General features: G+C 39.3%; 4 protein-coding genes across 5 annotated transcripts; 3 read left to right on the plus strand and 1 right to left on the minus strand.

The window, feature by feature from the left end:
• Window positions 1–48,141: 48,141 nt before the first annotated feature.
• Window positions 48,142–56,909, minus strand: nmbr (neuromedin B receptor). The gene is made up of 3 exons (XM_020056098.2): window positions 56,509–56,909; window positions 54,029–54,374; window positions 48,142–50,334 (listed from the first exon to the last, which is right to left on the minus strand). The coding sequence occupies exons 1-3, from the start codon at window positions 56,907–56,909 to the stop codon at window positions 49,951–49,953; spliced, it is 1,131 nt and encodes a 376-aa protein (XP_019911657.1). The 3' UTR covers window positions 48,142–49,950.
• A 4,735-nt stretch (window positions 56,910–61,644) lies between these two features.
• On the plus strand, window positions 61,645–63,456 carry cx23 (connexin 23). Its single transcript, XM_010882582.1, has 3 exons — window positions 61,645–61,683; window positions 62,082–62,264; window positions 63,061–63,456. Exons 1-3 carry the CDS (start codon window positions 61,645–61,647, stop codon window positions 63,454–63,456), a joined length of 618 nt encoding a protein of 205 aa, XP_010880884.1.
• A 3,046-nt stretch (window positions 63,457–66,502) lies between these two features.
• vta1 (vesicle (multivesicular body) trafficking 1) lies at window positions 66,503–101,166 on the plus strand. 2 transcript variants are annotated; one of them, XM_010882583.5, is made up of 8 exons: window positions 66,503–66,754; window positions 81,639–81,733; window positions 85,150–85,277; window positions 90,850–90,925; window positions 92,418–92,529; window positions 96,556–96,780; window positions 98,222–98,299; window positions 99,967–101,166. In XM_010882583.5, exons 1-8 carry the CDS (start codon window positions 66,664–66,666, stop codon window positions 100,110–100,112), a joined length of 951 nt encoding a protein of 316 aa, XP_010880885.1. In that variant the 5' UTR covers window positions 66,503–66,663; the 3' UTR covers window positions 100,113–101,166. The 2 variants fall into 2 exon arrangements, with proteins under 2 accessions (XP_010880885.1, XP_010880886.1); XM_010882584.5 differs by lacking the exons at window positions 66,503–66,754; window positions 81,639–81,733 and adding an exon at window positions 83,547–83,564.
• A 122-nt stretch (window positions 101,167–101,288) lies between these two features.
• adgrg6 (adhesion G protein-coupled receptor G6) lies at window positions 101,289–168,237 on the plus strand. The gene is made up of 26 exons (XM_020056113.3): window positions 101,289–103,605; window positions 104,682–105,017; window positions 111,558–111,646; window positions 119,264–119,614; window positions 121,673–122,308; window positions 123,782–123,829; window positions 129,209–129,274; window positions 148,875–148,963; window positions 149,045–149,097; window positions 149,206–149,253; window positions 149,442–149,584; window positions 149,870–149,981; window positions 150,196–150,284; window positions 153,200–153,401; window positions 153,583–153,748; window positions 154,889–155,035; window positions 155,199–155,315; window positions 155,549–155,594; window positions 155,691–155,797; window positions 155,979–156,106; window positions 156,278–156,546; window positions 160,073–160,175; window positions 160,312–160,595; window positions 161,843–161,944; window positions 162,382–162,537; window positions 164,779–168,237. Coding segments are annotated over exons 2-26 (3,735 nt in total). The 5' UTR covers window positions 101,289–103,605; window positions 104,682–105,015; the 3' UTR covers window positions 164,961–168,237.
• The last annotated feature ends 35,708 nt before the right edge of the window (window positions 168,238–203,945 follow it).

Below are 203,945 nucleotides of genomic sequence, written 5' to 3' on the forward strand. Positions count from 1 at the left end.
CGCCTGACATTTTACATTTTGTTTCTAGCCTCAATCATCACAGATTTGCATCATTGTAGGTCAGTATACAATACTGTGAATTTTAATAACATCACGGAAGATCCCACTCCCCATTAAATACATGATTGGGAAACCCTTCTCTTCTGAAAAGAAATATTATGTCCTATACAATACCATACTATACAGCACTGTACTGGAGTACATATACTTAAAGCTATTGTGCTTTACTGTTCTGGATCTGTAAATCAATGGTTCTTAACTGATTTTACCTCAGGACCCGCAACTACATTTTGCAACACCGATTTTTACCTAAATGCTATCTGGAAAACAATGTAATGTGCTATATTGACAATAATTGAGACATTATATGAAACAAAGCAATACCAATCTGACCTATTTCATTGTCAACAAATTCCATACTTTTTGAGACTGCAATATCTTCTCAATAGCACTTATGCATGTAGCTCTTAAAAAATACTTAGATTGAAGGGTTCTCTTAATCGCCAGCTTACAACCACTGAGGTAAAGGGTTGCAGTCTTTGACCTCATCTTACACCAATTGTATACATTGTTTAAGCTGTACACCAATTACCAATGTGATTTTTGAGGTAATACACTATATGTAACCGAAACACTAATTATTCAAATGTTTACAACTTAACCTCGCCAGCATGTTTATGCAAATATTTGTGCTTCAGCACAAAGGCACACAGGCGAGCACTCACACAAACGTGTAGAAGTTGATTGTAGGATAAATCTGTCGAGCACAGCAGTATCTGCCGCAAAGCAACCTCTGCTTGGTCATCAACATTACTGCTGTCTCCTCAGAAATGCGTTTGACTTTCAGCCAAGCCCACTGATATTATTCACAATCCTTTTGAATTGCTTGGAAGAGAGACACCGGAAGCTCCCTTATGGGCCATTGATTGATGGAAGGTAGAAAAGCATGGCTGTCTTTAGGCAAACGATCCATATTCACATGTTAATTGGGACGCATAGCATATCCATAATCTGTTTCACTGATGTCACGTCTGAAAGCATTACAGCACCTTTCAAACCTAATTATTTTTCCATCTTTGCCCTTGCATTGTGGCCATACATATCCTGTAGCAATTGAGAAATGACCCCTGGATTACATCTGTAATGTTACAATTACCACAGAGCATTGCCGTTCTTTGTTTTTACTGCTTTGCACATTGATTTAGTTACTGCGTTTGATTTCAAGGGCACAAGTTAATGTGATTTGGATTACTGAAGTCAAATAAATATTGGAGATTATGTGTAAATTTTTCATAATCCCCCCTCACTACACACACACACAAACACACGTCCTGACACAACATCCTACTGTATATTTTATTAATTATTATCACCTATGCGTAAGGTGAAATGCAGATGTGTGAATACACGTTTTTGTAACAGTACAATTCCTTGATGAGTGCTTTAGGTAGACGGAGTCACTAGCATCTTTCAGGCTTGAATTGTGCCAACATAGACACCTGCTCCTGAGCTCTGTTATAGTTACCATGGTGCCACCTTCCATCACCTATTTTTAATGGTTTAAACAACAAGATCAAGGCCGTCCCAGCTGTTACTGTGACTGTTGCTAGGCAACCTCTGAATCTGAGTTCAAGAAGACAAAGAATAAAGCCTGTCAAAATGTCCCTGGCTCTGGCTTTGAAACCGCAGTCCACTTGTCCTGAGGTTACAGTGAAATGGAACATACGTTGTGTTTTACATGATATGACTTCCGCTTTTTGTGTGATTTTTGGACAAAGGTTTACAAAACAGAGTCTTAATGAGATGAATAAGACTACAGTCAGGCAAACTAATGTAAATAACAGTCACTCTTATCCCAAGATAACTTTAAAATTCACTCATCTCTTTATGAACTGTAGACATTCAAGTGGGTACTTCACAATATAGTCTGCTGCAGTATTGTGACCTTTTGAATGGTAAGAAATCCATAAATGTTGATGATATAAATTAATTTACATATGCCTTTTTAAATCTGTTATGTGACTTTTATATGTTTTACAATATGGATTTTTGTCACTAGAGAAGGTGTTTCTGAAGTGTTGCTCTTATTTGTCTGTGTTGGCATTGATCGGTAGACAGATGGATCAAGAGTGCCCCCTGAAGGTCATTCAGATGAGAGGAGCCTGTACCGCACATGGACATGTGGGTTCCATGACTGGTACCCTGGACAAATATGTAATATTATGTATTCATTTTTATTATGCAGAGTCACAGATTGCACTTATACCCCTGCAACGTCAATATAAAAATGACAACTTAACTGACACCACCGCGTAGCAGTGCCATTATCTACAGTAACAACCTTTCACAACCTCAAAAACAAAACAGCAAAACATGCCGCATGCATTCTGTCTATGGCCATATGATGTCAGTAGAGGTATTCAAAAAACTGTTAATGTGCAGAATCCCCAGTGGGTGTCAAACCAGTGCATTGCCTTATGAAATGGTCACTTGAGACACAAATTAAATTAGGGAGTAAAAATCCCCCATGTCAAGCTGGTGCTCGTGGACATTCAGAGAAAGAGAAAAGACAATTAAAACATGACATTTTGACATTTTAGGGTGCTGTTTAGACAGCTCTACCTTTAAAAAGAGCAAAGAGCACAGCCCATATCCCTACAGAGAAATGTGGCATCATGCATTTCGCACACATCACCTCCCTGAACATTTTACTTGATAACAGGCATATCCCTTCAAAATTGCATCACGGTTAGATGAACAGAGAAATGTCACTAGGAGAGAAGATGCAGGATATCAAGTGGCTGAGACTGCAATAAGTGCATAGAGCAGTGGTAGCTTTAATTCGGTCTACAGGTGTACAGAGCATGAGGAGAATAGACACGTCATTAAACTTTTAGTGATTTGTTTTGTTTTGCATTTATTAGACTCCAGGGGCACAGAGCACCTTTTGGATGCACCACTTCATAGAGCAGACAACATTTGAGTGGATGGCCACCAGGAGAACCTTCTGGCTGTCTCTCCATCTTTTTCTCTGACTATGCTTAGAGATTCTGTTATCCTGAAACTGTGATTGCATGTGGCAGGCACTGCTTTTTGAAATCACACTTAAGTTGCTTACTTTTTCACATTGCACACTACTAACAACTCAGCATGCCAGGTATGACTCCTGTACATGTGTACTACAAGAACTTACTACAACTTCCTTTTTGTCTGACAGGATGTAAAATCAGGAGCCATCGACACAAAGTATAATGGTGTGATGATCCACCCATTTCACTCTTACCTTTTGAAGACACCAACCTGCCCAAATTGATTGTGTGTTGGTTTACAGTGAAGAGTATAATTTCACTTAAAAAGCCTGCAAATATCCATTAACAACTGAGGCAACAAGGGATCAACAGTCAAACTATTCATTAATTAAACAAACCCTAACAGTGCAATTTAATGAATATTTTCCATTTAAATAATCATCATGCATCATTATAAAAAAAATAGAATCATGTTCCTATCATTCATCTATATACAGTGGGGGGAACAAGTATTTGATACACTGCTGATTTTGCAGGTTTTCCCACTTACAAAGCACGTAGAAGTCTGTAATTTTTATCATAGGTACTCTTCAACTGTGCGCGACGGAATCTTAAAAAGAAATCCAGAAAATCACATTGTGTGATTTTTAAGTACTTGTTTTCCCCACTGTAGTATTGTATATAAAATAAAAAAAAAGGGAAATTCAAATCACAAAGAGATCAATCAAATTTTGCCCACCATCCAGTCAGTAAAATGAAGAGGAGTCAACTCCTGTTGATAACAATCCATACAGACAGTAAATTCAGTAGATTCACAATAGATCAATATATTTACTGTAGTGTGATCATGACCGGAGCAAAAAGGTGTGATGTTGGCATTCAGCTGAATCTAATACAAGTATCAACAGTGACTCTTAGCTCTTGTAGCATCACTTAGCTCATGCTTTGAGGTTTACTATAGGTTTATTTAGGTGATTCATCCTCAGGCAAGCTACTGCTAAGGGCTGTTTAATATTTATAGCAATGATAGTGGGATAATGGGTGACTAGTCAAATCACACACTCCCCATATACTCTCAGGCCTGACCATTGCATGTATACACACATGGCCAGAATTGTTGGTACCCTTCTGTTAAAGTAAGAAAAACCCAAATGGTCACTGAAATAACTTGAAATTGACAAAAGCAATTGTAAATAAAAATGTACTAAAAATGAAATGACTAATGAATATCAGACATTGCTTTTGAATTGTGGTGCAACAGAATCATAAAAAATAATAAAAATGAAACAGGCCTGGACAAAAATTATGGTACCCCTAGAAAAGATTGAAAATAATTTGACCACAGGGACACGTTCAATTAAGGTGTGTCCTTTAATTAGCATCACTGGTGTCTTCAAACGTGTAATCAGTAGTTAGTCTGCATATTTAAAGGGTGAAAAGTAATCACAGTGCTGTTTGGTATCATGGTGTGTACCACAACATGGACCACAGAAAGCTTAGAAGAGAGTTGTCTCAGGAGATTAGAAACACAATTATGGATAAATATGTTAAAGGTAAAGGCTATAAGACCATCTCCAAGCAGCTAGATGTTCCTGTGACTACTGCTGCACATATTATTCTGAGGTTTAAGGTCCACGGGACTGTAGCCAACCTCCCTGGACGTGGCCGCAAGAGGAAAATCTATGACAAATTGAAGAGACGGATAATACGAATGGTAACCAAAGAGCCCAGAACAACTTCCACAGACATTAGAGGTGAACTCCAAGGTCAAGGTACATCAGTGTCAGATCGCACCATCCATCACTGTTTGAGCTTCATAGAAAACGACCAAGGAGGACATCACTGTTCAAAGGAAATCATAAAAAAGCAAGACTGGAATTTGCAGAAATGCATATCGACAAGCCACAAAGCTTCTGGGAGAATGTGCTTTGGACAGATGAGACAAAACTGGAGCTTTCTGGGAAGGCACATCAGCTCTATGTTCACAGACACAAAAATGAAGCTTACAAAGAAAAGAACACTGTACTTACTGTGAAACATGGAGGCTTTGTTATGTTCTGGGGCTACTTTGCTGCATCTGGCAAAGGGTGTCTTGAAGCTGTGCAGGGTACAATGAAAACTCCAGTCGATCAAGGCATTCTGGCGCAAAGTGTGCTGCCCAGTGTGAGAAAGCTCTGTATCAGTCGCAGGTCATGGGCCCTCCAACAGGACAATGACCCAAAACACACAGCTAAAAACACCCAAGAATGGCTAAGAGCAAAACATTGGATGACTCTGAAGTGGCCTTCTATGAGCCATGATCAAAATCCTATTGAACACTTAGATTGCAGTGATTGCCTCAAAAGATTGTGCAACAAAATATTAAGTTCAAGGTACCATCATTTTGTTTTATTCTGTTGCACCACAATTCAAAAGCAATGTCTGATTTTCATTAGATAATTTTCAGTACATTTTTATTTATTATTACTTTTGTCAGTTTCAAGTTATTTCAGTGACCATTGTGGGTTTTTCTTACTATAACAGAAGGGTACCAGTAATTTTGTCCATGTGTGTATAGGTGACCTGGCCAGCTAACATCTGGCTTAGCCTTGAAAGGCTTGCTGGGCAGTACCCTTTGCAAATCACACTGTCATCGATGATGATGCCCTAGCCAACCAAGACTGCCATTTCTTCAGTCAGAAATTTTGCCAATCCTGATTTCCAAAAGATTTCTTGACTGCTCACTAACTTTCACCCCCAGAAATGAGACAAATATTACCAGTCATTGAACAGAGCAATTCTTTCACAATACATTGTGATTTGTATGTATGTGGAATATACAGTATTTTACTTTGGAGAGGAAAGCCGGGTGGTGTTTGAAACTTGAATTCTATCTAGAATCAGCTGCACAATTTAGAATCAGCTGAGTCATTGACCTAATCAGGTAGCTTGTTTTTTCTACTTCTCAGCTGACATCCGGATAGAATCTGCACCCACACGTGTGAAAAGGCATTTGGTCCATGTGAAGATAATCCAATTCATTGTGGCAGGGTTGATGTGACATTGAAAAATTGTCCCAAGTCTCTGCCACCCATCAGGGAAAGGCTTGTCAATCTGACAGCGATAAGACTTCAAATCTAGTATAAACATAGTATACCACATGTAAGATATAATCTACAAGTCTAGCTGGTACATAATTATGAATATCAACATCAACAGTATAATTTTAAATTAAAATATTGGCACGCATATTGGCATGGAGTATGAATAACATCTTGTAGAGGTTGGAATGTGGATTTTTTTTCCCCGCTGGCTTGGCTTCCCTAGCGATTTTCCCCATGTAAAACCACTAGTTGACACAAAGACAACCGGAAACATTTGATGATGGCATTTTACCAATGGCAGAATGCCCTATCCTGGAGGGATATGGTTAAAATGAGTTGATTCAACCCTGGTCCAAACTCTTACCCTGGGGTGGAAATGCCAATGTTCAAGCACCAGCCTGTTCCCCCAATGAGTCAACCTGAAATTGAGAACACTGTAAAATGAGATACAGTATTAAAACTGAGAGTCAATTGATTTGAAAATCAATAGGAACATAGAGTGGTCATTTTTTGTCCCATATGTATGCCAATAAAAGCCATTGAGCGTGACAGTTGGTGTTTACATGGTAGCACAAGATCACTTTGGTGTTCTAACGCCGCTTTCAGATGGTAAAATCAGGAACATTTAGAGAGCCCTTGGTTAAATCCATGGGGAAATGATAAGTGCAGCAGCATCCTATTAAAGTGGCTGGGAGGTGTGATCTCCCATACAATATAGCAGCTGTGTACCCTGGGTAGAGATGGAAATATGGTAAGATGTTGAGGTGACCTGGAGTGCAGAAAACCCTCAAACGTATGTTATTAAAAGTATCTCAGTAAGTAAGTCTTTTTCCTGGAGAGGTTATAATCAAGAGACGATAGCGTTACTAATAAACCAATAAATCGATTTGGAATATTTTGTAAATCCACTTAACAATGGCTTATCAACTTGAAACATTGTGGAATAATCAAAGATGCTACCGTGATAACCTTTGGAAGGTTTAGCATTGATATTCTGAAAAATAAGAACATTTGAAATTAGATCAATGACATGGGGTCAAAGTCAGAATATCAGCTTTAACTTGAGACTAGTTTCAAAACTAGTTTCAGAAATTCCCTGCTAGGGGTGCAGTAGTCACAGATGCCAGCCACAGCCATCGTACCTACAGCCTGCATCGTTCGGGAAAAAAGGTATTTCGGACAGATGTTCAGGATTAACAAGTGTCATGCGAAGTGGAAAAAAGATCAGGAGACTATATATGTAAAATGAGACTAATTTGTGTAATGTGCTTTAAACAACTGCCAGTAGTACAGTATTTTAGCTTATTGCTTAAATAAAGCATTACCAACAGAATACTATGTCATATTGTAAATTAAATTATATTTTTTTACAAGAGAATGCATAGAATTAAATTCTTCCATTAGAAAATATAGTCTGGACAAAATGTAGCTGTTCATTTTTTTTATCAGGTTGACACAGATGAAAGCCAGTTGTTAGTTGTTTTTGCATAGTTGCTATGTAAAATGACTGGTTGTCCGTTCATTCAAAGGTAGTTGCTATGTAAAGGGACTGGTCGTCCGTTCATTCAAAGGTAGTTGCTATGTAAAGGGACTGGTTGTCCATTCATTCAAAGGTAGTTGCTTTGCAGAATGGTTAACAAGTGCTAGCTTTCTTACTCACTCATGTAAAAAATAAAGAACAGATATAACACTGACCAGCTGCTTTTTTGTTTGTTTAAGCTTTTCCATGGACATTTATTTACATCTATAGGTGAAACATGATAATAATTAACTTAGATCTATACATGATGATGATAATCATTTACTTAGATCTATCAATCAATCAATCATATTTTTCCATGGCTATTGTCGCAACTTGTGTGCCTTTTACCCATGATTGTCTACTACAGCTGGGGTAGAACACATATCTAAATTATAACTAAACCAAATAGTCATATTGTTGGGCCAAAAGGGGCACAGCGGTCTAAGTCATCGCTTTGCACCAGAACTTTACCATTGTGGCCAAGTGGAATCCTGGACACAGCAAACTGACAATGTCCAGAATACAGGCAGGCGCAAATAGGGCCAATGCTGCCTCGGGGGGAGGGCTGACTTTTGTTCATATAGTGAAAAAATTCATAATTTAATGTTGTCAATAAACACGGCTTTCGAGTACCAAAACATAAGCTACACAACCAGCATCTGCTCAACACTTGAACTCGAGAATGAATTGTTTAGGGCTGCTGCTAATCACCCTTGCCTTGCAGCAGTCCAGCAGCTGAGCTGACAAGTGCAGCCTGCTACATAGAAATAAATGGTTTAAACCTTGACAGAACGGAGTGGTTGTTCCATTAAGGTTTTGGAAGCAATTCACTCATTGGCTGATACTGCTGACGACTAGACCTGAGAGACTGTTTAATGTTTCAATGTCCTAAACATTTTTATAGGCATTTCATATATGGTATCAAATGTGTTGGGTGTAGAGAAGTGTATGGTATGAACATTTCTGTCTGAATACCAACATAATGCATCTGTTATATTCTCACATAATGCATTTTATTTTGAGGTTTTGCTTTAAAACCAAATGAATCAAAATCAACTATTATCAGGTAGAATGCAAATCATAGTTATTCTAAGGCCAAACAATACTTTTGTCCTGCTGTAATCTCTTCAATACAGTTGATATAAAAAGTCTACTCACCCATCATTTAAAGTGACTCTGATCATCATCATCATCATCATCTTCCGCTTATCCGGGGCCGGGTCGCGGGGGCAGCAGTCTAAGCAGGGATGCCCAGACTTCCCTCTCCCCAGACACTTCCTCCAGCTCTTCCGGGGGGACACCGAGGCGTTCCCAGGCCAGCCGGGAGACATAGTCCCTCCAGCGTGTCCTAGGTCTTCCCCGGGGTCTCTTCCTGGTGGGACGGGACCGGAACACCTTCCCAGGAAGGCGTTCCGGAGGCATCCGAAACAGATGCCCAAGCCACCTCAGCTGACCCCTCTCGATGTGGAGGAGCAGCGGCTCTACTCTGAGCTCCTCCCGGGTGACCGAGCTTCTCACCCTATCTCTAAGGGATCGCCCAGCCACCCTGCGGAGAAAGCTCATTTCGGCCGCCTGTATCTGGGATCTTGTCCTTTCGGTCATGACCCAAAGCTCATGACCATAGGTGAGAGTAGGAACGTAGATTGACCGGTAAATCGAGAGCTTCGCCTTGCGGCTCAGCTCTTTCTTCACCATGACAGACCGATACATCGACCGCATTACTGCAGAAGCTGCACCGATCCGTCTGTCAATCTCCCGTTCCATCCTTCCCTCACTCGTGAACAGGACCCCTAGATACTTAACTCCTCCACTTGAGGCAGGCACTCTCCACCAACCTGAAGTGGGCAAGCCACCCTTTTTCGACTGAGGACCATGGCCTCGGATTTGGAGGTACTGATTTTCATCCCCACCGCTTCACACTCGGCTGCAAACCGTCCAAGTGCATGCTGAAGGTCCTGGCTTGAAGGGGCCAACACGACAACATCATCCGCAAAGAGCAGAGACGGAATCGTGTGGTCCCCAAACCTGACACCCTCCGGCCCCTGGCTGCGCCTAGAAATTCTGTCCATAAAAATTACGAACAGAACCGGTGACAACCGGTGACTCTGATTAATCACAAATAAAGTTCAGCTGTTCTATTAGGATTTTCCATTTTTCTTAATTGCATCTCAGAGCAAAAGCCATGGTCCGCAGAGAGCTTCCAAAGCATCAGAGGGATCTCATTGTTGAAAGATATCAGTCAGGAGAAGGGTAAAACATAATTTCCAAAGCATTAGATTGAACATCTGTGGGGTCATCTGAAGAGGGCTGTGCACAGGAGATGTCCTCACAATCTGACAGATTTGGAGCGTTTTTGCAAAGAAGAGTGGGCAAATACTGCCACATCAAGATGTGCCAGGCTAATAGACTCTTACCCAAAAAGACTGAGTGCTGTAAAACATCAAAAGGTGCTTCAACGAAGTATTCGTTATTATGAGTTTTTTATTTTTCCCCCCTCAAATATTTTCAATTGAAATGTTCATGTTATAGGTCACTTTAAAGGTGGAAAAGGTTCTGACATGATTTATCTTTGTCTCATTCTTTTACATCACAAGAACCTGGCATTTTAACGGGGGTGTGTAGAGTTTTTATATCCACTGTATATGTTGTTTGATTGTGCCTCACTCTCATTTTGCCTGTGATCATATTGTACATACTGGCAGATAAAGTCCATAATAATTTCCTCCCTGTTGTGAAGATTGCATCGTCATCCTTATTATTTGAGGAGGATGGCTGATTAAATATTGTATTAAATAAAATTTTTGTTGGGGTTTCAAACAAGCGATATTATAAGACTTATCACATTATTCTGTACATTTTGAAATGACAGGATGCATTTGAATCTTCATGCACATTAAAACTTTCATGAACGACATGGCATTTTTGTATTGATCAGAGTGGAAAAAGGCGCATAAAATACCATCAGAAAAGGAATTAACACTAGGCAATAAATATACATTTCCCACCATAGCCTGATGAATTATTTTGATGAGTCCCTGATTAGAGGAGAAGAAGAAGAAAAAAAATCAGTTGAGAGTTTTTCAGGAGAGTTATAATTTTTCAAGGGAAAGAGTCATAGTTTTTTTAGGGGAGATAGTCATAGATTTGCAGGGGAGAAAGTCATAGTTTTTTAGGTAAGAGAATCATAGTTTTTCAGGGGAGAGAGTAATCGTTTTTTTACGGGAGAGAATCATAGCTTTTCAGGGGAGAGAGTCATAGCTTTTCACGGGAGAGAGAGTCATAGCTTTTCAGGTTTCAGGGGAGATAATATGAACACACAATGGCTGCTGCTAAAGCTGTATCTCAGTTTGTGCACTCCTAATTCCTTGGATTCTACATCCTCATGTTGTTCTCAACTGTACTGGAGCAGAAAGTCCAAGGCCTAACCCTTTGACCTTCTTCTCCAATTAGATTTGAGAAGGAAACAAGTAAGGATGTGTTAAAAAAGCCAAATCACTCACCAGCCAAGTAGCTCACCTCCGCAACATACAAACCCCCTGTTACATTCACTGACCTCCGGTGCAGGCTCAGCTGTCAGCAGAGAAGCATATGTGAATACAATTCAAACATATTTATTCTAGCACTGTTAGAATGCATATTGTAATATTGCAACAGACTCACTTTAAAGTTCATGCACAAAATCTCCCTCTTTTCAATGCTAAAATAACAAAATAGCCAGAAGTCTCATTTCCTTGTAAAAGTCTGCATTTTGAAGACAGAGACCCTCCAAAAATTGGTGTTTTAAAGTTTTTACCAGCATTCAAGTTCAAATGAGCATGGGGGACTCAGTGCTCTGAATATGCAAGAAAAAATAGGCTTACAAATGCTGTTAACAAAGTCTTATTAAATCACAGATAATAGTAATAAAATCTGAATGTTATTACAGTGATTATAGGCCTACTAGATTGACAGTGTTGATGGAATACTGTAACAGCGTGTGTTAGAAGAAATTACAAGCTTTGGACAGTCATTGCTCATTATTCTTTGAATGCTATATTTGAATATGATGCCTTTTTGATGTCATTAATTTGAGAAACAAAGTAACAAATAATCTGATTTTAATTATTTATTTGATTAGATTTGTTTGTCACAGAAGCTTGAATGGTAACAATAATAATAGAATGATAATATATTCTAGGTAGTCCTCATGTTCCATATGTGGACTACCATCCTGCAAATAAATCTGCTCTTGTTTAGTTAAATTATTAATGTGTATGCAAGGCTGTTTTAGCTTCACTTAATTTCTGTAAGCAATGCTCCTGCAGTATCATTAATCTGTTACGTGTTATTTTTTTCAATCATAAATGTAAATAACTATGCTAAACAGCTTTTGTTGAAGCCAGAATAGCTTCTTGAAACCCATTATTCAAATGGATATGGTGTAGGGAGAACTTTATATATGTTCGTGTTTCTTGTTCTGATTCTGATCCATTATACTGTACATATAGCTAGATAGCTAGCTAGACAAATATTTACAAATCATTTTCATTCACAATGGTTAAAACACCTCATATTTCGATCATCAAATAGCTAGCTAGCTACAGACAGAAATTATACCGATTTGTTATACAAACTATTCCTGCCTTTGTTCATATGTTGATTAAATTCAGTAAAAATAAATATATTTTCAATGATGTAAGTAAAATGACAGACTCCGAAGGTATTTTGTTTTCAGGGTTGTGTTTACTGGTTTAGGATTCCAAATGTATGTAATTTTCTTAACCGATCTTGTGACTGACTGACTATACTGTATGTCTAATTTTCTACATGGAAATAATTATAATAAGTGTCATTTGTTCATAATGGTTCATAGTGATCAAATAAAAAAGGTCTGTCAATTTTCTGTCATTCTTCACTTGAGCTTCTGGAATGATAACTTAAAGAATTAGGCATTTTTTGGCTGAAGAATCCCTTTGATAGTTTTGTATTTTTTTATGATTATTTTTGTAGGGTTATTAATTCTAAGCTTTCGTTTCTCTTTTCGTCTCCATAAACTTACCAGGTACTTGCTCTCAGTGTTTCTTATTGAAGTTGTTCAAATACAACTGAGTTTAAAAAGGGACTTAAAAGGTAAAATAAGTAATTAAACATTATTAAAGCTCTTCAAAAGGTGTTGATTTATATTAACAGAGGGCAGAGAACAATTTATTAAATATTACCATCTTATTGCTATTTTCAGTATCAATTGGATTTACAATTCTGTCAGTGTATTAATAAGCTCAATTTCCTAATTAAAATGTTTGCTTAATTTAGCTTTTAACCAGTGTCTGTGGTTAAGAGATAACATGCAAAGAAATGTATGAGTTGCAATGTATCCCGAGGAGACCGATTCAGTGTATATTGGCCCTAGTTTAATTATGTTTTTAAATGTTTTTCAGATCCCTAATCTGTCAAAGAGGGGAAACATGACTTCAGGAAAACATATTCCAGTGTCAACCTGTTCATTTGTTATGCATGTCAGCCCCATTTACAGCTACCTCTAGGTTTGCTGTGATGATGAATGGTGACATTTGAAATTGGGTAATGATTGTAGAAAACCAAGTAAAGGTCTTGAGTTTAGAATAGATTGAACTCTACAGCATACAGTAACCATCAATTCCAGAAAACTCCATGTTTGCATGGTCTTCTATAATCCAGCAATTTCAGTTTCAAATAGATCCCTTTAATAGGTTAACATGTATTCCATCTTCTTCAGGTCAGCTAGTTCGGGTTAGCTAGTTTCCAAAATAACTTTATGTATTTAAAGTGTTTCCTGTAAGTGAACACTGTGAGGATGATTTATATTCCATAAAACCGAATATATTATATATTCAAATCTTGAAATAAATCGCCATCCCTCCAAGTTATTATGTGTTTTTCTCAGTATAATTTACCTGACATTTTTTATTGTTCTGAGTGTCGACTGTGGGAAAGCAACAAAGAAGCACATCATTAAAACATGCATAGAAACATGTTCATTCTTATGTAATGTGAGTACGTTTAGAGTGCAGTCTATAACACGCATCCTGTTTTCAGAAAAACAACACCACTACACTAATGTGACCATAGCAGCAACTAATAATCTTTCAGACATTGTTGTAGTCGGGGCAATACGCAGGAATACTGTAAACCAGGGGTATTCAACTCTGGCCCTCAAAGCCAGTTCCACACCATTCTTTCATTGCACACCCAAATCAGGGACTTAGACCTGGAACACCGGGTGGGTGCAACTAATGATGAGGTAGAACAGAAAACCAGCAGGCTCCCGCCCCCGTAAAAGTTGAACACCCCTGTCATAAACCCACTTGTTTTCAGTAAGCATTGGGAATACAGCCTTTTTAATCCCCTCTGATACAGTAGGTATACTTAAATATTACCATCTTAGAAAGAACGAAGTATTTGTATGACCTTGGTTCTTTCTCACATGATTTTGATACATTTTCAATGTGTATTTTGCAGCCAGTGCATTGTAGATCTAACACCACCAATCATGATGAAAAGGAACATAGAAGTAGAAGTCTTTGCAAAAACAGGCAGCAGCAACAGTCAAACTAAAAGACAGCATACTGCAACCCTGTTTCCAAAAAGGTTGGGATGCTGCACGAAATGCAAATAAAAAACAGAATGTAATGATGTGCAAATCATTTATTCCTGTATTTAATTTAAAATAGTACAAAGATAACATATCAAATTCTGAAACTGAGAAATGTTATTGTTTTTGGCAAAACACCTGCCCATTTAGAATTTGATGCCGGCCACACGTGTCAAAAAAATTGGGACAAGGGGCATCTTTACCACTGTATTGCATCACCTTTTCTTTTGACAGTACTCTCTAAGCTCATTTAAATTTGTCAATGAGCTAGGATTATGCTAGATAATCTGTAAATAGGCCCCAAGTTATTAGAAAATAGCTAACTCTTCCTTTAAGTGTGATGTATGATAAGTTAATGTTTCACTGTGTTCCACAAGGTGGAGTGACCTACATTTGTTGCCATGGGGAAAGTCTGAAGCACTTCAATAGCAAAATAAATAATTTGCGATTTTTTGGAAGAGGACTTCTGGCCACATGATTCATATTGTCTTAGACATTATCGCACTGTGATTTTCTGTGGCTTTTATATGACTGTTTTATGGAAGACTTTATTTATTTCTTTTAGTCATCAGAATATGCTATTCAGTACACTGATCTCAATAAAGGCACATGATCCTCATAAGCTGAATGTCTCTTGTCCATCTAAAGTGGGTTCTCTGTATTATCTTGCATATTAAGTCATTACTATACACTGAAAGTTCAGTAACCACACTGGATGGAAATCTGTTCATTATGGGACACAGGCCACCTTAAATACACCTTAAATACATTTTAATAAATCTTCATTAATGACTGTGTTCAATTATTTCTTTTGTGTCAAGACAAAATGATGGGTCAGAGACAGATAAAAAATTGCACATTGGGCTCATTGAGGCTAGATTTATGTTAGAAGATGGAAGAGGCAAGCATAGCAATAGACTGACTAATGGATGACTAATTTACATGTATTAAACAATGCAATAATCTTAAAGCCGATTAAATAACAATACAAAGATTAACTTTAAGATGGGAGTTTTCACTCTTTTCATGGGTCTATTTAGCCAATATAATTTTATTGTAACAAATGACCTAGCAGGACATTAGCCAGGACAGATAAACTAATAATTTTCCACTAAAAAGGAATTTCTTTAAGAGCGGATAAACACAAGTACAAACCCGATTCCAGAAAAGTTGTGACACTGTACAAATTGTGAGTAAAAAAGGAATGGAATAATTTACAAATCTCATGAACTTATATTTTATTCACAAGAGAATATAGATAACATATCCAATGTTGAAAGTGAGACATTTTGGAATGTCATGCCAAATATTGGCTCATTTCGGATTTCATGAGAGCTACACATTCCAAAAGAGTTGGGACAGGTAGCAATAAGAGGCCAGAAAAGTTAAATGTACTGATAAGGAACAGCTGGAGGACCAATTTGCAACTTATTATGTCAATTGGCAACATGATTGGGTATAAAAAGAGCCTCTGAGTGGCAGTGTCTCTCAGAAGTCAAGATGGGCAGAAGATCACCAATTCCCCCAATGCTGCGGCGAAAAATAGTGGAGCAATATCAGAAAGGAGTTTCTCAGAGAAAAATTGCAGAGTTTGAAGTTATCATCATCAACAGTGCATAATATCATCCAAAGATTCAGAGAATCTGGAACAATCTCTGTGCATAAGGGTCAAGGCCGGGTACTGAAAGAAGGATCCGGGTACTGAAATGGCCAGCCTGCAGTCCAGACAAAGGTGCGATAAAAGAAAAGGTGCGACAAAAGAAGACCTAATACAGTTGAGCAACTAGAACCCTGTATTAGACAAGATTGGGACAACATTCCTATTCATAAACTTGAATAGGAATGTTGTCTCCTCAGTCCCCAGACATTTGCAGTCTGTTATATAAAGAAGAGGGGATGCCACACAGTGGTAAACATGGCCTTGTTCCAACTTTTTTGAGATGTGTTGATGCCATGAAATTTAAAATCTACTTATTTTTCCCTTAAAGTGATACATTTTCTCAGTTTAAACATTTGATATGTCATCTATGTTGTATTCTGAATATAATATCGAAATTTGAAACTTCCAAATCATTGCATTCTGTTTTTATTCACAATTGTTCAGTGTCCCAACTTTTTTGGAATCGGGTTTGTAAATCTCAACAATGGCATTTGAGGACATTTTTTATTGTCATTCTGATAATCTGTATCTAGTGTAAAACTACAAAATCTTTGATAATTGGAAAAAACGCTTTGTCAAAAGGGCGTTCTGTGATAACGAAGAATGCTACTGTATACCTTATGATAGAATGTGTACTGTATGGTCATGAACGTACATTTTGAGTGTATTTGCAAGAATAACATTGTAAATTAGTCAAATCCTGACAGAATCTAGGCTAAAACATAATGGCAAGTTATTAAAACTACAGGCTGAGTTGTGGATAGAGCGATAGAGTTGTATCAACCCTGGGTTGTCAGTGGGGAATATAAAGGCATAACATCTTTTAAACCACCGATAAGAAAGGAGATTCAATTTCACACAAGGAATCAGTCATCTTAGTATAAGACTCTGGCTCGACATCATCATTTTACCTCTCTATATCTCTTCAACTCGAAAGACACAGCTGACAGTAAATCCTGCATTTCTCATCAAATTAAAAGTTTCTAGCAATAAACTGTAAAATAACCAAGATGTTTAGTTTCCTACAATACATTTTATAACATCTCTTCCAGTGATGTCCAAAAACCTAAAATCTTCAAACAAAATAGCAAACATCCTTTAATCTCATCCCATTGGAATAGCATTGTGTTTAGTGGTTTTAAGCTGGAAATGCTGCATAGACTGCAAGTGTGTTGCTCTGTCATTTCAAGTGCCTGGTGATCTGTCACACAAATGCTACTGGTTTTGTCAGTATGAGCAGAAAATGTTTCCCCATAAGTCTTAAACTTTATGCGTACTCAAAAACAATAGTAGTGCCTAGTCATTTTTGTTTATCTCCCCATTGTTCTACAGTACTGTAGTTGTAATTAACATTTTAAAGTCTTCGCGCCTAGCTACTGTTCACTAGTATAATTAGTATAGAAAAGATCTGTGTGTCTAGCTTCAAATGTCAAAACAGGAACACATTTCCATCTTGATCAAATTTGACATTCTTATTGTCAACCACATACAAAACCAATCAAATCATATTCTGGGTTTGAATGAATAAGGGCTGATGGAAGTTTGAGAGTGTTTTGCAGTCTGTTCCAGTCATTGGCAGCAGAAGATTGAAATAAATGATGACCAAAGGAGGCATTGACTTTAAGGATGAAACGTGTAAGTTATCTTCCTGAGTGCAGTGTTCTGTTGGGTTAACTGATATTGAGGAGAGATGATGAAATGTGATGCCTGAAGACATTTTTGAAATGCTGAAAACTGTTAGTTCAAAAAAATGTTTTACAATGATACAGAAAACTATGTAGAATTTGTTAAAACTAGGCTAATAAATAACCTTGGCATGTAAGGCAATATTGATGTATCATGTTATTAACATAAGCGCTGGTTGAGGTGTTGATTACTTTTAAACTATACATTTCTAAATTAATTAACTTTGTTATTTACCTAACTAGGCACCATTGAGGTTGATATGAAAAATGCCATCTTTTAAATAAAATCTTTCATCATCTCATGTCTGAAGTAATGAACACTATTACTTAAAGCATCTATTTGCAATGAATGCTTTGGACACACAGTACTCAAGGGCTATCATTAAAATGGGATTTACAGTGCCTTTGGAAAGCATTCGGACCCCTTCACTTCCTCCATATTTTATTTTTTGCAGAACTAATATATAATTGACAAATATTTTTGCAATCAATCTGTCAATTTGTTTTTAATTGACTGAAAATGAAAAACTGAAATACCTCATGAACATAAGTATTCAGACCTTTTGCCATAACAATTCAAATTAATCTCATATATAACCGGTGTCTCTTAATCATATTTGTGGTCTCTAGAATGTAATTACAGTCCACCATAATTGTAAAATGGAAATGTAGAACCTCCAAGACAGTTTTCCTAGAGCTTTCCATCCTGCCAAACAAATTAATTGAGCCAGAAGGACAACCAACTCTGCAGCACTCTATCAATCTAGGAGCTGTATTAAAAAAACATTTTATCTTACCACTAAGAGGCCTCCCAAACAGCAGTAAAGGTCTCTAGCTAAGAGTTTCCTCTTAAAACCTATGCACAAAGATGCTAAGACCAACTTTTACTAAGGAATGAAGAGAAGTCTTAAGCTAAGAAAAAGGGCAGGGTTGACCCCGTTGCTATGGATGTTGTGTTCCATGAACAAGCTAACAAGCTAACTTACGATGCCTACAGTGATTGGCTAATATTAGGAGAGGAGTCTGTCAGTGAATTCATCATAGCAATACTGAAGAAGCATGAGTCATGTTGCAATATTGAAATAAAGATATTCACATAAAATTGTGTCACTGATATAACACTGATATAACATGAAACCAAGAATGATTCACTGACTAGTCAAGACATGTTCCTTTAATTCTCAGCCTCTTGTCCAGCAGCAAAAAAATGCGCTTTAATCTTGTGGTGTTGCAATAACTTGTGAGATTATGTGTCCCATCTATAGCACCAACTACACCGGGTGGTCCAGCCATGGCCATGAAGTCAGCTTAGTTTCTTTGTAGTTGGTGAATATCATGAGGAAACAGAATGATTTGTCGAATGGTATGTGGTCTGGGGGGGCATTTATTGTTTGATGTAATATTCTACTGCATTATATATAGAGAAATATACATCGTTTGTTATGTGTGTAGCTGCCTTTGGTCACAAGTAGCGTATCGTTGTCACAAACTTATTTTTATGACACAAACCTGTCCGATGTTATTGAGTTGTATTTATTTGTTGGTGAAGTGACAGCATCCCTGACTAGCTCTACTATGATTGTAATTTAGGCAATACCTTTTAAAAAGCTCAGTATGATGAAATGTTTCTAAAATGTTGACCTGATTACAAGGCAGATTGCTGGAAGCAGCCCTTTTAGGATTTTTTTGTGACTTGGTGTTAGTGACTTCTTGACTGCCCCTAACCTTTCCCAGATTTAGGAGCTTGTTTGTGAAATACATTTAGACCAAAAATGTAGGAGTCCTAAAATTGGGATTGACATGCCCATTGTTTTTATGAGCAAGTTTGGAACTACTTTTAGCCTTTAGATGTTTTGTGAATATGGCCCCAGGCCCTTTTTTGTAGAGTGGCTAGACAGAAGCCACTCTGCAGTAAAAAGCATATGATCTGCTGCCTTGAGATCTCTGAGAGCATGAGGATAAAGATTATTTGGTCGGATGAGACCAATTTTGAACAATCAGGCCTCAATGCCAAAAACAAGGTGTCACTCACCACCTGGCAATTAACCATCCCTACAGTGAAGAATGGTAACGGTGCATCATGCTACTGTGTGACGATCCTTCTTAGAGGCTGGGACCCAGAGAGTGGTCAGGATTGATGGAAGGAAGAACTACAGAGAGAAGGCAAAATACAAAGAGTTACCTTAAAAAACCTTACTCATAGCACACAGGACCTTAGAGCGGGGTGAAGATTTAACTTTCAGCACAATAACAACCCAAAGCACACAGCCAAGAAACAGCAGGGGAGGCTTTAAAACAAGTCTGGGCACTTCTATGAGTGGCCAAGTCAAAGCTCAGAACCCCATTGAACATTTGAGGGGAGACCTGAAGATCGCGGTTCATTGATACTCTCCATCCAATCTGACAGAGCTTGACAGGAAGAATCAGAGAAATTTCCCAAATCCAGGTGAGAAAAACTGGTAGAGGCACACCCAGAAAACTCAATGCTGCTAACTTGCATACTTATGTACACTTTATTTTCTTTAGTTAATTCTCACAAATTTCTAATAGTGGTTAGATTGATAAATAAATGCAATCAATAAAAAATGAAGTATTTAGCAAAGCAAAATGTGGAGAGAGTGAAGGGTCTAAATATTTTCTGACGGGACTTTAAAACAGCATTCCTAAAAGGAGTCTGACTTAAACCGGTGATATATATTTGTTTTTTCAGATTCATTTACCAGTCGACAGATCAACAAGGTAATAGAGCAAACATTAAATTGGATCTTCTAAACTAGACTATATCCGAATATACCCAGAAAAAACAATTATTGACCTATGGTACTGGCAGTCTTAATCAGTATCAGATCTATGGTGCAATTACATTGAGAAATGTCCTTGAATAACACTTCACATGGTCAAATTACAATATACAATTCCCCTTATTCTGTGGTGGGAAGGCAATCTATATTTACTTGGGTCTGGCTCGTCATTAAGTTGTCTGGTTAGAACAAATTCAAATAACAGGTGGGCATCTGTAAAATTCCGTTGTTACGGTAACGTGATAATCACTGCAATAGCAGCCAGAGATACCTATAGGAAGATGGAGCTGCCGTGGTCTTGGTTCTCCTTCAGAAGGTAATGCAGACTGACAGAGCCTGTAATTCCTTTGTTGTGGATGTGGATTTTTCACAGATAGTCAGTTCAGGACAATGGAGATTGTGCAGTCCTCCAGGCCATCTTAATCGGATTTCATTATAGTGTGCACTGTCCTATATACCTTGGGGACAGGAAGTAGGTGATCATGCCACGACCCTTTCACTCCCCCCTCTCTGTCTCTATTTAGCCCTCCCCCTTCTTTCCGGTTCACCTCTGGGTCTTGCAATCTCATTCTAACAGTTTGATTTACAAACAGGTATATTCCTGACACCACATGGCCCTTGTTATTGAGTCAATTATGTCTTAGAGGTACATAGTTAAATAGTCAGCAATTGAAGCTATAACCTTTCCAGTCATAAATACTTCATCAATGAATCTGTCTTTAATAACTGTCTCTTACTCAGGAGAGGAGGGAGAAAGCATTTGCCCCACAATGTGAAATCCAGCATTTCTGTCACTGTTTGCTATACCATTGTTACAAATTGTAGTTCGCCTTGGTAGACAACAGAATGAATAGAATGGTGGGCATAATTGCAGGAGATGAAAGCAGAGACTTGGCTCTGCTGTTCTATTATCTGCCTGAGTAGTGCAGCTGCTGCATTTGAGAGAGCAAGAGAAAGGGAAAGGCAGGTGCCAGTATAGGCTCAGAACAAATCACCCACCCTCTCACCTTTCCCCATTCATCTGGTTATTAATCCTTTGAAGAGCCATCTCTTAAAAAGCTGTCAGCACCTCAATAAGATTCAAATATCCCACAGGCTATGCAGTCATAAAGATTTCATTATTTTCCATGTATTCCACAAGGCCAGCTGGTAAACTACTGCATGACCAATGATACAGTAGAATTTAAAAGAACTCGTCATACTCGTATCCATCACCATAGTCGTTTCGTTCTGTTGGGAGTGCACTTTCAACGTCAGCAAAGCCTATGACTAGATCCACTGCTAGAACAACAACAACTAGTGAATAAGGGATTCTGATTCACACCACTTGTTTGGAGAGAGAAGGCAACTAGTACCTTCAGGTTAGTGAACTAGTGGACATGAGCAGTGTGTTTGTGTGTGTGTGTGTGTGTGTGTGTGTGTGAGAGAGACACAATGAGAGGGAGGAAGGTGCTGGCAGCAGGCTTAAATTACACCCAACCCATTCCCAGTTAGCAGATCTAAATAATTTAGATTGGTAAATATCTGATTGCAAATCGTTATATAATAAAATATTCTGAAAATTATCCATATCCGTAAATAGCCTACACTGATGTGTATAGTGTGACACATTCAAAACTTCTTAGAACTTCATAGAGTATATGGGCAAAGTATTTGCATAGATGGCTTTTATAGCTGGTTGGAAAATCCCCCAAAATGCACAGATTGAACTCAACAGGATAAAATAGAATCCAGAGAGATAATTACAAGAGGCAATTTTGCTAAGCTTCTTCATTTATGACGGCATTAAGAATAACAGCCAACCAGCACGGCCTCTCACCCTAATCACACCCACCGAATACGTGATAGCAACTGCAGCATGTGTCAAGAGTCATTTCACCCTCATAATGTGATATGGCTGTTAGCGTGACTGATGTTCTTTAAAAATGCATGTGCTATAATAGCAACTATCCTTGTGCAGTGTTTTGGATTTTAACACCATCTATTGACCTCTATTTCTGTCTATTTTATAATCATACACTCACATAAAATACAGTTATCTTATTTTACTCTTATTGTGCACTACAAAACTAGTCAGTAATTTTTGTGGCCTCACAATACAAACCTGAAGCAATTTTGTTTGATATACTTTTGGGTAATTTCTGTGGAAAATTCTGCTTCTTGCAGGATTGACATAACTATTCTTTTGACTGTGGCTGCTATTTATTCTTTTTCCACACAGCTTCAGTTATGTTGATGTCAGGGCTTTGAGGAGGGGAATCCATTGCTCCAAGTAGATCTTGATAATCTTTGCACAGTGTTTGGGGATATCACTGTGCTGAAACATAACTTTTTTGTCAACCATTCAAAGCTGGGCATTTCTTGTAAGACTACTTCTCTCTGTGAAATTGTGTACTTGGTGCCAGATGACTCTGCCAGGTGCTGAACAAGCAGTTGACTGGATTTCTTTCTCTCCCTTAAGAAACTGATCTTTAAGTACTGTTCATCAGATGTAGACAGCTCTTTGGGTGATTCACTGCATTTTCTTTGACCCGCCCTGTTTCTATACACTTCTTTATGAGATTTCTTATAACCGTCTCACAAGATATCAATTACCAAAAGATACATTCTTGTTACCTTTATTCTTAAAAAATATATTTGTATGTATTCTTATATTTTATAATGTTTCTTAATTAAAGGTTAACAAAGATGTACTACCCAGAAAAGGTGCTTTAAACTATTTTATCAGGTGGCCTAAAACCTTTTCAAAGTACTGTATATATTTTCTTTCTTCCGCAATTTTCATAATACACTATTGCTACTTGGAACTTATATCATTGCAGCAACTCTGCGTGGATTTGGGAGAATTGTACATTGAGGCAAGCCATCCTTATAAACATCTGCGCAAAGCCATTTTTCTCATTCAACAAGGAATTCACTTGGGAGTTGCAAGACAATGATCAGACCAGGAACTTCAGCAGCATAGCCCGTTAAGGCTATTTTTGTAATTAGATATCATCAGATATAAAATATTAAAGTAATGACGTGATATTAAAGTAACGATGTGTCAAACAATTCCCGGTCACATTTGAGTGACTTCTATATTGTACCGCTGTTTAATTATTTTAATTATTGTTTTTTGAAATACATGTGCTTGTTATGCCAATCCTAGTTGAAAGTTTGTCTGAATCACATTGTGCAGCGGCTAAGTGCTGGGGAACTTGAATGCAAAACTTGAGTTTTGTTGGGAGGCAGCAAGAGTTTTTAGAAAAAGGATATTAATGCTGTTTGATATTTATCTGATGTCTTTCTTATGACTCAAACCGAAATATGCTGTTCAACTGCAGTTTGCTTCTTATTTTAGTTTCAGAATTGTTTAATTGGTTTAAGTAATGTCAAATTGATGGGTATTGTACAACAAAAAATCATCAAAGATCTAAGTCTAACAAGAACTTTATGAATGTCAGTCACTTATATTCTGGCTGTGGCCCAACCCAGCAGAGTTTGGAATCAGTCATGTGGTATATTTCCTTGGTTGTTTCGGTGTTCAAGACCTAAGATAATCGTATGCGTTGCAGTATCATTCATTTTGCATTTTTTAAAAAAAATGTATGATGTTATTGTCCACACTTGTTATTAATAGCTGTTCTTTATTAAATGTTAGTTAATTGTTGCAAGGTTCCCTAAAGCTTTGAGTTTAGCTGAAATACAATGATTATGATATGCAGTATTGGAAATCGAGCCATGACACCAATATTAAGTGGTGTAGTGGCAGGTACTGTAGAAATATTGAAAAGGTTCTGACATTTATAAAAACATAGTTTTACATGGTTTCTAATTTGTCTAATATATGTCAAGCATTTAAGATGTGTAAAATGTGATGTTTAAGATTTGTAATATTCTCCCCCAGAGAGAGGGTGGAGGTGGATAAAAACATTTGTTATAAACTGTTTGAATATCCTTTAATTCCTTAAATGATCAGGAAATATTAATTTACATTTAGGCATCAATTAATCATTTTCCAGTAGATAATACTTCACAGAATTAGGGGAAAGCTGCCAAAAGACCAATATTTTAGGTCACATAATATATAATGGATAGAAAAAAAATACTAAACCACCCAACATTTCCCAATGCCCCCTCAATCAAACCAGTCTAGAACCGGGCCTGCAGCGATTCTTTAAACACCGCATATTAATCAGGCACTGTAACCCAATGCTGTATTCACTTCAGAATTAGACCACATCTAGAATATTTCAATGTTTAAAACATTTTATAATTTAGCTAATTTCACCAACAGGCAGGTTTTGTTGAGCACAGTGCTCAATCCAACAGCATTAATTAAAGTTTCCCCTTCGGTTGGTCACTTTGGTTCGACACCTAGGGTTGTACATTGTTCCCTCCCTTAGGAAACAAAAGTTATATTGATAATCAAAGATTAATGAATGTCATTAAATTTACAGATGCCTCTTTCTATTTATCAAATGATGGGTTCACAGTGGTGCACTTTTAGGATGCTGGACTTCAGTTCAGTGGACAAACAAGCACAGCTGGGTAGCCAGCAAGTGTTATTTGAAGTGTTTGTCCATCAGATGAACTCATAATGACTGATTGAGTTCATGATGAATGTTATGTCACAGGTAGCCTAACAGACCAGCAGCATAGCAATCTCCATAGCAATGCTCTCTTGGTTCTGAAGCAAAGCAGTGTTGGTCCTGAACAGTCCCTGGATTGGAAACCAGATGCTGCTAGTAGTGGTGTTGGAGGCCCAGTGAAGGGAACTCTTCTTTCTGCTTAAAATATCAAATTCAAATGTTTCAGGGCACTTAAGGGTACTTCGCTCTGCCAAGGGTGCTGTCTTTTGGATAGGATGTTAAACGGGCATCCTGACTCTGTGGTCAGTTAAGATCCCTTGGCTCTGGTTGTAGGAGAAAAGGTGTTAAAAATACATTGTTTCTTCTAGTTTAAAAATATACAGTACTTTCCCATTATCTCGAACTCATTGAGTTTTGAACTATTTTTTAATTTTGACAACTATTTCAAAACGCCAATAAACAATAAGGGACAGGCAATAACAGCATATTTCTCTTGCCACCCTACCATATAGCCCATTCATATGAAGAATATGGGAGATTGTTGTCACATGTAGCACACAAATTCCTGCAGTCCCTTTAATGTTGCTGTAGGTCTCTTGGAAGCCTCCCTGACCAGTTTTCTCGTCTTTTCATCAATTTTGGAGGGACATCCAGTTCTTGGTAATGTCTCTGTTGTGCAACACTTTCTCCACTTGATAATGACTGTCTACACTGTGTTCCAGGGTATATCTAATGCTTTGGAAATTCTTTTGTACCCTTCTCCTGACTGATATCTTTCAACAATGAGATCCCTCTGATGCTTTGGAAGCTCTCTGCGGACCATGGCTTTTGCTCTGAGATGCAACTAAGAAAATGTCAGAAAATGTCAGAACAACTGAACTTTATTTGTGATTAAACAGAGTCCCTTTAAATGATGGCAGGTGTGTAATGACTTCTATTTAACATGAGTTTGAATGTGATTGGTTAATTCTGAACACAGCCACATCCCCAGTTTTAATTGGGTGTGCACACTTATGCAAACAGGTTATTGTAAGGTTTTTATTTTTCCCCCTCGAAGATTTCCGTTTGTTTTTCTATATATATATATATATATATATATATAGAAAATATATGTAAAATAATATTATTTACCTCCCCCCAATACCCCAACTTAAAGTTTTATCTGTTTTAAGCTGGTACAATAGCAACTCATTTGGTATTAGTTTTTGTGCTTGAAAGCACTTTGTTTTAAGTGCATATTTATTGTATGTTCATTGACTTTCACTTGACAGCTGTTGTGTCCAGTTTACAGACTGTGACACTAAACATTGATTTGATGTTGCTTTGACCTAACTGCTATTGCTGCTGGGGAATATAAGAAAGCTTGAAAAGGGCTCTAATTTCTTGTGCTGCTCCCTCAACAAAAGATTTGTATATCATCAGGGTCAAAGGTTCCTGACCCCCAGACATGGAATGTAATAAATCCTTTGTCCTTTTATATTGCAATTTCTACTTGTTTTGGTTAGTAAGCAACAGTATGGTTAGGAAATTAATTCCCTTTACAAATGGCAAATTCAACTTCTAAATGTTTAGATAAAACTGCAGTTAGAGGACAGCTAAAATAATACTTTTGTTGTCTTTAGGAAGTGATGTGACCTTTTCTTGGTCTATGCAAAATGCTAACGACATCTACATAAGTTATCATATGATAGCTTTTGAAACCACTAATGGAGCATCCTAATAAAATACAAATATCTCCAGAAATCTCACCAAAACCAGATTACAGTCTTGGCAAGGCACTTTGTCAACCATCTGATTTGTTATGAACATCCACAGCAATCTCATCAAGCCAGCAGAAGGGCTGATTTGATAAAGCAACTCATAAAGAGGCTGTCTATTTTATCCCATAAAAATTAAATGGATATCTTTTCAGTTAACCCTGTGGGATTTAGTGACTAGTCCTAGCCACCTTTGAAAATATGACATGACATGTAACACCCATCATCACATTAATGTTTGAATCTTTTACATCCAGGCCATCTTCACAGGAGATCATATATGTGTGCACACATTGAATTTTCACCATCTTCAAAAGTAACCACTTAATTGGGAAGAAAGTGAAATGATTATCCACCATTTCTTAAACACGGTCACACGTTGCCCACACACCATCGGGTGTCCGTGTGAATAGGCCCTGCTCCAGTCTGCCTGTGCACTCGCAATGGGAAGAGGGAAAGACTCAGTAGGTACAAGATATATCTGCGAGAGGTGGCAACGGATGGGTTCACAGGATGACACAGTGATCATCATAATGTAACAGTGTCACTGAATTTGTGTACTAACACTTATCAGGTATCGACAATATAAGCACAAAGAAGTCTGATAATGTGTAGAAGTCTCCTTCCCGGTTTTAAAAACACCATGAACGTTCTCCGGTTTCGACATAATAAAGATATCCCAATAACACTGATTTATTGTTTGTGGTTGTTCTTTATCTAGAAAGGAGAATTTATTGGGATACGCCAAAAACAGTTATGCTAAGTGAGTATTACAGAGAAGATGAAAACACAAGAACCTTTAAGTTACGTTCAGAAATGTATCGATGAGATTCATGACAAATCTACAGTATACCTCCACTTGAGTGTTTGCCTTTAGGCTACAAAATGCCATGGAACTTTCTGAAATTATTCCCAGAAAATACATCATTATTTATCACTTAATTTTAAAATAGTACTTCCTCAGCAAAACATTTTTCACTTCACTCTCACTCCACTCTCCTTGGAACTCCTGCTCCTCAATTCAAATCAATCTTTAACTCCTCTTACAATATGCCTTCCACGTACTGCTGCTGTGCTCTAACACTTCACATCACATCTCTGACACTCCTTCCCTTGCTTTCAAAAGCTTAGAGAAACTTAATTTAATTACCCTGCCATTAAATGATTTGACCAATCATGCCATTGACTTAAAGCATCAATGCTGTATGTGACTAATGCCAGGGTAATGTACTATACAACAGCTGACTACAGATTGGGCATTTACATCCAATTCAGCTCTTGAGGCATCTTTGGATGGTGCCACAGTGCCCCCCCCAACCCACTTTCTTAGTCTCCATTATCTACACTGAACTAGTCTGGTGTTTAGGGTCTGTCGGGGCTGTCTGGTGTAATTAATCTTGTTTTATCTGATGTCCTGTTGCATCTTAAGAGGACCTAGGTATTCCTCAGAAATACCTAGCCTGACTACTCGCTGTTCCTTCCCTCACCTTCCTCATGATCATCGATGCCCCATGAGGTGAGATCTTGCATGGAGCCCCAGACCGAGGGAGATTGACTGTCATCTTGAACCTCTTCCATTTTCTAATTATTGCGCCAACAGTTGTTGCCTTCTCACCAAGCTGCTTGTCCTGTAGCCCATCCCAGCCTTGAGCAGGTCTACAATTTTATCCCTGATGTCCTTACACAGCTCTCTGGTCTTGGCCATTGTGGAGAGGTTGGAGTCTGTTTGATTGAGTGTGTGGACAGGTGTCTTTCATACAGGTAACAAGTTCAAACAGGTGCAGTTAATACAGATAATGAGTGGAGAACAGGACGGCTTCTTAAAGAAAAACTAACAGGTCTGTGGGAGCCGGAATTCTTACTGGTTGGTAGGTGATCAAATACTTATGTCATGCAATAAAATGCAAATTGATTATTTAAAAATCATATAATGTGATTTTCTGGATTTTTGTTTTAGATTCCGTCTCTCAGAGTTGAAGAGTACCTATGATAAAAGTTACAGACCGCTACATGCTGCAAAAAAAAAAATCTGCAAAATTGGCAGTGTATCAAATACTTGTTCTCCCCACTGTACAGGCTTTTAATCATATATTACGTCCTTTCTTGGTATTAACAAAAAAAATTTGAGACATGTTGCACATTGGTGCAGCACTGAAAATGGCTTGTGCAGTCTTATACTTTGTTCGCTGAGTCATAACAAATGTAATTTAGTAGGTTGTTTTTATAGTAAATATCCCGACTTATATGGCTTAGTTCGGATGCCTATACCTTAGACATATAAATTTCACACACACACACACAGCTCAGACAAACCATCTCACAGAGATGAGGGACAGCAGATGTATGTTTAATTCATCATCTTTGATGAGTATCTTAATTAACCTGTATAACCCCCCACCAACTGAAAAAACAACGTAACATTGATTTAACTTAGATTTTTCTAGCAATTACTTTGCCAACTAAGTGCCTAAAATGTAAATGTAATTTGTTTTTAATTGAGACTGCTTAAAACAGCGCCTCTTACAGGTCAATCTGTGCTATTCAGTTTCACTCAGCTAGTTTTTCCTATGCTTGACTTTGAGCATGTACAGGGGGAAAGAAATCCAGAAAGAACAACAAGTTTCCCTGACTGTCAGCCAGCAAACAGTATTAAGGGCAGTGTTTGTTATGTTATAGGGCACTTTCAATGCCCCATAGAGAGGAGGTTATGCTATAGAGTTTAATCTTCTCTCATTTACAAACTCAGAATAGAATGTTCAATTAGATGTTTAATTTGAATCTTCCCCAAATCGTGTTTACTGGCTAAAAGCCTATGTGGAGCTTCTATGCATCACTCCTTTTTAATTAGTGGTGCCATATCCTTGATAATGTAATTATTTGCTCAATTTCCCTCTATAAACATTTTAAGGAATTGTAGTCTAAATTCAAATTTATCTCATTCCTTTTACCTGGCAGTCATCTTTATTCGGAGCTTTACCTGGTAAGGCTCTTCAATATGTGAAATTAATATGTCCTCATTCTTCGGCAGAATCTAATACAGTTGGCAGAATGTCTCACCCTATTCTTGCTTTCTGCAGGTACTTGCTCCTATAAGGAGTTCAAGCCATTAAAACTTATTTTTCAGCTTCTTTTCATGCCCATTCTGTGATTCTAACCACGTACGAGGTGCATCCATCACCAGAAGTCTTCCGGACTGTGACCTTACCATGGGCAGATAAATCAGGCTCCATGCCGAACAGCCTTTGGAGAGCTTGCTTGTGCAGGGACTGCTCATTAGAACTTGGATAAAGCTCCACAGAGCATTATGTTTCATTGAATAACAAATACTAACACAAAAGGAACTACACATAATGGAATCCAAATGGAAGACCTGTATAAATAGCCACAAATGTTTTCTTTTGCTAACAAGTTCATTTTATTTCAGCTACCCACTAATGTGAGTGACAGTTGTCCAAAAAGTTAAAACGGACCTATGACAGTTACTTTCAATTGGAATTTTACAGTTGATGGCAAATGAAAAAGCATTTGAATGTTTTTTTCTTAACATAAAAATCTATTAAAGAAAAAACGATTAAAAAACGATTAAAAATATTTGTATTTATTGCGCGCACTTCCATAAGCTGTGATCATTCAAGATATAATTTTCATGGCTTTAACATGTTTTTTACATTATATGTAAAATATGTTTGCCCAGGAGAACTCATGAAATAGAGTAAGCAGATACAATATCACAATTACATTCTCCATACAAAAGTGTTTCCAAGCAATATCCAGTTCAATTTGTTGAATTATTATATTGTAATATGACAATGTGCTAAAGGTAATAAGAAATAAAACTTGTGTTTTGTCAAAATATTTTACCCAAATCTGTGAAGACTCGAATGAAAAAGGGAGAAAGGGTAGGTTTTCTTTAAACGTGTGCTTTTGATTCAACTCCTGAATTTTATTGAATGTGTATACATGCTCCTAATATATCGTAGTGATCAATAAATGGAAAATCCTTCTTCATGACTTTGTAACAGCTCAAATATTGGTCAACTACAAGAAATGGTCACCAGTAATCTATCCTCAGCCCCCATGTTTGAATGTAGTACTACAACTGACCTCACAAGATATCTGTTGTGATCCACTTTATTGTGCATGAATGAGTCGGTTAATCTCGCCCTCTGTGTTTTCTGAGGGTCAACACCATCAAAAAACCCACAATTTCAATATTGAGTGGCATGACATATGGTCTTGCATGCCCATGAGTACATATGCATGTTAATAAAGATGTCTGAAGAGCTTTCTGTGTTGCTGGCCTATTCTGAAAATAAATCTTTATTTTCTGTGGATTTTTCTGAAAAAATCCAGTTATTCAGGGCTTGATTGAATCAAACTGAACTAGGTTGAGCAGTTGTTCCCAAGCGGACACAGCTAACGAATGCAAGGAAACCATGACTAATCCCATAAATCCCATGCAGCTGTGTTAGAAGTTCATCCAGTCGTATTTCAAATTCAAACACTTGACCAGCTGCATAGGTTGATTTTGTATGAGGCAAATATGACACTCTAAAATAGTGTCATATTCGCAGGCCAAATAGCTAAATAAAAACCAATTTTAGGAGAATCTACCAAAACGTTATGCCCTTTTTATTTCTAAAAACACAAATACTAAGAAATGTGTGTTTGTGTGTGTGTGTGGGGGGGGGGGGGGGGGGGTGTAATTAGTTTAGAGTATCTGAGATTCCTAGGATTATCATCAGCTAGTTTATAACAAAGATAACAAAGATCATCTTTCTGGGATGCTTTTTCTGCATGAACAACAGATTTCTATTAGGCAGTTAAAGTATGCTTAGGGCATTTATAATAATTAGATGTTATCTCCAACCCCATACCAGATGTTGCCTTCTGGGTGTCCCTGGGGCTCCTTCTATTTGATTTTCTTTGAAGACCCCCTAACAGAGTGATTCTTCCCTGTCCTCTCTTGTACAGCGCCATCTTGGAGACCATAAAAGTAATCTTATCTTCATCCCCACTCTCCTCATCTGACTTCATTGTAGGATTCGTTTACAATACTTTAAGTCCAGGGTCCTCTGGCTGGAGAGACATTGGTTTTCAGTATCTGAAACATGGAAACGTTCAATAAGCAACGAAAAGCTAATTGTACTTTTATATTTACAGTTTGCAGATGCTCCAATCCAGAGTGACTTGCATTTAGTTCATTCATCTTAAGATAGAAAGCTGGGTGGGACACAGTGAAGTAGCTATCAGCAAAGGATGTTTCCAGTCTAGGGGTTTTAATGGATTCTCTAAGAGAGATTCCTACAGCGATTAAACACATTCAGAAACGTACATGTTTACAAGATAAGTATCGGCCTTCGATGTGTATATAATGATTCATCAACCTGACAGAAGCTGTCAACATCCTCAAGTCAACTGTGTCCGTCTGACTTTTCAAAATAAGAGATCGCTTTTCATTGCATAAAATGCACTGTTTGGAGCATTTTATCAAAATAAAAAGTTATACAGAATAAAAAAATGTTGGACTAGATCACTAATCTTAGGTCATGTTTTACAATTTGCTTTTATGCACAGTAGCAGTAAAGGCCAATCATATCATAATGTTTTATTTGTTTTATGTGATACAGATACAGGCTATAGAACCTCATATTAACTTAATCCATAATCCATGGATTTTTTATCTTAAAAACAATAGTTTAACTTTGTACACATTTCAAAGTAAGAGAAAACAAAGGGCAACGACTGTAAAAGTGTAAATCAGAACTTAAAAGTGTTTTTTCTTCTGTAAATGTGAAGGATTTACTAATTTTAGCTGAGAAAATCAGATTGTATTAAAACTTTAAGGCAGTTTTTTTTTTACATACTAAAAATATATATTTATGAGATGCAGTGCACATAAAAAAAACAGTTGTAATGTTTGCATCCCAAAAAACCAACAAAAATCTACATCAATAGTTTTGAGTTCAGAGTAAATGTTAAAGTGGCAAGGTTGCAGGTACTATTTGGACTGTCACAAGATTGCAGCCATCCCACTTCAACTACAACCAAATCAGCTACATTTGGAAACAGCACTGCAGTGTTGCTGCCAAGATTAAAAGAAATGTATCTGGCTTCCCAGGAGACTGGTACATTATTATAGTAGCCAGTAGATATTTGTCATGGGTTAGACCTGACAAATGCTATCAACATGAACATGGACATGTCCAAACATTGACAGACACGATCTCATCTTGAAAACTACACAAATAAGGATTACTCTGTGGCAAAAACCAATAGCCATCATTCAATTTAAATGTGAAATACAGTGTAAAACAATTAAGGACTCCTTTCATTTTCTTCCATTGCTGATCAATAAAATGTTAACAAAGAAGTGAGCTTGTTATCTCACTGAGCTGAGGCCCTCTGGTTGAAAAGATAGTCACACAGTACACACTGGCAAGCAAGGCAGTAGACACTGCAAACACCACCCCTTTCTGGATTAGAACATTTGCAAAGTAAAATGCTGTAAATCTCTGGATAATTCTAATGTATATTCGAGCACTGCGATAATACAGCAGCAACGATGGCCACATAAGCTGTGCCTGGTAAAGTATGGACAGAAAGCTATTGCAGTGTATGAATGAACTGACCGCCTTCTGTTATTCCTCTTCAGTGCCATGCCCATTTCAATGTAGCAGACCCATACTGTGTGCCAAGAAGCTCTGTGAATCATGGGGAAAAGATGTGTCACATCATATTCATCACATTTAATTGAACAGAACTTGAATCAAAATGCTGAGGAGCAACCAATACGAACTCTAAAATCCCCATGTCCATCTTGTCCTCGACTCCCGTCTTGGTCATGGAATATTCATAGTCGTTATTTTAATGATATTACAGTGGCGTCTCATCTCCCAATGTGATACAGTTAAATCATTTATTAATTATAACGTCCACCTCGCTTCTGAGGCTTCTGTAGCCCCACTGTGACGCCCCTGACTGGGACACAAGGTCCTCTGATTAGTAACGTCTCTTAAAGGAAGATAATGAAAATCATAATCAGGAGTTTGAGCTGTAGACCCTGAATAAAGCATTTCATAAATTACAATTAATTTTTAAATGTAGGATTCAGAAAAGCACCAGGCATGTTTTTTCAACAAAATCTGGTCAAAAATGTCATATGGTATTAGTTAAGCTTCCTAAGTACAGACAGCTATCCAGCTTAATTATTTAAGTGTATTCACTTACCAACATCTATTTGTATGACATTACAGCAGCAAAACAGACTCATCAAAGTCCTACACCATCGTCTTTTGATAGAAGCAGAATGAATGGTTCAGGTGTGCTATTAAAGGACAAATACACTTAAAAACGATACTTTTCCAGACCTACATTTCTTTATTCTGATTTAATTTAATCATTACTGTGCCTGAATACTACATCCATCATATTGTCATAGTGACATTTACACTAAATTCTTACACATGTTTTTAGAAGGGTAAAATAAAATTTAATGTACAAATTGTAGATTTTACATTTTGACTCTCTTCACTGTATAATCTCCTGTACCCCTTTTCTCTCTTATTCCCACTCATTATATGAGATGAAACATCAGGGTTTGGTAGTGAATCAGAACGTTTACTTTATTTGGGTAGTGTTAACCTTTCTCACTTTAAACCTCAACAACAACGGGTGGGCCCTGATGAAGATAACATAAAATAGTAGAGGTACCGAGGGGCTTGAGTGGTGTGTCACTAAAAGTGGTCATGCCTCGTTTGAGTGTTATTCTGTGAAGGCACTCCAGGGGCATGGCAGCAAAGCAGTAATGTCACAAAGATTTTTCTAAGTGACTATTCCAGACGAGATAGCTACAGGCTAATGCTATCATTGCAATCAGTTCACAGTCTGCTACCTAGCAAGACCAAGTGTGACAAAAAACATAAAACCATGACACTGTTTTGAACTTCTGTTAATGTAATGCATTTATTGTGTCTTTGTTTATATGCTTACTTACACAGTGTAGCCCACAGACATTTCTTGCTTTTTAAAAATAACTTCCCGTTTGGTATTGACTTGGCAATTAATATTCTGTCAATATTTTCTTATACTTGGCTTTTCCTTTGTTATTCTGGTGTCTTGCAAAACTTGGAATATTTAATCAAATCAGTATTATGAAGAAATATTTCAAACTACAGTTACCATCGCAAGAGGAAATTCCATGTAATAGATGACAGTGTTACCCTTCCACATCATATTTTCATTAGACAATATTTTGTTTCACTGATCTGCCATACAAAATAACATTATCATATAATGGATTTCATTCATAAATTCACCAATATTTTGCAGAATAAACCTTAAGTTGAAATCAGTTTAGGATGTCTCCCTGTCTATTGGAAATATTTCTCTGCACTCTTACGGTTGGGCAATAGAAAAAGCCATTTTGTTCCAATGGAGCAGCTAAAAATGAAGTTTTGTTCATCATCCTTCAGCTATTGTGTTTTAATTTAATGAATGATTAAGTACTGCCAAGGAGCTAATTTAGATAAATACAGATACGTTTATAAAGTCGCACAGTTTTTCCATATATTAATTGAGTCTTTCCCAGTGCCGGCTATAGCCTTTTGGGGGCCCTAAGCAAAATTCAATTTGGGGCCCTCTCTCCTCCCTAGCAGTCAGAGGCCCCCTAGCGGTCGGGGCCCATAAACAACTGCTTCTGTCTCTTATGCCTGGAGCCAGCCCTGGTCTTTCCATTTATAACAATGAGAACAATTACCATGACAGAGGATTTTAACAAAATCTTATCCTATTTTTATATCACCCATATATACACTGATTACACATTCCCAGGAAGTTGTTTTGATGAAGGGGTTTCTGTATAAAGGTTGGGCATAGTGGTATGGACAGATATCGGCTCAGCAGCAGGAAGCAGGGGTCCTGGGGGTACTTCAGCCCCCCCCCCCCCCCCCCCCCTCCCGAGGCAGCATCCATCTGCACCACCTTACACTGGTAGTCTGTGAAACATTTTGGCCAATGGCATGCTTCTCGGGGCCGATCACGTGAACTGTTTAATTCCCCCAAGCGATCAATCATTATCAGCGCCCCCTGCTCTTCCCCACATGGTCCATCAGCCATAATGATGCACCTAAACATCACGCACACACAAACGGACAACGCATGCCCATCGGCCAAAGTAATGCGTGTCTTGCCCACAGGCTACGCACTCATATCGGCGGCAGACAGAAACTGAGACTGAATTTCCGAATCTCATCTGAGGTACCCCCAGTTTGAATATAATCTACTCAATCACCAGGAGTTTTCTATCCCACAAAGAGGCAGGCCTATACTTACTGTAAGTACTGTAGATTTTTTCTTCTATGTTGTCGAATACATAGTTGCGATGTCAGTCCGTTTAATACCCATCAATATATCAGCTTTTATGGACACAATACATACATTTTAATAGACAATTCTATGTATGATATCCAAATGTTCAACCTTTTAAACAGTAATGTAACAATGATAAAAGTCAAGGGGAAAATACGTTTTTGCATGTAATTACATAATTATTAAAATGTGTATTTGAAAGCAGTAAAGTGGCATTTACATTATCCACTTCTTAAATGCAGACAAATCAATCTATCATTCAAATGTATTTTATGAAGCCCTTTAAACATTAGATGTTGTCACAATGTGCTTGTACAGATACTTAGCCTGAAACCCCAAATGATGGCAACCTTTTCTGCTTGGCACAACTAAAACTAGGATCAAATCCAAAAGTTTTATATCCAGCTTTTGTTTTCAAAATAAATTTTAAAACAAAGACCTTTCTCACCTCTCACTGTGCAAATACTTTTAGAGCTCATCGTATGCATCACGTTAATGTGAATGGTCATCTCGGCAAACTTTGCCTTTTAAAGCGGCCATGGCAATAAATTGTGACTGACTTGTCGGCCTAAGTATCCACTAAAAAGTATTTCCAGCAAAAAAGACTCAAATTCCTATTCAGTGACAGTAGCCGTTTTGTCAATGCATAATTAGACATTTTACATAACATTCAATTTAGGTGCTGTTGAACACGTTTGTAATTGCTATAGACAGCTGGAAATACATTCCCTATAGGCCCTGTTGACAAGGTGACAAGATTGCCATCCTATTGAATGTTCATCTCCCATAGCTGGATCAGTGGGGAAGTCCTTTAATTATGGGTAAAAAAGGCCTGTGCAATAAAGCAAAAGGAGCAGCATCTCTTTTTTCATCTAGTCTATATAAAAATAGAAAATGGGAATGTTATAGTATTAATATCACACGAATAATAGTTACAAATTATATGTTATAAAAAGATTGGGTATATCAGTCTCATCCGGGATTTACACATTTCAAATTGCAATTTATCAAGGTGTAAATGTATAATTGTGTTTCCATAAAAGTTGGGATGCTGCATAAAATGCGAATAAAGACAGAATGCAATGTGCAAATCATTTATCCCTATTTTTAATTGAAAATAGTACAAAGACAACATATCAAATGTTGAAACAGAGACATTTTATTGTTTTAGGAAAAATACATGCCCATTTAGAATTTTATGCCTGCAAAACATTAAAAAATTTGGGACCACTGTGTTGCATCCCCTCTTCTTTTAACAACACTCTGTAAGCGTTTTGGAACTGAGGAGACCAATTGCGGTAGTTTTGAAAGTAAAATGTATTTCCATTCTTGCATGCTATAGAATTCCAGCTCCTCTACATTTTGGGGTCTCCATTGTCGTATTGTTTGTTTCATAATGTGCCAAATGATTTCAAAGGGTGACAGGTCTGGACTGCAGGGAGGCCAGTTTTGCACCCAGATTATTTTACTATGGAGCCATGCTGTTGTTATACGTGCAGAATGTGGTTTGGCACTGTCTTGCTGAAATTAGCAAGGCCTTCCCTGAAAAAGACGTAGTCTGGACAGCAGCACAGCTCCAAAACGTGTATATATTGTTCAGCATTAATGGTGCCTTCACAAATGTTCACGTTACCCACGCCATGTACACTAATGCACTCCCATACCATCATCTGAGGATGCAGCAACATACTGTGGTCACAGACAATGGTATTAAAAGTGTTCCTGAGCCCATGCAGTGATGTCCACTACAGAAATCTGTCTGTCTTTGATACATTGACGCCTGAGGGCATCAAATATCACGGCCATCCAATTTTGGTTTTCAGCCTGGTCCGTCGCATTTAGAGATTTCTATAGATTCTCTGAATCTTTTAATGATATTATGCACCACAGATGATGAGATTGTCACAAAGGTTTTGTCGTGGCGTGTGTCAAATAAAAGGAGTCAAACGCAGGGAGTGTGATGGCAATTTTATCGATCAGAACTCTTAAAGGAGGAAATACAGAGACGAAATTCTCTTGGCACAATTTAACAGTTTTATTAATTATTTGCAAATAAGAGAGATGCGTCAAACGCTTAAAAACATAATAGTCAGAGGAGTCTCTAACTTAATACACGAACAGTCCGTATTTATTACGGTTAAAAGGAATGTGGTAAGTTGTTGCCCATCTGTCTCGTGTCACATAGGTATACTCAAAAGGCGGGCTGTCCCCCCACCTTATCCTTCCTGCCATAATGCTTACTGTTGCGTTTACCTAAACAAGCCAATTGCTCCTACTTCCCCCCCAAGGACCACATTCCTGAGGAACAAAAGGACTGACACCCTTCTTTGTCTAGGCAGGAGAACATGGTCAAAAGTACCTAATAATCCTCTGATATTATACAGACATGTGTGTCACAGTCAAAGTAAAGATTTGCATACTAGCCAATGGAAAGACAGACATTTCTCAAATGTACCTTAGTTCAAAATGTCCATAACAGGAGGCAGTTAACGTAGCTGTGTATTGTTTTCTTCTTAAATGGCACGCTGTAAACAAGCGCATAAACGCAACACAAACGTGCATAATTTCTCCAGGACAACACTGAACATAGAACAATACCTCACAAGGACGCCCAGGAACACAGGAACTAATATAGGCGACCTAATGAGGGAATGGACACCAGGTGCGTGTAATAACAAGACATGACAGTGCCGTGGGAGGAGGAGCTGCGTGACTAGAAGGCCGGCGATGACGTACACCGAACACCACGCCAGGGGGAGGGCGTGCGTCTCCCACGCGAGTCCTCGTTACAGGGATCCCCAAACACTTGGCAATTTTTACATAGAGAAATGTTATTCTTAAATTGTTGCACTATTTTCCCATGCAGCCTATCACAGAGTGGTGAAACCCTCCCCATCCTCATTTGTGACAGACCCATCCTCTCCGGAATTGATCTTTTAATACCCAATCATGTTATTGACCTGTTGCCAATTGGTGTAATTAATTGTGTGATATTCCACCAGGTTAGGTTTTTTAGCATTACACAGCTTTTCCAGTCTTTTGTTGCCTCTGTCCCAATTTTTTGGAAACGTTGCTGGCATCAAATTTCAAGTGGGCATATGTTTTTCAAAAAACAATGCAATGTCTCAGTTTTAACATTTGATGTTGTCTTTTTACTATTTTCTATTGAATATAAGGTTCAAATGATTTGGTATATAGCTAAACCCGAGCAAAACGAGATACCTTGCAACTTCACAGTTGTGTGTAAAACTTAAAGGGGAGTATCGTCGAATATCTCAAATATCTCAAATGTGTCAAAAGCTTAAAATAACTGTTGGGCTGTCTCTCTATGTTTGCACCTCTCTAGACTGCCCGTGGACTTACAGCAGAAGCCAACGAGGCAGATTTGGAGATTTGGAGAACTTTACTGCCTGTCAAGGAAAACTAAAATTGACTGTTCCTTACCTTTTGCTGAGCTAATTGTGTAATGCACATGGTGCACTTTGGATTAAAAGCTAGTAGAAATGTACCAATCTCTGGGGTATGGGGAAGGGCTTTCTCTGATGTGTAATTATCACATGATGTTGCCAATACAGTTTTGTGGCCCAAACACGAATGCAATTGCACAAACTGTAATGCTAGCTATCAAGTGGCATGGTATTTAATGAAAACGGAGGAATTAAAACACTCCATGTTACAGCTTCCTGTGAAGCTGGGAGATCTGTGGACAACAGAAGGATATTTGGCAAAACCGTTAATGCTTGATGCAATATTCCTTCACAACTCCTATTTAGGGTAATGACTGTAATGTTATGATAGTGAAAATATGATAATGTCATTGAACTTTTGATTTCCAAGCTCAGCCTGCGAAACATGGATTATTGAGCTATGATTGGCCAAATTCAGGGGGTGTTTGGACTGGAGTGGCAGACAAGAGTAATCCTGCTGTGAAAGGTAGGCCTAAGACTTTTTATTAACCTACTAGTTAAAGCCTGCCCAAATAGTTAATATGTTTGGACAGTAATATAATATTAGAGCTTGTTTATATTCTGACAATGCTTGGATGGCCACCTTGCCAAATTTGTTTTTGTTTTGAATAGACTGTGTTATGAATAAGCCTTTGTGGACATCATGCCCAAAGAGCTCATATTTTGGATATGAATTGGTAAGTGCTGGTTCAGAACACTGAGAATTATAGTTTTTTTTGCAACTACAGAGGAGAGCACCAAATATCCTTTAGCTGTCGAAAGGTTTTGAAATCAGCCGCTCAATTGGCAGGGCACCTTAATTTAATTTAACTAATCGCCGCCCCGCATTTGATGAAACTAATATCATGTATTCCGGTACCTCGGAGCTCACTCTCTTTCACCCTTATTGTTTGTTCTAATTTGCAAATGAATCATTAGATTTAATTATTATTTTGGCTATAGGGGTGGGACACTTGCTTTTATCCAAATCGTTAGGGAGGTTCACGTGAATCGTTATTTAGCTAAAGGGAGGGCCGTGCATTTTCATTTCAGATAGATCCAACTTCCTCCAGGTATACCTCATTATACAGTTGTGCTCAAAAGTTTGCATGCCCTTGGAGAATTGATTATATATATGTACCATTTGTAAAGAAAACATGAGTGAGCAGGCAAAACGCATGTCTTTTATTTCTTATGGGATTCACAATCAACAGTAAGTCATAATAGAATGGCACAATCATAAAACAAAACATGGCAACAAAGAAAGAAATGACCCCTGTTCAAAAGTCTGCATACCCTTAGTTCTTAATACTGTGTATTGCCCCCTTTAGCATCAATGACAGTGTGCAGTTTTTTGTAATAGTTGTTTAAGAGGCAGGTGGTATTGCTGCCCATTTGTCTTGGCAAAATGCCTCCAGGTCATGCAAAGTCTTTGGTCGTTTTGCATGAACCGCATGTTTGAGATCTCCCCAGAGTGGCTAAATGATATTAAGGTCAGGAGACTGTGATGGCCACTCCAGAACCTTCACCTTTTTCTGCTGTAACCACTCGAGGGTGATTAGGGTCATTGTTGTGCTGGAAAGTCCAAGAGCGTCCCATGCGCAGCTTTCATGCAGAACAATGCAAATTGTCTGCCAGTATTTTCTAATAACATGCTGCATTTATCTTGCCATCAATTTTCACAAGATTTCCCATGCCTTTAGAGCTCACCTACCCCCAAAAACGTCAGTGAGCCACCATGCTAAACTGTGGGGATGGTGTTCTGTTCACTATAAGCCTTGTTGACCCCTCTCCAAACATAACGCTTATGGTTGTGACCATAAAGCTCTATTTTGGTCTCGTCACTCCAAATTACAGTCTGCCGGAAGTTGTGAGGCGTGTCAAAGTGTTGTCAGGCATATTGTAACAAGGCTTTTTTGTGGCATTGGCGCAGTAAAGGCTTCTTTCTGGTCTGTGTGTCTTCTTGTGTGTCTGTAACAAGGCCAAACATTCAAGGGTATGTAAACTTCTGATCAGGGCCATTTGGGTGATATCTGTTGTCATTATGATTTAAAACAGAGCCAAACAACTATGTGATAATAAATTGCTTCATATGATCACTATCCTTAATAAATAAAAGAATAGGATTTTTGCATGATCAGTCATATTTTAAAAATCCATGCCAAATTTTCAAAATGTCTGCCAGGGTATGCAAACTTATGAGCACAAATGTAAATAAAATATAAAAAGGGATACCTGGCACATCATGACAAGGAGTAATATCAGGTCCATATCACCCGGTTTACAACCTCCATTTCAAGTGATGTCTACATTTCCCAGTGAACTGACCTACGCGCACTTAAAAATCCCATGTATGTTCTTGGCTTTAACCGCTGCTACACTTGTGTTGTTGTGTTCCTGGCCCGAAACATGAACAATACTCTGTCTGTCAAGCCTTGTCAATCAAAATAATAAATGACAGCAACCCTCCAGAATCGCCTCTCCAATCACTTGACGGTGAAGCCCTCTGAGGTGTTTCTGTTCTGGAAATCACTTTGAAAACAACTACATTTGCTATAAGCCCTAGGTGGCACCCACTGAACATGTTCCACAGAAAAACACTGCCTGCTGTGAAGGGGGTGTTGTACACCGAGGCTTATCCCACTTACGTGACTGTACGTTTGATAACCCCCTTCAGAAAAAGCTCCCCCTCATCTCTTGTCAGAGAGATAATAAAAGGAATACATTTAGCCTATACTCTTCGAGGAGAATGGTGAGGCAGAAGGAGCTAAAGTACGAACCGCGACTCACTTTCGCATGTCATTACCTCTGACCCTTGAAGTGTGCTGTCTCTCCAATTACAGCCTTTCAAAATGAAATTGTATTAACTAGATCCCCGAAAGGTAAACTTGGAATTTACAGATAGGTCAAGATAGCCACAAGTTGAGAACTGGGATGGTTGTTTACATAATACAGTATGCATGCTAATCAGAGGCAATGAAGTTTAAAAGGATGGTAGCTTGAGCATAACCACTTGTATATAAACATTGCAGTAATCTACGAATCAAAGGTCCCTATGTAAAGTTTCAATTTCATAAAACATTTTGAAAATAGCACAAAGCTGATGAGCTACACCTCCTCCCAATTTCACAATGTCCAATAGGTGACTTATTTTTACTTTTACCCTGTTTTCCATCCTAAGTTCATGACACCCAATTGGTGAACAAGGCCCTGCTTTCTAAACAATGCCCAGTGGAATCAAGAAATTTGACATAGAGATACAGTTCTTCCAGGTGTCTAGATCAGAATTGGCACACTGTGTAAGGAACACTTCGGGCTTCTACCTCCAACACAACCTTCAGGCTTGACAAATCATGGCAATGATATTAGCTTACTAATCCCCTAAACCTGAACTGTGCTGGACAATTGCACAGCCCACCAGAGATCCCCTGAGCACATGTGAGAGAAGGATTAAAATCTTGGTAAATTCACAGCTGTGAGGCTGTGAATTTACCATTGTGCCACCATAAAATAACATTTCTAAAAGAATCAACTAGGAAGAGATATTGGGGCAGTAGGCACAACCCATCCGCACAGTCCTGCAAACCATAGCCTGATATTAAATAAATAACAGGAACGTATGTGAACAAATAAAATATTTGTATACATGTTTAATTTATTTCATTAACACCTAAAACTGCTTATGGCAATGATCGCAGTTAAAGGCATTCTGTTGTAGTTGTTCTTCTTACATTGCTGTGGAATAATTTTTCCCAATTTGTCTCACTCTCAAGGAGAACCACTTTAACTCTGCAACACTGGGTATAAACTGCTCATTTTAGGTCCTGCCACATGATCTGAATTAACTTAAGATCTGGCCATTGATGGGCCATTACACCATTTTATATGTACTGCTGTTCATGTATTCTGATGTAGATGGCCTTATGTGTCATAGGGTATTGTCTTGCGGGCACCTAACTCAGGTGCACCTCAGATTCAGATTATTCTCTTTAAGGACTCTGATAAAGACCATTATTTAGCATTCCTTCAATTAAGACATTTCTGCCAGGTCCTTATATCCACAGCCTTTATTTTATTTTCTACCTCACGTGCTTCTTATTTCTAAACTGTTCCAGTTTTTGTGTGTTTGATTGGCACAGTATTTGGAATATTGCAGTATTAGTTTAGTTTGATTGCATATTTCATTTTAATTATTTGTCTCTTATTTGTAAAGTGCCCTATTTCATGAATTCATATTTGATATTTTTTTATTAATTGCTTACCTTTGTACTGAGCCCACACCAGGTTTCCACCAAGGTATAAACACTACAATCATGTTGGGCTGTCCTATGTTATAATAATTAAAAACATTGGGTGTAAAAAAGAAAAGCACTGTGCTTGTGTTAAAAGTGCAGTTAAAGACTCAAGCAGCAATTATTATGTAAGCATTGGAGATCTGATAATATGTAGCCTGTGATTTGTCTCCCATCTACATCGATGTAATAGAAATGCCCCAGTCCCCCTGACCTTTTCCCAGTGATATGTAGACCCAGTAGACCCCTGGGTGTCTTGTCTGTGCCACACCATTCCCACGCAGCCAGAGATGACTGCGGATAGTAATGCCAGCCCTGCTGTTAGGCCAATAACTTGTGATTGTGTTTTTCTTGGTTAGTGGTAGTGCTATTTAGTCAAAGCCACATGTGTTTTTCCCCTGACTGGCTTAAAGCAATTACAATAGTGTAAATGTGCCATAAGCTTGGTAGCTGGTAAGAAGACAATTAGGTTTGGAATAGATGAAAAACTTTGCTTGCTTAGGATCAGGTTGACTTTGGGCTTACTGCATCTCTTTCTAACCTTATCATAATCTCAATAGGCTCTGTGCACAAGCTTATGGACGAACTTTCGCTTTAGCCAGATGTTGGCATATAATTTTCCGGTTTACTTAAGGTGATCCCCCGCATTGCCCCAAATTTCAGTTTTTAGTAGATGTCTCCAAGACCTGCCTAAAATAAGCATTAGTGATGTCCATCGAATTGTTGATGCCTGGTCCCCTGCTCCAACAAGCAAGCGGAACAAGGGATTCAAACTCTACGTATAAAGTTATCTATACAACTACGAGGGTAAGTAGTTTACTGTGGTGTGCCATATTTATTAACAAGAGGACATTCTCCTGATTAAAATGATGCACCACTTGTACCTTGAAACATAAATGAGTCACTTACATTATATTTCTTTTTTTTCCCCGTACAACAGCATCCCTCATCTTGTTGTGAGTTTAGGTGTTTACTAATGCGTATTAGTAAGTAAACCGGAAACTGCAATACCGACTTCTAGACAAAAGTGGAAGTTCGTCACTACGCTGGTGTACAGAGTATATTGGGTTAGCTTGGTGAAAGAACACTGGTAGACCAGGAATTTGTTATTATTTCAAAAAATTTCAAACCCTAAGAATTGTTGCTGCAATTAGTGAAACTATAGCCTGCCATAGTTATTGGTTAACAACCTACTGTACACTAGCCTGGCATAGATATTGATTAACAACCTACTGTACACTGGCCTGGCATAGATATTGGTTAACAACCTACTGTACACTAGCCTGGCATAGTTATTGGTTAACAACCTACTGTACACTAGCCTGGCATAGATATTGGTTAACAACCTACTGTACACTAGCCTGGCATAGATATTGGTTAACAACCTACTGTACACTAGCCTGGCATAGATATTGGTTAACAACCTACTGTACACTAGCCTGGCATAGTTATTGGTTAACAACCTACTGTACACTAGCCTGGCATAGATATTGGTTAACAACCTACTGTACACTAGCCTGGCATAGTTATTGGTTAACAACCTACTGTACCCTAGCCTGGCATAGAAATTGGTTAACAACCTACAGTACACTAGCCTGGCATAGATATTGGTTAACAACCTACTGTACACTAGCCTGGCATAGATATTGGTTAACAACCTACTGTACACTAGCCTGGCAAAGATATTGGTTAACAACCTACTGTACACTAGCCTGGCAAAGATATTAGTTAACAACCTACTGTACACTAGCCTGGCATAGATATTGGTTAACAACCTACTGTACCCTAGCCTGGCAAAGATATTGGTTAACAACCTACTGTACACTAGCCTGGCAAAGATATTAGTTAACATTACACTTCAGCCTCCTAACCATTTGAGGTAGGATTCTACACTGTGCCTTAAATGGCTTGACTTTTCATGACTGGACCCAGGTAAAATGGCAGATCTAATGGGACATCAGACGGAACTATAATTCCAATCTATACTTCATATCTGTGCTCCTGTGCTGAACTCTCCAAACCACAGCCCTGCTAATCACATCCCTGTCTTTTTTAAGTTATTTTGTTATTCTGCACCTGACATTGCCCTTCAAAAAACAAGGCTTTCCTTGCTCATAATGTCTGGATAAAATCAACATCAGATTAATCATAATGCTAATCTATGGCAGACAGCGAATTTGAACAATTTCAAAGTTGGCAGCAAGTAGCCCCACCTTCTACTGTCTGCCTCCAGCCATGTAAATGCATCATAACATTGTGAGGGTTTGAGTTCAAAAATGGGGGGGTGGCTGGGTGGGTTGGATTATCTGTTCTTCTATCTGTCCTGTGTACTCTGCAGAGTCAAGAGATGGCTACAAGGCACCAAAGAACAGATTCTGGTACCTGAGACAACCAAAGCAATGGACTCTGAGGTCAGGGGTTTCAGCCCAGTCCAGGAATAGGAGCCCAGCTAAAGGCCGGGGGGAGGATTTAATTGAATTCCTGTAACCAATTATTACAAGGCACATCATGACGCAAAACTAGGATTCAAAAGGAAGTGGGTTTTGAGAAAGGGATGGAACCAGACCAGAATTTTCTCCCAGGCGCCATGTCTTGTCTGCTTGCATTGGCGTCTGTTGTGTCTGATCTTGTCTTCGTCATTAAAGCGTCTCTTACTCTGGAAGCCGACCTGACATTTCTTCATTATTGACCTTCCCTCAACACTTTAAACCCTATATGAAGGCTTCTACCAATAATAACTTTTCAAGTTAAAGGTTCTATTAGAACCCCCTATGATGGGATTTACTGAAAAGCCATTTATCTTGGGAATGTTCTTCCTTGAAGCCTTAAAGACATATGTTTGTGTAGCATAAAATGTATCAACCAATCAATGTAGAAGTAGTGTAGATATAATAAAACATCAATATGTAGAACATTCCTTGAATCCCAAAAATCCCAAAAATCTTCTCTTCCAAGTGATCACATGAAAACCTTTCTACATAAAACTGTTTCTGGGATTATAAAGGTTTTAATTACAACAGTTACAGCCTAAAAACAACATTGTTTCTTAAGGGTTCTTAAGATAAAATTGTGGAAGCCTATTATTCTGCAAAGACCGTTCAAATCTTTCTTGCATTGAGTATGGTAGTCAGTTAATGTAAAACTCCTAGTGGTTTGTGTGAATAATATATATATATATATTGTATTTACCTCTATCAAGGCATACTCTACATGTATTCATATAGGGACATCAAGCCAACCCCCCCACCTCTTCTGACAACAAGCTCACAGTGTTTGTGCTAAGAGCCACCCTATTTGGAAATCAATAAACAGGAGGTAATTAAATCATAAACCACTGGGTTTTCAAATCAAATTAAGCATTGGAGAAGGAGATAGAGCCCCCTTTAAATATTTTTTTTTTATTTCCACAGACACATTATTTCTTCCATCATATCCGAATGTGTTCATTGTTAATACTTAATAAAGACAGGCTTCTAACATTATCATTGGCGTGGTCCTGAATAAATAAGACTCATAATGTTGGGAATCATTTAATCAGAATTGGAAATACATGTACCGACAAACATTCATGGACATTTCAAATGTGCATACAGATTATAATGATTCCAAGGCATAAGATAGTTTGGACAATTTAATAATGATATCACATTTATGCTGCAAATCCAGTTCCAGTGCAAGTCCACATGGTCGTAGTACCACATTGCTTTGGTAGCAGTGCGGTCTGTTATACAAGGAAGATTTACAAACATGCATTTTTCATTTTACGTTGGACATAGTGTTTCAAGCCATCACAAAAGATTACAGAAGACAGAATGTCGCAGATTAAAACCAATTACGTTCCATGATGTTGAAAAGGGGACAGACAAAAGCCATGTCATTTTCTCCATGGTTACAGACAAAGATCTATTGTCCAGAGACCTGTTGATTAATCCCTTGAGATCAGTGTATGAGAATATGTCACTAGAGCCATTTTGTCTTTAGATGCACAACCATCCCGGTATGAAAATGCTTTAAAACCAGATAGATAACAGAGTAATCTATAGATAATAGATTAGAGAGTGAGTGAACTTGCCTTGTTGACCTACTAAATGACCTGCTAACTTTTCAAAAGATTGATGTGTGAATGTCCTCAAGAGGATAGGATTAATTTTTCTAATAGCATTTTTTTAAATGATTCTGAGAATAGAGAGGATTCTGTAATCTAGTCTCATCTGGATTACAATAAAATTTGTGTTTTTGCAAAGTTAATGATAACTATCCATTTAATACTGAATTCAACATTTTCTAAATTCCACTGAAAGGGTGGTTTCACTTTGACAATATAGAGGGGAAATGCTATGCAATCAAAAAATAGCAATGTAAGAAATGTATGTAGATTTTAAAAAACATTAATTTGCACATACATCTCACATAATCAGTTTTGTTGTACATAGCTCCATCAGTGTTGAGGATAGAAACTTCCAAATACATATTTAATTGCTAATGGATCTGTCTAAAGAACACTGTGGACAATCACATTTTTTAGTTTAGTACAGTTTAAAAATTAAGGGAAAATACTTTTGAGGGTTAGTTACACACAATCTATTAACTGCAGTATAAGCATGTCATTGTTTTATTGAGAAGTATCCTGTTAAGAAGAGTCATATTTATTTTACAGTGTGAGAATACCTCACAACCTTGTCCAGTACCTGGCAAGGTTTAGTAACACAACCTGTCCAGTACCTGGCAAGGTGTAGTACCACACAACCTGTCCAGTTGATGGAAAGGTTTAGTAACACAACCTGTCCAGTACCTGGCAAGGTGTAGTACCACACAACCTGTCCAGTTGATGGAAAGGTTTAGTAACACAACCTGTCCAGTAGATGGAAAGGTATAGTAACACAACCTGTCCAGTACATGGCAAAGTGTAGTAACACAACCTGTCCATTAGATGGCAAGGTGTAGTAACACAACCTGTCCAGTAGATGGCAAGGTGTAGTAACACAACAAGTTTTAGGACTGTTTACTGAAACTCTGCATTTTGGAATGCGTCTTGATGCTGTGGAATCTGGATCATTAGAATTATATCACATATAAAATATAAGTCTGAAAAATATATACATTTTATCTTAGCCTAAAAGAATGACAAAAAACAGAATATTCTCTAATTCAGTAAATACAATTTCACAGAACCTGATGAATTGCATGTTGCTGATTATAACCATAATTTCCATGTTAATCTGTAAGACCTACGTTTGAAGCTTCAACTTTTAAGACATAATTGTTTATAAACCGATTGCCATTGTTTTGGAAAGGTTTTAAATGAAAAGTGTGTTTCTAGATTGATAGGAAAAAGACAAAGAGTATTGATTGAGGAAGGAAATGATTAACATGTTACTGGGCTTAATACAGTTATAATGATCTCCTGATTGATAAGTATATTTAATTTGAATTGATTAAGCTTAATTGATTATGTAACAAAAGCACACTTTAATTTGTTAGAGATTAAACCTTCACATGTTCAATGAAGATCTGCTTTACATGGAATTATGGATGTTTTGAAGGTAACTATATCATATTTACTTTTTACAGCACTGTTGTAGCATTTTAACATATTGGGACACGTTTTACTCAACAAATAGCCAACAGTTGTGTCACATTCAGCATCTGAAGATAAACTTTCAAACATTGTACCGAAAATAGGAATAAAATAGTGATATCAAATTCATATGGTGTTAATTAATTCACTGGTGGTCCCCATTCTCTGCTTTTGAACATATGTTTAAGGGAACAAAATACTGAAAGTGTTACGATTTTACTCTTCATTCCTGTGCCCCCATGGGGAGTCAATATAATGCATTTAGCAAGAACTGATTTCCTGTTGTGGAAGCAAGGGCCTGCTCCTTGTGGATAACGGTATGCTGTATACAACAGACCTTCTGACAACACGTTCCATTCAATACATTCAGTTCATAGGTAATCATCTCATCAGCAGCAATAGGTAACAATGTGGAATGTGTTTAATAAAAAACAAAAAAAATCTCTTTACACTGAGCACACATGCATGCCCTTTTTCAAAACTTAGGATATTTTCGGTTGTGCTACACTCACCACTTGTAAATTCCCTGAGTGATGTCTGAAGCCTACAGAGATACCTCCTGTCTGCTTCCTGGTCCATTGATGACAGTAGGGGTCGTCTTCTTGATGGAAGTCATCCTTATGGCTGAGGTGCTCTGTGGCTGGCTGGGGCTGCGTTCGTGGCGGGGCTTCCTCCTGCATTGTAGGGAGCCGTTGAAATGCCGGCGGAAGCTCTCGCTAAGCATGTAGAGGGCAAACGGATTGACACACGAGCTGGAGAAACTTAGCACTCGGGCTAGCAGGGTAAGGATGAGGTGGGACAAGGACGAGTCGATCTGACGATAGTTGAAGGAGCGGTACATGTACAAGATGTGATTGGGGAACCAGCAGAGAGCGAAGAGGCCCACAAAAACCAGGACAATTTTAGCCAGACGTTTTCTTGTCTCCATCTTGGAAAAAAACAAAAAAGAGAAATATGCATTGTTTGAGAATCGTACAGCCCTGTAAATGTACCCAAAGGAATACAGAATGCAAAATACAGAATGTAACCATGCAAAACTGAATTACAAAATGGAATGTCACAGTCTTTGTCCTGTAGTATAAATAAAGTATCCACCACAGAAATACATGCTAGAGTCAGCGATACTTTAGTTGCTATTCAGTAAGCAGTCTTAAGGAGAAGGGTCAAAGATATATATACCCTTTCATTGTATAAGCAAAAATGCCAAACTAAATGGCTCAGTCCATTACTTCATTTCACTGATAAATAGTACAGATAGTAGCTTCTGAGTACTGCTGCTTTCCTATTTGAACCCATCAGTGAGGTGAGGAGGAGATTCAGCTCTGAAATGCAAACCTGAGTGGGTTCCATAGCCCGGGTAATTGTCAAGACTAACTCACTGACAACCATTTGTCAAGTCAAGTGGTCCTGGCCTTCTGCCTAAAATTGTTTCAGGTACTTCAAAAAAAAAATCCAGAATCAAATTTATTGTCAGGCACTTCTGCTCAGCACTGCATATTCAATTGCAGTCTATAGCAAGCTGTTATATAAGGTTAGACAGTAGAACTAGTTTACGTGAAGGCCATTGATATGGATGTCAATATGTCATAATTTGGCAGTTATTCGGCAGAGTATAAAAAATCTTTACTCTTTTAGTTCTGTATTGTTATCAATAAGTCAAAGGTAAGTTATTCACTGTTATATTTACAGCATGCTCAATGAAAGCAGTGTGGAGTATACATTATAAATTATTCCTATTGTTAACTTCTTCACCTGACAAGTAGAGCCCTGTTTATAGAACTATGTGCCTGAAGAAAAAAAAATGTAGCTAAGACCGTTCTATATACAATAGGAAAAAGGCACATTGTCTATATTGTGCTGCATGTGTTAATGTAACTTTCATGGGATATGCTACCTGATGCCATCCAGATCCATTTTTACTTATCAAAACAATAAGACACATACAGTACATTTATTTACATTTACATTCATCAATGTCAAATCTCAAATCATATTTTCTACTCTTTTTTAACTGTCTTTATTGAAAAAGTAATGTACAGAATTTAAGACCAATGTTACTATGGCATTGGAAAATCCAATCATGTGACTTGAGTATGAATCACTCGGTTTGATTAAGTTGATGGAAGTATCATTTTAACATATCCAATGATATGCTTTTTATATTTTCATTTTCTATCCTAATCTGAATGTGTACATCTCTCATTCCTATCAAATAGTTAGCTGTGCCCACTAAGTCCAACATTTGTAGATCACATTTTGCAGACAATATCTTTTATTTTCATTGTAAAGTACATTGAATTGCTTCTATGTATGAATTGTGCTATATAAAGAAACTTGCTTGCTAGTTATACTTTAGCTAGCTAGCTAGTTAAATATATTATAGTCAAAATATGTGGTACTTTTACGTTTTTGAATGGAAATTCTGTGTAAACGTTGGCATAGTTAGCTAGGCATATGTATTAATGGATCCGAATCAGAACTAAGTATCATGAATATTTATAATGTTATGCCCATCCCGTTTGGCTAGTGAGGTTCGAGGAGAGATTCTGACCTCAGCAAGACCCCTTTTTAACATACTTAATGACGAGTCTGATTTAAAAAAACACAACACGTAGCAGCTTAATGATAACTCAGGATCATTGTTTATTGATCTCAAGTGAAACTGAAACGGCTCTGCATACGCATTCAGCTACTTATGAAAGAAATGATACAGGTGCCTTACATCTCGGGTTCTCAAATCCAGGCCTTGGGATCCAGAACACTACTGGCTTTCATACTAGCCTTCTAATCAGGGACTGATTTAGATCTGGGACATGGGATGAATGCAATTAACAACTAGGTGGAAATGAAAACAAGCAGTACTCTGGGTCTCCATGTTTGTTGTAGAGAAACATTGCCTTAGAGCATGTTTGACAAATTGCCATTGGAGATACACACCACATCAATTCAATAAAAATGTTGGTAATATTTGGTTCAGATGCTGATCAATTCAAAACAACTCCAAATTAAAACTCTAAACTAGAGCTCTAAACTAGAGCCCTAAACCAAAGCCCTTAACCAGAGCCTTAAATACCAGAGCTCTAAACCAGAGCCCTAAAGCAAGTAGAAATGTGGATTTTTTATTAAAAAGCACTCTGATTGAGCACATCTGCGCAATCAGCATACTTTCCCAACCTAAATGAGGAGAAAAGAGACAATCCAAATTATTTTGTATACAACAGCATCCTACAAGTGAAGTTGGCTTTCACTTTGTGAGTGATGTATTCATGTGGAAGAAAATATTGACGACGATTTTTTGAATAATCTGCCAATTTGTATGAGAGTCTCAACATTTAATTGTTTACTAAAGACTCATCGCTTCAGTAAAGTATATGATTAAGTGTAATCTGGCCCAGGCGGGTGAAGGTGAATGGTAAGGCAATGGATTCATAAACCATCCTTGCTGTCTTTGCTTGGCGGGCTCCCATCTGTCCACCGGGATATCCTCTCTTCAGTACTAGTACAGGGGCTGACTCAATGGCTTTCTTATGTTACCCCATGACATCCCTAACTCTCCTGAGTCTGTGGACAATACTCGGCCCTGTCTCATTGTGGTTTGTGGTAGGTTGATGTCTGCTGCCTGACTAAGTGGGTACTACTTCATGCCAGGTTAGCCCAGTCCAGGGTTATCTTTGGGTGGGGCCAATGCAACCTGGCTTGATGACCTCTTGCTGTTCCTTTTAAAAGGTCCAGCTGGTTGTACTGTAGATCTAGTTGCTGCCTGATGAGTGCTGCTGTTTCTGACCGCAGCCCCCCTGGTCGGACCTGGGATGGGAAATCTTTGATACTCAAATTCTCAGAACAGTTTTTTCTTTTCATAGTTCAAAAATTTCAAATTTCTACAAAATGTCCACTTCATACTTATTCTCATCTAAAGACATTTGATTTTAAAAAACACTGTAGGAAAAGCCTATTAAGAGCCAAATAAATGTACAGGGCTATTATAATATTACTAGAGTATTTTCCATTTTTAACTTTCTATGAAATAGCAAAGCAAAATCTGATTCTCATGTATATGCACTTGAACAGATCAAAGCCTCCATTTATAATTGACGTCATCCTTCACAAAGCCTGTTATTTATTACCCTTGTAGACAGAAAATAGCGTACATTCATGTAACAATCAGTGATACATCTTGACCCTGCACATTTAAGGATCTAAATGTGCAGGGTCCTTTAAATCTTTATTTACTTTGTGCATTTGACATCTAAAATATACACATTCCTGTGTGATAAAAAAAAGCGTGTTATGTCGTTCAATTTCTTTTAATTCCTTATGCCTTCTGGCTTAACATGCACTAAATGATAACATGTTTTTCCAAGATTTTTTGTTTAGTTCCCAGGTTCATGTGACCCACAGTAAGTACGCTGATGCATACCTAATGATCTCAAGTAGATAGTTTTAACAACTTAAACGGTCATTTCGTACCCTTAAGGCATGTCATGAGATATTAGAATTCAACTGGATTCATCAAGGTATGTGACATTTTTAATATGGCTTCCAGTAATCCCAAAAATCCCAACAGTCACACCTCATTCAGAACTTGTTTTGAAATACAACTTGTTGTTGTAGTTGCTACCTACCTGTCTCTTAGTGTGCTCACTGATCTCCCCAGGCATGTCATGGGCACTCTTGACTAGTGTCCTGGCAATGTGGTAATAGTACACAGAGATTATGCCCAAGGGAATCAGGAAGTACACCAGAAATATCAGGACAGAGTGGATCTTGGGATGCATCTCATTGGAAAGGGGATAGGGCACACAGGCAGTGAAGGTCACGTTCTTGTCCTGGATGTGGACTACCTGGGAGAAGATGGCTTCAGGCACAGCAAGCAAGACAGAGATCATCCAGATGGACACGGCTTTAAGACACGTCCAGAATACAGCACTGGATGTCTGGATGTCCATAGGATTCACTATGGCTTTGTACCTGGAAATGCAACACCAGAACAAAATATGAGTGCTCCTGGATTCTGTTGTTAGAGAACACAGTGAAACTGTAGAATCATTACAGACTTGACTGCAAGGCAGCTATAAACTTTTAAGAAGGAACCTGTAATTGTGGATTTTTTAAGGGCTCTGATAATGGACTCTCCATACCTTTTTCATGCTTGGCAAAGTAAAATTGTAGATCCAAATTATGGTTACTGGAAAGCAATTACTAACATTTTCAGATTTATCATGAAATTAGATTCAAACAAGAGTATTTTCTATGCAACTGGAATTAAATTGTAATCTGTCCTTATTGCTGTCATTTCCCAGTGTAAATCAATTACATTAAATCAATCTAATTAACTTTTTTCCTGTTTTCAAAAGTATTGACTTTGTGAGTTGATGGGCACAGATTAGAATGGTGAGTCTTCCAATTCGGCACCTTCCAAACCAAAGGGGTTCAAATATTCCTAGAAGTTTAGAAAGCCTTTATTATTATTATTCAAATTGGATTTCTTGAATCGTGTGTTCATACTAAAGGCCACATCAAAAGTCAATGTGCAATACTGCACCTTAAATATCAGTGGGTTGAAAAAAGTGAGTGACTACCAGCTTTGCTAGTGTTGAAGGTGATAGAGTAAACACAAGAGCCCGACAGTCAGTTGAAAAGGATTGATTCAACTGAAAATCCCCAAAATGTAGAGATTAGATTATTTCCTGATATCCTGTGTAAATCAACACTCAGTGCTTATGTCCAGAGCATAATCAATTCCTTCCATCATAAAATGAGGAAATATATAGGAAATGAGGGCGCAAACAAGGATATTTACTCCATGGGATATGAAATGTTGTTTCTTCTCCAAAGATTGCTTATTTTCCACACCCTGACAGTTTTCACAGGATATTTGGTCGGATGCAATTTATGGTCTGTTGAAGAATGTCAATCAGCAGCTGTGTGTTAGTAAGCACTGAAAATGACAGTATTTGATATCAAACCAAAGAAAACTCTGCTGTGTCCACTGTAATCACAGGTCATTGGGGCTAATACAGCAAGATTGATTAAGTCATACAGATTACATATTTCCATTGCTCTTCACACCACTGTTTAGACCAAATGGATAAGGCAAGCTGTATAGAAAACAGCAGTACACAGCTATCTCATCGTGGCTTACCTACTGTAATGGCACTTGTAACAAGGATGGCAAAAAGTCATAGTCATTTCCAGTGAAGAGTGATGCCACTTGTACACCACTAAACATTTCAGCCAATGGAGAAAATGCACAGCTCATTGACAGCTGTCATGGCGTGCACAATGGGTTATTATTTCCATTTTAAAATCCCATTAAGTTAAAGTAGAATAGTAGAAAATCAATAGTTTCTTATTGATGTTCAGATCTGAGGCAGCCAGGGAATACCCACGACACGTGGACTTTTAGCTGAGGAAAAAGCTCCTAATACCAAAACACGCATTATTTGTGGGGATATAGAATGGTCACTTGAGAAGGTCAGTGTCTCCAAGCATCAGTTGTCTTGGTGAGGGTGTCTGGGAAAGGGGGGAACACCCCTGAACACAAATCAACTGGGCCTGATACCCTATGTTTTATAGAATATAAAATACATTTAATTTTGGGAATTGGCAATGGTACATTTGATAAACAGTGAAATAATTAATACTTTGAAATTAGGTGGCAATGGCCATACATACACTGAGACAAAAGGATAAAGTGGATCTGTTTTTGACTACCAGGAGACTTGAGTATCATTATTCTCTAATCTCCGCATTCAGGTATGGATTATAGGTAAATAGCCTTTCTAAGTCTCTGTTCTAAATTATACAACACGCAGCTACACTGTACACTATCAAATAGATCAATATTTCTGGGCTCACAATTGGTCGGTCAATTAAAACATCTAAAGATTTGTCAATGACATTTGCTCAGCATTTAATAATAATAAACACTTGTGTTATCAATAAAATACATAATATTGACACAATAATGAATCATTCATAATTAAATGTGTTACTGCCGTTCTAGCATGCAGTATAACATTTGCAATTAGACATATTGAACATAACGATAGCATTAACAACAGGAATACTATCCATTTAACTACTATAGACTTAAATGTACCTGTCAGCGCTAAGAGCCGTGAGAGTAAACACCGAGACACCGACTGAAGTGAGTTGAATGACCGGTACAAGTTTACATGCCGCAATACCGAAGATCCACTCTTCAAAGAAGTATCTGAACGCATCCACTGGAACACAAGTAACCAAAAGCAACAGATCCCCAGCAGCCAAACTCGAAATAAATATGTTTGGCACACTCCTCATTGCACTGTTAGTTATGAAAATCTTAACTAATGTAATGTTCCCCAACAATCCAATCGTTATAATCAGAATATACACAGTCGGTATGACATATCGTATGATAAACTCAATAGTTTCCCTTCCATCGGGTATCCAGTCGTCGGTTAAGTTGTATAAGACAGAATGTCCAGTAAAAGACAAGTTATCTAAAATATCTTCCATTGCTCTCCAAGGATATTATTATCACTTTGCCGAAAAGAAAAGGATGTTGATCGTCTGCCAAAGCAGGTCTGGAGTGCGGGAGCTGTCCCTCCAAGAAAGTGCTGAAATGTCTCCGAGGTCTGAAACGCGCGACTGAAGACACTGACAGAGGCACGCAAAAGAAGGAGGTACATTGACAAGCCTTGGCACAGCTACGATGACGGAAAATAACTATCAGGTTCTGCGTTAAGTGTGTATCACTGTAAAGACTCACATACGCTACTATGACTATATAAACTATAATCAATTGCAAAATGATAAAGCTAGGCTAATGTTTTTCTTATGTTGAACCAAATTCAATGTTGTGAGCAAAATGTGCTTGGAAAGATGTGATGAAATAGATTTGGTTTTCTTAGAGTGTAAGAAAAGATATTGAAAAGTTGAACTTTTTTTTTTTTTACTGAACCCCCTCCTGCAAAATGAGCAGGATTTGGATTTTCTGTCATGTGCAGATTTCAAACTCACAAATTGCATGCATGAAAACATTTTGAAAACTGCAGAAAACATGCAGATCTCTGTTGTCATTGGATATTGTTACTGCTACAAGAGGCAGAATATTGCGCTGTCCAACGCTTTAACGTACTGATGACGAGATGTTCTACTACCGTTTAAGCGAAAATGATTGCAGACTATAAAGAACGGAAGAATTAACCAGCAGATCGCAGATGATCTCACTGTGTGTGCCAAGTTACCCAGCCAGATAAATACCATCCAAATGACTGAATATAATATTATAAATAATTCTGAGTTGGTCTAAGATTTTTCACAGTAATGAAAAATATAAATATTTATATACTACCGCTCGAAAGTGGCGTTATTTAGGAATTTTCCGTGAGAACATACATGAAATATGTTTCAATAGGAAATATAGCAAAATCACTAGGAAATATTCACTGATAATATTAGAAATAATGATTTTTAATTTAGATTATTATTGTGTCCTTCAAATTTCGCTTTCTTCAAAGAATCGCCCACATGCAGCAAATACAATCTTGCAGACCTTTGGCATTCTAGTTGTCAATTTATTGAGGTAATCTGAAGAGATTTCACCCCATGGTTCAGAAAGCAACTCCCACATGTTGGATAGGCTTGATGGGCACTTCTTACCTACAGTATAGTGAAGCTGCTCCCACAACAGCTCTATAAGGTTAAGAACCTGTGACTGTGCTGGCCACTCCACTATAGACAGAAAACCAATTGACTGCTTCTTCCCTAAATAGTTCTTGCATAGTTTGGAGTTGGGCTTTGGGTCATTTTCCTGTTGTAGGAGGAAATTGGCTCGAATCAAGTGCCGTCCACAGGGTATGACATGGTGTTGCAAAATGGAGTGATAGTCTTCCTTCTTCAAGATTGCTTTAACTTTGTACAAATCTCCCACTTCACCACCACCACCAAAGCACGCCCAGACCATCACATTGCCTCCACCATGCTTGACCGATGGCGTCATGCACTCCTCCAGCATATTTTCATTGGATCTGCGTCTCAAAAATTGTCTTTGTGTTTAGATTAGACACAACTTCATTGTCATTGAACAGTATGAGTACAGTACAACAAAATGCAGTTTGCATCTAACCAGAAGTGGAAATAGAAGAGGGCAGGAAATGTACAAGTATTAAGTATAGTGTATGTTACAAGTGGAATTCGAACGCCTCTAATTTGTCTTTCCATAACACTTTTTCCATTCTTCCTCTGTCCAGTGTCTGTGTTCTTTTACCCATCTTAATATTTTATTTCTATTGGCCAGTCTGAGATATAGCCATTCACAATTTTCAGTTGTGCTGACAAAATTGCAAAAGGGTTTTGTAATGATAATGTAGCCTTTTAAAATTATGAGAAATTATTAGAAAACACAACATGCAATTGGAACACAGGACTGATGGTTGCTGATAATGGACCTTAGATATTCCATTAAAGATCTGCGGTTTTGAGCTAGAATAGTAATTTACAACATTAATAATGTCTACACTGTATTTCTGTTTCTGTTTTATAAATATACAGTGTATATAAAAAGTTTACACACCCCTTTGAAGATGCTAGGTTTTTGTGATGTAAAAGAATGACTGGGGATGTGGCTGTGAATTAACCAATCACATTCAAACTCATGTTAAATAGAAGTCATTACACACCTGCCATCATTTAAAGTGACTCTGATTAATCACAAATAAAGTTAAGCTCTTCTAGTAGGATTTTCCTGACATTTTCTTAGTTGCATCTCAGAGCAAAAGCCATGGTCTGCAGAGAGCTTCCAAAGCATCAGAGGGATCTCATTGTTGAAAGATATCAGTCAGGGGAAGAGTAAAACATAATTTCCAAAGCACTAGATAAACCATGGAACACAGTGAAGACAGTCGTCATCAAGTGGAGAAAACATGGCACAAAAGGGACATTACCAAGAAATGGACGTCACTCAAAAATTGATGAAAAGACAAGAAGAAAACTGGTCAGGGAGGCTTCCAATAGGCCTACAGCAACATTAAAGGAACTGCAGGAATGTCTGGCAAGTACTGGCTGTGTTCTACATGTGACAACAATCTCCCGTATTCTTCATATGAATGGGTTATGGGGTAGGGTGGCATGACGGAATCCTTTTCTTACAAAGAAAAACATCCAAGCCTGGCTGAAGTTTGCAAAAACAAACATCTAGTCTCCCAAATGTATGTGGGAAAATGTGCTATGGTCTGATGAAACCAAGCTGGAACTTTTTGGCCATAATTCCAAAATGTATGTGTGGCGCAAAAACGACACTGCATATCCCCCAAAGAACACCATACCCACAGTGAAGCATGGCGGTGGCAGCATCATGCTTTGGGGCTGTTTTTCTTCAGCTGGAACTGGGGCCTTAGTCAGGGTGGAGGGAATTATGAACAGTTCCAAATACCAGGCAATTTTGGCACAAAACTTTCAGGCATCCATTAGAAAGATGAAGATGAAGAGGACGTTCACCTTTCAGCACGACAACGACCCAAAGCACACATCCAAATCCACAAAAGCATGGCTTCACCAGAAGAAGATTAATGTTTTGGAATGGCCCAGCCAGAGCCCAGACCTGAATTCAATTGAACATCTGTGGGGTGATCTGAAGAGGGCTGTGCACAGGAGATGTCCTCGCAATCGGACAGATTTGGAGTGCTTTTTGCAAAGAAGATTGGGCAAATATTGCCACGCTAAGATGCGCCATGCCAATGGACTCCTACCCAAAAAGACTGAGTGCTGTAATAAAATCAAAATGTGCTTCAACAAAGTATTCATTTAAGGGTGTGCACACTTATGTAACCAGGTTATTGTGAGTTTTTATTATTATTTTTTCAATTGAATTGAATTGTTGAATTGAACATTAAATGAGACAAATTGATCTTCTTATCATTCTTTTATATCACAAGAACCTGGCCATTTAACCGGGGTGTGTAGACTTTTTATATCCACAGTATATATATATATATATATATATATATATATATATATATATACTATCTATATGTGTGTGTGTGTGTGTGTGTGTGTGCGTGTACATTTGTATATTTTTTAAGCTGACCATTAAGGACAACGACAGCTGGGCGCTTGCGCCGTGTGGACACGTGTCCTCTGACTGGATGTTTGTGGGATAGTGTTTATCTTTTTTTAGGTAATTAGAGCCTCTGTCCGTTATGCTCTCTATTGACAGCCCCAAATGCCTGATCTCACTGATGCTTTGCTTATTTGTTTGTTGTTTGATCTTTGACACAAGAACGCGTTCAGTAAAAGAAACGCATCCATCATGGTCCTCTTCCAGCAGGTCTCTCCCAGGGAGCGCAAGAGTGGCATGAGTTTAGGACCCAAGCTCTGATTGAGAGGGGGAATGAACAGCACTCCGCCTGGATTACGGTTGGTGTGTGGACTTCATTTTATTACCTGATTTGTTGATTGTGTAGTTTTGTACTGTTCTGTCTTTGCCCTTGCTCACAGTAGCTTGAACAACTTGATGAATGGTCTTCCATTAGAGCTTAGCCTACAGCGCGGTGTGTACTGCGATAATACAACAATATGTTTCTTTTGACTACGTTAAGTTATGTGTAGGCTAATATTTGTTTTCGTGTCCATTGATTGAAATTAAGTATTTCACAGTGAAACTATTCTAGCCTATTCTGAGCAAATCAAAGTTATTTTTTTAAACAAAATTAGGTTCAATATCCTTTGTATAGCGGTTCTTTTCATAATCGTCGGTTACGTTGTCATATATTACTTCTCTACAATTATTTCGAATGTCATCCGTGAAATTATATCCTGCTCGAGTTGGAAATGGACATGCCAAGTCTTTAGATGGAGTACTGAAACTAACTTTCAAACACAATTTTCATCTCAAATTATTCAGTTGGAAGCTAACGTGCCCTCAAGTGCCACTATTGTAGCCTATTTTGTTTTCTATACCCCATTGTGTTTTACAAGAGTTGTTTTTTCGCTGACTTAGTTCAATGGGGATTATGTGCCGACCACATGCCCCATGCCTTTGTTTTTCCTTTCTGTTGTCTTTTTTTCTACTGAGTGAGTAAATTGATGAAGGCACCGCGGATAAAAGACAAATATGCACTGACAAGGGCTTTCACCGGCAAAAGGTCATTAGGAGCTTCAGAATTATAGTTGGCTTTGCCTGATGCCAGCAGATTGGCAATGAGGGCCACGGGTTACAATATAATGGAACTGGGAGAATAGCAGCCAAGTCATGTCTTTAAACTACATTAAGAACTTTTACGAAGGATGTGTAAGTATGGTGATACCAAGAATATATAGAATATTGGACGATGGTCGTGGTCACTTTGAGCCCAGTGAGTTCTCTGAATTATTTATCTATCTTACTGTAGCATACAGAGTGTATGTAATAATGTATTTGTTTTCAGAATATAATAACAGTGTAAATATAGCAAATACTTTAATTAAGTAATTTTGTTAAAACCATGGCACATCTGTACCTTATTACTTTATTTCATGCATTACATATTTATAAACATTCTTCAAGCTGTTCCATCTAAATCTGATAAGTGGTTCATATGCTTTATTTGATGGAGATGGTGTGTATCCAATGAATAACCTGTTCTGCAATCTGTTTATCCTTTATTAACAAATTCTGTTTTTAAGCCCTTTTCTGTGTTTGTGTTTTAGCTCAGGCCTCCAACGGTGATAGGCCAGTTCCACACGCTTTTTTTTGGCTCTGTTCGGATGTTCTTTCTGGGTGTCCTGGGCTTTGCAGTGTATGGTAATGAAGCTCTCCATTTCAGCTGCGATCCAGACAGGAGGGAGTTAAACCTCTACTGTTACAACCAGTTTAGGCCGATAACACCTCAGGTAAGACAGCATTCTGCATTAAATTATCACACATTAGATTTTCCATCCTGTCCAGCCAGACAAATCCGTTGGCAATCTGTTAGAATCCTCAGACATTGTGTAATTTGACCAATTACCAATGTGAAAATAACCAACATAAGAATCTGAGATAACCAATTTACACTTTACTGTTGCAATGGGACTTTATTGTTCTTTTCACGTGATCAATTACAAGAACATTTATATCAGTGATTCTTAACTTGTGGTTCACAGACCAAATCTGTACCACTGAAATATTGTAAAAATGCTTTTAATTGATTGCGTATCTGATAAAAAAAAAAAAAAAAGGATAAATAATCCATGTATAATTCCAAATATAAACCACTAATACCAGACAGAAAGTGTGGTAAATAATTGTATTAAATTGCATAGAGATACAGGTATAGCAGTACATTTTAACATATTTTGTGGTCTCAAACAATTGAACAAGCCAACTTGTTGATATATACAATATGTTGATATTTCTTTTAGATACACATTTCAACAAAACTAATTTGAAATGCTAATATTAGGTCTTGACTGAGACAACCTGGTTTAATTTGGGTGTGGAGAAAAAAAACTGAGAGCAACAGATTTGTGTTTTTGTAATAGAAACCCAGTAGGACGTATTCCCATCATTTAGTTTCAGTCAATGTCAATGTGAATAACACAGTCATGAATAGAAGGAACGAAATCTGTGCTGTTATTCAATGTGGACATGTGAATAGGCTGTTTTTGCAATCACCTGCCCATAACCAGAATATTCTTCTGCTTGCAGGTGTTCTGGGCATTGCAACTGGTAACTGTTTTAGTCCCTGGAGCGGTATTTCATCTATATGCTGCATGTAAAAACATTGACCAGGAGGAAATCCTTCAGAGACCTATATACACTGTCTTTTACATCATCTCTGTCCTTCTAAGAATTATTCTGGAAGTCATTGCTTTTTGGCTACAGAGCCATCTCTTTGGTTTCCAGGTTCACCCGCTCTACATGTGTGATGCCAGTGCCCTAGAAAAGATGTTCAACGTCACCAAATGCATGGTGCCGGAACACTTTGAAAAGACCATCTTTCTAAGTGCAATGTACACTTTCACTGTGATCACAGTGCTGCTGTGTGTTGCTGAGATATTTGAGATACTCTGTAGGAGATTGGGTTACTTAACCAATCAATGACCTGTATGTAAATTACTACAGAGTTATAGGTCAATTTCTAATGTCTGTTTGTCTCATCCAGGTCTATCATGAAAACAAGGGCCGTAAACGACATACCTCTGATTTTTCTCTGTTGGAGACATGCATTTTAGTGTTGTCCCGATACTAGAATTTGGAATTCAATACTAATTCTAGGTTTAAAATCACAATATTCGGTACCAAAAACAAAACTCAATACCAATATGATAAACTAGGAGAAAACCATTTATTTTCCCTGATTTGTCCGGTCATTGCTTTCAAAATCACACGTTAAGCATGATAAAAAATTATGAAATTGGACCTTTTGCATCCATAACAATGCTGAAAAGCATATTAGAGAATCACTTTTGACCCTTTAATTTAAGTTGTTCACATAGAGTTTGCAGAAAAAAATGTCCACTTGATTCATTCCAATTAGAATGATTCTCCCAAGAAGGCATAATCTATTTTGTAATTAACCTTTAATTCAAAAGTTTTTTGGAAAGCCTTTCCATCTACCGTAAGATGATTATCATTAGCATCGCTAATGGCTATACAAAGTGGCGGATCTACTGAATATGTGCACTGGTACCACAAACAATTCTGCCTCTACGGAAAGTTGCAGAGAAATCACTGATGCATACTGTTAATGTCTTATGGTAAAACGTCAGTGATAAGTTCAATGTAGCAATTTCCATCAAAAGACACTTTGTTGTTAAAAAAAAAATAGAGATCAAAATGGTTTGTCATTTTAAGAATCTTTTGTGTACCGTGAAACACTAACATACGATTACAGATTTTTATAGCTAAATCAAGGTTGACCACAAGCTGTTGTTTCCAGTTGAAGGCTAGTGAAGCTGTGGGCAGAACTTAGGAAAGGATGTAGGTAGAGTCAAGCACCAGCTAGTGAGATCCTATTGGGCAGTATTGGCACATTTTAGCATGTTCCTGTTAGGAAGCACCCACTCCGTGAAGTGTTTGTGCTATTCACCTTGCACCCCTTGCAGAAAATATTCTTTGGAATGTTTGGCAAAGGGTTGAGCCTAAAAACCTAGTCCACGCTGTTTGTAAAATTTAAATTTTGGAAACAAGAATCAGTTTTGAGATCAGATGTTTAATCAATGAGAAAAATCGTCAGAATGTCAGCTCAGTTCCATCTTGTTCTATGGGCTTCCATTGTCCACCCACTGGGCTTCCTCTCCCCATGGGGAGTGGAAATAATGAACTGATGCTTCAGATTTTTAAGTCTGGTAGGCTATCTGGCACCCTGTCTCTCTGTGGTACTATTATATGCAGTTTTCCATCATTGGCCCAAGTTAGAAAGAAGCTTGTTACCAACAATTCTAGTTATTTTCCACTGACTTTCTTAGGAGTTTTTGTACACGGTTAAAAGTAATATGGCATTGTTGTAATCTTCTAGGAGCCTAAAGGTAAACCTAATACCACAACAATGTTGTCAATTTGTCCAGTTCCACATATGGTCAATGTCATGACATCAAGGGTATCACCCTTATACCCTATGACACGAGCTTAAAAAAGGGGTTCATTTTCAGGCATTGAACTGGGCCTACAGACAAAAAATGTCAGGCAAAATTACTTGTAATGGAGCATAGGTTAAATTTCTATATTGGACTTTATTATTGTCAATTACGCATTATAATATTAAATTAGCATTAAATACAGAACTAGCCCTAACTTCAACAATTTTGATACATATCATTTGATTATTAAAAAATTAAGGTTTGAAATACTGAATACACTCAATTACAAAATGTTGGGGCTCTATGCTACCAGATTTATCATGCAGTCCTGCATACCAATATAAGTTTAAGTGTAATTACTGATAAGTGTGCTGGTCACAGTAGAATTGGAAACCCAAATGACTGTTTTCAGAACCCATTTCAAGCTTGTAGTATAATGCTTCTGATTTAACCCTGTGTTGTAGCTGTACTGAAAATGATTACCTCTTTTGTTTTGTATCTGTAAGTTGTTATCAGGCATCCATCCAACTTTTGTTATTACTTTCAGCTAAATGTATCATCTCAGGTACAATATGGCATATTTGCTTTCTGGTATTTGTGACAGATGGATGGTTTTAAAGTTTGCCTCTTACATTTTGTACAATAAGCTGAGGTAACTGTTAAAAAGCAGCAATTATATTAAATCGGAGGAGTATTTTTGGCAAGTGGGATCAATTAGTTATCAAGCTGATTCCGATACACACTCAGTCTGAAATGCTGCTTATTATATGTTTCAAAGAGATATTAACTTGATTTGAGCTAATTTCAGGTTTATCTTTACATCAGAAACTCCGGGCTTTAAAGAAAATATGAATATCTACTATGAATATCTACCTGGCAGTCATTTATCCTGCATTATGACATACCCCACAAGGACTTACATTCTTATTTGTTTAGTATGTTTTTTTACTAATGTTTAGTTGTATTGTTTATTTGTTTAGGGGAATTGAAATTAACTTAATTTTCCATATAGTCTGTCTGTTTGAACTTTCTGATGTGTACTTTATAAAATGCATACTACTTCTCAGCTTTGTTTAATAAAAAGGGGCACATTTTATGACCAACTTATATTGTAAGATAATATATTTTTTCAAAGTACGTCATTGCTCACAAATCTTTCAGTGCCACTTAGTGTTATAAGATAAAACATGTTCTAAACGTGTCTAAACGTGTTAGTAAGATGATTGATTGAACATGTTTATTTTAGGTAGTACTTTTTTGTACTAACAGGCATTTGTATTTTTAAAGCCTTTCTACAGTCTACTTGATGGCCTGCTTTCTCTCCATACATAACCTGTGTGCATTATGATAATATGTACAATGTGATCATTGTGTTGTTCAAAATCTATAACTGAGTTGCATACAGACTTGTTACACATGTATGCCACAATCATTCGGGTCAATTAATATTCAAATGATCACATAAAAAATAATTATGTTGGCCACCACACAAAGAATGTAGTGCAGTACTGCAAATGACCAAACAGTTCAAATTATGCTGTTTTTTGCATTGAGTCCTCCTTTCCTGCAGATGGCGCTAGACTTGGTGAACAGGGAAGCGGAAGAATTCAGTGCGAAGATAAGTTTTTTGAGAGCTAGCTAGTTGAATTTTTCAGTGCAAGGTACTACAGCATTCTATTACCTTGCTTTTATTGATAAGTCTGTCATAGTATCATTAACATTTTTAGAGATGGCTCTCCCACCGCAACTAAAATCGATTCAACACCATCTTAGAACCGCGCAGGAACATGAGAAGAGGGATCCTGTGGTTGCTTACTACTGTAAGTTTTTGTTATTATTGCTAGGTTCACCTGCTTGCCATAGACTGAAGGATAGCTACATGTATTGTCTATGTTCGTTTGTTAACTAGAACAGTTATGGGCATAGAAACTGTCAATTCAAATGGCTAAGTAGGAAGCTAACGTATTATTTACTAGCTATAACTACTTAGTTAGCTAGCTATTGATGATTGATAAGTGCGGTATTTGAAGCGTAATGTTAACTTCGATTATTAGCTGGAGCCTGCTATGCTATGTACTGTTGCTAACTAATGTTGTTAGCCTAGCTAACGTCAGTCGTGACAATAACAACGCCGAACTAACAAAAGGGTTTGGTTGCAAAACGTTTTGTTACAAAGATTTTGTAGTGGACATTCAATGTTGTATTCAGGTGTGGTTGGTGTTGCGCCTCAAACAAACGCAAAACAAAATAGTTTTTATTTCACAAATACGTCTCCTTGTCCTATATATATATTTACAGTTATCAAAACGCAGGGGTGGTGCAAGCCTACAAGAAATGCAGACTTACAGACATTATTTGAAGTCGAGAAAAATCCTGTATGGAAGATTTTATGGGTGTAATAATGCAGAGCCCTTTTTCGAGTTTGCGGGATTAGTATTTCAGTTAATTGTTCTTTTGGCTTGTGTATTTGGTTTGTATTTTTATAGTCCTGACATAATTAAAAAAAGTTTAACTATTAGCTGAATGCAACTGACAAAGTGAATTTCCTCCCAATTTCGGGATGTACAGTGTATATAAAAAGTCTACACATCACAAGTTTTTGTGATGTAAAAGAATGAGACAAAGATAAATCACGTCAGAACGTTTTCCACTTTTAATGGAAGCCTGGCTGAAGTTTGCAAAAACAAACATCTAGTCTCCCAAAAGCATGTGGCAAAATGTTTTATGGTCTGATGAAACCAAGGTTGCAATTTTGGCCATAATTCCAAAAGGTATGTTTGACACAAAAACAACACTGCACATTCCTCAAAGAACACCATACCCATAGTGAAGCATGGTGGTGGCAGGGTGGAGGGATTTATGAACAGTTCCAAATACCAGGCCATTTTGGCACAAAACCTTCAGGCGTCCGTTGGAAGGATGAAGATGAAGAGGACGTTCACCTTTCAGCACGACAATGACCCAAAGCACACATCAAATCCACAAAAGCATGGCTTCACCAGAAGACGATTAACGTTTTGGAATGACCCAGCCAGAGCCCAGACCTGAATTCAATTGAACATCTGTGGGGTGATCTGAAGAGGGCTGTGCCCAGGCGATTTTGCAAAGACAAGTGTGCAAACATTGCCACGTCAAGATGTGCCATGCTAATAGACTCCTACCCAAAAAGACTGAGTGCTGTAATAAAATCTAAAAGTGCTTCAACAAAATATTAGTTTAAGGGTGTGCACACTTATGCAACCAGGTTATTGTGAGTTTTTTATTTTTCCCCCTCAAAGATTTCAGTTTGTTTTTCTATTGAATTGTTCATGTTATAGGTCACATTAAAGGTGGAAAAAGTTCTGACATGATTTATCTTTGTTTCATTCTGTTACATCACAAGAACCTGGCAAGGGTGTGTAGACTTTTTATATCCACTGTATATTAAATTTGTTTCACTCTGCCATTGTTCAGAAAATTCTAACCAGAAATGAAAACAGCAGAAACATACTGACTAGTGTACTTGACATTTGGGTTAATAGCCTGACTTTTCCTTATGGATGTTTTTGCGGTAGACCACCAGACAACAGTTAAAGTAGGTTCAAATTAAGTTAGGTTAACATTCCAACCTTTGAACGTCTAATCAAAATTGGCTTATAGAGACCACATTGTGTCTTACACTCTTGGATCCTGAAAGGGGCTAGCTCTACTCATTTTGAAACTGCCTTGTAGTGACTAGGCCTCCATCGTTTTGGACACTTTGTTTCTGTTGCATTATTTTTTTTCCCCGACCCTGAGTTTCTTCATTTGTTTGTTTGTGACTAAAATACTTTAGTGCCTGGTCTGTAATACTATGCAAAGCTAAATACCAATTTGCTTAATTAATGAAATGTAAATGTTGTGCTGCACAAGTGTTTGCTATATATTTTTGTCTGATACTGTTACTGCAATGTTAACGTGGGATGTTGTTCAAAGTTATTAGTGAGTACCTCATCTTAAGGGTATGAAAGGCAATTACATATTTTCGAAATGTAATTTTAGCTGTGTTTGTTCTGGTGTTGGCCCAACCCATTATTTTTGGGACCAATTAGATGGAACTCACAATTAGTATTTGGATCATCTCAGCATTTGAAAATTGTTGCTCATGAGGATTAAAACATCAGTGTGTCATGGGTAAATTGACTGACTGACTTACAAATAATGAGTTGCTCACTTGAATTATTTTTGTTCTCAAATACAGCCAGTGACATGTTTGCAAAATATACCTTTACCTCAGGCCCAAGTCATCTGTTTCTGGGACCAATGTTTGGTCATTTTTGTGACTCCATAGGGTATCCTATGTGAGGTAGTCAGATCCGGACTCCAGACAAACAACAAGTCAAAAACATTTGCATGTGTGCCATGTTTGGCTTGATGAAGAGTTCAGATAGCCAAGCAATGGTAATATGCCTTTTATTAAAGTCTAAATGACAATGGAACTACCATCACGTAAGATTAGAAAGTCTGTTGTAATCTCTAGTGCAGTCAAAAATATTGAACTAACACTTTCAAATGGTAAATCATAATGCCTGTTTTGTAAGAGCTGTTTGGAGAAAAAACACTTCAGTTAGTTTTGGATGGGATGGTACTTCTATCCAAATGCATGATGTCACATGGCTGGTTTGATTATAATTGACTCATAGACGGAAATAGTAATTGCATCATAACTGCCATAAAACACAAGGTCTATGTTTCGTGTAGGTGTACACTGCACCAGCTTTTTGTGTGTAAAGTGTGTAAATATCACTAGGACAAGGTGACTTTTATCAATACTGTTGCCTGTATTTTGCCAACACATTTTTTTGTAGAGTGAATTGAAACAAATATGTCACCCAACATCACCTTATCCGGAAGAGATTTTACAAGAGTATCTAAACACAGGCAGCATAAGTCTAAAAAAAACTCAGACCTTGAGGAAATGAATGGAAGAAATGAATGGTGGAATAACGCAAAGAAGCCACACTCAAGTTTTGCCTCTATGTTTTAGGGGGGGGTCTAACTCAAACTATTACAGGGAAGGAGGTGGGATCTAGATCATGTTATTAGCCATTTGGGTTTGTGTGCTCTATAATCTTGTAACTGTCCTTGTGGATACAAAATTACACTGAATATTTCATGTGCCAATTGAGGCCCATGGAAATGCATTATTGTTTAATAATGAAAATCCAGTCCAATTAAAACAACTGCATCGGCACAGTAACATCCAAATTGGAGGGTGCCCCATCTATAATGATCAGTTATTCTCTGTAGAAAAAAATTACAATTACTTATTGCGCAGAATTACATTTTTTGTTTTGTGTTCAGCCAAGGCTTTGTTGTAAAATACACATCCAGGTTTTCCCCCTAAACAACTCAAGACACGTCAATTTTGTCTGCATTGATAAAACATTTCTTATATCTGTGAGAAATCTGCAACCATAAAAAGATTTGCAGTAGCCTATATACTTTCTGTCAAGTGTACACTGCTTGTTTTTTTGGTGGTGTTTCTAGTGTGCTTGATTGCTAAATATAAATGTAACCACAGGATTGATGAAAAAAAATTCTGTTGAATATAGCCAGATCAATTTATCTGTTGGCTGATATGGGGGAGTGCTTGACACCATTCACTGAGGGACAGCACTTAGCTTGTGCAGAGCAGACCAGTTAATTATGTGTTTGGGGTTTTCCCTTTCAAATGACAACAACAAGAATTCAGTGGCAACATCCATACAGTTGATGGAAATGTATCTATTTATTATTACATTATAATTGTGCAATTTCATTTTATTAGAGTTGGCTAACGAGATGCAGCTAAATTAGAAACAAGGTAACGTTTTTGCTGGAATTGCAGTTGTTATGAGTCGCTCTAACAATTGCCTGTTTTTGATAAACATTGGGAAGCACATTGCATCAGTGTAAAGATTTAATTACAATGATTTGCATACTTTATAAATCTTCACTAATAATTATCTACAAAAAAGTTCCAGAACAAATATTGGGGAGGGAGCACCATTCAAGTCCACTCACATAATGTGCATTTCTCAGTCTGACAGTTCTAGCCTAACTTTTCAGCTTTGCAACAAAGATTTGCACTATTTTCTGTTTTCAGGGATTATTTATAATAATTCTATTGTATATAAATTCATGGCTCTGATATATTAAGGCAATCCTTAAATCAAACATTGGGTCTCGATGAAGGAAATATATTAAAGATCAAAATCTTTACTGTACATTGTGTAATTTGTTGAGAACAAAATGACATGGAAACCAAAATCACAAACCAATTTAGGGCTGGATTCAAACTCGAAACAAAATCGAAGTAGACAATTGAAATCATGAGCTGTTTTAACTTACCTAAAAGCAGTCAGGTTACCTAACAGCAGTCAGGGTACCGCTGGCTAACCCTAACCCAAGGATATGCCTCCGCAGACCATCATTGACCCAAACCAGTCATGCTGGATGATATTGCAGGCAGCATAATGTTCACCACAGCGTCTCCAGACTCTTTCACGTCTGTTATATGTGCTCAGTGTGAACCTTCTCTCATCTCTGATGAGAACAGGGCGCCAATGGCGGACCTGCCAATTCTGGTGTTCTCTGGTGAATGCCAAACGAGCTGCATGGTGCTGGGCTGTGAGCACAAGTCCTACAAAAGAATGTCGGGCCCTCATGCCACCCTCATGGAGTCTGTTTCTGACAGTTTGGTCATAAACATGCACACCAATAGCCTGCTGGAGGTCATTTTGTATGTCTCAGGCAGTGCTCTTCCTGCTCCTGCTCGCACAAAGGAGCAGATTCTGGTCTTGCTGCTGGTTTGATGCCCTTCTGTGGCCCTGTCCAACTCTCCCTGTGTAACGGCCCGTCTCCTGATACCTCCTCCATGCTCTTAAACTATACTGGGAGACGGGGCTAACCTTCTTGTGATAGGACATGTGGATGTGCCATCCTGGAGGGGATTGACTGTCTGTGCAACCTGAATGGGCTGCTGGTATCGCCTCATGCTACCAGTAATGACAAGCAGAATGCAAAACTAGAGAAGAATCAGTCAGTAAGGATAAGGAGAGAATAGTCTGGTGCAAAACCATTTCCCTTTTTTGGTGGTTGTCTTGCTGTTGCCTCTTCAGTGTGTCACTTTCATTTGACTTGGTGTTATACTGTGATGATGACGTGTTCCCTTAATTTTTTTTGAGAAGTGTATCTGGTTTTTTTATATTAGAAATGTACTTTCTGAGTACCTTTGTAGACTGTTTTTTCCCATACAGTTGAAGGTATGCTTTTAATTCAAGCTATAATCATGTAACAATTTCGCTCAATCTGGATCAGATCGAAAACAAAATTCTTATTTTTTGGGCACTACTGTTCAACTATACAGATTTTATAGGCTCTATTTACTTTAGAAATAAGTCGGGAACTTCTAAATTTAACTTTTCCTGTTTGATGTCACATGGTGTTATACGAAAGAGTTTCTGGCAATTTCTGGAATTATCAAATGATAGAGTTTTTCTTGTTATAATGTTTTTATTAAAATTATTTATTTTCTTGTTAGTTTAGTGACATTTAACTTCCATAACATTTCCTGTTAAGTCACACCGTTTGGACATTTATGACATTTGGTTTAAACCTGGTAAAATTAATTAACAGTGCATTAATCAAATTGGGGAAAAAAAGATATTTGAATATGTCAATTTTTTATAGTTTTTTTTGTAACAATTATGTGTGTTTGCCATTATGTACAGAAAAAAAATGAATGTCAACTGCCTGGATGTCTGACAATGCCTGCATTTGGCTGAATGGGATAGGCAGTACATGTTGTGAGGTGAATTAGCCGAATATGCTGGGAAACATGTTTCTCCAGTTTAGCACAACTGACCTTTTTCACTGCAAGCCTGGGCCTTGAAAAGAGGAATGGCACGGGTGTGTTGATAGAATTGAGAAGAAATTGGTAAAGAAAATTGTGGCCTTTGGATAAATTCTTCAGTTTTTTTGTGTACCCATTATGCAGGTCCTATTGATCTGGAAAGAAAGAATGGTATTACTGGGTAAGGTCAGGTGATGGTTAAAACATTTTTTTTCAATGTTGTATGATTTATGTAGGCTGTCTAGGAATTTGGATTGAAGCAAAGATGGTTGAAGGTCTTTCGCACTGGAAGTTTCGTGTTGCAACGCCCTGTGCATCACAGAAGACCAGTAATTTAACATGCCACTGGAGGTCAGCATTGACATGTCTATGTATGAATCAACCATTGTCTTTTGAATAAGGCTGTAGAACTTAATCTCATAGTCACTTGCAGGCTTTTTCTGTCAAACAGATTTTTGCATTTGTTACGTTTTGTCGAGCAGTCCTTATTTATTTTTTATACATCTTCTGATTATAAATCTTGAGTGCAGAGCAGTCTATAGCCCAGATTTTATTTCGGTATTTGAGCATCAAGGTCCAATGTAAATCTGACTGAATAGGAAAGTCTGTCATTTATTTTTTTTATTCAACCACAAGCATGCCCTGTTTTAGTTGTGTGGCCTTGCCTTTTCGCCGCACTTTTCTGCACACTCGGGAGACATGCCGGTGCCTACAGTATTTGCTTAGAGGAGAACGCGTTTACTGCCCAGCAACCATGGTTGAGCTTGTAGGCACCCAACCTACCACAAGGAGTTGCTTGAGCCTGACAAGTCACTGTTCTGGTGAATATTAACCACCCCTGGGCATTGTTGGTGTCCCACAACCATGATTCAAACTCATAGTCCCAATGATGCAGCTGTACTACAGTGCTGTGATTTGCCCTTGTTTAAGCCTGAATTAATTGGATTACATTTAATATGTTATGTTTGATGAAACCAGTTGAATAGGAATTGAGCTTCCTCTTCTGTCAAGCATTCAACAAATAACTTACGTTTAAGACCTCAAGGCTGTTGGGACCCTAAATTGTTGTATTCTCTTTTTTTTAGGTTACAATGATGGCAGGCTTTACCAAGTGTGGTCCATTAGTCGTTATTCATTAAATTAGCCAAATTAGCAAAAGGTAGGTGAACGGATTATCTCCGCATGTGTTTTTCCCACCATAATGCATGGAGAAGGCCAAGCTGTGTAAGGGCTTTTTCATCAAGAGGTTGTGTTATGGTGCGGCATTAGATGACCTGGCCTGCCCAATCACTCAACCCAATTGAGATGGGTTTGACTAAGTTGGACAGCAGAGTGAAGGAAACGCAGCCAACAAGTGCTCACCGCTTGTGTGAAATCCTTCAAGACCGTTGGAAAAGCGTTCCTGGTGACTACCTCATGAAAACCGTACCTTTCAGGAGTTCATATGGAACTATATCGGAGACTGCGATTACGTTCAGTATGAACATAAATCGGAGCTATTACGTTAGTGTGAATGGATCTCCGTTTTTGTACTGCTCAACAGTCACATCACGTTTGCTCCATGTGCTCTTTATTTTAAATTATGGTCTGAACATACTCAATTAATTTTATGTGAATTAAAACAAATATTATAAAAGCATACATTTAATCAAAACTTAAAAACATAAAACATGAAATTCCGGCCATGTCTGCTATAGGACTAGCTGTAAAGCTTCATATGGCATATTTACTTGTTTTAGCGCATATTAAAGAATTTTGCTTTTGAGGATTTCTGGGATGGCAAAAATGTCACAAATGAAATGCAAATGTGTAGTAGACTTGGTTTTGACAATACCTTCTTTAAAGGATCCTTCTGGATTTTGTGGAAATTCAATTATGTTCTTGTTTTATGTGGTATCACATGAATGCTCAAGCTAGCAGGATATACCACAGTGATATCTCTCCTCGGCGGCACTCAGCAAACCTAACCTACGCAGTGGCTTTCATTTAAATTTGAACAGTGTTTTCTCCTGCTTGTTCATAGGTTTATAAAATGTGACCAACTTGTTCAAAACTAAAAACTAATGAATGGTACTGTAGGTCCTCAGGGTCAGTTTGGAAAAAGGTTGGGTGACTTCTTGACTGCAGCAGCCATGTCACTGGGCTCCTAGCATATGCCCCTTCATTCTGACACTTTGCTCCAATATAAACCTATGGAAAATAGAAAAGACTCTCTTTTACATTTTACTCCTCCTGCTTCCTGGACTTCAGCCTTCAGACTGAACTGCAGCTACATAATAACATCCTTGTAGTGAAGAGAACGAAGTGCGCAGGCTAGCATTCCAGAATTCACAATTCTGTTCTCATCATGGTTGGGGTCAATTCCATTTAAATTCCAGTCAATTCAGAAGTTAACTAATTCATATTCACATTTGTCCTCATTAAACAGCATTGAAGTTTGCCCATGGTGGTCCAGGTGCCGTCTTTCCCCACTGTCTGTCAATACTGCATTAATTGCCAAGAAATATCGGAGAACATGATTTATGTCCAGGATGCATAAAGCATGCAGGCTTTTTTCTCTCCCATCTATGAACATTTTGTAAGAAACCTGAAAGATTTGTATAGGGCAGCAGAAGTATTTCTTGCTTTAACTTTCTTTGATAAAAATGTGTTGGTATAGGTCTATATGGTGTCTGTTTCCTTGAAGGAAAAACTGTAAGGAATAAAAGTTTTTAATAACTAATTTACGATGGGGGAAATGTTGCAAAATAAGTTGTTTCCATGTCAAAGCACTTTCTCCTCTTGAAGAACAGAGGATTGATTTTTATTTTCACGGCCTTGCATCCTCTGTTAGTGGTCTTTCTGTGGCATTGTTTCAGAAGAGGAAAATTGGTGTGATTGCTTGACAAAGGATGACATTGTGAGTCACTGCAGTGACGTGCTGTGACCGATATAATATCCGAGCAAATTGATCCTCATGGCTTTGGTTATAGTTAGCTGTTTAGGAATTATCCAGAGCCAAAATCCATTGCACTGAGTTTAGCAAGACTTCAATTTTCGGTTGCCTTGTAGAGAATGATGAACAGATTTTGGCTTAACCTTTTAAATATCATCAGATGTAATATTACTACACTACACTTATAAATGCCTTCATCCAACCAAAAGTAGTCTCTGTATTGTGTTTGGATTCTGTTTCATAAATTGATCACCTTATCCTGTGCCTTTCAGGGGTTTATGTTAAATTGTCATTTGAATTGGGTTTTCTTATCATAGGAGAGGTGGAGATAACCATGTAATGTCAATATAGTCATTTCTGCAGTTTCTCGCGTGGAATAGCCTTTAATTCTCAGAACAAGAATAGACTTCCGAGTTTCAGAAGAAAGTTCTTTGTTTCTGGACATTTTGAGCCTCTAATCAAACCCACAATTGCTGATGCTCCAGATACTCCATTAGTCTTAAACAGGCCAGTTTTTCTTTTATCAGCTTTTCAGCAGTGTTAACAAAATTGCAAAAGAGTTTTCTAATGATTAATTAGCCTTTTAAAATGATAAACTTGGATAAGCAAACCCAATGTGCCTTGGAACACAGGAGTGATGGTTGCTGATAATGGGCCTTTGTACGCCTATGTAGATATTCCATTAAAAATAAGCCGTTTCCAGCTACAATAGTCATATCTAACCTTAGCATACTAGTAAGCCTATTACTGGCTAATAAGCTGTTAAAACAGCCAGTGGCAAAAGCAATACAGTTCATAGACGCTATGGTGGAGGTAAACCTAATAAGAAATGTTTGTCTGTTTAGCACAATCCTCAGTGGAGTCTAGCGACTGCTGAAACGTGTAATGCCGTGGCATAGTGGTTAAAGACAGTGCCTCTCATGTGGAAGAAGTTCGAATCTATTGAGAGCCACGACATTTATTATTTCTGGTAGTTTCCACGATTCTCTCGTCTTTTCAATTGATGAAAAAGTTAGTTATCATCGCCTTTATTGATAGTTAGTGTATAAATGTAATTCAGGAATGAAAGAGAAAGTATGTTGTTTTGCCATGAAAGAAAAAAATATGTTCTTATGCCATGAAAGGAAATAGCTCTGGCAGACTCACTAGCAATTGCTCAATTCTTATGACTATTCCAGTAAGTTAGTAAATACCGGTAAAGCCTATTACTGGCTAATACGTTGTTAAAACCGCCAGTGGCAAACGGCATACATAGATGTTATTTGTGGTGGAGGTAAACTTAGTATGAAAAGTTAGTCATGATTTTAGAGTCTGTTTGATACTTTGGTGGAATTTAGTTTAAATATGATGTATTATTGATTAAAATGTTTAATATATGTAAAGAATCCTTCAAAGGACTATTCTAAGTCATGGTGGTTCGGACATGGAAGCTGATGACGTCTTGTGTACTCTCTCAGGCCCTTTCCATTCACAAGCGGGTCTATGGAAACCTGTTGCATTCAAGGCATAGATAGCTGGCTATGCTGTTTCTTCAGGGATAGCAGCAACCATCACCCTGTTTGCATTTAAATTGCCAACATGTGGAGGTGGAAGGTATTGTCTTTATTTAAGAAGATTATACCTTTCATACTTGGTGTAGCAAATGACAGCTGGTGCGATTACTTTGTCCTGATTGTATACGGCTCATTATTACGGTTGTACGAAAGTCCCTCAAGACCTTGGGAGGCCCAAAGCATATGTATTGCCTTCAGCTTTTTTACAGCATTGCTCTTGTTCTTCTTTCATGCAATGATTTGTGTGGGTCTATTAAATTAAATGGGTGTATTAGATAAAATGCAATTTCAAAGTGCGGAAAAAACAACTACACCCCTCGCTTCAATTGCTGGTGTTGCCCCCTTTGGCTGAAGTAACTCTTCATTAGTTATTTGTCAATGTGTTGTAACTGTAATCATTTGTTGTATAAGTTTCTTGTATCGACTGGAATACATTTTGGTCTTCTCTTATTTACGGTACTGCTTCAACTATGTCATGTTTGGGGGCTTTCTTGCAATTATGGTCCCTCACAACATTTAGGTATGTTTGAGATCTGGGTTTTGACTCAGCCATTCCATATCTCTTTTTCTTCATTGTGTGTTATTCTGTTGTCCATAATGCCTTCGCCTCTGCTTTGCAGGTGATATGAGATGATTTAATTTTTTTTCAAAGGCTTTTTTTTTTTTTTTTTTTTACAATATTGGTGTCTGGCATTGCAGCCTAACAACTCCACTTTTGACTCATCTTTCATTGATTCTGGCAAGAGAGTCCTGTAGATCCCTGACTTCTGTGAGCATCTTTCGGTTAGTGCTTGGGGTATATTATGTGACACAACCTGTCCTATGTACAGTGGGGAGAACAAGTATCTGATACACTGCTGATTTTCCAGGTTTTCCTACTTACAAAGCATGTAGAGGTCTGTAATTTTTTCTTAGTTACACTTCAACTGTGAGAGACGGAATCTGAAACAAAAATCCAGAAAATCACATAGTACGATTTTTTTAATAATTAATTTGCATTTTATTGCATGACATAAGTATTTGATCACCTACCAACCAGTAAGAATTCCGGCTCTCACAGACTCACAGACCTGTTTGATCTCGTTACCTGTAATAAGACACCTGTCCACACACTCAATCAAACAGACTCCAACAAATCTCCACAATGGCCAAGACCAGAGAGCTGTGTAAGGACATCAGGAATAAAATTGTAGACCTGCACAAGGCTAGGATGGGCTACAGGACAATTGGCAAGCAGCTTGGTGAGAAGGCAACAACTGTTGGCGCAATTATTAGAAAATGGAAGAAGTTCAAGATGACGGTCAGTCTCCCTCGGTCTGGGGCTCCATGCATGATCTCACCTCGTGGGGCATCAATGTTCATGAGGAAGGTGAGGGATCAGCCCAGAACTACACAGAAGGACCTGGTCAATGACCTGAAGAGAGCTGGAACCACAGTCTCAAAGAAAACCATTAGTAACTCACTACGCCGTCATGGATTAAAATCCTGCCACACACATGCAAGGTCCCCCGGCTCAAGCCAGCGCATGTCCAGGCCGTCTGAAGTTTGCCAATGACCATCTGGATAATCCAGAAGAGGAATGGGAGAAGATCATGTGGTCTGATGAGACAAAAATAGAGCTTTTTGGTCTAAACTCCACTCGCCGTGTTTGGAGGAAGAAGGATGAGTACAACCCCAAGAACACCATCCCAACCGTGAAGCATGGAGGTGGAAACATTGCTTTTCTGCAAATGGGACAGGACGACTGCACCATATTGAGGGGAGGATGGATGGGGCCATGTATCACAAGATCTTGGCCAACAACCTCCTTCCCTCAGTAAGAGCATTGAAGATGGGTCGTGGCTGGGTCTTCCAGCATGACAACGACCCGAAACACAAAGCCAGGGCTACTAAGGAGTGGTTCCGTAAGAAGCATCTCAAGGTCCTGGAATGGCCTAGCCAGTCTCCAGACTTGAACCCAATAGAAAATCTTTGGAGGGAGCTGAAAGTCTGTATTGCCCAGCGACAGCCCTGAAACCTGAAGGATCTGGAGAAGGTCTGTATGGAGGAGTGGTCCAAAATCCATGCTGCAGTGTGTGCAAATTTGGTCAAGAACTACAGGAAACGTATGATCTCTGTAATTGCAAACAAAGATTTCTGTCCCAAATATTAAGTTCTGCTTTTCTGATGTATCAAATACTTATGTCATGCAATAAAATAAAAATGTATTACTTAAAAATCATACAATGTGATTTTCTGGATTTTTTTTTAGATTCCTTCACTCACAGTTGAAGAGTACCTATGATAAAAAATTACAGACTTCTACATGCTTTGTAAGTGGGAAAACCTGCAAAATCGGCAGTGTATCAAATACTTGTTCTCCCCACTGTATGTTGCCATCAGTCTGGAATTTTCTCCATTTCAAGATTATCTATTGGGCAGTGAAGTAATGTACTTAGAAATGCTTTGTAACCCCCACCCAGACCCATGGGCATCAATCTTTCTATTGAGGGCCTCCGGTATGTCTTTCGATCTTCGCCTGATCTTTATCATTAGTTACTCTTTTATGATTTTCTAATAATGGCACCTGTGTTGGTGGTGCAATTTTTTGGTATGGTAAAGATTAGGATGTACTTACTTTTCTGCATAAAAAATTGCAGTTATGCTTTCAAAATAATTTTTTTAAATCTTGAGACATCATCTTTGAATTCTGTATTACGCTAGTTAAACATAATTAGAAAAATATTACAAACATAAAGTTTATTAAAAAAACAAATAAAACGGAAGGGAAATAGATTTGCACAAATGTATTGGATCAAACTGGAAATTATGGAAGGTAATCTTACAACTCATTAAAAAAATGTTACTCTAAAATGCTTGTGTCAAACTAGGCAAATCTGTATAATCTGTTCATTGATAAATAACATCCTTTTGATAAATGAAATATCTGGTTTTATCTGAAGTACTTGAACTGCTTTTATGTTAATTATACTTTATTTCAAAATGTCAAATTCAGCTTACGGTGGGGGGTGGGGGGGGGGGGGGTTACAAATCCTGGTGTCTTCAGCCTAGTCCTAGATGTCACTCCTCCAGATCTTTATGCATATATCACATGTCAATAGAAGCTCTGTGAATAAGGTAAGCAGCCTATGAGAATTCTTTGTTGGTTGGAAACTGCAACACTCCAAACCGCTGTAAGCCGGAGTTGTTGGACTTGGCAGTAATGCCTCAAACATTCAGCGTTTGCATCCAAAAGTTGCACATGGGCAAGACTTTAAAGCTCATGGGATTGTCTCTCACCAGATGTCTGGTGTGTGCATGTTTTCAATCTCTGAAAACTTTGAGAAGGGCAATAATAGTCCAAAGCCTGGATGCATGAGATCAAAGGCTGCACGGATCTAGTAACATAGAGGAGAGGATAGACAGAGTCAGTGTGTTTTGAAAACATGAACCAAGATTTTGTATCTAGGGTATTATGTGCTGAGTGATACGATGCAATGGGGACAATAGCAATATTGCTAATATTTCCACAGCCCCTTTAAACATGAGTGCCATAACTTAGAGGAACATGAAACATTCATGGAAAGCACCATTTTTAAGAAAGAAGTATACCTGTATTAGTAGAGTATATCAGATTGCATACTGGACCATTTGGACACTCAGGCAATTTAGGGTACATCCATTTGAAAGACTTCACCATGAAAACCCGAATGGCTTTGTTGGTGTAAGATATAGAACAGTGTCACCAGTCACCATTTATCTCAACCTATAATTGTCCAGCTGTGATAATAAACCCTAATCTCAAAAAATCGAGGTAACTTTAAGCTAGGTCTATTCCACAGATAGGTGACAAATTAAAGGAAAACTAAATAAATGAGTGGAGGAACAAAACGAATGCAGATGATTCCATACATGTCTAATGCATGATACAATTTACATCCTATCATACTCAGTGGCATGTTTAACTGGACCATTTGATGTCGCTTTTAGGTCAAAATGACAAGAGGAAAGCATCTTAGCAACTTTAAACACAGTTCATTATGTGGTGTTTTCCAGGATGACCGTGCCCTCGCCTAAAGGGCCCGAGGGGTCACTGAATGGTTTGATGACTATGAAAATCATGTGAATCATATGCTATGTCCTTCACAGTCACCAAATCTGAACCCAGTTGGAATATCTTTTGGAAGAATGGTGTTCCATCCCTTAAGTAGACTTCCAGAGACTTGTGGTATTTATGCCAAGGTGAATTGATGCTGTTCTAGAGGCTCGTGGCCCAACATCTTAATGAGACGTTATGTTGGTTTTTCCTTGAATTCGTCACCCATCTGTATATTGCTCTGAAATAAATCCGTGATAGGCCTGCATGTTTCCTTCTCTTTCAGGTCGGCTTTATGCCATGCAGACTGGAATGAAACTGGACAGCAAAACCCCTGAATGTCGGAAGTTTCTTGTGAAATTAATGGATCAATTAGAAACGGTAAGATACTTTATCAGCTACACTGAAGGAAACATTTTGGTAATGAATGTCGTCATTCCCTGGTGCAGCTAAGAGCACTGAAGGAGTCTTGACATTTGATTATTTTCAAAGCTAGTCTGACAGTCTTATCGGTGTATTCAGTTTCTCTTCAAAAGTGGATTATGGCACTGCCTTTCAAAAAAGCTGTTAACAGCAAAGAAAGCCTCTCATGATTTGATTTCTGTGAACATGATTAAAGTGTCTACATCTCATCATTTGCAATTATGAAAGTAAAATACACGTCAATGCTTGACTAGCCAACACCTTTGTAATGTTATTGATATATGATTCAGTTTTAGGATGTTTTTTGTGATTAATGTTGTTAAAAGTACTGACGTAGGATTATGTAGGTTAAATTAGGTAAAACATTGTCAAAGTAAATGTAAATTACTTTTAATTTAAAAAGCCACATTTCTAGAAGACACAATATAATTTGCCCTTCAGGCATTCACACCTCTCTAATTGTGTACCTCTGAATTTTATTAGGTCTACTTGTTTTGTTATCCATGTACTAATGTGGATCGTTGTGAAAGTCGTCTTATACATTTCTTATACATACCAGTGTGTTGAAGAGTGAACCACAATTACAGTTATGGAATGAGTGCATTTTGAAATGGACATAACCCCTCAGTCTTCATTTAAATCTCCTGTATATGACTATGATGCTTGTCCACAAAGCATGTCAGAAGAGGTCCTAAGACAGAGTAGCTTTTATGATGATGTTAGAAACTTCCCATACAAATTCTGAGCCGGGAGTGATATGAAATCCTTGAGTAAATCCCTCTTTTTGGTCATGGCAGTTTTAGATACCGCAAATGAAAGATGGAGATTACACTAATTGACATTGTTGGAAATTATGCAGAATAACCAGTTGCCGCTAGGTATCTAACACGTTTCAGACAACCATGTGAATTTGACTGTACATTCAATATTGCAGTGGTAGTTTGATATGTAATTTACCTGACAAACCTGGCTCTCAATTTTGTGTATGTCTATAGAAATATGAGCATTTTATTTCCTATTAAAATTTTAAGAGCATCGTATTCTCATCAGAGTTCAAAAGACCAGGTTTATTGTCTTCCTCTGAAAGGGGAGCAGGAAGTTAGTTGGGGATGCTGTTTACTCATGTGCCCAGGGATTTTATAGACATTTTGGAACCAATTAAGAAAGCCCTGGGATCTTTTGGTCCCTTAAAACACGTTTAACTGTTGCCGTGGTAAGATTCATTAAATGTCACTGCCACAGCATTTCTGAGCAGAAATGAGCCCGGACCTTCTGGGTACATTCACTTTAAAGGGCTGTTAAGGGAAAAAAAATTGTGTCACACCGGACTAACTGTCACACCGGACTAACTGTCACACCGGACTAACTGTTACACCAGACTGTCACACCAGACTAGGTGCATCATTTTAATTTCACTTCATGACAAGTTAAATATCCACTAAAGCAGCACATTTCTAAGGAATCAAACAATTATTGTTATTTTGTACAAAGGAAGGATAATTAACATGACATTTCATCTTTGGCTCTGGCATTCTTATGAGCTAAGCCCATCCTCAAAAATTTTGACCACAATGGCTTACCAAGTCAGCTGATTGCTTTTTGGACTTTGGAAGAAGCACACTTGCCTTGTTCTCTGCATAACTTAGTTCAGAGAGCATTATACCGGGAAGGTATGGTGGAAGATATTCCCACTATATGTGCGATACACTGAGGGTCAACAGAAACAGCGTTTTCTGTTTTCCTGTGCGCAGATTTCCTACTAATTTGTGTTTTTAACATTGAATGCCAGGCAAGTCACTTTGATGTTCTAGCTGTTTATTATGATGTCCTATACAGGAATTCCATGTGAACCTGAATGGAAAATATTAGTACCTCTGGTAAAACCGTTATGTGCTATATACAATGCCCTCTGTAAGTATTAAAACTGTAAGGACTTTTATTCTTCTATGTTTCTATATTCCAAAATGTTTTTTAGAAATGTCAGTCTATCCTTTAGAATAATTGGGAATACGAAGGAACAGAACAGTATGTATTTTGTGCCAAAGCATAGCAGAAGACACCATTTTAAAGGGGTTGTGAGGCAACTCTCCAGAGCAGCAGGACGTTTCAGTTTATGTTGTGAGGCAACGGAAGAGGGTTAGCACTAGTCTTCTAGGATTGTTTTTTGCTATAGGTTGCTTATGTCTCACTTGAGGAAGTCCACAAGATAGACATTTCTCACTTATTCTGTTATGCAAGGAAGGCAAAACCCTCCAAGTTGTCTAGATGTAGCCTTTCATGATAATATATGCCTTATGAATTAAAAATTGTTGATCTGTTATATTACAAAATTGATTTCTGGAGAACCCAAGCAGTGTTTGAGTGATGTGATCCAAGTTGAATCCTTAACATCAATTACAAACATCTTGCAAAGGAGTTTGAGCCTTGACTCGTTTTTCTAGAAAGTCTCCACACTTCAAAGTTATGTCTTCTGCTATGCTTTAGCACAAATGATGTACTGTTCTGCTCCTTCGTATTCCCAATTTTTTTTAAAAGGATAGGTTGAAATTTCATTAAAACGTGGACAGTAAGTCCATTCAGGAGAGCAGAGTCCACCTGTTGAAATGTAACCAGTATTATTTGCTTTACGGATTTTACAAGGAAACCTGACGCTCTCTAGCAGACTGTAACATCTCAGAGAGCCTGGCTGTGTTGTAGTGAGTGGGCTTTGTGGCTGCTTTTTTGGGTACTGGCCACTACAAACCTTTAAGACACAACATGGGCTCAGGAGTAGCAGGCAAGATTTTGTTAAAACAAAATGATATGAGGGAGTTTTCTATGTCCTGTGTCACTGGCATTACCAATGGCTATGATATTTCTTGTGAAGTATTTTGAAATGTCCTTTTGGTGATTCTCCAGTTGTTGTTGAAATTTGTGTTAAAACTTTCCCGTAGTTGTTGTCTATGAATTAATCTGTGGATGTGTCTCCAGAGAACATACTCTCCACAGTGCTATGCTGTGCTATATTCTGCTAATTATAAGTGTGTACTGGAGTGGAATTTAAGTGTCTGCTCTCTGCTGCATCCCAGGAATCAGTGAGTCACACCATGGAAAGCCTTACTTACTCTGAGAGAACACAGCCATCTTTTTCACATGGTCCATGCACAGTACAGTACAAATGCTCCCTCTATATGGACTTTGTCAGGAACATGTTTTTTTGGTCAGTTGAAACATTGATGAGCAGAACAGTCTAATTAAATATTAATAGAAAAATGACCTTGTTGATTGGCTGCCCTTTTGCTTGCTGTGTACAGCCTGTTGTGTTTCAGTTTGGATGTGCCTGTAAAACTTAATTGACAGGCTCTTGTGTGATTTGATGCTGTTGTGTTTTTCAGATGAAGAAGGAGCTGGCTGACAATGACTCAATCACCCAGGAAGTTGTCGGCAATGCCCACATTGAAAACTATGCCTTAAAAATGTTCCTCTATGCTGACAATGAGGATAGATCGGGACGATTCCACAAGTAAGAATATGGATACATTCACTGTCTTACTCCTGGCCTGTCATGGAGAGACATCTTACTGCATTGTGTTGTACTGGCATGAAGCTTCCTGCCTCACGAATCTCAGTATGACCCTGGACTGTTTCCAGTTTTTGTATTATAATTTTTTTGTTCCAATACGTAAGCCCTCATTACCATTTGCTCTCATTGCATCATGACACAAAATGATCACACTGTTGTTTTTGCACATGAAGGGAGTCTAGTCCTGACTCTAAAATTAGCAACAAAGCCCTGTCTGTGTGCATATGTTGCCTCAGGGGTGAGATGATTCCTATTGGCAATGCAGGTGTAGTGTTACAGGTCTGCCTGGCACATTGACTGTGTCGTGGGCACTGACGTCAGGGGAAGGATAGTAGAGCTGACTGTTCCAGGAACTATGGGTGCCTAGCCAGCAGGGTTTCAATTCTACAGGCTAAGGCTGTATCGGCTTTACTTTCTGTGAGAGATTGAAAACTTGTTTTTATTCATTTTATTATTTTTTTTACTGTGTCCTTACAGCTGGGACAATAAACCAAAAAAGTATAAACACTAACCAAAAAATTAGCTTAGTTTAGTTTCACGCAGTTCTCGTCTTTGCGAGAAATGTGACGACATATTGCAGTCTTTGGCTCCTGTTGACCAAGATTTTGCTGACTAAATTCAGATTGTATTTGTTTTTTTACCTATCGCTTTGACCAATCACCATCTTTTACGTTTTACAGAGCATATTTGATATGTCGTAAGGCCAATTTGCTAGTTCATTTTGAATGGCCCAGTGCCCTGGGTGGATACAGATTTCTCCATATGAATGGAGATAAAAATGAACACCTGCCAAATTCAGATGGATTTTTGCATCGGCGAGTAGAATTTCTTCTTCACCAACCACACTGGTCGGCTGTTACTAGTGACAATGTAGGACTGTACAGTGAAGGCATTTCCACCCAAAGGTCTAGTTTGTTTTGTAGGAAGTATATACGTAAATACTGTTTTGGCTGGTAAAGAATCTGTGACTGGGTGATATTTATTATTATTAGGCCTATATTATTATTATATATCTTTTTACATCTAGTTGCCACAGTGGCTGTTTAATGATCTGCTTATTACCCTGCTTAGGTTTGCTTAACACCAATGGATGGTAAAACACATCTGCAAGCTCCACCTGCCTGGACAACAGGCCAAGCTTAATGAATTTGCCAATTAATTGGTGGAAAAGGATTAGAATTGTGCTGCCTGTGTTAATGCAGACACACAGCTCATTTTATTCCCTGTATTGCTTGAACAAAATGCAAAGGGTAATGTGAACATAAGACATGCAAACATCACCCCATGCATGTTTACATTTTTTTACTTGATGACCACCTGCAGTTCAAGGAATTGGGGAACTTGACATTTTGGGATTAAATGCTAGATGTCCATTTGTAACACCTATCTAATCTCTTAATATACGTCCTATCCTACGAAAGAAGACAATTTCATATGATGCTTGTTTAACTAGATATTATGTGGTTCTCCAGATGATAATTTTGGAAGCATTCGTTCCCTGAAAAGATAATTAGTTGGTCAAAATTTTAGGTAGTTCCCTAGTCGTTTGTCATGAAGCAAAATATGCTATTTAGAAACAATTTATAATTACATGCAATTCCATACATGGAATGCATGCAATGTAAAGGATAGCTGAAGATTAACTGATTGTAGTTCACCACACGTTGGGTGTTCTCCGAGTAGCAATCCCCAGGTCATTGAACATACAGTAGGCTGGTTGTGTTGTCATAGACAACACAAGTGTGTTTTTACAATATTTGAAACTGGATGAATCCAGATTACATTAAATTCTGATTAAATATTTTAGTGGCCATGGAGACTAAGGCATCTGTCACCTCTGGACAGGACCTGTGAATGCATGAAAGCATTGACATAGCCAAACTGCATTCATAGCTTTTAACAGATGTTGATGCAAATCATCTGGAAATTAAGATATACCAAAATAAATAGTTTTAGAGTTGGATAAGCCTTGGTTAGATGGAACAGCTTAGCAAGGACATGAATAATTTCTTATCCTGTTTGATTTATGAGTCAAATTTTTTGGGGTAAATACCAGGTACCAAATCACACTGAAATAGCTGTTAATTAGGTTTCCTGATGTACACAAAACATTTAAAAGTAGATGGTGTGTCCCCAAACCAAAACAGGATATGACCCAAAATAGTTTTATGCTTTTCTAATTGAGTCGGTAACCCGTTTCTATTAGCAATGAGGCACTTTGGTGTTTCTGGGGACTGAGTTGTGTTCTGCCTGAGAACTGCCCTTAGCCGTGATTTGTTGGCCATACACCACACGTCCAAAGGCCGTATTGCTTAACAAACTACAGCCAAGCTTTAGTGGGGATCTCAGTCCAGGGCATGTATGTAGCCAGAGGCAGGCCCAGTTCCTGTCCAATGTGCTGACCTCTGCAGAGCAAGCTGTATAAAAGCCATGAAAGCGCACTCTGTTGTGTTGAGAATGCAGACTGGAATGTGCTGTAAATGAACCTCCATGGTGTTTGAGTCCTTTCTGTTTTCACATTCACCTCCTCTTCCCCACGACCCACCCTCTGCGTCATGAGACTCAATGCCAGCGACGCATATCAGATGCGCACAAATGAGATGTCGGCGTACAGTAGCTGGACTTTCAGTAATAGGCCTGTGTCCCTTTTAGTCAATGTGAGCTGCAGTCTGAGGGCTCGGCCAAACTGGCGTTTTATCTCATTTCTTTCTGCATTCCCAATGGGGTTTCAACAGTGTTCCTATCCGGAATATATCAGATGAGTTGATGTTTTAATGGGCTTTCGTTATTGTCAGCAAATTAGTCGAGGGGAAACCTGCACGAACAACAAAATAAAATTCATGTTATTTACTGATCTGTTTGGTTGTTCTCTTACTGGCAGCTGTGAGTTGTTATTCAAGATGCATTTTGTTTGTGTTTTATCTCATCTAACAGTGAGCGGAAGAACAAAGCCACAACATCATTTGTCAGCCTTCATTACGGTCTAAAGCAGTGGTCTGTCTTCAATTGCATCCTATTGAACCCCATTGTAATTAACCTCAGGGTGAGATGGCGTGGATGGATTAACTTTGATCGACCCATGGCGCTGTGCACCACTAGATGTTTTTTGAAAGACAGACCACTGAATAGGAATGGATTAAGTGTGGTCCAGGCAGAGGATCAGTCCTGGTTATAGACGGAGGGAGTGGAGGTGTATGAAGTACAAGTACTTCCCCTGTACTTGGCTGTGTTCATTAGTCGAGAGAAGTTCCTAATTATGGCCTAAATTAACTCCTTTTACCTGGTAACTTAGGTCCTATTTACAAACGTCCCTCAACTAGTGAACACATCCTAGTGCTTCTACTTCATACTTTTACACCTCTGGGAGGCAGTGACTGCTCTGCGCTGTGTTTAAGAAGAGGCCGTTCACAAAGTGAGATTTCAAAGAACATTTAAAGCATTAAATATCCTAATTAATGTCTAATTCATTCTTATTTAAACCAGCGTTGTAGTTATGGAAAACACTGCGTTATCAACTGAATGAAAAAAGGTATATAAGTACAAGACGTCTTAATGTGTGTCTTTGGGGAAATGTTGTCACTGGTGGTGTGTAAATTCAGAGAATGACATTTGGTAGTATAACCAAAATAATTTCTACAAAAGCATTGTGTCCATGTCCAGATTTAGAAATATTCCACTCCAGTGGGGGGGGGGGCTTGATTTACAAGAATCTGGATCTACATAAACAAGACATAAATGTTATGTCATGTGTGGTGGCAGAGGTCCAGAATTGAATGTTTATGGGAACTAACACTGAATTAGAAACTTCCTTCAGTTTTTCAATACATTGGTCTACTTTCCGCCCTGCGCAGCTTTGCACAGCTCCACAAGAAGGCTTACATTGGCATGGCACAACTGTGCACTGGAAGCCCACTGAAAGCAAGCCCCCATGTTTCTGTGTTCTTTACATCCCTGTGTTTATGCTTCCTGGAACCAGCTGCGGCCGTTTATGACCTGTTTTTCCTCCCTGGTTCCACTGGCGTGAACTACACTGAATGCCCACAAGTGGTGTCACTTCTGAACTCCGTCCCACAGTCCCCTCTTTTAGTGTCATTACTCTATTAAAGCAAATGGTTTGCAAGTATTTGAATTCTAGGGGAGTTACAGACCTGTTTAAACTTTTTTTGATGCCAATATTATTTGTTTCTTAAAAAGGAAAAGTGGTCGTCATGTTTATCATCAAATAAATGTGTTTATTTTATTTCAGTTTACGCTTCTTCTTTTTTTACTTTGTGTATTAGTTTGCATGGGATAGTACTTTTGTCCAACTGCATTATGTTACAAAGCTGATTTGATTATTATAGAACATTGACTGTACCGCTGGGTAAGATTTGGGGTCGTTTCAGCCAATCAGGTCTGTGGGCTTAAAAAATCTTCAAAAGGGTTTCCTAATGCACACAGAGCCTGAACATTTTAAGGGGACAAAGGGAAATGAATTATTATACATTTATTTTGAAAAAACAAACACACAGTGGGATTTTATAATCCAGTAAAAATAGACTGCATGTGAGTTAATCCGTCCGCGTTATCAGTTTGTAGTGTTTACTGAAAGCAATGCAGAACTTCAGAAATTGCTCATACTTATTAATTTTGACCCTATTAGCACATGAGCCATAAAATCTACCAACATCAAAAACACATTAAAATGTCCTGAGCAGTTCTGTTCAGTTTGCTTAACAAAACAACTGTCACGCTACAGTCATATTTCCATGTATCCCAGTGCATTTAAATGGCCATAGGTTAACATAGTAATTGTTGTTTAACGTTTATGCTAGAAATGCAATTTTAAAGCGTGCTGGCCTGTATGAAATTATGTGCTGGTACTGTGACTGTGCTCCCTCATCCAATAGCCCTAATGAATTCCCGTTTGTAAGACCATTATGGAAACATTTAGAATGGCTTGTCTAATGCATAGGAGGGATCGCTTGCTGCGATCTTCAACTCTTAATTTTAGTTGTTGCCATGGCACGGGCATCTGTGCCAAGCCCTTTTGCATTTTTTCCTCACTACTCATCCAACCAGAAAGTCACAGGATTAATGCTTTTGAGGGCACTCTCAATCACCTGAAAACGTAAAAGTAAAGTAACATTTGGATATACCACTGTTCCTCCCCTGTCCTTCCCATTCTAACATGAAATCACAGCCGCATAACTTTCTAATTGTTTACAATAAAATATTTTGAGAGCTTAAAGAATTGCGTAGCAAATAGTGTTCACTGCAGCCTACTATACAACCATTATAAGGCACAATTAAATTCCTACAAACACCTACAGTAGGCTAAAATTTATCTGATTCAGTAAATGGGTATCTATAACTAGCATATAGCCTATGCAAACCCTATTGCTCCTAATACTATAATTTCTGCCTTGTATTTCCATACCATAAATACTTCATAACTAGGAAGCACACCACATTTACCTCAGCAATGGTCCTTCTGTACTAATTATTTTTTTTTTTCTGTCTTTCTCTGTAGGAACATGATTAAGTCCTTCTATACTTCTAGCCTTTTGTTAGATGTCCTGTCAGTTTTTGGCGAGTTATCAGAGGAGGTAAGTCATTGATATGAAATATCCTTGTCCTACCCTGTAGGACTTATCGGTTGATGATACTGTGACTACATCCATCTTGTTTCCACACATGGATCCATTTACACTGTTGTTAAGTAATATTAGTATGACTGATTATCCACATTTCCATCCATCAGTTAAAAAAGCATAAAAAAAGCAAAGACTCGGAAAGGGGGGGGTGCTGGGAGAAATCATAGTGTAGATTGACTCCTGTCCCAGTCCCACTGTAACCAGTCATACAGGAATGTCTGTTTGATCTATTAATTCCAGTCTGCAACTTATACTGGCAGGTCTTTAAAGTGTTCGTGTGGAAACCGATTGTAACATATCACACTGCTGCCCAGGACAGGAGACAAATAGAGACTAGTAGACAATGACTCCATCTGACTAGTAGCAGCCTTATTGAGCTTCTCCATGGGTCTTCATGGCTGCAGATGGCTGTTCTACTCAGGGAAGTGGCCTGTGGCAGACAGCAGACAATGTTTCATTGAGTGGCTGGTCTCTCCCTTAGGGCCAGGCATTTTCCTGCTGTAGAGAGCTCATTTGACAGGCTTCTTTAACACTGAGTTTTCTCTCTGTAACACTAACCCAGACAATGGATCCTCACAGTCCCCCACTCACTGATTACTGGGTATATACAAAGAATGGCATGATGCATTGTGGGAGATTGGATTTTCTTACAGAGAAAGTAAATTTCCTCACCAGAGAGTGGTTGGCAAAAATCTTTAGTGAATTATGGAGGGAGATTTGTCAGATTTATATTTGAGCCTGTGTGAGCTACTCTGTGTGAGCTACTTGAACCTTCCCTCAGGTCTTTGTTATCGCCAGTGATTAATTACAACTAGGATTGTGTGTTTTAGTTGCTTCTGAAAGAAACAACTTGAATTTCAATCATTTCATAACAAACCTGGATTTCCTTGTTTGAACCAACCCACTTGTGGCTAAACCTAATCTGTAGTTTAGGGCCTTATAAATGTTGTTCTCTCCAAAGGAATCTCCTCCAATGAATTTCGAATTAATGAATCCATAAATAGGATTACCAAGGGGGAGAACTTTTGAGTTAGGTCCTCAGAACTTCTAATGAAATTCGTGACCAGGGTTTTAGAAACAGCACCTATTGCTTCACTCCATCCGTTTCCCTCAATTTTATGGTGAACTAACTTAACACAGCAGGTGAAAAGCAAACGACTGATTGGTGTCTTACATTCTGGAACTCTTCAACCAATTCAGTAAATGTGGAGGAGGAATTAAGATGGAGTGTCACCATGGTAACATCCAGCAGCCCGAGTCACAGACTCTCTTTATACCATTAACAAAATGTGGCGGCAACACCTTGTAAGACTGTAAGCCCTAGGAAAATAAATAGTCTTGCCATTAGCCTTTCCTCCAGTCCATTGTTTGATAAATTGCTTTTAATTCACAACTCTTATCTTGCTTGTTTCTCCATGACTTCCTGACCTCCCTGGTTTCTTAGAACATCCAGCACAGGAAGTATGCGAGATGGAAGGCCACCTACATCCACAACTGTCTGAAGAATGGTGAAAACCCTCAAGCTGGCCCTGCTGAATATGAGGAGGAAACATATGGTAAGCACTGATAGATCCGTACGGCTGCTCAGACACATTGGCTCTGCTGTTAAGAAAATACCTGTTCTCCTGGCCTTTTCTTCGGGAGCCTTTAGGCCCACTATCCTCCATCTGCGCGACGCGGTGCCTCAGTCAGCAAAAGGTTGGCCGCCATTGTGCGCCTTATCACGTCCCAGAGTAATAGTTTAGTGAAATCATCCGCTTATACAACCGGAAAACAATCTTAAAATGAGAACGACTGTTGTACCTACGTTGTCTTGTTTGTTTCGTAGAACCAAGCATGTCTTCCGGTATACATTCTAACGGCCTAACTTTTACTGAAACCCTCGGAGGGACTACATAGTTGTCGAAGTGCTGAACATGTAGCCTCTCCAGGCGTCTGCCCCGGTTGTGCTGAGCGACAGGAGGATCTCCCTGATCGCCCATTAGGTGATATGAAGCAGACCGTCGGGCTCTAGCACTGCTCTGTCACTGTGCTTCTCACAGAACATCTGCTGGGCGTGCTGCAGTACATTTGACCTGAGCGCCACATTTCAGCGATGAAGTCATCTCTGGGGCCCTGCGTTCCACTGCGACCCTAGGCCGCAGCCAAGCAGAAATGATAGGCATGGTGCCTCACGTTAATGTATCACTAGCCAGTCTCTTATTACGTCTTTTTGTTTTCTGTCAAACGAACGAATCCCATTTCCACTGTGTCGGTCTGAATGGTCTGTTAGAATAGTTTTTAGCCTACTTTCTTTGTTTAGGAGAGAAAGTGCTGACATCATGCACGGTTATTCCCTGCTGGTTTGACATCGCAAAAGAAAGCTGATGTCATACCCTCTCCATCGCATTTAGTCTAACTCTGTCCACACACACATCAGGATCTTATCACAGCGTTGCACTTTTTTTCCACGTCTGTCAAACACCTCAGGAAGATGGCAGCCTGCTGGTCATCTACACATAAAAAAAAACAAAAAAAAAACACATGTAAATATTTATATACTTCATGGTTACTATGGATTGGAATATAGGGCGGTTCCAACTAAATTGGTTGGGCTTTTCTTTTCTTTTTTTTAGTTTCCTCTAATGTTTAATCTCAGGATGGTTTTCATAGTTTGTAAAGGAAGTTTTGCTTAAGGGCCCCAGTAATCACATTTTCTCCTAAATATTTGCTTGGCTTTCCTTTTGCAAGAAGGAGAAGATTATTAGCAAGGGCAAAGGAATGGAGTGAAACTAATGGGAAGCTACTTAGTTGATTAGCATATTTTCCTCCAACCTCTGCCATCGTGCTTGAACCCTGGTTACTGGTGTTTCATGATGGAAGAGAGAGCGCAGTTCTGCCAGCTATGCTGCCAGCCATTTAGAACAAACAAACAGAGGCTTCATGCCTTATTGCCCACTAGACTGGTCAGAGAATGCACGCTTGTTTTGTATTCATGCCACTAATTGATGGAAAGTGGTACAGACATTTTTGATTTATTAGCATTTTACAAAATGTAAGGTCATTCATCTCAAGTAACCAAGGTATTAAGGGCAAAGTGTGGAGAGGGGATAATTTAATCCAAATTCAAATTCACATGCTGCAAAGCTACAGTCAGACAAAAGCTACACTCATTTGAATCATTTGGATTTGGAGGGTTTCAGGGCGGTGTGTCACTGGTGTATACATGTGATCTGAAGACTCAACTTTGTGTCAGAAACGCATGTCTTTCCAAACTTTTGAATAACACAGATTTTTCAAGTGTAGGACATCATTCCAAGCCTTGAGATGTGGACCCAACTACATTTTCCCAAAATGTTTTGCAATCCATTGTTCTCAATTTTATCTCACTATTCATTATATTTTTTAAAACCCTGTGCTGAATCACTGAATGGGCTGAACCAAGCCTTTGTGGTAGATCCTTAGTCCACACCTTTTTAAAACACACTTCACTCTCAACTGTAATTGGAGCAAGTCAATGATAAATGCGCCATTGGCAAAGATGTGCAAATATTGCTGCTGTCTCTACCACCTTTCACTGATTCAGATGTAATAAAAAACGAATGCTCTATATTTAATGTCTCTCACTGATTCAGGTGTAATATAATATTAATGCTCTATCTTTACTCTCTCTCACTGATTCAGATGTAATATAATGTTAATGCTCTATCTTTACTGTCTCTCACTGATTCACATGTAATATAATACTAATGCTCTATCTTTACTGTCTCTCACTGATTCACATGTAATATAATACTAATGCTCTATCTTTACTGTCTCTCTCTGATTCACATGTAATATAATACTAATGCTCTATCTTTACTCTCTCTCACTGATTCACATGTAATATAATGTTAATGCTCTATCTTTACTGTCTCTCACTGATTCACATGTAATATAATACTAATGCTCTATCTTTACTGTCTCTCACTGATTCACATGTAATATAATACTAATGCTCTATCTTTACTTTAACGTGGCTTTAATCGTGGGAGAATCCCCTGATCCAAAGAGAGGAGAGAGAGGGGAACCGTTTCATGGTTTTATCTCAGAGCGATCCAGATCCCACTTAGTAAGTGAGTGGGACACAAAGCTGCCCAGTGTGTGAGGTATAGACTGTGCTTGCCAGCCAGGGCTGAGTGGAGCAGGACAGGGGTAGAGTCTGCAGGGAAATGACCCTGTTCCTGTTTCACAGCTCTTCATATCTCTGAGAGTCTACACTCCCTATCCTCATGTGGCCCGCTGCCTCGTATCAGCCCCGCAGTCCTCTGGGCTAGCCCGTATCAGCCCCGCAGTCCTCTGGGCTTCCCCGTGGACTGACCTTCTCACAGCATGACACATATAGACCCTGTTGACACAAGCCTGGGCGGTATATTGGAATTAGTCCCCCATTATTGTAATTTAACTTCAAGTCCGAGGGAATCGGGACAGCAGGCAAGAAAACCCAAATGTCTTCAGAGAAAATGGTTTTAAGACCGACGCTGATCGATGTGTTTTATTCGTGTTGCACTTCCTATGTTGAATGTAATTTAACATTGATTAGTGATCTGTGTCCAAAGTGGTGTCAGATGTAATTCATGAAGACACACGCTTTTGATTTTCTGTCGCTGAAAAGGTTTAGGTATGATAGATTCTCTTTAAATCAAGTAACTTCAAAGTATGTTTTCAACATAGTATTCGTTTTATTAAGTCTAAAGAATCAGAGAGAGAATTTCAAAATATTTCTGTCTGTTTTTCTGACAATCATCAAAATGCTCTGTATAAGCATATGGGTATATTACAGCTCAGATAACTTCAATAAAATATGTTTATTCTTTTAAATGTCATTAAACTAGTACTTTTCTTTTGATCTTGGGCTACAGTTTTACACAACAAACCTAATACTGGGAAGGCTTCAACCCGACATAGTGTTCGGCTTCTACCCGACATGCATATCTTACATCATTCCATTACAGCAGTGTGTTGCCACTCCAAACACTGCCATTGCCCCAGAGTAGCCACCTCTAGCCGGACCACGCCAAGAAGCTGTCTGTGTTGGGAGCTCAGATCCACTTCCATAGCTGCAGGGTTTCCTGTAATGTTCCTTTGCATCAGTGGTTGAAGGCATGAAGGGAAAGAGGGGCTTTCGTGGTGACTCATTCCTCCTGTTGCATAAAATGGCGTGAAGAGAGAAGGGCTAGTCTGGGAGGTGACGGTGCACACAGTCTGAAGCGCATATGGCCTTTTGGGGGGGGGGGGGTCTTGAGGCAAAATTGCACTGTAGCTACGCTGCCGTTCAAAAGTTTGGGGTCACAGGGACATTTTCTAAGTGACCCAAACTTTTGAATGGTAGTGGATGTGTTATGCTTTTCTAGTTCTCAAATAGCAAGTCGAGATGCCAGCAGTGTTTCAAAAAAAAAATAAAACATGTTAAAAGGCGCTTGTGGTCTAGTATGCATGTACTGTAGGCAGAGGTGCTTCTGCTGGTAGTTTCAACTTAAAGGGGCAGTGCAGTTAAACGTGATCTTCTCCCTCCCCAACCCCCTATTCCCCCCCTCCCCCCTCTCCTGTCTTTGTCTCTCCAGGTGAGTATGGTGTTGAAGGTGGAGAGGGGCCTTCGTACCATTCCTCTCAGCCTGGCCAGCCCCTGTCTCCAACTCACTCTTCCCAGCCTGGCTTTGGGGGACCAGACCAGGACCCGGGCTCTATGGTGGGACCCCCGTACCCCCCTGCCAACTACAACAACATCCACATCCCCCCAGGAGCCCACTGCCCAGCCAACACTCCCGCAGAGATCCCTCCACCAGCAGGTGCAGTATAGGATCTCTACATACCACCCAGTAATCCTAGCTCAGGGGATTTCAAATTTCTATTATCAAGAACCCAAATGTAATTAGCCCATATGGTGTGATACCCTACTAAAAAATACACATTGTCACAAGCTTCCAATTAGCCCCCGAAAACATAGAATGCTTATTTGTGTGACTCAGTTGACAAATTCTTCATCTGGTCCTGATTAACGCTTTCACCAACTTGTAATAACGTGTTTAACGATTCTTTAATTGAAGTCAAAATCTGTCCACTGGCGTAACGTTAGCGTCAGTTCGCCTCGCGTCCATGGGACAAACTTTATCATAATACCTGCGTTGTTTATTTAGGCTGAGTCAAAAAGCACAGAAATTGGGCCTCTGCATTTTTCCTTGGCAGGTCTTTCACTGGGTTGTGTAAACAAACCCTAATGACTGCTTCCCTGGCAGCTCACCACCATCATTATCACGCTTACGAAGACTAACTAGATGCTTGTTCTTTCGTCTTCTAGCTGTTATCTGCTAACCATTATTATTTCACTGGCTTATGGCTCATTAAAGTTGTTGACGGAATCTAGACAGTTAAGATTTATCATCGATTCTTTACTCAACCTAGGCAGGAGGTGGCAGAGATCTGTACAGGTCAGGGCTGTCTGGACTTGACCTGCCAGTCTCTTCCTGTTTTTCCCGCCCTCTCTCTCACTCTCTGCCTTTAAAGAGCAGAGCAGAACCAGGGGTGAGGACAGGGGGGTCAGTGATAGCTAGTCCTCTGGAGGCCCCATGGCCTGGATCCTCTGTGATTAGTCCAGTGACTCCCAGGCACAGAGAAAATGACTTCTCTCCGCCCAGTGACCCGAAAGTCACTCTGGGATCGATGGACTCCGAGTCGGCGGGCACCCGCTGCCAGAACCTGTCAAACAAACACATTAAATATGTATGGCTGCACGGATTTCCCTCGTGGGTCTCCTCTGTTAATTTGGATCCATGTAGAGCATCTCAATTCGGCTTGTTTGGCGGGTCCTATCATATTAGTGGAATCGCAAAACATCGGAAGCATATGGGATTTCAGGGTTGCATTGTCTTTAATCTAATGTTCCCCAATAACTAGAAGTGGGGACGGCAAGGTGTTCCTTTTCCTTCTGCTACTTTAGTTCATGAGATTCTATACATTGGCTGTACAAAGGAATATTCCAATTGCTTGGAAGTAAATCATCAGTTTGGCTTAAGTAAATTGGGGAATTTGACTGTATTGAGGCCTTAGCTGCTCTCAAACTCCAATAAAACCACTTCTCTTTGTCCAGTATTTGAAATAATATCCCAATTTTATTCTGTAGAAGGAGGTATAAGTGCTCTGGGCTTTCCCCCCCCCTTGACTCTAGAGGTTCCTGGTGGACTAAAGTGAGGTTGACTGGAATAACTGTGCCCTGTTCCCTTGTGTTTCCAGGAGAGTCCATTAAACCAGTGCCTGTTCCCCGAAACATTCCTGTGGTTAACCCTTCACTGCTGAGTGCTACTCAGGAAGGTAAGGACAGGAGAGGGACAGCAAAGTGCCCCCTTTACTTCCCCCGGCACCCTGGGGTTCACCTCATCCCAAGCCCAAATACACCACGCCGCAACTGCTGTCCACAGACTGCTGGGGAAAATGGTGACTGAGGTTTTACAGCCTCAAGTCCCCGGACCTCATCTGAAGTGGCGGGGATGAGATGGGGGCCCCCCTCTTGGCTGTGAAAGAACGAGGGATGTGGGGTGAAAGGTGGGGAGGGAGACTGGCATGCGGCAGGTCTCCTCATAAAACCTTTTATGAAAAACAGATTTTTGGGCTCTCGGTTTCCAACACTGGTGGGAAAAATGTAACCACAGACAAACTCAAATAATCACAGTCTGTGGCTCATGAAAATTACTGCAATACCAATTGCACTGTCACGGCAATGTAGCTTACCTAATGTTAAGCCATGGAGAGCAGAATACACGGCATTGGGTTGGCTTGAGAGGTGATAATTATATGGCTTTCTCAGCAGCTGCCAGTAACAGAATGTATGTACTGTATGGGGGAACATTACAAAACACGCTGACGCAAAAGAAACATGTTCTCTGCTAGAAGTTTATAGAATAAAAGTGTCCGGTATGATAAAATGTACAAAAAACAGATCACCCGTAATTTAACCTCATCTAATCCAATTGTGGGTGGTTAATTTAGAGTTTCTGTGGATATTAAAGTTCTACACTATGACTCAGGAGTTTCAGTAGTTAACGTTCCAAGCGGTACAAAATAAGAAGATAAATTAAATGTATAAGTATTTCAACATTCTCTTTTTATATTTGAGAAGGGATGGGAGCACAGGGATGGTCTGTGACCAGACCATATATCCTGCCCCCAGACCATATATCCTGCCACCAGACCATATATCCTGCCCCCAGACCATATATCCTGCCCCCAGTTAAGTACATTAACCACCCCTCAGAGTTGTGTGAAACTTTCTTTTTCTTATTTTCGTAGTGATACATTCAGGGCCGAGGTCGTAAAATGACCTAAATACCCACTGGCATCTGCCTTAAGACAAGTGTTCAGAATATTCCCAACATCAGCCTTACTTTCTAATTTAAATGACTTGTGGTAAATAGGAGTTTTTTGTGGTAAATAGGAGTTTTTTGTGGCAAGCCACTAATAATCCCATGCATTGTGCCAAAAGTATAATTGTATGCAGGATTGGTAAAATGTAGTCCATGATCATCATTTCAGTACAAAAGTGAATATCATGAATTAAGTTATATTCCTTTTGTGCATATTTCATTTTCCTTCATTTTTGAATGGGCTGCAAAACCTCAATATATTCATTGTTAATATTAATTGCTATTTATATTCCTTTAAATACACTCAAAAGTGATATTTTTTCAATCAGCTTTCAGTGTTTACATTCATAGTCTTACGAAGAAAAAGTGTTTTGAAGTGTGTTGATATTGCATAGTGTGGTTGGATTTGTGCAATATGTTTTGAGTTAAGGGGGAAACCAGAGAGCTGTGTCAGGCTGGTGTTTACTGAGACAATTAATGACCTACTTGGGCGGGTCATTGAAAGCGTGAAAAGGGATGGTTATCTCGCTTGTTTAAGGAAGCACATTAAGAATGATACTTTCCTTGTCACGAATTCCATTTCTCTCAAAGGACCGCCTGATTCTCGTTTCTCGGCAGGTGATGTGCGTCTCACCCCAGAGGACTACACCCGGGCTCAGAAATACTGCAAATATGCTGGCAGCGCCCTGCAGTACGAAGACGTGGGCACCGCGGTGCAGAATCTGCAGAAGGCCCTGAAGTTACTTACCACTGGCAAAGAATGAGACCCATTGTCCCCTGGCGTCACTGTATCGCTGATCTGGCCCAGAAGAACTGAGACTCCCATTAGTCTGTGCAGCACTCCCAGCTGTGTCCGTCTGAAGAAAGCAATTCTGTCCCGAGTCTTCAAATCACTGTAAACAACAATGACATCTGTGTCTTCATATGGGCCTCTGTGGCGCTTCCAGCATGGTCGTCCCTAACTGGATTGAGTCACTCACTAAAGACTTCCAGGCCATATATTGAACAGTGCGTCCACGTCTTGCAAAAAGACACCGTCGATTTTGTGTGCAAATTCAACTGATTTTTGTGTAGCGCACCTATCCCCTTTAAGTTTTGGGAGAATGCTAAGTTTGCAGTTTGCATAATTCATTATAAATACAAAATGTTTCTTTAACCTAATGTACTGTAGCCCAATTCTTCAATAGACCGTGGATAATATATTACCCATTATCATAGGGCAGGATTTATCGGCCCTTTACAGGTTTCCAATGCAGTTTCTATTTATCTTTTTGTTTCGCTGAAAGGGCTCTCATTTCTGCTTAAACACACTAATGTTTTAAATTGATTGGTTGTTGGTGACCTGATGGTATATGCTCATGCTGTCTGCTTTGGTACACAGAGCTGTAGAAACAACACTGTCCATGCAAGAGGACTTCATGTTGACTTTGTATGACGATTGCCCTTGGGGGGAGGGCGAGGCACATGGGGCCCATTTCCTACGCACGTATTGAAGCTGGTCGTGGACAGAAAATAGACTGTTTATATTCTGTGCATGCTTGTTATTTAATGACATGGATTAATCTGGGTACATGAAACCGCCTCATAGATAACTCCAAACACTTCCCTAACCTTCACGCTAAACTTCAACTTTTCTTATGCTGCCTTCTTCGACTGAGCTGTAGATCCATCCTCAAAAATGTTGATGTTTCTGTGTGGGGTGGGGGGTGTTTATGTTTGTGTTAGTTCTGCATTTACCATGTACTCTGTTTCTGTAGTTCGTCAAATTAAGGACTTACTTCACATAACTTCACATGATTAAAACCAATCAATTGTGTTCATCATTATTTTATATATTTCCATGATGCTGTTGAACTAGCACTACTAATACTACAGTGCTCCACACTGTCTTGAATAGACTAATGCAGACCGCCACATCCCTTCAAACAGAGTTTCCCCACTTCAAATGTATTAAACTAATTGACTCTTTATGTAACTTAGCTTTTAGAATGACTGCTTTTTACCATCTAGTACTTCATTTTGTAACGGTAATGAAACACTCCTTTGTAGCCATCCATGTTTATTCAAATGTGCTTGAACTCAAAAGGCTCATTACATTAAAGAAAGTCTTGAAATAACAATTTGTAAATCTGAGGAAATTAGAAGGGGGAAAATTTTATTTATAATTTAACTACACAGTCACCTGCTTCATTCCTTTAAGCATTGAAATTAAAAGCTTGAAAATTACCAAGATTTGTCCTGGATTTCAAGAAAGACAAAAACATGGTTAATCACACTGATACCTCTGAGGCCATTTTGTTTACTAAATACATCAATCAGGTTGTGATGTTCCACTGAGCGACAGTGAATGCCAGCTATTTTAGTTCTCCTTGTTAGTGGGTCCTTCATACACTGAATGCTGATTGGCTGGTAATATTGGTCTATGCCATGGGTATGACAAGAAAATATAGATTTAGCTTTTCGACTAAAAATAATATTGTGACAACATCTAACTCAAATTCTTGTAATGCAATGCTTTTTGATTACTTACATAAATCAGCTTACAGAGAGACAGCCATACTAGCACAGAAGTAAACAACCAGTGACAACAACCAGACTGTTTGCCTGCCGACATGGTTGCTTTACTCACCAGCGGCCACAACAGCCAGGGGTGCTTTAAAGGACGTGACATTTGGGGTCCTGAAAAGACAGTGTCCGTATTACCTGTACCCTCCATCTGGGATAGGAAACGTTATAGAACAGCCAGGTAAATTATTGTACTAATATTCTACAATACTGCGACATGGGTGTCATTCTGCCATGTTGCTATTTCAGAAGGTAGTCCTTCCAACTTTCCTCTGTCAGTAAATCATAAAATACCCCAAAATAGGTATTTAGAAACACATAATTGTGGTGTGGTATATGGCAAATATACCACGGCTATAACACCTGATGATACATGCCTCAGTGACTGGGTACAGCGCTTAGCTGTGCTATATTGGCAATATATCACAAACCCCCCTAGATACCTTATTGCTCTTATGAACCGGTTACTGATGCAATTAGAGCAGTAAAAAGTGATGCGGTCTCATACCCGTGTCACATGGTCTCACATACCATGGCTATCGGCCAATTAGCATTCAGGATTCAAACAAACTGGTTTATAAATATAAATACATTAATGTGTTTATGACTCCTAGAACTGATTTTGCTCTTGGCTAACATTGTTTTACTTCATTATCGGCCTATTGCCTTAAGGGGTTGTAAAAAGGGCACTGGCCTTTTTTCTCTTGCCTGGCTGATCTATCATCAGCAACATCTGTATTTGCCTTAAACCCTTCCTTTCTTCTAGCTGATACGCATGTTGTTGATGCAAACACTAATCAGGTGGTTTCCTTCCACATATAGTATGTTAAGGGTGGAAACAGACAAACCTGCCTAATAAGAAACAGTTGTTTCTTATTAGTACCTTCTGGTACCTCAAAATGGGCGGGGGGTTAATGTACAAAACGACCTATAACTTCTGAATGGTTCAACAGGTTCATGAAAATACCCTTAGATTCATTGTCATTTTATCACTATAAATCCAAAGCGCTGGAATGCAGACCCCCAAAAAAAGTGTCACTGTCCAAAATGTTTTAGGATTCTCTGTCTGTGCATATCGTCTGTAAGCCTTTTATCTCAGTAAAATCCCACCCCCTGTGCAGTGCTACTAGTAAAGACCAACCATTAACTGCTGTACGTGTTTTTAAGGCAAGGCTGGACCTCTGCCGTTTCATTGGATAAGGTGGATGCCTTCCAACCATTTCTGTCTCAAGACATTGGCTGTTTTGCCCCTCTGCAATATTTTTTATATTGCTGTAATGCAGCTCACCTGCTTTACTGAAAATACTGAATCAAATTAAATTGTTGCATGCTTCTATATCAGCAGGCCTCATAATAAATGACAAATATAAAGAAATTGATACAATATAGTAACACAGAGTATACACCAGAATTATGAATGAAAAAATAAATTTATCCAAACAATTCACAGAGGAATTTCAACCTTCATGTGGATTGGGAGGTTCTAGCCCCTCCTTTTCCTGTGGCCTAAGGTCAGCTCCTTTGCCTTGCTAAGGCCGAGGGAGAGATGGTTGTCCTGGTACCACACTGACAGTTCTCCGACGCCTTCACTTCATGATGTCTCATCATCTTCGGTGATCAGACTTACTACTGCTTTTGTCATCAGCAAACTTGGTTTTGTATTGCCGATGCCGTAGCTCATCCTCACATAATGTAGGTATTCCACAAGGTGGGAGGGGAACCATGTCAAATGCATCTGAGAGTGAGTGTGAATTGGAGAGGGTCCACTGGGTCCTGGGTGATGGTTTGGTTTTGGTGCATACCAGCTTTGCAAAGCATTTCATGGCTATAGATGGTTGATATTTCTATTGTCCAGCCTAGATATTCTACATATGTCTTGGTATCTGGCTTGATCACAATTTGATATTTAAATGTAATGTCACTGAGTTGGTAAAGAAGTTTAATTTCATGATCGGTGCTCTTTACAGTAAGTATGTCTAACTTGGAAAAACATTGCAGAAACCTTTATATGTAACAATGTTAATTCATTTTAAAATGACCAATTTAATCAACCAGTTGACATGATTGGATTAGACTACCTTTTCTTAATTATGTGTATGTGTTTTTGTTTTAAATGCAGTTGACCATTCACTAAAATAAAGTTAATATAATATATCAGACGTGTTGCTATGTTTTAAAAAGGGTTTGATTACCTAGATACTACTGGAACATCAAAAACTGAGTATGTGGGTAACTGAAGTACTACTACAGGTAATTTAAAAAAAAACTACATATTGACAAAACTGACACATTTTTTCACTGTCTTAAGATGTCATGAGAAATGCATGGTAATATGGAATTCCAATCTAGTTATGAAATATTCTGACCATAGTTCAACCAGGGAAATACTGTTTTTCACGTGGTATGCTTATAGGATCTCAAGTTTTGTTGAAAAATGATATAGCCCACAATAAATAACTTATTTCAATCTTATTTAAAAATCTTAAGTTTCCATTTAATAATCGTTTTACGTTCATTGTTGTGGCATAAATAAGACATTAGCTTGTCAAATCCATGTCCTATCAACGTTAAGCATCACAGACCAAGAATACAAAAATGCCATGGAACTAAATTACGGTTTGTGGTAACTGTGAATATAAAAGTCTCATTTGTCAGTTTGTCAGTTCTTTACAGCGATAAGCAACTGTTTTTATAGAATTCGTAATGGTAAATGAAGAATTGTCAGCACTTTAACTCCCGGGACTTCATGTCTGCCTGCTTGCCTTCAGTTTAGGGTGGGGCGCCAGAAGGAGAGTACGTCCTCCAGCTGTGTGCAAGGACACGGTCCTGAGTGGGAAAACAGCCTTGCTGGTGTTTCAAGCATCTTGAGCGACTTGGAACAGGTTCATCAAGCGACAGGAGTACCCGACAAACTCTGGGATAAGTGTCTTTATCTATTATCTATATAACACTGATTTGTTGTTATCTGAATTATACCTTGAAAAGTTAGCGCGGGACGAATTTAAAAAAGTTGCCAATTCTTCCATAACTGAGAAACTCAAGTCGGACGACACAAGGGGAGAATGATTCTTCAAAGAGACCAGCTCCCTCTCCAATAAGATAATGTAAGTTATTAGTGAATGTTGCTTAAGGCGTATATCAAAATTATTTACTTTTTCATTGTCTTCTTTGAGATTGGAAGATTGACCCTCGAGTTGGTAAATTGATAACACAATGATAGACTTAGCTAAAGCCTCTCCGCTATTTTTTTATTCACTTGTGTTGACTTTTAGAGTGCGCCTAACATTCTTTTCAAAACAGTCAACACATATCTGCCAATATCTGCTTAATAATATGTTTGCATTTAAAGGGCCAATCCGCAGTTACATCAATAATAAAACGCTCTACCCCGCTACTCTTCGGCAAAAAAGCTCGGGATAGTTTTGAAGAAATTGAACCACAAATTGAATACATAGACAGAGTTATGAATGCAAGGACAGACCATCCTCTATTTCAAACATTGTGGGGACTGTATATAATATCACACGTTTTCTCATTCATAGAGACAAACAGTTGTTTTAGTTAGATTCATAGGTTTGTAGACCAACAATATACCTGTCTAAGCGACCATTACAGAACGATGATTCTAGAAATAAGTACCCTTTTGTTGAAAATTCTACTCAGTGTCATAAGTGAATTGTTACATTTAACCATGTTGGATGTTTAATATGTAGCAGGCTAAGGATGTAAATGTATAAATATAACACTTTCGTTAGTGGTGAACATTTGCTATTTAATAGCAATTTTATTTAATCTTTTAGTCATGTCATATTCCTCCAAAAGGGAGCAACCTGAATTTCTATATTTTAAGATGGGTTGTCTTGCATTTAAAAATATCTTACTATCATAAAATTAACACACTGTAGGTGATATATTTGTCTAAGAAGTGTAATCTTAGTCTTGAGACAAACTACTACATTTTTATCGTCAATTATGCGAGTCAGAATTTACAATTCTTCATGATGAAAATGACATATGATGGGCCATGATGATGTACATCGTTTTAACTTCAGGAGTTGTCATGTCAGTAAAAATATGGTACAGTATATTTGCTTTAAGTGGCAAATCCGATCCACTTCAGATATTTCCATGAAAATGTTGTATTTGCCAACGTTTTGTTTCAGGGCCTAGTTTTATTTTGAATGTTACCAATATTGATTAATTCTGGGGTTAGACTTAGCCTCGGTACCATGCATGGAGCAAATTGAAACTGGATGGTATATGTAAAACAAAAATATATGACCGTATAAGCCATAACACACACCAGACTGCATTGGCAGGGTTTAACCGCACACCTCAAATTTGTGTCAAAGCACAAGGCCGAAGATCTGCATGTATCCAATACTTCATATTACGTCACATTGACGTGTCCAGTACATCCCAAAGACATCCAACTGTCCCGTAATATACATTTCTTTCCCAAGTCATTTGTAATAGTAAATGTTTGATTATGTTGTAAAGGAAATTAATGTTTGTCCCCTGCATAACTGTATCATAAATACACATTTTACACAATGCAGTGGACAGTGGGTGAAGGATTTAAACATATTTCTAAGAAGCCAGTTGACATACTTTCATTCCATGTGCTTGGTGTGAACATAGCTAGCTAACCAATTGGAGGTAGCCCATGTTGTTGCACATGCAGAACATACTTAGCAAACACTTTTGGGATTCTGAATCTCAAATTAGTTTAGGACTAACATAGGAAAACCTAGTTAGCAGTAGAGTTATCTTTGTAGCAGAATCTCATCATTAGTGAATGCAATTTCTCAAGTCCCCGTTGCAAGCTACTTTCAAATGTTCCCTGTTTTCAGCTACATTTGTCAGATTACCTTTCTAAATTTAGTTATCAGATGATAACACTACTAGTCATGCCTCTAACACAACTGAAAAGTAACATGATGTGATTTGTCACTGTACAGTGTAATCATAACTAGCTAGGCTAAAGAGCTAGCTGGGCTAAGCCTAACCAGCTAGCTAGGCTAATGAGACTTGAGGCTAGAGACATGTTTTGGTTAGTGTATTGTCACTTTGACATCATGTACTTGTCAGTGAGTGATTAACCTACTTCTGACTCTAAGGTTAGGAGGGAATTGTCAAAGGCTTAGAAACCCATTTAAGCCAATCAGATTGCAAATGTCATAGAACCAGTTTTATACTTGCATTTTATATCCATGCTGCCCTGTTGCCATAAGATTAATGGATTTGATTGCTAACATAACAAGCTAGCTCTGTTCAAATGCCCCATGTGGCAAGAACATGATCACGTCTGTGATTGTGTTCAAATATGAATGATGTCTGGTGTCCGATACTGTCTAAATGCAATTATCAAATGTCAAGAGTCAAACAAAATTACCCCTCAACAGCTGAGATACATCTCTTCCCACCCTGTTCCTCCCACCCCCCTTCTGAGGTAGAACTTAAATGTCCGTTCTAGGATGGACACGGTTCCCTATTGTGTATGCTGTCTTTTCCCTCAAGCACCTTTACACACAGGACAACAGCCATGGCAATTAAATGGCCAGGGCAGAACTATAAAATATATGTGAAATATGAAATACACTAGCATTATTCATTTGTGAAAGTGAATCATTTTCTAACAGCATAAGCATGAATTAAAATGCAACGCATTAAAATTTTAATCCAAATTGCTTCTACATGTCTGTGAACTAATAGTTGTTTGACTAGCTAGCTAGAGGGTCAGTGGTGGCACCAGAAATTATGGGTTTGTGCGCACAAGCGGTTATGGCCGCCAGGTACGTAAGAGGAAGTACCAAATTTATGCCGATCTCGACCAAAGCATATAGTCAAATCAGAGGTTTTCCAAGCTAGATAGATATTACAACAGTATGTTAGCCTTTTGTGAAACATGGCAGTCTGGTTAAATGGGTTATATTAAACTTCAGATGCTCCTATTTTTGGACGTATAATCATGCAGGGGTTTCGTTACCGTGATTGGTCAATGTTGTTGACATGCGCTTCAAAAGTATAGAACAGATTAAAATAGAACAGATCTGCCTTAATCTAACCTGGCTGAATGGCCTTTCACAGTCAGCAGCACCGGAGACTGCTCCGTCTTTCTTTTTCCACCCCTGCCTATGCTTAAAATGAATTGGCCACCTTGCTTGCCCCTGGGTGTCAAACACATGGTTTGTTGGTAGTTGCCCTGTGTGAAACTCTTCTTTAAGCACTTGAATCACTTAACAAATTGCAATTCATGATAAAAAAAAACTAAATGATAATATCAAAATGCAAAATGACAAATGCTTTTGGAGGAAAATGCTCCTCTGGCCTAAGACTGAAATTGTCTTGGTTTTCCCTCCCTTTGGTTAATGCTTTGCCTATTAGCATTTCGATTAGTATGACTCTCGACCACTGTCAGTATTTCGCAACCACATAACTACCCCAGGTTGCAGATGACTACATTATATTCATCATGAATCAACAGGTACAAAGAGCTTAATGAATGTATTGGAATGCTTGCCCGCCCATGGCATATATAGTACCTCATTAAATAGTCCCTCTTGCATTGACACTTCCTCCATAGATTCGGGGTTACATATGTAATGGTTGATTTTGGCAGTTTTGTGGTTGGCACATACCAAATTCTATTTCAAAGCTACGAATGTGGCTAGCTTTTGAATGATTTTAGCAATGAAATCTTAAATTACAAAACTCTATTTATCTCCATGATGCTCACAATCTGTCTAGGACATTAAAAGGTACGATGGCAAAATCATTGTTCAATGCAATGCATGTCTTCTTTTCTGCAATGAATAGCTAGATGATCTTCACTGACATTTTCATGAACTTCCAAATACCATTCTGATACATGGCAGTTACTACAAACCATAGACCTAAATTCTTCAGATCCTACTTTTGCATATTTAAGTGTGTTAATTAGCATTATGGGAGTAGCCTGGAGGCCTTTTCTTCACATTAGCATTAGTTTCCATTAGCCCCAATGTGTATGAATATAGAACATTTAATTGCTTAATAGACCATGTTTTGTCTATGTAAAATACTAAAATGTGTTGTTAGGATAGGAGAAATTGTGTTTTTATGCAAGCGGTACCTAGAGGAAAAAGCCCACAAAGGTTTTAGAAAGGCTGGCCTATAACAGGAGTTTCCTTCTTAAAAATACTGCTCCATTATTAACTATTTGTTTGTGATTTACAGTACATTCTGACTTTCTGTATTTGTATGGGATATATCATTTAGGGAAATATAATAAACTAGGTTAATCATTTTTAAATGTTTTAATTTCCTTTAAAACATTTAAACTAACTGATGTGTCTTCTGTAGTGTTATTAATGTGTGAGAACTTTGTGTTACTGGAGTTGCACAACCTAGAATATGTTCATCCAAAAGTTAGCTGAACATTTACAGACTAAACCTGAAGCTGCCCGGCAGTTGCTTCAGGATCTAAATGTAGAACCTCACTGACAAGACAGAAAATATTTGATGTTGTGAGATGAAGTCATGGAGAGTCTGTTGAAAGAAAAATGAATAGAATTATACCTGCCCCAGGTGGTGAAATCAGTCCCCCTACTAAACTTGGGTATTTAATTAAAAATTAAGATGGTTTTACTCTGATAACTCCACATGTGATGACATAACACTTTGATAAGGCGCAGTTAAATGAAGGGAATGTGAAGGCAGGAATGGACAGCTTAGATATTATAAAGTGTCTAAAGGTGGTTTATGACTTCTGAACCACCAGAGGCTTCTATACCATAAGTAAAAAAGACATTCCTCGTCTTCATCTAGGTTCCCAACTACTGCACATTGTTTTCGTTTGAGTGCCTGGCATCAGTGGGTTTGATTGATATTCAAACCCAAATTATATTAATTTAGTAGAATGCAAATTCATCTGAGCCACTAGATGAATCAAAGTCTTTATGTTGTCTCCATGGGACCAAGTGACCTCTCTCTGCCTGCTTGTTCTGCATTAGTATTTACATTCTTTGAGAGAAACAACTGAAAACAAAGAACACTTTTTCTCTGATGACAGGAATTCAATGAATTGATGTAATAAGTGAGCAATTAATTCAGTCTCGATCTCTTGGCGCTAATGCTATAAATTATATAGAAAGAAGAAGAAGAATTAACTTAATTAATTATGCAAGTTGTTTTCAACATTTGGGAAGGCCACTGGGTACTCTACAAGAAAATGTATTGGTGATTAGTTTTCCTTCATCTTAAAGAACAATTATATCCATCCATTTTCTATATCCATATTAATCAGCAATTTGGATAGTCCAAGAAATTAATGCCTTAAGAGTTTGTGAGCTTTTTTTGTTTGTGTTCAGTCTTCTTTGCCATATGTATACTCATTCAATAGCAACGGTGTGGAGTTATAAGGTCAGAAAACATGCCTGTTATTCACTAATGACTATGTTTTTTTTTTATTAAAGATTTTCCTTATCTCTATGGTGAAAATTGCCTTTTGATTATTTCACCTCTTCTGATCTTTGTTTCATGACAATGAATGTGATGGGTTACAATACTGTTGTTGCCATTTAAATAAAATATGACCAGTGTTCGTAGCCTTTGTGTGGGTGGCCGGATATACGCCATATCACCTTTCTTGGTGCTTCTTTTGCTTGCAAGAATTGGGATTGTTATAATCTTTTCTAAGGTAGTCCTCTGAGAGGGCTTTTGCCTTGGATGTATGAGAAGATGCTCCATGTCACCTGGTTCATTTTGATGCCAGTAAATAACAATGTATTGAGTAGAGGGATTTAGTCTAGAGGAATAATTTAATGCGGTAGTAACTGTACCTTCCGTTAAAATGCTAATAAAATACAAAAAAGCTGTAAAATGTTATTTTTAACCTCCTCCCAGCACCAGCCAGGACTCAGGCAGCATCTAGAGTAATTGGTATTAATTAAGCCTAGACGAAACAGGCCTGCTAGCTAATGAAGGTAGTGTTTGATGAAGTGGAAAAGCAATCCATCCAGAGATTTAGATCCCATCAGTGTAGTGTAAATTAACAGAGGAGGCACTCTCCTCTGTTCTCAGAGATGTAGTAGGAGAGCAGGCTTTTTGACAGGCTTTACATCCAGTCTGTATGAATTCAGAGGAAAATGTGAACTATAGACAATTATTCAAGCCTAGGCATGATATTTCTGACATGTTAACTCTACAATCGAAAGGGGTTGTATATGTTTAACATACTGATCAAAATGACCACTTTGTTTAATACAGTGGCCTGACCAACAGCGGTGATTTTTTTTCCACCATTGTAATGTCAAACACTTTAGATTCAAGGGAATAGCATTGCGTTAAAATCCTTGTATGAACGCCATTCGCTGTCTGTCAGATACCCTTGCTTGGTCTGGAAGTCATTTCAACTGACACTGAAGAACAATGTATTGTTATATAACCTAAAAATGTATGCTCCATTGTGGTCCCTCTTTGCAGAATAAAATGTTTCCATACCACAAACGCATAATTCAAACCTTCAAAATGGATCCAAATTGCAGACACAGAATGACTGAAGACGCAGGGACATTATGTACCGTCCATTTGTGCACTGCATGTATAAGACTGACCTGTTAAGACGATACTCAGTAGATCTCCAACTTAATTGTGATTTGCAGGGAGTCTCACATCTGTGGAGGACGGTGGCGATGGAAGTTCCGTCATGCTCTGTGGGTTGCTCTCTTCTGGATGTCCTTGCAAAGACTAGGTAAACAGTCGGAGTTATCGACTAGTATTCCTTGTGTTTCTTGTGTTTGGGATAGTGTGAAATTGTGAAATGCAATAATCGAAATGCACATGAATTTCTAGTTTAATTGGTATTCTGTATTCCATTTCTCTCTCTCAACATTAGCCTCCTTTTTGTCTACGTGTCTGTTTTCTGTTTAAGTGATTGTGCTTCCGACCTCTGCTTTTTCTTGTCTGTCTGTTAACACTAACAGTCATTGTTTTATATGCACTTTCAGAATAATTGGACACCTGAAGGCAATTGTCCCGTATCAAGTGTTGTATTCCAATAGATATCAAATAGGCCTACTTTATCATCAGTGGAAAGTTAAACTTCCGTGGCAGATGTTAGTGTTAGCTTCTTTAATCTCCTAATTGATGATAACTGACTGTAGATGTGTTGAACATACAATACGTTTAGTCTTGATAATTGAATGAATGATTACTTACAGTCCATGAGAATTATCGGCAGATACAGTAGACCTTGAGTAAATACATCTAGAAATACCAGTGAGGGTTAAGTTATGTCAGTATGCAAGACTGGATAGCCTCACTTTAATCAGTGATGACATCCTGCTTATTATTTACCACCTCCAGGTAATCCCGACAGGGGATTTAAATGTGTTTCATTAGCCTAGAGTAACAGACTGGGAAACTGGGGGAATGTTTCCCCAGTGGTGTCACGCAAAAACATTGATTGAGTGCTTTAGTGAAGTTCCATTTTTCGTTTTGACGTGTGTGATTTCTGCTAAAAGACAAAGTCATTAAAAAAGCACACAGAAGAAATAACATGTAGAATGTGTACAATGTTGCCCAAGGGTGCAGTTCGACCTTCTGCTAAGCAAGTCTTTACGGTTAGCTTGAGTGCAGTGTATTCGGCTAATGTGTTTACCACAAAAACTATCCCTGCTGAAGCCAAGAAATGGCCTCCTCTCTTGTCAAGGTGCAGTTCATGTATGCTACCTTCGTATTATATTAAGCTTGACTGAATTTTCTCTTTTATTATAATTACAGTCACTATCTTATGTATTTTTAGTCCAAAAAATATATTTCTTTATAGCATAGTCTATTCTTTCTGTTTGCGTCGGTATTGGTCGGTATTGGCAAGCAGACCTAAAAAAGAAACATTTACAGTTCTGGCCAGTGTTCAGATACAGCTTGGATCATATGAAATTTGGTGCTGGCATACTTTTTTAAGCGTGTGCCAGAGACAGAATCAACAGAGTAATCTCACAATTATTTTCAGAAAATCCTGCCCAATTCTGACAAATTATAATAGAGCCTCTTTTTGTTATTATGAAACCTTTATTCCAACAAGGAACAGACTGAGACCAAGGTGTCAAACAGCTGGGTCCTGTGTATACATGTTAATGCATACAATTTAGGTTCAGTGATTCAAAACAGTGAGCACCAGATTGAGTTTTCCTTACTATCAATAAACTGTTGGTAATCAGATGGGGAATCCTCTGGACTCAGACATTTCAACATGTTCTGATTAAATCCACATGGGATCTGGCTCCACAGAGGAGAGAACTCCCATTTGTGTTGTATTTCGAATTGTGATAGGACCGCAAATGAACAGAACGTCACGCTTCCCCCCTCAACAATTTTCATACCACACAATCTGACATAATATTATGCAGAGATCTGCTTTCACGCTCTCATAAATTGCATGGGTGTGGATTTGGCGCGGTCTCCGCAGACCAAACAGAAAATACATAAAAATGTGTTTCTTAAAACTTGGCAGGGAGGTCCGGTGCTCCAAAATGTCCCAGAACTACAACTCCTTTGTGTTAAAAGATCATACATGTGAAGCAGAATGCATCATCACCCTTCCCTCCTCTTCACAGCCCTCCTCAGCTGTCCCCTGAATGACAACACTCAGTTAGTCTTCTCGTGAGAGACAGGGGTGGGACAGGTTCCAGGGAGATATTGGTATCCCAGGTGAGCTGTCAGGGGACTACAAGGGGGCCGCTTAAATGCACTAGGGTAATCTGGAGGATTAAACCTGCTCAGAGATCCTTTGTCTGACTGCCTGAAATGAACTATTTTTAGGTCCTGGGAGTATCAGTGGTTTGAGTTGGGCATTACATCCCCTGGCACCATCGCCCTGCAACCTGCCCTATTGCTGCTCAAAGCTTTCTGATCGAACCTTGTTTTTAAGGCACGCTCTTCAGTGACGGTTCACATTTTCAGTCATTTCGCAGCAACAACATGAGAATTTAATTGAAAGGTGCGTTTTGAGGTTTATTCACTAACAATAGGATTTTGTTTTGTCTTATGCTAATGTTCAATACTGTTCTATAAACAATAACTTTTTGTAACCCGCAACTATTGAACACCTTGCAAGTCGGAACGGAAAAGTCTTTGCCAACTGAAAACAGAAGATCCTTTTTATTTCACTGCCCATTTGGTTTGTCACTTGGTTTGGGCTGACGCTGGTTATTCATCACGCTGACTCTCACATGTAATTGCCAGGAATCACATACTGCGAATAAGTGCATCGACTCGTTTCATAAATGGCATTGAAAAGGGATACTTGTACAGTAGGTGTTAAGCGTGTTAGTGTGTAGAATTGTGTGTGTGCGTGCGCATTCAGGTGTGTACTATGGGCCATGAGAGTTCAGAGTGATACAGTAAGCAGAGGCCTTGTTAAGACCTGGGCAGCGGTCAGGGCTTAGTGTGTCTCAGAGGGACGTGAGCAGGGATGTACAAAAAGGTAAACATTATTTGGCATGTTGTTTTTCCTGTTCGACACCACACTCTGCCAGTGACTTACAGCATCTCCCACACAGACATGCACGTCTAAAATAACATAAAAGGGTATTCCAGTAGCATTATTCCATCCAATGGTGATTTCACTCTCTTCTGCAAAACAGACCCTGTCCTGTTGTCAAACGTTGAATATTACCATCTCTTGTTTATTTAAATCCTGAGTGTGAAGGGAGTTTGTTCATGGTAGTTTTTTCTCTGGACCCTGCCAAATATTATAAAATTGCCACCATTTTGTTGGGAGGGATTCTAGTTGACCTCACTAAATGGTAACGACTGTAGCGTAGCAACAGTTCCCTTCAGTCCTCTTTTAGCTTCTTATTTGGGGGGGGGGGGGGTTATGTATGGGCTATGGCATCACCCGTGTTGTTTTCTAATGTGTCTTCTTCACAATGTTGTGAAACTAAAACAGAGACGGACTATCTGGACTATCCAGTCACAATCTCGAACATGTTTTCACATTTTCAATAAATCAACTTAATTACATAGTGTCTGTTTTACATTAGCTTAGTTTAATCCTCGTAAGTCATGTTCAGGGTCTATTCTCAGAACATGGAAAAAATTATTGCTTTATTTTTTAAAGCTGTGTGGATCCATGTAAGGAAGTGTATGGCATACCAGTGTGTAAGAACGCCCTTCTGACTGCCGAATCAGAAAAGACTCACACTTGCCAACGTAGTAAGTGGTACATTTAGTAGCGAAGGGTAATAAAACTAATTAGCTTTACTATTTGCAGTAGGGCTTATTCCAAGAATGTCCAGCATGGTTTTAATGTCGACACCCTTCATACTTTTCTAGTTCAGTGGTATAATATTTTTTTTTTGAGGTGCTTGCAAGTGGAAATAATCCCAACTGATACTACATGAAAAATCTGTTATTTTAATGGGACGGTTCTATGTAGCTTGTCTCCAATTACATAGAAGTGTAGGTACACCCCGAAACAAGAAACAAATGAAATACTGGTTTTGTCAATTAGTTTGTCCAATTGCAACCACAGCAAATACCAACACCAATATTGTAAGAGAAAATTAATCACTGTTGGATTACATGCCTGTAAGAATTAAGAATTAAATTAGTTTTGAAACTTAGAGTTTGGTAGCATTTAGAAATTAGAACAGAGAATGATAAATAATTAACCATTCCTTGAAATTCTTAGACAATTACCTACAGACACAGATCACCCTTCTGCTGTAGCTAGTAAGTAAAACAAATCTGTTCTGTCATCAATGATGCTAAATTGTTTCTCCTTCAAACCAGAAACCACTTTGAACACCTGACCACAACTCCAGAGCCTGCAAGTGTGCACCATTGTAACCTTAATTCCCTTTTTACATGCTATTGATTGTTATCACAGTCATAATTTGCATTGGTGTTGCTGTACTTCCTCACCGGTGTTAGCTAATAGCTTCTCGCTGCCCCTTTGTATCACTTTGTCATTATATAAACATATCACAACACTCAATGTCCTCCCTTTCATTTCTCTGTTTGGAGATTGCCTAGTGTTAAAAGACGATACCCAGCCAGTTTATTATACCATTTATCTTCTATTTGACCAAATGTCGTGGGGGTGCAGAGATGTTCCTTGTCTTTAATGGGATGGTGCCCTGAACTATGACCCTGATGAGTCATAGAGGTACACTTCTGTTCAATGGTTTGTGGTCAGATTTGTAGAAATTCCCTTGTTTTCCATGAAAACACATGGACACATGGAAACAATACAGCGAAATTAATAGGAAATGGAGTAATTGACAAGGTTAGGAGTAATTATATTTAATTGAAATAATCATTGTGACCATTTTGCTTTTCTCAAAGAATCCTGAATTTGCAGCAATTACAGCCTTGCAGACCTTTGGCATTCTAGTTGTCTGTTTGTTGAGGTAATCTGAAGACATCTCAAACCATGCTTCCTGAAGCACCTCCCACAAGTTGTATTGGTTTGATGGGAGCTTCTTACCATATGGTCAAGCTGCTTTCACAACTGCTCATTGAGGTTGAGATCCGGTGACTGTGTTTGGAGTTGTGCTTTGGGTCATTGCCCTGTTTTAGGAGGAAACCCTGTTCCCTTTAACCCTGTACAAATCTCCCACTTTACCACCTCCAAAGCACCCCCAGACCATCACATTGCCTCCACCATCCTTGACAGATGATGTCAAACACTCTTCCAGCATCTTTTCATTTGGTCTGCGTCACACAAATGTTCTTTGTGATCCTAACACCTCAACCATAACACTTTTTTCCAATCTTCCTCTGTCCACCGTCTGTGTTTTTTTTCCCCATCTTAAACTTTTATTTTTATTTGCCAGTCTGAGATATGGGTAGATATTTCTTTGCAACTCTGCCTAGTAGGCCAGCATCTTCACTGTAGAAGTAGATAGGTGTTTTGAGGGTACTATTTAATGAAGTTGCCAGTTAAGGACCTGTGAGGCGTCTCTTTATCAAATTACACACTAATGTCTTTGTCCTCTTGCCCAGTTGTGCACTGGGGCCTCCCACTCCTCTTTCTATTCTGGTGAGAGCCAGTTTGCGCTGTTCTGTGAAGAGACTAATACACAGTTATTTCTCTTATGAATAGCCTTCATTTCTCAGATTTCAGAAGATTCAGAAGTTTTTTCAGAAGTTTTTTTTTTTGTTTCTGGCCATTTTGAGCCTGTTATCGAATCCACAATTGCTGATGCTCCATATACTTTACTAGTCTAAAGAAGAAACAGTTTTATTGCTTCCTTACTCAGAACAACAGTTTTTAGTTGTGCTAACATAATTTTTTTTTCTAATGGTCAATTAGCCTTCTAAAATGATTAGCCTTCTAAAATGATAGTCATTTTCAACATTAACAATGTATTTATGATCAATTTGATGTTATTTTAATGTTCAATAAAATGTGTTTTTCCTTTGAAAACAAAATAACATTTCTAAGTGACCCCAAACCTTTGAACGGTAGTGTAAATGAGCAAGGTTCTCCGTCTGTTTCATCCTTCAGCCAGACACTCCTAACAGAATGACACACCAAATGAAGACTAGGCCATTAGTTAGACTGTGATTCCTTCCATAGTGTCCATAAGTGTATTCAAGCTTTTACTTGAAGTACTTTAGTTAATATAGTACGTATCAGTCTACGTTCATTTTTGTGTATATGGTATGTCTGTTACTACTAATGCATGCAGCACTTAATACTTAAATGGCAGGTGGTTGTTGTGTAGAAGACAGTGCTCTTAATGTTGTATGAGTTGCCTGTCAGTAAGGACATTTACCGTAGGTAACTCTAGACGTCTCTTTTACAAGGTTTATTATATTTATGGGTGGGAGTTGTGGATAGAAGACCTTTAATTATGCCAGGTTCTAAAGAAAGCAGGCAATGTATATACCTTCATGTCTTATTCAGTTATATTTTCCAGTTCTGTAAAGGTTGTTATACGTTAATGCTAATATCGCCTTCTGTAAATTGTCCAAGGCCATATGGAATGCCCCTGCAGTCTGCCAGGCTTATCTGTCATGTAATATGTATTAGGAGTGCTTGAGACTCATGTTGCTGGCAGTAATTTATTTTTCTTTGACTAAGCCTCACATATTAGAAGGTGTTTTTGGACAAAGGAACAGACCCTCTAAGCTGTAATTTGGTGAGTCTGAGTGAGTGGATTTAGTGTTTAGGGCCCTCTTGAACCTTTGGGCTGAGAAGAAGGTATATGTTGGCAGGTATAACAGTGCCACAGGAGGACCAAGCTGTAATCTAACCCAGCATCAGCCGACCATTGTTAGGTGCATTACACTTCTAATGAGTTGGTTTTCTGGCCTTGAATCAGGCAATAAACAAAACGTTTGGTTTTGTGGGGCTTTCATGACAGTTATTGGACAATCTGGTCTGACTGTTGAAGAGAATTCCATTCACCATTTCCAATGGTAGAACTCTCTGGATTGGCTTACGGGTTTCCTGATCCCTGATTTAATTCAGTTTGTCGAGAAATTACACCTCAAAGGTAGTATTGTTCTTACCTGTAAGCCATTCAATTTTAGAATCAGAGAGTCAGTGAGAACACACAACTTAACAACTGCTGGTTTCTATTGAATGGGTTTTGTCCAGGGTTTGGCTTCTGTTGTGTGATCCACTTTCTCTTGAAATTTCATAGACCAAGGCTTACAGTTAAAAGAAATGCATTGTTGCTCACAAACAAGTTCAAAAGGTGGATCAACTGTTGATTAGTGACCTGCTGTGTTTCAGTCTTTTTGCAGTTCTTGAAGACTGTAACCACATTAACACACTGCAGAATTCTGGTTGCAGTTTTATTAACGCTTGATGTTTGTTTGTGGCAATTAAAATAGTCTTCTACATGATGTTGAATGCTGTTCAGGAATGCCACTGGACAAACCTTCATGGCTCCTTAGTGTGATTTTGCTCTTTTATGTTTTTGCCTGACTCCAATGTTTGCTGTGGTTTGGCTCACACTAGACCCGGCTGGTTGAACAGAAGTCATTGTGTTCTGAGTGAAGATTTCTTTCCAGGCCATTAAAATTATTCTCTATGCCTAGTCTTCAGGTGACCTTTAAGTCTTAGCTCTGATATTTTGTAATCTCAACTTACTTTTTTCAGCCTTCTGTGCCTTTTTCCACTAACTGACTCTTGGCTCTTTACATCTGCTAATCTAAATCTCCGAAAAGTTTAACCAAGATCATCATCCAACATAGCCTTCTGTACTCTTACCTTCATACCTGGCCGCAAACTTTTGCACTACTGATTGACACCTATCTTCACTGCCCTGTCCGTCCCTGTCTCCTGCCGTCTGTCCTCCTTGGTGCTTGGGTGAAGTAGTGACAACGTGTCCCTGTTTTGGTTCAGCAGTGTTGAGCTGTAGTAACTCCAACTGCGTTGTGGTGCTCACGGACTCCCAGGGTGCCTTTACCTCCCCCTGCTACTCTCAAGATTACCCGAAAAGTCAGGCCTGCAAGTGGACTCTGCAGGCCCCAACTGGATTCATTGTCCAGATAACCTTTCTGGACTTTGAGCTGGAGGAGGCCCTGGGGTGCATCTATGACCGTGTTGTGGTCAACACCGGAAACCAAACTGTGCCATTTTGTGGCTTGACGGCCAACGGACTGATGCTAAACTCCACCAGCAATGTAATGGAGGTATCATTTAACTCAGACTTTAGTGTCCAAAAGAGGGGATTCAATATCAGTTACAGGCAAGGTATGTTATAAAGCGGGTGTTTTTTACTTTGTTTACTTCAGTTCTATGAAGTTTGATGATTATCATGATCATTGTGTTTTTATGATTATAATTATTGTTATTATGTTTACAGGTGTTAGTCCTATATTTTGAACGTGGTTGTTTAGATTTTTTTATTTTATTGAGGACAGATCGGTATTTATGACATGGGGTATCCAGAGGATAAAGCCCCCATAAAATATAAAAATGGTTGAACCTCCCCCAAGCAGAATATATTTTCACATCACCCTCTCCCAGTCTTCAGGGACAAAAACTAACAGAGAGAGCTGTAACCATCCACATGGACTGTTCTCTACATTCGGTAGCAGCAACTCCTCCAACACACAATTATTTCCACTCACCTTTTTCCGTGGAACATCTCCCCTTGACTCTGAAAGTCCACTGAATATTTCCAGACAATTTACAGTGAACAGAGATGGCAAAGAAACTCTTCAATTCTTGAATAGAGAACTTGGTTCACGATTGCGCTCCATCCGTAATTCTGCAACGACACCAAAGGTTGTTGTTGGTTTTTTGCTTTTTCAAGCTCTTTGCCACTATTTATTGCCCTATATCCACGATCTGGATACGCCAAGCACAAAGAGAGATTGATTGAATATCGAATAGAAAGGTTATATAGCAATATGGTATGTTCTGCCAGTCAATACGTTAATTTCCAAAGTCTGACAGGCTGCTGAAATGTAATCAATTATAAAATTAAATTTGAACTTAATAAAAAATCTGCAAACCCTCCCCAAGACTGAAATTGAAAAAGAATCACCCTCCCCCATTTCCCTTCGTGTCTTATCATGTTAAATTCCGATCTCTCTCTTATACACTATGATAGTTAGATTCAGGTATTTTGTAAGTAACTCCCCAAAGAAAAACATTGTTTTTGGAGACATTCACATTACCCAAGCATCAAACATCTCCACCTCTATACCAACTATATAGCAACAACTTAGCTTAGGACAAACTCTATGCTAGAAATAAAAAAAATTCTTAGGGCACACTGCAACATTTCTTCCTTTAACATACTCAGTTAATATCAATTTAAAGTATGGTGTTTACATGACCACTTGTTGTCACCCTCTATCATGTATAAGATTTGAAAATGTATATAGTGCATCGCACTGTTTTGTGTTATTTTGGGCTCAAGTTGATATCCCAACCGGCGAGCCACCTACTGAACTTGTCTTTTAACGTCCTGCCTGGAACTCTGGATTTATAAGCGCTGGTCCTTACAAAACAGATTGGAGCTCAACAATACAAACAGAGCCCTGCAGGACCCATCAAAAGGGCCTCTCAACTATGTCAAATCCTAATGCCTACATTCAAAGCTGGCCTGAATTCTTTCCATTCCAAATTGGCTGTCGCTCTGTCAATGGCATGGCCAGTGGCAACAAACCTACAGATCAAATCTGATCTTCCTAAAACGGATATGAAAGGAGTTTACTGCTGGCAATGTGAAAATGAAATGATGGCTGACGTTTCATGTTAGGAGACACAAACATGGCACGTCTCATTCTCTGGGCTGTGGAACAGTGGAGTGATTTTCAAATAAAGAAGACGTGGAGATGGTGTCTCAGTGTATCACAGTAGACTGGAGGAGAGTGGCACGTGATTACTATTCAACCTGTAACTTATGGATCATACGACCCAGCAGTGGACTGATAGACTTGAAAAATGAATTAGCCTTTCAGCATAAAGAAGTCTGAGTATGAGTGAATGGCAATGCCAAGCATGTGCTAGGTGTGTAATCTTATTAATAGTCACATGTCTTATTAATAGTGTTTTGGTTTTGACTACAGATTTTATATAGATTTTGGTTAATGTAGTGGCTCCGATCGCCAGTCCAGGAAACCCACGATTGTGTGTTTTTAGTCCAGCCAAGCACTAACACGTTGCTTTTACTGAGCAAATGCTTAATGAATAGTTCATGACTTGATTAGTTGATGACCCTTTCAGATGGAGTGTCTAGGCCTGACGTCTAACAACACTTTGTTCTCTAATGCTCTTTTTTGTTATTATGTGCTGTAGTTGCTGTGGCGCTGAGAAACCAGAAGGTCACGTTGACGAACGATGCAAGCAAAGTGGTCCAAGTTTCAAGTTTGGTGACAATACCAACCCTTCAGGAGTTCACTGTGTGCTTTGAAATAGCCCGGGCCACCCTGAAGAACAAGGAGACTATCTTCTCTTACACCCAGCAAGTGAACAACGGTAATGGAAACAATATTCACACTGGCAACAGTGGTAATGTAGCCCTCAGTTTTGGAAAGAACCAGGATGGAATGGCGCTAGTCACAAGTACCGAGACATGTCTGGTAGACTCTATCCTCAACGCCACAGACATCACTTCTACCATGAAGCCATTCTGTCTCACGTGGAACTCCAGCACAGGCAAGGTGACCGTCTACTATAACAGCAACTACAGGGACAAGATCTGCTCCAACATGATTGGTCACTCCCCAGTGGGTGCTGGGGGGCTCTTCAGGCTGGGCGACCAGGACAGCTTTGATGGCACCATCTATAACTTCCGCCTGTGGGATTATGCCATGAGCATGACGCAGCTGGCCAGCCTCCCCTGTGACACCGTCGGCAATGTCATCGATTGGGACAACAGCTTCTGGGATATCCCTGCTTCTCTGGCGCAGACTGACAGTACACTAAGCTGCAGTAAGTATCTGATATTCTCAACAAAGCACTACATATGTTTATGAAAACGTACTTCCTATCAGAAGAACTTTTCATTATAATAACAGAATTATTATTGCTATTATTATTCACAAGAGTTAACAGTAGTCAATTTCCATTTATACAATATTATTCCACGTTCCCTGTAGTACTAGGTATGACAGAGCTTATAAGGGCATCTACTTCCTAGGTAATACAAACAGTTTAGGGTTATTATATGCTGTACTTTATGTCTGTACATATGAAAGCCAGGGGTGTCGGAAAATGTCTGGTGCCCACAAGAGAAAGGTGCTATATGTGGTTTAGCTTGGGATATTACAAAGTGCAGAATCATGCATTCCTCCCACCCATTATCAGTCTCACTGGAACACACACACATACCATGGCTGAGGAAACCCTTTTTACTTATCCCTGTTCCTGAAACATTATCTGCTCTGCCACAGCTTGGGCCTGAGTCCATGAAAGGGAGAGGCTGTTCAGCTCAGCCAAGCTTTCTCTTTCACAGAGGTGCACAGAAAAAGATGTCTGTCTCCCTCTGAACATTCTCCCTGCCTGTTTGTCTTGGAGCTGCTCATGGTTGTAGATGATCTGAACTCACCATCTCTCCTTGGGCACTCCGAGCAATGTTTCTCAGTTTCTAAACCCACCACACCGCAGACTGAATTAAGATAACTGCTACTGCTTCAGATCACAATCATACATGCCAAATGGAAAAACTGTTAGAATCGAATTCTGCGCATCATTGTGAGACCACGGTTCTAATCCATCTTGCGGATTAGCCCAAGGGCCCTGGAGAAGGCGGTTCAATTGGCCAGCACTGTCTGGGTTTTCGGTTGTTAGTAATCGAATATGGTTGCCTTGCATCGTCACGCTCTAGAGACTCCTTGTACTGGCTTAGGCATCTGTGAGCTCAATCAAGTTAGGAGGCCAGAGATTGCATTCCTTTTGGTACGTAAAGGAGTAGAGCACCTAGTTGAGCTAGTGTGATATGGACCAGAATGACATTGGATGTTCTTCGGAAGACACCTATCTCAACATTAACTGTCCCATGTCTGCTGGGAGTTGATGTGCAAGGCCTTAAGCACAATAATGACACAGAAATTGGGAGAACGGCTTACAAGTAAAAAAAAAAATCTGGTTCTGCTACACTGTACACCATTTAGATGTGTAGGGTAGACAATATACTTTTTCAAAAGTAAATCATCTGATTATGGTGTATTTTTATGCTGTGTCTTTTTGTCCTAGTCTTTACATAAACATTACATTAATACCTTCATGTTGCAGTGTGGAACATTAAATTAATAAATATATATTAACTTATAGATTTATTAAATTCTCTGCTTTGCCCCAGGAGTTTGTTTACATGTCACTCAATGACATAACTGCCGCTAATTAATTGCCTGGGCCTGACAGCTATGATACCAACAGTACTAATGTCACATTTTCTTTTCACAGTCTGTTTCCCAAATTGCATACACTTAACAACAGCTGCTCCATCTAGTGGTGAGTGTGCTGCTAACAACCTGATTGCTTTGTGAATGTTGCTTGCTTGAATGCCAATGAAGAGGATGCATGTGAAACACTGTTTTAACAAATATAACATTTAAACAAATAGTGCCATGTTGTGGATTGAGTCTGGACTCGAAGTCTCAACTAAAAACCATATGGGTGACATATTATTTGCTCGCCCACTTTGTATTATGACATCTTGAGACTCTATGTTGTGAAATATTGAGACTGTGTTGTCATATTTTGAGAGTGTATTGTAACATATTGAGTCTGTTGTGACATATTGAGACTGTGTTTTCATATTTTGAGAGTGTATTGTAACATATTGAGTCTGTTGTGAAATATTGAGACTGTGTTTTCATATTTTGAGAGTGTATTGTAACATATTGAGTCTGTTGTGACATATTGAGACTGTGTTTTCATATTTTGAGAGTGTATTGTAACATATTGAGTCTGTTGTGACTTATTGTGACTGTGTTGTCATATTTTGAGACTGTATTGTAGCATATTGAGTCTGTTAATGAGAGTCTGCGTCATGACATATTGAGACTTTGTCTCCTAACACAGGAGAGGTGGTACTCTTACTAATTCTGTTTCCAAAAAAGTTGGGACGCTGTGTTAAATGTAAAGATAAACAGCAACAGGTTTAAAAAACATTTGGACAGAGGCAACAAAAGACAAAAGTTGTGTAATGCTAAAAGAAACCTGTTGGAACATCTCACAACTAATTAGGTTAATTGTCAATAGGTCAGCAACATGACTGGGTATAAAAAGAGCATCCCAGAGAGGATGAGCCTTCCAGAAGTGTAGATGGAGAGGGGTTCACCATTCTATTAAAGACTGAGCAAATACTGCAACAATTTAAGAATAACATTTCTCCACGTAAAATTGCAAAGAGTTTGGATAACTCATCATTTATGTTACATAATATCATTAAAAGATCCTGAGAAATCTCTGCATACAAGGGACAAGCCCAAAATCCAATATTGGATGGCCGGGATCTTCGGGCCCTCAGGTGTCACTGCATTAAAAACAGACACGATTCTGTAGTAGACATCACTGCCTGGGCTCAGGAACACTTCCGAAAACAATTGTCTATGAACACAGTACGTCACTGCATCCAAGAAATGCAAGTTAAATCTCCACCATGCAAAGAAGAAACCATATATAAACATGATCCAGAAACGCCGCCATCTTCTCTGGGCCTGAGCTCATTTAAGATGGAAGGGGGCGAAGTGGAAAACTGTCCACTGGTCTGACGAATCAAAATTAGAAATTATATTTGGAGATCACAGACGCCGCATCCCCCAGGCTTAAGAGGAGAGGGACCATCCGGCTTGTTATCAGCGCACAGTTCAAAAGCCAGCATCCCTGATGGTATGGGAGTGCATTAGTGCTCATGGCATTGGTGACTTGCCCATCTGTGAAGGCACCATTAATGCTGAACAGTATATATAGGTTTTGGAGTAACATATGCTGCCATCCAGACAACATCTTCTTCAGGGTAGACCTTGCTACTCTCAGCAAGACAAAGCCAAACCACGTTCTGCACGTATTACAACAGCATGCTCCTTAGTAAAAGAGTCTGGGTGCTAAACTGGCCTGCCTGCAGTCCAGACCTGTCACCCATTGAAATCATTTGGCATATGAAACAAAAAATATGACAAAGGAGACCCCGAACTGTTGAAATATAGCAGCTGAAATGCAATATCAAGCAAAAATGGGAAAACACTTCACTTTCAAAAATACAGCAATTGGTGTCCTCAAACACTTACAGAGTATTGTTAAAAGAAGAGGTAATACAACGCAGTGGTAAACTTGTCCCTGTCCAAAAAATTTTGAAATGTGTTGCTGGCATCAAATTTGAAATGGACATACAGCTCCGGAAAAAATTAAGAGACAACTGCACCTTTTTCTTTCCTTTCCAAAAAAGTTGATACGGAAGGTTTTGTGGGAGACCACTGCAAATTCAGAGACCACTGCAAATTGAACGCTTCTGTTCCTCACTCAAAACTTTCCTTTCCAACTTTTTTGGAAAGGAAAGAAAAAGTTGCAATGGTATCTACATTTTTTCCGGAGCTGTATATTTTTCCAATAATCTCTGTTTCAACATTGAGTCTTTGTACTATTTTCAATTAAATATAGGCACAAATGATTTGCACATCATTGGATTTTGTTTTTATTAGCATTTTACGCAACTTTTTTGGAAACAGCGTTGTAATTGCCTGTCCACCCTTGCTTATAATAACATCAATGTATCTGCCTGCCTTGTCTGTCCATGGCTTCTCGTGCAGGAAGCACATTAAAGCCCCCAGGCTTACAATACCAGACATTGACTTCTTAGTCATTTAATTGTAACACTCTGCACACTGTAAACTGCTGCCAAGTCTATGATGTTGGTTGGGGTCTGAGGGGCCCATAAAGGCGGTCTGGTTGGCCAGCAGTGTGTGGCATTTGAGGCTGTAGCTTTCTACATTCTGCATGGCTTCACTGTCACAGATCCACTACCCGCTGAGTCCTCAGTCCTGGAAATCTGGTCTTTAGGGTCTAAATCCTGATGTGCTGATATGTGCTGTATGCCAAAGCACTAGCAATTCATCTACATCATACGAAGCGTAATGACTTTGAGTGGGCGTTATGTGAATTGGGTGTTTGACTAACAAGAGAAAGTTGTTTGTAAGTTTCACTTCTATGATTAGAACTCAGCGTTGCAAGTAACAGTTGAAGACAAATTACTTGAATTCATAGTCCACCAGACAGTGGGTCACTAGACCAGAGGACTGTGTCCATTATGACAACTCATATCCCCTAACTAATATTAACGATGCCCTCCCTCTGCTGTGATGAGTAATTACTTTTCATTGCCAACGGTTATCATGAATAGTAACATCCATCAAATCCAGGTGGGTCTGTCCTGCTCTGAGCACTCTCCTGTATAGCAGCATTCACAAATATGCGCGGGTAGCAAACAAAGCAGCATTCATCCTTGTATCCCAAAGTGCTGCTTAAAATATTTGATAAGAGAGCAGGAGGTGGTGGGCTGGTGGCCTTAGGACTGGGCATAGCTTCAGAACACACTGGGGAAAGATGAAACTCCTCAACATTTTCAACAACATCACAAGTATTATCACAAGCTTATAAAATTCCAAAGTTTATTTGGCAGATCGTCCTGATTCTTTTTTCACATTTGTGGGTCAAATTACAGCCTAAGTGCCTGCAGCGACTGTAACCAAGTGGCTGCTGGGAAAATTTATCATTATTTTACATTGGAAGTGCTTAATTCCCAGCCTGTAGTCATGCCAAAATTCATTCCTTCATCTTGTTTTCTGATCTTGTGATTGACCATGTATTTAAATATTGTTGAGTATGGTGATCTAACATGTATTTAAATTATTATTATTGTTCGGTGTGGTGATTTAAAATTGATAAAAATTTGTAATATTGTTGAGTATGGGGATATAACATTTATTTTAATTAGTATAATTGTTGAGTAGTGTAATTTAACATGTGTTTAAATGAGTAATGTTGTTCAGTATGGGGATGTAACGTGTGTTTTAATTAATAATATTGTTAAGTATGGTGATGTAAAATGTGTTTTAGTGAGTATTATTGTTCAGTATGGTGATGTAACATGTGTTTAAATGAGTAATATTGTTCAATATGGTGATGTAACAAGTATTTAAATGAGTAATATTGTTTAGTATGGTGATGTAACATGTATTTAAATGAGTAATACTGTTCAGTATGGTGATGTAACTTGTATTTAAATGAGTAATATTGTTCAGTATGGTGATGTAACATGTATTTAAATGAGTAATATTGTTCAGTATGGTGATGTAACATGTGTTTTAATTAGTAATGTTGTTCAGTGTGGTGATGTAACATGTTTAAATGAGTAATATTGTTCAGTATGGTGATGTAACGTGTTTAAATGACTGTTATTGATTAGTATGATGATTGAACCATGTGTTTAAATGACTGATATTGTTTAGTATGATGATGTTACGTGTTTTAGTTAATGAGTAATATTGTTTTCCGTATGGTGATGTAACATGTTTTAAATGAGTAATATTGTTCAGTATGGTGATGTAACATGTGTTTCAATTAGTAATATTGTTTAGTATGATGATGTTACGTGTTTTAGTTAATGAGTAATATTGTTTTCCGTATGGTGATGTAACATGTTTTAAATGAGTAATATTGTTCAGTATGGTGATGTAACATGTGTTTCAATTAGTAATATTGTTTAGTATGATGATGTTACGTGTTTTAGTTAATGAGTAATATTGTTTTCCGTATGGTGATGTAACATGTTTTAAATGAGTAATATTGTTCAGTATGGTGATGTAACATGTGTTTCAATTAGTAATATTGTTTAGTATGATGATGTTACGTGTTTTAGTTAATGAGTAATATTGTTTTCCGTATGGTGATGTAACATGTTTTAAATGAGTAATATTGTTCAGTATGGTGATGTAACATGGGTTCTAATGAGTAATATTGTTCAGTATGGTGATGTAACGTGTGTTTTAATGAGTACTATTGTTCAGTATGGTGATGTAACATGTTTTAAATAGTAATATTGTTCAGTATGGTGATGTAACATGTATTTAAATGAGTAATATTGTTTAGTATGATGATGTTACGTGTTTTAGTTAATGAGTAATATTGTTTTCCGTATGGTGATGTAACATGTTTTAAATAGTAATATTGTTCAGTATGGCGATGTAACATGTATTTAAATGAGTAATATTGTCCAGTATGGTGATGTAACATGTGTTTCAATTAGTAATATTGTTCAGTATGGTGATGTAACATGTGTTTTAATTAGTAATATTGTTCTATATGGTGATGTAACATGTGTTTCAATTAGTAATATTGTTCAGTATGGTGATGTAACATGGGTTCTAATGAGTAAAATTGTTCAGTATGGTGATGTGACATATTTAAATTAGTAATATTGTTAAGTATGTTGATGTAACGTGTGTTTTAATGAGTAATATTGTTCAGTATGGTGAGGTAACATATTTAAATTAGTAATATTGTTCAGTATGTTTTGGTAACGTGTGATTTAATGAGTAATATTTTTCAGTATGGTGATGTAACATGTATTTAAATGAGAAATATTGTTCAGTATGGTGATGTAACATATTTAAATTACTAATATTGTTAAGTATGTTGATGTAACGTGTGTTTTAATGAGTAATATTGTTCAGTATGGTGAGGTAACATATTTAAATTAGTAATATTATTCAGTATGTTTTGGTAACGTGTGATTTAATGAGTAATATTTTTCAGTATGGTGATGTAACATGTATTTAAATGAGTAATATTGTTCAGTATGGTGATGTAACATGTCTTTTTATTGTGAAGGCACCTCTGGACCCGTGTTTCCCTCCATAACCACCAGCTGTGCCTGGCCTGGAATGGGCTGCCCAGGTAGGAAACCAGCTGCTGTTTCTATGTCAATGACTTATAACAATACAGTAATTATCAAGAATTAAACAATTGAAATCATCATAAAATATGCAAATATACATTTTAGATATTTTTTTGGCATTATGACATTATTATTAGACAGCGACGTAGAGGAAGGGGAAATTAGATTTTTCTTAGACTGCTGAAGCACCTTAGTCCACAATGTGAATCAGCATTTAAAAACACCTATCGGCATATCATTTGTTTTCATCAGGCCTTGATGTAGGTACCCTCCCTGTGGCGTTTTCCTCAGCATATTCGTTTAACCTGTTGTGTACATACAGTCAACCGGGCACTTTAAAAGACATGCCGTACTTCACCCTTTCTACATTACTTTGTATTCATAGCCACGGTATCATGTCAGTGCAGCAAATGTCATGATTCCTTGGCGCCCCTGTAGAATCACACAAGAAAAATGCCACTTCTGCTGGAGAATGCTAGTCACCCTGTAACGTATGCACTGGCAAGTCCATGGGCTTTTACCGTAAAGCTTCCCAGACCAACTGAAAGACCATGGGACAGGAGCAGGGGTAGTCATGGGCTTGCAGGACAGCTTACAGGAAAGCAATGTCGTGCCTGCAGGATGTCAAATTCAAGTCCTGGAATACAGAAAATGTCTGGAGTTTCACTGTTGGTTGATGGGTTTTACGTCTGATGAGATTGTTTTGTCTCAATGCGCTCTGTCGAGCTGTGTTAGGTTGGACCCGTGAACGTTCCACCATGGTTGTTGGCCAGTGAGCACGTAAGTTTTGGCGAGTGCTTCCTGGTTTAGTAAGCTGTCCAGTTTGACACCGGTGATGAATGTGGCTGCAGTGATGCTTTAGGGTATATAGAGTCTCTCCTCCGCATAGTCATCCGGCACATCTGTACATGTTGACTGTGTTAGAAATCGGCCGTTTTGTATAGTGGTTGTAATAATTAGCATACCCGTTTGTCAAGGGAGAGAGAAAGTATATTATTTATTGCAGCATTAGAAAGTCTTGTTCATGAGGTTACGGACCTGGTCTTCCTTACACAACCTCAATCTCATCTCAGTCAATCTCTTCTCACTGTAATGTTGGTTACCAGCTAGCCTATACATTAAGGGCGTTTCTAACTTTTTAGGAGTCAACCCCCATGCCATATGGCCATCGTAAACATTCCTGTCATTAGAGCGCTACCTACTGAGAGATAATCTAAACAGAGGTGTTTCTGTTGTTCTCATTATCTAGGCACATTCACTTCCAATGAAACGTACATTCATATTGTAATTGTTAATGCTCAGATTCTACAGTCCCCCCTATCAAACATTTAAAGAAAAACATTACATGTTTGATGAAACATTACAATTCAATTCCTAATGAAAAGAAAAGGCCCATACGCATATGTTACAAATGACTAAAATGAAAGGAAAAAATGAGTATCTGACCAATCAGGTCTTATTGTTCCTCAAATGAAAATGAATGTAAACAGGACAATTGACACACCACACTCCGACACATAACTCAATGTATGACAGTCATCAATCCTGTCCCCACCTCAGATTATAAAGGTCAAGAAACATTGACATCAACAGGTTATTATCAGTGTTAACGGTGTTCAGCAGAAAACCAGACTCAACATGACATCATGATTAAAACATTTCCCCCAAAGTCCATTGAACAATCAAAACCCCCCTTGTCCGTATCATGATCCATGCGACAAAATCATACAAAAGACTTATGCATATCCTGTTGTACCTGTGACAGATTTCTACCTGTAAAATAGGGAAAACATCTACCTTTGTCAGGGACCATCTATAATAGGGAACAATTCACTGTCCAAACAAACCATGATAGCCATCATAATGTAGATAATTAAGCATCATCACAAATACGCCGAAGTCCAATACTGGGATTGTCATCGTGTAGAGTTTCCCACCTGTCTTGCGAGAAACAAACCTTCATACATATGAAATCACCATATCAGTTTATTTAGGAAAATCTTAGATTGTAAGGAAAGAAGTAAGTTTCCAATCAAGTGTCCTTCAGTTCTCGTCTTCAGTTTTCTTTGTCTTGCATCAGTGATGAAAGTTCCAAAATCAATTATTGCAGTCAGTGTGATGTGGACCCAGCAATTTGCCTGGTTGTCCTAACAAGTCAGTGTAGGTGTATAATGGATAAGTGAGTTTCCAACACTTCACTTAATCAAGATTAACACCACAACAGTGTATTCCACTGTGTTGGGACCCTGTGACCTTTCCAGTCAACTGGCCCGTGGTACTCTGACCTGTAGTATTTGGAGTCCTTCAGGACTCAGGTGGATTCTCCTCATCTCACTGTCAACGATTCATCTATAAATGGAGTGTGAAGCCAAGTGATCTGACCCTGGCATCGTTCTGCCATGTGAGTGGTCAGGAAAATTCGAAACAGATTCAACCAATGTGGTTGTAGAGGTCCTTTTTGAACATGTTGCTGGTACTCACACTCAGTTGTCTGTGTCCAGTCAGTGACATGATGTATCATCAGAAAAGGGGTTGTGATGTCCTGATCTGTTGAAAGTATAACTGCAAAACAATGATTAGTGTGGTTCAACAGTCCATCGGACTTTCATCCACTGGGTATGGTTCCGTCAACTCCCAACAATGAAGACAATAGATCAGTCCTGGAAACTTGTGGATCTCAGAAGTTCCATCATAAGAGTGAAGTGTACACTCTATTCAGACAAGTTTCCATAAAAGTCTATGTCAAAGTTCCTTTCCCATCCAGAACTGGCTTGGTTGTTTTATGACTCCTTGTGCTATATTAATGCCCGATAGCAGCTAGCAGTGGAATCAAATTGTCAGACTTGACTTTGCTTAGCCAAATCAGAAATGGTTAGATCTATACTATTCAACCATTAAAATGTTAGACCTTACATCAAACAAAACAATTTCCAAATAAACCAATTAAAAACATCCTGTAAATGGAAAATGTAAAACATAACAGATGCCAATGCTCCGTTATAACTATGCAAACAGGAAAAACTATTTTTTTTCACAAAACTCCTTATAAATACCAATTTGATTTGCCTTGAGCCCTAAGCTCAACTCTTTCCAATCATAATCAATTATCATATCATACATCCCCCCCTGCCTTCACTTCATTAAGTCAATGGAAAATGACACCATGAGTGAATGCAAAACAATGACAAATAAGGCTACAGGAGGCGCCATCCTGAACCCACACTGGCCATCTTTTCAGGACAGACATGAAAAATAGAGAATTGGTAGTAGGGATGGATCTATAATCCATTCGATAAGGAGTTGCATCCTGTATATTCATCAAAACAAAGTGAACAAGTTAAAAACACAAACATTCACTAATACAAAGACATCAATGTGCAACACGGTCGCTTGTGCGAAGGAATTATAAACCATATAACCCATTAACAAATTTTACCACATAGCTAAACAGCTCTCAAATTTGTCTTTGCCACAGTACCATCACACAGGTCTGTGAAATTGGCTATCATGCATTTATAATATCCTGTAGTTTCTTGGCACATGCCTAACTAAATTGTTTGGCCCCCAGGGGATAAACTGTGCAACTAAATTGTAGGAGTGAAAAACTCCAGCCCATGTGCAGTGGTTTACCTGTTGCAACCACCAGGGCAATTGTATTAGCATAGCGACAGCATACAACTTTAGAATTTTTACAGGCAACGGCCAAACTACCTCATGAAAAACAGTGTCTTGTGTAACCTCCTAAATTTTAGGGAATTCGCAAAGTTAGATTCATTTTTATTCCAAATAGTGGCGGTCAGCTAAACCTTAAATCACAACTTTATGCTTTTTCTTTGTTCTATCATCAACAATGGGGGGATGACTTTTGGTCTCTACCCTCACTTCAGTTGGTTTCAAAATCATACATTTCAACATTAAAGCTATTGAGAGGAAAATATATTTAGCTTTCACTTAATGTTTGTTTATCCCAAAACTGTATATGCTTTTGTTGATAAAATTACCATAGATGAGACCAGACTGAACACTCAAATTCCCTTAGTAATAGGCTACTATGAGCTCCACCCATTTATGGCAATCCATTAAAAAGGCCAAATGTTAGTTTATGGTCCTCAGACTATCCTATCAATTTAGCCGACATCCTTGGTTAACTGGAGATTTTGATTTAGTGTCCAACCCATCTAATATTTTCACAGTTTGTAGAAATGTGCTCATCATTATCTATACAACAACTCAACATTAGGGTGGAAATTAAGAAACTCTTAAGAATGGCAATCCAGACAGAAAACAGATGTATGATGTCACTAAAATCAAGGTACAATAAGTAATCCAAAGGAAACTCAATGTAGGCCTTAAACACGGTTACATCAATTACCTATTTGTTCATTAGTCAATTTACCATTTTAGAATTTAAACTCCATTAACGTGTATCAGGTGTTGGTTTTGAAAACAAGCATTATCCCAGTTATCGTTGGTAAATACAAATAAGAGAAACTATATTATTTAACCAAACTCAATTCAGCATTTAAAATACATCTAATTGTTATGTTGGGGAATAAACTCGCTTCAGCTGTATTACCCTTTTGTTTTTTTAAGGCTATGACTATATTGGATTCAAATTCAGTCCTCATGGGACACTGCGTGTCTCCTTAAAGTACAAGTCTATCACCATGTGGATTCTTCATCCTACCACTTATACAATATAAAAGGAGAGTGAAAACACAATACGTTAACCTTTTTGTAAGACAACCTTGAGACTATTTTACCAGATTAGAAAATCATTGTACCAAATTCTAATTCATCATAGGTTTCAGATGTACCCACTTGTGCTAGCGAACAGCTCAGCAAGCAACAGACAAGTACCACGTGGTGGGCCTTGATTAAGGCCTACCTACATTGTGAGACCCCCCTTGAGGCCTTACGGTTTTAAACATTATCATCAACGCAATAAATACGTTTGACTCAAAATTACATAAGTACACATGACAAAACAGGTTATTTCTTGAATACCTATTAAAACATGTTCAAGCATGACAGAACAAAACAGGCTATTTCGAATGCCTATTAAAACATGCTATATAACATTCAATTGCTTCTCAAACTACATGTAATATTTAATTAAATAAGCTTGGCTATTACCGAGGAAGGTGATCAGGTTTCCTTGATAAGTTCCAGCTTCATTTAATGATTAAGTATGATACATTTTTAGGAAATAAACATTTAAGAACTCTGAATCAATGATTATGAAAGCTCACGTCAGTTCCTAGTATTGTCCATGATTCCAGGATCCCATAAGAGAGACTCCATCTTGAGACTACTGTCGGTCAGCCAGGTGGTCAAACAGAATGAATCTTCGTCCATTTCGATTGTCTCCTTTTGCGCCTTTCGACTGTTGTCCTTTCTCGGCCATCTTAACTTTCCTCTGTCTTCTCTCTTCGTCTGTACCACACTCTCCATCAGTCCATATACAACTTCCTCGGAATCCATCTTGTTTAGCCGGAAAACGTTCTTTTTCTTTCTGTCCATTTCGAGTCCAGGCATCGTTGTTAATGATCCTTTTCGTTCTTGATGGTATCCTATTCGCGCCTTGCTTTTTAAACATGAACGCATCATGCGCGTCAGAGGCTGCAGTCCTCTTGTTGTATTTGTACAACTGGACGGCATTATATTTTTACTTGTACAAGTCACTGTATAATTGCCGAAAAATACAATATCACACACTAATCCCGAAAAGGAAAATGGAGTGTCATCATACTATGGCGACATGGAATACAGTTCAGCACTGAAGCACACCGGTCAACGCCCCAACAAATTGAGACGGACTGTCCGCACCCGCAGACAGATTCCACGCAATAAAAATCACGGCCTAGTCGGGTCGTCATAGGGCTTGTTTGACAAACTAACGCTTTTTGCAATCTTGACAGTTCGTTCTATGGCGTAGTTTAATGACTCACTGTTCAGTTGTTTTCAGCAACCAGTAACCGGGAAAAACAACTTCTTCCTCGCGATTGCAAATCGAGCCCCTAAGCTCTCCAGCTGAAGTTCAGCAGAATCGTTAAAACATATCCATCGGGTCGCGGCAGCATCGTGTTAGAAATCGGCCGTTTTGTATAGTGGTTGTAATAATTAGCATACCCGTTTGTCAAGGGAGAGAGAAAGTATATTATTTATTGCAGCATTAGAAAGTCTTGTTCATGAGGTTACGGACCTGGTCTTCCTTACACAACCTCAATCTCATCTCAGTCAATCTCTTCTCACTGTAATGTTGGTTACCAGCTAGCCTATACATTAAGGGCGTTTCTAACTTTTTAGGAGTCAACCCCCATGCCATATGGCCATCGTAAACATTCCTGTCATTAGAGCGCTACCTACTGAGAGATAATCTAAACAGAGGTGTTTCTGTTGTTCTCATTATCTAGGCACATTCACTTCCAATGAAACGTACATTCATATTGTAATTGTTAATGCTCAGATTCTACAACTGGCAAGAAACACTTTCCCAAATGTCAGCTCTTAGGCTGAGAGCAAATCTATTAAGTGCTGTATTGTGGATTTGAAGGTCAACTCTTTTATGCTTCTCTGGGGCAATGAATGAAAATAGGATGGAATCCAACGAAATGGTCAGTTCTTTCACACAATAATGGTTTATGCTGAACTGGTGTATGTTTTATATCTTCTTTCATGTCTTAATCTGTCTATCTTATCCTGAATCTTGAATCTACATGTTTAGAAGGTATTAACACTTGAGATATTGCTCATAGACAGATTTAATCATTGCATTACTCAACGGTCCAAGATTTCACTGCGTGTCTGTGTTCGTATTCCCCATGCTATGCTTTATTGCTCCATCAGTCATCTGGCATTTGGATTGTTTCACTTCACATCCAGTTAATGCCTATATAACCTTTCTCTGTCCATCCATCGCTGCAACCAGCAACATTAACTCCTAGCAGCTCATCCATTGTCACCACTAACATGATTCCTAATAATTCAACATCCTACGGTAAGCAGCCCCAGTTCTCCCCATGGTTGGTGATGAACACATGCCTGTCTGTTGTTATGAAGGTGAACAAATTCCAGCGGCTGATGTCTTCAGTAACAGTCTGGTGAAAAATATTTTGAAATTGGCTTTTTCCCCAATCTAGTCCAAAATATTTGGATGTATCCAGTTTGTGATTGTTTAACAAAGCTGAATTATTGTTTAACATATTGATTTACAGAATTTCTTTTGGGGGGGGTGAAAATATATACATTTTATATTTTTAACACACAAGCAATATTTGCCTTTGCATTGCTGTTTGTTCTAAATTAGATGGTGTCAAAAGACTTGTTTCTGGACTGTAAATAGTAATATCAGGGGGGGAAATGAGCTGTAGCCTTCCTTTTCTAAAAGAGGCCAAGGTCTCTTTTACAGCTGGGCCCTGCATATACATGTTTACACATACAGTTTTGGTTGAATAATTAAAAACAAACAGAAAAAGAAAAAACACAGTGTACAGACAACAAGACACAGAAAAAATGAAGCTCAAACAAAAGACTGCTTTAAACAACAGTGTTATTCCCTCACTGACCTCATGTTTTTAGTCAGTATTGGGCCTGGCAATGTCTGTGCTGTCCCTTGGGTGCACTAAAACAAATGCAGTGCACCTGTTTTCAAAGCATACATGTATATATCAAATACATATAACACCCCTGAAAGTACAAATTATGTATTACTATCGAAATGTACATACAAGTAATGTTCAATCAGAGCATGCCTGAATCAGAGCCTGCCCATATGTACTGCTCTGGAGGATTTAAGTATTTCAGATATTCTACCCTAACCCCTTTTGGATTTTGTGAATGCATAATTGTTCCCTCGCATTTAAGATACATACATACTTAATATTTGCTAGATAGCCTGCGAGGTGAACATTTCTAAAGTAATATAAAACAGCTGAATTGAATGAGTCAGTTCAGTATGACAAGAATAGGTTTGATTAATTTTATGCATAATTATACAATTTAGCTGGTTTATTCATTATTTAAAATAGCAGTACCTATGACTTAGCTGGGATCATTTTAATCTTCCGATGTCATCATATACAATTTGCAATTAAGGTTCCATCTCTTCACAACTCCCAGTAATTGTATGGAATAGTCAAACGTCAATGCATGTCTTGTCTCACCATCCTGCTCTTATCACATCACATTACTGTCCCCACCAGGAGGTATTCACCAAAACCTTTGTGGCAGGAGGAAAACACATTCTCTGGCCAACAGCAGCAATGGAGCCAGCAGGGGCTAGACCTTACCTCTAGTAGTAGAATGCAACAATGCAAGGCAACCCTGACAGACATTTCTCCTACTAGATGGTGCTGAGCAAATTTGCGCCACCCAAGTCCAAGTGCCTATTTCTTTAAAAAATCAAGGTGCCTATTTCTTTTCTTCTTTTTTTTTAATAGACAGAAATAAAACAAGGGTCTCCAAATAAAATTCAGAAAATAAGATATTTGATTACTCCCTTCAGGACTAACCAGAGTGATTTGATGGTTCCTTAACGTTAGAGACATTTCATTCTTAATTCATACCTCCCATCAGAAACCAGACAATTAATTATAGTTTAATAATCCCACACATTACTAAATCCAGTGTCAGAGGTGCATTCACTTAAACTTCCTCCTGACCTAAGGAAATTAGTTGATATAACACATTTATGATTTGATTCACCCCCTGTTCTTTGGCACATATGAAACACTTGGTGAATTTCTGGTGTATATTTCCCAGCTCAAAACAGATTTTTTTGGAAAAATGTTTTAGCAAGTATGATTCTTTGAATAATTATATGAAACATGAAGAACAGCTGTGTTTGGGGATTTAATTGCCAGTTTGGCGGTTTGCAGACCGTACAGTAGGTAAACATAATTTCTCAGATTTTTTACTGACTGGTTAATAGTTTTGCTGCAGGAGACGTTTGATCTCCTTATCTCGCTTATCTGGTCTTATCAGCAAACATGGTCCTGGGTTTTCCATTTTAATGGACAACCGTATGACCACCGTATAACCAGTTATTATGCTGTTAGTATATATGTGCTAAGAGTATATAAAGTTCTATATGTTTGATTGTGTTTTTTACTCATACTGAATGGTTCCTTCTTTTTTCCATTTGATGAAAAATAACATGATACAGAGTACACTGCTCAACTCTTGAGTGGTCAACAGCGCGTGAAAGGAGCAGCAAGGTAGTTTTGTGTGTGTGCCAGATTACGAAACAACTGGAGGATGTCGAGTTTACAATGCGATTATTATTTTACAGTCTCAATTTTTTTGCAGTGGCCCAATCGGGACAGTGCTTACTAGTTTGATTAGTCCCGACTTTACTTTTTACTGGCTCGGGGCCATCGTTATTGTCGAGCCCTGGTGTATTTAGTTGGCATGCTAGCTAACCCAACTGCTACATCCTAGTTAGTAGTGTTTGTAACGATACCCGTCAAAGTACTGGCCCTGTGGGCCTATTGTAGCATGGACTGTAGTTAAGTTAATAGTTAAATTCATGAAAACATTGTTCTATACAGTATACTGTATAATAAAATGTTAAAAAATCTGAGTGAATTTACAAATGCCAGTTTACAATATTTTGGACTGCCAAGAAGATGCACAAATCCAAAATGGGAACAGTGTTTTAATTTGAATTGCACACATGAACAATACCTTTCAACAGTTTTCCTGTCCACAAAATACCACATTTTCAAAGTTGCTGGCTGGCAATTGTCATTAGAAAAGCCTGAGCTTGATGTAATATAAAACTTCAAACAGACTGTATTTATGTCCTCAACTTGAGCAAGCATTTTTGATCAAGATAATAGCTGCATTTTGATAAAAGCCATCAGGTAAAAGCAAATCAGTATACAACTATTACTACAATGTATGTGTATCTTATATGACTGTGTTTTCTTGGATTTGATTATATAAACTTAAAGCACATTCAGTAACATTACAGATAGCACCAGTAGTGGGTGCGACTTTCATAGCATATAACAGTAGAGGTTCTTCTTAGCGATAGCGGTCTAAACAAAATGCAAAACAAAAATCTATAATGTTATGAAATGTTAAGGCAAATCTCTAGTCTCTCAGACTGTATCAGAATATATTTTGACCTGACAACTGTTATCTTACAATAGGGGTTAACATTTCTTAGTGGTTTTAAGCCTTTGGCACTAAAGTTATCAATACCACCTAGATACTGTAATACTTCAAATATTAGAGTTAGCCAACTGTAGTTTCATAGATTTTTAATCTGCGTAACATATTTACAGATGTTATTAGAAAGAAACCTCAAGGGCAACATGTTTATTAGAAAACTAGACAGTTTGAAATAATACAAATACTATCAGTAACACTGCATAGGATGTCTTTTAATACTCCATAATATCAACCTTAATGTTATAAGTGATTGAGTTTCAATAGCCATTGCCTAGATATATTTAGAAATAAAAGTGTATCACCCGATACATATATTTAGCAGCTTAATTTGAATGGTTAAACAACATTGATTTAACTCTGCCCTCACTATCAAAACAGAGAACACTGGTTAATTTGACAGTGAAATGTGTCCTGATAGCTGATCTCATGGGGATGCTTCATGACCAAATGCTACCCATTGCTTCCATGATCTAATACTTCACCGCCGTTTATTCAACTCATCTCCCACAACTGCTGTCCATCCTCATCACCAGCTACCTCTTCAACTGCCTTCATAACTAGCATGCCTATAACTACCAGCACAACAACTGGTGAGATGCCAACTTTAGTTGTCAGCATGATTTTTCTCAACACTAAGAGGTCCACTAACCATTTATTTTTGCCGTGCTTTAAATGTCACAAGTTCAAACTACCACCACTACTGCTGCTACAACTAATGTGCCGATGTTACCCAGAAGCACCTTTGTTATGATATCTCTTACAGTTCATGCATATTTAATCTGATCAATATCATAGAGCAAATTGCACTTTTCATTTTAATATAAGCTGTTTATAAACTCTTACGTTTGGCTGCTTCAAACAACATCTCCCTAGTTTAATCTGCATTCCCTGAGAACATTTAGCAAACACATGACATTTGTATGCAGTCATTGCATTTGACTCTTTGATACATTTGAGTCTTTTAACCAAGAAAATTAGATAAGAGATCTTGCAAATGATGCTATTTTTTGTTTCCATTTGCTTCTAATAATTGAACATGGCATGTCTAGGTGTTGACACATGTAACTCCAACCTTAGAAAAAACACACAATTTCATCAGAAAAAGCGTATAATCCGTAAATTTCACAAACGATTATTTTGGAGCAATTTACATGTGTTCCCATTTATAGTATGTGTAGTTTCATGTTGCTTCACATGTTGTCACATGTTATCACATACAACTAACATAAGTTTCACATGAAAACCTGGTCAAGTTGAATGCATGTGGTTTTTACAGAAGGGCATGTACACATTCTAGGGAATTGCTTATGGTTTGTGTATTCATTTCACCCCGCAGCAGCCTTTACTAACACACCTCTATTCAGTACAACCTGTGGTAAGATGCGGATTTGTTTTCTCATGTCTGATCCGAATGAAAAAATGTGCTAGTATGTGGAGAATGGTTTTAAAAACAGTGCTATTCTTCACTTGATGGATTAGGCAGCAAAGCAATTGTCATGGCTTCTCACTGGGAGTACGTTTTAAACAATGGATTCAGAATTGCATTCTGTAGTCCTACATCGTGTGTTTTGCTTTTATTGCCTTCCATTTTTATTTTGTAACTATTTTCCACCCCCATGTTCTACCAACACTGACAGCTTCTCCTACAACCATTATTGCAAACTCAGCTAAAGCTATCTTGTCTACAGCCCCACTAACAAAACAGTGTGTGAAAAGAAAAGAACAGCACACTATCCCCTTTGGCTCATAACAGCTGAGATCTGACTGGAGGGAATTCAATATTTTCAAGACAAATGTTTCTCGCTTAATTGTTCATTTCTGTCCCTTTATTTTGCTAACAGTGACAACTTCTAGCCTGTTATCTACTACTATTAACACAGTAAATAACATCACTACTACTATTACTACAACTACTACCACTACTACTGCTACTACTACCACTACTACAACTCCGGGTAAGATACACTTGTTGTTCCATGTGTGGATGTGTTTGTTCAGCTAAAATAAACTGTGCACCTTTTCTTTGTCATTGTGACATTCAAACACATTGTGCAACCACATCTCAAAGTCTACAGTAGTCTGAGTACATGGAGTCTATTTGTCAATGTCCAAAAATCAACTATTAAATTACTACTAACTGTTAGCATACTTTAGTAAGTGTTTCGGGACTATAGATCTAGCGAACGGGACATCCTAAGAATGACTATAGCAATGTAAAAGAACTGTCCGATTTTTGTTCGCAGTGACAGAAATTACTGATTTCATATTTAATATTAGATACTTAGCAATCACAAAGTAATGATATTGTCTACTCATTCGGGTTGTTAACATTTTTACTTTATTGTTGGTTTCTTCCTCATATCATCTTTTTGTCTGTCACTGCTCCAATTCTGCTCAGCCGGGTAACAGTTAAACATAATCTTCAGGGAGTGGGGCGAGTCATTTTTGGAAAAGGCTGACATTTTAGGATGCTCTCCTTGCTTACTGAGTTGTATTGTCACTCTTGCTGACAGTGTCTGAAGCCACTACCACCCCACCATCCACGACTAACATGCCTCCTACCACCATGTCCACTAACATCATTACCGTGGGTAAGACACACGCACTTGGCTTGTCCTTTTCTTGTTTGTAGGGAGACTCAGCAGCTCCCTTTGGCTAAACAAACGGTCTTCTATCTCAGCCACCTTCCAACTGTCTGCTTGCCTCTTACTCCCATTGTATCTTGACCTTAGCCAAGATGGGTTTTACAATATTCGGGGAAGATCTATGTATTTTTTCATGTCAAAATGAAGGCGTAGTTTACTGCTGTTAATACAGAAGATCCTTATATTGTGGTTTTGTATAGAATAAGACCATAGGGTACTATTTACAGAGCCTTTGGAATGTATTCAGATCCCTTAACTTTCTCCACATTTTGTTTGTGTTATACACCGATCAGCCATAACATTATGACCACCTGCCTAATATTGTGTAGGTCCCCCTTTTGTCACCAAAACAGCCCTGACCCGTCAGGGCATGGACTCCACTAACGCTCTGAAGGTATGCTGTGGTATCTGGCACCAAGACGTTAGCAGCAGATCCTTTATGTCCTGTAAGTTGCGAGTTGGGGCCTCCATGGATCGGACCTGTTTGTCCAGCACATCCCACAGATGCTCGATTGGATTGAGATCTGGAGAATCTGGAGGCCAAGTCAACACCTTGAACTCGTTGTGGTGTTACACAAACCATTCATGAATCATTTTTGCTTTGTGGCAGGGCGCATTATCCTGCTGAAGGCCAATGCCATCAGGGAATACCGTTGCCATGAAAGGGTGCACATGGTCTGCAACAATGCTTAGGTAGGTGGTAAATGTCAAAGTAACATCCACATGAATGGCAGGACCCAAGGTTTCCCAGCAGAACATTGCCCAAAGCATTACACTGCATCCACCGGCTTGCCTCCTTCCCATAGTGCATCCTGGTGCCATGTGTTCTCCAGGTAAGCGATGCACACGCACCCAGCCATCCACGTGATGTAAAAAAAACGTGATTCACCAGACCAGGCCACCTTCTTCCATTGCTCTGTGTTCCAGTTCTCGGTGGTCCAGTAGGCGCTTTCAGCATTGGACAGGGGACAGCATGGTCACCCTGACTGGTCTGCGGCAACGCAGCCCCATACGCAACAAGCTGCGATGCACTGTGTGTCCTGACACCTTTCTATCAGTACCAGCATCAACTTTTTCAGCAATTTGAACTACAGTAGCTCGTCTGTTGGATCGGACCACACTGACCAGCTTTTGCTCCCTACGTGCATCAGTGAGCCTTGCGATGCCGCCCATGACCCTGTTGCTGGTTCACCGCTTTTCCTTCCTTGGACCACTTTTGATAGGTTCTGACCACTGCAGACCGGGAACATCCCACAAGGGCTGCAGTTTTGGAGTTTTGCTCTGACCCAGTCATCTAGCCATCACAGTTAGGTCCTTGTCAAAGCCACTCAAATCCTTATGCTTGCCCAATTGCCCTGCTTCTAACACATCAACTTTGAGGACAAAATGTTCACTTTCTGCATTATATATCCCATCCAATGGCCGGTGCCATGATAACGAGATTATCAGTGTTAATCATTTCACCTGTCGGTGGTCATAATGTTATGGCTGATCTGTGTAGACTTAATGCCATCAATCTACATACAATAGCCTATAATGACAAAGTGATTTTTTTTTTTTTTTAATGCATGCCAATTTAGTGCAAATGAAATACTGAAATATCAAATGTACATAAGTATTCAGACCCTCTTTGGCAGCGATAACAGGTTATCCATTCACTTGAATGGGTAAGTGTGTCCAAACTTTTGACAGGTACTGTATGTCTTGAAAAAAGTTCCTTGGAGTTTTATGGCCAGGCTTTTGTTCTGACATTCAATGTGAAGTGTGGGACCTTAGACAGGTGTGAGTCTTTCTTAATCATGTCCAATCAATTATATTTGACACAGTTGGACGCCAATCAAATTCCTGAGAATCATAAATGGACACAGGATGCATCAGACCTCACTTTGGAGAGTCATGGCAAAGGGTCTGAATACTTATGTAAATTAAATGTTTAAGTTTTCCATGTTCAAGACGTACACATTTGTCATTATGGGGTATTGAAAAAAAAATTCTATTCAGTCAATAATAAATTAAGTCTATAACACAACAACATGGTGGAGAAAATGAAGGCTACTGAATAGTTTCTGAAGACACTGTATGTATTCAACAAATAAGCTAGGTTTCACTGTTTCTTAACTCATTCTCTGTTTAAAATATTTAACCTGCTTTGACTCAATCCATTTTGATTTTGACTGGACTGGGGAACCACAGAAAAGGAGAGGGCGGTGTATCTGTGGTCTTTACTCCGACTCACCCCCCGGCCAGTGGCTCCCCCCATCAATGCCACCTCCCATGCCAGACCTCACGTCGTGCCTGGCCCCCGCAACTCCAAAACCTCCCTGGGCTACATCTCCACCCCGCTTATCTGGCCAGTAAGGAAGAAACCCGAGGCCTTTCTTACACGCCTCCCGGGCAGGCCCATCCTCTATCTGACCAAGCCCCCTCCTGTACCAGGAACACACATGCCCCCCAGGTCCAACGTAACTAAGACAACCGCAGTGCCTGTGGCCAGGAAACCACAGCCGTTATCTAGAACCACGACCAGACCCCAGGCGTTGCTACCGGTGGACGTTGGGAACAGTAGCGGTGAGGTGGTTTTGGAGCCTTTCCCGGCAGCGGCGTCCTCATCGCTCAGCAGCCGTAAGAAGAAGAAGCCCATTGATCCCCCCCGCTGGGTCTCACTGAGTCCCGGCGGAGACAACAGCAGCACGGTGAACTGGACCGAGCCTCTGGAGGAGTACACGTCAGGCTCTGACCCATTTATTTATGACCTGGACCTGGGGGACGACCCTTTCAGTGTTTTCCAATACGACTCGTCCTACTCCATGGATGAAGGCCCGGCTCCGGCTGCCTTTGACCCACATAAGCCTCTCCCAGCCGGGGAAGGACTCAGCCCGGATGGCCCAGGCCTTGTTACCGTGAGCAGCCATGTTGCTGGCGGCGGAAGAGGGGGAAATGTACAGCATCAATACGATCCCAGTTTGCCCAGCGAGGCGTTGGCTGGAGGAACATTGGCAGAGACTGATGAAGAGGCTGGCGCAGAGGCTGGGGGAGCGTCTGTGGGAGAGACTTGGGAAGGGGCTGGGGGAGGGGCTGGAGGAGGAGCTGGAGGAGGAGCTGGAGGAGAGGCTGTGGGAGAGGCTGGGACCAGGGAACAGGGTGGTAGACACCACAGCCGGGCTCAGATGTCTTCTTTTAGCACGGCACGGGAAAGGACAGGTGGGCATACAGATCATGCCTGGCTGAACAGCGGCTTCAATGAGCAAACAGCAGAGAAGCCCACTCAGACCCTATCAAACATTGACACACAGTCCTCCTCATTATTAACAGTAGCAGAGTGCAGTGTCTCAGGGATGATTGAGAGGATCACTGAAAAGCCCCTCACAGACAGACATAGAGACTACTATACCCTAACTCCCACCCCCACCGCTACAGCTCCTGTTATACTGCAGCAGCTTCAGCCAGCAGAAAGCATATGGACGGCTGTGATCCCAGTTCAATCAGCCACTAACTCCCTCCCCTTGGCTCCAACCAGAGCCCTCCCAACCTCTCCGTACACCGCATTCCCCTCCTTACCCATACGCAATGTGGAACAAGGTGGTGTTAGGCATTCAGGACACGTCAGGCCGACTTCTGCCGAGACAGAGCCTGTGCTCCCGGAGAGTTCACAGGTGACTGTGCTGCAGCCTTCCATGGACATTCAAAGTGATTTATTCATCACAAGGCCCAGTCCACAGCCAGCCGCTACTGATGATGCTACAGCTCTTGTACTTGAGAAAACATACCTTTCTTTCTCTGACAAACACCACAGTGACCTGGTTTTACCCTCTTTGAGGAATCAATTGAGTTCCTTTACAACAAACTCTCATTCAGTGGATGATAGGTTAGCCACTCCGGTTCCCAAACAAAGTACTGCCTCTGAGACAGGTAGCCAGATAGATTTGTTCAGGTTATATTCCACTCTGGCTTTGGATTCATTGTCATATACGAACAGTGTGTCGGCCTGCTCAGAAGGGCCCAAGGTTTTACCACTCAGTTCTGATCTGAGGGGTTTGTCCCATACATCCAATCTATCTGTCACTCCTATCACAGAAGAATCCCTCCCCCAGACACGGCTTCCAGCTACCATGACAGAAAAATGTATCTCTTCTCAGTCCTCACCTGCTAACACAGTGTCCCACAGCAGACAGGAGCACATGGATGTATTTCCCACCGTAGTCAGCATGGTGCCTCTCAGCTCTGGCCTCCTGACTCGGCCAGAGCAGCTTCATATCACCAGGGTTACTGGATGGGAAAGACCAAATAGGTCGGAGAGGCACTCCGCTCAAGTGGAGGTTGAGGCGGTCCACATGTCAGCCATAAGTTCTACTCCCTCCTCTCCCTCTCTGATCTCTCTCTTGCGCCCCAGCACCCAGAGAAAGCTATCTGTATCTCAGCATGGACATCACGGGACCTCACACCTGAATGATGACATATCCCCAAAACCCTCCCAGACAAGCCTCCTCTCCTCCTCCCTGATAACACACTCCCCACCTCCGGCTAGGTTGACACCTCCAATCAAAAGCCCAGCATCAGGATATGGCAGTATCATTACCCATGACCCTCTGCGGCAAGCTCATACGCACGCATTAGGCTGGCAGCGGCCGATGCGGGGTATCGGTCCAGCGATTCATACAGACACACACACCCCACTGTCTGAGCCTCTCTCCACTGTGACCTCCAGGTCAGACCAGCTCATGTCCGACGCTGCTGAATCCCCCTTGTCCCAAAGACCCATGTCAATATCCCTCCCTCCCTTTGGAGGGGAGAGGCCTCTCCCCACCCCACCGCTGAGGGTAACGTCTTTCACTGAAACGGCCAACACGGTGGATTCGAGAGCTGGCGCCCCACTGCCCACTCAACCAACTGCTGCATTCCAGCAATCCGCCACGCTGACTGGCAGCCAATCAGGGCCCACTCAGCCTGCTGGAACTAGCGAAGCAGTGGCCCGGCCTAGAGGGGGCACGGAGAGTACAACGTCACCCGCTGCCCCAGGCACGCAGCTCACTGTTCCTGGCTCCAGTAACCTCGCCGTTAGTGGCGCATTTATCCAGCCCACCGCTGTTACGACAATTACCCAACCTTCTCCTGTCCCGAATACTCCCAGTCCCAAAATACCTGATACTACCCCGTACAAACAACTCGCCGATGCCAACAAACCACCGACTGTTTTCCCAAACGTCCATCCCACCTCTGTCCCCACCAGCCAGCTTCCTAAGGCTCCTAACACACACCCTGCTGGGGCTGGCCCTGTTACAGTACTCCGGAGTGAGGAACCACAAGGCGATAAAGACTGGCCGGCACTCATCGATCACACACCTTCCACTGCCCCAAGCTCGTTAGCGAACAGCGTGGGCCTTGGTGATGTGTCTGTGAACCAAAACATCACAGACAGAGACACGGAGACACAGGCGGCGTCAACGCCGCTAACCACCACAGACATGGCTCAGCAGCCTTTTGTTCCTACTGAGAGCCCCTACTTGTCTCTCACCACTCCACATAGAGTGGTGAACGCAGGCAATGGGACAGTGTCCACCACACACGCCAGCCCATGGACCTCAGCGGGCAACGTGGGCATCCCTGTTCACGCCCCATGCCAATGTAAAGCTCGCTTTCATTTTTCATGTCTGTGTGGATTTTCAACCGGGAACAGTATGTTTTGCAATAACAATGTAGAAGTAGAAACTAAAAGAGAGATAGCCTCTTGTTTGCTGAATCTCTGCTTTGAATGCTACTGTAGTAGATGGAATAGGGTTGATGGGTGAGAACGGTGGGAAATGAAGGTGTCCTGGTGAAGGATGGTAATGATTGGGGGGGTTGTTGTTTTCAATGGGGTGTAGAACATTAACATTAGAGTCTTCTGTAGTATACCAGGTACTGAGCTGTAGAATGGCCTCTGCTGGGTTGGCGGGGTGGCTGTTGCCCTCCCTCATGGGGTGCAGTCCTCCGCTTGTGATTTCAAGTTTTCAATCATACCTGTTTCTTGGGAGACATCCAATGCTTCTATCAATTTATTTTGGAATCTTCTCTTCTAAATTGTATCTATTATTGCTCTAAGAAAGCAAAGAAAAACTATTGCTGTTGATCAACAAAGATTGATTTATAACTTTATATTTAAACACCGAATTGTGTACATATATATATATATATATATATATATATATATATACACACCTGGTATAGGTATACCCAGTAAACTATATGTAGGTGGCCTACCTACCTTATCTGCAATCACTAAGGTCTCCCAAGAAGTCTTGGCATGGAATAGAAACAGCATATTACTGTTGCTACTGTGGATCAGTACTAACAACAGGAGAGGCTTGGGAGCCATCTTGTGATAACTGTGAGGCATAGCAGCAGAACGCCAACACAATCACATAGTTTTGTACTGTACCACGTGGCACATGCTTTCATTTACCATCACCTATTTGGCCCCCGAATACACATAAGTCATAAGATAACGGTTTCTACGCCCAACAATTCCGTAATGATTCCTTTCATCCTGAATAACAGAGGAGGTTCATTTGTCCGATTCCTTACGAGAGAAAAAAAGCTCCATGTTTTATCTGTGGAGTAGCAGCCTTTCAGTATCATTTGTCATGTGAAATTGGATTTTTACGTAACATAATTAGAGTGTATGACTCAACCACGGCACTTCTGCTATGCAGCACAGACAAACGTTCCATTGGATGGTGTAAATTACCTGCATCAAACATAGGTTGATGTGCTTTGTTTTTCTTCTTTTCAATTGCAGAGGTTCTTTTCTACAGGATCTCCTTTGTTGTCAGTGTCAAGGGGACACAACTAACAGAGTCAGATGTTGAGAAAACTGTTTCACAGTGGGTAAGTCTTCCTGAATGTCAAACCATCAACATAATACTTGATGAACTCAATTAATTAACTCATTTACATATTTATTTACAGCTCAATCAAACATTCCAAAACTGGACACATGTGGTTTATGTCAATAATGTCAGGTAAACAATTACAGTGCAACTGCAATCAAAAAATAAACCTCAATCCATTCTATTTATCATTCTTAAGAGTTATTTTACTGTTCATTTCTGTTTCCTATCTTTTTCCAGTATACATCCTTACAGTGGCTCACTGGTGAAGAGGAGTGTCAGTAAAAAGTAAGGCCAATATGCACCATAACACTGTGTACTGTGGGAGGTGGTGACCATGTGTTTTGTCTTACCATGAGACTCGAATGAGAACCTCTCTGAGCCCTTAAAAGTCAACCCTAATAAAAATAGGTTTGGTAATTAAGTAGGTCAGACTTTTTAATGTACACCCCCCCCAACCCCCACCCCACCTCTAGATACACCTGTCAGGCCCTGTTGGTCTACAGGACCACCACAAACGTGACTCTGGGAGAAGCCGCCATCTCAACGAGGATGAAGGGAAGTGTCAGTAGCATCGGCAGCGGACTACAGCTGGACTTGTTCTCTGCGCAGTCTGTTGGTGGGACATGATCTAAACCAGATCCTCTGTAGTCATTTCAATGCCTCCCCACTTAGTGCATGAAGTGACTAATGCAATGAACCTTAAGAGGATCATAAAAATACATCCAATATAAAGAACAACATTCCACTGCACACAATCACCCATCAGCTCTAAATCACCTCCTAATTACAATTAGGTTTGAAATGTGAACACACAGAATGCTCTGGTATTCAGTGATTATGAATATATTGCTGGTGTGCCATTCCAATGTTCTGCTGTTATGGTTCTCTTTCTGTCCCTCAGAAAACTGCCCAGTGGACTCTTCCCTCCATTACAGCTGGCCTGAAACCAGACCAGCAGCCACCTACTACATCCCCTGTTTCCCCAACAAAGACCAGAATGCGTCCAGAACATGGTGAGACTGACTTATAAATCAACCAAAATGCTAACATTTTCATTCTCATGAATTGCACAATACTTTTTGCTGGGGTTAACTATGGGATTGATTGATTTGCCTCAAGCCTGTGACTGATTTTCTAAAATGTTATACATAATTTTTTTATGAAGAAATATATAATCCTAATCCTTACAATGACAGATTTCATGTTTGGTGATTTTTATGTCCCCAGTGTAATCAGCTATGTGAACTACACAGCGTTTTGGGGCTCCCCAGTCCTCAATAATTGCACTGATATTGATTCCATTGAAGTTTCAGCAGGTAAGTTGCAAATCTGATGCAAGAATGAATACAGTGGGGAGAACAAGTATTTGATATACTGCCGCTTTTACAGCTTTTCCCACTTACAAAGCGTGTAGAAGTCTTACATTTTATCAAAGGTACTCTTCAACTGTGAGTCACGGAATCTAAAACATGAATTTTAAATGTTTTGCATGACTTAAGTATTTAATACATCAGAAAAGCAGAACTTAATATTTGGTAGAGAAACCTTTGTTTGCAATTACAGAGATCATACGTTTCCTGTAGTTCTTGACCAGGTTTGCACACACTGCAGCAGGGATTTTGGCCCACTCTAAGCTCCCTGCAAAGATTTTCTATTGGGTTTAGGTCTGGAGACTGGCTAGGCCACTCCAGAACCTTGAGATGCTTCTTACGGAGCCACTCCTTAGTTGCTCTGGCTATGTGTTTTGGGTCGTTGTCATGCTGGAAGACCCAGCCACAACCCATCTTCAATGCTCTTTCTGAGGGAAGGAGGTTGTTGGCCAAGATCTCACGGTACATGGCCCCATCCATCCTCCCCTCAATACGGTGCAGTCGTCCTGTCCCCTTTGCAGAAAAGCATCCCCAAAGAATGATGTTTCCCCCTCCATGCTTCATGGATGGGATGGTATTCTTGGGGTTTTACTCATCCTTCTTCTTTCACCAAACACGGCGAGTGGAGTTTAGACCAAAAAGCTCTATTTTTGTCTCATCAGACCACATGACCTTCTCCAATTCCTCCTCTGGATCAACCAGATGGTCATCGGCAAACTTCAGATGGGCCTGGACATGCGCTGGCTTGAGCAGGAGGACCTTGTGTGCGCTGCAGGATTTTAATTCATGACGGTGTAGTGTGTTACTAATGGTTTTCTTTGAGACTGTGGTCCCAGCTCTCTTCGGGTCATTGACCAGGTCCTGCCGTGTAGTTCTGTGCTGATCCCTCACCTTCCTCATGATCATCGATGCCCCATGAGGTGAGATTTTGCATGGAGCTCCAGACTGAGGGAGATTGACCGTCATCTTGAACTTCTTCCATTTTTTTATAATTGCGCCAACAGTTGTTGCCTTCTCACCAAGCTGCTTAACTATTATCCTGTAGCCCATCCCAGCCTTGTGCAGGTCTACAATTTTATCCCTGATGTCCTTTCACAGCTCTCTGGTCTTGGCCTTTGTGGAGAGGTTGGAATCTGTTGATTGAGTGTGTGGACAGGTGTCTTTTATACAGGTAACGAGTTCAAACAGGTGCAGTTAATACAGGTAATGAGTGGAGAACAAGACGGCTTTTTAAAGAAAAACTAACAGGTCTGTGGGAGCCGGAATTCTTACTGGTTAGTAGGTGATCAAATACTTATGTCATGCAATAAAATGCTAATTAATTATTTAAAAATCATACAATGTGATTTTCTGGATTATTGTTTTAGATTCCGTCTCTCACAGTTGAAGTGTCTCATCTCATCTTCATCCTCTTATTCGGTATTGGGTCGCGGGGACAGCAGCTCCAGCAGTTCCAGCAGGGGACCCCAAACTTCCCTTTCCAGAGCCACGTTTGCCAGCTCAGACTGGGGGATCCCGAGGCATTCCCAGGCCAGTGTCAAAATATAATCTCTCCACCTAGTCCTGGGCCTACCCTGAGGTCTCCTCCCAGCTGGACATGCCTGGAACACCTCCCTAGGGAGATGTCCTGGGGGCATCCTTACCAGATGCCCGAACCACCTCAACTGGCTCCTTTCGATGCAAAGGAGCAGCGGCTCTACTCCGAGTTCCTCACGGATGGCTGAGCTTCTCACCCTATCCCTAAGGGAGAAGCCAGCCACCCTTCTGAGAAAACCCATTTCAGCTGCTTGTACTCGCGATCTTGTTCTTTCGGTCATGACCCAGCCTTCATGACCATAAGTGAGGGTAGGAACGAAAATTGACCGGTTTATCGTGAGCTTTGCCTTCCGGCTCAGCTCTCTTTTCGCCACAACAGTGCGGTAAAGCGAATGCAATACCGCCTCCGCTGCTCCGATTCTCTGGCCAATCTCCCGCTCCATTGTCCCCTCACTTGCAAACAAGACCCCGAGATACTTGAACTCCTTTACTTGGGGTAACGCCTCATTCCCTACCCAGAGGTGGCACTCCATCGGTTTCCTGCTGAGAACCATGGCCTCAGATTTAGAGGTGCTAATCCTCATCCCAACCCCTTCACACTCGGCTGCGAACCGGTCCAGTGAGTGCTGAAGGTCACAGATCGATGTTGCCATCCGGACCACATAATCCGCAAAAACCAACGATGAGATCACCAGCCCACCGAACTGCAACCCCTCCCCACCCCGACTACGCCTCGATATCCTGTCCATAAAAGCTACAAACTGGATTGGTGACCAAGCGCAGCCCTGGCGGGGGCCAACACCCACCTGGAACGAGTCCGAATTACTACCGAGAACCCAAACACAGCTCTCACTTTGGACGTACAGGGATCGGATAGCCCTCAGAAGGGACCTCCTCACCCCATACTCCCGCAGCACCTCCCACAGTTTCTCCCGGGGGACCCGGTCATACGCCTTCTCCAGATCCACACAACACATGTAGACTGGATGGACATATTCCCAGGCCTCCTCCAGGATCCTTGCAAGAGTAAAGAGCTGGTCGGTTGTTCCGCGACCAGGACGGAATCTGCATTGTTCCTCTTCAATCAGTTGAAGTGTACCTATAATAAAAATTACAGACCTCTACATGCTTTGTAAATAGGAAGACCTGCAAAATTGGCAGTGTATCTCCCCACTGTACTTGAGAATGGGAATTTTAATGTTTTTTTGTTTGTTTGTTTTTTACATAAAATGTGTTGACACCCTCACCATGACGGACAGAGAGCAGTGAGCCTACAGCCAAAGATACAATCTAGTTGTTAATCAATACTTTTTATTTCTCCACAGAGAATGCTGCTGAAGTTGCCGTCCAGCTCGCTGACATCACCAACAATGAGCTTTCCACAGACGAGGTGTCCATGGTGGTGGGTAAAGTTCAGGAGCTGGTCACCGTGGCCAAGATCAACTCGACTCTGGCCACCACCGTAGTGAGCATCATCTCGAACGTGATGGCCAGCTCCGTGACGGCTCTGGCTGTAGCCTCGGAGAGGTATGGACTCCCACTGTCACTGTGATTCCTCTCCTCGGATCCCACCTCTTACTGAGTCCATCTAGCATGCTGGGGTTAGGGACTCATGACATGTACATTTTTATAGTGATAGAGACCCCAAGGAAAGTCACAGTCCTGTCTATTACTATTAGAAGCCCTAAATGTCTCTGTCTGTGTGTAGGACATTGAAGACGGTGGATGAGCTGATTCAAAAGATAGAGTTTGATGGTCCTTCAGTGAGCATCACCTCTAAAAACCTTGCTCTTGGCATCTCAGCTTTCAACTCCAGCGAGTTCAGCGGGACCTCCTTCAGTGCATTCCTACACCCTAACACCACAGACCTTCAGGTACAGACTGAACTGTTAGTTTAGTATTTGTTTAGAGCTGAGTTTGTTCTTTCATTCACTTTAGTGTCCACTACAATGGGGGCTACGTGTAGGTTTTGCAGCGGGGTCTGTATCAGGGTTACATCTCAGGTACCCATATGGAAAACAAACGTATGTGTGTGCATCCCTACCTTTTCAGGACCAAAACTCACCAAAATATCCCAAGGCTTACAGGTTAGGTTCAGGCTGGCATATACAGCTCTCGGAAAACATTAAGAGACCCCTGAACATTTTTCTTTCCTTTCCTAAAAAGTTGAAAAGGAAAGTTTTGAATGTGGAACAGAAGCGTTCAATTTACAGTGGTCTCTTAATTTTAATCCTTCTGTTCCTCACTCAAAACCTTCCTTATCAACGTTTTTGGAAAAGCGCAGTGGTCTCTTAATTTTTTCCGGAGCTGTAGGTTACACTTAGGTTTAGGGTTAGAGGTTCAGGTTTTTATTTTTTTAAGATTTAAATGTTTTGCTGAAATGTAATGAAAACACAGTGCGTCTGTGTGTGTGACATTCAACCAGTCAGCCAGTGCTTCCAGGAAAGCCCTTCTGTGGAAACTGTAGTTTTGTGTTGTTAAAGGTGACTCACAACCCATCTGTTGAGTCTATTCATCATGAATGGCCAGATGTATATTTGTTTAAGTCATTAAAATCATTTTCTGTACCCAAAACACATTCAAAGCCCTATGGATAGATTGGGAGTCCTGTTTTTCATAACTGTGCAAGGACCATAGAGTTAAGAAAACATGATTCAGTTGACTAAAACATGCAAGCCACCTCTCCCTCTCTAATACATTTTTTGTTGTCACTCTGATTCCCGTGTTTTACCATATTCCTTTTCCATACCTGCCAATGCAGTGCCAGTATAAAGGGCAGTTGTTAATCATTCTCCAACCACAACCTGTGAATTATATGCAGTACATGTAACAGGATGCGTGTGGTGGCATGTCAGGGGAACATTCCAGAGGTCTATAAATCCCTTCCAGATGGCAGAGCAAAGGACGTCTTATTGAATCATCATATCACCAAACGGCCGTATAATCGGGGAAGTGGAAATGGTAACGTCGGTTCTGTTATGATTAAGTCTAAGGTGTAACTTCTCTCTCGCCAGATTGACTTTAAGTCAGATCAGCTGAACCCACTGGCTCAGGTCACACTGCCTGCTACTCTGCTAAAAAACCTGACCCTGACTGAGGCTGAGATCACTGCACTCTCCAGGATCAACTTCATGTTCTTCAGCAAGACAGGACTATTCCAGGTTAATGCCTCTTTTTGGTGGAATGCATTTGATTAGTCTGTCTATTGAGTACAAGGGAACATTACCTTGCATTCGAAATGCTTAGTGATTCATATGGTATGTGAATCGCTAGGTTTGAATTGTGTGTTTTCAAAAGCATGACATTCCCTTTCATTCTTCTCAGGATAAACAGGATGGGCTGTCTCTTAACAGCTACGTTGTTGCCAGCAGTGTGGGCAATTACTCCATCAGTAACCTGGAGGATCCGGTGGAGATTGAGATAGCCCATCTTAACTACCTGGTAGGCTTCTTGCTCCCCTCCCTCGCTTGTATGTATCAAATCAATGTTTCTTAATGATATTATGTGGTATTAAAGTTCTAAATACCAATTAACACCTTGAATGTCTGCCTTTAATCAGAGAGTGATTTAAAGTGTGAGCGTGTGCCTCTTACCAGACCGTGATTTAAAGTGTCTGTGTCCTGCTAAAACCAGACAGTTACAGTACATTGTCTCCCTATCCTCGTGTCTTTCAGCCCAAGCCAAAACCAACCTGTATGTTCTGGGATTTTACCATGAAAAGTAAGTCAGTATATTGAATATTATATTCATCTCAATTCAAAGTTAAAGCCTTACAAGTGACAGATATTCTAAACAGCTTGTCTTTGTCCATGACAGACGGTGCAGGTGGCTGGAACAGTAAGGGCTGCAGGGTGAGTCCCACGTCCAATGGAAACAAGACCATCTGCCTCTGTGACCACCTCACACACTTTGGCATCCTAATGGTAAGACTTGGGACTCGCTTTCAAACATGGAATTTCAAGTCTAACTGAATCAGTTGAATCGGTTAGAGATCAATTGTCATTCCCATTCATTGAAACCAACCGTTTGTCATTGTATAGTGTGAATGTGAGTGTGACCTGGAAGTATTGCTTGACTTGTGTGTTTTCTCTGTTGTCTGTGAAGGATATCTCTGGATCAGCTGCACAGATTGATGCAAAAAACAACCAGATTCTCACCTTTATAACCTACATTGGATGTGGCATATCAGCCATCTTCTCTGCTGCCACACTTCTGACTTATATTGCTTTTGAGTGAGTTTACTGCCATTATCAACATCTCTATGTGATGAATGATTCCTCCATTACTTACTCTCTACATAATATGGACTCTTGGTCTTACTCATTGGCTATGCTATTATATGAAATACAACTTGAACCGTAGTTGTCCGGTACAGTGTCATTCAGAATCTGTCCTCTCGACAGGAAGTTGCGTCGTGACTACCCGTCTAAGATCCTGATGAATCTGAGCACGTCACTGCTCTTCCTCAACATGGTGTTCCTGTTGGATGGCTGGCTGGCCTCCTTTGACGTGGAGGGCCTTTGTGTGGCTGTGGCCATCTTCCTCCACTTCTTTCTGCTCACATCCTTCACCTGGATGGGCCTCGAGTCCATTCACATGTACATTGCACTTGTCAAAGTCTTCAACACCTACATTCGGAGGTACATCCTCAAGTTCTGCATCGTTGGCTGGGGTAAGTGGCACTAACTTTGAATTACATGGGGTGAACAGTGTTAAAGAAAAAATCAAGGGCAACTTCAAGATTTGTGAATACAAATAAAAACAAGAAACCAGGCATGCCTAGTTCAGCCGGCCCGCAATAAAAAGTGTTACCCTCTCGAGATACAAACCTGGGTCACCCAGGTGAAAGCCAGTGTCATTGACTACTACACCACGGAGCTATACATTTGGCAGCTGTCAGTATAGCTTCTTGTGTTTATCTTGAAGAAATCCTCTTTTGCCATTGGCCGTTTAAACAGTTAATTGGCCATTCGTGAATGACATTGATACAGTTAAACTGACTAACGTTTCTTACTAAGTTAACCTCTGCCGTAATAACAGCGTATTAGCCAGTAATAGGCTTTACCGGTATCTACTAACTTACTGGAATAGTCATAAGAATTGAGCAATTGCTAGCGAGTCTGCCAAAGCTATTTCATTTCATGGCATAAGAACATATTTTTTATACTTTTTTGTTTCATTTGTGACATTAACATTCAATAAAGGTGACGATAACACATTTTTTCATCAAGTGAAAAGACGAGAGAATCGTGGAATCTACCAGAAATAATAAATAAATGACGTTGCTCTCAATAGATATGAACTTCCACATGAGAGGCACTGTCTTTAAGCATTACACATTTCAGCAGTCGCTAGACGCCATTGAGGATTGTGTTAAACTGATTAACGTTTCTTATTAAGTTCACCTCCACCATAGCATCTATGGACTGTATTGCTTTTGCCACAGGCCGTTTTAACAGCGTATTAGCCAGTAATAGGCTTACTCGTATCTACTAACTTCCTAGGAATAATCATAAGAATTGAGCAATTGCTAGCGAGAACTTTTCCATATAACCGTAGACAGTTTCAGTTAAATCTAACGTAACTACTGTTGTAGGCAGCAAATATGTTTGTCTATCCTGACCCAAAATGCATGCACGGATGCGTAAATCCACCAGAAATAGCCGTAATATAACAGTAAATTGCCAGCGAAGTTTTCGTCTATATGGAAACAATTCATAATGCATATTTGGCTTCGTCTGCGAGGAGTTACGAACTCGGGACCTATAGTTCACATGTCCACTTCTCTAACCACTACGCTATTTAACAAGGTATGCCCAGTCAGTCAGCCGGCCCGCTTACGCTGTGTTTTATAAGTATATATAGTTCAAATACAGGAATTGATTTGTGTAAATGTGCATTGAAAATAGGATTGTGACAGAAACATATTGTGTTTGGTACATGAAGTGTGTTATTAACATCCATGGATAAAAAAATAATAATTTTGTATTATTGCAAAACTAAAATGTATTTAATTAAGATTTGTGTCACTGATTAACACAAAGGAGTACATAATGTCCTTGTTGGAATGTTTTTTTTTATTAATCTTATGTATTCACCCACTTTGCTATGACTAACTTGAATTTGCTGTGGTGCAGCTAACTGCATTCAGAAATAATACTTTAATTAGTTGAATTAAGTCAAAATGTGTGAATGTCTGGGCTAAATGGAAGAGTGGTGCAGAGAAAGACATTGCTGAAAATTGGTTGCATCAAATCCCTAAGGCATGTGAAACACACAGCTAACATTTTGGTGTCATTTGGTGTCATTTAGGTGTAAGACTTTTTGTCATGCAAAATGCAATGAGTGGCGCAAATCTGCCTCAAAGCACCATTCCTATGGTAGAGCATATTGGTGTCAGCATCATGTTGTGGGCATGCTTGTCCTCAACACGGACTGAAAAACATGTCAGGATTTAGGTCCAGCTGGATAAATATTGAAACTGTAACAGGAAAAACTGCATCAGTCTGTGTTCGAGTTGAAGAATGAACAAAAAAATGTAATTCTTCACGCCCCAGTTCTCATCGATGGAACTGAGGTGAAGCGTGTGTCAAGCTTCAAATTCCTGGGTGTCCACATCTCCGAGGACCTCTCCTGGACCCTCAACACCTCAGCCATGGTCAAAAAGGCACAGCCCTGTTCAAAAAGGCATGACTACCTCTGGGACCTCATTGCTGCCATCTCTGTATCCCGGTTGCACATGCTACCTTACTCTTTCAATTTGCTTCAATTGCAGATCTAGAATGCCATTTGTACCCACACAACTATTTATCCCGCTTGTAACACTATACTTAATACTTGTACATTTTCTTCCCTCCTCTATTTGCCTTAATTGCACATTTGTATTTCCATTTGTACTGCATTTGCCTTCATTACACATCTATACATTCCACTTGTAATATACATATACTTAATACTTGTAAATTGTCTGCCCTCTTCTATGCATTTCTGGTTAGATGCTAACTGCATTTCATTGAGCTGAACTTGTTCAATGACAATAAAGTTTAATCTAATCAAAAAATTGCAAGAACCAGATGCTCAAATCTGGTAGAGACAATACCCCAAAAGATTTGCAGCTGCAATTGCTGCCAAAGGTGGTTCTATCAAAGTTGTGTGAATACTTATTTAACAAATACAAAAAAAAATCTGTTTATTTACCTTTAGTTTTAAATGTAAGTAATATTTTGCACCTTCTATGTGTTTTGTGTTGGGTTAAAGGACATTGAAGATTGTATTACACCAAGTTTTGTAAAGGTTCTTGGAGACGTAAAACATTTAGATTTGGAGATAGATGAATGACTTCTTACAAAAATGAAATGTGGTTGTGTTTAGACGGCGGTTTTCTGCAAAATGTGGTTTGACTAAAAAGAGCGGTTTTCTTTTATTACTCTTTCCTGAAAATACTTTCATGTGTGTCTTCTGTTTCTTTAAGAATCCCTTAGATCAAGTGAACGAAACTAGACAGTAACTCAGTCCGGTGAAGAAAGAACATCGATATGCATGAGATTTTTTTAGACATGTTCATTCACAAATATTGCCTGATGTTCCTTGATCCATTTAAACCTACTTACAAGAGATTGAAATGTTATTACAAATCACATCAGTCTAAAACAATTATTTGATGCACTGTCTGAACTCTAATTAATAACGTAAACCTTAGGTGTTGAATAAAACCCTTTTGGTAACGCTGTTTTATGATATGTTTTAAGTTGATTTTGCTAATTGTAAGTTGCTCTGGAGACTATAATTGACCAAAATGTCAAAGGTTTTCATTTTCCATTTGAGCTTACAAAATTGAAGGTTAACTGAGTAGACCAGACTAGAAGCTTTGAATCATCTATAAAATACTTACACTCAAGGTTTTTTGTGTTTGTTGAGTGTGGCAAATCATTATTATCTATTGCTGCATATTATGTATATTGCTTCAAAATATGTCTTAATTGCATATAATCAAAACTCTTAAAATGACCTCACTGGTCCAACACCCAACCAGTTCTTATGCATTATGCTGGATGTGCCGTTTACTGTGTCTACTTCCTGTTCAAATGAAAATGCATTGGATGTATTAATTATTTACACATCACACCGAACATAACATTTAATTTGGGTAGTGGTCTACAAAAAGGTAAAAAAAATGAAATCTCATGTCTCACGTACAGGACTTCCTGCTGCAATAGTTGCCATAGTGGCAGCGAGTGACAAAACCTCCTATGGGACAATGGAGTATGGAAAGGGGGAGACCGGACAAGGCTCCTCAGCATTGTAAGTCCTGCATCCAAAGACATGCTTTATGCTGATGGCGTTTTAGAATAGAGTGTATTCATTTATGTTTTTCCATATGGCGGGTCAGGACTACAGTGAATCATTACATACGTAATTTATGATCTACCCCTCACAGCTGCTGGATCCAGAGCAAGGTGGTGTTCTATGTGACGTGCGTGGGCTACTTCTCCGTCATCTTCCTTGTGAACGTGGCCATGTTCATCGTGGTCATGATCCAGATCTGTGGTCGCAACGGGAAACGCAGTAACCGCACTCTGAGGGATGAGGTCCTGAGAAACCTGAGGAGCGTCGTCAGTCTCACCTTCCTCTTGGGGATGACGTGGGGCTTTGCCTTCTTCGCCTGGGGACCAGTCAACCTGGCCTTCATGTACCTCTTCACCATCTTCAACTCACTGCAAGGTACACAGGGCACCCTAATGCTGCTCTTGGCACCAGAAGGAGAAGATTCTATTGTTAATTATTGACTTAAAATACGTGAGAGCATAGGGGGCACATCCAAACATCTACACATCCCCAAAAAGTTGCTTTACATAAATAAAAGTGCCTACATTATGATTTAATGACAGTTATCCACAATTATCGAAGGACATAAAACAGTTCTGATCAAAAAGTAATTACCCGTCATGAGCAGATAAAAGACGTCTTCCTGGTTGAAAAGATGTTAAATTGAAGTTGGATAGACGTCGTTTGAATTATAGACTAAAAAACGCAACTGTGTTGGTTGGACAAGTAACAAAGCAGTGGCGGGTGCTTGAGACGACTCACTAGGCTTAATTGTAAAATTAACATGAGGGGGTGCTTCAGGGGTACTCAAAGCAGAGCAGAATTCAGTTGGCAGTACAGTTACTGGTGAAGGCGGGGAAACCGCTGTTCTAAACTACTCCAGTGCTTTTAGGATCACTGATAAAACGTGACCAGGACCAAGGTCTCCTGCAGTATTTAATGACACTCTGCTACAAAGATTGAATGGATAACTTAGCCGTAACTAACTTAGCCAGATCTTTCAGAAACGGGTCCATGCTCCACTTTATGAATGGTAAGGTCATGTGTGATTTGTTCTACTTTATGAATGGTAAAGTTATGTGTGATTTGTTCCACTTTATGAATGGTAAGGTCATATATGATTCGTTCCACTTTATGAATGGTAAGGTCATATATGATTTGTTCCACTTTATGAATGGTAAGGTTATGTGTGATTTGTTCCTCTTTATGAATGGTAAGGTCATGTATGATTTGTTCCACTTTATGAATGATTAGGTATTACTTCACTGTCATGTCATGTATGACTTGTTCCACTTTATGAATGGTAAGATCATGTATGATTTGTTCCACTTTATGAATGATTAGGTATTACTTCACTGTCATGTCATGTATGACTTGTTCCACTTTATGAATGGTAAGATCATGTATGATTTGTTCCACTTTATGAATGGTAAGATCATGTATGATTTGTTCCACTTTATGAATGATAAGGTATTACTTCACTGTCGTGTCATGTGTGATTTGTTCCACCAGAGGTCTCCTTGGTATTACATCTGATTTAGTTGTCAGATCCAGACGTCTTCTCTTTTATTTGTCATCCCTGTCATCTTTATTGTCATTTGAAATCTAAATATGTTTTCCTCTGTTGTTCTGCTGCCCAACAGGTTTATTTATCTTCATATTCCACTGTGCGCTGAAGGAAAATGTCCAGAAACAGTGGAGGAGATACTTGTGTTGTGGCAGATTCCGCCTGGCAGACAACTCAGGTAAAGCTCTGATAAGAAACTCATAATAAAGATCTCAGGGAAAATATCTGGCCTGATATCCAGAATAGCTATCACTTTCATAACAGGATTTAAAATGAAATTGGGAAATTGCTTGTGCAATTTCAGGTTAAGGCCATAATCAGGTTAAGATATATTGGTTCGTTATTTCATTGTTTATTTTGAGAAATGATAGTCGAATCCCTTCTAAAATGAGTCATGCCAGTACATGCTGGTACACATCTCCAAGGAAGTCTATTAAAAGGGGACTCCCGACTTGTTAAAGAGCAATGGTTATTCAAGGATAAAACCTGAGAGTTGTTATCTTTTATATGTAATCAAAAACACAGAAAGTCCATAAAACTCAAAAGTAAAAAACAACCACTACACCCTTTGTATTCCAGCTTGAATAAGTATGTGTGAAATGTTTCTTGTTATAGACTGGAGCAAGACAGCCACTAACAACACCAAAAAGGTTAGCTCAGACACCGTGGGGAAGTCTCTCTCCTCCAGTTCCTTTGGCTCCAGTACAGCAAACTGGACTTCCAAGGCAAAAGCAACTCTAAACCCATTTGCTAAGAGGAAAAGTAATGCAGGTAGGGGTCTAATATCGTGACACATACAGCTGTTTTTCTATTTCTATTTTCAGATGGTCTGTACTTTTGTAGTTTTGAAAAGAAAAGAAACTCCACACACCTACCTGTCCCTTTATTTGAACAAAACAAACATTATGCCAATGAGGAATGTTTGAAACATTTCCTTCTGTTCTATGTTATTCCTCAGCTACATAGTGGCTGATCTCCTGTATGTATTTATGTTTGTGATGTGTAGATGTAGCCCACCAATAGCACGATGGAGAACCTCCTGAGGTAAACTTAGCAGCAACAAAGCCATCCTGACACCATGCTTATTTAATGTGTGATGTGAGTTTGTGTTATTGACCTTTCACTATTAGAACACCGAGGCCTGGATTCAACCTAGCAAATTTTGGTTGTTGAGAATTTAACAGTTTGAAATTCAAATACTGTGTTGACATCTTGGAATTTACTACACATTGACAGTAAAAATCATGTGTGTATTTGGTTTTGATGTCAAATGCTACCTTTGATGGTTAGATTGAATCCAGATTGAATGGTGACATGAATACTCTGTAGGACAAAGTGCTCTAGCCTGCTATTTATGCTCTATAGTAACTGAAAAGGTTACTAACAAAGATCTTAACATTTTAATGAAATAACAACCTAAAGAACCTATAAAACGCATACAGCAAAGTGACACCAGTAATGTTAAACTTGGTTCTGAAGTACAGTAATATAAATAGTGTTGGGATTTATTTCGATTGATCGGACTGAAGACAGAGTTTGGCAGACGAGCTACTTTGCCTTCTCAGGGGTTCTGGATGTCACTCTCATACCACACTAATTCTGCTTCCCCTAGGATGCCTATGTTTTCTGCTAGAAGCAATGATACCACAGTAAAACACACAGCTTGCATTTTCAGCAGTCGCCTATCACATGAACAGTTCAAATGTGCGTGTGTTTGTGTGTACCCTGAGATAATTCACTCACCTCTACTGTGCAACCAAATGCACAATTCAATCATGATATTTATGTGTTACTACATTTTTAATACACTTGTGATTAATATTTAGATGAGAAATTACCATGGCTCCCTGAGGATTTGTGTTGTGACCTTCCTTATTTTGAACTTGTAACAATACATTATGTTCCCACTCGGCATAAATTGGTTGAGTAAACTTTGTATTAAAATTACCTAATTGCTCTGTCACAAGTGGAAGTAGCAGGAGACAGGTTCAGAGGTGATTTAAATAAATGTCTCTACTTCAAAAGACTTGACAAGACATAACGCAACAACCATAACATAAGACGACTGACCAAACACAACTTTTGGTCAGGAACGTATATAGGGACTTAATAAGGGGTTAATGAGACACAAGGGAAACCAATAACCAAGATGAAACTAAACTGAACATAGAAACAGGCAAACTAGAACATAACTACCCAGAACATAGAAATGTAACAACAGGCACGGCACAGGCCATGATCGGCCATTACATGTTATATAGTCATATTTGTAACTGGAAGAAAGTTTAATGCTAGAACTTACTTGCTGCTGCACCCTTTAAATATGAACTTTAGAAGAAGCTAATTTCTAAACATTCCAAAACCCTACATATTTTTCTGATTGATGAGAAAATCATCCAATAAATAACGGCCTTATCAATCTGAGACATTGTGTGTGTTAGAAATCAACATATTTAAAGTATGTTTTAGTAAATTTTTTGTCAATTGCATCAAAACTGTATCGTATGCATGTAAGAGTGTTGCAGGTGTTAAAAGATAGACCAACATTATTTAGACTTTTCTTTTTTACTTTTAAGGTTGTTTGAATGTGCATGCGTGTGTGAGAAGGAATTCCATGAGAATGCACAGAAGCATGTGAACTCTTGCTCAGAAAATATTGGGACTCAATTTAAACAGTAACTAGAAATGAACTGTAACCTTAAGAATGAAACAGACTGTGTTACACAGAAAACACAGGCAAATCGTCTTCCCAAAGCTTGTGAATTTGAATAGTTTAAAATGAGTACCACATATTCAACATTCAATCCTATATACACAATAATGTAGTGTATATATACATATATACTGTATATCTATCTATATATGTATATGTACCTTGTGTGATGTGTTTCTTTAGCTACTGGTTTTCTGTCAATGTGAGTTATAAAAATTGCACTATGCAATATTGTTAAAGATCCAAGTGATCACTGTTCAGCCTCTAAACCAGAACTTTGTCTCTTCTCCATTGGACAGGTAAACGCTACTCCAACCAGACCAATCCTAAAAGTGGCTCCTCTGAAGGTGAGGCCTCCTCCTCCATAATCCCTGTGCACCAGGTCATTGACAAGGTCAAAGGTTACTGCTCTGTGCGCTCTGACAATTTCTACAAGAACATCATCATGTCAGACAGCTTCAGCCACAGCACCAAGTTCTAGAGCAATGAGCTGTTCCTCTTTCTGCTGCTGCTATCCCCTAACCGGTTAAGATCTCCCCAGGAGTGTGGCCTTCCAGAGGAGCCAGGCAGTAGCTAGTGCTATGAATGTGTGTACACTGTACTATACTTAGTCCAGTCAGTACTGTAGGGGATATTGGAAAAAGTATAGTTGTGTATAAAGGGAAACGGAGAAGCAGAGAATTTACATACTGTGATGATAATCTTCAACTGGCTATGTGTAAATATTGATGTTTTATCTAATATGCCCCCTATAATTGCTTCTCAGTTGGTTTTGCACATGCCTTGGGTTTTCTTTGGGGGTCGCCTTTCCTGTGCAGAAATATCAACACTCTTGACAGTTCTGCAGTCTAAAGAATGCCTCTATGGGGCAGCGGGGAAGGCGCAAAGACACAAAATCTGGACCAAATATTCAGGAATAGGCCTGAAATTGAAACCCAAAGAATGCCAAATGCAAGGGACCTTTTTAAAAGCTGTAGCATTGTCAGTATGTGTTAAAAAGGGAACAGGTTAAAAAGTGTAGTTATTATTAGTCTATTTGTGAATTGTGTGTGTGTGTGTGTGTGTGTGTGTTTTGCGCTGGAAAACAATATTATGTTCCTTTAAGTGCCTTAAATGGGGAAGTTTTGCATTAAGTGCCTACTTTGTCTTGGTTAGTCTACCAACATCATCAACAATATTTTTACATGTATATTTTTAAGCCTTCAGATGCTCTACTACTGAATAACACATGCAGAAAGGCATTTGTCCATCTACTACTACTTAATTTTGGTCACTTTTAAGAACAACCTCTGTGGGTGATGTGTGTCACAGGTCATTTCTTTGACTTCTATGGATATAGGTCGCCAAACTCCGGCTTTTAAGTCTGGCTTTGGTCAGAAAGACCAATGCTATAGCTTGATTTAAATTTAAAGGCATTCATGTTATATGCTGTGTGTTGGTTTAAAAATAATCATATTTTCTATAAGATCAGTATGGAACTAGTTTCATAAACGTTCCACATTTGAACATTACGCAATACAGCAACACACAGTACGGAATGAAAGGGAACAACAAACACCTGCATTATCTTTTCATCAAGTACATTTTAAAAGGAAAATGTTTAAAAGGAAAGCTTTTTCATCTGCTCTATGGTGTTGCTTTTGTTCTGTTACAGGGATATTTTTTGCATGTTAGACTTGAGATAAATTTTTGTGCAAACATTCTAAATGTTTTTCGATCAAAGCTCCATTCCTGAGCCTAGTTGGCTTAAATGAGACATACTAGTGTTATTTGAATGACAACAAATGCACTGTACTGTGTTCAGAACTCTACAGCCATGTCATGTATGTATGGCCTATGCACGCCTGCCAATATAAAAACCTTTTTTCACTATTACAGGCACTCGTGTGTAACTTGAATTGTATGACGCAAATTGTAAAAAAAGAGAAGTGTCGTTAAAAAAAACAAGGAGAAAACAGGAAGTATACACATATACATTATACACCATTATGTTTGTAATAGTGGAGATAGCCTAGGGTATTGTCATGATACATAAGATGGTTGTAGTTCCTTTAAGGACTTTTTAAAACACATTGCTGTGTGTCCTTTGGTGTCCATCCACAATCATTGAGCATAGCTCAAGTAAGAGCTACTATGCCAGCTGAAGTAGATTAAGAATTGAACTTTGACTGACAAACACTGTCTGGATGATGTCACAACACTGAAACTAAGTGGGAAAATGAGGTCTAACAGGCAAAAGAACGGAATATCCCTTTAACATGGTAGTTGTCTTGTCCTGAATAGATTGCATAATGTTACGTTGCTCTGTAAGCTATTTTTGTGTTTGTGAAATGATAGAACAATCTTGTTGTCCTACCCTATCTTTATATTTATTTCCATAGAGCTCTTTGCGTTGGTTGTTCTTGAATTCTCAACGCCAGTTGATCAGGACTAGATAGATATCAGGACTCGCCAGGTCCAGACTGGATAGATATAGATGTAGAGAGACACCGTATTGCGGAGGTAAAAACATTTAGGATTTTGGCAGCATCAGTCTTGACCTGGGCAGTTAAACAAGGCCAAATGTGTTTTGGAAACTAGGCCTTCTAGGTTATAATTAGAGATTCAGATTCTGCGGAGGGAATCCGGAATTTATTTGTGTGTAAATGTTTCTATTACTGTAATCATTCATCCAGGAAACAGAGCTAGGAAAGTGCTATGGTTAGATCCTAACCAACATTGTACCTATGTATAACTCTGATATATATGTCTGGTCTTGTGTGTATTCTGAAAAAAATGTCAGACCCCTTATTTGTTTTTCCACAACATTTGTCAGTAATATATTTTTAAGCTGTCTCTGTAGGTCTCAACACTATTGACTAAATCTTTCTCAAATAAAGGGAATTAAAAAGACTAAAATGTAACTCGTATTTTACCAAGTTGATTAATTAAGAACACATTCTCAATGACAGCAATGGCCTGTGGAATGGGGGAGATGAATTAGCCAATCAGAACTAGGTTATGTTTCCCAGTTCGGGAATTTTGTCAGGACATCAGGGTTAACACTCCCATTATTATTATTATAAGTGCTGTTGGATATTTGTGATGACCATATTGTCAGGAAATCCCATCTCAAAGATGACCGCTTACACAAGCCCATGTCCCCAATCACAGCGCAGGGATATTTTTAGACCAGAATAAACAATGACCCAAACTGGCCGCTCAAAACCATTTCCATCCAGGAACAATCCTGCTTAGCTTCTGAGGCAAGACATCAGTGAAATACAGGGTGGTTTGCTGCTGCCTCGCTAATTCTGTTAACCCTAATATTTATCATGGCATGTCCTACTGTATGTACCAAGTTATTTTATGAGTAATCTTTTTATTTTTTTTATTTTTAATTAAATTAAAGATCAGTTTCTACACCAGATAATTTTCTCCATCACTGCACTGGGGATCTATTTAGACCAGAGAAAATAATGACTCAAACCAGCTCTCCAACACCAACTTCAACAGCATGGTCTCCCATCCAATGTGAACCTAGGTTATCTTCGGAACAAAGCTAGCCCTAAGATGCAGGGTGGTTTGCAGAATTAAACAGGGTGGTTTAATTCTGTTAACCCTATATTTGTCATGGCCTGTCCTACTGTATGCACCACATTTAGTATTTCCTTTACCATCTTACTTTAACATTTCTGCACAATTGGTAACTTTTCACATTGAGGTTTATTCAGAAGATCTTATTATGTATCTCACAAGCTCAGATACCTCAGTCATATTGTATTGCATTTGATTAAGACCAGCACATTTACTAATAATAGGGACAAACTGAGGCAATTAAAATGTATTTTTATTGCCGGTTTCACAAACTCAATACAACCATAATTTAGTTAATGTGCACTAGCACTGGAGCCCAGCATGAATGGTATAACACAAGCCTACCTGAGCGTGGACATGCATTCCAGTGCAAGCTAGTGTGGCTATGCACCTTGATTAGCAGTGGAGGGGAAATCTGCAGAAAGAAAACATGCATCCATTACACAACCACTGGAAAGAGGAAATGGTGTATGCAGGTTATAGGTAATGACTAAGAGGTCTTAGCAATATCTTGCACCACACAAAATGAATTTTTTTTTTTTATCAATTTGAAACCTGGTGAAACTAGTGGAACCAGGACTGATCAATACTGTTTCCTGAGCACTACGAACCTGTTGTTTCCCCAAAGCTGCATTTGTGACTAACTCATTTATTTTGTCCTCCAGTTAATTATTCAAGTGAGGTGTGCTAGATTAGAACCTAAACACGGTAGCTCTATAGAGACAAGACTGAGCTACCCAGCTCTATACGCAGTTGAAACACTGCATCAATCCCTACAAGAGTGATTGAGGTTGGTCTAGGTACAAGGAGAGAACACTCTCAAGTCTGAGAACAGGTACTACTGAAATACTACAAATAACTATTTATGAATTAATAACTGGGTATTGACTAGTGTAGGAATTGTGTCATGAATATGTGTAGTTAATTCCTTCATTTTAGTATCAAATTATTATATAGCCCAACCACTACAGCTTGCCTACACAGGCTGTTCAGTAGTGATCAGTAGAGGTTTTACTACTTGATGTTCTTTCTAAAAACACTCACTGGCCAGTTTGTTATGTGCACCACCAATGGAATGTGCTATTTACAGAAAGCTTGAATGCTGTATTAATTTATTACGTATGTCATCATGTCCCTGGCATGTTTAGAGCAAGGAGACCATGAAACAACACAGTTTGTGACAATGCAAATACGTTAAATAAATTTCCTTTGCGTTGTATTGTATTCTTTCCTGAAAGGTCAATGGGAGAAGCTTTTTAATGGGTTTTTTTCAGACTCACTGCTTTAATGTGGTATCTGTGGCAGACGTTTAAGAAGGCTGCGCCACAAAATGTTTCTCTGGGGGCACATTACCTTACTCGAACCCTTTTACACTGTGAGAAAGACGTCTGTTGAAAGCAGACTTCAACTGCCTGGCATAAATACAAGCATCAAGTCTGTTACAAAAACAATGGTTTCGAATGAACTGAGAAGTTCATTGTAAATGTATGATTTTGAAAGTGGATCATCTGATGAAGTCTACCAGACTGAAGGAAGGATATGGACAAAATAATAATAATAATGGCACAATGTAGACCATTATTTTTACATTATAAAATGCCGAGGTAGATGTGTGAGTCTCTGTCTAGCTTAAACTACTGCATGAATGTGATCTCTACTGTATGTTCTCTTTGCTGTATACATGTAAATACAGAGCCAATATGCTCTGATGGAATGAGTTTAATTGAAGCAATGGCCAATGTTTTTTGTGGGGAAGCACGGCAAACCATGGACTTAGTGGTGACTAGTAGTACAGCAACCAATAAACTTTCTGAGGCCAAAAAGTCAATTCCAATACTACCTCCAATAGAAACGTCCATTTTCAAAATTCACATGCACACACAGAAGGAAAAACTGAAAATCACTCACATGTTCTCATATAGATTGTGATGACGTGATGGCAGGTTGCCCAAGGTGTTTAAGCACCAGTTAAAATTTGTCGGAAGGCAAAGCAAGAAGAAGCATTAAATGTTAAGGATGCCTGCCTCTGAGGCTCCCAACAGCACCAACCGTTTGGACTCGCAGCAGCCAAGGATTCAGCAGTTCAAGTAAGTGGTATAATGGGTTTGTAGTTATGATTTTTTGTGCGATATATGATGTGTCTCTCAACAGGTCAGTCTTAGGAGTCACAATACTGTAGAGGTGAGTGGCTTATACAGTATAAACCTTGTGAAATGATTATTTGATAAATAACTAGCCATTCATGAAATGTAGACATCTATATTTTTGTAAATGTTCTTTAATGAAGTCTACTGTATTGATGGATAAACTGATTATTTGAACACATTGAATTGTATGCTACTGTATGTTAAACAGTCTTATAATGTTGACTGAACAGGTTAGGCTTAGGGAATTGTCTGCTCTAGTAGGGCTCTGGATCTTCAGTTTAAAATACTTTATTCTTCCATGCCAACCAGTGTCATCATTATGTCCCAAAGCATTTTCATCTTAGCACTTGGTACTGTCTTCTTCTCTGTTGGCTGCTTTCTGGCCTTCAGCTGCTTGCCTCTTTAGGTGTTCTGCTATGGTTAGCAGTGCTGTGTGTTCTACCACTTCTCTTGAGCATATTGAACCTGTGAAGCTGATAGCTACTGATGTGCGTCCAGTAACAGAGCCATGTTTGGCTTTGTCATTATGCTGCTACTATGCTACTATGCTGCACAATATGCTGTCTTCTATATCAACATTATGATCTTTTAATTCATAATTTCTTCTGTATATTTGACAAACTTGTTGATCTTGCTGATTTAGGATTTAACTCGTATAGCTACTGTAAACAGCATTCTGATCTTCGGGCTAGTAAGGTAGGATTTAAACTCTCCATTTAAAGATGCAGCCTGTGGCTTGCCTCTTTAGGTGTTCTGCTATGGTAAGCAGTGCTGTGTGTTCTCCCTCTTCTCTTTAAAGGTGCAGCCTGTGACTTCTGAGAAAACAAAGTATTTTGTAAAACCCTCCATTTCGCATTGTGCGTATAATATATTGTTTGTGTGCATAATCTATAATAAGAATCCCTGGCTGCACCTGGTTTCTACATCCTAAGCCCTCGGCATTATTATCTCCCTCAAGGGAAGCCCCGTGATTGCCATCTTAAATACCAGCCCAATTGACAAAGGCTTCCCCCTCTACCTCCCCCTCTGCATTTAGCTTGAGGGGATTTGTGAACATCATTTGTCTCGCAGAGTTGATATCACCCACAATTCAATACAAACGGTACTCACTCGTGTCTGGCAGTAGTGGATGCAAATTGTCAGATTTAAACAACAAGACTGCATTTCTGTGTCAGAACTGACTCTCATTGGCCTGACTCCTCGTGAAGTGTTTAGTAAGAAAGTAATCTCCGATCCTCACTCTACTACACTTGGATGTGACGATGTAAAATGGGATTGGAGACATTCTGATATCATTTAAAATGAGTCACAGTTTATTCCAAGGAATACATCTAAACTGAAGTTGAATCTAATCTAAACTTCAATGGCTGCTTTTGAAAGGAGCAATTCAATGTTTTTAGATATATTGTTTCTTTGTTCCCAGGGGACAATCCATTTGGAATTATCTGTAGTTTGACTAACGTTGAATCTGATGAAACATATCTTCTGAGCGTTAACGTAAACAATTTTTTTCAAAGCAGATACAGGTGTTTTTATCATAAGGAAAAACCTTTCTCTGTTTTGTTATTTGTTTCTCTCAGCATAGGTTTCCCTTATTAGATCAAATTGAAAAGCCATGTTTAAAACCTCACAGTCATTACCAGCCCTGCCGTGGCCTGATGGGGAAGTCTGTGGGCTGCCCGCTTCACCACAAGGAGAAGGTAGACACAGGGTGAATAAAAGCCCCACACATTCCTCACAGAGGTTTCATGTAGGGCCCTTCCTGTGAGGTAAACCAAACACATCCCTCAGGATGCTAGAAAGAGAACAGGGACCCACACAATGATGAGAGGGAAGCCATAGCAGCAGTCAGATAATAAGATATAGATTTTTACATACACTAATGAATAAAAAGGATATAATGAGTGTAGGTGGCTAATCATCCAGTTATCTTTGGCTGTTGTCCATAGTCTTCACTGAGGATTGCACGCACAGGACAAAAACAAGAATGGAAAGAGTCTGTGTGAACATGGGAACACTCCCAATAGCTACCCTGGTGTGTAGTGCAATCATTTTGATTCAACAAATCAAATCAAAACAGAGGTTTGAACTTCCTGCTTTTACATTTATGTATTTTTTATTATTACATATTATTATTATACACATATTCGTAACCTAACTTTCCTATCTGCAAACTCATAGGGGCCACAAGTCCACTCATCATGCCATCATTGACTTGAATGTAGACGCTTATTGTATACATGACATTTCCATGGAGTCAACAGATTTTGAAATAGATACCTAGAGCTGTGGAAGCATTTAGCATTTGTTCTCAGCTATAACCATGTTCCTGTTTGATGCCTGTACTCCTTGAATCTGATGCTTTTATCGGCCTGAAGCAGCCCTGGTGTGGGGACGGGGTTCACTCACAACAATTATGTGGAATTCATTCTTTCCCCCACAACTTCCAGTGGCTGGGTGGGTGTATGACAGTGTCTGTTCTTCCCCAGACATGGTACTGATGTGGTAGGTGCAGTCAGAGTCAACAAAGTATAAAAAAAAAACGCCCAGACTATTGGTTAATTAATTGGTCTGGCTAGGCTAGACTGGCAACATTACTGGTCTGCAAGTTGTACTTGTACTGATCTGTAATACATGCATACTTCAATGTATGTATTACCTTTACCATGTGCTTGTGCTACTTGCTGTGTCTACTATACAACTCAGGGGGGAGAAAAAAATGTCCTTTCAAAAAGTCGAAAAGGAAGGTTTTGAGTGAGGAACAGAAGGGTTAAAATTAAGAGACCACTTCAAATTGAACGCTTCTGTTCCTCACTCAAAACGTTCCTTTTCAACTTTTTTGGAAAGGATAGAAAAAGGTGCAGTGGTCTCTTAAATTTTTCCGGAGCTATATACGGTGTCCATGGAAACAGTTAATTAAGAGTCATTTATAGGAACAGGTAGTTGTGTTGTATGTAGAATTCTTCCAACTTGACAGTCCAGACTGACACTCACTCCATTGTTCTAAGATCTATGCACTGCCTTCAACACTGTGAACCATCAGATCCTCCTCTCCACTTACTTGGGGCTGGGTGCCTTAGGCTCTGCACATTCTTGTGATGCATCCAACCTTGCAGGCCACTCCTACCAGATGACATGGAGTGGATCTTTCTTTGCTCTACAGGATCTCACTTCTGGTGTCTCCCAGGGCTTGGTTCTAGGCCCTTTCCTCTTCTCTCTATACACGTTCTTTGGCTCTGTCATATCCTCACATGGTCTCTCCAATTCATTAATAAGCTGATGACCTCCCGCCACGGCAAGCTTTACTTCGACAAGACGTAGCTGCTCTGTCCACTCCAAGGTCTCTTCATCCTCAATCTCTGAGTGTGTAAAGACTAATCTGTTGTTCTCCACAAAATAAGCATTGTGGTGTTTGGATCCTTCAGATTTACGCTTTACAAAGTTCATAGAGTTCGACCTTACCTTGTAAGGGAACTGATGTAGGGACTTATCCATGAACTAATGTATAGACTACTGGAACTTACTGTATGTTTGATTGGTCTCCCTTACTTTTGCCATAAAACCCCTGCAACTTATTCAGAACTCTGCATCCCGCCAACTTTCCCAAGTTCTGTAATTCAAGACCATGGTGCTTGCCTACAGCACAGGAAGGGGAACTACCTCTCCCTAAGTTCAGGCTATGCTCAACCACTACCCAAGCTCTTTTTCCTGCCAAATGTGGTCTTTTGGGCATCTCAGCCTACCCCACACTACCCCTCCTAATAGTTGAACCAGCTTCTTCTTGAGGCTGCCCAAGTAGAGTCCCAAACCCTTTTCGAGAGACCCCGCAAATAACTTCAAGGCATCTACTAAATCGTCTAAAAGAAAACTTTGTGAACTAAACAACACAATACAAAAAGTCAAGGAAATAAAGAGATCCACATTTCATGTAAGGAGTCACAATAGACCATTATCCATCAGAAGAGGTATTGTTTTCTGGACGGTGATCACAGTGTCCTAGAACATTAGACAGACAGAATGACGCTCTGCAGTGAGCACAGAGAGGTCCCTGTTTTTCCTTGGTCCTCAGAGCAACTCTTGGTCTGACCACAATTGATATGACCAGAGATGAGTGAGTTACAGCGAACACCAGAAAATGGAAAGTGACCATTTTATTTGATTTTGTAGACTCTGCATCCCAGCACTTTTGATTTGACTCCCTGACTGTCAGGTTAAAGTGCAGACTGTCAGCTTTATAATTGGAGGGTAATTTCATCCATAAGAAGAATAACCATTTAACCACAAGATTAACCACAGCATTGTTTTTACATAATCTCACAATTGTAGTGTACCAAAAGTAATTTGGCTTTAGGGTACCAAAAGTACACCTGGCTTCACAGCATTTCTTATTTGGCAGATGAGGTAATTGGTTCCCATTGTTAGTGCATACACATGACAGCTGTCAATGTCTAATCTTGATTCTAGGCTCTGCATTTTCATTTGGAGGGATTTGCTAGTGTTTGACAACATAAGGTTTAAAGAGACATAACCAAAGAAAATTGCTTTGCCAAAATCAACTGTTTAGTAAATGAATAAGAAAAAAAGCACTAGTGAGCTCAGCAATGGCAAATGACCTTGTGGACCAAGAAAAACTTGACAACAGTCTGACAAATTAGGAACACTCACCAGAAGGTATGCAGAAATATGTCAAAAATATCATATCCAGAAAAGTTTACCAGTAGAATTTCACAGGGTACACAACTAAATGCAAACCACTAGTCAGCCTCAAGAATGGAATAGCCCAGGTTTAACTACCTTAAAGTGGATTTCAGTAGATTTCTTAAAGAAAGTCTTATTTACAGACTAAACAAAGATGATCCTGTACTAGAGTAATGGAAAGAGAAATATGCATGAGAGAAGAGGAACTGCTCATGATTGTAAGTACAACACTTCATCTGTAAAACCTGGTTGAGGCAGTTTAAAGGCTTGTGCATTTATGGCTGCCATTGGAATTGCCTCACTTGTCTTCATTGATGATACAACTGCTGATGGCAACAGCAACATGAATTATGATCCACAAATGCTGAACAGTATAGTGCTCCTTCATTAATACATTTTGCTGATAAGACACTGCGGAAACAGTGATATGGCATGTTTGGATGAATTCCAGCTTACATCACCCACCTGTCCTAGATCACATAGCTACCACCCTGTCGGGTTTGATATGTACATAACCCACGACTATGAAACAACCTGCATTGCTTTTAATCCACAACATGTACAACCTTTTTCTGTGAAAACATTACAACGTGTAAAGAATGTCAGAGGCTAACATTTCACAAACGCACAAGACCATTTAATTACCATCTTAATACTCACAATTTCTACATTGGTCCATCTGTTTAGAAAATTATATATGCACTGTCTTTTTTAAAGTAGAAAGTGTATTTATTTACAGCAATCAAACATTTCAGAATCATTCACAATAAAAAAAACTGTCAAGTTAAGGCATCATTTTATAAATAAATTTCAGACCACTGCTGTACAATGTCTTCATATCTTCTGCATCATAATGTAAAAGATCTCAATCTGGATGACAAATGAAACTAGAGGGATGAAAAGTGTTAATTCTAATTTTCAGGTTTCTTGAAGTAATGTTTGTTTGTTCCTTTTATCTGAGATTCTAGTCTTATCTCTTCTTAATCTTTGACGCAAATTCCTTCGTGACCAAATCATGTTCACCTCTATGGAAATAATGAAAAGATGAAAATGTTAAAGGGATATCTCACTTAAATGACACATTTATTTGGCTAACAATCTATCTATGTATTTGGTTTCACAGCAAGATGTGCTTCTGTTTTAATTTAACTAGCACAGATTCCAAATGCATACATTTTAGTATTTTTGGCATACATCCAATTCATTTTATGTTACTGTTATTAGCATTAATTACAATAATGGTATAGATTATTTGAACACGACAGATTTAATTGCTCAAACTAATACCAGGAATGGAATAGTATTTGTAAGTATTTGACTGATTACCAAGTAAGAAAAACTGCATAATATTTCTAGAATGAACACCTATGTAGCAATAACACCTATATGACCTATGTAGCAATAACAGTAACACATTTAAATTGTGATTCAGCCACACTTACTCTTAAGTGAATGCACAGCTGAGCAGAAATACAGGCACTCAGCGTCATTTTCCTCCACACAGATGCATCTTCCCACCTCTCTCCTCAGTCGAGCAGGGGAGGAGCCCATTCCATAAGGCACTGTGTGACTTAAGACAGAAGTAATGGAATGATGAGTACATACGTGAAATCATAAACACAGGGGACCTCTTGCTTTTTGTGTAATAGCATCCCAGAATGTCCGGAATTTCCTCTTCAAGTGCTTATTATAGCTTATAACACCAAAACATTTCCACTGGCACTAAATATACCCCATAGGTAGTTAAATCTGTGAAAGAAATCACACACTAAACATGCCTTACAAACTCTAGTGTATAGTAGAACTTCCATGGTAGGTAACACTAAACCCTTCCCCAACCCACTTACACATGCTGAAGGGTCTGCTTCATTGCTCTGGGAATAAACCTGATCTTGATGCCAACCAGAGCCAGTCTGCCCGACCACCATGATGGCTTGTTGCCCATCTCATGCCTGGTACATGTTAACAAGACCACATACTGATGCCAGATGCCATGCATGAAAAGCATCCCCATCAAACGGGGTCACCTCATCCCTGTGTTCTCCACGCACATATTGTTTTTCTGTCGGTCTGTCAAAGCCGCCTGCCTTTTAAATACTATCATATCTGCATTCCATGCCGTTTTCCTGTCAAATCGGTTCATGCCTGTTTGCGTGGTTGTCCTAAATGTGTCTCGTTCGTGTTCTTTACGTTCATAATGAGAAAGCGGAGTCCATCAAAATATTGACATTTCAAAGTGAAGGATATTAAATGAAACAGATCTACAGCTTACTGTAATGTACAGAGGCAAGAGAGATGGGCACAGCTGCTGCCGAAAGGTAGACCATGGACAAAACAGACTAGACATAGGTTAAGGGTTCGAGACTAAACGATTGTGTGGCAGCTCTACATCGGGGGATAATATCTGACGATGGACTACACACTGTGGGGGGCACATATATGGTAGGTGGTGAGCTGATGGAGTCCGGCTGTGCACGATTGCCCTGAGGAACAGGTGCAGGTGACTGGGAGGGTGCGTTTGGTCGATGGCAGCTAGATAACCGGCGAGGTGGCGCGCCTGCGCGTGACAGGTGGAGATGCGGCCATAACAGTTGCTCTCATCACTTCCTATTGTTTAGGCTATTCAAAATAGATATTGTTATCTCTTCTCACAAAGTTGCTCATTTAGTAGCCTAAAGTTACATTTCAAGTAAGGATTCATTATTATTTTGCCAGTATCAAAGAGCGTACAGTTTCACAGGATAATGATTGACGGTGATTATTGCCTATTTTGAATTGCTTACCTTAGTGTTTTAAATGATGAAAAATCTTCACCATGCTTTGGGTGGGCAGACATTGCAATAATGACTGGTTTAGTCCCTTGAATAGGTCTAATAATTGATTTCAATGAAAGACATTGCACTAGACCCCTGTATGGCTTTGTATGGCATATACGATACAGAATGTATCCTTCAAATGTTTTGCTTCTCCGCCTTTCAACATATCCAACAGAACGATGTGTAGACAAACAGTTGTGTTACGTGATGTTTATGCCTGAACACCGTGGACTCACCTAGGAGTGTTGACCCAGACAATGCCAATGTGGCAGAAGTACACGCATTCTTTATCTTTCAGGTTGTCACAGGAACAACGCTTTTCCCGTCGATGTGACCTTTCGGCAATCTGCTTCATGGGGTCCTCCATTGGACCAGGCCCCGGGGAAGAGGTGAGGTCAGAGTATACTGGGAGAGCAGGAAAACCTCCATGAATAAAGTTGGTTCCCACTTAGAAAGGACAGACATTATGGACTTGTTAGAAGGTCTCTGAAGTATGTACTGTACAACATATGGTATTGCTAATGCTGCCCTAATCTTAACATGTCAGTCCCAGTTGTTACAAGACCCAACAGTCTCAAGAACAAATCCACCTATCGACTGTTCCTCATTTCACCATCTATCCTCGGGCTCAACGCGCATGCATCTGTGACCAGGCAGCCTACTGTGTTTCTCGCAGCTTTGTATTTATTTTAATGTGAACTGAATCAAACGGTCAAACACTGTAATGGATGATTATACAAGTGGTAGAGAATTCCAAATGCCATGTGGACTTTTTTTTTTAAAAGCACTCCAATGAAGCAGTGGCAAACCACATTGTACCATATATATGATGTTGTAGTGCATTCTGGCATCTGCTGGGGCTAGCCACGAGTGCAGCAACCATTAATACTGTAGGGTCTGGGTTTGGCTTGGATTTCCCTTGTACGCTCTCATCTCACTGAAACAACCCCAACAGAAAGTCTGATCATACAGCTTTGATTGACTTGATCTCAAAATTAGGATATGTGTTTTTATATACATATACATATATTGGATTTGTGGCTAAACAGGCAATGAAAGTACATTTTGTGGTTAGACAAACTCCTGTGTGCTGAACAGATGCCCATCCAATGGGCTGTACAGTTTTGGCCCTACTTTATATTCTATGCCTCATAAGATGCATGCAATTGCCAAGAAGAAGTTACCGTTATAGGGAGTACTTAGGGAGTCAGGAGTTGATTGCCAAAGGCATTCATGAGATAACCATTTCATCCATACCCAACCATTCAGGGCAAAAAATGATTAGCACTAGATCTATTAGGATAACCTACCACAGATGTAAACCTTCACAATCCTGTATATACACTCACCTAAAGGATTATTAGGAACACCTGTTCAATTTCTCATTAATGCATTTATCTAATCAACCAATCACATGGCAGTTGCTTCAATTCATTTAGGGGTGTGGTCCTGGTCAAGACAATCTCCTGAACTCCAAACTGAATGTCAGAATGGGAAAGAAAGGTGATTTAAGCTATTTTGAGCGTGGCATGGTTGTTGGTGCCAGACGGGCCGGTCTGAGTATTTCACAATCTGCTCAGTTACTGGGATTTTCACGCACAACCATTTCTAGGGTTTACAAAGAATGGTGTGAAAAGGGAAAAACATCCAGTATGCGGCAGTCCTGTGGGCGAAAATGCCTTGTTGATGCTAGAGGTCAGAGGAGAATGGGCTGACTGATTCAAGCTGATAGAAGAGCAATGAGGTATGCAGCAAAGCATTTGTGAAGCCACAACACGCACAACCTTGAGGCGGATGGGCTACAACAGCAGAAGACCCCACCGGGTACCACTCATCTCCACTACAAATAGGAAAAAGAGGCCACAATTTGCACGAGCTCACCAAAATTGGACAGTTGAAGACTGGGAGAATGTTGCCTGGTCTGATGAGTCTCAATTTCTGTTGAGACATTCAGATGGTAGAGTCAGAATTTGGCGTAAACAGAATGGGACACATGGATCCATCATGCCTTGTTACCACTGTGCAGGCTGCTGGTGGTGGTGTAATGGTGTGGGGGATGTTTTCTTGGCACACTTTAGGCCCGTTAGTGCCAATTGGGCATCGTTTAAATGCCACGGCCTACCTGAGCAATGTTTCTGACCATGTCCATCCCTTTATGACCACCATGTACCCATCCTCTGATGGCTACTTCCAGCAGGATAATGCACCATGTCACAAAGTTCGAATAATTTCAAATTGGTTTCTTGAACATGACAATGAGTTCACTGTACTGAAACGGCCCCCACAGTCACCAGATCTCAACCCAATAGAGCATTTTTGGGATGTGTTGGAACGGGAGCTTCGTGCCCTGGATGTGCATCCCACAAATCTCCATCAACTGCAAGATTCTATCCTATCAATATGGGCCAACATTTCTAAAGAATGCTTTCAGCACCTTGTTGAATCAATGCCACGTAGAATTAAGATGTTGTACATATAACAGGGATAACAGGGATTTTGGGACTCCAAGATATTGCTGAATTTAAATTATTTAAATGATTAGTGTCAGAAAAGGTAGTGCACTTTTAAAAAATGTGTAGTAATCAACCATGACACAGGAAATACATTTGTTTTAAGAAGTGAATTTCTAATCAAATCCCTAATAACCATCCATGTTAACCAGTGCTCCTGCATTCCAAAGAGAATGTTTAATAAAGTATTGATAATCAAACCACAAACTCTCCATCCACGTGCTTTGGATTAGCATTTACGGTGATCGTCTTTCCCGGTTCAGATCATTGGGGCGCTAATACCACCAGAAACAGATCCTTGCTTCCTCCTTGAAATAGCTCTGTACCAAAGTGACGGGGTAGTTCACTTCTGACTTATCATCTGAGAGGATGCTCAGCAACACACGAAACAGAAATATTTGGACAAGACATGTAATAATATGCTGAAGGAATAGCCCAAACTCCTCAAAAGCATGACATTCCTATTGTGAATAACAGTTGCATTAAATATTCTCCAATCTAGGGATATCTTCAGAGTGTATGTATAGAGATATGACCTCTCGCTGGCTCGATAATATACATCTACAGAGGTAGGCCATATCCTTAGAGTGAGCATTTGATCCTACTACCGAAGGAAGAGTGGTTTAGGATTGTTAATTCATGACAAATAACTGGTGTAGCAAAAGTAGCCTTATGTCTGATGTCCTGCCGACAAACACTAGAAGGTCACAGACAGGTCATTACAGACAAACATTCTCCATTATACTACTACAGTACATAACAATGTCCTCCATTGACATTAGCAAAACAATTACACCAATTCACAACATCGCATTATTATTAATTTGAGATTATACTGAAGGTCTTTCTGATGCGAAAGGGTTGCCTCTTTTCTCAAGCCAAACATTGGGACTCTTGAGCAGGGCTTTTGGATACCTCCATATTAACTGTTTTCAAAATAATACAAAACAGACTGGTCAATGCTCAAGTAGATAAAATATATCCAAACGAAAAACATGCTGGTCCTTTGAAGACAAGCAGCCAGTTATCCCAGTCATCTGCTTGCAGGCTTGGCCATCATCACTTAACGACTTCCATGTTGTCTCGACTAAACCACAGCTTAGGGACAACCATTACAAACCCACAGGATAGTAAAATACGCATTATGCCAGATACCAAAAGTGCGAGATTCCTACACAATCTAAAAGAAATCCTGTAACTTCAACAATTTCAGAATAAGACAAAAAAATTACCTTCATTCTCCAGTATGAAAACAAAAGTAGTGGTTAAGAAGTAGAAAGCGGTGAGATCCATTATCCTGTTCCAATAATCCAAATTAAAAAAAAAAAGCCAGTGACAACAGCTCCAAGAGACACGTGAAAAGGCAGTTTGAACCTGGAGCAGGAGCCGGTGGGAGGTGGAGCACGAAGGAAGGACTGAATCAGAGACAGGCTCTGGTCTGGGCTGAAGCAACAGCACCTCAGACACCTCAAGTACCACCACACCCTCCTTCCTCCTCCACATAGTCTGTCTTTTTCGCAACCGCTGCCTATCCAGGGCAACATGACCACCACAGAACGCCACAGAATATACCAAAGAACACAACATGTGGACAACAGCCTTGCACCTGTGTGAGCGGGATCTCATAGCAGTTTCCAACACTGGGGGCCGCTTTCACGGACGCAGATGAAGCCTGCTCTAGCGTAAGAACTGAACCCCATTAAGCTTGGTTGTTTCAGTTCTGCACTATCTGTGTCCATGAAATCGACTGTACATCCATTGGCTCCAGGAAAGAGCTCCTTTCCACATGTGATCCTATTTGTGACCACGTGACCCTTTAAGTTTTCTACCCCTTACCAAAAGGTGTGTTGAAGATGTCACAAAACCGAAACAAGAGAGACTAGCTGCTGTGGCAGTCATGTGAACGAATAATGGGAATAATGAATTGTCGGACTCACCAGGCAGTGGATTTGGAGGTTACTGTATATTTGGCATGGAGAGATCAAAAGAATGAAGTTCATGAAGCTTATAAAAAAGTATTTGGGAGGAAACCCTCAGCTTCATATGGGGAAGCTGTCTAGCACATGCCTATAAGCCAAACCAAGGGAAACCCGTTGTGGTAAACCAACATTTTAATTAAAACACTAAAGAGTCAATTGAAACATCTCAATTGAGACATGTGTGTTCCAGACATGTTGATAATTGGTCTAACCCAGGGTCTTGTACTGGGGTAATGTTTTTCTACCTTCCAAATAGTTTACAGTTCCAACATATCCCACACTTCATCCTGTGATTTTCTGTTTGTTAACGTGATTATTGTTTTGACAATACTTCAGGAATACCGTTTCTACATAACATCTTGATCACGTCAAAGCTTAGATGTAATAACATCATTGTTATGTGCTGTGAGGGATTCAGCAGAACTGTGATGGCAAACCCTGTTTAGTAACCTAATCTATCGGAAAGTTTCCCTGAGCAGTCTTCAATTGGGCCTGTAACATGATCACAGTAGGTGTATACTGATGTATTCTGAGTCACACCACAGGGGCTATTTCTTCCCACCCTCACTCCCATTTAGAAGAGTTTTAGACTTCTCATTAGTTGAGATTAGGCTTAGCTTTGCATTCATGAGAGATAATTAAAGGCTTGGTGAAACACAAAACAACATCTTTGCTCGCTATGCCCCTAGCTACAGAAATTAGATACTTGAGGTGAGATGGGGTGGGAGTGAAGTGGATGAAGGGAGAAAAACAACTTCAGAGACTTTTCAGACCAACTTTTCTTTCCAAAAGTGTGCGGAAGGGATTTAATGAACAGTTTGTCATCGCCTGTCAGTAAAATATGGCCACTCACTTAAGCTCCCAGGGAAAGCGCTGCAGTGACATCTCAACAGTGTGTGTTGAATGTAAAAACTAAATTTACCCTAAGAGTCTCTTTAAAGTAAAGGGCATAGCTTACTGGTATGTTTTGATCAAAGGATAAAGAAACATTTATTTCTCTTTTAGGAGGAATGGGGAAGATTGGGCAGTTTTTGTGACATTCCGTAGCGCTGATTGCTTGGCATTGTGACATTTACACTTTCTACTGGCTCAGTATGCATTTCTCACTGTTTCATATGATGTTTTGTCTACTTCACCTAGAACGTTAGATGAAGTCTATAGAATCCCAAATGCCATACAGTAAAATGTGAAATGAAACTTTTACTTTCATTTTAATCTCAAATTGTCATTATCTAGACCATGAGACACAAAAATATATTTTGGATGAAAATGTAATAGCTATAAAATAAACATGATGAATCTCTCCATTTAACAAAGATCAAACAGCCCCCGGTGATTAGTGATTGTTGGGGGATTTCTTAAATGACAGCTTTAAATATTCTCAAGTTTCCTGTGTTTAACTACTTCATTGACCTCTAACCACAATTAGACTGTCCACACGTTCATTCCCTCTAGGGCAATCACAGCTAGTCACACAACCACCCCCTAATTTAGAGAATGTCCATCGATACCCTATTAGGGCTGCACAATGTGCGGTATGAACCCTAACCCTAGCTTTACGTCCACACTGGCTTAACACTAATCTTGGCTATAATCCTAACACAAAAATGAATGTCCACACCCCAGCGCAACCATTGACCAAACTATAACACAGCTATAATGCTAACTTTCATGTCTCCCCTAACCCAATGGTCATATAGTTAAAACTAATTCTAATCAACGTCCACACCCAGGCTAAACCTTGAGTTTTGCCATGTCTCCGACAGTTAGGGTTAGGGCTAAGCTATGCTGATCAACAGAGTCCAGGTTTAAGTCTTCATTGACCAGGGAGTGGGGTTGAGGGACATGGATCTTTCTCCAGTTTGTTTGAGGTAACGAGCAGCATTCATTTCGGTGCCTTGGGCAAATCCCAAATACAAAGGTGTTACCATATTCACATTTTGGAAATACACTTCATAACTTTAGTTTTTGGTTAACCAACGTTACACGGTGTTTCTAAATAACTAACAGATATATTTATACTGTGAACAGGCCTGTGTGGGTTGGGAGAACAGGAGCAGGGATAGCATAGCACAGTCCAAATTCAGTGACGCTGAAATGTGCGTGTACAGTGTGAGTGACCATATGTGCCAGATCCACTCCTCGTCTCTCAATGCACTAGCTCCAGTAAGTTTTGTTACTACCTGTCGTTAACTGTCCAGACATTACTTGGTCTCCCAGGTCTAAAACAGTCTGTTGTTAGGGACAGGTTATTTTCCATGACCTGGTGTATGAGTTCTAAATTAGACCCTGAGGGAGAGGATGAAAGACATGTTTACTGACTGTGTTTATTGCACATTTTGAACACTTTGTTAGTTGGCAAGCAAGGGGAAGACGGCGTGGCAACTTTCACGCATTGGTCGGGAGATTGAAATAATTTAAACTAGGTGAAATTGAAAGTACTGTAGGTTTATGCTCAAAGATTAAAATAATTCACCTGGTTATACAGATTTTTTGCAAGATAAATAACTTTAAAAAATATCTTTATTTTTTCAGCATTGTGGGTTTGATACACACAGGAGGCATGGACAATAAAATGTGAAAATATATCCACTTTGGTTATCCTGCATGCTGTACTTGTATTTCATATGTAATTTGATGTTGTCTTTGTGCTATTATGCTTTATCTTGGCCAGGTTAAATAAAGGTGAAATACCTGGTGAAATAAAAAATATATATAAAAGAAAATCCAGTCACTTCATTAATGAGTATGCTACACGACATGCTCATCAGAATGGAAAGCAATGAAAAGTAAATAGTTCACTCTTAATCTCTTAATCAGGCTGGCTAGTTCACTCATCTCACTTGTATAGAGCAGTAGATATTCTTCATTGAGCTTGACTTTTTAGGCCGAATCTGTGTCTGCACAAACTTTTCTCTCTGCTGAGTCCGATCTGGGCCCTCAACCTGTAAGTTGTACCCCTTCAGGCTTCTTCCACCAGAAGAGTAGCAATCTGAAGAGTTCCTGCTGCATGCAAGTAATTAAAATCACATGTAAAATTACCTCACCATATTCAATGTAGATTGAATACTACATACTGCATGCAACAATGATTAGCAGCTTGCTCAATGTCCGACTTGTAAACTTTCAAGCAGTGTTCCCTCAATGTTTGGGGAGGTTGATGTCGGGTCTCTGAAGTGGCAATTTAAAAGATGTGAAAATTCTGTGCGATTCTGTTGATGCAATGGCAGTGAAAACTTGAATGTCTGTCTCAACTTGAAGTAACATATTCAGAAAGTAGCCACCAGGCTATTGTGGCCATCTTAGCACAATTGAAGCCTATAAGAGTGCCTGCCCTATAAGCAAAACAAGTGGAGAAAATCCTATTTTTGTACAGAAATAGCTTTCGACTTAAATTATTTAACCTAAGTAGACTTTATGTGGTGCTCAATGCAGGCCTACATTCAATTATATTTTTTTTTACATTTTGTACTTGATCTGTAACACAGTGGCCCAGCACTTTAGAAAATAAACCAATAAAATGCATTATGATTACTATACTGAGAATTAAATAATGCAGGCTACCCATTGTTTATAGACAGTATTCAAGCCTGTCTTTATAGTTGCTTGGTTGTCAGTGGAGTCCCAGAGGTGACATGATGACTGGTATGTTTCCAGATGTTGGACTCTTCTGGTATTTACATATTGACATGGAATGTTGTAGTTTGAATAAAGTCTTTCAGCTAACAAATCATATTTGCACTTCTGCTACTCCCTGTAACACAGTTGGGTGACTGAGATGGCCCTTTTGGCAAAAAATAAATCTGCATATAGACTTTCTGTTGTGATGCTATGTTCACTTGCTCAATGAAGTTTATATTTCTATAATACTAGGAGGATAAACACAGTGAGGTTTTGTGGTCTGCGTGGTCAGGCATTTCTGCTTGTTTCTTCTGCGTGGCAGACCTGAATGAACTGTGTGGCCACACGCGTGCAGCCTATAGGACTGAAGCGTATTTTATGCACACAGTGGTCCCCACTGTAGTTTATGGGTCCTTAAAGTTGCCATATTCAGTCGTTCAATCCATATTAGAAGGTGAAAGAAATTCACTGTTTTCCACTTTTAATGTGACCTATGAAGTGAACAATTCAATTGAAAAACAAACTGAAATCTTCGAGGGGGAAAAATGAAAAATATAAATAACCTGGTTGCATAAGTGTGCACACTGGGGATGTGGCTGTGTTCAGAAGTAACCAATAACATTCAAACTCATGTTTGTTAGAAGTCATTACACACCTGCCATCATTTAAAGTGACTCTGATTATTCACAAATAAAGTTCAGCAGTTCTAGTAGGATTTTCCTGACATTTTCTTAGTTGCATCTCAGAGCAAAAGCCATGGTCCGCAGAGAGCTTCCAAAGCATCAGAGGGATCTCATTGTTGAAAGATATCAGTCAGGAGAAGGGTACAAAAGAATTTCCAATCCATTTGATATACCATGGAACACAGTGAAGACAGTCGTCATCAAGTGGAGAAAATATGGCACAACAGAGACATTACCAAGAATTGGATGTCCCTCCAAAATGTATGAAAAGACGAGAAGAAAACTGGTCAGGGAGGCTTCCAAGAGGTCTACAGCAACATTAAAGGAACTGCAGGAATTTCTGGCAAGTACTGGCTATGTGCTACATGTGACAACAATCTCCCGTATTCTTCATATGAATGGGCTATTGGGTAGGGTGGCAAGACGGAAGCCTTTTCTTGCAAAGAAAAACATCCCCCAGAAGCACATGGGAAAAATGTGTCATGGTCTGATGAAACCAAGGTTGAACTGAAGGTATGTTTGGCTCAACAACAACACTGCACATCACCCAAAGAACACCATACCCACAGTGAAGCATAGTGGTGGCAGCATCATGCTTTGGGGCTGTTTTACTTTAGCTCGAACCGGGGCCTTAGTCAGGGTGGAGGGAATTATGAACAGTTCCAAATACCAGGCAATTTTGGCACAAAACTTTCAGGAGTTACAAAGCTGAAGATGAAAAGGAAGTTCACATTTCAGCACGACAATGACCCAAAGTACACATCCAAATCCACAAAAGCATGGCTTCACTATAAGAAGATTAACGTTTTGAAATGGCCCAGCCAGAGCCCAGACCTGAATTCAATTGAACATCTGTGGGGTGATCTGAAGAGGGCTGTGCACAGGAGATGTCCTCGCAATCTGACAAATTTGGAGCGCATTTGCAAAGAAGAGTGGGCAAATATTGCCACGTCAAGATGTGGCATGCTAATAGACTCCTTCCCAAAAAGACTGAGTGCTGTAATAAAATCAAAAGGTGCTTCAACAAAGTATTAGTTTAAGGGTGTACACACTTATGCAACCAGGTTATTGTACTGGGTTTTTTTTCTCAACGATTTCAGTTTGTTTTTCAATTGAATTGTTCACGTTATGGGTCACATTAAAGGTGGAAAAGGTTCTGACATTATTTATCTTTTACATTATAAGAACCTAGCATTTTAAAAGGGGTGTGTGAACTTTCATATCCACTGTAGGCCCTAAAGCATTGGCTTACACATAAATGCTAGATGAAGAAACAGTGAAAGAAACATTTATTTGTAGTTGGTATAAATTGCACAAGATTTACACATTTATGAAATTATTCTGAATTATATTTATTTGTCTTCCTCCCACCTGCTCTCAATCCACACAATATTTAATCACCATGAACCTGCTCATCCCTCAGATATACACTACTGTAGCACTGCAGATTATGAGGCAACTAATGCATCATACAGTTGTCTCTGTATACCAGCACATAAGGTACCGTAAACTGGGAGGACAACTTATGTAAAAAAAAGGGTTGTAATTTGAAAAAGGTACACCCATATGAATCAAAGATGCACTGTGAGAACTAAGCACATAGTTAATAATATAATATTACATGAATCTTATATGGATTTATATGGATTGGTAACATATCATGTGAACTGCAAACCCCTAATACAAAATAAATTGGGTGACATACTGTAGTAGACAAAAAACAGGGACACACGTGTAACACTATTCCAGTGACAAACTAAAATGTTACAATGCGTTTTTAAGTAAAACATACCACACAATGTTAATAGGGTTCATGTTGAGTTGGAATACTACTCAGCTCCACAGCCCTGGCTTTAGGAAACTTGAATAGAGTACCATTAGTTGCCATGCATTGTACTGACCTGACTACATCTCAGAGAAATACTGTAAAAGGCAATGCTACTGTAAATAGACAGACAACTCCACCTAGCTGTCAATATTTGTAGATACATCATAAATGCATCTACCCCATGGTGAAGACTGGAGAGAAAGCCAAGTAGGTGGAAGTTGAGTAAGATGGATATTCTGCTGATTTTCACAGCAATGGAACAGGTCATTTTAATTAGTCTGGGGCCTTATTGTGGGAAAAAACATGATGAATGTTTGTGTTCCTACACCGTTTCTATACAACCACCAAAAATCTATTGAATTAATGTATAATAAAAGTGTGTTCGGCTTTTCAGCAGAAATTTACTGAGGTTACCTCGCTTGATTATTACGGTTATGCATATAGATTATAGTTAGCTTAACTAGCTTGATTATTAGTTATAGCCTAAAGGCTTGACAGCTGCTTATTAGCTAATTTATTCAAGCTCGTTTCTCAATAGTTTTCTTGCTAGCTATGTTCAGTGGTGTAAATGGGCCAGAAACTTCAGTTCTTCTGACTTCTTTGTGCCTGGAGCTACTAAACAAATGTGAAATTGCATGAAATGGCTTCTATGCTTTGACAGTTCAAGTGGGAATAGATACTCTTTGTTGAACATCCATGCTGGTAGATTTGTGAGAAGTGTATGGCAGTAGTTTTAAAACTTTTTCAAGCAATACACTTCAATCGCGCCTTAAATTACATACCAAATGAGTCTTTTCAAACAGATATTTAGCATGTTGACAAATATTTTGCATTTGGACATATATCTTTTAAGATCTGCTTCATGACTAGCTATAAAAGACTGTCCTCTGGGGTTTTGGAGCTGCCTGCGTGCATAGCTTTCATGGCATATTTATTTGTCTAATTTCTGTGTTTCTGACCTTAGATGTTGGGCGATTGTTGGAGGCATTGTATAGGAATTCTGCGCAGAACCTGAGGATCTACAATCTGAAATAAAATTATAATAATCAGATCTTCAGCCACCGCATGAAAAGAAAAACATGGGTTCCATGTGTCAACTATGGTCACTAATTTCTCTGAAATGTTCACCAAATAATGTGTATGAGAAAGAAAATATATAAAGGTTTATGCTTTTCACTGTTTGATCACTTCGTAATCACTTTCACAGTTTGATCTCTTCTTCTCCTGGACTAAATGCACAATATTTTGTAATCAGTGTATACTACATTTTTTGCAAAAATTAAACGACGTGTTGCACAATCATGTGTTGCACATGTGCTTCAGATTAGGTGTTGCCTAATAGAAATATGCATATACATACTAGAATGCACTCGGCAGCGTGTTCTTTGCTCTGTTCTCCTTATTGCTGTTCTGCCCATTCTGCTTTATTTGCCTGTCCATGAAGACATCAGTGCTTAACACACACATCCCACAATTTATGAAAAGTTCTATAATCAACAGCCAGTGTTTACATTTTCTCTTTCAGTATATGTCAGAATGTACATTTTAAGGAAGTATAAATTATATGATTCATGCAATTTTTTCACTAGTCTGATTTTGTTCCTGGTCTTTTTCAATTAATTAAATGAGTTCTGCATAGGTTGTGAGCATTGAAGAGCATGATTGTGTTCCTTACAGTCTCATCTTTCATGGAAGTGGCCATAATATGTTTTAATCCTATTAGAACTGTGCTCCAGTGCTGCAGAACAGTGCCACATTTGTAGAAAGAAAATAGAACCAGAACAACCACTGTGTATGTAGTGGCTACCAGCGGTTATTGACGTAATCGCGTAATGGTGGTTCTACAAACCAAGCGTTCATTTTCTCCAGAGTTCCTTACAACCCCTAGTTTGGAAAGAACAAAGTAGACCGATGCGGGTGTCCAGGAAACCCTGGATAGGCTCCAGTACATCCCCAACTCCACTGCCACAGTCCAGAAAAACATCAAAGCCTCACCCTCCCTGGCTCACAGTCGAAATCCACATTACACCAAAAATCCTCCTCTTACTTCCCATATTCTAATTTTTATTGGCCCTCTAGGCTTTACAGGACACATTCCTTGGCCTTCTTGAAAGGTGTTTTAAATATATGAATAAATCTATTTATAGGGGTTTACATTTAGTTGGCTCTAAAAGCTTCGCCTTCCCTACCATTCTAACCTTTGTACGTCATGCTGGGGATTGAACAGAACCTTATTCCAGCAGATCAGCCCACGGTCCCATAGATGCTGGTGCTTTCCTTGTTTGGGGGAGGGGCTTGTTGCAGTTACTGTGTTGTTTAAATGATTAGCAAGATATCGAATAACTTGCCCAGTGGTGGCCCTAGCATGAATTTTCACTGTTTCTAAGCCAACTCAGACTTCAGTAGGAAAATAAATTAGCTACTTTGGAAGCAAGCGTTTCAGATATTAGGAAGTGGATGACAGAGAATTTCTTGCTCTTAAACTCAAGGAAAACAGAAATGCTCGTTTTAAGACCCAACAAACAAAGAGCGTTGTTAGCAGATCTCACTGTGAACCTCGACGGCTGCATGGTCGTATCCCAAAAAACTGTAAAAAACCTTGGTGTTACCCTTGACCCTGACCTCTCCTTTGAAGAAATATGTCTCAAGAGCTGCTTATTTTCATCTTTGAAACATTGCAAAAATTAGAAACTTTCTATCAAAAACTGATGCAGAAAAATTAATCCATGCTTTCGTTACTTCTAGACTAGATTACTGCAATGCTCTTCTCTCTGGTTATCCAGACAAATTCATTAATAAAAACTTCAATTAGTGCTGCACACGGCTGCTAGAATCCTAACTAGAACAAAAAAATTTGAACACATTACTCCTGTCCTAGCGTCCTTACACTGGCTGCCTGTTACGGTTAGGGCAGATTTGAAGGTTTTACTCTTAACCAATAAATCAATACATGGACTTGCTCCTACTTACCTTGCTGAAATGATCCAGCCATACATACCTACACGTAACCTTAGATCACAAGATGCAGGCCTTTTAATTGTACCTAGAATTTCTAAACAAACAGCTGGCGACAGGGCCTTTTCTCATAGAGCTCCACTACTGTGGAATGATCTGCCAATTAAGGTTAGTGCAAACTCAGTGCAAACTTTCAAGTGTCTACGATTTATAATTAGGTGTAGCCTGGCCCAGGGGCGTGAATGTGACCAGTAGGCTTGATACTGTCCACCCTTGCTGTCTTGCCAGATGGGCTCTTGTCGCCACTGGGATGCCCTCCCTCCAATGCCTTTCGGGGGAAGAGTCACTGGCTTGTTGTTGACTCTCTGTTGCGCACTTGTGCAATTGGGCTGTACGCTGCTGGCAATACTCGGCCCTCATTCAGGGGGGTTGCAGTTGGTGAGTGTCCCTTTGGTTGATGCCTGGCAATGTGGGTGGATTGATTACCTGCCTGTTGGGCCCTGTCCGGGGCCTCCCCCGGGCAGGGCCACAGTGTCGCCGGACCCCCCCGTCTCAGTTCCAAGGTGTTACGCTGCTATATTATTGTGCTGGGTGATATGAGGAATGCACTTTCTAACTTTTCTCAGTCTCCTCTAGTTTTAAATTTTAGGAGGAGATGAGGTCCTGGTCCACAACTGCGGAGTACCTGGTTTGGGGGGCCCGTTGCTGTCCCTGTCCTTGTCCACCTGGTCATACTTTTGACCTAGTCTAGAATCAAATAGACTCTGGATTTAGCCCAGAGAAATGTATTTATTATTCTAATTGGACTCTTAATATCTCACCCGGCACAGCCAGAAGAGGACTGATCACCCCTCTGAGCCTGGGTCCTCTATAGGTTTCTTCCTAAAATTCGGCCTTCTTAGGGAGTTTTTCCTAGCCACTGAAATCCAACACTACTGTTGTTTGCTCCTTGGGGTTTAAGGCCGGGTGTCTCTGTAAAGCACTTTGTGACAACTTCTGTAGTAAAAAGGGTTTTATAAATACATTTGATTGACTGATTGATTGATAACTTAAAGCTTGAAGAAGTAGTGAAATTTCGGGTGGACAAAACTGTTATATCCAACCAATGGGGTGGACTTCAGGCAATCAAAATCATATCACCGGAAATCGATCACGTGACATCCAATTATCAGTTCTTCCAGTACATAGAATACCTACATAGCAATCAACACATGATACCCATAGCCATAGCCGCAGAGGAGGAGGTTGACAGCAATGAGCATGAAGACGGAGTGTGAAGAGCCTATGTCAAAGACAGTACCAGTAAGATGCAGGGTTTCAGACTCGCAAACGGCTAATTTTGAACAGTTTTTTTTCATTATTTCTTGTTTTATGTCATTTCTTTTTTTTATTTCATTCAATTACATTCACATCCACTCACGCACATATTATATAATTTGTCTAAATAAATTTGTCTAAATCAAAACTGTTTCGATAATTGTCATTCGTTCAGTTGCTTTAATATTAACTGTTTGGGATCACTCCATGTTGAGGGAGGAGCTGTTTCACATATACAGTAAAGTGCCCGTCAGGATGGACTAACGAGTGGTCCGGAAAACTCGTTAATTTCAAGCAATGTTACGCGCCATTTAAGTGACAATGCTTTCGGGTGACGCGTCTATAAAATAACGAGGCACTTACGTGCATCTTAGTGCTTTGGGAAACCGGGCCCTTGTTTTATGTGACTTACAACAATTGTAAGTAGCGAGAGTGGCAGCAGCAGGTCAATGTAGACAATTTGCATTTGAATTAATCTGGAACGCATGGATTTATTTCTTAGAATTGTAATGGAAACATACCAACCTGTAACAACCACAAACCACCCAATCCCTGTGTAACATGAACAGAAGATTATACAACAGAAAACTGTGGAGACTGGAATGTGCGATTTGCTAGGCCCATCGTGTAGAAGGATTCAGAGTTCCTAAAGCCAGTGCCACTTCTTACCACAATCAGACACAACACTGAGAGAGACCACATTATAATGTGGCCATATCTTCAGAGGCCTTACCACATCCTGCTTCTCATGGACCATTGGCTTTTGAGGTTTGGAAGCCATGTGTGGAGAGAAATCAAATGTGATTATTACTGATTATCCCCTCCGGAAAGCACCAGGAGAAGAGAGTAGTGGAATTGCCAGTAAATGATTTTATTGTTGAATGAGTATAAAATCCCCTTTGAGTAAAAACACACTTTGGAGCCTCTCCTGATGAATGCATTCGAACGCAGACAGCTCAGCAGTATCTGTGGGTGCCTTAAAAGAGACAGCTGTACAGTATCTTGACAAGACGCCTGATAGCCTGGAAAGAGATGTCAGTAGCAACATTTGTCACAAACACATTACATTGCTCATAACCATTACAAAACGTTTCTTCAACTGTGAGCAGCTTGTTTGGACATTTAACTGGATCCCCATCAGCTCATGCTCTTTCTGGGGTCGACAGATAAACACAATAAAGAACGGAAAATGACGCGTTGATGGATCAAAACACACCCACACATTTTAAACATAACAAATACAACTATTTGTTTTCTACAGACCACAACAATACCCTAAGGTATGATATCTTTAAAAAAGATATTGGAAAAGCATTGGGTTTGCAAGGGAATATTTACACTTTCTTTTCTTGATTCAACAACACAACAAAGACATTGTGCATGTATGCTAAAACAAAGAATCCACTGTCTCTAATGATTTGCTTTCTTGGCGTCACCACAGCAGAATGCTTTGCGGTGGCTTTGCAAAACAGATTTTTGACCTGTCCAACTCTTTCCAGCAACCATAATAAACTTACCACTATCCATTTATGAATGGGCTAAAATAACAGTACTAAGCATAGGTTCAGCATAGGATCGCTAAAGTTGATTCTTTGTAGAATCATGTAATTAGGCAACCAGAAAAACACACATTTCTTGATTGCTACTTTAAATGTTTTACAACTTTTGGGTCTATACTCAGAGGCTTGGTTTCACAGAAATTACTTGGGAGTTCTTGGACAATTGCTTTGTAGGTAAATTTTTTTGGGTAAAATACGTGTATTCGTCCTTTTGAAAGGATCATGTAGAATTGCTATCCTTCAGGGATATATTTTTTTTAAACAGTAATTGGCCCCATTTGTCTTGCCTTGGAATGTCAATCAAGTAAAAGTGTATTATGGTTTGTTGTATAACATATTGACGAGCAGTCTTCAGCCAAAGGATCGAAGTAAAATTGTAAAGATCATGTTGATGTGCCAGCTGTTAAAAATCCCAACGTTATTCCTCATTCACAATGTCCTACACAGGGTCATTCTTGTTTTGGTTCGGTCCCGTCATTCATGATAATCATTCAACAGTGGCCTCCGTCAATATGCTGATGGTGTACGTTTTGTCACAGTGTGACATTTTGAACTAGCGTCGAGTGGATGACGACAGTATGGCTCTAAGAATAACAAACAGACCGACGAGAGCCAAGTCCACAGTGTAGCCATGCCCAAACACACGTCAATGAGATTAGACCTGGTCTCTCTTTCCATCCATCCTCCCCTCTCTCCCTGACACCCCTTCCCATCCTCCTTCAATTGCTGGGCAAACCTCAGCCAAATGTGGCCTGAGAGTGCAGTGATGTAACCAGGAACAGATTTTTGAACCATATGTCCTCTCGGTCTCACCGAGCTCCGTCTTCCCTGCTGCTTCGTCTCTTGCCCCCCTGCCCCTCTTCCGTTCATCCTTTCGGCCTATCCCTGTATTCCATTTCCCTCCATCCCCACTTCAGACAGCTCACATTACATGCACATCTGTGCATTGGCCCTGTTGTTTCTTGCGTGTTGTGTCTAGCTTCAGAGATTTAGGGATCTATGTCCTCTCTCTCTCTCTGCCAGGTTGACCACTGGGCCTTCCTTCCTTTTGTCCAAACTTGGAATTCCATCCCATAAGACAAGGCCATGGAACATAGCATTGTTAGGAACAAATATTCATATATAGTAGTAAGACATTTAATAGCATTGCCTTGGAAAGTGTTGCTGCAGCAACCTCTTCACTTTTTAGAAACATAATATTTCCCCAAGAAATACCCAGATTTTCTCTGAACTGTGTCATTACTGTGTGATCGGTAGTAGTGGCAGTGTTTGGGAGACAGAAATGGAGTGGTGCTGATGATTGATTTAGAGGACTGGGTTAATGGAGAGTGTGAAACCAACACAGCCAAATCAGTGAAGCCTTCCACCTCCTCCTCATATCGGATAGTATAGTAATATCTCACTATGTTCCAGCCCACCCTTGCCCCTTTCTCAAACGTATCACATCAGAATTTTTTTTCTGGCCTGTCTCGTTCTCCTTCGATACCTTTTGCACGTGCTCAGTTAGTGTCGTGAGTTTGGGTGAAAAGCTGTCTTGGACAAGGACATGACAGAGAGTCTTCCCATGTCATGGACTATAACCGCAGACAGAAAAAAGAGAGAGCGAGACTGAGAGAGAAAGTCACTGAGGGAGCATCATCTGGCGTGACTGGAAGCTATCAGCCATGGCATGGAGAGGATGAGCACAAACTCAACACAAAAAGCCTGTGCCCAAGGGAGAGGCTATTGCTCTAAACCCACCATTATGCTGCACTACCATTTCCTAATTACAGAGTAATTAACTCATTACTGCACAGAATTTTCCCTGCGACCTGGTTCTGCAAAACAGAGGGGATGATGCAAAAACACCTAAAACAGCTCTTCTTCTCAGAAAAAGCCATTAAAAATTCTCCTTCCTAAATCCAAATTAGCCTAAAGATTTATATATGGGATTGTGTTTTTAAGCTCCCGTTGGTGCATGGAATTAACTAAAATGATTGAAATTGTATTCTAAAGTCTATCATGAATTATGTGAAAATGGGCCAAAAAGTTTGTATTGAATTTCAATAAGGTTCCATAAATAAAGCATTTTATCCAGAAAAATTCTCAGTGGCATACATGAACCATATACATATTGTAAATAATATTATACATCTATAAGGAAACAAAATCTGAAAAATTAGGACTGAATTTTTCCATTAAAAACATCTCATGTTGTTACAATATTAATCTCACTCATTGCAGATATTACAACAATTCCTGCAAAATGACAGTCTTACATATTTTTTGTCAATATCATTGGTAAACAATAACATTTGTCTGAATCAGAGCCTTGTTATCGGCTTTACATCTGGTTCCATTTATGACTCAGAGTTCCCATGCCGACCATATGTGGCTCCAGTCCCCTAGCTAGCTAGCTAACCCAGAGCTCAGGGCCAGAAGAGAGAGCTTAATCCATCCAGCAGGCAGCCAAGCTCAGCCTGGACAATAAAAGTACCTCTGTACCTTGTGGAAAAAGAGCTGCTCCCAATAAGAGTCAGACTCAATCATTACTGGACATATAATAAGACCTTTTATGTCAGCGCAGTGGCTGGGATCACGTGAGGGACATGGGAGAAAATAATGTGCACACAGGATGAAGGACATGGGAGAAAGGACCTGACCACTGGATGAGGGACATGGGAGAAAGGACCTACACACAGGATGAGGGACATGGGAGAAAGGACCTACACAAAGGATGAGGGACATGGGAGAAAGGACCTACACAAAGGATGAGGGATATGGGAGAAAGGACCTACACAAAGGATGAGGGACATGGGAGAAAGGACCTACACAAAGGATGAGGGATATGGGAGAAAGGACCTACACACAGGATGAGGGACATGGGAGAAAGGACCTACACACAGGATGAGGGACATGGGAGAAAGGACCTACACAAAGGATGAGGGATATGGGAGAAAGGACCTACACAAAGGATGAGGGACATGGGAGAAAGGACCTACACAAAGGATGAGGGACATGGGAGAAAGGACCTACACAAAGGATGAGGGATATGGGAGAAAGGACCTACACACAGGATGAGGGACATGGGAGAAAGGACCTACACACAGGATGCGGGACATGGGAGAAAGGACCAACACAAAGGATGAGGGACATGGGAGAAAGGACCTACACACAGGATGAGGGACATGGGAGAAAGGACCTACACACCGGATGAGGGGCACATGGGAGAAAGGACCTACACACAGGATGTGGGTCATGGGAGAAAGGACCTACACAAAGGATGAGGGACATGGGAGAAAGGACCTACACACAGGACGAGGGACATGGGAGAAAGGACCTACACACAGGATGCGGGACATGGGAGAAAGGACCTACACACAGGATGAGGGACATGGGAGAAAGGACCTACACAAAGGATGAGGGACATGGGAGAAAGGACCTACACAAAGGATGAGGGACATGGGAGAAAGGAACTAAACACAGGATGAGGGACATGGGAGAAAGGACCTACACAAAGGATGAGGGACATGGGAGAAAGAACCTACACACAGGAAATGTCTGCATGTTGTGGGATTGTGAGAAAGTAAATGGGACAGATTTGGTTTGACATTGTCTTGCCTTGGGCTATTTTGAATTGCAACATTAAGTATTGTTTAGGCTTCTATTATACAGCATTCATTTTCACAGCAGGAAAGTATAAAACAAAATCTAAAATGTAATATGATAAACATGTAGATGGATGAAAGTATATGCATGAGATGTGCTTAGTAAACCACAGACATCCATCTATTTATAATGTACAATACATTCTGGTCCTGTATTACTTTATTATACCTACAGATGTCAGTATATCTCTATGACTAAGTTTCTCAAAGTCTTAAAACCCAGAGTCAATCACCAATAAAGCAAAAATCAAATATTCATTCAAATATTAGATCGTATTCTCAGTGCCGACTTGTATTTAGGGCACAAAGTGTTTTGGATCAAACATCAAATCATTTAATAGATATTCAAGTGCGTAACAGTAATGTGTTTTTTTTGCGCCGTGTATTAAAGACATCATATCTTCCTATGGGCCTATCATAAACATTTATAGAACAACATTTTCTGATAAGCAACATTTGGGAAATATTTGGTCCACATCCTGACACACACACCTGTTTACTCTCTTCTCTGTGGTCAAACCCATCATGCATACAGAAGTAGAGTACATTATTTGCCAAGCCAAGTGGTTTCCGTCTGAGGGATGTCACATTTCAGAGCTTCAAATTGGAAAGCTGTTTACTTCTCCAAAGAAAATGCCTCTCCAGGAAAACAGAGTGACACAATGTAATATTGCCCACCCACCTGCCCACCCCACACTCCCCCTTCCTTAGACATTCCTTCTTGATGACAAATAATAGTCTACAAAAGAGTACGGTACCTCATGACAGTTATTCCAATGATAGGATAAGCATTAAGGTCCCCAAGAGAGAATGTGTGTTAGACACACAATGCTGGTGTATACAAAGATCCACACTCAATGTAACAGTACATGGCAATTTATTGTTTTCAAACATATTGTACACTTCACAGATAACGACATTAGTAACATTTCACACATTCCCTTATTCTGTCAATAACGTGCTAACAAAGTTCAGATTTCCTTAATGCTGGTTAAGGTATTTTTATGGAAGGAGGGCTTGTAGTACCTTTTCAGCTCATTGGTCTGTACAATGCAGTGTCTGCTTGAAGGGAGAAGCTGATTCTCAGAGTACATTGTTAGAGGTCTGAAATCATCTTCTGTGCTTGTCTGATGACGGGGTCAGTCAAAAAACATTTACTACAGGGAGGGTTATGACATTACACCCATGACATTCATGGCCGTTTTTCATCAGACAAACAATCTGAGATGTCATTTGGACGGTACTATAGGTAGGAATTAGAGGTGGGACTGGACTGTGCAGCAGACATTGTCTATCTGCATAAATGGATAATTTAATATTAGATAAGAAATTATTTTGACAAAATAAGTCAAGTTTTAGACAGTTTTGTTACTGCACATAGAAATAAATGCATGGCTTGATGGCAATGAATTATAATGATTATTCTTCAGGGATTTATATTCCTAAATTTAAGGTAAAAATATACATTGATCGTACACATTACAGTGCACGCACAGCACCATAGAAACGTGTTGACATGTTTAGAAACTTGACGAAATTGGAAACTACATTATAACTACATTGTGGCATACAGCACAAACCCTATACCCCATTCCTAATGGTGCTTCCATAAACATCTACTTATCATAGCAGCCACACAATACAAAGTGCAAATGCACACTCCTTTCGTGGGCACACTCATCAACAGATTTGCAGTAGTGAGGGTGGAGGGATTGAAGTCCGTGATGCACATCACAGAGGACCTGACATCGACCAGATGAGTTGAAGGGTGATAAAATAAACTGAACGTTGTTAGAAAGTTATTGTTTTATTGATTGTTCTAACATTCATTTCTTGCTGTATGGATTTTTCGTCCCCATTACACAGTTTTATCCATAAGGATATCAATAACTCCGGTCACTTAAGTCACAGACTGTTCAATCCACTACCTTGTGGAAACTGGTATCGGAGCATCAAGTCCAGAAACAAGAATGCTGTAGAACAGCTTATACCATAACAGGCTTCAAGATAGCATCCACAACAGGTTTCAAAACCGCACAACAAATTCTAAGACAGCTTCTTTTTACCAGAAAAGCCTCCAAGACAGCTTCTACAACCCTGCCTAAGATATCCAACTGCCAAGGCCGGGCTGACACAACAACTTTTTAGCCTGTAAAGTGTAATTGATCATTTGCATGCTTGCATTCCGTCAGCCAGTCAGCTACTCAGAACTAATAAGGTTCTCTTCACCTTGTCAGGACAGAAATATTCACAAAATTCTCAATTCTCACCACTAAAACCTAATCCCCAATTTAACATAACCCTAACAGTTAACACTTAACCTAACCACAGTCCTAAAACCAACACACATTCTGTTATTAAAATCCTAATTCCTAAGCCGGAAATAACCTTTACCCTTGTGAGGAATGGTTAACAAACCAAATTGTCAGGCTTTATTATCTTTGAGTGGATTTCTGGTCCTCACATTTACATATCACTTCCTGAAAATGCAGACATTTGACAGTGTACAGGGAGGGATTTTTTTGTTATCCCCTGCTGATTTTGTTCATTTGCCCACTGACAAAGACATGATCAGTCTATAATTTTAAAATCTTTGGAGGGAGCTGAAGGTCAGAGTTGCCTAACGTCAGCCTCGAAGCCTTATTTCACTCATCAAAATGCAAATCAATTTAAAATCATTTTTGACATGCGTTTTTCTGGATTTTTTATGTTGTTATTCTATCTTTCACTGTTCAATTAAACCTACCATTAAAATTATAGACTGATAATTTCTTTGTCAGTGGGCAAACATAAAACATTTTTTTTCCTCACTATGTATTTTTTCCTGTGTTTCATAATTTAATAAATTAGCATCCAACCTGAAATTTGCTGAAGAAAACTGTTTTTTCAAGTCAACTACAAGACTGGATTGCTAAGTTAATTTATACCTCTGTGGCTAGTTAGAAAATGATAATAACATAGTCAATAGCGGCATACTGTTGGTAGGAGTGATACAGTTGCAAAATCGTTTAAGCTACACTATTTTGGTATTACAAATGTACTATATTATTGAAATATATTGCATATTGCATTTTTAGCTCAATACTGTGTAGGTTTCCATGGCAACGTGCAAGTGATACTGTGGGTCTGCAAGCAGGGAGAAGCCGGAAGAGAGGAGAAAACTGGAGACAATTGCTTTCTGTCAGTTCTAGGAAGAGAACATGGTAATTTTCTGGAACACTGTGTACTTTGAGGAAATTTAAACAAAATAAATACTTTGGCATGACTATATATATATAGATGGAGGGATGTGTTGTGGAGTCTGCCCATACACTAATTTGTCAATCTGGAGGGCAGATTTTTTTTTTCTAAATAAACATGAAATGTGACAGTGTGTTTTCACCCATCTCCATGGACTAAAATATTTAGCCGGCACAATTATCTGATTTCACAGAAGGTTCAAATTTCACAAAATTAAGTTAAGCCTATACCTAATCCAGAAACACTGACCCCAACCCTAATTCTATCCCAAACTCAAATTGTAACTTTCAACATTAACTAAAAGATGCATTCTTGAAATTACACAAATAACAAACTATTTTTTAAACCTACGATTTTGAGCTGGATATGCAATCTGTTGTTTATATGACCATAATATACAGTGGATATAAAAAGTCTTCACACTCCAGATTTTTGTGATGTGAAAGAATGAGACAAAGACAAATCATGTTAGAACTTTTCCCACTTTTAACCTATAATGACCTTTAATGTGAACAATTCAATTGGAAAACAAACTCTCTTCGAGGGGGAAAAATCTTAAATAAAAATCTTACAAAAACCTGGTTGCAGTTTGAATGTTTGAAAGTGAGTTTGAAAGTGTGCACACCCTCTTATAATTGGGGATGTGGCTGTGTTCAGAATTAACAAATCACATTCAAACTCATGTTAAATAGAAGTCATTACACACCTGCCATCATTTAAAGTGACTCTGATTAATCACAAATAAAGTTCAGCTGTTCTACCTCTGACATTTTCTTAGTTGCATCTCAGAGCAAAAGCCATGGTCTGCAGAGAGCTTCCAAAGCATCAGAGGGATCTCATTGTTGAAAGATATCAGTCAGGAGAAGGGTACAAAATAATTTCCAAAGCATTAAATGTACCATGGAACACAGTGAAGACGGTCATCAAGTGGAGAAAATATGGCACAACAGAATGAAAATGTATGAAAAGACAAGAAGAAAACTTGTCAGGGAGGCTTCCAAGAGGTCTACAACAACATTAAAGGAACTGCAGGAATTTCTGGCAAGTACTGGCTGTGTGCTACATGTGACAACAATCTCCCATATTCTTCATATGAATGGGCTATTGGGTAGGGTGGCAAGACGGAAGCCTTTTCTTGCAAAGAAAAACATCCCCCAGAAGCACATGGGAAAAATGTGTCATGGTCTGATGAAACCAAGGTTGAACTGAAGGTATGTTTGGCTCAACAACAACACTGCACATCACCCAAAGAACACCATACCCACAGTGAAGCATGGTGGTGGCAGCATCATGCTTTGGGGCTGTTTTACTTCAGCTCGAACCGGGGCCTTAGTCAGGGTGGAGGGAATTATGAACAGTTCTAAATACCAGGCAATTTTGGCACAAAACTTTCAGGAGTTACAAAGCTGAAGATGAAAAGGAAGTTCACATTTTAGCACGACAATGACCCAAAGTACACATCCAAATCCACAAAAGCATGGCTTCACTATAAGAAGATTAACGTTTTGAAATGGCCCAGCCAGAGCCCAGACCTGAATTCAATTGAACATCTGTGGGGTGATCTGAAGAGGGCTGTGCACAGGAGATGTCCTCGCAATCTGACAAATTTGGAGCGCATTTGCAAAGAAGAGTGGGCAAGTATTGTCATGTCAAGATGTGGCATGCTAATAGACTCCTTCCCAAAAAGAGTGCTGTAATAAAATCAAAAGGTGCTTCAACAAAGTATTTGTTTAAGGGTGTGCACACTTATGCAACCAGGTTATTGTGAGTTTTGAAATTGAAGGCAGACGTTTTTGATGACATAGGGCACATACTGACACATGCCTGAGATATTATAAAACATTTCGGGACCTGCCCGATTGTGTAGCTCCACCTGTACAACCAGTTGCCAAACGTGTTATTTACTACCAGGCTTCCTCAATAACAGGATTCTTTTCAGAATTAGTAGGATGTGGGTGTTGCATAAACATTTCTATGTTATGTCTGAATCAATCACAGTGTCAATGTCTGGAACATTAGACAGTAGGTTGTCTGTTATTAGGGCCAGGAGTTTTACCGACCAGGGCCGTGCATTAGTTATATTCAGAGGCTGGTTCCAGGAGCCAGTCCTGCAGTCTTGATCTGTCTCTGGCATAGTGATTCATCACTGAGGGTTGGATATGAAAAGACAGGACAAGGGCAGATGGATGACAGGTGTCTGAGTGACACAGCCATGTCCTCTGGGTTGACGCTCAACCAAACGACCGTCGGCCATCCTGATGGAGATGTGAGAAAAAGAACACTGTGACAGCAGCATGCAACTGCTCACATACGTCTGGGTATGAAGCAACACTTCTCCATTTGGTCGCTGGTTGAGATGTGTTGTGCTCACTGCATTCCAATTTAAACATTGAGTACCGACCTGTCTTACATATACATATGATATGCAATTTGTATGCAATCCCTACTGTAAGTTGATTTAGATAAGTCTCCTAATTTACCTAAATGAAAATGTACAATTTGACATCATTAGCAGACATTTTTGCAAAGATATGATGTCCATTTAGTGTCATATCTGTTTGATTGTGTTTTTTAATAAATAACAATAGTATGACAGTTGCAATATTCATGAGAATGACAATTCAAAATAGGTCTGAGACATTTAAAGCGAGAATTCCCCTGACAATTTTGTAAACGTAATTATTTTCAAACTAAAGAAATGAAATCTTATCAAGACTAAAATACCATGAAGATCAAAAGTGATCTGAATGACAAACGCATTAGTGTGAATAACGAACCTAGTTGTGTCAGAGTGGATTAAACCAAAGGGAAATAACTAGATGTTCCACGCAGTAAGAATTGGGATGACAGTGATAGCCTAAAATTAGCATCTAGAAATGAGATCTTCAAG

This window comes from Esox lucius, chromosome 18, assembly GCF_011004845.1.
Source record: "Esox lucius isolate fEsoLuc1 chromosome 18, fEsoLuc1.pri, whole genome shotgun sequence".
Taxonomy (NCBI): Eukaryota; Metazoa; Chordata; class Actinopteri; order Esociformes; family Esocidae; genus Esox; species Esox lucius.

What these genes read in the sequence shown, in the direction of transcription:
- nmbr (XM_020056098.2), bottom strand. Translation starts at nt 56,909, where the DNA reads ATGGAAGATATTTTAGATAACTTGTCTTTTACTGGACATTCTGTCTTA. An exon ending in ACGGCTCTTAGCGCTGACAG is followed by an intron (nt 54,375 to 56,508) that starts GTACATTTAAGT and finishes TTGCATTTCCAG; the next exon opens with GTACAAAGCCATAGTGAATC. An exon ending in GTGAGCACACTAAGAGACAG is followed by an intron (nt 50,335 to 54,028) that starts GTAGGTAGCAAC and finishes TTTTTTTCCAAG; the next exon opens with ATGGAGACAAGAAAACGTCT.
- cx23 (XM_010882582.1), top strand. Translation starts at nt 61,645, where the DNA reads ATGTCTTTAAACTACATTAAGAACTTTTACGAAGGATGT. An exon ending in AGAACTTTTACGAAGGATGT is followed by an intron (nt 61,684 to 62,081) that starts GTAAGTATGGTG and finishes TTTGTGTTTTAG; the next exon opens with CTCAGGCCTCCAACGGTGAT. An exon ending in TTAGGCCGATAACACCTCAG is followed by an intron (nt 62,265 to 63,060) that starts GTAAGACAGCAT and finishes TTCTGCTTGCAG; the next exon opens with GTGTTCTGGGCATTGCAACT.
- vta1 (XM_010882583.5), top strand. Translation starts at nt 66,664, where the DNA reads ATGGCTCTCCCACCGCAACTAAAATCGATTCAACACCATCTTAGAACC. An exon ending in TAATGGATCAATTAGAAACG is followed by an intron (nt 81,734 to 85,149) that starts GTAAGATACTTT and finishes TGTGTTTTTCAG; the next exon opens with ATGAAGAAGGAGCTGGCTGA. An exon ending in TTGGCGAGTTATCAGAGGAG is followed by an intron (nt 90,926 to 92,417) that starts GTAAGTCATTGA and finishes CTGGTTTCTTAG; the next exon opens with AACATCCAGCACAGGAAGTA.
- adgrg6 (XM_020056113.3), top strand. An exon ending in CTAACACCACAGACCTTCAG is followed by an intron (nt 153,749 to 154,888) that starts GTACAGACTGAA and finishes CTCTCTCGCCAG; the next exon opens with ATTGACTTTAAGTCAGATCA. An exon ending in CCGCCTGGCAGACAACTCAG is followed by an intron (nt 161,945 to 162,381) that starts GTAAAGCTCTGA and finishes TTCTTGTTATAG; the next exon opens with ACTGGAGCAAGACAGCCACT.